Source organism: Chionomys nivalis, chromosome 11 (assembly GCF_950005125.1).
Source record: "Chionomys nivalis chromosome 11, mChiNiv1.1, whole genome shotgun sequence".
In the NCBI taxonomy this organism is placed as follows: domain Eukaryota; kingdom Metazoa; phylum Chordata; class Mammalia; order Rodentia; family Cricetidae; genus Chionomys; species Chionomys nivalis.
In genome coordinates, this window is record NC_080096.1 from 35,597,890 (window position 1) to 35,886,247 (window position 288,358).

The 288,358-nt window shown below is 47.7% G+C and overlaps 1 protein-coding gene across 1 annotated transcript; it reads right to left on the reverse strand.

Annotated features, from left to right (window-relative positions):
* Window positions 1–7,257: 7,257 nt before the first annotated feature.
* Window positions 7,258–201,833, reverse strand: Trabd2b (TraB domain containing 2B). The gene is made up of 7 exons (XM_057785097.1): window positions 201,176–201,833; window positions 198,635–199,195; window positions 42,169–42,315; window positions 35,886–36,060; window positions 22,401–22,491; window positions 19,227–19,496; window positions 7,258–12,373 (listed from the first exon to the last, which is right to left on the reverse strand). The coding sequence occupies exons 1-7, from the start codon at window positions 201,275–201,277 to the stop codon at window positions 12,169–12,171; spliced, it is 1,551 nt and encodes a 516-aa protein (XP_057641080.1). The 5' UTR covers window positions 201,278–201,833; the 3' UTR covers window positions 7,258–12,168.
* Window positions 201,834–288,358: the final 86,525 nt, after the last annotated feature.

Sequence of the window (288,358 nt, forward strand, 5' to 3'; positions counted from 1 at the left end):
CCTCTCTGGCAGCAACATGCTGCTTTCTTTAGGATGACCACGCAGTGAAGGCCACAGGGAGACAGGACAAATGCACATTAGTTCCAGGCACAGAACCTCAGGAGGTCATTTCTCAAAGCTGAGATATACAGAGCGGCCGTTGTGTCTTCAGACTTTCAGATCCAATGTCTATGTCAGTGCACACATTTCATGTCCTCTGTAAAACTTATAGGCAACACCAATGTGATGATTAAAAAAATAATAAAAACCAAACCAAAAGTTTTAGTGACAAGAAAAAGAAATAAAAGGAAAATAGTTTGAAACAAATTAATAAGTGATCTGATTTGTTAATGCTTGTAACTGACACCACTTGTGGCTCTAACACAGCAAACAAAAGTCTCAGGACATGGCTTTCTGTACATATAACTGTTAAAATGTTGTCTTTTTAAAGCCCAGGGCTTATTCTTGTTTACATTCCCTCAGTGACAAGAGAGTCTTTACAACAGAGAATGAGTTTATTTTATCCATGTTTATCTTATTTTGCACTTGTCTGATGCTGCTGTGAGAGGTAAGATCTGGGAACAGGGGGTGGGGGCAGGTATATGTGGCTCTCCCACCATCACAACCTCTGTGGGCAGTGTTGGGAGTGACGGCATTTGCAAATGGGGCACTCTTGGTGAAGTCTGGAACATCCCAGAATAGCCTTCTTCCAGTATGGACGTCAGTTGTTCCTGTAAGCACTAGTGTGCGTTAGAACTTAGCAAACACATACTTGGTGTTTATATGAAGTGGATTTAGGTTCTAGGCTCAGATAATTACAAACGAACTTCCCTAAGAACATTTGTTAAGGCTGGATGGCAGGGTTGGGGTGGTGATAGGGTGCTGAAATCGTGCAGCATTTTTTTTGCATGAATCTTTCTACAAGGTACCAAATACAGTTGATCCACAGCCACAACTCCTGTGCCCCTAGCAACTATATGCCCCAAATCCTTGTACCCCTGGTACCAGCGGGTAGAGGTGCAACCCCTAGGGACAAACATATTTAGAAGCTAACTCGCAGATAAAGATGGGTGGCTGCCTCCATTATTTCTTGTATTGCTATTTATTTGCTTATTTTCCATGGGCTGGAACCAGGGTCTTGGCACAGTGCTTTACTACTGATCTACAACTCCAGCCACCACTTTGCTTTTGGTGAACATAACTGAACGCACATACTGGACAGTGCTTCACCTCAGGTTTAAAACTGATCAAATGAACTTGTTCTCTGTGAGTCTCTTGTCATGAGGGAATGCAAATATGAATAGGGCCTGGGCTTTGCCTTTAAAAAGATCAACATTTTAATACTTAGATGTACAGAAAACCATATCCTGAGACCAGATGTGTAGAACAGTCTGGAGCTTCAGAAGAGGTGTTAGGTGTGAGGGTGGGGGCAGGACAGGATTACAAGGAGGTAGAAATTTGGCTAGGCCTTTGAACAACAGGAAGAAAACATTCCATTGGGAACACAGAGAATGGGCAACAAGCTGGAGGGGACAGTGGGCCTGGGAGATGGAGCTGGGAAACCAGAAGCATGCTCATTAAGACTCCAGTAGCTCTGTGTGTCTGGAGCCAGGTTAGCAGGAAGAGGTGGGACACGTGGTTGGAGACTTTGCTGTAGAGGCCTAGGGAGTGATCTGTGGGGAAGAAGACAGCAAGGAGGCAGAAGATGCAAGTGCTTGCCCCGTAGTGTCCCTGCTTTGAGGACCAGGCAGTCCTTGAGGCCGGAGGTACTTGCAGGTAGTTGCAGAAGATGCCTCACTCAGCACTGCCTGCTCCCAGACTCATCTGCAGTCTCTGGGAATGCAAGTTATGGAATTTCTTTGCCTGGGAGCACAGTGGTGTCACCACACAGTCTCTGTGGGGTGAATGATTTTCTCTGAACATATCTATATGTTCCCAGATCTCAGAATGGGGCTTGGTGTTCCACTGTCTCAGGTTCTGGGGAGCAGGTGGTTTGTGTAAGTGAGAAGAGGGGAACTTGAACCAGTGCTCTCTGTCCAGGTAAGACACAGCATGCCAAGGCTTGAAGATGAGCCTGAGGGCTTTGGAACCCCTGCTGACACCTCAAATGTCCAGAGTCCACAGGTTAGCTTCTTCTTCATTGGCCCTTCTCTGTGCAATGAGGGGCCAGAGCCAGGCTGCCTCTCCACACCCATCTTTCCAGTCTTGCTCCTTCAGGTCCCCTGTTTAGGGCTCAAGGTCATGGCCTGAGTAGTGTTGCCCTCTGGTGGCAGCTGCTGGATTTAGGGGACCACCTTCCAAGCCTAAACTCTGCCCCTAACTCCTATGTCTCTGGGGTGTGATTGATGTGGGTGATCCAGAGAAGGAGGGAGGTGAAAGGGCTTGGAGAATCCATTCTTCTATGGGATCCCAGTGGGGCAGCGGAAGGGTCTCTGGGATATGAGAGCCAGTGGTCATTCTGTTTCTGTGTCCAGGTCTTAAGGTAGGAAGCCCAGTCAATACCCTTCACCCCCTTCCTCCCCCTCATTCTGATACCAGCAGTAATGGTTTTCATTTCTCATCTCTCCAAAGCATAACTGTACCCTCTTCACTTTCCGGGCAACTCTGGGCTCGGGCTATATTTTCCCATTGTAAGGGTGTGAACATTGAGGCTCAGTAGAAAGATGAGACTGGCCCCAGGGTATCAGATTTACTCCGTACCATGCCACTCCTCTGTTCTAAAGCTGATGTGGCCTCCAGCTAGTCACAGAGCAGTGTCCCAAAGCTTCTGGCTCAGCTACAGTGGCATAGCCTCTGTTGCTACTGGCAACCCTGTGCTCTGAATACAGAATATTCCAGAAGCCTCAGCCTCAGCTGCTTCTTGACCTCTACCTGTGTGTGGTGCCCATAGGCTAACTCATCCTGTGAGCCTGTTTCCAAGGTGTTTTCCTACCCTCTCACTAAATGCTCACCACTGATGTACTCTTATTATTCCATTACAGAACTAGGGAAAATGAGGCTGAGAGAAGGAAAGTTGAAGTCCAGCCCAAAGCCAAGCCCAGCAGCGCCCCTGTTGATGAGCCCAGGACTGAATGAGCCTGGAGGATCTTAGGATGGACTAAAGGGAGTTGCTGTCCTATCATGTTTAGGAAGTCTGGCTGTTCCTGGGTGTGATTTATTTCAAGTCATCCTGGTAGAGGAGGCTTCTGTCTGCGAAGTGCTGTCTCCAGGCCCATGGCTGGGCTTCTGGTAAAGCACCAATGCGTGCTGAGTTTGCAGAGTCCATGGTGACATTCCTCATGGTGACATATTTCCCATGGTGACATATTCCTCATGGTGACATCCCTCATGGTGACACATTCCCCATAGTGACATATTCCCCATGGTGACATATTCCTCATGGTGACATATTCCTCATGGTGACATTCCTCATGGTGACATATTCCTCATGGTGACATTCCCCATGGTGACATATTCCTCATGGTGACATTCCCCATGGTGACACATTCCCCATGCTGACACATTCCCCATGGTGACACATTCCCCATGCTGACACATTCCCCATGCTGACACATTCCCCATGGTGACATTCCCCATGGTGACACATTCCCCATGGTGACACATTCCCCATGGTGACATTCCCCATGGTGACATTCCCCATGGTGACACATTCCCCCATGCTGACACATTCCCCATGGTGACACATTCCCCATGGTGACACATTCCTCATGGTGACATTCCTCATGGTGACATTCCCCATGCTGGCACATTCCCCATGCTGACACATTCCCCATGGTGACACATTCCCCGTGGTGACACATTCTCCATGCTGACACATTCCCCATGCTGACACATTCCCCATGGTGACAGTCCCCATGGTGACACATTCCCCATGGTGACACATTCCTCATGGTGACATTCCCCATGCTGGCACATTCCCCATGGTGACACATTCCCCATGGTGACATTCCCCATGCTGACACATTCCCCATGCTGACACATTCCCCATGGTGACAGTCCCCATGGTGACACATTCCTCACGGTGACAGTCCCCATGGTGACCTTCCCCATGCCACAGAGACCCTGCTCCACTCTACTCTTCCTTTGGACTGCAGTGGTGCAGTCTCCTGATTCAACCCTCATATAGGTTCATTTCTTTCTGTCTTCTCAACCCTGACCCTTTCCACTGTTCCTCCCCCACCTCCCAGCACCCTAGCTCCACATCTTGCTTCCTCTCCACCTTTCCCTACATATGTTTTTTCTGTTTTTCTGATCTCATGCATTCTCTTCCCTGGCCCTTGGTCAAGGTCCCGCTTGTGTGGCAGGACCAATCATCCCCTGCCACCATTACAAAGAGATGGGAGGTGAATGGAAGCCAGGAAGGTACATCAGGAGATCCCATGATGCTCCAGCTTTCCTTGTCGGGAACCTGCTCTTCAGGTTAGAAATGTTATTCCTCCCTCTTTAGTTGTAATTGATAGGGAGAAAGAATTGAAAAAAGCAATAAAGATATACACACATCACACACACAGACAATCACACACAAACACTACACTATACCCACACACTGCAGTACTCAAATACATCACAGTACACACATATCACACACACACACACCACAGTACACCACACACACACACACACACACACACACACACACACACTATTCTACATACACAAATGAGGGAGGAGCAGAGGAACTGTTTCCCAAGCCCAGGACCAACCAACATAAAAAAGGAATTTCTGAAAATAATCCTATTTAAAGTGTCCTAAGAGTGACCTGTCTGCTCACTTGGGTCAACAGCTGTGGGGCAGCAGCTGGAGTTATACCCTGTGCCCATTCTACCCATTCTGCTTGACTTTTGCCCTGCACTAGCATCTCCAGGACAGAGAGAGGAGGGGTTCTAGCTGGACTCAGCACAGCCTGAAGCCTCCTGTCTCCCATAGCTCACTGGCCTGGAAGACCCAACCTTTTGTCTTGTCTACTCACAGCCCAGACACAGCCTGGCTGTTCCTACCCTGCAGCAGCGGGCATCCCCAGCCCTTCCCAGCTCCTCCCTGTCCCAGTGCTTGCCACTTGGCCATGACTATTTGATTGTGTGATTATTTCCAGGGTCTGGGTGGCCGGGGAACCCACTAACAGCCAAGCAGCCTTCCTTCAACACTTTTATTCCTAGTCACCTGTTCTATCGTGTCCCATTTCTGGCCCACAGCTTTCTTCAGGGAGTACCTGAATTGAGGAACAAGGCTCCAGAGAGGGAGGGATGAAAGGAGGGAGAGGGAGAGAAGGAGGGAGAGAGAGAGGGGAAGAGAGAAAGAGCACAAAGCACAGGGTTGGGTTTATAAGAGGAATCCTCACACCACTGATGTCATCACAGAAGGCTCTGACCAGAGCTGGAACAGGGCACAGCTATCTCCCTGGAGTTCCTTCATGCAGTTTTCAGACACAACGAAGTCCTGGGTGGGTTCTAGAACCCATCTGACCTCATGGAATCCTGACCTCACCCACCTGTGGTGCCAATACTTTCCCTACCCATTTCATAGCCACAGTCCACCCCCCCCCCCCCATCCCCAGAATAGTAGAATGAGGTTAGCCTGGCTCATGGCTGTGGGTTCTGGCCCTGACACACTCACTATGGCATCACAGTCATGTTACTTAACATCTCTGTAGGCCTGATACACTCACTATGGGATCACAGTCATGTTACTTAACATCTCTGTAGCTCAGTTATTTCATTTTAAAAATGGAACTGATGTGTAGAAGTTCTGAGGATGAAAAGATTCTAGAATCAAATGAGTTGAACATTTTCTGATATACCACAAATTATCCATAAATATTAGCCAGCAGTCACAGTATTAACACCCATGCCTAGAAATGGGCCTACCATGATAGTGTCTATTGTTCCACAGCTCCATAAGTAGGCTGTCCTGGTTGGTCAGTGAGCCCAGGGACCTGCCTGTCTCCACCTCCTCACCACTGGGATTACAAATGTGTACCCCATGCCTGGCATTTTTTTAAACAGAAAACAAAACACAGACTCTAGTGGTTGGACTTAGGTCCTCATATTTGCATAGCAAGCACTTCAATGACCGAGTTATCTCTGCAGCCCACAACTTCCAACATTTCAGTGGACATCTCCTGTATGTCCAAGTTCTGTGGACATTCCTGTGGAAACTCAGGTCCCAGGAGCTGACACTTGATTCTTCCATGTGTTCCATGTGTCTTGTTTGATACCCACCTCCCCTTCATTCTTTCCTTTTCCATGGACTCCATCATTCTTCCATAAGCACTCACTACAGATAGTGTCTCTGTGGCAGCCATCAGTCACTGTGCTTGGAGGTGACACAGGTGTACTGTACTGGAGCCAAGAGGAAGAGAGTACGCTAATGATCTCATCATTCCACGGGGTACACATGACCAGTTAGGTATGGGGGGTTAGAAGGTTTCGTGGAGAAGGGACTGCTGGAGCTGGGGCATGTAGGATGCACAGGGGACCAAGGATCAATGTGTGAGATACGGAGACGCAGGGAGCCTGGCAGCACTAGCAACAACATGTGCTAAGACAAGCTAGACAAAGCCAAGAAGCAGAGGGCACAGGCAATGACTATAGAGTGTTATATCCTAGGAGAGGGACTACAGGGAGAGATGGTTTTCTTGTTGGAAACATAAATAGGGATTGGATCGGAGAGGGCTTGGATGTCTTTTGCCAGCAGTACTGGGGAGGCACTTTAGAGTCTTCAAGGGAGGGAAAGACATGGTCATTTTTGTGGTTTGCAGAACTCCCTTTAACTGCAGGGGAGATAATAGGTTAGAGAGACATAGATGTGACTGGCAGACATTTCCCAGTAGGCCTGAGCCAAGGAGAACCACAGAGACGAAAGTGACACGAAGTGGTGACATCTCCGGTGAGAAGGGAGCTCCTCCAGCAAAGCCCAGGCCTCAGTGGTGTGTAACACAGCTGCACAACCCTTGTTCCAAACATGAGCATCTCCCTTTGCTTGGCAAGAGTCATACACACTTCCCAGTGCTGGGCCCTGCACCCACAAGGTCCTTGCTGAAGCCACCTTCTCAGCCCAGACCCAAATCTATGCATAGGAAATGGGGCCATTCGCATTGTCTATGCCACACTGTTACAGGTCCCGGCTCTCACAAGCCAGGCAATTCCCCCAAAGATTCCTGAAGAAGGAGAAGGGGATTGAAGTTCAGCACATGGATACACCAAGGTTAAGTTCATAATATCTTTTATTAATATATTATGCTACAAAAATATTTTTGGCAAAATAACATTAATAGCATCTTTCTTTGTCTTCTATTATACTCTTAAAGAACTCTTCATGACAATTCACAGGGGTGAGGGAAGAGGTGATGACGAAAAGCACAAACACTGGGAGAGCTGAAGCCAGCTTGGTACAGTGAGGCACACTGGGAGAGCCAACAAATCTGAGACTTTGAGACTTAGAGCTGGGCAAAGCCTAAGGCCAGCTTCCCCACCTGGAGCCAAGTGCTCCGCCCACCCAGCCTGGCAACCGGGGAGACTCCTGCCTAAAAGTCCCTGGTCTCTCACACCAGGCAGCATAGACTTGGATCCTGTTCAAAACCACATTCCCCAGGACAGGTCTTAGGACCGAAGGAGCCCTTTAAGTAAAGTTTTCTTGTCTGTCACATGCTCTCATCATGGCTGCCTGCGGGGCCAACATGGGAGGCTGGGCTAAAGAAGGGTGGAACCCCACCTTCAAGGAGACCCAACATTATACACAGAATTCCCCTCCTGGCTTCAGGAAACTCTCCCTATGGTCCAAGAGGAAATGGAGCTTAAAGAGGGACAGGGGCTTAAGCAAGGTCATCAAGCAAAGGGATGGTTCAGGGGTGGGGGGAGATCCCAATCTGCCTTTGGAGACAGGCTGTGAGGAGTTGACATTCCCAAGGGTCCTTATAAGCCCCGTCTTTCCTTCCCCAGGGTTGGGCACAGACAGAAGGGCTCTGGGCTGGAGCCATGGGCAGGGTTTCAATCTAGCTTCTCCTCCCCATGACATCCCCTGCCCAAGGGCTGCAGGCATTTCTGCCATCTCATGGCAAGTCTGGCAGGGCTGTGGAAGAATGGGGGGAGGGTGGCTAGGGAGGCTTGTCTGAGTCCTGAATCTACCGGCTTAGACAGCCAGCCAGGGTGATATTTTTGGCTGCTTAGATGAATTTTTGGAAAAATAGCAATGTTTAAAGAACCTGAGCCTTACAGAGCCAGGGGGCACCTCCATGTCATTGACACCAGTCCTGTGCCAAGACATCCAGCTGGCTACCACATCTTTAGCCAGTGGGCCTTGGGGCCTTGCATACTCTGCCTCTCCATCCACCCAGAGACCTCTGCCCTCGGCTGCTGTCCTTTACCAGCTGGGGAGGTGAAAGTTGTCCCAAAAAAGAAAGTCAAGGCTGTCTTTCCCCTTTCCTAGCTCCAGACTTTCTTCCTCCTTTGTCTGCTTCTTTTCCTCCTTTGTCCCTTTCAGTGCATCTAAGGAGTACACTTTCGTGTTGAAGGACATATAGAAAAATGACACATGACCTACCCCATTGAATTGCTTGCTTTCCCAACAGGGAGCCATTCCTATCTAGACAGCCCCAGCTCTGGAATGTGGGCATAGTAACGGGTCCTGGGGCACACAAAGGGCTCTAGGGGGACATCCTGGAGCTAATGCTCCCTCCCAATTATCCTCACAGGATACATGATTGGGAGAAGGGAAGAGAGCTTCCCCTGGGTAGTAACATGTATAAAACACTGTGTATATTCTAGAAATAACAAATATGATTCCATCTGTCAGATTTGGGGTGGGAAGGATGAAAATGGCCAGCAAGGTCAGCTGAGCCGGGTCATGGAGGATTTGAAATGCCAAGTGAAGGACCTGGTGTTTATCTCATGGTTATCATTACCCCAATTCTGTTTTTTAACACCCAGGATGTCATTTACACTACAAATCCTGCACAGAGTATCACCTTTTCAAAGAAATTCTCTTTTGGTAGCAGTTCTCTTCTTTGGGATCTCTTGTGATAAGAGTACTGGGCTGAGTGGTGGGGCAAAGCACCTGAGCTCCCCGGCTTGCCCAAGTCTAGACGAGGCCAGGAAGTAGCAAGTGACCACACTGCATGTAGAGAGAATGTACGTGGGTCTTCCCGTGTGAGATGAATATTCCGAGCCGTTGCTGTCCACACATGGCAGACTCTGGATCTCTGACCCTGAGGACTGGCCCTTGCACCTCCCTGATTCTTTTCCCCTCACCATGTCCCGGTCACTTAATCTGCTGGGCCTCTGACCTTCCATCTTTCTGTCTGCCTCAAAGTCAAAACGAAAGTTCTAAAAATACTCAAGGAACGCTCAACGGAATGGAGCTTTGTGTTTATGAGTCCAGCTAGACAGAACATGAAGTCTGAGAAACGGCTGATGGATTACTGGCGTTTTCAGAGCAGGACATGAAGTTGAAGTGGCCTAGCCATACATTTTGTTTTTGTGCCTGAGGCCTCCTGGGATGTAGGCCAACAAGTTGAGTTTGCTACTTACTCAAACCCTGGCTTATTACAGATCTCCAGGGAACAAGCACCGTTGGTCTCAGATGTCTGACCAATAATTGTTCTCTTCTAGGTTAATGCCAATCTGGAAATTTGTTGATCTGTTGGTCTAGCCAGCCTGTGCCCACCTTCCTTCCTTCCTTCCTTCCTTCCTTCCTTCCTTCCTTCCTTCCTTCCTTCCTTCCTTCCTTCCTTCCTTCCTTCCTTCCTTCCTCCCAGGCTGGTCCTCAAACTTATGATGCTCCTGCCTCAGCCTCCCAAGAACAGTAATTACAGACATGTGCCCCTAAGCATGGCACATTGCCTTTCTTTAAAAACCTTTAAAGTCAGGTCGAGGAAGAGAGTTTGGAACACTTCCTTCACTCCTCATCTTCCTTAAGAAGGGATCTGGAAAGGCAGTGGCCTGACACTGGGGCTGGGGCAGCAGTAGCCCAGGATGCCCCCTCTATCCCATCCTAATGATGAACTCTTCTGGGCCCAGGAGGGTGGGTACAATTCAGGCTGTATGTGTAACCTGGCACTGTGCTTTCGCAGTGATTATATGCTGCATTAATTCACCATTTTGGCCCCACGCCTGGCACAGGTCTGGGCACACAGTCAGGTGCCTGGACTGTTTCCCCAAATGCTTCATCTTTAATTAACCTCAAGCTTGATCTCCATACATCTCATGCCATACTCTGCCCCAAACAGGGGAATCTGGCCTGTGTGTTTCCAATTCCTTTACACTTATCTCATCCCAATAGCGCTCTGCACGATCCGTTTGATGTCTAACTTCTGAGCCCGCTTTAAAAGTCAGCTAAGCCCCTTCCCGCTCAGCAATAGGAAGTCACTTTTTTTTTTTTTTTTTTTTTTTTTTTTGCCAAGGATAAACTGACTCCAGTCCTGGTGGAGGTCAAGTTCAGTTTACAGTGTGGTGCCCATGGGGCTGGCGGGACCCTGTGAAGCAGAGTTCCAGAATCCTGCCAGGTCTCAGGCTTAAACCTGTCCACTGGGGCAGAGCTGGAAAGAATTCTGCCGCCTGCCAGCATGCCTGTGGGACCCCTGACTATCCAATGAGTTGCCCAGAATCCTGCCATCTCAAAAGGGAGACGTCTGCCAACCTTAGCATGGCAGTGTTGCAGCCAACCAGGCGCCATTAAGGCTGCCAGGGAAACCCATGTGCAACGGGGTGAGAGAACAGGACTGGAGTCAACATGCCTGCGCCAGCTATGGCATCTTGGAGAAGTCTCTCCTCTTTCTGGACCTTAGTATTACCCTTACTTTATTGACAGGTGAGGGGTCTTTCCTGCTCTCAGAATCTAGGACTCATAAATAATTAATGAGCCACAAGCCCAGCTTTGAGCTGCGGGCTGAAATTCACCGTGTCCCTGGTCAGCCCCTGGGGACAGACAGGTAAGCCTGTGTCTCAACTCCCTGCCTGCCCATATTGGCTGATCATCCTGCTAGAGCCCCCTGGCTACAGGAACCAGCAGGGGGAGCTGGTGAAACAGCCTCCTCCCCTGTTATAGGATGCCTGGGAGGGTTCCAGTTAGGGAGATCTGCCTCCCTTGGTGCTTCTCCAGACAGAAACAGGGGCAGAACACGGTCCATGAGACAAGGGTAGTTTCTGTATCACACTGATGTGTGTGTGTGTGTGTTTGTGTGAAAACTTGGGTGGATCTTTCTCACTCTTTTGGGGGTTCAGTGTCATCATTGAAATGAGGGTCATCACATCTCCACAGCATTACTGTGAGGATCTATGAAGAAGGGAGACTGCAGAGAGCCCACCCTGCTGCAGGCTTCTGGTCCATGGTCCTCTGTTACCATCATCAGTACCACAACTGATGGCTCCTGAAACCATCCTGTGCCCACTCCTGTCCTTCTGCTTACTTCACGCAGCTGTGGTTTTACCAGCTTCTATTAAATGAAAGCTAGGCCAGTGCCACTGGAACACAGATCGTCCACTTGCTTTGTGACTTTGAATAAATCCCATTCACTTTTTTGGGTCTCAGTGTAGCAATCTGACCATGGAACTGAGTTCACCTGCCTCAGCACCAGTCTTCCACTTTGATGGAAAAACCCTCTCCAGGAGCTCTGGAAGGCCAGTCCACAGACACTCAGGACCTCAAAATAGCAGCATTTTTTCCCCTTAAATTGTCCCTCCGGGGCCTGGGTACATCCAGGGAAGAGGAGGATGGGTTGGCCACCATGCCTCTGGCTATGAAATTCAGCTTCACAAAAGCTGGGGCTGCCTTTCTGCTTGCCCTCAGAGGTACCTACAGTGGGAGAAGCCAAGCCTGACTAGGAGGCTTGGGGCCAACTCAAAGCCACAGTCCACACAGGTCACAGAGGTCATGGGAACCTGGGCTCCTTCCCTGGGTTGGTGATGGGGCTAATTCAGGGACTATAACATAGGCTACATAAAAATAGTTTTATCGATAGAATAAATACATTTTCTCTTTTAATATGGACACATATTTTACAAAAGAGCCCCATAGCACTATGGGAAATTAAGACCTTCTACAAAAAAGAAGATGTAATTTAGGTACAATAAAGCTCTGGTGTTTTAAGGTCCCTGTCCTGTGTGAACTGCCTTGAGGTGTCAGTACCCTCTGAGGTGACGTCAGACGGTGGGCGGGGTCACAGATTTCTGTGCCTTCTCTGCAGGGTGGTCAAGGTCAGGAAGGCCCAAGGGTGTGTAGTAGGAAGGGGGCGACGATGGTGGCAGCAACAGCAGCGGGGAGGCCCAGTGTGGGTGCTGAGTTGCTGGTAGGCCCAGCAGCGTCCTGCTGTTGGAGTTGGTGTGAGAACTTGACAAAAGGTTTGGTGGTCCCGGAGCTGGGGGTAGGCTGGAGAGGCAGCGGGGGTGGTGAGACAGTGGTGCTGGAAAGAGGAAACAGAGATCATCAGAAGCCTCCTCCTAGGAAGAGAGCTTGGTGTTCAGTTCTATCCTTACTAGAGATCGTAGGGAAGAGGAATAGTCTAGAATCCCACTGCCAGCTCAGCTGACCTCCAAGGACAGGCTGGGTTCACCAGTGATCGATCATGGGGGTGGCTCCCAGGCAGAAAAAATTGCAAAGTCATGAAGGCAGTAGCTTTGAGGTTCCCAGAGTATAGATTCCACCTGTCTACAGGTGTTCTGCTCCTGGTTGCTCCTTTCAAGGTTGCTGAAGGTAGCAGAGCACACGCACGTGCATGCACGCACATATGCCTTAATTCTCCCCACATCATCCTAACCACCTTGGCTGGAGCTTCCCCCATGTCACCTGTTCAAACATGATTCCCATCGTCACAATAGGCCTTCAGAATGGTTCTTACCCACCCCTTTCAGTAATGGTGGGCCTCAAGGAGGCTACTGGTAGTCAGGTTCTGGGGCAAAGCAGGTTTGCACATCCAAAGACTATTGTCTCTCTCAGAACAGGCAGGCACGGCACTCCTACATAATGTGTATATGCAAAACAGGTGAGCTAGGGGGTTTCCTCTGCACATTTTAGCTCAAAGAACCCAGTGGGTTCAGTTTCCTGCCATGCTGGCCTTCAACCTCATGTGTCCCCATCTCACTATACTGGGCTGCTCTACCTCTGCCTCATGCCCATCATGTCCACTGTCTTGCTGTTACTCTCTCACTCGCCTCTAGAGACTTGCCTGCTACCTTGGAAAGCGAAGGCTCACGTAAAACACTCTCTACTTCCCACTGACCTCACTGTCATAGTGGGACATATGTTATAGGAGGCTTGAAGATCAGGTTTCTACTGAGGAGTCTTAGAACAGTGCCTGGCCCTGGGAAGCATGGGAAGGCTTTGTTGTTTTGTTTGTTAAATTATCATTAATAGTTTTGTGCCTCTGCCTCTCCCGCTAATAACATCGCTCATTTGCAATGTGCTTCTGAGTACAGGCAGCCACCATGCTCAGTGCTATAGCTATGCCATATTACTGTTTCTGCTGAGCTCGAAGGAGATGAGGATTCTCAGCAAGGTGAGATGCACTGGGGCCATCTGTTTCTGTAGCATGAACAGTGAGCATTAGGGATGTGTGCTATTTCCTGGTGAGACCCTGAACAGTAATGTGCAGGTTCCAGGGTCAGATTGAGGCCTTGTTGGCTGCAGCCCCTGGAGGAGATTAATGCCTGTGCCTAGCAGAGGTCATTACCTCAGCCTCTACCCTCCCTTTCTTGTCTAATGAAAAAGAGAACTGCAAGCAACACACACACACACACACACAACCATAAAAGTCCATGCCTAGCTGCTGCTGTGTGGCCCAGCCTGGGTAGTGGGGAGGCTCTGAGGGCAGTGGGCTAGATGCCCTGTGAGGTGGCCGGAGCCAGGGCTCAGGCTGTCCTAGAGTGGCAAGACCAAATGGGAATTACGTCTCACAAGACACCTATAGGCATTTTCTTTCACACTTTGAAAAGTAAAGATGAAAACTCTCCCTTGGAGCCCAAGTGGTGTTTTTATTGCTTGGAAAGAGTCCCAGGAAAATGAAGTGGGACTGGGGAGGGGGACGAGCCCCTCTGAGTACAAGCTCCCTCCTTCTTCCCTAGCTTACTCAGCTCACAAAGCTGGTCCCCAGTCCAGGTCCCCACCCCCTTCCAGGCTTATGTTGGGGAAAATTGTCTCATGGCACAACGGTCTGGAGGCCAAACCAAACACACTGCACATTCCCAGGCCCTGCAGATGGCGGGCACTGGGGGGCTATGTCTGCTCTGAGCTGACAGGACCCCCAAGTGTGGGAAGGCCCCTCTGGCTGGCTGGAAAGACAGAGCTCTGTACAAGTCTGCGTTACCTCCTTGGCTTGATCTGTAAATCTGGGTCAACACTGTTTTCTAGGCCTCAGTTTCCCAATCTCTACAAAGGAAGGGCAAGGATGGGTCAGGGACTTTGAACTGCTCTCCTGACGCAAAAGCCAGAAGTAAGATCACAAGCAGAAATTCGAGGGAAAGCACAGACAAGTGAGGCTGGTGCCAGGCACCATGTCAGTTGCCACCCCTTTCTGGGGGTTGCCTGGAACAGGGATGAATTCTGGCACCAGAGGCCTCTAGGAGCCCTCCAAGGCTCAGCACTGGGCATCACTGATATTAATTTTCTTGCTAATGTGAGGAGCTGGTACCTAATTAGGGGCACAAGTGTTCTTTTTGCTCTTTGAAAAACCAAAGATGAGAGTCCCTTGCCAAAGCCTAGAAATTTTTATTGCTTGAGTGGAGTCACAGAGAGTGGTGGGGGCGGGGGTTGGTGAAGAGGAGCAGCCTCCAGTTACTTCCTTAGAGACCTTCAGAGAGATGCAGGGGCACCAGCCTTAGAGAACGCAGGGCTTGGATGACAGGATCCTCCACGTCATCACTGGAGGAGAACCTGTGATTCCCAACTGGATTTTGGCCTCTTTGGGCCAAAAAATCAGATGTAGGCCAAGACTCAGCTTGTTCAGCTGGCCTGCTGCTCCCCTGCCTCCACCCAGTACCTGGAGCCTATCAGCCTTCACATCTTGTGCCATGACTCCTTCCCCAGAAATGCCGTTACCCTCCCTCAACCTTGCGGACTGTGGGCTAACCATCTCATGCGTTCTAGTAGCTTCAGTGGGTCAGAAGTGGAAGCAACTTTCCATCCTGAGGTGAAAAATGGGCCCATAGATGGGAATTGCCAGGGTCCTATAGAGCTGAGACTTCAGGACCTTTCCAGTGACACTATCTTGAGAGCCATGTGTCACTGTCTGGTACCAGCACTAATCCACAGTAATGGGTGACAGGCGTGTACCCAACATGTCCTTGCTAAACTGGGGGTGGGTGTTCCACAGCCCCCATCTATTGGTTTTAAGTCTAAGACATACTGAAGGTCTCAAGAAGCAGCCTGCTGGGGAGACTGAGCCCAAGACACCGCGAACCAGAGACTCTGAAAGTGACATTAGCAGCAGCCACTTCACGGTCACAATAGGGCTGATGTTGGCTTTACAGGCATCTTCTTACTGTCAAAGCCCCGTGGGGTGGGATTGCAACACTACTCTGTCTGATTCTTTCAGTGTTTTTTCTTTTCTTTTGATTGACTTCATTTTCCAATCCTCATGGGGCACCACTCACTTCAGGTACAGTTCTGGCCTGACAGGGACACTTTGGCTACCCTGGACCACCCCACATTGCGAGGAATGAGAGGAATACCTTGAGCATGATGGGCAGCTGATAAGAGGCATGCAGAGCCCTTCTGGAGGTGGACTGTGTTCCCTCCCATCTCTGAGGGCTTTGACACGTGCACTGGGTGTGGCCTGTACTTGTCCAGCGGCACTCACCAAGGCTCTGTGTCTGCTACACACTGATGCTCACCTCTGGGCCAAGCTTTGGCCAATGCCTAGCAGTTGGAAGGTACTCTCTCTTCTACACCTGTGAGTCCTCAATGTGCTTCCAGCCCAGATGTGCCAGTCACTGTGCCTCCATCTCTCTCTCTTACACACGTGCATACACACACATGCGTGCACACACACACACACACACACACACACACACGCATGCTTGCAGACTTGAGGACATGAAGAATGAGAGCCGGCATAACCTCCAGGAACCAGCCAAGGCCCTAGTGGAGCAGGAGGCTCTTTAGGATTGCCACAGACCTATGTTTTATGGGTCCTGGCTTGCCATGGTCACACCTTCCCCTGCTGTGTCTATCTGTGCTCAGAGGTAAGGGATTCCTGAGAATGCTCCTCTGCCATGCATCCATCTGTGGACACACTCAGCCCTTTCCACGGGTCCCCATAAATCATCCTGCCACAGGCTGCTGCTACTCTAAACTTCCTCTGCTGTGTTTACATCTTGGGGTAATGAGGGGCAAAGAGAGGCCAGCCTGCTCCAGGTGGTGTCCCAGGCAGGCACTCAGAGCCTGCATCCCTGGCTCCCTTCTCCTCAGGCTCAAGCATACAGTAAAAGACCCTTCCCACCTAGTGAGGCCTTGGGTGACCTGGAGCCACCCAAAACAGATTTGTGCCCAGGATTCCCCAGCCTAGAAACAAAGAAATGTAGTGTGGGCAACAGTGCCAAGAAAAGGCTCCCATAGGTGGCTAGGGCAGAGAGGAGAGCTAAGCCAGGTGAGGATGGGAAAAGCCCTGAGATAGTGGGTGGCAAATATGAACCTTAGAGTTGGGTGACAGTTTCGAGTCTCCATCCCTCAGCAAGTTCACAGATCTGGATGACTCTGATTCCTTCTCTGTAAAATAGGCCTACTCTCTGTGACTCCTGATAGGACTATAAAGTGACAGATATAAGTGCCTGGCACAGAAGGAGCTTCACAAAGGCTCACTGGCATGCCACCCTAAGCAGAGAGAAGCAAGTACAACAGCATGGGGGAGCAGGGTATAGCCCATGGTGGCACATAGCCTAGAGAGGACCCAGTGGAGCTGGGAGGCAGAGAAGAAGGCGAGAACCCTGAGGCAGGCAAAACCAAAGAGCGGAAGACCCCCAGGGGCCCTGCTGTAGGGGTGAAGGTGGCAGACGGGCAAGCAGGGGTGGACGTGAAGAGCCAGCTCCAGGTGGGTGTGAGGGCAGAGCTAGAAGTGGAATAAAATAGGGCTCCAGGAAATCTGGTTTCTGAGAAAGGCTTCAAATGAGCTCTGTCGGATCCTCTGCTCCTTCTCAGAAAACTGGAGACTTGGGGACTCTGAGAAGAGAGGAATGAGTCCTTTGAATGTGAGAGCCTGTACCCCCTACTGGGACTTCCCAGGGAGTGCAAGGCCCACTTTCTCAAGAAGCAATGAGGGACTTTAATAAACTGCTCTTTGGTGGAACATTCTCTTTCAGCCTAAGCAGAGGGAGGTGCATCAGCTGACCACGGCTTTACCTGCTGGGGTGGAGAGGGGCTTCCCTCTGCCAAAGAAAAGCTGCCTTCTTCCCAGAGGCCAGGCTCTGTATTCCAGAGTCCATGTTGTGAAATGGAAACTGTCTGGTGTCATTTGTCGGCATTTCCTTTTCGGACACAGTTAGGGGATGGCGGCTCGCTGCTGGAGCTGACAGCTGAGCCTCCCGCTACCCCATGAGTTGGAGTCCTCTATTGACCAGGACTGCGAGTGAGCAGACTATTTAGAGCTCTGAGTGGACTCGGGTAGCCTGTAAGCATGCCAGGATGATGCAGCTCTCCAAAACTCTCGGCTCTCGCACCCAGTTAGGCGGAGCAGCCCATGCTGGGTACCCAATCTTAGTGTGTCTCAGCCAACAAAACCCCAGTGAGGCCTCTGCTATAGGCAGCAGGGCTGTTTCTGCACAAGTGCATTCTTCAGTAGCCCAGAGGAGGTGCTGTGGCACCAACACCTAAGGGCTCAGTGGCTTTGATGCTACCCATTAGAAGAAGTCTTTTCACGATAGTACATGCCATGCTCTTTGTGATGAGGCCTGGACTACATCAATCTCTTATCACTACTAGCTCAGGCACCAGGCCACAGAAGAGCCCTGAAGTGGAAGGTACCGGTTGGTCAGCTTCTGGTTCCCTGGGTGGCCCAGGACGGGCCCTTCAGCTTCACACCTTGGTTCATATTCATGAATGCTCAGTTGGGCCAGAACTCCCTAGAGCTGCTTAGAACCTCCTGGGGCATACACCTCAGGTCTCCATCCTCTGACTCTCCTGCATGAGGTCTGTGTGGGGCTGAAGATTTGCTTATTTAACAAGTACCCAAGGTGATTCTTCTGTTCAGGGTGCAGAGGAAAATTCTGGATGACGTTAAGATCCAGACTGGGACTCCGGGTTCTGATGTTCCACTGTCTAAACATGAGATGAAGGACTGGGCTGCCACAGTGGGGGAGGACTCTGGCCCATTCCTGAGACATTCCTTAGTGACATTATTCACTGTCTGCAGAGATTTCTGTCTCACAGCTGACTTAGGGAGACTGCTCTGGAAAGGAGAGGACCTGAATGTGGGTATTGGACAGAATCTTGGAGCAACAGGAGCTCTGGCCACAGGCTGAGGCAGGAGGCGTTGGACAGGAGGAGCATATGGAAGGAGGGTGGGGAGAGTGCCAGAACTTAGGCTGTGTTTTGTACCTGCCTGTTTACAGAAAGGCTCACAGTTAACACTCCGGAGCCACAGTATCTACTGCCTGGTGTTCCTTTCTCTCACAGGGCGGGGGCTCCTCCAGAGTCTCCACGCTACGGCAATACTGCTCAAATATTCCCAGCACAGGGATTTGTCACCCTCTGATATACTTAACCTGCCATGTTTGCTCCCGCTTTCACCCCCATCCATGGGACAAATGAATCAGGGACAGGCCAGGCACAGTGGACTTCTGTTGCTGCCACGGAGGATGCTTCCACATCTTCATTCTAATGTTAACTAATTAACTGTCTGTTAGTTACTGGCTGTACTGAGGATTGAGGCCAGGGCCTTGTGCATACTAGGCAAGCACTCTATCCTGATGCTATACCCCCAGACTTCTTTCTACTTTTTATTTTGAGACATACTCTTACTAATTGTCCAGTCTGGCCTCAAACTTGGTATTCTCTTGCGTCAGGATCTCAGGACCCCTTTTAAACTGCAGAGAATTCTACTTGCTGTTATGTTGAGAATAAACCTCCCAAGTCAGATGTGCACATGTTCTACATACCCCAAAAGATGCCCAGGGAGATCCTCAAAGGTCAGCGAAGAGCCTGCCTCTAAGCTTCCAGTCTGACACCTCTGTCCCTGCCTGCTCATTGCAGGGTCTGGGGCAATGCACTAGCCCTAAAGGAGATTGGGAATCTACAGCTCCTGGACAGCCTGTCCCTTCCCTGCTCACCTGTCCTCGATGCGGACCCAGAGGTCGTTGAACTGCCTCGGCCTCTGCTGTTTGTTTAGTCTCTTGCGCCACTTTTGCCGTCCAAACTCCTCCAGCTGGCTAAGGCTGTCGGGGAGCAGGAGGTGCGGGGACAGGACTGGATCCTCCTCCTCTGGAGGGGTGGTGGGGGTTGCTGAGGTTGCTTCCAGGACTGCAGCAGCTGGGGTTGCTGGGGCTGGACTGGCAGAAGAGGTGCCCTCGGGAGAGGGAGCCGGGCTCCCGGTGGCAGGGCTGCAAAGTGAAACAGAATGTGAGTAAGCCGTGTGTGCGTGTGTGTGTGTGCGTGCGTGTGTGTGTGTGTGTGTGTGTGTGTGTGATGCTGGGGCAGCGGGGATGTCTTCAAGCAAGGGAAATGCCACCGCTGGGACAGGCTAGAGGGACCCAGGGCAACCGTGGTCTTTATAGAGAGACAGAGCATTGACTATTCCATCCTCTAGTCCACAAACTCCCTGCAGCCAGTGTGCCCTAGAAATTACGTATCAGCAGGGACCCAAACAGACATCCCGCTACGGCTCATACCCTAAAGTGGGCGACAGAGTAAAACACACAGGTGGCCACACTGCTGGGGAGGAGAGCATGAGCAGATGGCAGAGACAGGTGTGAGAGCACAGGGCTGGAGGGCCGGCTAGACAAGGAGGTCTATGCTTATTATCTGATCTTAATCATGGGTTCACTCAGCAGTAGCCCTGGTGAAGGGTCTCTGGGTGAGTTATCTAACTTTGCTGTATCTCAGTATCCTGTATAATGGGGGTATGATGACCTGCACCTTCTCGAGGATATTGTGATTTTACAGGTGAAGGGCTTAGAGCAGTGCCTGGCAGTGGTAGGCGGCCCACACCATTGAAGAGTTGATGCTATTCAAGCTGTATTGGATGTCGATGGATCATCTTTTGAATGGGGCCAGGGCAGGGCTGTCACTAGAGCTCAGCCTGAAGGCTGATACAGTGCCCATCCCACTTTATAACTCATGGTCCACATTGTGAATGGGTAGCACTTGGGTAGGGGATGGAAGAATATTGGCACCCGCTCCATCAGGATGGCATGCATGGCGTTGAATGAGCACTGCCACTCAGCGCAATGGCTGATACCTGCTAAACCTCTCTGATGTGGGTCACCGAACAAAAGGACCTGACTCTGCAGCCACTCAAGGGTCATTTAGTCATGTCTGTGGAATTTGTGCTTAACGTAGGGTATGCCTCTCAGCCTGCAGACATTCTCTCTTTTATTCTTTGCTTCCTGTGGCCCCAAAGGAATTCCTTGGGGACATCTGGCCCTGGAGGGTTAAAAGTGGTCTTAGGAATTGTGTCCAAGCCAACAGTGTGCGAGGGAGGTAGTATCCAGGACTGAAAGCAGCCTGTCCTCCCATCCCACCCTTACACTGCAACACTGAGTGGGTGAGGGGTTTCTCTCTCTTTGAAGAGCAAAAGGCCATTGGCTCAGCTCATCCTCTCCCAGCCCCCATGGCAACTCCAGACTCCCAGGATCCAGGCTATTGGAGATGCTGCAGCTGTTGAGGAGATAATTCAAAACAGTCAGACAAAAAGATAGCTACAGGAAGCACCTGCGGCCAAGGATGGCTTTTATTGTCGTTGCCTCCTCAGCTTCCCCACCCCCTCTGCCCTGCAAGTTTCTTCATCCCCCTGTACAGAAGACGAAGGCTGAGAATCCTCTGCACAGAACTGGTGGGGGCAGAGGTGGGGATCTCCTCCTCTAAGGCCTGCGCTCCAAGATGAATAGGGGCCTGCCTGCCTCCCCTGCCCTGCCTGGCCACACACAATGAGCTTCAAGGGAGAGGTCCTTGGGGGCGTGGGGAGAAGGGTGAAGCCAGAGAACAGGAGGGAACTAGAGGAATGCCTTGACTCCCAGGCTACCTTGCATCCCTTCTTCCTCATTGCACCTGTCCTAGCTCCCTCCAAAACTTCTTCTGGCTGAGTCTGAGGAAAGCAGTGAGAAGCTGGGATGCAGTCCCAACACTGAGGTTCATAACTTCCTATAGAAGTCACATGGAACTAGGTGGGTATGGTGTGGAGTCCATGCTCTGGGGACCCAAGAAAGCTTCCTCTCCAGAGGTCAAGGTCTCAGTCATTCTTGAGTTCCCTGTGCCTAGAGTAGGTACAAGAAGTAGTTAGGACCCGAGGGAGGCCGCAGAGCCAGACTGCCCTACAAATGTGTCCTTCTGCAAGTGAGTCCATGATAGGCTCAGCTGCCCTAACTAAATCAGGAATACCCATAGTTCCTGCCTGGCCGGGCTATGACAATGAGTTAGAAACATACAGAGTGAGCAGCCAATACAACTTGTCTGTGACTAAGGAAGCCTTTTGAGGTTTTTGGGTCTTGTAACCATAAGGGCAGGGGCTGAAATCACAACGGGGTTTTCCTTGTCGGTTGGTAAGAAGGCTGCTGCATAATGGCTGGAGCACAAATCTCTGGGTTTGAGGAGTCTGACACTTTTTAGGGGATCTTGAGCCTGGTCGTTGCCTGATGCTGTGGCTAGAGATACTGGGATAGGCAGAGCTGGGCCCTGTCCTGGGGAAACTTCCAGGGTGATGGTATGTGGGGTGGTGCAGAATAGGAACCCACAGAGGGAGGAGAGCGGCTCTGTGGGCAATGTGAGAATGTCTTGGCAGGAAGGTTGGACGCTAGGGGCACAGCCTGAGGAAGCAATGGATCAGATACAGGCAGCAAGCAAAGGACCATGAGTGGGTGGGACAGCAAAAGGGGCATGCAGTGGAGATGGACACAGGGAAGCAAACAACTTGTAGCCTCTTCTTCCTATGGCATCACCCTCATTCAGGGCCTAGCTGTCCATTGACTTTCTAGGATAGCTGAGGTCACTTATGCCCCTGCCCAATCTATTTGTATCTGAACCCCAAGAATCTTGCAAATTCTCATTCTGCCCCCATTCCCACTGCACCGGGTGATCCCAACAATATTGCATACCAGCCTGCTCACCCCATCTATCACCTCGTCACAAGGCCTGGTCCAGCCTGTTCCCAAGAGAGACCCCATCTTACAGCAGTCTTTCACAACTCTCAGTGAGGCCTGGCCAGGTCACAGGGGCAGTCACCACAGCATGTGGTCAGGCATCAGTCAGTCAGACAGCTCCAAGATGCCACCACATACCCCGATGCTTACCTGTGGATGGCTTGCCCAGCAGGTGTGTGGTCCACCTCCAGCCCTGCCTGTCTTAGGACGTCGATGACAGTGTTGTTCCCCAGAAAGTGACCTGGAACAGAAGATGAAGCATGGTCTCTGCCACATGCCAGGTTGGCCTTCAGCGGATAGATGGCCATCCCTTTGGTTTGTGTCTGGGCTAATGAATTATATCAGTGGGGTTCCTCAAGGGTCTCTTGGATGGGTATTGGGACACTGAATGCCCCATACAATAGCAACAGGGTTCCTTTAAATCCAGCTAACGTGTCCCAGCAAGGATATGTAAGCCCGGTCGACCCTGCCTGTATTCACACCCCAGCTCTGCTCACAGGCTGCACCTCTGCATGCGTCCCAGCTTCCTCAAGTGTAAAGTGGGAGTGATTAACATCACCTTCCCCAGTCTGTGAGGCTGAGAACAGAGGTTGGCGTGCAGCGGCCTATTGCATCACTGTACCTAATGACACTAAAGCTGCTCCTAGTACCAGTCCATCTGGGTAGCCTCAACCGTCATGAAAGGCCTAGCTCTAAGACCACCCCCTTCCCAACCCCACAGTCTATGTCTCCTCTTTGTAAACTCCACCAGCAACCCATGTCTCCTTTCCTTAGTGCTCTGAGAGCCCTGCAGGGGACAGAAACCACCTTGCTACAGTCTAACACTTGACCAGGGTCTTACACATGCTCAGTATGTGCTGGTGGGTCTAAGCATTTATATTCACTTCTTCACCGTCTACCTATGATGGCCTAGGTACCAGGGAAGCCACAAAACTGTCCTGAATCCAAGACCCCAGCAGACATTGACAGTGACCTGGAGGAGGTGCGCACAGGATGACTCTTGTAAGATGGCCTTCAGAAGTGTGTGTGTGTGTGTGTATGTGTCTGACGTCCATCTCACCTCCTGCCCACTGCTGATTTTCTCAACAAGCATTTATGTCTCTCCTGCTCTGTATGAGACACCATTAAATACACAGACAGAGAATTCAGTCCAGGGCCCAGAAGGGAGTGGCCTCCCCTCACCAGAGCACAGGTAAGATGTCTATACCTTTTCTAGCTCTGGTTAGGGAGAGTCCAGGGGAGGCCAAGTGGCTGTGGACATAGGACTGCCTGGGGTAGGCCCTGTCCTCTCCTTGATCCCTGCCTCCTGGCCTCAGTTTCCCTACATCTGCTGTATGAGTAGTTTGGGTTGGCCTATGCTTCCTGCGTGTTCTAGGATCTCCCCATGCGAGTCTGCCTCATGCCTCACATGGATCATTGCCTCCCTGCTTACATTTAGCTCAGAACTCGGGCATGGGAAAGCAGGGGGTTTAATCACCGTCCTCTGACTCTGCTTGTCTGTGACGAGTGGTGACAGGTGAGAAGCAGGAGGGTCAGCATGATGACAGCCCCAGGGAGGTCGAGAACACAGTGGACAAACTGCCGAAATAGACATGCTCCTGAGACAGACAGTGTTTGCAGGGCCTGTGCAGTGGCTGGAGCAGATGGGCCACGCTCAGCTTGACACACCTCCCCAAGTCCGGCCTGTCTCCCTAGCTGGTCAGTCAGAGCTGCTGTGGGTCCACCTGGAGATCACTGGAATGCTCCCCATACAGGGAAGCTTGCTAAGGGTTCGAGTCCAGGGTCTGCTATACTTCCTCCGAATCCTTGGGCACATAGGGCACCTCCCAGTGTCTCAGTCTTCTCTATGTCAGAGGGAGAGGTTGGAGTGCATGGTGAACATGGCTCATGTTGTTCATGGTCCAAGTAGAAAAGTTTTGTTTCATTAAAACCCCAGTGAAAAGATGTTTCTCTTTCTTTATTCTTCCTTCCTTGCTCCTTTCCCATCCTCTTTTTTGCTTTTTACTTCCCTCCTCTTTCCCCTTCCTTTTCTCCTTCCTTTTCTCCTTGACTCCTCTCTCTTTCTGCACACTTACATCATTGGTTTAGTGAGCACTGACCGTGGCATATCCCATGCTGAATGATTACTGACAGTCTGAGTTCCGTTCTGGGTCCTCTCTGTCTCAGAATCTGTCTTTGGGGATCTGGGTACTACCTACAATGCACAAGACATCAGAGGAAGTTGTGCAGACGTGTGATGTGTCCACATTCGTGTGGTGTCAGAGAAGACTTCCTGCAGGAGGCAGTGCTGCTAGGTGAGGAAGGGAGTTGGGTAGAGACAGAAGGAGGGGCTTCAGGTGCAGGACAGCATTTGCAAAGACTGGGAGAGGAATGAAGCCAGCAGGATCTTCATACAGAAGCACAGGTGTGAACAGGCCCCCCAGAATATGGCTTTGACTTGCATGCTGAGGACAAGCCCTGGGTCTCTCACTCATTCTTTGTTCTGGTTAGCTTCTGGTAAGTTGACACAGACCAGAGTCACCTGGGAGGAGGGAACCTCAAAAGAGAAATCACTTCCATTGGATTGGCCCCTGGGGCTTCTGGGAAAGTCTGCAGGGCTTTCCTTTCCCTTTTCTTTTTGATTAATGATTGATGTAGAAGGGCTCAGCACACTGTGAGTGGTTGGGTGGGTACCAGCCCAGGGCATGTGGTTGTGGGCTGTATAAGAAAGCAAGCTGAGCAAGCCAGTGAGTAACATTCTTCCTCGGTCTCTACTTCAGTTCCTGTCTCCAGGTTCCTGCCTCAAGTTCCTGACCTATCTTTCCTGAGAGATGAACTGTGACCTAGAAATGTAAGCTAAAATAAACCCTCCCCTCCCCTAAGCCACTTTTAGTCAGAGTGTTTTTTATCACAGCAACAGAAGGCAACTCATAGAGCCTGTGACCCTAGCTAGTGTCTTTCCTGTCACCAGTGTCCTCGTCCCCCAAATGTCAAGTAGGCCTGTGCCTATTTGACCTGCTCTGGGAGCAGCTTGAAGACACAGACACGCAGGAGGAGTAAAAGCTCTTGGCAGGCATGCCATCATAAGGGAGCTAAAACTGTCCCTGGCTAGGCTGGAGCCATCCTCTCTCATTTGGTTCTCCTTCGTCCAGCTGGAAGAGAGCAGTGGCGGCAACCTTCAGTGCCCAGGAGGAAGGACTCCCTGCCAGGAGCTCATAGCCTCTGCTTTGGACAATGAGATAAGTCCTTCTCTGTTTCCACAAAGAACTGGGTTTAAAGACAAGCTCTGGTGCTTCAGTTATGATCCCCACATCTGCCTAGAAGGCCTCAAGAGCTGCTAGGGAAAATTCCAAGTGTTGCAATGCCCAGGAGAAGCAGGTACCATCCACCGAGTGTCCCCAGGCTGTACTGGGGGTGTTCGGAGTGCCCCATGTGATGTCTGTGGTGCGGACCCCAAGAGATGCTGCTGAACCCTGAGCACGCCCTGACACTCCCTTAGCCTTAAGGCTTTTTGAACTGAATTGCTTTCCTCAGGCCAGGGACATTAGGAGAAAGCAAGCAGTGACAGGTCAAGTTTAAATTTCTACCCTCTCCTCCTCTGAGCCACACTCTTCCCTCTCATCCTTCCTCCTGGGCTGGAAGAATGGTATTTCTCCCCCACTCTTTGTACAGCCCCAGGAGGGACCCAGAACTCAGTGATGTGAGTCCTACATGCCCAGTCAATATTGACATTCACCCTTTCTGGTGTTTGGTCTCATGAGACCCACAATTGCAACTTCACAGTGTCCAAGCACCCTGCCAGCCTGTGCGTTCTTCATCATGGTCTTTCTCTTCTGGTGATGCTCTTGGTGGGCTTTCTTCTCCCAGTCCACGCATGGGCCTTGAAAGCTGTCCTTGGCCTCTTTCCTCTTTGTTCTGCTCATACCTCAGCTACCACCAAGCCTCACCTCTGGTAGGTTTGATGACCCAGGGTATTGCTGACTCTGGAACTGCCCTCTACTTGAGACATAGTGGTGCCCAGTGGCCCATGGACATCACCCAACCCTTCCATGGAACCCACCCACCCCGCTTGCCCTCTCTCCATGCTGGCACTATGCCTCTACTAGACATTGTAGACATCAAGCCCCCATCCTCCCATGGACAACAGAGACCACACGGATTGTCACCTCTCAAATATACCTGACCGCCCAGCCACCACCACCTGCGGCGGAACTTCAGAAACCTGTTCTTCAGTCCCTTCCCACTGCGGTTAACCTGTCCTGTGCACAGCCCAGAGCTGACTGCTGGAACATGTTCTCAAGAGCCACCTGATGGGGATGGGGGCGGGATATAAGTCTTTTTGAGGGTGGGACCATGCCTGATTCATCTTTGTCCCCAGAGTTAAACCCAAATCTGGCACACCACCATGGCTCCGTGAATGTTTGTTGAATGAATGAGTGACACAGCCCGTTACTCCACATCCTTTCCATGATCTCATCATGTCCCCAGGAGACCTGAGTTTCCCCCATTGTAGCCCAGCCCTGGCCCTTGGTGATTTTCCCCAAGATCCCACCAATCCTAGGAGCTTGGCCCCTATACAGGGCGGAGTCAAGGTCCAGCATATGCTGTCCCCAGGGGTTGGCAGACAGGGCTTAGGCTTGTCTCCAAAGTTGGAAATTCTGGACAAGGCACCACCCCCATGCTGGAACCTGCAGGCAAGGTGGTGGAAGGTTTCCAAAGGGGCCCCACAATGTTGGGGCTCAGCCTGCTTGGCTTGCCCAGCCTCCCTGGGGCTCCTGGCCACCACTCAGCAGCTCCCTCCAGCACTAGCTTCCAGCTGTTCTCTGGCCAGCTCTCCGCAGGAAGACACGTTCCATTTCACTTGCTGAGTCCGGAGAGGACAACAGAAGAGGAAAGAGAGGGTGGGGCACAGGGAGCCAAGGAGACAAGAAGGAAGTAGGAAGGAAAGCAGAGGGACTATCACGGGGTCGAGGTAGGGGTGGGGGGGGAAGAGAACTGCAGGACTTGGGAAACCAAAGAAGACAGGAGAGGGCCAGAGACCAGCTGTAAGAGATGCAGCTTCAGAGAGAAGAGGGAAGCGGGGTGGGGGGGGGATAGCAGGCAGAAGAGGAGGGAGAATAGATGGAGCTATACCTGCAGTGTAATGAGAGCGGATGAAACAAGGAGGAGGAGAGAGGGTCGGAGTTGGAAGCAAAGAGCATGGGGAAGCGGTGGCGCCAGGATGGGAGGTATTAGACGGACAGCAGGACGATCCAGGTTCAGCGAGTGTGGAGCTTCAACGCTGTGGGGGCGGAGCTGGCCTTGTCTCCCTGAGATAAACCAGGGGCCACTCACAGACATATATATACAAACAGGAAAGGGGGCAGTGAGATGTTTCAGAGCTGAGAAAAGTTTCTTTTTTTCTGGGTGCATGACGGGCTGTGCCAGTGCATAAGGTTTGGGGAGCAGAGAGCACAGTCTGCCAGCCCCACCTGACCCCACAAAAATAGGGCAGGGCAGAGCTTGGGCACAAAGCTCCACTCACCAACGAACCCCTGCAACCCTGCGGCCTTGGGAAGCTTCCTTTCCCTCTCTGTAGCTCAGCTTCCCCATGCAGGGTTGTAGCACCGGGCCTGCCTCCACCACGTGGTGACCTGAACACATTTAGCAAGCCTCCCACCGCGCCGTTCCATTTCATCCCGGAAGTGGCCCTTCACGGTGCTCCCACTTTATAGATGAGGAAACTGAGGCTCAATGAAGGAATAAGACTTGCCCAAGGTCAGAGGCAAGGCTTTTTGGGCTTCTCCCCAGAACCGTCCCAGTTCACAGCACGCTCCGTCACGCCCACTCTGGAGTACTTGGCAGCTGCAGAGATGCCAAGATCATGGCTGGGGGCAGGAAATGGTCAGACATGTGTGTACCTTCCAAGGTTCAGCAGATTGGAGAGGAAAGTGTGTCAAGTGCTCAGCATGAACAATGCGCCAATTAACAGGGCAATTTCAAGACTGCAGTGGGGGCTGGGGGGGGGAGGAGGAGAGAACCAGATGTTCCTCCCACACGGGCTCCAGAGTAACACGGGTGCCTTCGGCCAGCACACATGTTTTCTCTCCAGTGAGCACGCGGGTTTCCAGTTTTCTCCTCCTGGAAGAGGCATCTCAAGTCCGTATTTATGTTCCGTCTGAAATTAATGCAAGGGAAACTTTCAAATGCGAATCTCACTGCCAGGGCCTCCGGCCGGATATCAAGCCAGAGCCGTGTTTGTTTTCCCTAGGAAGTGTGACAGAGGGACGGATAATGAGGGGCACCAGGGCTTCTAGTCTATCTGGGACTGTGTGGAGGGGAACTGACTGACCTGGCCTTCTCTCCCGCTCTGCAGTCACCCAGCACAAGGCCGAGCCTTCTCAGTTCACTGGGGACACACTGCAGTCTCTACCAGTGAAGAGGGGGATAGGCACACACAGGACAGTGATGAAGGGGAACGGGGTGAGGGGATGAAGATGAAGGATGATGGAGAAGGTAGCTGTGAGGGCATGGCGCCAGGGAGTGTAGGCAGAGAGGAGAGATGTTGGGCGGGCACATGCTGGCGACAACAGTGGATCTGCGGCTGAATAGGAAGAGAAGGAGGTGGGCACTGTGACGACCGTGGCAGGAGGGACAAGCTGTGGGATTCCGACAGCTGCGGGATGAGAAGATGGCAGAACTGTCTGACTGACATGGAGGGAGCGAGCACTCTACTTCCTGAGGTGTGGCGAGGGGAAACAGCAGCATCCTCAGGACTTGGTGACGCCTGGGTGGCACCCCAGCCCTGGTATCCTTTAGGACTTTGCTCTGTGCTGCTGTGTGGCAGCGTCTGGGATGCCAGACCTCAAAAATGAAATAGTGGTGGACGGAAGCCTGACTCCGCTTGGCCATCAATATGGCAAAGATCAAGCACCAGGAGTGGCAACGCTGCCTGCCCATCTCTGGCAGGGGGAGGGTGCCAAATGTTTGGATTCATGTTCTCAGCTTCCCAACTTGCCCATGCCACACAGGTACAAAAGGCAAAGCTGGGTCTATACCTAGGTAGATAGGCATGACTCAGTGTGTCCATAGCAAAGTACTTACGGAGTCAGTTGCCCAGGCAAAGCCCAGCTTCTGGGGCTCTGGAGAGACTCCTGTTCAGAGCAGCCTGTGCCCTGGGGCCTCTGCCACTATCTGACAGCTGTTGAGTAGGCATCTTCCTCAGGATGTCACTGGGTGTCAATTTCCTCTTAGAAAGTAAGCATCTCTTCCTTCATCAAGCCATCCACTTGGTTCCAAAACCCTGACTTAGAAGCTTCTTAGGGCCGGGTGGTGGTGGTGCACGCCTTTAATCCCAGCACTTGGGAGGCAGAGGCAGGCGGATCTCTGTGAGTTCGAGACCAGCCTGGTCTACAAGAGCTAGTTTCAGGACAGGCTCCAAAACCACAGAGAAACCCTGTCTCGAAAAACCAAAAAAAAAAAAAAGAAGCTTCTTAGGTCATCTGGATCAGATGCTGAACATTTTGCTCAGAGATCAGGAAGCCATGTCTCTGCTGACACCTGTCATTTCCGGGGTGACTCGGGTAATTTAGAGGCTTTGGCTAGCCTGGTCCTGAGGACGTGGTGACCACAGTACTTTATCTAAAAACTGTTATAGACATCTAAGGAGTATTAGATGCTTGCTAGGCCGTGGGAGCCCAAGACGAGTCAGAGATGGCCCTCTTTCATATGACCACAGACAGAAGCAACGACTGTAGGTATCAGGTTCCAGTTACGGCCGGAACAGTTGCTCTTTATAACACCAGGCTTTTTCCTGAGGTTCAATATCCCAGAGACTAGGACCCTCTGTTGGCTAGAGAAGCATTCAGGGACAGAGGCTCACCCCATCCCGAGCCCCACGTCCTTACTTAGCACCCGTCTTGGTTCTTGAGATTTCCCTGCCATACCACAGAGGTTCTCTAGGCCCTCATCTGAAGTGGCCTGCCTCCCTTCTGGACAGGAGTCCTGTCCTGAGAGGACAGTGGGCTCCAAAGAGTCAGGGGTCCTGGGTAGCAATGGCTGTACAAAGTTACACTGACAGGCCATGAAGAGTCAAGGGTCCTGGGTAGCAATGGCTGTACAAAGTTACACTGACAGGCCATGTAAACTATTCGGGTGTTGCTCACTGACTCCAGGCCAGTTACAGAGGGGATTCTGAGGCTGGGAGAAGTGAAGAAACTTACTAGCCCAGAGCTACTCCTCAGGAGAAACCAGGGTTCTCCCACAGCCACTTTCAAAGGCCACCCTCTAGTCTGTCACTTTCTCCTATTGTCCTCCTGACACTGCCCAGCAAGAGTCCCAAACCCATAGCTAGAATTTTCAGATCTTCCCCCAATAGCACAGTTGTGGAGACAAGCTGGGGGACATGGCACACAGTTTCTATTGACTTGCCCTGTCCAAGGGAAAGCCAGCCCAGCACAAACCAGAACGGGTGTTCCTTTGCCTGTCTGGATGTTCTGGGTTGAACTGGAATGATTCTGGCCAAGGATGGGAGCTGTTGCAGACATGCCAGTTTCTAGATGCATGAGCCGAGTGGTGACAGCTTTCGTTCAGCAGTGCTGGAAATCCTGAAGCACTTCTGGAAGGTTTATCCTCACGCTTGTCCTCGGGGAGCAGGACAGACATAGATGTCATGGGGGAAGGGAAGAAACTATTGCGAGTGCAGCCTCTATTCTAGACTGGCTGTGCTCGGGCCATCTGAAAGCTCTCAGGGGCATCTCTCCCGAAGGCAGTGAGCAGAGAAGCAAGTGCAAGTGCAGGGAAAGAAGGATCTCCTCTTGAGGACTAGGGGGTTGATGTGAAAAGCTGGAAGTCTCTGGGCTTGCATGGGGACATTTCAGCTGGCTCCCACTTTCTCCAGGAAACCTCCGAGTCAGCCTCTGCCAACAAGTATGGGATGTGGGATGCAGGGTCTGGAAGGAACCTAACACCTCGCCTCTTGTGGGTCCCTTGCTGTGCAGATGGAGTGAGAAAGACTCCAAGAAGACTATAGGAATATCTCAGAAGGCAAGCTGTTTCCATGACACCAAGCTGTTTCCCTTTCCCACCCTCATTGCCTGGACTTAACTCTTGCGGTTTACTTTTCTCACTTTTACTTTTTCTCTTTCTTACCATTCGCTGCCTTCTCCCCCATACCTCCTGAAACCCTGCTTCTGTCTCTTGCCTCAGCCTTTCTGCTTTCCTCAATCAAACCTAGGGCTCTTTTTCTAGTAAGTTCTCGGGCCTTTTATTTGTTACTGCAGTCTCTCCATCTGAAAGGTGGGTACAATGTTGCCAGAGCCCCTGCTTCCTACCGTGGGGACAGAAGACTTAGACGCTGTATCAAATTTTGCTTGGGGTAACAGAGGAGTGGATGGTACTTACTACATACCTCAGAGTCATCTCATTCATTAATTAATCCATCCATTTATTCATTCAACAATTGAGTATGAGCATCTTCTGAGATCTAGGGGTGTAACTTGGACTAGGAGATGACAGTGTGCTGTGTGAGCAGAGTTTGAGGACAAAGTTCCAGGACACTGTGGGAGCTTAAATCAGAGAGCTCAAGCAGCTGGGTGATGTTTTGGGGAGCTTAGTCACAAGGAAGAGTCGTTACCATCACCTCACTAGAGCTCTGAGGCTCTCTTGCTTCCTGTATGCATGTCTACTTACTGGTCTGCCAAATGGAACTGAAGGAATATCTTGTCCTTACAGGAAGCCCTGAGTATGGGGCTATACGAGTGGATTGTCAAACAGACCAGTGTGCCTTCTACAGGAAGTAGTTGCTTCATTCATTCCTTCCTTCATTCATTCATTCATTTTTGGTGGTGCTGCATTAATGCTAGGCAAAGGCTTTATCTTTGAGTTATATCTCCATCAATGCTAAATGTCTTTAGCTAAAGTGTGCTCTTGGCTCAGTATGATGGGCTTATATCTTTCCTTTCTATCAAGTTTAAATCTTTACCACTAGTGTGTTTCTGCCTCAGGCCCATAAGTGTTTTTTTGAATGCCCTTCCTCAACCTGAAGGCTGAGTGTCCTGAACGTCCCAACACTCAGAGTAACAGATTTGTGTCTCCAACTCTGCCTGCCATCTTTCTGTCTGACTCTTCCCCTTGTGGGGCAGTTGGTGGCCCTGGAAGGCATGTACAGGTTCTGCAAGGCTCCGTACCACTCCCAAGTCTCCAAGAGCAATTGAAACAAAAACCAAGCTGGAATGTTGAAATGCTATGAGCCTAGAGAGCCAGGATATCGAGACCAGGCAATCAGATCAATCGAATGCTGGGGTTCAAGGATTGTGGGGTGTCGGAAGTTTGGATTTTATTCAGACTAGAGTGTGCTAGGGCCACAGACACTGATAACTTCCGACTGTTGGAGTTAGAAATGAAGGGCTCCTGTGGGAGCTTAAGTCAGAGAGCTCAAGCAGCTGGGTGATGTTTTGGAGAGCTTAACCACAAGGAAGAGTCGTTACCATCACCTCACTAGAGCGCTGAGGCTCTCTTGCTTCCTGTATGCATGTCTACTTACTGGTCTGCCAAATGGAACTGAAGGACCCTCGAGTTATCTGTCCCCCCACCCATACCAATCTACTGGTGACCCATGCTTCCAACTCAGTTCCTCTGGTTCCCGAATCACACATTATTGAAAAGAAGATGCTACCAGATCCTTGGATAGCTGAACAGATAAACATCCTGATAAAATCTATTTACCTAGAATGGTGGATAAAATCACCATTTCCTCCTAGTGCCTCGTAAGCCCCTCTCACTCATGATAGGCCCTGGGACTGAATGGAATATACTTAGTTCTGTATGATTTGGTTCACCAGGTCTTTGTGCAAAATCTGCTAGGTGCTAGCTGTTTTGAGACTGTGGATCCTGTCTTGGTACCATTCACATGCACGGGGTGGTCACAGAGCAGGGGCTGTGCAGGTAAAATCAAGAGGCAGCTGGGTAAAGTATCCATCTTTAAATCCTAGCTGTTGTGTGTTGCTAGAGAAACCGCTTATAACTCCACAGGGTTATGGGCCTTCATTGGCAGCAGAGTGAGCAAGTACCTGGCAAGCACCTGCTGGAATCCTGGTCCTCAGCAGCCATAATGATCAGTCAGGGCTCTGCTTTGCTGGGCTCTGATGTGCTCTTCACAGCACCACACTTTAGGTATCTACTGGCAGTCAGCCACCAATGGCTCCAGTTAAGTCTACTCTAACTTCCTGTCCTGGTCAAGTTTGTGACCAGTCTCTCTTGCATTCTTATCAAATGCTTTCCCCTCTTCACACCAAGAGCCCTTTATCTTCCTTCTCAACTTCACCTTCCAGCAGAATGAGCAGCAGACCTGGTTTGAAGTCATCAGCTACCTGCTCATTCACACTTTAGGTGAGGAGGTATCCTCCTCTGCCTGGAGACCAACTCTCTCCTCTTGCTCCATTTCTCCATTCCTACCTCTTCCTATACCAACCAGCAGTCCCAGACACCTTACTTAGGTAATGAGGCTTTAAAAGGGCCACAAAAGTCACCTTGAACTTGACAGCACCTAGTCCCCCATTTCTTTTTATCACACCAAGCCATTTCCTATATAAAAGCAATATGGATAAATGTGGTGCTAAACTCAGTTACCAGTTTTTAGGGTTGCTGAGTAAGGACTCTGAGATCCCTTTATGCATCTGTCTCCACCAATTTGTTGCAGGATGCTTTAGTTTGAAAAGGTGCTGGAGTGGATCATTGTGCCCCATGTGCTTGAGACATGAGAAGAAGGTCTGTGTTCTGCTTCTTTAGGCTCTCGGCTTTCTCAGCTACAGGAGAAAGCTGGTGAGGTAAGACTATTAGGCTCTGGGTAAGCTTAGACCTGCATCCTGGGCCCATTCTGGAGGGGCAATCCTGCTCTCTCACTGGCCTCCCTCAGTGACTGGGCTCTCTGGAGGGTCTTGCAAGTCTGAGGAACCAGGGAACTTGATGACTCCAGTGGCTGCCCTTTTTTCCAGGCAGCTAAGGTCATGTGGTACAGAATCACTGCCCAGAGGCAGCTGTGTAGAGAGAGGAGAGGTGTTGGGGGTCACTTCCTTGCACAGATCCTCACAGCTCCCTGGCTCACAACAGGCCCCCTGCATCCTGCAAGAGGAAAAGTGGTCCTCCCATCTCCAGGTATTAGTCCAGGTTTTGTTCCTGTAGGCTCTTCCAGGAGGTCCTTCTAGATCCCCTGTGAGACCCCATCTGTCTCCTACACTCGTGCCAGAACCCTAGACAGCCTGCAATCTGAGACATCTCAAGCCGAAGCCAGCCCCTCCTGTCTAAAAGAGTAAACTGAGGTTGTAAGAGAGGAGGAGACTTGCTCGAGGCCACAGTCGGCCATAGCAGAGCCAGGGAGTCCAGAGCTCTTTCTGTGCAGCTTCTGTGGCCTTAATGAGCTGCCTTCAAAGGGCCTGCATCTATGACTGAGCTCCTCCCACCAGCCTCACTGCCGCAATAGGGGTTCAGGAGGGGGAAGAACAGCCTGTATAAATATACCCCTGGCACGTGCCCTCGACATACTTGGACATGAATGGGGGTAGGGGGGACACAGAGACAGATAGTAATCAGCCCCATTTAAAGTCAGGATGTCCAAAGGAGCCCTTGTGGATTGCATTGACTTCTTGGCTTAGATAGTAAAGGGCACAGAAAGAGAAGCCAGAGCAGTAGAATGATGGACATATCTGAAAGCTTCCATCCCGCCTGTCTGAGGTAGGGTCTTACTACATGCTCTGGCTGGCCTTGAACTGTCTAGGTAGACCAGGCTGGCCTCGGAGACCTGCCTGCTTCTGTCTCTAGAGTGCTTGGATTATGGATGTACATCATCACACTCAGCTGTAAGATACCTCTTAATTTTTATAAAACACAGGTGGATTCCCAACATTCAAGTGGCAAGAAGTAAATTACGTTATTGTAAATCACTGAGCAAAAGCTGACTAACAAAGAACTCAAATTCACTATCCTGGCCCCAATGCAGCCATTGTAGAGACACCACAGAGAAAGGCAGAAAAGGGGAGGGGGAGCAGAGAAGGAATAGGGACCCTAAGGAACCATGTGTAGACATATTTAGTTCCCTTCGCAGGAGAAGAAAGATCCCCAGAAACATTTAGTGCATGCCCTGTGTTGCCATGGTGATGCTTAAGTTCATTATAATGGTGATGAAGATGATGATTGTAGCTGCCATTCTGGATTCCTGTCATATGCTTATAACTGCCCGACAACATAGACACTTTTAATTCATCAAGTAGTTATTGCTATCCTTTCCATTAATAGAAGAGAAAACTGGACCCTTGGGAAAGTACCAGACAGGGTGACATGACACATGGCCTGATTGGAGGTGGAGTCAGAACTGTGGGCTGTCAAAGTCTGTCTCCCTCACCCCTGAGGCCACAGGACCCTTCTGATTAGCCCTGGTGGGGTGGGTCCAGGCTGGATGGGAGGATTGTTTTGGGCTTTCATAACTCCACCTGGCACTCGAAGGGGCTGTAGAGTTACCATGGATGGGGTAGGGGTTGTTTCCCTTGCTAAGGACGATACTATAAGAAAACAGTTGGTCAGCAACTGGGGAAGTACTGGGGTCCTAGCCCTGCTCCTAGGTACCTAGCCTGACCTCTTCTGGGCCTCAGCTTTTCCCTCAACGAGAGAAGATAGGGGCCAAACCTGCTCCGAAGGCAAAGAAGCAGATCTTGTCCTGGTTCTCCTGCAGCAGCGCCATGACTCTCCTCCCCATGCGCTCATTCCTCTTGTAGATGAGCTCCTGGCGGAAGTAGCTGTCAATCTCCTGGGCTGTCACCTGCTCATGAGGTGGGAGGGTGGTGTTGATGAAATTGGGGAGCTGCAACAGTAAGACAGAAGCCACCTTCAGGTCTTGATGGAACAGGTCACATGTCAGATAAACACATGGCAATTTCCCTTTCTGAGGCCCCCCAGTAGGCTTGGTGCTGTTTCATCAACCCTCAAACCCTCAAAGATGAGCATTGTTCCAGTTTTCCATGTGAGGCAAGGCCGAGAGGGAACAATCCAGAGATGTGTGCAGCCACAGCTAGGGCAGTCATAGCCCAGCTATGTCCTGATGGTAAGATGCCACACAGGCCTGCCTGATATTTCTTTAGAGGTTGGAGCTGAGGAGGCTGCAGCCATGCTGAGTTCCTTATGTTTCTTTATCTTTCCTCAGTCCTGAGCCCAGCATGACCTGGACAAGGAACCCAGTTCAGCAAGAGGGGGTAGATGACAGGTGTGGCAAGAAGGTCAAAGAGCTTAGGGGTTAGGGAGAGTTGAGCTTTGGATTCAGTTCTAATGCTACACCACTTTGCTGAGTCCTGGCTCTCATTCATAGGAAGGACTAATGTGATGGGAAGAACCAACTGAGATGATGGGCCCTGCTGTGGTTGCACTCCACCCTCTGTTCTACAGAGATGCGCAGGGCAGCACTTTCAGCTTTTCTCAAGACTGAGCTGCTATCTGCTGTTCTGGCTTCACCCTTCCAGATCTTTGTCTTTTCCTGATAACTATTGCAGGATCACAGCTCCTTCCAGGCTAATGCTTGCGGGATAAGCTGCCTAGGGATTGTTCATCCTTACTCCCTGGGTCCTTTACCCTCACTCTTCTCCGCATCCAGCCTGAGATCCAGCTCTGCTGATGTGCTTTCGAACTAGGCAGAGGGATCCCTGAGTTCAAGGATGATATTATGTCATTCCAAGTCCCCAGGGCCTACTCAAGGAAGACGCCTATCGGCGCATCTTCCTGATACAAGATATAGGAAGATGCCTACATCTTGAATATAAGATTGCACTACCCCTTCTGGATTGCTGTGTTCATATCGCTTCATCTGTTTGGCTTGAACGGTAGGTCTGGGCACTCTAGTACCATCTCCTCCAACATGAGCACAGGGGCTGCTGCGGAAACTAAGACAATGAATCAAAACACATTGTCTTTTCTCTCGACCCACCCATATCATAACATCCTCCAAGCTCCTGCTCATAGAACATCTCCCACTTCTCAGTGTCTTCTACCCAAGCATAAAGCACAAAATACCAGTCCTGATTGAAAGATGAGGGGGATTGTGCCCGAAGATACCAACTTCCTAGAGATCTTAGTCCTTCAGAAGAGCCAATTATTAGCCCAGTGACAGGGCTTTTTTTTTTTTTTTTTCTTTTTTTTTTTACAGCCACTGTTGAGTTGTCAGCATTCTTTCTGGGGAAGACGGGGAGTTAACAGAGACTGAATCTGCCTCTGGTATGCTGGCCAAGGACCCGTGGGTGAAATGGGTGGTAAACACATTTGCACCTTATGGCTCCGTCGTCAGAGAGGCCAGACTCACTGCTCTGGGATGAAGATGGAAGTGATGTGATTGTCTCAACGTGAGCTGTGCACAATGTGTACAATGTACGCAGCAGCCCTGCTCATGCCTAGGCCGGTCCAGAGCTGGCACCCAGAGACTGCTGGTTTGGCAGGTAGACAAACGAAGGAACTGCATGCTTACGCTCCTCCAAACTGGAAGGGATGACTGGCAGCCCCGATGGGCTAGGTCACCCTTGACTTGATGCAGTTACAGGAGACGCTAGAGAATTTGAAGTCAGGGTGGAGAACAGCCAGGCCATGACTAGAAGGGCTGTTTCTGGAAACATGCCTCTCAAAGGCTTCTCCCCATTTATGGGATATGGGAGAGGATAGGAGGCCATGCTTTATTACACATAAGTGTTTGTTTAGTCAGTGAGCGAGTGGCTGGATGAGCGGGCTGAGCGACAGCTGAGGAAGAGCAGTGATGAGCACAGGTCCTGCAGTCACACAGCCAGGGTAGCTTGGGTGCCATCCCTCTTTCCTTGCTCGGTGTTCCACTAGGTTATGGTCTCTCTGAGTCTCACATTCCTCACTGGTAACAGGGGAACATACATGGCTTATTGCATGGATTCAATGAGACCAGCTTTGGAAGATGCTAGCGCAGTAAGGCACTGTGGAAGTACGGAGTTATACACCTCACCTTGCATTGTCCCCTTCCCATGTGATGTCACAGGCTACTAGAGAAGGGTGGCCTCCAGAGATGACAGATGGTCATCAGAACCACCAGAGAGACATGAAGACAGAGGTCTCAGTCCCCTCCTTCTCCCATGGATAATGGAACCTGTGGGCATGTGCTCTTCCTTCCTTCCTGCTATGCTTTCCGCCCACAAAACACACCCAAAAAAGATTCCCCAGGGGGCTGAAGCTATTTATAAGGGAAAGAAAGAGAGTAAAATTTCAAAAGCATGAAGAAGCAGGGCTGGACACTCAGCTTCCCCTGGACTTCCTAGCCACTGGCTAACACTCTCTGTGTGTCTCATGCTGATGGGCCTTGGCCCCATGCCAAGGATGGGGCCTGGGTTTGAGCCAGGGCTGGGGGAGAAGCAAATTAATGATGTCATTAGACTTGTCTGGGGCCTGAAATCTCCCATGACAAGTTTAAGTGCAGGGCATATGATAACATTTTGAAGAGATCATGCAATGTCCCTAGAGCTCTAGAGAGACTGGTGTGTGATGGGGTGACAAGGAGATGGGCCAGGCGGGACTGCTGTGAGGTTATGGGGGAGGGGTTCAATAGGCTTCCCTGGTCTGTAGCTAGGGATGGCTAAGTGCCCAGGCCTGTTGATAATCCTCAACTACCCACTTCCCTGTACCCACCTACCCAGTAGGCAACCTCTGAGAAACTCCCCAGATCCTGCCCTGTGTCAGGCTAGGGCCAACCCAGTACCTTCAAGCTGGGTCCTCTGTCTATCATGAGAGTACCAGCCCAGTAGAGGGGTCAGCCATGCTTGTAGGAATAGTATGGGATATACAGTAGGAGAGGGCGAGAAGAAGTGTTCCAAGAAGGTCCCCGGTGGTTCACTATGGAGCACGGTTGGCCTATCAGCCTAGGTTTGCGCTTGGAGGAGAGGGTGGCACTGCTATAAGTTATTTTGACTCGGAGTAATATTCTACTGTCAAAAGTCTCTGCACTTAGATAAAACATACATGTGGCTACCGTTCCCCTCAGGGAGCTTGGGACCCCAGGCATGCCAGGTAGGACTTCTGTGTGGTCCTCTAATTATGGACACTAACAACATCAGTAACCTGGAGCTGCAGAGAGAGACAGAGCACAGTCATTGTTGAGGGTGGTGGTGGGGGGTAGCTTGGAGGTATTCTTTTAGTGAGTAAGGAGCAATGGGCCTCAGGTACTGTGTTAGTTTCACCCTGATGTCCAAAGGCTATTTGATCACCCTCCCCACTGTAGCCGAGGCATCTTTTTGACTGCAATGATCCATACACTCCTGGGGGGTGGGGTCTTACTCCTTAGCTGCATTCCCACCCTATGCTTGTTTTCTGCTATGCTAGCCAGGCCCTCTGGAGACATCTACCAGTCCCTCCTCTTGGCTGTCATTGTCACCTAGGAAGCTCTACTAACAAGCTTAGTTCCTACTTTATGATTACCCTGGAGCCTCCCTGACTACTCAGGGGGACAAACCCTAAATCTCTAGATCCCCAGACCTTGAGGCTGAGAGGCCTCTGACTGCAGATGCGGCCCCACAGAGTGAGATGTGCAATGGCAGGGTTCAGCCTTGTGACCCTGGATTTTCTCCTCCTCAGGACATGTTTCCTGTGTATCCCATATGCAGCCTGGACTAGGATTCAGCTCTGGGCAGATCACTTGCTCTGCTGGGGGACATGGCTGCAGCCATCAGAGATCAGCAGAGATTCAAAGGAAATCTGAACTGACCATCCCCCAGGCTTACCCCATGCCTCATTCGCCTGGCTTAGAGTCAGCCACAGGCCTTGTCTTATCCACCCCTTCTTCCTCAGGCCAGCCGCTTCACAGCCAGTTATCCAACTTACAACCAAGACCTTTTTGCTGTGGAATCACCCTCCACCCACCAAAAGAGGCCATTAACAGATTCAGAGCAAGGCTCACCAGAAGTGGGGCTCTGGTGAGAGTCCCATCAGTGCATGGTGTCAGGCTCCTCCCCTTCCTCCTTCAGCAGGAGACTAGAGTCCTCAGACCTGGAGTCTCCCACAGTAAGGGCTGGGCTCCTTCTTCCATTCTCTAAGCTTCCCTAAGTACATGATGTACCTACAGTGTTATGCGTGACAGTCACTCACTGGCAAGCACACTGTGCCAGGCGCCAAGGGGTCTCTCCAGAGTAGTGGGGACCAAGGGATGAGCAGCTCATCCCTGCCCTCAGGGAGCCTGTGTCTGGGGGTTGGGTGGCAAGCACAGACAGAACATTGTGGCCCCAGCCTGGCTGGCCTCCAACCAGAACTCTCTCCACTCCTCCTCCTCTGGGTCTCTGGTTCACTTGCGCACTGTGCTCAATGCTGGAACATTCCTTCTTTGTCTATGGCTAATGTTAGTTCTTCTGTGACCTTTTACTTTATAGGAATCTTTCCTAATTGCCCCAGTCCCAGCTGCAGCCACATCTAAATGAGAGAGTCCTGCCATGGGGTGTATCTGCACCTCTTCTGTCCCCAGTGCAAGGGTCCCTATATGAGACAATGATTTCCTGGGTCTTCCAGGCTGCTTGTGAGAGGGTAAGTCTCATGAGAGTTGTCCTCCCTGGCTCCCCACCACATTTCTGTGTGTGCCGTGTTACCACATTTACAAACTATTTCATTTATTTGGCAAATATTTACAGAGTCCCACTTCAGGCTGGGGACTTCTCTCACCAGAGGGGATAAATGAATTAATGATGGACCCAAACCCTGCCATCATGGGGCTTGTGTTCCAGTGGGAAGGACTAGATGGTAAGTAGTCACTAGTGAAAGGATTGAGTGTATGACCGTGGGAGGAAAATGGGGTATAGAGAAGGTAATGACAGTTGGTGTATTTTCTTTTGAGGGGGAGTGGCTCACTCAGGCTACAGCTCAGACAGGGTGCGCTGGTCTTATGGTGCCGGTGATGCCTGAAGACACAGAGGGAGTACGTTACAATGGCGTGTGGGAGAATCACCTATGCTGAGGGAACAGAGCCAGTGAAAAGGCAGAACCATGTAGATGTGTTCTTGAGATGACAGGGCAGGCTGTGCTGCTGGGGTGTATGTAGGAGATGGGGTCAGGAGCAGGGGCAGAACAGCAGGAACACACAGACTACTGCAGAGACCAACTTTTGCCCTGGGAAACTGGGAACAGCAGAAAGGGACCAGAACACGGACATGGCCTCCTTTGCCTAATCCAAGCTTTCGAGTGGATGAATATCCAAATACCACGGCAAAGGAACCCCTGGGGGAAACTGTGTGATGTCTGGTGAGACACCTGATTCCATTCGGGAGGCTGGGGAGGTTTCTCAGAGCAGGCAACATTGAATCTGATCAAGTTGGAGGAATCCAGGGGAGAATGAGCCTGGACAAAGGCTCAGAAGTACTACGGGACAAGCTGTAGATCCCACAGGCCGCGGGGGGGGGGGGGGGGGAGATGGGCTGTGACAAGACCACAGAAAGGTCTTAGAGAATCTTTGAGTGCTGGATGGAGTGTCTTGGAATTTGCTGGAAATCAATGAAGAGGCATGGTAAAGTCTGGGCAAGGTCAAGCCAAATTCAATCTTTAGGGCCCTACTCAGGGTCTTGTTAACCTTCCTGTAATTTTGGCTCTAGGATTTGTATCAAAGCAGAAGGTCCTGAAACAGACTCAAGGCCAAACTCATACTAACTAGGTTTTCCCTTCTGTGGGCTTTCTGGTTCAAGTTGCTGTTCTTGATGATTTAACAGCAATAAGCTTCACAGCCTTGAGCAAGTAAGAATTGTCTTCTCTGAGCCTCAGTTTCCCCTCTATAAAGGAGATGACAGTAGTTCCTATCCATCATAGCTGGAGAGAAGCTGGTCTCTGCCCACTGTACAGTAGGCATCTGATAAATGCCAGATGGGATCATGGGGGCCTAGGTCCAGCTCTTTCCAGCTGGTGACGCAGTGACCATCAGGGCAGGCAGAGAGGAGGGCCTCACCTGGGATGTGTCATGGTTGAAAATGACTGCATTGAGGTCCCCACAGTTGTAGTGTTTGATGAGGTCCTCCGTGGTGTATGGCGCCTGCAGGCTCCCAGCCCGCACACTCTCATGCTGCAGCAGAGTTTGATTCAGGGCGAACAGCACCTGGCCGAGAAAACAGAAGGGTGTCAGGGATGTTCTCAAGAACAGGCTGGCCTCTGGGAGTGGCCCTCTATGCTCTGGATTTTGGGGCTATCGGCATAAAACAGAAGGTACATGACTCAATGAACTATCTAAGTTTTGAGCGAGTCTTCCTCTTGACTCCTTTGGTCTACTTTGCTTAGCAGTATTCTAAAACAAGCACCCCATTTTATTACCAAGAGCATTCTGAAATGCAGTCAAGGCAATGAACAGTAGAAAACAAAGCTTGGTTCTGTGTCTAGGCCCAGAGGTCTCGGAGCAGGATCCTTGGAGCCCACCTTCCCATGTGTTTAGCAGATGCACCCTGTGCCTCCTCTGTGCTCTGGGCTACTGGCTCCGGGGATGCTGTTTCCAGGCCTCAGGGTCACTTGGAACACTATACAGAAGTTTCTTCTCTCCTGGAATCAGAAGGTTTCCCAGGCTCCTAGGCACTTTTTGAAGCTCATGGCACCCACGGTGCACAGGAGTCTTAGACACAGGCCCTGGAAGACAACCTGCTTCAGCCTTCCCATTTTTATTTTGTTTACTTGAGACAGGTCCTCATTATGTAGCCTCAGCTGCCTTGAACTCACTTTCCCCCCAAGTGTTGGAATTATAGGCACAGACCACCACACCTGGCCATCTAAAATTGGGGAAACTGAGGCCCAGGGCATGGAAGGCACTTTACCTGCATGACTTGAGCTGGAGTCTGTATCACAAGGTCTGGTATCCCAGACTCTTTTGGCCAACCAAAGGACTTTGTCGATCCCACCCATTCTGATGCCAGACCTGCTTCAGCCAATGGGATAATGGCAGTAAACATTACACAAAAAGGCCTGAAAAGCACCTGGGTGCTGTGGCCGTCCCTTCTTCATTTACCCTTTGCCTTTGACTCCACTCTGATTGAGAGACACACAGAGCAAGACTTACACAGCCATTGACACTCAGATCAGCAGACAGGTAGCCAATTTCTGGACAGGTGAGGCCTGCAAGACAGTGGAGACATCAACCGGTACTACCTGAGCTCTGCATGCTATCGTTAGACGGCATAATCTCGGCAACAGATGACTGACAGACCACGCTTCCTTCTACCAGCACATTTGCTTTTTATTGTGTTTAGATGCTAGCCTTCCAGTAGGCTGAGTTTCCTGAAGTCAGGAGTGTATCTTCCTGGCTCTCGAATCTGCTTCTCTCGGCACTAGGCCCGGGGAAGAGAGGGTAGTGTGATCTCTATTTCTCTTTAGAACCCGGGGACCTGCTGTTTCCTTCATAGTTAAAGGTGTTTTTTAAGCACTTAAGAAAAACATCTAGAAGACTAACGGACATTCCAACCAAGACATATAATCTGAATAAAAAGTTTCTGAAATAGGTGTACAGGGCCAGGTCATCTTGGTGACACAGGCAATAGGGTCATGCGTGTGTTCCGTCCGTGTTTGCTAAGGGCAGGAGAATTGGATTGCACAGACTGTGGTAGCCCCCACTGTTCCCTTTAATGAGAGGGCTGGAGGTGAGGTCAGACCCCTTGCCCCACGTCTGGGCCTTCTCCAGGCCCCTGGGCTTTGGCTGAAATCAGACCTGCAGCCATCTGGTGCAGAGTGTGGACGGCAGTGTGGTGGCTGGGGATGAATTACAGGAGACAGTGACGTTTTCTGCCGTGGACATTGCTAAGACACTAAGTGTTTCCTCCTGCAGGGTGCACGCCTCTGATGAAAGCATCCACGTCGAGCCGATCCACTCTCCTACTCTGAGGGCCCACGACAGAGGGACTTCCTGTGGCCACACCCAGCTGCTGCACACACCTGCTCTGCTGCTTCTTAGATCAGGCAGTGCCCTGGGGTGAGGTCATCTGCCTGGGCACCCGAGACCTGGCTGGAGGGTAAATATCTCCCCTGGACCCTGCTTGACTCAAGAAGTCAGGTCTGCAATGATGAGGCCTTCCTGAAGCCGGGAGGTATTTCAGGGGATTAAGTATATTCCCAGCTGCTGGGTGTTAAGCATAGTCCTGGCAAGAAGTGAGTGCTGAGAATGTGTTCGTTACATAAAACTTAGGAGGAAAGAACGCCAAGTCTTCCCGGCTAGGTGCTGGGAGATAGGGTCCCGAGAATTCATCTGCTGCGGGGGTTTCAGACTACTTTTAGCTGTAAAATTCTTTTGTTGTTGTTATTGTTGCTGTCTTTCTCCAAAGGAATCTTACTTGGAGTTTTGAACGTGGAATAGATAAAAATAGTAAAGTCGTGGCAGATATGAGTGAGGCTGGGGTGGGGGATGGCCCCCTGCTGCAGGGATTTCCACAGGAACCCTGGAGCCCAGTTTAAGGATCCCTGATCTCATATTGTACATTCTTAATGCAAAGGAAGAGAGGGGACAGCATCCCAGACAGGTAGGAAGGGGTGTGCATGAGTTCATATCATACAGGGAGTTGGGCACAAGGGGCTCCACCCAAGGGTCCTGACTCCCAGCCTTGGGTCACAAGGCTGATGATGCAGGACCTTCTGCTGTCTACTGGTATAGTCATCCATACCCACTGTTTCTCTGATCATTGTAAAGCAGTAAGGGTGCTTGCTATTGGGGTGCTGCAGACAGGAAGCTAAGGCCCACCAGGCCATTCGAGAGTTTCGCAGCTCCCTGCATGTCTCAGCTGGTTTGTGATATTAACTATATTCTGGTGGGATCTGGTACCTCCTACAGGCTCCCTGTGCAGAGACCACTCTGGAGGCGTGTGTCCTGCAGAATTGATTTGGCCCTCTGTCTTTTTGTTCGCTGATGAACCCCAATGTCACAGACATCAGACACTCAGGAAACACTACAAAAAGAAGGTGCTGACCCTGAATCATGTTCCCCCCACTTCCCGCTCCATACCTACTCTTTGTAACTCATGGCGGAGTAATCACCCATTCACACTGGGACCCCTGGTTTTATTGAGTCCTTACTATGCGACATAAACTTCCTGAGTGGATTCACTATTTAATTTTTAGAGCAGCTCCCAGGTGAAATTAAGATGAAAAAATTCCACAGTAAAGATACATTAAATACCATCCCAAGGTGAGGAGGCTAGAGAGATGTGAGACAGACCAGTTGGCACATGTTCTGTCCTTAGTCAGTATCCACAGGGCCTTCCTCTGTTCTGTCGAGGAGAGGAGGGACAGCAGGAATGTAGAGATGGGGCACAACAGAAGCCGAGGGAGTGACAAGCTCAACGAAAAGAGCGAAGGTAGAATTCCAGATCACTGGCTTACTACGAGCAAGCCTTGAGGCACTGTGTCCTCTTTTGTGAGCATTCTAGGGGCTTCCAACTAGCAAAAGGAAGCTATATCACCACCCCCTCCCCCCCTTCCCTTCCTTCCTTTATCAAACAAAGGCTTTCAGTAGCTTCTCAGCAGGGACTTGGGTTTGATGGAGAAATATGCCCCGGTTTCTAAGACATGGAACTCATGGCTTGACCTTCACACCAGGGTGACAGAGGCACAAGCTTTAGAACGAAGTACCACCCTGGCTTCTGCTTCCCTCTCCAGCTCTCAGAATTCCCCAGGCCTCTGGGCATTCTACTCCCAGCCACCTTAGAACAACAAACCTCCCTTGCAAGGAGCCTCAGTGGCCCACACTAGGATAATGTTTATGATAAGGCTATGACATAGAATAACAAACACAGGGTGGAGAGTAGAGGCCCCGCTCCCCCCGGATGCCTACGTGGAGTCCTGGCCACAGGGAACCCTGGCCACCAAGAAATGTTGTGTGCATCCTCTCTTATCCCGCCTCCCAGAGCTCATGGGGCACAAGATGGCTGGAGGCGTCTGTTGAGTTTGTAGGCTTGGAATCTAAATAGGTCTTCAGACAGAAGACTAAGGTGAAGAGTGGCAGGCGCCAGGAGGCTGGAAACAGGCTTGTTTTTCCAGAACAGTCCAGTAAATAATCCTAGACAGACTAGACTGCCAGACTTGAGGTCTATGCTCATTTGTTTGCCCACGCCACCTGAAGACAGGCCTGGCTCTCAGGTTAAGGATCTGGGATGATCAGGGAGGACTTCAACCAAGACCAGAGCCCAGAATAATGACAGCTAAATCCTAAGCGCGCTGACAGTGTTCACCGAGTACCTTCTCGGTGTCAGTGCACCAGGCAAGGGCAGCAGAGACAAAGGCCTCGCTCTCACACAGCTTGCCCGCTAGGTGAGCTTTCTGTGTTCACTGTCATCAGTGAACAGCATGGAAGCAGGGCTGTGCTGATCCTGTTGAACTGGGGCATCTCTGCAATACAGGCAAAGAGGGAGAACAGCCAGCGCTGCTGGACGCTGGGCCCCGAACACCGAGAGAACCAGTTTACTGTCTCTGCTGTGGGGGTGAAAAGGGTGTGTAGAACACACGGTGTCTTTAGGGGACTCAGTGCTCCCATGCCCTGTGAGTAGAGTTCTTGGAAAATGACAACATGTGTGCCCAGACATCCTTGAATGAAGCCCGAGGATGGAGTTTTAGGTATCAGCCTGCTTCTGAACCTTGGAAGCTGAGGTTCTTGCTGAGGCAAAGGAAGTGAAGAACGGATGATAGAGAAGGTGGGAAGTCCCAGAAGCTATCAGGTGTGGTCACTCACAAGAAATGGAGACTGTAATGACCATAAATATTTATTTTTGAGACAGCATCTTACGTAGCCCAGGCTAGCCTTAAACTCACTATATAGCTGAGGATAACCTTGAACTTCAGGATCCTCTTTCCTCCACTTCCCAAATGCTGGGGATACTGGCATGTGCCACCATTCTCAGTTTATATGGATGCTAGGCAAATGTCCTCAGCCCTGCATATGTTTGTGTGTGAGGGTTAAGTGTGGATGTATGTCTGAGTGTTATTTATCTCAAATATCTTGGTTTTCTTGTTCTCTAATTGTGTAACACTGGTGTATCGACCATTCTATGAGGGTGCTTAAGTGCTGTTAACTTGACATCACAGTAGTTACAGGATGTCAAGGGGGAGAATGAGTGGAGGAGTGCCTAGCATCCTCTTCTGGGGAAGGCCTACTGTATTTTTGGCTGTGTACAAGACAGCTGCTTATATTAAACAGAGTTATCTCGTCCCTGTCCTTATTTGAAGCCAAGGCATGGCTTGTGTAAATGAACACGGGTACCACGTTAACAAGCAGCAGACACGTGGTTGATTTTATGTGTCAAATGGACGAGTTGAGGTCGCAGATACTTAATGAAATATTTATCTAGATGCTTCTATTATAAAACAAACTATTATTATTAAAAAATCCTTGCCAATAAAACAGAACACACCAAAATTAACTAGACTCAAAGTCTCTACAATGAACCTTTTTGCAGCTGGAATTGGTATTCAGAATTGTAGCTGTGAAGCTTCACAGTAAATTTTACAGCTTCAGTACTGAATCTATTTTATGCACCACCTAACACAAACAGAAATCCTTGACTGAATTAGAACTAGGAAAACAATTAGTTTTAAGTCCTTTCTCATAGCTCATGTGCATCACCCACACTCAGTCCTTCCTCACCCTTTTTATTTAGCCTTTCTTGCTCTTTCCTTCAAGTTGTCCTGCATGCTCACGTACACTTGTTTACATACATCCATACATTATTAGCTAGATTCTGCACATGAGAAAGTACCTGTGGCTTATTTCTTTCTGAGATTCTATGACCTTAATATTATACATTTTAAATTTATCCATTTTCCTGCAAATTTTCAAACTTCTTTTTTTCTTCAGAGTTGAGATGTATTCTATTTTATGAATATACTGAATTTTTCTAACTATTCATTTGTTAATGGACAATGGGGTTGATTCTGATTATTTTCCATAGTGAATATGGTAGTAATAAATGTGGGTACAGATATCTCTATGGCAGGGAATGGACTTCTCTGGGTCTATGACCAGGAAGGAAATCTCTGGGACATATGGTAGTTTGATTTGAAAGTTTTTGAGGAATATCCAAATTGATTTCCACAATGGCTATATTAGTTTGTGTACCCACCAACAGTGAATATGGGTTCCTTCCTCTCCATTTCCTTTCCAACATTTATTATCAGATTTGTTGATGACAGCCATTCTGAGAGGGTTTGCAAAATAATTTTGATGCATTTCTATGATGGTTAAGAATACTGAACACATGAAAACATAGTTACATAGTTACTGGCCGTTTGTATCTCTCTCTTTCCCTCCGTCCCTCCCTCCCTCTACCCCCCTGCCCTTTTTCTTTCATAAAAAAGTGTCTATTCAGCTCTCTTACCAGCTTTCTGACTTGCAATTTTATTCCTCCTGAATTCTGGATATTAGCCTCTTGTCCGAAGTGTAACCAGTAGATTTCCATCTGCTAACTCTGCCACTGTTTCCTTTGTCACGGAGACTTTATTTCCATATATTCCCATCTATTGATCCTTGGGGGTGTTGGTGTTCCATTTAACAAGTTCTCGCCTACCTAAATAGGTGTCCCCATATTTTCTTCTGAGAGTTTCAGTGTTTCAGATTTTAAATTAAAATCTTTTTAAAAACTAATTTTGTTTTTCTGTGGGCAAAATTCCAGTTTTCTTTTCTAGACATTCCTAGAAAAGTATTTTTATATGAGATTAATATTTAATTTACTAAATTTTGAAGAAAATGAATCATTATCCAATGAGTAGGTGGGGCTCCATCATTTGGCAATTTTAAGAGGAAAGTGACTGTGCACTCTGCCAACAGAGCTTTGAACTTGGAACTGGCGTATCAACTCTCGCCTGGACGTCCAGCCAGCTGCCATCCTGGAGATTTATACCACTGAGACAATTCCTTGAAATCAAAATCTGTCACTGTCTCTCTCTGCATCTCTGTCTCCTCACTCTGACTCTGCAGCCCTCCCCTGCCTATGCATTCTTGCATGCACACACACAGTTATGTATCATACAAATGTACTATACAATGGTGTTTTGGTCAATGGTGAGCTACACTATGAATATGCCCTCATAAAACTGCAGTGGAGCCAGATATCTATGGCCTTGTATTTTTTATTATACCTTTTCTGCATTCAAATGCATGAATATTTGTATTAGGTTATAAATATCTACAGTTTTATGTACAGTAGGTAGCATGCACATTTGTAGCTAGTGGCAACAGCAGGTACCATATAGTCTAGGTATGCAGGGGGCTGGACTCCTAGGTTGTACAGATACATACTGCGATGTGTGCACACTGATGGAATGAGCTAATGATCCATTTCTCTGAACACATTCCCATTGTGAAGCTGCACATGGCTGGATACCAGCTACAGGTGTGGGCATGAGTACATACCTTCTACTGGCCCATTTCTGGGATAAAAAAATAGTATGTGTTTGAGAAAAGAGTCAAGAAAGGGGCAGGGTGCAGAGGGAAAGGGACCAGCAGGTGAAAAGGCCCTGCATGCACACAATAGGAAGCAGAGGCCAGGAAAGTGGAGCTGAACAAGCCAGCAGAGAGATGGGAATGTAGCTGGAGTTGACAAGCATGGCGGATGACATGGGTATGGCAGAGAAACTGGGAAATCAGCTCATGCTATAATCCTTTCAGATGAGGACTGTCATTCCCATGTGACAAAATAGGAAACTGAGGCTTGGGGATGATGAAGTCATGGTTCAAGATTTCTGACTGGAAACTAGGCCTGGGATTTAGAGCCGGGCCCACCAGGAAGACCCTGGATTCCCTTTGCTCTCCTGAGCTCTACCTCCCAAGCCACTTCCATTCATCCGTTAGTAGAAGGACAGGCGTTAACAGACAGATGGAGCCAGTCTGTGGGGTCTTTATTCTGAGTGTTCAATTGGGGGAGGGGGGGCAGAGAGAGAAAGAGAGACAGACAGACAAACAGACAGACAGACAGACAGACAGAGAGTCTTAACTATCAGGTATTGTCAAGGTTGGCACACAAGGTCCCCCTTTTAGAGTTAACCCCACTGGCACCCAGCCTTCTACTATCTTACTCTGTGTCAGTCTGATAGAAATTCAGGCCAGTCCATGACACCTCTGAGGGACACACTATCCATCCTGGCTTTGTCTGTTCCCCAGAGAGAACACAGTGCCAGTCATATACACAATGAACATGGCAAGCAGAGGGCATCACTCATCCCATGACCTTCATCCCTAGCAGCTCCCCACCAGGACCCAGACAGGGAAGTACTGCTGCTATCCTGGGCCTGATGTCAGACTAATCCGTCAGCACCCAGTGCAGGGGTGGAGCCATCCCTGGCATGGGGGACACTTATGCAGAGGTTCCAGCCCTCAGGGCTTGCGCTGCAATTTATCTGTTTTCCACGCTCCACGGATAGCACCAAAGCACGACTGACTATTTCCTGGCTTCCTGCTCCAGGACTTCAAGTCTCCCAGTCCTTCCAGCACAGATCCTGTCTGCACACACCAGGTAATGGAACAGTAGGCATCTAAATAAAATCAAGGTTTCCTGGAGCTGGGGGCTGGCTCTGGGCTAGTGGCAGGGACCAGAGATCTAGCCACCATCTGACTTGTCACTAGAAGCCTGGAGTGGACCATTTTTCTTCTTGAGGCCTTGGTTTATCCACCAGTGACAGGGGACAATTTAGGCATCCATTGACTGAAGATTTATGGAGCCCTTACACAACAGTCTGCTGGTCCAGGCCAGGGGCACAATAGTAAATACAGCAAGCAAAGGCCCCTGACCTACGGGAGCTTTCATTACATTAGAACACTGGTATTGGGAGAAACAATAAGCAAGAGAGCGACCTCTGCTAAGGAGAAAACAAGGCAAAGGAAGGAAGGGGCCGTGTGTGTGTGTGTGTGTGTGTGTGTGTGGTATGTATTTGGTGCATGTCTGTGGTATGGTATCTGTGTGTATGTGTGTTTGGTGCTGACGTTTTGGATTAGCTATTGGGAAAGAATTTGGGGAAAGTTATGAAGATGCTAAGGGAGGAGCTCTGAGGAGATGTGGAAAAGGATTGGAGCAAAAGCCCTGAGGCAGAAGAAGGTGTGGGCTGCTGAGGAACAGGAAGCGATTAGAGCTCCTTCAGGGATGGGGCTATTTAAGGGTGTGGAAAGAGGAGCAGGAGTGAAGCCAGTTCTCCCCCTGATCCTTTGAGGACCTGAATGCACCACAACCATAGATTCTCAGGGTTCAGTTACCCCCAACGAGGCCTGGATCCCTCGCTCCTTCCCCTCCTGCCACTCAGTTGCCATGATCTGCCACTGAAATCAGGTTACGGTGTTGGGGTCAGGTACCATCTTGTCAGTCCAAAGCAGGGGACTAGGAAAGGCTATTGGAGGAGGGCGGTAGTGGGAGACCTCTTGTTGACAAGTGCTGGGTACAGAGTGTGGCAGCCATGAAGGAGGAGCCAGCTTGGAGGCAAAGCAGCTTTGTCTATCTTTCTTCCCACTCGGCCACCACACAGAGAACCATGGACTCAGCATCACACACAAATGTGCCTGTTCTGTGGATCTTGAGGCAGCAGCACACCCTCCCTGGCCTGCAGTGGGGGCTGAGTGTGTGCTCACTTCACTTCTGTTCTCTGGGGACCAGGCTGTTTCTTCCACAACCACCCTAGAATTCTGGGGTTCCTTACCTGTCCTTTCAAGCAGAGCCACCCACATGAGCATAGTGGCACTTGCTGGGCAGGGAGGCTGGTGGCCAGGGGCTCCAGGAGGAAGTCTGTGTGGACCATGTCCTGCTAAAGGAGGCTACCTCCTTTGTTTTCAGCACAGACAGGTTAAGGGAGACTTGAAAACCGGAATCTGGAGCTGCAGACTAGTCCAGCCAAGAGATTGGCAGCAAGACAGTAGGCTCCCTGTGAAAGGCCTGGTGCTAGCTCTCACTTCTGGAGGTCCTATTCCAGCATCTGGGCATCTTAGGCTATGAAAGTTACCCCCCATGATTCAACAGTCCATGGCTCCTGGTGTGGTGTTCACTAGACTCTTGTCCTTTTGGCAGGTGGATTGTGTTACTAATCTCATTTTATACAGAGGCTCAGAGACGGAGGCAACACCCCACGTTCTCTAAGTTGGGTTCCTTGAGTGCTGTAGCTCTTCTCCCTGAACCCACTGCATTCTTCCTCCTGCTTCTCCTGCTGTCCACCTCTTAATCTGTCACCAGGGGCAATGGCCTCTGAGAATTTAAACCCATTACATTCTAAACATGAGGAAAAAAAGAGCAGGATGCATTATAAAGTCCCAGGAAAGAATCTCAACAAGTCTCTCCCAGTTCCAGAGCTGGGAGAAAGTTCAAAGGGATGAAGCTGGAGAGAACCAGTTGGCTCTGGCACCAGTTATGAGCTAGTGAAAATGGAAACCAGAGCACTTGGAGGTGTTCCTGACTCCGTCTAGGAAGGGGAAGGTGGCAGTGTCTTTGCTGAAGCAAATGCATTGGGGACAGAAGGTGTGGAAGGTGCAGTCTCTGGAGTAGAGGGGTTGGGGCCCTGCCAGTCCTCCCTGCAGAGCTGCCATGGGTCAGGATCAGGCATGAGTGATATGGGGAGAACCCATAGTTTCTGTGGGAGCGATGGGTTGGGCAGCCACCATCGCCATCATCCTCGTTTGTGTTCTTAAGCATGCATAGACTCCAAGCCTGATAGGAGAGTACTTCTGCCTCAGCCTCAGCCCTGCTCTGCTGACACAGCTGTCTAGACTTCAAACGGCAAGACTCCACATTCATTTGCAAAATCAGTATGGAATTCCTACAGGGCTCCTCTAATTCCTCTGGTCTGACCACACAGCAATTACCCATTTACAGAGGAGGGGGAATGGCCTCCCAGGCTCTCCAGCTGTGTGGGGACCTCTGCTCTCCTTGGCCTTGAGCAATAGCTGGGGAGGGCTGGACGGGAGAGGACACCTGTTGGGGGCCTTGTGTGGGAAGACCTGGCTGCAAGCGCATAGCAGAGAAATGGTAACAGCACCCCTGCTTAGCCACCATTGCCAAGTGCTTCTGAGGCGAACAATGGAGGACAAGAAAGGGTGCTGGTGGCCTTCAGATCTGACCTGTGTTTGAAGAACATGGAAGCCTTGCTCTGGATCCTTCCATGTGGGACAGGCCTTGCTCCTCTCTGGGCCTCAGTTTACCCATCTGTCATGTGTTTATGTGTGTGTGTGTGTGTGTGTGTGTGTGTGTGTGTAACATTAGTCCTGTCTGTTTGAGGATAGCATTTTCAAAACCTCATCAAGTACTTACTACCCTTCCTTAGGATAGGAACACACACAGAGCACACGGGAATTCTTACTTCCTATAAACTGGGGTGCTCTCCAAAGGCTCTGCAGCAGGGGTTCAGGAGGAGAAGCTGGAGCTCAAGCAAGCATGGCCAGAGTTTCTAGTGAGGTTGTGTTGGTTGCTGGGTTGCTGGACCAAATTGGTTCCAGGTGTGCGGTGGCTCATGGGGAGGACTTGGCCATGATCAAGCAAGACTTGTCAAAGCCAGTGTCAAGGGGTGGACACCATGCCATTGAAGTGCAGCAAAGAGGCAGGGAGCACAATCAGGAGGCCCTCAAAAAAGGTGAGTGCAGCAAGTGTGCAATGAAAGCATGCGTTTGCCACACAAAAGAGGAGAGAAGGAACAGCAGGAGATGCAGATGGACAGGGAGGTGCTTTGTGGCTCCTGTCAGTGCTGACTGCAGCCACAGGAAGGGAAGGGAGACTAGGCAGACCCCACAGCTCCACAGCCATGCCAATAGCTGCTGTAGGCTGGAAGACAGCATCAAGGCTGGTGGAGGAGGGCACAGGGTAGACTGATTGCCGGGGGCGGGATCCAGACCTCAGGCTTTACTGGTAGACAGTGGGGTAACTGAACTGACAGAGCAAGAAAGACCAGCAAGGTTTTGAATTTAGAAGCCCACCTTTGTGGTGCCTGGTGAACAGCAGGCAGTCTCAGCCCAGAGGCCAAGAGAGGCCAGGAAGACCTGCCTTGACCTAGCCTTGGAGATGGGGAAGGGGATTCGAAGCAGGTGAGAACCACAGTTCTCTCCCTGCTTTGGCTTCTAGAGCATCCTAGGCCAGGGCTCTGAGGCTCTCTCGTGACCTTGCACTGACCCAGTTGTCTGAAGATGAGTTCTCTCTTTCCTTTCCTTTCCTTTCCTTTCCTTTCCTTTCCTTTCCTTTCCTTTCCTTTCCTTTCCTTTCCTTTCCTTTCCTAACCCACCCCTTGCAGCAGCAGCTGGACAGGGGTGGGGTGGCTCAGGGTGGAGGGAAAGACAGAAGGCTCTGTGGTACTGCACAAGCCCCAAGTGCTGGCGGTCGAACCCCAAGTTCCAGGTCAAGGAGGATACACCCTTCCTAGGAAACATCAAAGGAGAAAGCTGTAGAGTCTCAGAAGACAGCAAAGCGGTTCCAACTTCTGGTTTTAACTTGTTTGAAAGCTTAGAACACAGCACCTAGCAACAGATGGGGGTGTTGGACACTAGAGACAGGTGGTAGTGGACCTCAGATTCTGCATGGGCCTCCTTACAATGCAGAGGCCACTGAAGCCCAGAGAGGACAAGGTTCCCAAGGCCAAGGCCACACAGCAAGCCAGGGGATGCCGATGAAGTCAGGGGTGAGGCATCTGTCTGCTTCTCTGGCTCTGGTCAGGTCTCTTGTGGGCTATTATCCCCTTCTTCCCCCTACCACAGAAAGACTATAAGATGAAAGAATGTCCATCTGAAGCCCGAGCGTCAGACTTGGGGCCAGAGCACAGAAAAGGCAAACTCAATCTGGATGAGCAAAGCTCTGTATACGGGTCAGATTAGTGCTAATCGGCCTCCAGGCTGGGAGGGTGGACAATATGTGCTATGGGGGCATAAATTCACCCCCAAAGGACAGCTTTTAAGGGTCCATGCACTTTCAGAATCTGCCATAGGTAGGAAGGCTACTCAGCCTTTCAGTCTCTGGCTAGAATCTTCTCCAGGGCCTTAGGTCTATGATGGGTTTTCATGATCCTTCCTTAATTTTTCTCTGGGCCGTGGGCTTGTTTCTCTCAGCCTGTCTTCCCAGCCTATGCTTCTCTCCTGCCACACCAGGAATCCTACCTACTCTTAAAATGTCTCCTAGATCCTAGCTCCAGTCTGCAGTTCCCTTTTCTGGGCTCTTGTGACAAGCCACAGCGTTGGTTTGTCCCGGGATTAGGAATGAGGTCTCTGAGTGACATCAAAAATTGCATGGACCTATGTCTGTGCAAGGGAAAGACAGAGATCAAGAGACAGAACAGAAACCATTCTACCCCTGCCACAAAGAGACTCATGACCAACCATATGGCCTATGTCCAAGCTGGTATAGTCCAGGAGTCCTGGAGACATAGACTGATGTAATTCAGTCCTGCTTACAACACCTAGTGGCCTCTCCATCTCTCTCCATCATCTGGTCTTGGACTATCTGACGAGGCCCTATGACCTGGCTGTGTGTGCGTCCTCTACCTCATCCCTCCATTACTTTTGCTTGTTTCATGGGGATACTGCACACCACGACTTCAGGGTCTGAGGCCTAGTGGCAGACTGCATCTGGTACCCAAACATCCCTAGCTAACCAGCCAGCTGTGGATGCTGTGAACCATGACCACCATACATGGGAGCACACTATGGCTCTAGAAATCACTACAAACAGCTTCCACATGGGCTCTCCGCGCTCCTTGGCAGCGCTCTGCTTCATTCGCCAGGTTCTCCTTGCCCCTCACCTTCTGAGCGCTGAGTTTTAACTAACTTCACGTGCAGATTTACAGGTTTGTTTTGGAGTGGGCCGCTTCTTTCCCACTTCAGTGCTTTTGCACATCCTGGTCCAGGTACGCCTTCCCATTGTGCCCCTGGTCTGCCCCCCACACTTTAACATTTCAGCTACTGTTCAAGTACCATCTCTTGGAGTTTCCTTCCCTGACTCTGTAGATCAGCTCAGGGTACTCTCCAAAGTTCTCTTACTCTTCCCTCTTTCTTTGAGGCACTGGCAAGAGTTTGTCTTCATCCACACACAAGGTCGATATTTATTTAATGTCTTATTGTAACGTTATCAACTACCAATGATTGTTCTGTGTCAGGCACTGTACAGAGTTCTACACCAGTTTTATTGCACACACATTCCAACAATTAGGAGACAGTTTTCACCTTTATTCCCTGTTCACAAGGGAAATAAAGGAGACATGGGAGTTAAGTGACTTGCCTAAGGTCATCCAGCTAGTGGTAGACAATGAAGAATATCTGCAGATTTTTACCACGTGCCAGGCAGGTCCTACCACCTTCTATGAGGGACCAAATTCCCCTTACTCTTTCTCACATCCCTGGCTGGTATCTAGGACATAGCTGTGACACCCTGAGGGCAGCCAGCTCCATTAGGCACAGCCTTCAGCCCTGGCTCAAAACCAGTAAGTGTACTTGGGGGAATGGGGACATGCTGAAACCCCAGAGGTGGAGCTTCACTGTGGATGAGGCGTTCAGAGCTAGAGGGGCTCAGGAATGGCCCAGGGGTTCTCAGCAGAGAACTTCCTTCCTAGGTGTGCATTGCTCCTGACCCATGACTGTCAGCTCAGTGACAAGGAGCCTGTCCTCTAGGTTCCTGCCAGGCCTGTGGTGGATGGCTGAGAAAGAGGTTCTTCCTTTGAGGAACTGAGGGAGCCTCCTGGAGGCTCCTTGCCCTGAAGGAGTCCCCCCTCATCTGGACTGCCTCTGAGCCTGACAGCTGCTCTCCCCAGCCTCCCTACTACCTCCTTCCCCACCATGCTCTTGGCACCCAGGCCCAGCAGGCCTCAGCCACCCTTGTGGACTGTTGGCTCAGGAGCATGTCAGCTAGTTTGGGAGGCTTCCATCCCAGCAGCCCTGGCCCCCACCCCTTTGAAGGGGATCAGGTTCCCCCACAAACATAATTGAACAAAAATATGAGAGAGAAAAGGTCTTTGTTCTCCCATTTACAGCGTCAGAAAATATGTAACAAATTAGCCGTTTATGAGGTAAGAGACCAGCTCTGTATGCAGGCGGTGTGGCCTCAGCAGGCACAAGGGGCCTTTGAGCCTCTGCATGGGGGGGCACGGCGGTGGGAAGGGAGGGCTCGCAGGACTTCAGCGTAGGCACAGGAGGCCGGCGACCATCTAGGACTCTGGGAAGCTTGCAAAGGGAAACAGGGGGGCAGGCAGAGACAAGGAGGAGATCCTGAGCATGGGGAGAGAACAGCTGCTGCAGGCCAGTCTCCAACAGGGCCAATGCACTTAGCAGCCAGCGGGCTACTGGGGTCTCAGTGGCTTCCTTGCTGGCTACTGTGGACTTTAGGAATGGGCAGGTGCCTCTGGTATTGCTGGTGATTTTGCTCCATACCAAGGAGGAATGCCACCTGAAGTAAGGTCGAGGAGAGGGGGAAGCATCAGGGAAAGATCTGGAGGCTTTCAGCAACATGGATGGCCATGCCTCTCCTCAGCATTGTCCTGGCCGTCATTGTTTCACTTGGCTGTGTAGAGCTATGCATGGCTTAATCCAGTCATGAGCACAAGCATCTTAGCTTGGTCCACTGGGGTTGTTTGGCCTGGTGACAATGCAGGCTAGCATTATACTCGGCATCTTTGGCCCCCTTATGATTTAGAGACTTCTCCTGCCTCCTCTCCCTCCTCCTCTCCCTTTTCCTCTTTTTGTTCTCTTCTTTTCCTTCAGTTTTTTTCAGACAGTCTCACTATGTCGCCTCAAATTCATGATCTTTCTGCCTCAGTCACCCCAGTGATGGGTTACAGGTGTGTGCACCACACCAGGCTCTTGGTTTAGTTTTTGATTATGTTAGATCGTGTGCTCTAAGGCCCACCTTTTTCATTTCCGTGCCCATGGTCGGGATTCTCCTTGCTGCCAGCCTGGCCACACATCATGGGAACACACGTTCAGACACCTCTTGCAATACATCCATGGAACTGCCTGTTCTCTTTGCTCACCACAGATCCCTGCTGAGCTCAGAGCTGGGTTCTGGCTACGTACCATGGCTCTGAGCCTTTGAGAGGAGGTATTGGTGAAGATGGGTCCATGCCAGTCCAGTAAGAAACCTCTGTGAGAAGTGGGGTGCTGGGTTCCTGCCTGAATACCCCAAGTGTTTGGTCTGTAGTCACAAACACGTCGCTTTCCTGGATCTGACTTTATTTGTTTTGATTGGATCTTAATAGTTCTTTCAGGCTGAAGCTGAAGCTGCCTGGGATCCCGGGGAGACTTGCTAAAACTTCAGCTGCACCCAGCGTAGCAGAGTAACTTGAAATTTAATCAGTGCCCAGGGATGCCCGCCTCATTCTTTCCAGCACTGGCTTCTGAGGTGGGCTCGGACACAGTGCTGTTCTCTGCAGTGCAGACCTGAGGGGAAATTTGCATAGGCAGTAACTGTGCCTGGCAACTTCTCCATGGAGCCACAGAACAAAACTCTGTCCCGCTGGCCTTGACTTTCCCTATGTGGACCCCTTCCTGGGCACTTCTGTCACCACTTTTCTGCCATCCTTCCTCCTCTTCTTTAAACACTTCTCTCCCACATTACTGTGTGACTTCCCGAAAAGAAAGCCCTTCCATGATGGAGGAAGTGATTTTCATTCATAAACATATCTCCAGCCCTGGCACTGAAAACAAGCCGCATGTCTCATGAATGAATGAATGAATGAATGAATGATACTTTTGGCATTTCATTTCACCACCATGCCTGAGCCTTTTCACGCAAGGCTGTACCTCAGTGACAGGGCTCTGGCCTTTCAGAGTGTTAGGTCCTGGGCAGGAACAAGATGGTGCTGAACACCAACCAGGCCATCTGTTCATTTTACCAAGTTCAGAGAGGGAGGGAGTAGCCCAAATTACACAGTACAAAGAATTCTTTTCAGATACTTCCTGCGATGATGTGTCTATGGACCTGTGGACCAGTCTGTTCCCCAGCTGGCTAGTGAGAGCCCCAGGACAAGTGTCTACAAGGGAAGAAGAAATGGGAAGAAGTAGGAGCTTCGGCAAGGCTGCTGCTTCTGGACTGCCCTTCCCCACTCTTTTCCTCCAGTCAGGCTAGCCTCTTTCCTCTCCCATGTAGACCAGGGACCTCCCCTGCTGGTCTCAAGCCCTTCTCTCTACACACTCTTGCCAAATCTTGTGAAACAATTGACATTTGTTTTTAAGACGTCAGCACTAAAACCCAAAAAGGTAGCCCAGGTCACACAGGTAACTGCAGGATTTGACCTGGAAGTGTTCTTTCGACCTTATCTCCTGGGTCTTTGGGCACTCCTCCCCTCAGCCTCCTCTGGGCCTGTGGGCAGGTGTCTGCCTTCCTTACTGTTTTCTTTCCCAAAGCCTCTCCCTAGCCGCACAGACTCTCAGTTCTGTACCGGAAGTTCCCTCTGGCACTTCCAGTAGTGCTCTAGGGATAAGCAGGTAGCCGAGCAGGAAGTGACCAGCCAGGCAGTGACCACTGTTCTGCAGAAGATTCTGTGCCATAGAGCCAGGAGGTGAGCCGAGACTCACACTAGTAATCCAGGGCCCTGGGTCAGCACTCACTTGCACAGCTAAGTTCACCTCTTCCAAGGACTCACCTGCCTTTAAGAAAGCCTGAGCTATTCGGGACATGGTGAGCCTGCAGGAACCTGTCTCAATAGCAGGGAGTGGGCTGGGGAAACGGGAATCAATGGCCCCAGAGCTCAGGACATGAAGTTACCCTGGCAGTGCACCTTCCAGGCAGGCACTCAGAGGGCTGTGCCATATTTCTGTGCCCCAACAGTAGCCCATTACATCCTTGCCCTTACATGAAACAGGAGCCTGCCTGTCTACCCCAGTCTGGCCCATGGCTCTCCAGAACTCGTCCATACTCTGTAATTCTGGAAAGGCTGCAGAGACCTGTGGCCACAGATAATCTCGTCAGTCAGTCCTTCTCTAGGCCACCCCAGCCCCCATCACCTCTTCCGCCCTCTTCAGGCTGTCATCACTTCTCCAAAGCAGCGGATGCAGACATCCGAGGAGGCACACAGTCATTGGGTTGGAAGGAGGAGGCATTGCTGACTAACTCCCAGCCAACCAGAAAATGCAATTAACCCGACTGCCCACCCAAGCACTACACGAGGGACGCGTGCCCTCTTGTAAATATCTCTCCCACTGTGCATGAGCACTCGGTCACGTGCAGACTCCAGAATTCTTCCTGGGGCCTTCCTTAGCCCCTGCTGGACGTGTCCAGGCAAGAACACCCTACCGCCTTACACAATAGCAACTGTACACACACACACACACACACACACCTACAGGCTCGACCTGTCCACGGCATCACTCCGCTTGGTGTGCTCTTCCTCTCTCACATCTGTGTGAGCTGCCTTAGAGTACGGAGTGCTCAGTCTTAGCCCTGGGCATCTGTGAACCCCAGAGGATAGCCAGAACTCGGCCTTTGGGTCCTGTGATGAGGGACAGATACCTAGCTGTCTTAGACCAAAACAGGTCCCTCACAGTCCATCCCTCACTGGGCTGAGCTTCTTTGTCTCTGGGAGTGACAGAGTTAGGGTCATCTAGCACCTACCTTCTTAAACTGTGGGTCACAACTCCATGCTGTGTTATATAACCAGATGTGGTATACACGGCAGGCACACACACACACACACACACACACATTGCCATCAGTAAAAGATTTCTGAACCTGCAATGACCAAACATTATTCCAAGAAATCAAATGTGAGGTTAATCTGAGGTGTTTCTGGCCGTGTTGGCCTATGTCTCAACATGAGCATGCGCCGGCAGACTCAATTCTGAACACAAGACATGCACCCTACACTGTACATATCATGCCATGCAATGCTAATGGATGCCACCTGAAACCCTTCTGCTCAGACCAGGATGCAAAGGGCTGCATGGGACAAGCTGCAGAATTTTCGCTGTACACGCAGTTTTCTGTGCTTGTAGAGACACAGTAGGTTAATTATAGAAACAAAGACAGTACATTTTTCTCCTGCCATCGTTCCTCAGCATGTAAGTATCATATTAACATATCTTTGGATTCTATTGTGTTAGAATGTATGAATTTTTAAATTATTTACATTGCTGACTCGAGTTTCATTAAAAAAAATCATTAAATGCATTTTGGCTTGGGATTGAGACAGGATTTCCAACAGTTTCTGCAGTGACCCTAAGCACACTCTTGCCATTTTGTATTATGTATTTATGCACAGTTGCACTCTTGAATTGATGGTTATGAAACCGAAGTATCCATCAAACTCTGGGAAATGTTGAAGATGCTCTGTATCCAGCAGAACTGAATACTCCGCCAAGATTTAATTCGTTGTGTAAGAATAAACAAGCATGCCCACCTCATTGCTGTGCAGATGCACATTTGTCTCTAGAAAACAGAAAGTTCTACATCCACCAAAGGCTTGCTTAAAAGTAAATTCCTGGGGCTGGAGAGAAGGCTCACTGTTTAAGAATACTTGCTCTTGCAGAAGACCCAGGTCCAATTCTCAGCACCCACATGGAGGCTCACAACCACCCATATAGCTCCTGTACCAGGGTGTCAGACACCCTCTTCTGGCCTCCAAGGACATCAGACACATAGCTGGTACACATACATACATATAGTCAAAACACACAGAAAATAAAATACATAAATCTTCAAGACTCAGTGTCAGTAAATGTCTGGTTTTGTGTGTCTATTTTATATAACCATATAGCATGGGTTGTGTAAAAATTTCTCAGTGTACACATTATATGAATAGACAAACCTTGAAAAGACCTGCTTGAGCTAGAGGATTGACTATGGAGTTCAATCTGCCTTTGCTATTCACTGGCTCAGTCAGGGGCCTTGGACTTGGATGCTAGGCCTCTGTGAAGAAATGTTTCCCTCTGTAAAATGGGCTGTCTTTCTTGCAGGTTGTGACAGCTAGAGACGTCACACCTTCTATGTTTTTATTCATTTAAACAGGTATTACCAAGACCTCACCTTAAAGATGAGGAAATATGCATAAGTTACATGGCCAGACAGGGCTGTGTGATTCCTTCCCCCCTCCCTTCCATCTGCAGTGTGTGTGTGTGTGTGTGTGTGTGTGTGTGTGTGTGTCTGTGTGTGTGACAGAATGGGAGACAGTGACAGACTGAAAACTAACAAAACTGTGGCAGGAGAGAGAAGCTCAAGGGCAGAGAGAGGCATCAATATTAGCAGGTAATAGAAACCAAGTTGCAGAGGAAAGACCAGAAACCCCAATCAAGGGAGTATGGAAGGGGCAGGGCATGCTTAAGGAACGCCCGGAGAAGGCAGGTCAGCACTAAGGGTCAGACTGTCTTGGCTCAGGGCTATGGAGCCTTCAGAGCATCTCCTATCTCTGTGCTGGAAAGTGGTTTTCTCTCTTTTGTCTCTGCTTCTACCACTATTCGTCCACCTCTGTCCAGTTCTTTGTTCCAGAACATAAGAACTTAGGAATATGAGCTAGTGGCCTCCAGACTCCAATATCTGCTGCCCAGACAATATGACTGACTTGTGCCCATGATGGAGTATTACCCCTGTCCAGGCAGGCAGTCTTACTGGAAGGGCTGTGGGACCAGGCAGCATGCCCTACAGGAGGAGTACCACCTATGCCACACCCTTAGATCCTGGAGAAGGTTCCTCATGTCAACGGCTCTGAAGGCCTCTCAACCCAGGGTTAAATGTCTTCCTCACCTGGATACAAGAGTGGCAGGAACATGGTGCTGGTAAGGCCTGCAGGAAGTCAGAGAGCAGTGGTGTGACAAGGTCTTGTTTTTGTTCATGAGTCCCCTAGGATGCTGTAGTTGTGGCCTGAAGTCCTGGGGCAGACTCAGAAGGCAAAAGGATGGTCCCTAGCTGCACAGGAGAAACAGACGGTGGAAAGCCAGCCAAGCCTCTGCACCGTCAGCACATTCTTGGGGCAATGTATTGCAAAGCCTCCTTGACTTCACTTTCTAAGTGAGAACGAGGGCCTCACTGTCCCAGCAGGGTCGTGCCCGGGTCACTGACTAGGGCTGCAGGCTTTGGGGTCTGGGGAGGCCTTGGCACTTTGCCAGCCATGGTTTGCCTCTGCTGAGGCAGGCCTTCTCACCTTGCCTGGCCTCCTTGCCCAGAGCACCAGCCCTGGCTTGTATTCTCCTGATGATGGGGAGTTTGCTAGTGTCTTCAGCTAGGGAAAGCCTTTTTCAGGTACACATGGTTTAAAGGACCAGCTATGTGCCTTTGCTGGGGAAGAGAGAGCTAGTGAAAATAACAGTCTGGGAGGAGGGAGGTGCTATCTCCTCGTGGACTGAGAATGGATGTGGGGGAGGGGCAAGACTCCATCCTACAGTACAGGTATCGACACAAAGGTGACAGAGAGCTGGAGAGGTCTTCCATTTAGGCTCATCCTCTGTCCTTCACAAGGCACAGCACAGTCCAGCAGTGAAGAACCCTGGCTCCCGTCTCAGAACTCTTCTGCTGGGAAGTTGTACAAAGGATGATAGGTGAGGGCCTCCAGGAATCAGGGCTCCACCTGGACCCGACTGCCACACACAGAGGACACTGACAGAGTACAAGACACCCCCTCTCTGTTGGGAGCATCTCAGATGTTTGCTAATGTGGATAACTTTCAGGAAACCCCAGAAAATGGGTCCATTCTGGTCCTGGAAGGCAGGCTGGCAACGCCCTCATCCTTTCGGAGCCCAGAATTTCTCCCGGGAACTTGTACCAATCTTAACAGGGTTGCCATGAGTCATGACACATAGTGGGTCACTCCGCATACTAGGACACTTGGACAGGACCCCCTCCCCCAGGCTGGGAGCAGGATCAAGGAATACAGGGAAAGGGAAGCACTGATCCCCCACAATCTTTACTGTAACTTGGAGAGATGGTGCATAAGGCTTGCTCCACCTTCACTTAGAGAGGCAGTGTTAGGGCCGACCTACCTCTACGCAACTGATAGCCATAAACTAATTTTTCCCACTGCTACCAAGGCAGGGCTGTGGGGAAAGGACTGACGAGGGTTCCAGCGCCATGCAGCATCGTGCAGGCTAGATTCTGAACTGCAGCAATCCCACCACCACTGCCACCCACCTAGCAACACAGGAGCACCCACCCACACAGCAATCTTACTGCCACCTATGCGTGGATGGGGCTGCCAACTCCGCTTTAAAAAGGAGGAAGTTGGGGCCCAGAATGATGCAGCAGCTTGCCCAGGCACAAAGATCATCGGGCAGAAAATGGAAGTTGCCTTGAACCCACGTCTACCTGACTCCTAAGACCACGCCTTATCTAGTTCCGAACTCAAATTCATTGCCAGCAGAAGACACCGGCAGAGAAGGGCCTTGTGGGAGAGAGGCCCCAGAAACCAGGAAGCTGAGAACAGGTGCAGGATGAATTACTGAGGGTGACATTTGAGGCTCCCGGCCCTTTAACAGTTCCTCTCCTGTTCGTTCCATTGTCCTGGCCCTGAGTGGCCTGCAGAGAGGCTAAGCATGAGCAGTTACCACAGCAGCACATCATAAACAGTCTGTAAAAGGCCCAGGGAGTCCAGCTCACACCCTTCCAGAGCCAGGCAAGGCCCCCAGCACCCGTGATTAGGAATGGCTGCCTACTGGAAGAGGCCAGGCTGACCGGCACCGATGCTGTCCTCATCACATACCCTATGAGGAAACTGAGTGGCCAGCCTGGTTTTACCCCAGAAGTGGCTTTTCCAAGGCTGCTGAGTGAGTGGGGAGCTGTAGCAGGAGAGAACATTACTGTCTTCATGTTCACTTCTTACATACCTCAGGGTTCTGAAAAATCAATTTAGAAGCCAGGCTCAGTGGCAGATACTTTTAATCCCAGTAGTGGGTAAGCAGCGACAGACAATCTCTGGGGCTCACTGGCCGGCCAGCTTAGCCTACTAAGCATGCTGCAGGCAGATGAGAAAGCTTGACTCATAAAACAAGGTGGATGTCTCCTGAAGAACGACACCTGGGCCACACACACACATGCACACATATGTACATTCACACACAGATGTGACTGTGCCCACCAAACACAAAGCCAATTTACTACACACAGGTTCTCTGAGGCCTCTGGTCTTTCATACAAAGCTGAAGTTTCTCCTACCACGCTACCACTGGGTGGGCACCCACCTAAGCTGAGTGTCTTTTCTCGTGGGTTTGCATAAATGAATTTATAGTTCTCTGGGATTGAAGTCTGAGGCCTGCAAGAGCTCCTGGAGAGACCTCTTGATACCCAGCTTGTTTACAAAGATGGCGTGTTACCGCTATCCATGCTTTCTTCCTCAGTGTGCAGTTGGTCGGGAGGAAGCTGCGGATTTTCCTGCATGTAGCTGACTTCCTCATTTCCCAAGAAAAGCAGATTCTCCGAGGTTGTAACAGTGTGAGGATCTTGGACTGGGAGTCAGGGGCCAGGATGCAGGTTCTGCCTCCCATAAGTTAACATTCTGGGTGGTGTGGGGCAAGCCCCTACCCTCACTGGCTTTGGTGTCTTGTCTAGTAGGGAGAAGTCAGAGACTCCTCCAGCATGGGAATCCTGGTGCTCAGCACATGGTAGAGGCTCATGGGATATCTAGTCTCACACCAGCAATGATTCTCAGCAAGGTGAGTGAGGTCCCAAACTTTTGCTGAGACTTGGTAGGGACACCAGATTGTAGTCTGTGTTCCTTGAAGTGACCTGTCTTAATATATAATTTAGCCCCCAGAACATGGGAGCAGCACTGGCAGGTGGCACAGGGGCCATCCACAGCCTTTGAAGGACACAGAAGGGGCTCTCAGTGAATGGTTCCCCTTGTGGTCCAAGTGTGCAGAGGGCAGAGGTCATACCCCCTCGTTCACAGCTTCTGTTTGTATGGCTCCTGGTCAGGACAGGGGCTCCTGTCCTCAGACTCTCCTGGGAGCAGCAGTCCAGTCTTTCCTAGCGGCCTAGGAAATAGACTTTGAATGTCATCAAACAACAAAATGAGTTTTGAAGCCAAGTACTTGTACTTAGAGAGAGCGTCAGTCATACATACAAGTGCGGTCGAGAAGGGACTCATCACAAAGATGTAGAATAGGCAGGGCCAGCACCTAGCCCCCTGCCCCCATCACTGCTTCCTGAGTCACAGCAGGCTGCCTTGGTCCTGTATGTGTGTGTGCGTACACACGTGTGTGTATCTACTAAGTTTCTGTCCCCACTGCAGGGCACAGCAGTGATAGCACTGTGAATGAAATACAATAGATCTCACTTAGGCTAACCCTGCGTTTGGGATGTGAACTAGGGAAGGAGGGTCCTGACAGCTGAGGAGACGGACTCTGAAGATGACTGGCCCTAAGTAACCCAGAGGAGTGCTGTGCCTGCCTCTTCCCTTCTGCTGTGACATCAGGACTGGCTTTGTGTTGACTTTACAGATGCTTATGAGAAGCTAATTATTATATCCTGGGGACTTGAGGAGGAGACACAAAGAATGCGTTGGCTTCTCAGTCTTCGGGGTTGCACACACAGCTCTACTTGGCCACAAGGAGGCTCCTCGGGGCAGTTTCTGAGGACTTCAGTCTTTTCTCTCTGCTCTGGAGGGGTTGGCATGTGGGAAGGATTTTGGGAGCCATACAGTTCAGAAGATCTACATTTGAAACTGGTCTTCTACAATGACAGACAGGCCCTGAGGCATGTCCCTCTTCTGTGACTGGTTTCCTTATATTCAGTAGGGCCCTGGTTGGTCAGCTTTCCATTATTATAACAAAATACTTGAGTAACTCGGAGAAAAAAGGTTATTTTGATTCATAGTTTCAAAGAACCCTGGATGTGACTGCAGACCACTGCTTTTGGGCCTTTGGTGGAAGTGCTGGGTGACCACAGTGGGAGAGTGTGGTACTGCAGAGAGCTCATATCATGGCTAGGAAGGGAGACAGGCGGAGGAAGACACAATATCTTACAATCCCCTTAGAGGTCACAGCCCCAAGGATTTTCCATTTCTCACCTTCTAAATGCTCTGCTATTGCTAACTCTGGGTACGAGGATTCACACCCCCCCAAATTTATTTATTTATTTTGTTTTTTTGAGACAGTATTTCTCTATGTAACAATCCTGGCGAAGAGTCACACACCCCCAAATTTATTTATTTATTTATTTATTTATTTATTTATTTTGTTTTTTTGAGACAGTATTTCTCTATGTAACAATCCTGGCTGTCCTGGAACTCACTTTGTACACTAGGCTGGCCTCAAACTCACTGAGATTTGCCTGTCTCTGCCTCACAAGTGGTGGGATTAAGGGTGTGTTCAACATTGCTGGTGATCAGGAAGACGCATCAAAATAATAATGAATTATCAGTCACTCAAGTTAGAATGGCTATCATCAAAAAGAAAAGAAAGATACAGGCGAGTGAGGACACAAAGGAAGGGATGTCAGGTACTGTTGGTGGGAATGTAAATTAGCACATATATTACGGAAAACAGCACAAAAGTTCCTCGCAAATGGAAAACACGTGACCTAGCCATCCCACCACCGAGTGCATGTCCAAAAGAAATGAAACCATTATGTCGAAGAGACATCTGTACATGTTCACTGACATGCTACTCACAGTAGTCAAGATAGGGACTTCACCTGGGTGTCTACAGATAAGCCAATGTGTTATTTATAGTCAATAAATATTTGGACATAAAAGAATGAAAATTTGCCATTTGTAATAACACGGATAGAACTGCGAGGCATTTTGTTGATGGCACAGAAAGACAAACCCACATGTTCCCACTTCTAGGTGAGAGCTGAAGAATTGACCTAGGGAAAGAGTAGAACTACAGTTACCAGAGCCTGGACGTCTGGGAGAGGAGGCTGGAGTGGTTGGCGGGTGCAAGGGGCAGTTGCATTTCGGGAAGGGCTTCTTATTCCCATACCACCACAGGATATCCATGGTTGATGATGAACTGAATCCTCCAAAGAGTCAGTAGAAAGGATTTGGAATGTTCTTAACACAAAGAAATGAGAAATTCCTGAGGAGTTCAGCAAGATGGCTCAGAGGGTAGGGGTATTTGGTGCCAAGATTGACAACTCGAGTCCCCTCCCTAGGACCTACGTGGTGGAAGGAAGGAGAGAACCAACTCCCACAAATTGTCCCCTGACCTCCACATATGCACCATGGCACGCACACCTTCTTAAATAAACACATGCATGAACAAAAAACGTTTAAAAATGTCTGAGGTGACTATATATCCATTACCTGACCTGATTATACACTTAATGTTTGTGCATTGAAATGTTGCAATATATTTCACAAATATGTACAACAACTAAGTGTCAATGAAAAAGCAAATATATTTTTAAAGTATTCAGTAGGGCTGGGGAGATGGCTCAGGGCTATGCAAGCAAGAGGAACTGAAACTAAATCCATAGAACCCGTGCAAAGCTGAACACAGAAGCTCACATCTGTAACCCTGGTGCTCTTATGTCGAGATGGGAGGTGGAGACAGAGGAATCCCTGGGATCTTGGGAGTCTGTAAGCATGGAGCATGCAAAAGAACTGACAAGAGAGAGACCCTGGCTCAAACAGGATGGAAGGTGAGTACTGATGCCCAAGGCTGTCTCTCTCTCCTCCTCCCCTCCCTCCCTTCCTCATCCTTCCCTCTTATACGCACAAAGATAAAATTAATTAATTAATGCAGGAAGTGACTAGCCTGTAGTTTTCTATTTTTGCAGCAACCTCTATCTAAGTAATAACTACAAAACATCTTTCTTGATAAAAATAAACCTTCACAGGCTGCAAATCAGAAGGAACTGGGTTCTAGTCCCACTTTTGCCTCAAAGCCAAATCACCTCCTTTCTCCTGGACCTTATTTTCCCTCTTAACAAAGGGGACGTGACCCCTCTTTGCACGCTTTTGAGGATCAGACAAGATATTTGGTGGTGAAAGGGGCTTTGATGAGTACAAAGCTCACACTAGACACACAGGATGACGGATGCTGTTCAGGCACAAAGAGAGGTTTCTCCAAGGTCTGTTATCTCGTCTTTATTTTCTTTCAAGGAAATGGCTCCAACCAGTCCGCCTGCATTATTGTTGGCACCGGGAACCAGGGGGAGAGGGCGGCAGAAAGGGAGCAGAGATCTTTAAGAGAGACTCTCTGGGGGACACTAATATTTTTAATAGTTTGTGGGTTATGAAGTAAATCTCTGTTCTCCGCATTATATATCTCAGCTGAGCCCAAAGAATGTTTCCAGAGTCTCTAATGAAACTGAAGCAGTAACCCAGCAGAGAGAGAGAAAGGAAGAAAGGGAGATTTATCTGCGGAGATGTTTGTTCAGAGAGAGGAGAAAGCAGCCAGAGGCAGGGGGCCCAACTCAGCCACATGCCCCCAGCCCTCACATGCCCTTATTCTGTCCCTGGTCGCTGCTGGACCACCTGTCCTCACCTTTGAAGCAGGCAGGCAGCCTCCTCTTCCCACGGCTGGAGACTGGGGTGCTGGGGTTTTCCTTCTGATCATCTGGAGAGGGGTGAGCTTGCCAGCAGTTTTGTGGGGGGAGGACTGGCTTTTACAGCACGTAAGAAAGCCGGCTGTGGCCCAGCGCCTCGCTGGGAGAGTGCAATTATTAACAGGTCCTACCTAGGCCTTGGGAAAAATGCGGGACTGCATGGAGTTTAAAAGGTCGGCATGAATAACAAAACCAGACTTTCTGGGGAGTCAGAATGGATTTGAAATACACTTCGAGGAGCCTGGGGCTCCTCTGCTGTGTCGGGCGCAGCATGAATGTCTTTGTGTGTTCACAGGCATGTGTCCACACTTCTGGGTTCTGAGACCTTTGTCAGCTCACAGGGTGAGTGTTCTGGGCAACTTTTAAGTGCCAAGAACGAGAGCACAGCGGTGTAGCTGCTGCGCGCGGCTATCGCTCAGTCATCCTTTCTCTCCATAAAGCCAGGGAAGTGCATTAGTTGGTTCTAGCCAAAGAAATGGGGGATGGGAAGAAGTGGCCCCTGGCCCACCAGGTACCTGGGTGCAAATCTTCAGCTGGCCACCTAATTGACTGAGTGATCCAGACAAGTTGGTGTGTTCCCTTGGCCCCCATGTGTTGTTCCCATCCCTCAGGGCAAATGAGGGAGTGAAGTGAACATAAAACATGCAGGAGGTATAGATTGGAGGCCCAAGTTGACCACAGTCAGACAGACATTCACTATGAAGGAGGGGAGGCACATAGTCTCTCTGAACACGAAAACAGTAGCAACTCTTGTGGGGGGGGGGTGTAAGTGTGTAGCATCCATAAGAGGCCTTTTAAGTTTTTGATTATGAAGGGCTTAAAGATAGAAAAATATCCATAAACTTCAGAGGGGTGCAATCTCTCTTCTCTCTTTGCCTGCCAAATACTTTCTGTGCTTGCTACTTGAGTGTCAACTTGACACAGGTTAAGTCGTTTGGGAAGAAGGAACCTCAATTGAGATGTTTCTACTAGGCTGGCCTATAGACAAAACTGTAGTGCATTTTCTTGATTGATGATTGATGTCGGAAGGCCCAGCTCATGGTGTGGGTGGTGCCAACCCTGGGTGGGTACTCATGGGTGCTATAAGATAACAAACTGAGCAAGCCAATAAGCTGCCATCTTCCATGGTCTCTGCAGTTCCTGCTCTGACTTCCCTGGATGAGGGACTATAAACTCCTCTCCAAGTTGTTTTTGGTCAGGCAGTTTTAGCATAGCAATAGAAACCTTAACTAAGGTTTATATGTGTTAAGGCTTCATATTAAAGGGCCACAATAGGACTACCAGAAAATCTGAGCGAGTCCCAGGCACCCTACAGTAGATGCTAACAGCACTTGAACACCTAGTATGTACAAGTCTGGATGCACGGGGATGAATCTGACACTACCCTTGTCCTGTTTACGTTCGCGGTAGCAGTGAAGGAGACGTAAACTGTTGTCAACTATTTGGGGGTGATCAATACAGGCCACAGGAAGGTTCTGAGAAATCTACTTTTACCAAGTATCACAGTCATAGGCTCCTAGCCTCCTAATTTTATCAATACTTTCCATTTATTATAGTTAGAGAAATTAGGAGCATGTCAGTTGGCCTGGGCACATTTAAGGTAAGAGGCAGAATCAATCTAGCTTGACTGAGAACTCTCCTGGGATTTGACTGTCAGAAAATCTGAACTTACTGAAGTGCAAATACCTGGGCCAGACAATGATGTGGTGACGGTGTGATTGGAGGTGGTAGGGGATGGCGGCAGGAGGGCTTGGAGGCCGTGTGTACTTGGTTATGAGCTCAGCTCAGCAGAAGAAAGGACACACTACATATGAGAACACAGTTATGTGCATACGTTATGCGTTTAAGGTAAGTCTCTGGCCCTGTCTGACAGGTCCAAAGGTGTGACTGTCTGAAACTTAGAACATGAAAATTACTCCTGCAGATGGAGCAGTGGCCTCTGGGTGAAAAAGCTGAAGCTTTGGTTAAAGGTCTGCTCAGAGTGGAGAGATCTGACAGAAGAGGTCTGAAGTGACAAAGGCTGCTGGCAGATGGAGCCCCTCAGACTTTCCTCAAGGCAGCTGTAGCCCGTCTCAGCTCTGCTCATGACACTCCCCTGCATTTTATTCTGCTCTGATTCTAGCCTTCTGAAGACAGCGACTCTTACTGTCATGGGCATGCCTTTGGGCATGTACTATATCTCTGAGTTCTCTTACAGCCAACCTGTCTCTTGGCTCATGTTGACTACCTGTGAGCCACTGGGCAGGCTAAGGACCTCTGACAATTTCTTCTTCAAAATAAAGCATACAGCGCAAATCGTCAGAGTCAACCTTTTCCAGGACTCGGGATATGAAGCAAAAGCTTGCATGAATCAGGAAAAATTTTATCAAGAAAAATAGCTCCCAGTAAGAACAACAGGCTTTGTGGCATTTAGCTTGCTCCATTCCCCCATGCCGCCTCATCAATAGACGTGAGAACCAATCCCTGAAATCACAATGAACAGCTGTCTGGCTGCTACTAAATGGGGCAGAAGAGGAGGGATGCCTTTGAAGCCCCATACTTAGAACACTGACACTATCTGACATGACTGGTGGCTTTCTGGAAGCCTCCACTGTCAAGGCATTTCAGTGAATAACCTTATTCCTGGGGGTATCTGCTGAAAGCAGCCAGACACAATTGGTTAACATCACAGCTGCCCAAGATCACGAGGAGCTCCAGTAGATTCCCAGGAATCTAGAAAGCAGTGTGGATGCATTGGCTGCTCATAGCTTTGTGGTTGTCTAGGAAAGTCCTGACATGACGTATCTCAGAGGCTCTATAACAGGCAGGGATGACAAAGATAGAGCTGTAAACAGCATGAGGGAATGTTGAGAGTGTGTCCAGCACACATTTAGCTCTGCAGGAAGGATCTGTCTAACCATTAGCCACTCACGAGGTAAACTGAGCAGTGATTTCAATGTACACACGTGTGAATGAAAACGGAATGATAGAAACAGCTCACCAGAAGTAATGGAAGCTGGAAGGCAATAATTAAAAAGAAAAGCTACAGAATTCTATATCTAGCAAAACTATCTTTCAAAAACGGAGAAGACTTTAAAATAATATAAAAACAGAACACCAGAGACTAAGGAGCTGATAAAGGAAGTTCATTGTTCACAGGTGTGTAGCCGCAAACCCTCGATTGAGACATCAGCAGACTAAGTGGCCGGTGAGGTCACATTGGTTTCACAAGATCCCCTATGTCTTAACGCCATGGGGCTCGGGGGTGGAGCCGAAGGAGCTCTTCGGAGTCTCTTTTTATAAGCATGCTAATCTTATTTATGACAACCTCATCCTCACGGCCTAATCACTTCTCAAAACCTCCAACCCCGAATCTCATCACACAGGGGATTACATTTTGAAACATGAACTTTGGGATGATACAAACATCAAAACTTGAATTAGTCATCAACTGAATTGTCCTACAAGGTTAGGAATTAGGGTTAGAAACCCTTCAGATGAACTATTTCTTTATCATCCAGCCAAAGGCTAAGTCCCGGCCAAAGGACACACCACAAAGAGAACACTGGGGCTCAGGGGACCCCAGCTGGAGTTGGGAGAGGAGTCACTGTGGGATCCATTTCTGTCTCCTGTTGGGTTCTGAGAGTCCGAGGCCAGACTCAGCTATGCAGTGGACTCTTCAGCAGGAAATGCCATAACCTTGGCACCCAGAGGGAGCAGATGGGCGTTTTTCCCACATTAGGACATCTAGCTAAGAATGGGTTCCTTGGCCCTGAGAGATATTTGGAATTCGAGGGTGACTGGGCCTGTGTAAAATCTCTTAAAGGGACCACCACATCCTCTCTGGACTATGCATGCCTCTCTTCTTCCACTACTGACCTTCGCAGTCTCCACTTGGAATCTCTTGCCTGCCACACACTCCAACACGACACCAACCCAGACCCTCCCCTGTGTCTCATCTTGTCACCTCACTCAAAGGGTCCTCTCAGTAGAAGCCAAGTCCAGATCCTTAGCTTCTCCTCCTGAATGGCTATACCAGTTGTCCCTTCAGGTTCCTTCAGAGATCAGAGATGGGGAGTCATCTTCCGGAGATACTTTCTGTGGCCTCTTGAATGCTTCTGACAGACTGAGAATCATCTTGAGGGCAGCAGGCACCATGCCAGGTTCTCACAGGGGTGAATGAGCAGGGACAGAGGAGAGATGGTGCTAACCACGGGTGGGCTTTTCCACATCTCTACTCATGTATTTCTCACAATGACCCTATGAAGTAGATGCTACCGTGACCCCAGTTCGACCAGAGATGGGTGGGACCACTAATGCCACCCAAGCACTCTCAAGGCAGAGCAGATATGCTTTGCCACAATCCATTCAACCACCCCAGAAAAGCTATGGTCCCAGGGAGGCCAAGGAGGGCAGCAGAGGCCTGCTTTGGTTCTGCTCAGGGCTCAGTCACTCAACACCAGGAGGAAGCAGGCCAACAGTGAGGAGAGAGTACAATCCACTGTCATTCTCTCTTTTGCTCTTCCCTCTCCAGGAACGCTGGTTTCCTTGTCAGACAAGTCTGCAGCCAGCTTCTGAGCCAGGTCAACTTCTCTAGAAACCATTCACCCTGGACTTGGGAGGATGCTAGCAAGCAAGCAAATGCTACTTGTCCTGTTGGGGAGGTGGAGCAAAGAAGGCTGAGATTTCTGAGGCTTTCCAATAAGGAGATGACCCTCAAACCTGGAGGAAAGGGGCAGAGCCTGCTGGTCGCCTGGGAGAGCTGCATTGACTCTGAGAGGGTTGGCTCTGTCTACAGCAAGTTGAGTGTCCCTGGCCAAGGCATTAACCACTGCAAAAGTTCTTTTTTTCTGGTTAGTAACATGCAGGTGTTGAACATGGGTCTCTGTGGTGAGTTACCGAGAATTTTGGAAATTCACTCAAAACATACACTGGAGAAGACGAATCCTTTTGGTAGTAGGTTTTTGTTTTAAGATAGACTGGCCTTGAACTCTTTATCCTTTTGCTTCAGCCTTCTGATTGCCTGGATTATAGGCATGTACAACGATGCCCAGCTGGTGGTGAGTGTGAGCTACCGGTGGTCAGTTCTAGAAAGGACTTGACTTCCAACTGGGCGATTCTCAAACAGATGGATGGGACAGTGAAGGCCCAGATGAGCTCAGGATGCACCGGGCACTGTGGTGAGCTTAGGACGCATCAGACACCACAGAAGATTCGATTACTGGGACCCTGCTGGTGGAGGGGCAGATGGAGGGTTATTCAGAGGGTCGAGACTAACACTTAGTTCTTCTGAGAAAAATAGAAAAGATGCCCAGTTAAAGGCTAAGGTTGGAGTCGCACCTGGCCTACTGCTGTGGGAGAGGTTCCTGCCCTGGATGGTGCAGGTGGTGGTAGGCACTAGGCAGTCACAGAGGCTCTTTCCTGGTTCACAAGGGACTAGAGAAACTTACTTCTCTCAGCTTCAAGTCCTGTAAGATGGGAGAGAACCCAGTTTACAAGTTCTGCGGGCTCCATTGAGGTTATAGTTGTGTAACTCTCTGATAACAGAATCTGATACCCAGGGGTAAATGTCTTTGAATGGCCACATTACCTCGTGTTCATGAAGAGGATGCCACTGGCAGGCTTTGATAGATACACCATGATCCAGTAGGGGACAAGGAGGAAACACATTGTGTATTACATTTCCGCAGTAGGAGCCAGGAACTTGGCTTCTTTTACTCTGCCCCCGCATAGCTTGCAATATCACATGTTGAGGTACATATTACACACACACACACACATACACACACACACACGTACTCTTGCTCATACCTGATCTATCTGCTAGCTGGCAGATGTGGCTACCTGAATGACCCTAGTACCATAACCACTTTCCCATGCTGGCACCTCCTGTGACTAGCAGCCATATCCTGTGGCCAGAGTAAATTTTATGAAATGCAACCCACACCTCTGACATAAAGGACGGAGTGAGGGAACAAAGCAAGGGTTCCCAATACAGCAGCTCTGGAGGAGCCCAGCTTCTGCGTGGCATGTGCAGTGATGGGAGTCAAACTGACAGCACCTCCACGCTGACACCACTGCTGTGACCACAGCCTCCACCCATAGCATCTAAAGCCACACAATCAGCATGTGCCACATGTGCTCCATCTACCTCTGAGACTTCTTCCCAGCCAGCCAATGGAGACCTGTCTACCTGGCAGGATGAAGGCAAGGGGGACAAGCTGGCAAGTGGGCAGTGGTGGGTACAGTTTCTGTCAGGGAGAAAGCAGAGCTTGCTGCTGTCACTATTATGCTACCGCTTGTCTCAGATGGCATGGATATCCCACAGTCTTGTAGACTGGGGGTTCCTTGAGAGTGCTCACGTCTTTAGATTCAGTCCTGGGACCTGTGGTCCAGACCAGGACTTGGTCAGAGCCCAAACTGCTGAGCAAATCATCTGAGGCTTTTGTCTGGGTTCCCCTCAAGTCATAAGAGCTCAAGGGGCAGGAAAGGACGAGAGGGTAGGCCTGGCAAGCCCGTTCTACAGAGAGGAAAGTGTGGCTAAGAGCTAAGTTTCGAAGAGTTTGTACCTCTTTGCATAGCCTGGTAGTAGTCACTGCTGTCTGCAGATGGGCTGCTGTCAGCTGAAGTGAAGCAAGTCCTCTTTCAGGCCATTCTTTCAATCATTCAACAGCAAGTGGGCACCCACTGGGTGAGACCCTTCCACAGACACTGCCTTTTGAAGTGTGTACCATCCTGTTCAATTTCAGGGCTTCTGTGACCTATTCTAGGTCACAGCACTGTCTGGCAAGTGGCTCATCATGATTCAAGACCCCCTCCACCTCGTGTCTGTCTGTCATTCTTTTCTCTGCTCAGATACACTCTGTAGGTTCAGCTCCTTCTCTCTAAAAAAACACAGGATGAGAAGTAAGCCCTGGTCCCCAGCATCCCTCTGAGCACAAGGACTCATTTTGGAAGCAGAACTTGGCAGACCCACTGGGATTAATTAATTACAGGCCTATCTTCAGGGTGGCCCCGTCGGCTATCGAGGCTGCTGCATACCTGTTGATTGCATAATCCATAAATACATTTGACATCTTTAATTGGAATCAGCCCCCCCCCTCCAGGCCTTGCCCACAGCTGAATTATGAGCTCCAAACTCCCTGTTGGCAGCATAGCTTCTGCCTGAATTGGGGCCCAGGGAGGAGAAATCAACTTGGGGCACGATGACATTTCTCAAGGACTAGGAAAGAAGTAGAGAAAACGTCACTGCTTCAGTGTAGCGTGGGATGGCTCTCAAGCTCTATGGCTGCGATCACCATCCTGTCATATTTCTCTTCCTCTAGAAGGCGTGCTTGGGTTTTCTGAATGCTGGGATGCTAGACCTATTCAATGAAGCCATTCTCAGGACCCATACTGGGGCTCACATGTGGCTTGGGGGCTTTCTTGTTGGAATCAACACAAAGTCTGCCTTACCAAGATCAGCCAATCTCCTCTTTAACCCAACACATGTTCAGAAGCCACAATAATAAGGATTCTTCCTGCCTGGAAATGGCCCTTTCAGACCGTTATCTGTACTGCAGGAAAGCCCGGGTCAGAGCCCGAGTCCCAGGACCGTGTCTTCACACATCGCCATGACCACCTACTATCCAGGCTTCAGAGAGAAGCAATCTGAGACAAGAAAGAGCTGACAGCCCCATTCAGAGAAGCCTACCACCCTGAAGGAAAGTATGGATGGGAGTTCCTGGGGAGATCCACACCAGGCAACAAAATCAGCTGGGAAAGAGCTGCAAGGACAAACTGGAAGCCTCCGAGTTGGATGTGAATGGAGCCAGGTCTCCCTGCACAGACCGTGCAGGGCCTAGTCAGGCTTTTCTTCTGACCTATTGACCAGAAGGATGGCTACTGTGAACACTTGAAATCCCTGTACAGAGGCCTGGCATGGTGGGACATTTGGTTCCCTTTTTAAGCTTTTCTGTGTGAAGCATCCTGTAGACAATGAATATTGGCAGAGTACACTGGAACGCAAGGCAAAGGCCGCCCACGGCTTCAGGCCACTCCTCTGGCCATCTCAAGCTTTGCTCAGGGACTGCACCGTCAAGAGCCATGCCTAGCCTGCCTCACCGCCCACCTTGTTTTTCTCCCTCTGCCAGGTCCTCCATTCCTATAGTTAGATCCTTTTCCTCTCAGCACCAGACCCCGCAGAACATTTCCATGCTTTGGCTGCCCACATCCCAGGAAAGAAGAGGGGTTTTCTATGACAGGAGAAATAAGCAGTCAGCATGAAGGGAGCCCCCACGGTGGCCACATGCTATCTGTGCAACTGTGTGCACGTGGCTTTCCTCTCTCAGCTCTGTTTTCCTTCTCTATGGTGTTTACAAAATAGCTAATTAGAGTGATTCATCCAAACGAACGTACCTCACCCCATTTCAAATGAAATAGTTTTGAAATGGTTTCTGAGTCTAGAGAAATGGCAGGAAATGAAATCAACTTTACCACACTCAGGTACCATTTCAGTGGAAGAATTGGGGCCAACAAGTCAACATTCTGCATGTTGAGAACCTCTGTGGAGGAACACTGAGGGAGATGGAGGTTCAGGGTGTACGTGTTTGGGATGCGTTTGCTGGGAAGAACTGTGGAGATGAGAATAATGGAGAAACAGAGATAGCAACCATGAAGCTATAGAAGAATGCTCTAGATGAGCATGGCAAGCCCCTGGGAAGGACAGCAAGAGGACAGCTGTGCACAGTGGAGAGGCTGGGAGAGAGGGTGTGAGGTGAGGTCAGAGTGGTAGCCATGAGGGGATTGATTAAGGTCCTGATACATGTAGGACTCTCGGGCCAACTGGAGGACTTGGACTTTTCCTTGAGGAAGAAGGAAGCTGTTAGAGGCATTTTAGCTACAGATAACAAGATCCGATTGGCATATCGTGTGTATTATTATCATTACTGTACTACTGTTACCTTGCAATGGCTGGATTTGAACCAGTGCCCCAACGAGAAGCAAAGGCTCTTCACACTTCACTGCATTATAAAAGCCTCTCTGCCTTTCTTTTGGAGAACAGATGCAAATGGCAAGAGTAGAAGCTGGAAGCTCAGGCTACTGCAGTGATTCCCAGGAGAGACGGTGGGCTTTGGACTGGGGAGTTGGTGGAAGAGAATGTGATCTGGAGATGCTCTGGCTATACCTGAAAAGTATAGCTGAATTGCTGGCAAACTGTAAATCAGGTGCCAGGAAAGGAGGTGTTAAAGGTGAGTCTGGTCTGGCTGTAATTGTGCTGACTTGAGGCCCACTTCCTGATACAGAGACTGTGGGTGAAGCAGCATGGGTGATGTCAGGGGACTTGTCAGGAGCTCAACTTGGGATGTGTTTGCTGGAAGTGCCCACTGGACAAACAGACAGAGTTGAGGAGGCCACTAGAGGTAAAGTCTTGTGTTCAGGAAGGAAGACCAAGATGGAGATGGGAACTGGGAAAACGGCTTTGAAGATGCACCCAGCATTTAGAGATCAGGGACAGAGGGGAAACCTGTCAGGTCAGGCAAGGGTCACCGGCTGGCTAACACCTCCACAGGTAAAGGTGGTACATGGAACCTGGGAGGAGAGGGAACTGAGCCCAAGGTCGGTTGTCTTTCTCACGATGCCAACGCAGAGTGGCTCTGTTTGGAATGAGGGATGAACTTCTCTACAGGGGCTCCCACCTTGGTCCTGATCTGGGCAGGAAAGCCCTTGTAGAAACTGTCTTCCTTCCTAATTCTTAGAGTGTCTTTGAGCCCCACAAGACAAGGTGGGGCTCGGAAGCAGGTCACTTTAGCTAAATGCACTATGTTTGCTTAGAGTTTGGGCACAACAACCAATTAATTACCCAAGTAAGTCATGGCACCATCCTCTGCAACTCCCATGTAATAACACCTTGCCGGACACACTTTTAAGATTGATATAAGCCCATGAGTATGAGCCAAAAGGTTTTACAGGTCACTCGTTGAACGGATCTCTTTCTCCAGAAGCCCACAAGAGTCATGTGTGTTCATGTCCCCTCAGGAGTCGGGGAGGGTGGTTCTTGGGGCCTCCTTCTTATACGAGGTCCAGATGACTTGAGGCCAGTCCAGAGTTGGCTGGAAGCCAGCTATGAGGTCTATCTTTTCTGTGTCACTTTCTTGTGTTATATCAAAGCTTTTTCCCTACTGCTCCAACATCACTCAGTCCCTCCGCTCCAATCCGCATCACTTCAACCACCTTCTATGGCACCATTCTCTGAGATGAGCTCCTATGTTTAGCTGTGGCCAGACTTGACTTCATCTGGCACTCGGGAGCATCTAGTGGATGCACAAGCATAAGAGTTCAGCAGATAAGGCGCGGACAAGAGAATTCTAGGCAAGAGAGGAACATGAGCAGTCCAGGAACTGGCTATATTCTCTACCTGGATTGTCACAGAAGTCCAGACATTTTGACTAGGATGCTCAGAACTTTGGACCATCAGGTCATCTGAATCCTAGACTGATGGGATCTTGGAATGTAGAAGTGGGGGCTCTGTGCAGGAGGAAGTGTACCTGGGCAGATCACTTCTGCAGGGTGGCATCCTCTCAGATGGGTGGGGATGTAGGCTAGGATTTTACTGGTCACAGACACCTGCTCAGTATCTTTGTCCCCATTCATCTATCTCCTGATACGATTTGGGTGTGTGCTTGTGATCAGCCTTGCCCTACTGGGTCCCAAGGACCCATAAACAAAGCTCAGCTCTTGCCTGACCTGACAGAAAGAGCATCAGGTCATTTAGCATGGTGGTAAACTGAAAACCAGCCAGGATCCTGTTAGTGCATAAGACTCAGGTCTAGCCAAATATGCCATATTTCACCTCCCAACCCGTGATTTTCTTTTCTTTGACACTAGAATAATAACAGTCACAGCAATGAGCACTTATTTTTGCTCTTATTAAAGTGTCTGGCATTGGATTAAGTGCTTTATAGGCCTGATGACTGCTAAACTTCAAAATCCACTATGAGAGTCTGCTAGTCTCCTGCTGTGTCTCCTGAGACACAGGTTCAGAGAGGAAAGGTAATTTGTTCATGGTCACCCAGCTAGTAACCCATGATGTTGGGAGATGGACCAGGGCAATTTCGTCCAGAGCTTGTTGTTATTTGACAGCGGGGATAGTGATAAACACGCCATGATTCCTCAAGCTTGTGAGGCAGACATTAGCGAATAGTTAAGGCCTGCCTTTAGGAACTTAAAGTATAAGGTCAGAGAGCATGTAGCCAGAGGTGATGGGGTTTAAAAACTGTTATTTCTAGGGTGTGGAAAATACATTTTTAGAATGAAAGTAATTAACTCTTAATAAATTTTGTCCTCATTGAACTGTGAATTTCTTAAGGGAAATGAATACATTAGTTAGTGAAATGCCCAGAACAATGATAGGTGCTCAGGAAATGCCTAGGGAATAAACCAGCTTTATTCCAAACTCACACAGTGGGTCTCTTCTCTCCAGAGTCCTCTGTGCTCTGGGAAAGTCAGAAGGGAACTATCATCCTGCTAAAGCGGTCTGGGTATGTGGCCAGTCCTAGGCCTATGTCTGGCTCTCTGGCAGTACTTTAACAGCTGCTGTGTGAAGACTCCTGAGACCTCTCAGCACAGGGGCTTAGCGGGGGTGTGCAGTGCACAGCTAAGATGTGGTTAATGCATCCAGCATGCTTCTCTCCAGTTAATTAGAAAACTTTATTACAGGAAAGCTGAAGGGGCTTTTCTTTCCAAGGGAAATGTACTACCTTCTGCAAAGTGGAAAAGAGGGGTGCCAAGAGCTGCCCATGGCCGCTACCCCCTCTCTTCCTCCAGGTCGGTTCATGTGGGCCCCACTGCCCAGCTAGTATATCTGTAATGTGGGCTCAGCAACAAGAACAGCACAGGCAGGAACGGCGAGCATCCTTCTAGGTGTCAGAGAGATCCAGTTCTGGGCCGTTATTATTCTCAGCTTTATTTCTCACCCACCAAAGTACTGATAGCTGCCCTGCTTTGAGTGCCTGGTAGAGGCAGGGAGACAATGAGGTGCATGGCCTGCGGGGGCTGGGTCTCAGGGATGCCTCACCAATACCTGCAGGGTCCCAGTGGATCCTGGAGACTCCGTGGTGTCCTACAGTTCAAACCCTGTTCAACCGGCAAATGAACAAGAGGTGGAGACTAAATGGGACGTCCAAGAAAGCTGGGGAATGATTCATATACTTTAAAACGTTCTGTCTTTGAGCCAGGTTAAGTTAAAGTGTGTGTGTGTCTGTGTGTGTGTGTGTGTGTCTTCTTTGGAGATGGTCCTGTACTCAGGTCACCTGAGTCCACACATATGTGTTCCTAAATATATTGAAGCAACCAAAAGTAGGGGCTGAGTGCCCTCTGACCCTTAGCTCACTAACTGCCTCCTGGGCATTGACTCTAGGGAGAAAGGAGTGTTTGGATCAAAGGATGGAGAGGAGCAGATTTATGAGTGTGCATGGGCTCCTCCCAGAGATTTTTGCTCCTGTCCCCTCCCCACCTGAGCATCTGGACAGGCATTGGCCTTGGGAAGAGCAAATGAGAGAGAGAATAAAGGCTTTTCCTGGAAACAACTCTTCCTTGGAAGTGTGTGTGTGTGTGTGTGTCTTCTTTGGAGATGGTCCTGTACTCAGGTCACCTGAGTCCACTCCCAAGGTGCCATCCAGGGCTGAATAGGACACTGAGAATGTTAAAAGGGTCTCTCCTGGACAGGCAGGTAGACTTCTCCCTGTGATATGCTATGCAAGCTTATTCCACCCCCAGAACTTACCACCTGTGTTCTCGGGAACCTGTATTCATATATTTAACTCTGCTGGGCATGGGATTACAATTTGATTACCTTTATGTGCCCAGCGTCATCACAGTGCCTGGTATGGGTTGAAATGCCTGACAGACAGGACAGAGTTGAGAAGAGATGAAGAGCTCATGGCACAGTTAAGCAGATTGACTCAAAAAAGTGCTATACCACAGGACAGATGGGAGAACCGAGGCCCCAAGTGATGAGGTCAAGTGTTCCAGGTGGCGGCAGGAAGCAGCACAAACATGGACACAGCACTCTTTCCCATTGTTCTTGGCTTCAGAAGAATCCCCCCAACCCTGGCCCACCTCAATCCATTCAACTAGGCTGTGCGAAGCCCAGTTAGGAGGGAAATTGTCTACATTACAAAAATCATACGAAAGAAATTATGGATGGAAAAAATCATTACCTTATAAATTGGCCAAGCTGTTCAGAACTTGTAGGAAACAGGGCATATAAAATTCACATGGCACGTTGGAGCTTTGATAGCTTCTCATTACAGCTCTCAGACTCCAGTGAAAAATGTCCTCACCCAGAGAGGGCTAATTTTACTTTAATACTGACACGGGTGGGGCTGAGGCTATAAATTCCGGCTACCTGAGCGCCTGACGCTTGGGACAGAGCTTTGGAGAGATACTATCTCTCGTGACTGCCCTGGCCTCGCTGCTCTCTGCTGCTGCCAACAGAAGCAGAAGGTGGCCTCCTGCCCTGGTCCTTGTCCTGCAGACCACAAAACACAGTTGGCGGACGGGAGTCCTTTGCTCTGATAAGGGATAGACTGATTTGCTCAGAAACTTGGCCTAATTAGAAGTGTGGCACTGAGAAGAAAGGGGGTCCACAAAGCGGTGCCCCCAGTTTTAGGTGTGATTCTTAATTATTCCACTTACATCTCTCCAAGTCTATATGTAACCAGGGTCAGAGCTCATGCTGTATTACAGGTGTATAAATGGACCCCATCATAGGCCCACGGGGGTCTGGGATTTAAAGGCAGTCATATAGAGACCAGTTGGCCCAGCCCTAACCCTTGAAGACACTTTCAGCTTCCCACCTCCGTTACACCATCATTAGCACACACAGCTCTTCTAGATGAATTATTTTCCCTTGCCCATGGAACAGATGAGGACATCAGGGGCCTAGACGTATCCCATGAATGCTAGGATAGAGATCCAGAAGAGGAGAAAAGCCAGTTGAGGGTCATCTTACCCTGAAACTAGAAGGTGCTAACTGCCCTCACTTCCTCCCCTATGCTGGTGAGTCAGTGTTGCTAAGGCCCAACCCCACATCCCTAAAAATCCTGGCTCTTACTGACAATAGGCCCTCATGGAAAACGGAGAGTCTGTCTGCTTAGATAGTCTCATGCCCCTACATCTCTCCTCTATGGAAACACCACTATGGCCTTCATTAATTTTGTTATGCAGTCATATAACCTACAGAAAGTTTCGTGTGTGTTGCCTGATTTGAGCTTCACACCAGTGCAGATTACAGGAAACCACCGACAGTCAAAGCTGTTAAGTCCATGTCACAGGTTGCACTGTGTCCACATCCTGGCCTATGCCTGTCTTTTAGAATGCGATTGCATTTGGAGATGGAATGTTCTCCTGATAACTGCGTCAATAGGAGGCCCTTAGGGTGGGCCCTAATCCAACCTGTCATCTTCATGAAGGGAGACGGGAACACATAGACTCCAGGGGTGTGTACATCAGGACAACAAGAAGAAACAAGAAGACTGCTATCTGTGATCCAAGGAGACAGGCCTTAGCAGAAACCAGCCCTGCCAGCACCTGGACTTTGGAGCCCACCTCTAGAATGAAGAAGGAATAAATTCCAATAGATTATGCTATCCAGTCTGTGGTACCTTGCTATAACAAACCCAGTAGAATAAAACATTACTTTATCCAAACTGACAGATTAGACTTGGACCTGCGTCTTCTGCCTCCCACTTCTGATTTCTTCCCCCACTAACTAGTGGACATGTCTCAAAGGCCCTAACAGTCGATGTGTACGTTTTGAGAAGACAGGAGCCACACTGCAGATTTCCACCAGGCATCGGGCACTGTGAGTCTTTGCTGGTGTGCAGTGAGAGGCTTTGAATGGTTAGCTCTGGAGCAGAGGAGGGCAAGCCAAGCTGGCCCCCAAGGAAGCTTGGCTCCTACTGCCTTTGTTACAACTGCGGTCAGCACTTGGCCTTACACAATTGTGTTCTTGCTCAGTTCCCCACCCCTTGCAGCCAAAAGTAGAATCCCCTGATGGGCCATTTGGCTCAAACCAGGGTTTCATAGGCCTATTCCTTCCAGAAGAAGCTGCTGACCCGGCCAGTACCGGCCCACAGACTCTTAGGAGAATTGCAAAACCCAAGGCATTTACTCAGGTCGAATTCCCCTGCTTTGGGTTTTTGAGCTACTAGTTCATGTGGAAGAAAACTATTTCCCACCCTCAGCTGGGAGGTAATTGGGCTGCAGACAATGGTGCCCCTGGAACACAGCATAGAAGGTGTGGTTTCTAGGGAGCCTTCCATAGGTCACAATTCCTCAGAGGGTGCTACAGACTTCCTGAAGGAGTTAACAAGTCCTCCTTGTCCCAGCCAGGGACAAAGGTCTGGACACCGCAGAGTGACAGCTGATAGACGACTTTCTCATGCTCAGAGCTGTCGCGGGAGGGAGCAGGCTATTCTTAACAGTGCCAAACTCATCAGCAAGGGCGGTATTTGAGCTACTGCTGGAAGCTGAGGAAGACCCCAACATCACATGATATGGCAGGCTGGCCAGAGTGACCTCAGGGGCCTCTTTAAGCCTGGAAAGAGAAGTCTATGACTCTAGAGTCATTGTTTTAATGAGCATTCATTTGCCAAAGCACCTATTCAGGCCTGTGTTGAGGATGAATGAATCTTCACACACACACACACACACACACACACACACACACACACACACGTACACGCACACACGTACACGCACACACACACACATATTTCGGGGTTCATATATAGTGACAGATAAGGGCCCCAAGATGTGCTGTCCCAGCCATGCACATCCCACTCTAAATGTTCCTGGTGACTTCCAGCTGCAGTATGGTATTTTTTTCTTTGTCTGCTAAAAATTCTCTGTCCTGAAAGTCCCACACTGCACAACCCAGACTGAGGAATGCATGCTCCCCTCTGGACCACCCAGGACAGAAAATGGAGTGTGGCCACCCTGCTTCCCTGCCTCTCTGATGGACAGGTTGTGAGCATGTTCTTGAAGCCATTTCTAACATGGAGCAAACGGAGCTCCCCCCGATGGCATTATGCTGAGGCTCTTTAAAGAGAGGAGGAGAGATCTCAGACAGACAAGGGCAGCTCCTCCGAGGACAGTGTGGGGAAGACTGAGCCCTCCCTGGCTGGTGCAGAAGACAGAAGAGAGGGGCCAGTGTGATCTCTTTACAAAACCAGGGGGCAGCTGCCTGCCCCCAACAGATCCATCCTTTCTGATACTCAAGCATCTCTGTTTCTTTTTCCTGCCTCAGTCCTTCATCTTGTGGTCCACATCCATCCAAGTCTCAGGTCAGCTTCCTTCCCCACTCTGGGAAGTCTCCCCTGGCCTGTAGCATTTGTACACCTGTTCCTTTTTCCCATCCCATGTCCCCCCTCTCTCTGGCTCTGGAGAACAGCAGTAGCCTGTCAGTCCCTGAAATACAATAAACAGATAAATGATCAAAATGGATATACCCAGCCTAAGGAGACTCCCAAGAATGTGCTAAACCTGCAGAGTAGGTTCAGAGGTAGCGACAGAGTAGATGCTGGTCCTCATGGTGGGAGAGACACCCAGAGAGAGGAAGATTTGTCACTAAGTTCAGCAAGGGACTGAGAACTTTGGAGTGGGAAAAACCAAATCGGCAGATTCAATCAACTGTGGACTGGAAAACCAGCATCTATACTGACCACATACAGGCCTTTTCCCTTGTCCTAATTCTTTTTTTATTATTATTAAATTTTTTTTTAAATTAAAAATTTCTGCCTCCTCCCCGCCTCCCTTTTCCCTCCCCCTCCCCCCACTCCCCACTCCTCTCTTCCCTCCCTCTCCAGTCCTAAGAGCAGTCAGGGTTCCCTGCCCTGTGGGCAGTCCAAGGTCCTCCCCCCTCCATCCAGGTCTAGGAAGGTGAGCATCCAAACCGGCTAGGCTCCCACAAAGCCAGTACGTGCAGTAGGGTCAAAACTCAGTGCCATAATTCACGATCCTAGAGAAGCTAAATAAGAAGGTGAACCCAAAGAAAAACATATAGTTATCCCACTGGATATTGGAAGTAGTCAAGATTGCTGGGCAACAATTTGGGAACTGGGGGGTGGGGTGGGATGGGGGAAAGAGGAGATGGGGAGAGAAAAGTGAGACGGGGAGGATGGGGAGAACTTGGGGGAATAGAATGTTTGGGATAATGGAATGTTGGATATGGGAACAGGGAAGTATATATCTTAATTAAGGGAGCCATTTTAGGGATGGCAAGAGCCTTGACTCTAGAGGGGTTCCCAGGGGTTCAGAGAGATGTACCCAACTAGGTCCTTGGGCAGTTGAGGAGAGAGCCTGAAATGGCCCGATCCTATAGCCATACTAACGAATATCTTGCATAATTCTTTAAATAACACGGGATAAGAGCAATTTATGTATCATTTACAATATATTACATATTCTAGGTAATCTATTGGTAGTCTATGTCTATAAGTATTCTGGAAGATGTGTGGGTGTTATATGAAAATACTAGGCCATTCTTATATACAGGACTTAGTGTCCTGGAGCCTGTTCCTGTGGTACCAAGGAGTATCTATATCATGATGTGGGATTCCCCTCTATATGTTGTGAACATGTTTTATTACCTCTCTACATGTCTCCCTCTCCAGAAACTTCTGCTTGGCCCTAGGAGGCAGGAACTATCAAGGAAGCAATAGGACCAGGGAAGTCAAGGGAAAAGTCTGGGAGCATTAAGTTACCCTCTGGCAGAAGTAATACTTTAAAAAAAAAAAAGCAGAAGGCAGTACAAGCAAATGCTGGGGACACTATTGTGTCACCTTAGAGCTCTGTGCTCACTGCTCAGCTGGGGAGGCAAAATACAAAGATAGAAACTGCCCACAGGATAACCCCTAATCCAAATTCCCAAGAAGCCTTGATGGGTCTCAGGAATGACATCTGGACCCAGATGAGGTTGAGAGGCATCAGGGCAGAGCTGCTTCTGCTTTTGGCTCGAGGGAATCCTGCCCCAAGGAACATAAGGACTCTAAGGCAGCCTTTGTTGGTGTCGTGGAGCTGAGGAATTCCAGGCCAAAGTAATCTAACGGAGCATGAAGGGAATTGAGTTTCGGCCTCCCCACCTCCCGACCCACTGCTGGATTCATTTTCATGATTCCTTTTGAATGGTGTGAGCCTGTTCTGAAAGCTGAAAACGGGTCCCATGTGTCCACACAGCGCCAAAAATCCTGGCCTTTCCCAAAGTTCAGTAGGGCCACCCCTTCCAGTCATGTCTGGCCAGAGCCCCCGGGAACTGCAGCTCTCTTAAAGCACTAGTGAATTTACATAGCCGCTGTGGTTGTCCCAGTGTCCTCTGTGCTCTGTCACTCCCGTTGTGTGCAGCACTGATTACAAACTCTGACTTCATCTGGAAGGTGCAAGCACTATGATTTTATCTCTAGTCTGCAGGGGACAGGCAAGGTTGGTGGGATGGTCTGATGGAATCATCGGCCCGACCTTGTCCTGGCACATTGAATGTAAAAGCATTTACACATATGCCTGTCCCAAAGCTACGCTTTCCAGTGAGCTTCACTTGGTCACCCTTAAAATGAATGATGGTGACTAACACCTCTTTGAAAGACCTGTTCAAGTCTCAAGTTCTCTTTGATATTAAATTTCACTTCCATGGCTTCCCACAGCAGTCAGCGGTGGCCAGGCAGGTAAAGGGAAAGCATAGGGGAGACTAGAAACAGACCTAACAGAGGAAAAAGCCTTTCTTAATGAATGCTCGCTAAAGAGAGTGGCCACTGTGCAAATATCCTGAACAAGGAATTGGCTGTGGTTGGGGCAGAGGGCCACTCACTGGAGACTGGTCACCCTGGGGAATGTCAAGCTTGGAAGGATGAGCAAACACATGCTCCTGGACATCCACATTCCTCAGCTTGCAGCTTGGGGCCCCATCCCACGAATGGGCCCGAGCATTGTCCAGCAGTGGCCTGAGCTGGCCAAGGGGCAGGATCAATATTTGCAGGTACACATTAGGTCCCACTTCCAGCAGCATCTGTGTTTGGACAGTCCTGCTTCCCACTGCCCTGCATCTCTTTCCAGGGGCATGCTGGGTCCAGCAGGTCTCCACGGGGCAGCTGCCACTGGGCTTAGAGCCTGAGAGATAGGGATAACTCAGACGAAATTTCTTAGCTTCTGACCCTTAACTTACACACATCCCAGGAAAGCCATAAAAGGAAGAACTTAAAAGCTTCTCTGGAAGCTCAGCTCAGTGTTTACTTGGTGATGTATTGGTTAGTATGAGATGTTCTGGGAGCCATCGTCTAATTCTTCTCCATCCATCCATCCGTCTGTCCGTCCGTCCGTCCATCCATCCATCCATCCATCCACCTACCAACTCATCCCATAGCAGTTAATTATATACCCCTCTAGGACTGCTTTGTTTTTCCTCTCACCATCCCAAAGACCAACCCTCTTTGCCTGGTCAACTACAACAGCCTCCTGTCTGAGCTCTCTGATTCTTGTCTTGCTTATTCTCCAGGCTTCAGCCTGAGTGGATTTTCTCCATGTCTTTCCCTGCTTAAACCCTGAAGGGCTTCCACTGCCTGTAAGGACCTCAAATGGCTTGCCACAACCATAACTGCTTCTTTCCCTCTCTGGTCTCATTTTGGCATCTCCTGAACATTTCATAGGGATATGACAACCACAAGCAAGGTTTGAAGTCACAAAGACACACACACACATACATATTACAATGGTAACACTTAACTAGCTGTGTTATTTTGGGCAAGTCAGATTTCAGACCCTTTATAAAATACAGGTAGGCTCTTGAGCATGAAAGGAAAAGAGATGCATCCTTAGCACAATGCCTATTGCCTAAAGAATTAGAAGACAGTCAGGGGACAAACTGGAAAAACAGAGATGGACTACTGGAGGGTACCTGACACATTCTTAACGTGTGTGTGTGTGTGCCCCCACGCATGCATGCATGTGTGTGTAAATAGAAGTGTGAGCATGGGTGGTGTATGAGCATGGGTGTGTGTGTCTATGTGTATGCTCATAATAGTCATAACAATGGATAGATCGGTCACTGTCCTCCTTATACTCCTTAAACAGGTTCTTTCACTGACTCTGCAGCTTGGGAGCAGTCAGCAAGCTCCAGCATCCTTTTGTGTCCATCCCCCAGACCTCTGGAGTTACAGACATGTACAGCCTGGCCTAATTTGTTCCGGGGTGCTGGGGATTGGAACTCAGGCCCTCATGCTTGTACAACTGTTTTTGCCTACTGGTCTTTCTCTCTCTGATCCGTAAGACCTTCTTTTCTTTCATCTTCTCTTACCTCACTGACAGAATAGGGGATGATCTAGGTCATTTTTCCTTTGAAGTCTCATAACCCAGACACAAATTATTAAAGATATTTTCTCGAGTCAGAGAAACTGAATCACTTTGCTAACTACCTAAAGTGAGTCTTGTTCTTCTACAGCTTGGTAGCGAGCACTCCCAGCATAAGTGTAGGGCTTTGAAAATAGCTGAGCAAGAAACGACGATGCTGAAAAACTACCCAGAGAAGCAATGGCACACCTGCATTTTACAGGTGGGATGAGGGGCGCTCAGTCAGGCTTTCTCAGGCTGCAGGTTGCTGGTGAGAGCAGAACTCATCCCGGCTGACATATGTCTTGTCTGGTGCTTGGACTTATATTTTATCTAAGGAAGCTTAAATAAATAACATATTAAAGTATATTTAAGGCAGTTCAGAGATATGAGGGAGAGATAGGGGATAGAGGGTCATGTATGCCAGAGTCCAAAGCTCAGATCATTCGCTGAACATCTGTGGGGTCCTAGGCAAGCAGTTTGCCCCATCTGAATCTATTTCCTCAGTTGTAAAATGGGGATAATAAGCCTTGGGATGATGGAAAGGTTACACATGGTAAGATTCAGTAGATTTCCATGAATGGTTCATGTGGGTTTTCGGTCAGTCTGTTTCCATTTTGTCTAAAATGAAGCATTTTGAGGTCAGTGATAGTGGCCCTGCATAGTGCATATGAAGTCTTGGGTTTAATCCATAGCACCAGGCATGGTGGGAAAAGGAAGAAAAGCAAATGTGTTAGAGAGACATAAAAGTAGAGAAAACTACCTAACGAATACACATTTCCCATAGAGTCTTAGCCATATGGATCTTCTACCAATCAGTTTGTGTCCTACCTCTTGCAAGAAATGCCACGGGAAGTCAGAAGTCCACTGTTCCTCTGGGGCCCTGTGTATTTCTTTGTCTCCCTGGGAGTCATTGCCTTTGAGGTCGGGCTGTATCTTTTCTGTCTACCCCTGAAGACTTTGACTACTTTCACACGAGCCACAATCCAGCTCTAAATTTAGAGAAATTGAAGATTGTAGGTGTCCTATGCTCTTCAGAGCTTGTCACCCAAAGCAGGGGCTAAGTCACATGGCATCCACTCTATTCAGTGCTATGCACTATTGCACTGAATGGCTCCAGGACTCATCTGTTTATCTGCTGTTATAAACTGGAGGCTGTGCTTCCTCCCTAATCCCCCAAGCCCTAACCTCCAGTGCGATGGTAAGTAGAAATGGGACCTCAGAGAGGTTGCTTCCTTTTTCTGTCATGTGAAGATACAGAAGGAAGATGGCCACTTGCAAATCAGGGAGCTCATCCTCCCTGGAGCCTAACCATGCTTTCAGAAATGTGATAAAGAATTGTTAGTTGTTTAGGTCATCCACTCTACAGTGTTCCGTGATAGCATCCAGAACTGTTGAGGATACCGCCACATGAAAATTAATCGACCCAGCCTCCTCCAGTGCTTGTCAGTGTTTTTCAATACAGGGCTACCACGAAGTGATGTGTGGGAAGATGCCATTTTGCCTACAAGGCAGACAAGCCCCTGTCAATGTGTGTCTGGACCCAGTCTGAGGCCTACCACGCTGTTCAGCCTGGGCACAATGCCTGGAGACAGCCCAGTGTTTCTCTGACTGTGTACAGGGCTATGATATTCTTAGCATGGGGTGGTAGGACAGATTGGCAGGGGCTCTTGTCAGTTTCCAGCAGGGATCCTTCTCTACCATCTGTAGCCTGCTGTGGTCTTCATAGACCCACTGTGGGCATGACATTCGGCACACAGTAGGTATTGAGGAACCTTAGTAGGTAAATACAGAAGATGTTGGCAAGGGGGTGAATCCTAAAAGGATCTGGTGGGGCCGGGCAGCTAGTTCTGGGATGTAAAGGGAGTTTGAACCGAGCAGACTGACTCCTTCTACCTGGGGAAGCTGGATCCTGGCGCTTGGTCCTAGGCCCAGTGCAGCCCACCCCCACGCCCCGGCTCCACACTGTCCACACACAGTCTCTCATTTTTCAAGAACAGAGTCTGGGCTGAATTCCTTGCTCACCACCTATGGTAAAGGAGATTTATTACTCCCACAAGCTCTTTTCATCCTCCCCCTGCCCAGAGACGGATGGATTTTATCTTGATAAATGATGAGGCCAGGTCTCATGGGCAGAGAGTTAGAGTGGGTGTGAGGCCAGCGCTGAGGAGGGAAGCTCAGAGTGCCAGGATTTCTGGCTGCTGATTACAGGACAGACTGCCACCCTCCATTCCTCTGTGTCTGGAAAACTCTGCAGAACCAGGCTTTGTGGCACTTCCCGGAAAGTGCCCCTAGGTGGCTACCCGGTGGCCACAGCTGACTAGGTGGTGGTCACAACACTGTCTTCCTAACCCTCGCTGCTCCAGTTCCTAAGTCTGCTGGGAGGCGAACCTGCAGCCAGGCCAGCTGTAACCTCTGCTTAGCTTTGCATTTAATGCTGCCCATCACGATAATGCTTTTGCATTCAAGGCCAGCAGGCTTAGGTGATGCAACCTTGCTTCTCACAGCCCTGGCAGCCTTAGAAAGGGCCCCCGATTAGCGTCCATTAGATGCCAGGAGCCTTTCTCCCTTTATGAAGCCAGCCCCACAGCATGTTGTCTGGGTGCTCCTCACCCTAGCCTGCTAGGTGTTCCATTCAGTCACAATGAGCCACATCTGAGCCACAGTCTCTGCTTTGGCCTTGCCAGAGGGTGTCCCCTTAGCCAGTGTACAAGACCACTGATCCCCAACTGGGAGAAGCCTTCCTGAATCAAGAGTAACAAAGAATGGGAAGGATGAGCAAACTCTTTGGATCTAAGCAGTCCTGGTTCCCACGACAGTCTCATTCTTTGGACAACACTGTGACATTCAGTGAACTCTTCATAAGCAGTAACTACTGCAACTATTGCCTGTACTCCAGACATTGTCCTTTACCTCATATCTCATGGAAGGCTTGGTGGTCTCCACTGCATGCTCTTGAATGACCGGATGATGAGGGCAAGCCTCATCAAAGAGATGTAAGACCCAGAGTTTGTGAGCCAGCATTCAAAGAGGACATATTAGTTGGAATCGCTGGGCCTCATGTTGCTTCTTGCTGAGCTGTGATGTGAAGAGAATGCAGTCACTTTGTTCAGAAGCCTAAAAGTCAGGCATCCTGGAGAAGGTGAAACTGCAGATACCTTGGGGAAGGGTCTCACGTTGTGGGACAGGTAGAGACAGGTGGGTATGTAGGCCTAGAAAAAAAAAGATTTCTTTTCTGGGCATGGGGACTGGGGTAGCCCTATTGGCTTGACCAAAGTCAAATGAGCTCCCAACTCCACACATGTATATCTGGGTGCTTCCTCACACACTGGCCTGTACCCACTGGGAGGCAAGCAGTACAGTCAGCAATCTGGAGCTCTAATTGGTGGTCAGGGAGCAAAGGGTGCCTGCTGGGGAGCCTCCTATTTTCCCAGATACAAAGATGTCCCTCCTGAGACCGGCATGGTATTTTATTGCAGGAGACCCAATTCTGTGGGCCTGGCCCTGATGTGTCTTCTGTCTTCCTTTTTCTTTCTCCTAGGTTTGCGTTCTCTACTCTGACCTAGCCTTTCTATCTGGCCCTCCCACTGCCAATGCTCTGGTCCTGGTGGGCACCCAGGCCAGTCATACTCTGGCTGGGGAACGGAGGGAATGAACTTTTGACTCAACTAGGCTAGTTAAGCTTCAGGTTCGCAGGTCTCTCTCTGACTGCCTCCACTGGTACCACTCCTCAAAAATCAGATATGAGAACAGGATCAGGTACTGCCTGGCATGGTATGCTTTCATTTTGACATATAAAGCTCTGATTATAGAATTTACAAGTCTTTCTGAAATGGCCCCTTTCTGGCCTCTCTATGGGACTAGGATGTTTTGCATGCTTCAGCAGATACAGGACAGACCTGGGCAGAAACCTGCCTCAGCTACTGCTCATCAGGGGTCACATCCTTCTGGGAGAGTGATTCCACTCCTTACTTCTACCTCCCCAGATTGGACTCATCTGACAAGGTTCTACCCAACTGCACCATGAGTTGAAGTCCTCAGCACCTTTCAGTCTTGGCCCCTCCATTGGTGTTGACCTTGTTCCTCTGGATGCAGCTGTTTGTGGTTACCCAACCTTCAGATGCTCGTGAGCTCACTGTGCCCTCACCACAATCCACCTAGTCCTATTGATGGGCATGAAGTGAAGTTCAGAGGTGAGGTTTTCTGCCCAGGGTCAGCCAAGCTTGATGCAGTGGACTCAGAATCTGTCTGATTAGACCGCATGATCTGAAGTACACAGGAAGCTGCCAGGTTGCAGTGGTGGCAGGACAGGCAAATGTTGCTTGACAACCCAAAGCTTTCATTCTCTCTCCTGCACAACCCAAGGCTGGTCACTCAGAATGGATGGAAGTTACTGCTTTCTCCTTTTCATTCTTGCTGTTTCTATGACTTAAAGCCATGCTGAAATTTTCCGAATGTTTAGCTTACGTTTACTTGCTTCAAGAAGTGTCTTCCTCCTTCAAGTCATTACAGCTGTGTGACTGCATGCAGGTGTAACTGGTGCTGTGACTGCAGTGAGCTGGACACTAATGAGCATCTCCCTATTCAGGGCTAGTACCCAGAAAATACATCTCCTAGACTCTCTAGTGGCTGGAGACTTCTGGGAAATGGTCCCAATGGCCAAGTCTGACGAATGACACAGAGATCAGGGTGGATCCTGGATCCTTGAATGGAAGCAGGCACCTCACTTTTCTTCTCTGGGATCCAGGCTTTTATTATTGACATGAGACTCTCATGGATCTTGGTGCTCGTGTCTCCCAACCTTCCTCTGAATGAGATGGAACTTGATCTGGTTTAGATGATTTCAATGATCCCTTCCGCCTTTAAATTATTTGATTATTTGTAGCAATGACTTGTAACCTGGGGGTTATTTTGCTCCTTCTCATTCCTGAGAGAAAGTCAACAATGTCCATTGGTTATCATAAACTGGAGAAGGTTTGCTCCTGATCTCCAGGAGTTAGAGGTTAGAGGTCAGTTAGAGGTGTTGTGAACATCCTACAGGGCATGAAATGGCCCTACTCCCAGTAATAGTAATAATAACCATTAGCTAGGGCTAAAATGCTAGGATCATAATGAAGGAGGAGACATGTTACCGAGCCCCAAAACATCAAAAGGACAATAATAGAATCTAACGAATAACCCATGCCCTCCAATTCAATAACCTGAATGAAATGGTCCAGCTTCTAGAAAGACACAGCTGAAATTCAAACAAGAAGAAAAAAGCAATTTAAATTGGACAACCAATTAATAACTTTCCCAAAGAGGGAGTGCCAGGGTAATTCACCAGGTTTTCCAGTGAATTCCATCAGACATTCAAAGAATAAGTTGTACCAATTCACCAATCTCTTTCTAAACAGAAGCAGAGGGAATATTTCCCAACTTACTGTGAGGTCATTTCTTTAGTACTTAACCAGACCGAGGCATCACAAAACTAACAATGCACATGAACACAGACACAGACATCGTCAGCACGGCATTAGCAGGCCGAATTCAACAAGGTAAACAAACAATTATATACCACAGCCAAGTGGAGTTTACTTCAAGTTTATAAGCCTTACTATGTCATTCCCCATCTATGGGAGATACTGGCAATGCCTAATAGACATTCAAGTTTCAAAATTTCATTTATATATGTATTTACTCATTATTGATTATTGATTGATTGATTGATTGACATGGAGAGAGTGGTATATGTGCTAGACTTGTATCTCTGGAGATCAAAGGACAACTCCCAGGTCTCAGCTCCTTCCTCCCCCCACGTGAACCTCAGGGACCGAACCCAGGTTGCCAGTCTTTGTACCAAGTGAATCATCTCCTGGCCCTCTGGAAGGCACTTTTGATTGTTACAAGTGGAAGGAGACAGTTTATTTAAAATAATCCAATTAATGTAAATCATCTCATCAATAATCCAAAATACAATAAGGTAGATGCAGAAAGTATATGACAAAAATCTAATGTTATTCATAATGTTAAAAAAATCAGTAAATGAAAAGACTAGAGAGGAACATCCTCAGGTTCATAAAGAATATCCACAGGAAGTCTCAGCTAACATCAAACTTAATGAGAAAAAAGCTGAAGCTTTCATCTGGGTGGCGGTGGCACACGCTTTTAATCCCAGCATTCAGGAGGCAGAGGCAGAGATGGGCAGATCTCTGTGAGTGTGATGCCAGCCTGGTCTACAGAGGAGTCCCCACAACAGCCAGGAATGTTACACAATACACAGAGAAACCCGTCTCAAAAAAAGAAAGAAGAAAGAAAGAAAGAAAGAAAGAAAGAAAGAAAGAAAGGCGATTAAGAAAGATAGGTAAAAAATGTGCTAATTGGAAGGGAAGAAATAAACTGTCTCTAGTGGCAGTGACATAATAATCTCTGCAGAAAATCTGAAACAATTGCCAACTCCCTAAAATAGACAAATGCAAGCTAAATAAAACTAAACACAGCAAGCCAAAACCAAACCAACAACTCTTTGAAGTCAACAGCAATGATTTTAAATCTGTAGGCTAGAACACTAATATAAAAATTACTTGTTTTCTCATGCACCAGCAATGAACTGGTGGAACTGGAAATTAAGAACAAAACAGCAGGTACATAAACATCAAAATTATATGCTTCGGTATGCATCTAGCAAAATATGTTGTGTCTATCTGTAGATGACTACAAAATTATTATGAAAGAACAAAGCCAAATACCAATGGAAAGATACCCGGATAGAGTCAGCACTGTTGAGAGATTAGTAAACACACGAAACTGAAGGAATGACGCTACCAAATCTCAAGACTTATGATAAAGGTATATTATGATAAAGGCAGTGTGTATTGGTAAAAGAAAAGACAGATCAAATAGAACAGAACAGAAGGCCTATAGCAGACTCAAAATACACAGTGAGTCTTTGTCAAGAGCCCTTGGACAAAAGAGCAAAAGCAATTTAAAAGAGCAAAGATGGAGCAGGTAATGATACAACAACTGGACACTTATGTGCAAAAATTGAAGATAGACACCAATATTTACCCTCCTGAAGATTTAACTCAAAATGGATCACAGACCTTGATATAATACAAAAATTTTAAGAGGCTTAGAAGGCACCATAGAAAAAGATCTAGATGACGTTGGTTTTTTTGTGGGCTGTTTAGATTAAGTATCAAAGTCACAATGCATGGGAGAAAGGTGTGTTAAGCTGCACTTCATTAAAAATCCCTGTTTTTCAAAAGGTACTATCAAGAGAATGAAAGGTTAGTCTCAGCCTGGGAAGATGTATTGGAAAAGACACAACTGATAAAGAATAGTTATCTAAAATATACACAGAACTCCAGCAATTAAATAAGCAAGCAATTCAATTAAAATGTACCAATGACTGTTAACTAAAAGACACCACAACAAAAAGAGTTATAGATTTCAAACGCGCAAAAAGAACATGTTATACAATTGCCTAATGCCATTAAATGGCAACGAGATACGCACTCACAGCTATCAGAAGACCAAAACCCAGCGAGCACTGGTAACACCAGAGGCTGGGGAGGATGTGGAGCATCAGGAATACATTCACCACTGGTGGGAATGAAAAAACACTTCAACTACTTTGAAAGCCGGTTGGATGGTTTCTTAAAAAAAACAAAGTGCCATATGATATCTATCAACCACATCACCCAATGTTAACCCAGAATCGCAGCAATACAGAAGCCTGCACATGTGTTTAAACTGTGATTTCTTTTTAAAATTTTATGTGCATAAGTGTTTGGCTTGCAGGTTTGTCTGTACACCACGTGCAAGCCTGGTGCCCGTGGAGGCCAGAAGGAGGCAATGGGTCCTCTGGAGCTAGAGGTACAGGCAGTTGTGAGCTACCACATGGGTGCACCTGCATGAGACGGGCACTCAGCACTTACTGGTAGGAGTCACTGACTTCCAGCGCAACCCTCGCCTCTCCTTGTCCCACCCATCTGGGCAATTTGTCACTTACTGCAGGCTAGATCTGAGTAGGGCTTGTGTAAATTGGAAGCTGAGGTTTTGGCCTCTTTCTCTCCCGTCCCCCTCTTTGGCTGGTTTGCCAGCAGGATCAGGACTTACTTCCCCCTGAACCCCAAAAAGCCTTGGTGGGGTTATTTCCTCATATCCAATCGTACCTGTCCTATCCCGGCCAGGTGTCACTGCCCCCAACTGTGGGTCTCCTTCCTCTCCTACAATTAGGTCACACACACATAGCCCTTTGGTTGTTCTGTAATAGAGCCCCCATCCTTGCTCAGGAGCCTTGCGTCTGAAGATCTAGACACAAGGACTAATAATCTGTTCCCAGCCCTAAGGAGCCAGCATCCATTTCTGCCCTCAGAATCACACCCGGGCTAAAGTTTCCTGTAGGCCTAAAGATGAGATTAGCAAACCAGGAGTGGGAGATGAGATGAGTGTCCTCCTTGCTGATGGATTCCCAATCCAACAAACCCTGATTCTATGGACTCCTTTCTCTGCACGCTAACTTCTGCACACAGTACGATACATTGACCTTCCGCACATATTCTGTGATGCCAGTCTGCTTGTGGGTGTACTTCCGGTTTACCTGGCCAGCTAACACTCTGGACAAAGTTTCACTGAGGGCCTAATTCCAAGAATTTTGTTTCATATTTGATAGTTCACATAAGGCAAAAGAATAAACCTTCACTGCATGGGTCGCAGTTACTCTCAAAGGTCGAGGAAGAGGAAAGAGGAATGTGGAACTTAAAACTCAGTGGCTGTCGACTTCTGGTTCCCACCTTTCTTCTACGCATGGTGCTGCCATTTAGAAAGGAAGAGTCCGCATCCACTGAGTGCTTTGTCTCTCTCCTCTTCCACCCGTGTCTTTCTTCGTAGCCCAGGCTAGCCTCAAACTCTAGATCTCCCAGCCCCAGTGCCAGACTTGCAGTTGTATACTCCTATACCTAGCTGGATTCACTTGTTTCTAATGGTCTCTCAGTCCAGTATTCTGGACAGACGTCACTTCCTTTGAATAGTGGCGATAATTCAGTTCAGGCCTCTGCCCTGAGTCAAACACAAACTGGTGAGAGATGTAACTATGTACACAGTGATTTGGACTCAGCCGGGCTTTGATCCATCACTTGGTTACAGTTACCAGGGCAGGTTTCTTCATCTTCTGGGTTTGGGTATGGCTCTGTAAGGCATCAAGACTGCTTGAAGCATGGAATACTGACTGATCATGAGGAGTCTGTCATTGTACACGCATAGTTATTAGGATAGCTGTCGCTCATCGCAGGGGCCAAAGAGCTCATTTACATGGACCTGCACTCTGACCTGAGTGCAAGAAGCTGGGACCTGTCCATGTATCTGGTGGCTTCCAGGCTGACGGGATACCTGCCTTGACATATAAATTGCAGGAACAAGTGGGACTGTGTGTCCTGAGGTCAACATTAGTGTCTGAGGTGCTCTGAGATGTTCCCTAAGAGTCACAGGGGAAGTTCTGGGGAGGCAGAATCAGGCAAGTCATCTGAGCCCAGGGCTGGCTAAGGTTGCCAAGAGCAAGGAGAACACATTCCCATTCAAGTTCTCAAGAGAGTCTTTTCTAGGGAGATCAGAGAAGGATTAAGAGGCATCGTTTGTGGTGGCGCACGCCTTTAATTCCAACACTTGGGAGGCAGAGGCAGGCAGATCTCTGTGAGTTCGAGACCAGCCTGGTCTACAAGAGCTAGTTCCAGGACAGGCTCCAAAACCACAGAAAAACCCTGTCTCGAAAAAAAAAAAAAAAAAGGCATCGTTTGACTGTAGGTGACCTGTTCCTCTGCGTCCTCCCTTCATCTAGGGGACAGGGGGTAACTGTGAGTCTTAGGGGCAGCTTGTCCTTTCTGCTTCCCAGACGGGGTTTATGTTCTGAGAGAAGTGTTTCCTTGATGCTTCTGAGCCAGTAACTGACCTAACCAGACAATGCCCCTGTTTTTCGATTTCACTATCACCAGCACGGACCTCCCAAGCCCTTCCCCAGCTAGAAGAGGCCTGGAAAAAGCTCCAGGCACATGCTGGAATGAGGGTGAGGGCTGCACCAGAGGAGGCCCTTTGGCCGTGTTCCTCCTATGCTTTAGAACTTGGCTGTGTGTGTGATGCAATTTACTGGTTGTGCTCCCCCTCAGACCCCCTCCCCTTCCCTTCCATGCTGTCCAGGCCTGTTATTCCGTCACTTTCTAACAAGAGCTCAAATGAAGGCAAGCTGGAAGGCCCCGGGGGCCTTGATGTCCAGGAACAGGCCATTAGCAGATTTCAAAGATTCAGTTCTGATGGCAAAGCTGCAGCCAGCTAGACCCTCATTCTCAAGCTCTGTCATAGCCAATCTGGCCTTACCAGCAGGTGAGAGGCTTGCCCACATTTAGCCATACTGCCCAGCTTCAGAGCCACCTGCTCGTCTCCTGCCAGAAAGTACAATTTGTAATGACAAGTGTATTTGCAGGGTTGTGGGCCCAGATGCTCAGTGCTCATTCTCAGCTAGAAGTTTCGCAGTTGGCACATCCTCTTGGAAATGACAATGCCTATTCTTCCTCCAAGAGTGAAGGCAAGAACCCAGGTTCTTCTGTAGCCCACCCCAGCCTCTGTGCTTCCAATATCTGTGCTTTTCTGCAGAGATTGAGGAAGTTAGTAAAGCCTCGGGGTGTGAATTCAGGAGCTGCGAGGAGAAGAGAGGAGGAGGAGGGCGAAGTGAAAGAAGCAAGGAGAAGATGAAAGCCGCACGCACAGCTTCCCAGCTGGGCAACCCAGGTCTAGCTAGTCTGCCCCTCTCAACTTCACAAGGAGCGGTTTGATGATTAAATAAGAGAATGTTTGTAAAGTACTTAGCATTACAGGTTTGGCTTCCTTCCATTTCTCTGGAAGGAAGGAGAGAGGACAAAGGGAATGAAGAAAGAAAGGGTGATCCCTTCCAAGGACAGGCAAACATGGCCAATGGACATCAGAAGTGTAAAATTGTGTTTCTGCAAGCTCCAGAATAACTTTCCTGTGACATTTTGGGTTTTAATGGATTCCAGAAACCTTAAAAGTTCCTCTGCAGTCAGAACAGGATGTTTAACTTTTGTCCTTTAAGAAAAAAAAAAAAAAAGGACACATTTACTAATCTGTTCATTCACTGGAAATATGTGGGAAACAAGAAATGGGCTCAGAAAAGCAAATGTGAAATGCGCTGCTTTTAAACACCAGCAGCCCACAGAGTGTCGCAAAACGTGGCTGGAATCAGCAACAATGCTTCTAGAGATGGACCACTGAAACCGATGCTCTGTTGGGAGAAGATGCTGGGGAGGCCCGGAATGGGGCTGGACTTGCCTTCATACCTCAGGGGCAGGAAGGGGGATGCTGTTGTTGGAGGGGAAGGAGGTGAGTCGGATTCCTGAGAAAACACCAGCTCCTTGTTCTTTCTCTCTTGAATTCCTTCCCTACGTGAAGTGGAGAAAAGGAAATGCTTTTATAGAAAACATCGATGTGGAGAGACTCAGCAGACCCAAAGCGCTGCTGGCATTGGGCACACACGGGAACTGTGGCCTGCCCTGCTCAGTAGTGGAGCACCTGACTTGAGACCATTGTTTAGTAGAAACTTCGGAAGGGAGGATGGAAAGAAGAGATGAGTAAGGAGGGAGGGAGGAAGGAAGGGAGGAGGGAAGAAGCAAGAGAGAAAGGGGGAGGGAGGAAAGAAAAGAAGAAAGGGGAGGGGGACAGAATGAGGGAGTGAGTGGGGGAGAAAGGAAATGAGGGAAGGAAGGGGCGACAAAAGCGGAAAGACGACGAACTGAGACCCTGAGCGCGTTCCGCAAACGTCAAGTGTGCTCCAGATTGGGGAATTGTTTCTTTGATCATGGGCAGTCAGCTGTAAAGGAGGTGGGGATTTTGAGGTATTTTCCCCAGCTGGGCAGACACCCTCAGTCATTTTTTATAAAACTTGAGATGTCTTCCTTTATATGTTGGCAAACTAGAGCCGGCTAACCTAGCCAACTATTCTTCCTGCATCCTTATGCTTGACTTGGCCTGTAAGCATCACACAGTGGTCAGAGAAATGTCTGACACCCTGGGGAGAGTTGCTCTCTTTTCTCCTCAAATGTGTTGGGCTCACACCCTCCCTATGCCCTTCCATAAGAACTCGTACCACAGACTTGTCTCTTCAGGTGTCCATTTCTCCCATCATGGAGGCAGGCGCTATTTAAATAGTCACGTTTATTCATACTATATAGGTTCTCAATAAACTTTAACAGAAGAAGTATAGATACTGCAGGAAAAAGAAAACATCTCAAAACTTGTTCAGCATAAGAGAAATTAAATATTTTCTGGTTTTGTGCAAAAGGCACATCATATATTGGCGTGGAGGGTAAATTAATAACCAATCAGCCACTTTATTGGGTGTGCTCGCCTAAGTAGATGTGGGCCATGTGGTCCCCAAGGACTGGTGAAGCTACGATAGCATACACCTGCTCCCTAGAGCCTCCAGTCTCTACCCCGACTGCCTTTTATCTCCAGTGGCAGAGAACCATCAAGAAGAGGCAAATAAGAAGGCTTGCTGCCAAGTCTGGTGACGTGGGTTCCATCCCTGGAACAGCAAGGTAGAAGGAAAGAACTGACTCCCACAAGGTGGCTCTGACCTCAACACTGATGTTCAGAATTGATCAGATACAGTGGGTTCCCCAGGGTATCTATCAGTCAGCTCCAGTCAGAGACAAAAACTGCATAGGAATCTGAACCGATGTAATTATTCTAACTAGCGGCTCAAGAGCTGGGTTAAGGCCTCAGTCACTCACCATAGATAATGAGTGTCTTCGTCTAGCTGCTCAGGAAACCTGCAGCTAAACATTCACCCACAGTGTACTGGCTGGGACCTAGGTTAGGGCAGAGGCCTGGGGAGCAGTGGGAGGAGCTCTATCACTTTAGAGATGCAGACTTGGGCCAGTGTTGATGATAATAAACGATATGGCACAATGACGTTGATGAGTTGTAAAAGAAAACCCATGAGAAACCAAACTGGCTCTTGCAGAATAATTGATTCCTGTAAGGAACTTCTAAAACTAGCTGAATGCCCGCCGCCTCATCCCTCCTTCCTCAATTTCCCAACACCTTGCAAGCTAACTTCAGAGAAATGAATCCCCTTCCTGGGCACCACCTCTGTTCTGCCTGTCCCTCCACTATGGAATCTGTCGCCATGCACTCCAACTTCTTGTGTTCATGTCTCTCTTGTCCTCCAGCCACGTTTACGGTGTGCCCCAAGCCTTGCCATTTGTCAGGGCAGAGATTAATCTGGTATGGTTGCTGCCCTCAATGACTCAGGGGCCAGTGCGGAAGCAAATGGCAAGACAGTGTGATGGGTCAGTGCAGAGGAAGCACAGCAGAGCCTCTTGTGGGCTCTTCCACTTCGTGTCAGAGAGGGTGGGTGGGTCAACTTGGGCTGAGTATTCAAGGGTAGGTGCCATATGCCAGTCTGATCAGATAGAGAAGGGTTTTGGGAGAATTATTTTCAGGTGTGTGACCTTTATGCTGCATATGTTTAACTCTGTGAAGCTGTGGTACTGTGCTTGTCTAAAACACCTGATGGCCCTAATAAAGAGATGAATGGTCAATGGTAAGGCAGGCGCAAGGATAGGCAGGACTAACAGGCAGAGAGTATAGATAGAAGAAACCGAACAAGGAGAGGAGGGCATCAGGGGACAGCCACCCAGTCACCCAGCCAGTCATGGAGTAAGAAGGAAAGTAAGATATACAGAATTAAAAAAAAAAAAACAGAAGAAAAAGATAGATGGGTTAATTTAATAAAAACTGGCAAGAAATAAGCCAAGCTAAGGTCGGGCATTCATAACTAAGAATAAGCCTCCATGTGTGACTCATGTGTGACTTATTTGGGAGCTGGGTGGTGGGCCCCTCAGAAAGAAAAAAGAGCAAAAACAGCACACAACAGAAAGGAATCTAGGCAGAGAGGCAGTTCATTTCAGAAAGCCGTAGGCCTTCAGTGAGCTGCTCCTTTAAAATAGCATGCACAGCACAAGAACCATCAGTGTCGTAGCAATGTTTAACTTTGGTATTTTTACATCTCCCTACATGCCAGATGGTATTATGAGTGTCACTCAGGCTGGGTTCTCTTAGTCTTCACAGATGAGCATATGGACTAGGTACCATTATTCCCATCCTACAGTGGAAAAAAGATCAAGGCAAGCATTTGCTAAGAGTGCAGAAGAAAGGTGTTGATAGTTGCTATGGTGAAAGCTAAAGAAGCAGACATGTGTCAGAGAGAGAGGCAAGAAGGTCAAGGATGCCCAGTAGAGTTGGCCTGTGTGCCCTCCAAGACTGACACTGGCCCTCTATCCCTATGCTAACCAGGACCAGATAGAGACTAGGGATTGAAATCTGATCAGAGAAATCTATTCACTTCCAAAATTGACACTTTTCAAAATATAAAATAAAAAGACTGCTTTTACCCCCTGCCACCAGGACATCTACTGAGCAGGACACTGAATAGTCTCACAGTTACCAGGGTGAGGACTGCTCACACTAGGAACACTGGCTTCTGCAAGGACCATACCCAACATTCAATGCTGACTAGGGAGGTGTCAGCACAGGTGGTCCTGTCCCTAACCTCACAGTTAGGGAAGGTGAGGCATGGAAAAGTGGGCAATGACTCCTGTGATCTATGAACAGATGGAAGGGAGACCTCTGTGAGGATCTTGGTCCTCAGTCATCAGGCCCAGTACTTCTTTGCCTCAGTGATCCATCCCTTCCTGTCCTCCTGACAGCCACTCAGTCTTTGCACCAGCATTCTGTGCATCTTCATAAGGTCATTGGCCTCTGTAGTCATCAGGGGCTTCCCAAGGCGGGGAGGGGGGGGGAGGAGCCAAAGGGCTGGCAGGTGTCTGTGCCTCCATCAATTGTTGAGTTTCTAGAGATGTCTGGGTGAGCCCTCCCACGTCTGATATGAGGGAACAAGTGTCTATTATATTCCCATCAGACTGTGGGCTGTGAGAAGGGAAGAGGCTGCATGCTTAGGATGGCTGGGCGCACATGGTGCATGAGCTGGATAGACTCTGAGGCTATAGTTCACAGAGGACAGCGTCCCACAAGGGTGGTCACAGCAGTTTTAGGGCTGCTATCCTGTCTGGGGATCTTGTTTCTAACAGCTCATGTCTACGGTGCCATCTACTGTCTAACTATCTCCAGTCCCCCTAGACCTGTGGTCTGCCTCCCTGGAAGATCTCCCAGTTCTTACAGGCTGGCTGCTCAGACTTCTTGTGGTTTCAGTTGCCTTTGGGTAGGCTGCTGTATCTTCTGGCCAGGCTGCTGTATCCTCTGGCCTTATAGATCCCACTGGGTCTATGGACACTACTGCCAGCCTGGGGAGAACTGGGAAGAGCAGACAGATGGTGGGAGGACTGATGGGAGAATAGATAAAGAGATAAATGCTAAGCCGAAGGTCCCACGAAGATCTGGGGCAGCAACAGAATTAGGGCTCAGCTCCCGACTCCCAACTCGGGTCCTATGCTCTGCATTAGCCCAGAGGAACGGATGTGGCTGGGGTGAGATAGTATGGCATGCGGAAGTTGGGCTGAAGTCAAGGGAGAAACAAAGGAGAGATGGAGAAGACTGTAGGGTAGTCTTAGCCGACTGTGTGCAGACTGACTTAATAAACGTTCCAGGAGCCAGTCAGTCCAGATTCAGGCTCTAGCTGGTGGCCAGCCGTTTACTTGACCTTCTGTGCTTCTCTTTCTTCATCTATGAGTTGTGGGTGATCAATGTCACTTTCTATGCCTGTTGTGAGGTTAAAAGTGCTGATATGCTTTTAAGTACTGAAGATGGAGCAGACAGGTGGTGGCACAGAGACATTCACTCTCATTATTGTTACAAAATGATGGGCATGAAGTGGTGTCACCAAAGGGTGAGTATTTCTCTCCATCCAGAGCTGTAGTCCTATGTCCTGGGAAGAGCCACCCACCAGCCTAGCACCCCATTGTCCAGATGACTCCCTGCTGACTATACCCGGAGGCCCTGTGCAAAGGCCCCTGTAAGGATCTCCAGGAACTCACTTGTCCTGCTCTTTTGTATGAGCATGGCCCTGAAGGAAATGAGGTTTTCAATCACGGAATCTGTTCAGGAGTCAACAGAATGATGGCGTGAGAATGTTTCCAAGGGCTTGGGAAGGCCTTGGAGAAGCTGTGAACTGTGAGCTAATGGTAATAATTCATCTCCAAGGAGAAGAGCAAGTGTATCTGGCTCCTTCAGAAAACAAGATCTTTGAGCAGCCTGAAGACTGGCGGAGGGAAGGTAGGTGCAGGAGTGTGGAGGGTTAAGGGCTAGGATCAGCCCATCTGGGAGTGGTTGTTCCCCATTGAGGCCCCAGGATTCCTGGCTTGCTACATAATGATGCTCCCCAGCCCAGTCCTTTCAGGGCTGTACTAGAGTACCATTCTGATGGTTTGTGTGTTGGCACAAGCAGACATTTATTTCTCGCTGTTCCAGAGATGGGGAAATCTAGATCAAGACACTGGCAGAGTTGGTGTCTGCTGAGTGTCCATTTAAGTTCATAGAGGTCCTCTTCCTACTACTGGCTCTGTGGGGTTTCCTTGGTAAGGGCATGAACCCCATTCACTAGAGTAGAACTCTCACGATCTCCTCTTGAAGATCCCATCTCCTTATACACAGGGGTTTGGGATTTTGAGGGAAATAAACCCGCAGCCCACAAGGTCTCCCTGCAGAGCAGAAGACCCTGGGTGGGATGTGCTTGGTGGGCAGAGGGTCCCCACCGCGGCTGCAATGATGATGGTGGGAACACCATCTCTAGCTGCCACTCCTCATCAGATTTAGAGAAGCTGCATGCATCTGTTTGGGGCTTATTGTCTCAAGAGCCTAGGGCCTAGACAGTGAGGGAAATAGAGTGTCGGTTGTCCTGCAAGGCCTGGTGTTGTCTATATCATTTTTTGGGGGGGGTCTAGATCACACAACTGATTTCCCTTTCTCTGGAGAGAAGGTCTGATCTCATGTCTAATAATGTAAGGTCTTGGTGGCTGTATGGAGCCCAAGGAAGTGGCATGCAGACCATTTATAATGGGCCTGGCCCAGAACAACAGAACCTTTCCAATGTTCTTGTATCAGGGTCAGAACCCACTGGAGCTTCTGCAGAAGCTGAGCTTTAGCAGTGGGCTTGTGAAATGTGGGGATGCTCAATGAAATGGTTCTTGGCTTCTGAAGATTAAACCCTGGGTCTCACAGCATGGGACAGGAGAGGATGCCAGTGCTATGGAGGAAGGGGATGGAGGGAGGGGGCGGGGATGGAGAGCTTTCTGTCATACGCCTTGGCACTGACCATGGCTGGGCTATGAGCCACCTTAGAGAAAGGAATAGCCTGCCTCGTGGGGGTCAGGAGAGAGTGCACAGCTTGTCACTTTGTGAAGAGACAGGAAGGGCATGAGAAGCTGAATTTTCCACAGACAATATAGCAAGTAGGTGAGCAGCCTGGCAACTCTCCTCTCCATGGTAGCTTGGGAGGGAACAGCTTTTAAAAAGACAGTCAGGAACTCCAAGCAGACACAAAGAGGAAGAGGGCTCTGGGTAAAGGAATAACAAAACAGGAAACAGGAGGGACCCACTTTTCAGGAAAGAGCCAACATAATGGTGGCTGGGATGCCCATGCGAAGAGAAGGGAGGAGACTAGCTACCAGAGGATGCAGCTGGACTTCAATTTTGGATCACCCTGGCCCCTGGTAGAAGTTCACGGTCATTTATAAAATTGTATGTAAATACACGAAAGACATCAGGCTTAATGCTCAGCTGAATGGAGACAAAACTGCCAAATCTCTTGGTAAGTGTCTGCTATCTGGTGATTTCACATGGGCACCAGGGAGAGCACGGCAGGCAGCAGTGGTCAGGATCCTGGTACCATGCCCAACTGTTGTTCAAGGAGCCGTGAGAACAAGTGTGGAAAAGATATTGGTTATCAATACAAGTTCTGTCTCTGGCCCTCCTCACTCTCATGCCGTACCTCATAGAACCTTTTACAGATATAACAAGATAGGAGATATAAACATGAAAGAATCACAGGAGACAACATCAACACATATATTCTTCTCACTGCTCTTGAGAGATGAGGAAGAACTGGAAACCAGAGAGGGACTCATGAGGTCCCCTTTCCTGTCCTCTCACTTCATGCCTTGGAGCTCCTCCTCTATCTTGAATGACTCGGCCTGATGAGGATGAAATGATGGAAGGAGATGGACTCTTTTCTCCAGGCACTGAAGTCTGCAGGGTCTGAGCTTCACAGTGAGAAGTCTGGAAAGCCTCTAGGGTAGGCTGAGCCTGAGCGTTAAAAGGAGACTAGCCTCCCAAAAAGGAAACAGCTTCTGTTCAGAGTCAACAAAACATCAGCATTCTATGGAGTCTGGTCCTCAGTCCACTGGAGGCTAGAAATTCCTACTGTATGTGGGCTGGGGGCTGTCTTCCATAGTCTCTGTCTCTTTCTCACTCACTTTCTCTCTCCTTCCCACTCCTGTCCTACACACTGACTTTGTAAATGGTGCCCACAGACCTTGCAATTTTGATCCTCAGCTAAGGAGGTCAAAGTACCTCTCTCTGTCCTTGGGGATGTTACTGTTCTTTCTCAGTATCTCAAGCTGTCTAAGAGTCTGACCCTGAGGCCTGACAAAGACCCCAGCCAACTGTCCTGGCCTCTGGGTACATGCATGTCTCTTTATTCTTGTGATTCCTGCTGAATCTTCTATTGGACTATGTGCTACAGAAACAGCATGTATTTACAGAGCAAACATGGGGAGAAACCTGAGACAGACATGATGTTCTACAACTGAGAATCAAGGCAATGGAAACCCAAAGGAAACAGTGTTCCCTCTGCCCCACAGGGCTGCAGCCTCATGAAGGGAAGGGTCACGTCATAATTCCTACTGTGGCTGCAAAGAAGTGTCTGGAGGCAGATACGCCTGCTCTGTTCCTGTGCAGCCATATAATCTTGAAAACAGAGATTCACCCTCCAAACCTCAGTTCTGTCAACTCAAGTAGTGGGGGGGGGGGAAGCCCTCAGATCATAGGGCTGCTGGGAAAAATCAAGTAAATAACTCATGGGAAAGAGCCATGTAAACTCTTACAGGGAACTACGTGATGTCATCGTTGCCATGATTAGGAAAGGATGGAGGAGAGATCCAGGGACGGGGCGTGCGAGCCTAGCAACCCTGGAAAGCTAGCTATGGCTGCTGGCCACTGGTGCAGACTGATGAGCCGTCTGCTCCAGGTCTGGAGCATGGAATCATTAAGATGAAGGGCACAGGGCCAGTCTGGAAGCAGGGCTCTGTGTATAGAAACCGCGGGGAGGAGCTAGAAAGTCCCAGGGCCTCAGAACTCGGAGCTTTCTGGAAAAGGAACTACAGGTGCACATAAGAAAGTCACAGCATGGTTTTTCAGAAGCATATTTGAGAACATTGTAGAAATACCTCTAGTCTAGGGCCTGTCCCTGAGGGCCAACAGAACCGGGAGGGTGGTGAGGTGGGGGATGTCAGTGGGCGCTCCATTATTCACAGACGGATGACAGCAATAGCGCCCACTCTTGTTTCTGATTACTTGTTAAATATGCACAGAAGTGTCAGCTACATGCTGGCCCTGGGCTACACGCTGGGCCACTCCTGCCTCTATCCCTTCATTCACCAATCCTGTAGTAACCAATGTTTACCGAACTCTTCTTGTGTGTCAGGTAGATCTAGTAGTGAGAGAGGCACATGTGGCCCTGTTCCATGTTAAAGTACACTTGGGTGGGGAAGGGACAAAGAAAACATGGAATAGGTTATGACAACCAGAGAAAATCAAAGTAGGAGTGGAGACAAATGTTGGGGGTGAGCAAGGGGCTGGGGATCAGCAGAGGCAACTGGAAAGGACTCCCCAAAAGGATGAACTGTAAATGAAGGCTCGAAGACCTCGGTTGTTGCAAAGGATGTGAGCTCTTGGGAGATGAGAATTCCATTCCAGAAACACTGATGCTCCCTTGACTTTGGTCCTTTTTAAAAGACAGATATATCTGTGCACGTGTGTGTGTGCGTGTGTTCACTCTTTCCTTCTCCCCTTCTCTCCCCCCTTCTCCCCTCCTCTCACCTCCTCCTCTCTTCCATTCACAATGGCAATACCCTGTATTGACAGGTGTCATGAGAACAGGGATTAATAGGAACTCTCTGGAGGGGGTGTTGCAATCTCTATCAAAATGTGCATTGCTTTTGAACACCACTTCCACACATGCAAACGTGACCTGAAAGGATGTCTGTGGTAGAATCATTAGCACAACTATAAATCATCTAAAGCCAGAAACAGAAATGCGATAGGGAGAGAGTCTTCTGTGAACAGAAGATTATGCAGCTATTAACATGTTTGCAAACTGTTGTTGGCGAGGAAGTTGCAAGGAAACAATGCCAAGCACTCAGATGGGACCACAACATGGAGGATACAGCAAAGAACATGTGCACAGTGTTAAAATCGGAGAGAACTAGAAACAGAAGATGTAAGAGAAGTTATCTCTGAAGAGGCAGGGGCGGTACAGGAAGGACGCACACAGGTCTAGACGAATTGCTGGGAAGATTTTAGCTCTTGGGCTCCGTGGTAGCTCTATAGTTGTTTATTATATTCCTTACAAATCAAACGAACAAACTAAGGCAAATTAAAGTCACCCATAGCTTAGTATGGTGGGCAGCAGATTATGATGACAAAATATTGGTTTCAACTTAATTTTAAATTATATATAAATGCTCATCAAAACAAATAAGAAAGCAGTATACTGAAATGGTAATATTTATTCTTGAATGGTTTTTATATTTTTATATTTCTTTATTTTCATGATAAAGTTATGTTTTTTAATAAGCATCAATTAATTCTAAGGCCATCCATCAATTATTTTCAGGGAAGACAGGGAAGGCTGGAGTGTTGTGGTAAACTGAAGCGTTCATCTTATGAGCCAAGAAGTCAAAAGAAAGAAGGGACGGTTCTCTCAGTTTCCTTCAACAACATCTCCCAAGAACTGGCGGACCTCTCACTGGGTCCACCTCCCAACAGCACCATCTGGAGCCTTGGATGACACTGAATATCCAAGCCACAGTGTCACCTTCAGTATCCAGGACAGTGGAGTCTCCTCAGAGAAGTACGCAGAGACGTGAAATGATTAGCCAACCAGCCAGGCTGTCATTGCCTCTTGGGTTAAGGTTTTCCTTTTCATTTTTTGAATGGCGGGTAACTGAGGTTTTAAGGATCAGATGATACCCAGCATAGGACAGAATGGGGGTGGAGGAGGACAGAGTAGGGAAAAGCTACCTTTGCATAATGAAGAGGGCACCAAGGAAAAAAAGCCCTGGGGATATAGAAACCCAACAGAGTCTCACCAGGGGACGACATCTGCCTGGGAAGAGGCCTGCTCTCTCCCAGCATGGAGCCTCCATAGTTAGGTCTGCTGAACTGAGATTCTGAGAGTCAGCTATCTAGTAGGAATAAGAATGACACGCCCCCACTTGTCATCATTTTTTTTCCTAGTTTCAATTTCAGAACCCTGTTGGCTGCCTCCCCTGTCAGAAGCAGTCTAGTGGGCAAGGGGTACTGAGAGACAGGGGCACAGCATGGACTCTCATAGGTCGAGCTCAGGAGGTTGGATCTTGGTCACAGGTCCTGGGGAGCCACAGGAGGCTCAGGAGGTAGGACCTTGGCCACACGTCCTGGGGAGCCACAGAAGAGTCTGTGTGTTTTAGTGGCTAAAACCCATGCCACATAGCTTGTGCTTCCTTGGCCAAGAATGCCTTTGGTTTTCCTCAGCTCTGCATGGTTTGGTCATATGCCCATGATAACTTGGGCTGGTGGTGACAGCAGTGGCGGAGATGGGGTGAATGTCTAAGTATAGACCTCATGTGGGTGTTGGGCTATGCAGTAGTCTGCTAAGAGGATTCTGGGAGATAGAGGCACATTAATAGGTCAGGCTGTCCCTTTAGATTTTATGGGTCACTTGGTCCATATTTATCTTCACATGTCTGAGGACTCCAGGTTTCCCTAGGAGAAAGCTAAGGGTACTGAGTGCGTATCACACCAGCTAAGCTCCAGGGAGTGTTAACAACTTAGCTACAGCTTTGCTGAGAACATTATGCTCATTTTCCCATTTGTATCCTAACACAGTTCTGCTGATACCACACTGGACAGCTGAGAAACCAAGGCACAGGGGGATTAAGAGACAAACCCAAGGTCAAGCTATTAGGGCACCTGAAGGACAGACCACACAGCTTCCTAATTCGGAAACCATCCATGTGTGTCTTGGTGAGTCTCTGTGACCAAATGCTTCCATGATGATACAGAATCTTAAATGAGCCAGCTTTATTGAACATGCTAACCAGGCTATTTCTATTGCTCTCATAAGCATGGTGTGACTCACATACAATTGTGCACAGCAACAGCCCATGCTGGTTTGAATGAATCAACATGCTGTGAGTGTGTGTGTGCATGCATGCACACCTATGCACATGCTGGGGCTGGCTGTAGGTGGTTGTGCATCAGCACAGCTCCGTCAGGAGTTAGGCAGGGCTCTGAGTCCCATCTGACCCTGCCATGTTGTCTGTGGGGAGAAGGTGTCTGTCACGGCCATCCCACCATGGAAGCTCTGTGTGCTTCTGTCCTCTGAAGCAGAAACACCCTTACTCCTCTTCAGGCAAGCAGAGCAGCAGGCAGCACTGCTGGGGGCCTGGTTCAGTTTATTTTCGGCAACCAAGGAGGCCCTGTGGCATTTAATTAATTCCACTCCCACTGTAAACACTAATAAACATCGTGCTCCAAAGGCAGAAGGCTTGTCCAATGCCCGCTCCCCCTGCATGCTGCCACTGTGTAAGTGCCTCACTGTGGCAAGCACATGCATGCCTAAATGCCTGCTCCAGGGGTCTCAGGATCTTCCCTCAGGACACGTACCCAGAAATGGCCTCTTCCTTCCCTATTTTGACTCTACGGCGTCTGCCTCATCCAAGTCTCACCAACCACATAATGGACTCTTGCAAACACCTTGGCAGGGAGGCAGGGGGCTCCGATCGCCTCTCTAGGTTCTGACCCACCTTCCTTACAGGGGTAAAATGCAGGTCAGTCTGACGGCTGTTTCAGATGATCTGTGACTTTGACACTCACATGGAAGCGCTGGAATATGCAGCGTTGGTCCGAGCACCGAACAGAGAGCTTCTGTGCAGAGGCAATCACCCACGATAGCCCTGGCACTGTGGGTTCTAGTGCTGGCCCAACAGTGGCAAGTCCCAGACCATATACCAATAATTGTAGAGGACAGCAGGGGTCTCATAGATCTTTCATTAGGTCATCAGGAAAAGGCCATGTGTGGGTTGAGTGGGTTGAGGATGGGGAGAGAGCCTAAGGAAGGACATTCCTGGACGGCAAAGCAGAAGATGCACATCTGGGTGAGCAGGTAGGGGTCCACAGAGGGAGCCAGTGACCACAGGGAGTGAGCAAAGGGTCTAGAAAAGTGCATTCCAGGACTGTACAGGACCCCCTACACAGATGCTAATGTGTGACTTTGGGGGCATCAATGAGACAGTGCACTTTCACCAAGAGTGAGTTTTTCTTAAGAAATTTACAACTCATGAGTCATTTCAGTAGCCCTCAGCACTTAGGAAGACATATCTTACTCCTTCCACTGTCCCCACAGCAGTCTACCTCCATACCCCAGGCTAGAGTAGAGGATATGGAGGTTCAGAGGGACATGTCTGACCCAAGGCTATACACCACATCAGGGCAGAAGAACAGGGTTGGACCCCAAGCCATTGTTCTCCCCCAAGCCCTTACTCTTGACATTGCCTTAGTCCTCTAGCTCAGCATCCTGTTATCTTAGTTTGTTTTCTATTGCTGTAAGAAAGACCGTGACCAAAAGCAATGTGAGCAAGAAAGGGTTTAATTGGCTTACACGTCCCTATTGCAGTCCACTAAGGAAAGCCAAGACAGGAATGCAAGCAGAACAGGAACCTGGAGGAGGGAACTAAAGCGAAGACCAAAGAGGAAGGTTGCTTACTGGCTTTCTCTCCATGGCTTTCTCAGCCTGCTTCTTTATACAACTCAAGACCAGGCCAGGGGTAGCACTGACTAGAGTGGGCTGAACTCTCCCACATCAGTCATTAATCGAGAAAATGCTCCATAGATATGCCTATGGGACAAACTGAGAGAGGCATTTTCTTAATCGAAGTTTCCTCTTCCTAGATGACCCTGGCTTGTATAAAGTTGACAAAACAAAACACACACAAAACAAACAAACAAACAAAACAAAAAACAAAACCAACCTATCCAGCACAACTGGTATGCTAGGCTTGGTGTTCAAATTCCTTATCAGTTATGTTGAGAGTTTCGATTTTACTGAAATACAAACTTTTGGTAGGAAGACAAGCATAAGTGGCCAGATATAGAAAAGTTATCAGAGCTGGGTGGTGGTGGCACATGCCTTTAATCCCAGCACTCGGGAGGCAGAGGCAGGCGGATCTCTGTGAGTTCGAGACCAGCCTGGTCTACAAGAGCTAATTCCAGGACAGGCTCCAAAGCCACAGAGAAACCCTGTCTCAAAAAAACAAAAACAAAACCACAAAACAAAACAACAACAGCAAAACCCAACCAGTTATCGGAGAGATAGGAGGAGGAAACAACGATAGAGAAAAATGTGATCTTGGAACTGAGAGCCTAAGTAGGAGGGGGCATGCGTCTTGGGGTCCCTTCTCTGTGATCCTGGAGAAACCAGAAATCTGAAGCCTTTGGTTGTGTCCCATCATCAGGACATCTGGATGGCTAATCAGACCCAGAATAAACAAATACCCTAGGGCATATTTGGAGTCTGCACCAAAGCAAAACATATTCCAATCTTTGTGTTCCAACTACAGGGAGGCAGATGCTTAGAGGGGTGGCAAATGCAAAGCCAAAGCCTGGTCTCCATGATGTCTCACTTAGATGAATAAATGCCACAGGCTTAATCTTTATTTAGCGAGTTTCTTTTATTGCTCATTTTAGTGAAAGTAGAAGCTATGCACAAAGCATTTGGGAAATCCACACCCCATGCGACCGCCCCAGAGGCTCAGAAATTCCCAAGTTAGTACTTCTCACTTCCTGGGGACTTGGGGAGCTTAGAAGGAAGCACTGTGCCAGACTCCAGAGGAAGATGGCTTGTGACTAAGTTCTAAAAGTCTGGGATCAATGCTAGGGTGGTTATATAACAGGAAGCTGCAGAGATGCCAGTCTCCTGGTGTTCCACTGCAGGGTGGTCCATGAACAGCCAGGTTCTTAATCTTTTGTGCCCCTGTAGGGTGGCTTCCACAGTCCCGCTGAAAACTAAAGTGGTCATCGGATTTGCTCTGGCCAGTGAAATGTGATCAGAAATGGTGTCTGTTGCTTCTGTGTGACTGTGGGGACTGGTTCAAGCCTGTCTTCTTTGTCTTGCCATTTTCTCTATAGGAAATGCTGTGAGGTCCCTTGATGATACATGACATTTAGGCAGTACATGCAAGAACCTTTGTTGTTTGAGCCTATTGAGAATTTTAGGGGTGGTCGTTCCAGCAGCAACATCCAACTATCGAAATAATTACTTCCTGGGCCCACATGCCTGCTGGTGGTGCCCAGAGGGACACTGGCATCTGGCTTGTCTCAGTCTGCCTAGCTCAGTATGTTACATACACTGCCTTCTTCACAGGGCAGCCCTAGATAAGGTTCAAGAACTCTGTGGACTTGTCACTTCATCTCTCTGGCCTCAACTCTTACCAACTCTGGATTCATCGGCTAAGCTCCATTCAGACCAAAGTTATTTCAGCTATTTCAATGAGCCATGTTTCTCTCTCTCCCCCAGAGCTGTGCACATGCTGTTCTGATACCGAAAACACTCACATGTCCTCCTCATTAACCAACTTGTGAATATCCTTCAGTTCTCAGAGCATCCTGCCTCCTCCAGGAAGCCTCCCCTGACTCCCAGCCCAGGTGAGGTGGCCACCTCGAACCTCTACTCTTAACAGTATGCATCTCTGCATGGCATCGTTGGCTTGTAGTCAGTCTATCTTGAGGCTGTGCACTCCTTGAGAGCGAGGTCTTTGTCTATTTTGTCCCTTCAGATCTCCAGTGCCTGCCACTGTGTCTACCATGTGGTCACTGTGAAGCGGAATAAATGGACAGTGTGCACCTCCACGCATGGGTCCTCTGATGGAGGGAAGGGACAATGACCTAATGGAGCAGAGCAGCTTCCGTGCACAACCTCCCCAAACCTCTGCTCGATGGGAAAGCAAGAGAGTTTGTGGTGATAAATGGAGGCCTTTAAAGTGGCTCAGTGGCCAGGAGGCTTGGAGGGCAGCAGCCTGGGCCTCCTGGGGAGCTAATGGTTTTCAGAAGCAGTTTGGGAGGGCGTCCTGCGGTAGACGGTAGTCGAAACAAAACTTAACCTTCCCCGGCCCCTTGTCCTGAGCGCTCGGCTGAGGGACTGCTCAAAGGAGCTTAATGAATTATTATGTCCACATTGCTCGCTGATAAATGACAGTCTCATGCTCCATTACCAAATGCTGGTTGTAATATTTAATCAAAGTCTAGTTTTATGCATCAGTTGGTTTTGCAAATAATATTTATGGGTCTGGAATGCCTTCAACCTGCAGGCATACTGCCGAAGAGAATCTTTGTTCTCAAGCTACTGGACACGAGCAGGGAAAGTGAGAGAAAGAACGCAAGTGTGCTGCTGCCTGGTCCATGGCAGATCTCCCACTGATGTCGGAGGTGCCAGGCCGGATACAAATCAGATGCTTCACACCCAGAACCATCCTCAGGCCCAAATCTGTGTCCATTTATCATCTAGCTCCTTCGTCCAAATCCAGTTCGCCACTCAACTTGCCCTTCTCCAGGGAGTTCAATCTCCTCTTCTGAGAATCCTTGTTCTGGCCCACATGGGGCATTTGTACAGCTTTGCATCTTGGGTAATTACACTCCATTACTCTTGTAGGCTTCCCTGGAGCAGGCAAAGATTTCTCCTTTCTTTTCCCAACCTTTCCAAGCTGCTGGACACCTAGCTGGATTAATGAAAAGCGCCTAGTTTACAGCCTCTGGACTCTGCCCACAGAGGAATGCCAAATCTTGCTAGCGTCTACTTCTATGGTCAGTCATCCCCTGGTTTCTGCTCTAGTCCTCTTGCTCCCTGTTTTAGTGACCACATCATGTGAGATGTGTGAAAGTGTCTGAGAATCTGTCCTCCGCCTCTCTGACTCATTCATTCATTTACTCTTCATCCTCTGCCCCTTCCCACATACACAGCCCTTTAAAAACGAATCTACTCTACTTTGGAGGCTCCTAAGTAGGAGCAAGAGCCATTTCTTAATAGGTTAAGTCCCATCCATACACAAGCTCACTCCTTCCAAGTCTCAGCGAGCAGCAGCTGCTATTTCTTTATTTTCCCAAGATGTATTTTTATTTATGTGTATGTGTCTGTGTGAATAACTTCCACATGTGTGGTAGGTATCTATGGAGCCCAGAAGCAGGCATTGGATCCCTGGGACTAGAATTAACATGTGGTTGTGAGTTAGTTGAAGTGGGTGCTAGGAATGGAAGTTGGGGTCCTCTGGAAGATCAGCAAGTAGTCTTAGTCATTGAGCCCTCTCTGCAGTCTGAATAATTGCTATTCCTGTTAGTCCCATTCTGCAACACAGAATCTGGGGTTTTCAGAGGTTACTGGTTTGCCTAAGGTCACATACCTGCAAGTGAAGAAACGGAATTTTGTATGTAAGATTGACTCTGAGCATACTACCGCAATCTTAACCTTGGCATTCTGCTATCTGTTTCTGATTGTGGTGGCACACCTATTATGGCTAATGATTCTGTCTGCAGCTCTAAGTGGAGTAGGGCTTGGGAGTTGTGACTCAGTTTCTCCTAAATCAGGCCCAAGAGCTTTTCTGTTTGGAGAGGAAATCAAACTCAAATCTCAGACTTTCCAAAATACTTTCATCCCTAGGTGGCTTAAATTGACCAAGGCATTCAAACCAACTGTTAAATGCCTTGACTTCCAACAGGGACCTGGAAGAACTGCCTGCCTCCCATGGGTGCAGAAGAGCAGTGAAGAAAGGGAGCCAGTAGAGAGTTGGGCAAGGTTCCTGTCTCTAGGAGTCTTGAGTATCCCCCTCCCCAAGCAGCTCCGGGTGCTCCTTGCTGGCCTTCTTTCTCATTAGGGTTTCTCTGACAACCTGAGGATTTACAACGTGAAATGTTTCCATTTCCCTGACATGATGCCTCTGCATCAAAGCGCCCGTGCCTGCCCTCTGAAGCCTGGGATGAAGGTGACTTCGAGAGGGAGACAAATGAATCACTGGGCTGATGCCCATCCCTTTCTTTCTCCGTAATACATCTGTTTATTATTGAACGGGGGCTTGCACGGTTCCGTGATGAATTGCCTTCTCTTCCATAGTCCTGTCCCCAGACGGCTGGGAAGGCTGGAGTGTCTTCCAAAAGCATCTGCTTTTGATCTCTAGTCCTTTTAAATCTTGGGTTAAAATCTTAGTCTAGTCAGATGGGCCTGCAAAGTAGCTGCTAGCAGGAAAGCAGCAACCTTGGCATAACCATCTGGGTCCTCTCTTAAGGGACCACGGGATTCCCTTACTCAGTCTAAGGGTGGAGTAGGGTCATGACCCAGAGGGGTGCCCCACTCTACTGGTTCCCAAGATAGTTCCCATTTACAGGTGCAGCACCCTAGGAATGTTGGGAGGTGGGGAGTGGGCTCGGGCCATCCTCCCCACGAGGTGCTGGTGCTGCCTGGAGAGCAGCTGGGCCTGTGGCCCCCAGCCAAAAATACACCAGACACCTGCCATCATTCCTTTTATCTCTGTTTCGGGCCGCCTCTGGAATGTCACTTCTTTGGGGAAATTGCTCTTGACCGTTTCCAAACTGTGTGCACTAACAACTGCTACCTGTTCGCCAAACCCACATCCTCTTCCTTTGGGGCAGGCAGCCTCCCTGGCAGGTGAACAAGACCATGTGACTTAGGATGGCTTAGGAACTAGAGGCTGCTTCCAAGCCTGCCTCCTAAGGCCCTCTCTAGTGACATCCATGTTATTTTGCTAGGGGTCTCTTCTCATAACGGGGCTGTGAATCCACTGAATATGGATGGCTGTTGTCACAGCAACTGGTGTTGTCTAAAGCTTGGTCCCTGAGGCACATACTTCTCTAGCCCTTGTTGTATCTCTGCTCTCACTTTACAGAAGAAAATGGCAGGACATCTGCCTCTCCCCTAGACAGCAGAGAGAAACCATCTTTCCCCTTGCCTCATTGAAAATTTGGGCCTAACACAGCACCTTTCTGAGACACAGAAAGAACCCAAAGAACACCTACTGTGTGTTAGACTGTCTAGATGTCACAGCTGAACTCCTGAGATGCCAGGTATAAAGTCAGGAGCCGGATTTAGAACTCAGTTCTGCTACAAAGAAGCCAAGCACTCCTCTCCATATCCTTATGTGTCCTTGGAATAGAGAACGCTCTCTCCCTCGGGGGTTTATAGAAACTTAGCCAGTGGAACTGTTACTAAGTCATGCTAATAGCAAGAACTTGAACCTGAGAGGCTTAGGGGCGGATGGGCCCTTAGAGGTGCTAAGTGCAGTGTGTATTATCCCTAGACAGACTGTGAAGGGCATAAGGCCAGCATCACCAGGGGACTGTCAAAACAAGACCCTGCAAGGTTAAGCTACTAGGTCAAAGATACACAGCCGCTAAGCCTTGGTGACTATAACTGAAGACACAGGGGGGAGACCACCCTCCAGGTCTCTGGAATCCTGGACTAGCATTTCCCCTGGATGAGCCTTCTCTCCCTCTGGGATATAGCAAAGAAGACAGGCAGCTCCACCAGCTGGGTAAGCTGGGGCATGACCTTTACCCTCTCTGGGCTTTAGCCTTGTAAATTAAGAACACAAAACTCACATCTTACTATTTCTCAAGTTGAAATGGATTAAAATTTTCAAACATGCTCTGGAGAGGTGGCTCAGCAGTTAAGAGCACTGGCTGCTCTTCTAGAGGACCTGGGTTCAATTCCTAGCACCCACATGATAGTCCATGACTATCTGTAACTCCAGTGCCAGGATATCTGACACCCTCGCACAGACATACATGCAAGGAAAACACCAATGCATATAAAATAAGACTATATAAATAATTAAAAAGTTCTTGAACATGTTTAGCATGAAGTTGCCCATAAATTAAATCACTAACCTCCTTGGTTCTCTAGGTTTTCCCCACACCACTTTTACTCTTTTCCTCTAAAAAAAGAGGTCTCATTTCAAGGCCTTGGCTGGCCTTGAAATTGCTATATTATACAGGGTGACCTTGAATTCTTCTCAGATGTTGAGATTAGGGGATTACAGGCGTGTACTACCATATCTGCTTTATATGGTGCTAAAGATTGAACCCAGGGCCTTGCACATCCTAGGCGAGTGCTCTACCAGCTTGGCTACATCCCCTATAAGCTTTTTATTACCTGGATGTTATTAGATTGCTGAATGTCAACAGCTGTGCCTCATTTTCTCATCTTAGAAAAGCGTCCTTTGTGACTGAAGTGATAGTAAAAGCGAGCATGGATGCCACTCTGCTTTGTAAAGTGTAGGCTAAGCAGTGTTTGCGAGCTGTTAGTAATAGCTGATAGTAGATATAATAATAGTTTTCTAGCTATGGTTCAAAGCAGCAGACGTCCAGGCCACAGAGCTTGGTCACAGGCTCAGTTGGTAGCAATTACAGAAGTGTTGTGAAGGATAAAATGGCAGGGAGGGTAACCAAGTTCTAGCACCACCGCCTCTGATGTGGTAGTGGCAGTGGCTGGTGTGGTCGCTGAGGTAGCAGCTACTATAGGAGTGGCAGCAGTGACAGGCTGGCAGCAGGAGCATTGACAGACGTCATCACTACACTCAAGTCACACTGGCTTTTTGCTGTTTTTCTACTCCTGGGAAAAACTGATGTGCCCATAGCTCCTAACAGATATTCAAGGTTTCCAGTGCCCAGAAGTGAGAGTTATTGTCTCAGGATACCATTATCCCTAGAATATACAAAGATCTGTGTACTTATAAGAGGCCAAAGGGTCAACTGCCTTGCCCCTTGAAGCCACTGGTTCACCAGATGAACACCTCTAGGAGCATTTAAGAACCCCCTAAGCAAATCTAGGTGTTCTTTCTCCCATAGTCCCTAAACACCATTCAGTAAGTATCTATTGGAGGCCTTCTATAAGTCCTGGAGAAGAACAAAATGAAGCCCAGCTGTGGAGAAGTCCTGAGTGTACCTTTGTTGCAGAAAGTAGACAGCTCCAGGGATGGTCCCACCCTCTTCTGGTCAAGCATGGACTACTAAGTGGACCTCCTTCATCCAATAGATCTCTTTAGAGCTTTTCACAGAAAAGCACAGAAGATACTGGTAACAAGTCATCCTGAAATCCCAGTCCTGGCTCAGTCCGACCTCAGACAAGGTCAAGGTGCTTAACCTCTGCTTTGGTTTCTTTCGTTGCAGAATGAGGATACTCATGATTACATTGTCTGCAGGCTTGCTATAAGAACTATGGGAGTTATCACTGCATGTGATATGTTTAGAACCGAGCACGCATAGCAACACCATGGAAACATCAGATGTAAGCCAGGGATCACGTTAAGCACTGGCCAAGCTGCAAGCAGGATAAGTCTCAGTTCTCCCTTCCAGAGCTCTCGTTTTAACAAGGGACAACTGATAACTATATGGCAGGTAGGCCCTGCGGCTGTGAGCAATACTTCAGAGAGCAGAGACAGTGAACACCAAAGGCTGGCCACTGCAGTTAAGGTACCTACGTGGTCTTTCCTGAACCCTTGAAAAAGGCTTGGATGAAGTGAGATATAAGCTGATACCACCTGGATCAAAGGGTTGCTGACAGAGGCAAAAATGTGTTTGCATGTTTCCCGAAAAGCAAAGGATCCAAGGTGGCTGAAGTGGAGTGAGGGGTGGGGATGGGGCGGGTGAGGAGTGGGGATAAGAAGTTGGGAGTTGATTATGTAGAGTCTTTCAAGCTAAAGCTTTTGCTAGGAGTAAAGTTGGAAGGCCAAGGAGGGTTTTGATCTAAGAAGTATGAATTGACCAGAGGATGGCTCCAGGTGCCTTGGAAAGTGAAGATTCACAGTAGAGAGCATAAAAGAATATTTAGGGGGCAATGCATCACATACAAGTGGTAATGGCAGCTTGGGTCATGGGACTAAGATGGGAGGTGGCAGAAACAGTGGAATTCCATGTGCGTCCAAAGTGTAGCAACAGCCTGATTTGGACATGGAGTATTTGAAGGAAGGTAGCATTCCAGGGTGGGTCTCAGATTTCTGGACTGAAAAAAAAAAAAACCGATAGAAGGGAGCTGGCCTGGGTGAGTCAGGACTGGGCACAGGGATGGGAGAAAGATCCCTTTGGTATTGAAGTCATTAAGTCTGACACGGGGATTTGCTACTCAAATGGAGACTACCCAAGTGATAAGAGTCTGCAAAGTTCATACACAGGGAATTTGAGGCTGATGAGAGCAGTGGACAGTCCTTAATGGAGATTCTCTCCATTATGATGAAGTGCAGAAAGACAAGAAGAGGTCTGAAACCCAAGTCTGGGACCCTATGAAGTTTGGGAGTCAAGGGGAAGTCCTGGCAAGGACACTCACCAGTTGGGATGAGAGTGACAAGGAGAGAGTGGCCATTCTGGACAGCAAGTGCCTTAAGAAAGCATATACTGTTCCGCCAAGGAAGACAGGGAAGAATATGAACACAGGCTGCACTACAGGAATGAATGGAAAGGAGGCACAGGCTGCACTACAGGAATGAATGGAAAGGAGGCAATAGCGGCTAACTTGGAGGAAAAGGAAGCTGTCGTTGCAGAGGCGGCCGTGCACAGGCCCAGGAACCAGCAGGCATGAACTCAGGCTGCAGTTTAAAGCCTTGGGAAATGGAGTCTGACAAGCAAGGCTTTTAAATCTTTACAAGGGCATCCAGAGGCATAGGAGGGGAAAGAAGCAAGTTGGTGGAGACTGATTTACATGCACTAGGCAACCTCACAGACGGGGCTAGGGATGCTGGGCACTCGGCAGAAGCCACCCTGAGGTCAGCAGTGGGACAGTTCTACTGAGGCCAGACATAACATCCATAATATTGTCTAGCCAGACGGCTCCTCAGCTGTTGGACATGTCTCGCTACCCCCTTGGTTACTATGAAGAACAGATAAAGTTACAGACTTCTTTATTGTTTTCTGTTTCTCATTTTAGTTCAGTTGCAATATACATTTAAGTATATCATTCACATATATGTATATATATACATATATGTGTGTGTATATATGTTTGTGTGCATGTGTGTATTCAAAGAATAAGAATAAAAGCAATTTGTGGGCAGGAAAGATTAGTCAGTGGTTAAGGACACAAGTTCTTGCAGAGGAGCTGAGCTTGATTCCTAGCACCCACACAATAGCTCCCAACTGCCTGTAATTACAGTTCTACAAGTTCTTCTGACCTCTGTGGGCACCAGGCATGCACATGGCACACACACACACACACACACACACACACACACACACGGAAGAAATGCACTCATATTCATAAAATAAAAACAAAGCTAAATCCACCCCCCAAACACCCCAACTCGCTCTCATTGGGTTATTGTTCTCCGTAGGCTAGCACTTGCTTTATGAGGGGGAGGGGCAGACTGATGGGACACTTCTAGAATCAGTCCTGGAAATGAAGTCTCCCTCTGTCTCTAACAAGATGGCTGATGGTGATCAGCTGATTTGGCCTCATTTCTCAGGAGGTTTCCAGGACTGACGCAGAGATGGAGTGTGACCCGAGAGCTATCAGCTGAAACAAACCCTTTCCACCCCAAATTTCTTTTGGTCATGGTGTTTTACCACAGTAACTGAGACACTATGACAGATCTGGCAGGCTCACCTGTGCGCCAATTCCCTGGCTCGCTGCTCAGGGCCCTCACTTGGGCCCTCCTCCCTTGGCTCTTGCACTTGCAGCTTTTAGACACCTGCCTCTAGGGCAAGAGGAAGACAGCGACAGGGAAAGCTCCCAGGATAAGAAAAGGGCAGCCAGAGTTGAGGCCAGCACACAAAGAGAGGTCAAAATGGAGAGGTCAAAGTGACAGAACAGACACAGCACAGCCAAATCCTCCACTCACGTTCTTAAAAAGCAAACAGGTCATGTGATTACATGTAACCGGGAAATAAAGCCGGTGCCGGGAGATAAACAGCTGAACTAAGTCAAGCGCTCAGTAGGAATCTTACTTGTTTCAGGATAAGAGTCATATCAGTGTCTGCTCACTTCACTGCGTGTGTCTTTTCTTTCAGATTTGTCTCTCAGACATCTTACTGATGTCTGCCATACACGGGAAATGTGTAGAAGTCATGATGACCAATGCTCAGACCAAGATCACCCGAGAGGCAAGCCTCCACCCCAGATGGTGGGCACTATTCCACATCAAAAGCTGTTGGTCAGTTTTCCCTGTTTGTAACCTTCTTATAGATGGAACTGTACAATGTGTGTTTTATCTTATTTCTTTAAAAAAAAACAACCTTCCATTAGTATATTAATGATTGATTTCTAAATAGCACGTGCAACAGTAGTTAAGTCTCATCTTTCCCTGAGATAACACAGCACAACTATTTAACCATTTACTACTGAAGTGCTGTGGCAGTCGGAACAAGAATGCCGTCCTTACACTTAGATATTTGAGTTCTTGATCCCTAGTCACTGGGACTGTCTGGGAAGGATTAGGAGGTGTGGAATTTTTAGAGAAGGTGTGTCAATGGGGGCAGGCTTTGGGATTTCCAAAGCTGTGTTCTCTCTTTCTGTCTCCTGTCTGCAAATCAAGATGTGAGCTCTCAGCTACTGCTCCAGCGCTGTGCCTGCCTGATGTCATGATCCCTATGATGTCATGGACTCTAACCTTCTGAAACAGTAAACCCCAAATAAACTCTTTCTTCTGTACGTAGCCTTAGTCATGGTGTCTTATTGCATCAAGAGAAAAGTAACTAAAACATGGGATTTGTGGGTAATGTGCACCATTACTCATAATAGGCTAAATATTCTTGGTTGTTCTTTTGGTGACAACATGTGTCTTTGGATACCCAAGAATAGAAATCCCAGGCTTAAGACCGTGTTTGTGCTTGACTTTGATTGTGCTTGTGTTTTCAGATGCAGTTGTGCGGTCCCCAAGTGCTCCAGCAGTAGGTGAGGTTTGGGGAGTAGTATAGAGAAGCCCATTGCATCTTCAGTAGGACAGTAGAGGAGCCAGGAACAAAGCATGTGGCCGCAAAGGTGCTCATGGTACGTCGCCCATCCTTCAATCTATGGCACAACATTGATGCATGTTCCACAAAGAGCGCTAAGGACACAGCTGTGATTCAGATGGCATATCTTCCCTGAGGGAGACATTCAGACATGACCACAAACCACCACAATTCCAGGTAGGCAACACTCAGGAGAAAGCTCAGCCAAGGCAGGAGAGGAACCAAACTGTTGGCCTCCTGCCTGTCCACCCACTAATTCACCCAGCTTTGACTCCTACATGGTGAGCTATCTCCACGTGTATCAAAAGGGCCCTCGGGATAGAAATCAGCTCCTGTCACCCTTCTGCCATCCACAGAGATAGAGATTTGACACTTGCCAAGGGAACGTTTGGGAAGGAAAAAAGACAAGTTTTCCAAGTTTGACCTGTATTCCAAATGTAGAGGATGAGCCAGCAGGTACAGGTGGTCATTCTGATCCATTTGGACCCAGTCTCTCTCTTGGAAGCACACTCTACCACCTCCTTTTCTCTACAGTTACTACGACACACAGCCTGTGTCTGGTGCCTCTGGGCCCTGCTGAGTGGGGCGTGAGTTGCTTTGCTGAGCAAAGAAGCAGCACACACATCTTCAAGATCAACAGCCTCGTGGTTGCCAGTGGGTGCCCTGGGACTAGCTGGCCCTGTCCACCTCCCTTCCTGCTGAGCACAGAGAGGCTCCTTGTCAGGGAGGAGCTGGTGCAGCCACCTCTGTCTTGTCTCCCTACGGACCAGGTGGTTTGTTCTGCAGCAAAACCAGGGCTGTTCTGGAACTAGCTCTGCCTGGACTCTGTCACCCCGTTCATCACCCAGGTTTGGTTGTAGGGCCCACGGTGGCAGGAGATGGAGTTCACTCCTCATTTATTTTCACATGCCTGCTCCCCCACCCCCAGGAGGTGGGATTAAGTCTCTTGGAATGACAGTGACAGAAAGCCCTTGGGAGGATCTGATAAGTTTCTTGAGGCCTGTGGAGCAGAGACTTCTTTAGGTTCATAGTAGGCACAGAGGGACCAGGATGGAGCTGTCACAGACTCTGCCCCCAGGCTCTGAAAGTTTCCAGGCCTGAGTCCTATGCCCGGCTGGCTTTCTCTAGGCCCAATCACATGCCCTACCACTGGGAATTGCCCCTCCAGTGCAGGGGAAGGTTTTGTGTAACTCCACCCCAGGTAGCAGGCCTCATTCCAATGATGGCTGTCAGGGGCATGGTGCCCAGCATTGGGTTGCACAGGCACGTACTGTGATTTCCAGTCCCCAAACCACAGGCTGTCCCTATATCTGTCAAGTGTGATCTCTCCTGGGCCCCTGCTGGCCCCTCCAAACAAGCTATCTTTATGAAATGCAATGACTGCCCTTCATATATTAAAATAACACCTTACCAGGAAGGACCTCACGTCAGGGCCACCACACAAAGACACATTCACATACTAGCAGAGGGAAGCCAATGGAGGCTTGGCCTGGGGCCCAGAGGAAAGAGAGGATACAGAGCCTGAGGCTCTGGGGTTACAGACAAGAGGGTGGGTTAAACAAGACAGCAATGGGGGCTGTGAAGGCCCAAAGCTAACAAAGAACTCTAGGTTCAAAGAAAGCTGTACTGTCTATCTCTCACTCTCAGAACAGGCTGGATGCTCTGACAATGACCTAGGCATGGATCTCTTTGGTCTCTAACGCCAAGGCCAACAGTGTCCAAGCCTCTCTCTAGACTGAAATCATTGTTGTGAAAAAGAGGTTAGAACAGAAGAAACCTCAGATGCCCACCAGACCCAAAGTTCTATACCAGGACTGGTTCAGTTTGTGGGGCCATGGTATCAGGCTTTGGCCTGTCTATTTCCTGCTCACTGGTGAGTTCATCCCCTCAGAGTCCCCTCCTAGTCTAGAGCATGCGGTCTGGGGTCCGGTGTGCCTGGTTCAGTCCTGTCACTTGGGGTATAAACTCTGTGAACTAACTGGAAATCTCTGTCACAAAGATTAAGCAGGATAGCCATAGAAAAATTACCTGCATAAGTAGACAAGGCCAGCTTTCTTTCCACATAGCCTGGACTTCTAAATGAGTGGAGATATTTAAGTCAACAGCCAGAGAGTACTGACTAATTAACAACGTTGAACAAACAATGTCGAGAAGAGGGGTACTTCTAAATAAAGTTTCTGAGGCCTCAGAGAAAATACACATTGAGCGACTGCTCTACATGGGCAGTGTTCAAGGCCTGGGGTTGCACAGCACACAGTGGAACAGAATCCCATTCCTGGTCTTACTGAGCACTGCCCCTGGTGAGGTCGGTGAGACAGCGGACAGAGTAAGCTATGCAGTGTGTTGACAGTTTAAAGGACAATGGGGAAGGGATATGTCGAGGCCGGAGCAGAAGGCCACAGTTTCACAAAGGGATATCCGGCAGGAACACTGGAGAAAGGTGTGCTGACAAGCAGGCTGTCTGTGCCCCTCCAAGGGAAACAAGGCAAGGCGAAGCCACAGGGAGAGATCAGAATGAAGGCTTTTAGGAAGATGGTGACGTCAAAGGCTATAACCAGGGTAGGAGATGATCAGAGAAGAGGGTGTCGCTCATCATTTTATACCTTATAGGCCACTGTGCAGGTTCTTGGGATAAAACCCAAGGCTCAACCTGAAACATGGCCTTTTGAGGTGAGGAGTTTACTGACCAAGGAGCAGGAAAGACCAAGCTGTGCCCAGAGGAAAGAAAACGGTGTCTCCACAGGAGAGATGCCTAGAAGTTGGGTTTCTAATGGAAATTGGTAAAAGTTTTACTCTGACCGAGCAGGAGCTTCTTTTAGGCAAGGCGGGGCCACTAGAAGAAGCCTGTGTGGGTGTTTATTTCGTATCCCTTCTCTTCCAAAGTCTCACACGCTGTCTCATCTTGGCAATTCATCTTCTTCCTGTCAACACATGCATGCACACATGTACACGTGTGCGTGGACGCACGTGCACACACACAAGTTCTTACAATAGTACCGGTCATGGTCTTCTCCAGAAATTTTTGGTAAATAACACTTAATAGATACCTTACAAACCACAGCAACGTATGTATGCTTGCCACCAGAAAAAAAAAAATGTATCGGCTATCAGGAAAAGTAACTGAAGTTCAGGTTCACCCTAGAAGAGTTTTCCTTCACTGTCTGCCCTGTGCAGACCATCATTCCAACAGTGCCCAGTGGGGCAACACAAAGCACAGGCCCAGTGAATCAGTGCAAGCAAGAAGAGAGCTGGGTGCAGAAGCCTACAGTCTTCTACCCTAGACCTGCATGATGGGATGAGTGTGGAGGGAGCTGCTTGGAAGTGGAGGCTGCTGCAGTGCTGGAGCCCCAGCCTCAAGGACAGCTAGAACATCTGGTTCCCCAGGTGACCTCCGGAAAGCCTGAGCCCAGCCTGTTCTGGCCCGCCCTCTGGTAAAAGTCACCACCCTCTCACTTAGGTGCCACTAGAGTGCTAATGAGTTGTGATTAGACCCGGTGTGAGACTCCCCTTTTCACTGACCTCAGCTGACTGACGTTGGCTTTAGAGGCAGAGAAAGGAAAAGGAGAGACCCTGAGAACTGAAGGCCAGCTTAAGGTAGAGAAGTTCAGGAGACAGGGCAGCTCAGTCAGGAGTGAGAGGTGTGCTCTGTAAGGGGCCCGGGGGCCAGGGAGGACAAACCCTGCTGGTAGCAGGCCCTCTTCTCACCCTCTATCCAGCTATCGTTTTGAAGTACAGAACACTGGAGGCCTACAGGTATTTTGGTAGCTTGCCCTGAACTTATACAATACCCTATGTATTAATCTAGATCACTTTTGTGAATGTTTATGGTTTTACTCTACAAATATTATTATGTTCAATTATAGATGCTGCCCCAGGACAATGTAGAGCAGTGGTTCTCAATTTGTGAGTCTCGACCCCTTTGCAGGGGGGTTGAACAGTCTTTTCACAGGGGTTGTCTGAGATCATCAGAAAATAGATATTTGCATTGTGTTTCATAATAGTAGCAAAATTACACTTATAAAGTAGCAATGAAAATAATTTTATTGGGGGGGTTAGCACAACATGAGGAGCTGTATTAAAGGGTCACAGCACTAGGAAGGTTGAGAATTATTGCTATAGGGTGTTAAACATGCATATGTCCCTTATATGACACTGTAACATTTCCCAAATTCCAATTCTAAGTTGAATTTGTATCAGAGTTTTTGATTAAGAAATGAGAAGTAGTTAGACTTCTTTATATTGTTCAGTCCTTGAATAATTCACTATATATAGCCATTCTTTCAATGTCTTTCCTACCTTAGACACAGGCACCTGTTGATATAGGAGAAGGTTCCAGGCATCTACATACTCATTGGCAAGTGGCAGTTGAGCTTCTGGACATAAAACTATGAGCTGGACCCAGCCAGGCTCCCTTTAAGCATCATCATCATTGTACTGGTCCACTGGGATGTGACCATATTTCTATCTGACTTTCTGTTCCAGAATCGTGGATATATTTGTGGCTCTCAGCAAATTGAATGTCCTCAGGCATCCTAGTGAATAGAGAAAGCCCAGGCCGTGTTCTCTAAGGACACCAGCAATAGATCCCCAGAACAGCATGTAACCTGAGTGGCATCTTGGGGAGTCACAAGCCAGAAGGGAATGGAAGCTCTGTCAAGGCCACTGGACACTGTTGAGAGCCCTCGTATCACACGCCATGTTAGTTGTGGGGAGTTCGCTGCCTGAGAAGAGGACGCCTGTTTTCCTAGACTTCCACCCATGGGTCTTGGGGCCTCTGAGAGATGTGATTTGTGATCATGGAGGGCAGGAGTAACTAGGACAGAGTTTATGGAGCAGGTAATATTAGAATATGGATTCTGATGTGATTTGTGTGGTGGTGGTGACGGTATACTTCTGTGTGTGTCAGGGTTGGGGGCATGGACAGACAGTATTCCAAAGGAGGTGTGTGGCAACCCTCATCCTCCATAAGGGTTTGATGCCTCAGCTGCAAGTAGTACAGTTAGAATGGAGCCTTCTAACATCAGAGATGCTCATCAAAGCTCTGCCTTCCAGGAATGACCCACATCCAGTGAGAGCCATATTGGGTGATGGACCCAGATAGGTGCAATAAACGGCTTTTTCTCATAGGAAATGTCCCAGCACTGCACCTTGATTTGATTCCTCCCTTAAGCTTTGTGCAGTTTGCTTCCTCTCGAGACACAGGCCCAGAACGTCTGTGCGTGCTTCCAAGACAACTCTTCTGTGACCCTTGGAAAGCTCACAAAAGGGCTACACGGAGGACCACTGGAAGGCAAGATCTTCCTGCCCTTCAAGTTAGCGACTCTGCCAGCCCATTATGGTTCCAGTCACCAGGCAGGTGTGAGATTCTCATTATAGGACTGACTGCTCTTGCAGGAGTTCATAGGCGGAGCTAAGGGTGTGAGTGGCAGGACCCCAGAACATGTGCAATCTCCCAGGCAGTGCACACCTGCACCAGAGGGATCTGCATCCCACCTGTAAGCACCAAGTTTCCCAGTTCTTCCTAGGTGAAGAAACTGGCCACTAGAGAGGTTCACAGTGCACGCATCCCGGGAGCTAACTGTGGAAGTGCCTGGATCAGATGGGAATTCTGTTCCAAATTCTGACCTTGCATCTCCCTGAGTATTGTCTCCAACTCAAAGGCTCTGTGACCCCCACGGGCCTAACCTGTTAACACTCTGTGCTTCCTCAACAGTTTTCTTCTCTTGGATCCAGTGACCAGGCCAGGCCAAAACTCAACATGTGTCAGAAGTAGCGTGCTAGCCAGATCCTGGCTTGTGTGGGAGTTCAGGGTAAGTCTGCCCTTTTTCCACAGTGAAATTAACTAACCTTGACCCCACTATCGTCATCCTGCTCTCTGAATCTAAGCACTACCTTTTCAGAGAAAAAAGAGGCAGAAATGGGTGGGAGTGGGTGCCAAAGAGAGAGGAGACCAGCTAGAAGGGCTCTATTCAACCTTTTATCCATCCTCAAGCCCTTCATTAGGATAGCTGTGCCGTCTGTCCCATAACATTTACAGACGATCATAAAAGGGAGGGTAATGACTGCAATTACAACTGAAGGGCTGGTTTAATGAATATTAAACAGCTTTGAACATCAAAGTGTGGATGGGAGTGGAAACCTAATACCTTAGCCCCTTCCATCCCAAGAGGGGGCAAGGCAGATGGCCTGGCCTTCCGCAGGGCTGTCAGACACAATTTGCAAGAGTCACCAAGTGGCACTTTGAACAAGTCCTTCTGCCTGGAGGCTGATCCAAGAAATAAAGGGATCTGCCATTATCTTCTCTGCTGCAATCAGCAGGAGCGAGGGGCCCGGAAAGGAAGTTGGAGGCCAGGAGGAGCAGACGTCTCTCTCACCGCCATAGGATAGTCTCCATTCCCTTGACAGCCCCCACTCGCCAGGAAAGTCAGAGAGCAAACCAGGGATAGGGCCTCTGCACTCAAGGAGTTTGAAGTCTAATGCAGGCACTGACCTGTGGGCAGGTAATGCCGACACTGATCCACAACACTTGTGGGGGGTGAATTTATAGGCAAGAGTGGTCCAGCCCAAGGGAAGAGCTCAAATAAATGAAAAGGTTGGGTTTCCAAAGAACTCGGGCCTCTATAGGAAGGCAGGCATAGCAGTAGCCTTCAGCTAAACACACCACATAAAAATTCAGGAGAAAGAGCAGCTGGGGCTTCTTGGAAGATCCGGGAAGGCTTTGTGGAAGACTTGAACCTTAGAACTGAACATGCAAGAAGCTTTGATTGGGGAAGAAGGGGTGGGGTGACCAAGGAAGAGGCAGGCCCTCTTCTCCACCAAGCCTCTTTGGTCAGAGTGACTGCTCTTTGCTCTTCTCTTCCTTTCTAGTATGGCCAACACCTGGCTGGGTCCCCATAGTGATGGTGTTCATGAACCAGCACACCAAGCAAGCCTCACCCAGCAGCATCTTCCCATGTCGGCATTGATCCAAGTCCGTTCTGGAGAATTCACTGGGGAGAAGGGGCTCAACTTGCTGCATTTCCCAAGGACACCTGGGATCCCACACCTCTGACATAAGGCTTTCAGTAATGAGTTAAATTCATTCAACATTTAAAAAAGATTTTTGTTTTGTTTTATACGTATGTGTGCTCGCATGTGCACCATATGTGTTCCTAGTGTCCACGGAGTCCAGAAGAGGTATCAGATATCCTAGGACTGGAGCTACAGACCTTTGTTAATCGACTTGAGGGTGACAAGGACTGAACCTGGATCCTTTCTGCAAGAGCGGACAGTGTCCTTAACTACTGAGTCATTTCTCCAGCTCCCCAACCCCCCACTTATCTTTTTAAATAGCCACATGACTATTGGCCACCAAACTGGACAGCAGAAGTCTACTTACAATATATCCTGGCCTCTCCAGTTGGCCAGATTTTTGTCCTGCCTCTAGCCTTGGTCTGTCTACACGGTGTCTCCCACTGGCCATTCCTTTTCTGTATCCTGCTCCACTTTGCTGTTCAATATTCACCTCTCTGGGGGGCGCCTCCTGTCTCTCACTGCTCCCTCTGGCTGCAGGAGTCACTGTGTGCCATGTTGCCTATCTGTGTCCATCTCAGCATCCAGAAGATGTCTGTGGAGGACACCCTTCGAGGCTCTTCACCGCAGCACCTATGGCTTCTGCACCCTCATACCTGGGAGCTTCTATACTTCTTCCCCATTCCAAGGGAGCTCTGCACACCCCCAGACCTGGAAGCCCCTGCACACCTCGAAATCCATAGTTCTGTATACTGTTCAAGTTCTGCCTTCCCCATAGATCCTCTGTAAAATGAGGCAAGAAGTGTCGGGAATCATATTTGAGCATGGGGAATCCTCGAGGGGAAGGAACCTTGTCCTTACCTATCTGTGTTCCCTGTACCAGGTACGGAGCTGTGCAGAGAGAGGGAAGGAAAGCATTGGGAACTATCTAGGGTAAAGTCTGGACTGTTACCTTTCCACGGAGCTTCCTGGGGTGACCCGGCTAGGGCCAGTTAGGAGCTAGAACAGGGTGAGTTCTGAACAGTCTGCAGGTGGGTGGAGAGTGGTCCTGCCCTAACCCCCAAGGGACTTACTTACATGCGTCTTATTACCATAAGTGAGAATGGCTGCTAATTCCTACATCGGGCTAAAAACTTAACACCCAATAAATATTTATTGATCTCATGTACCCCTCCTTAACCCACAGAGCTCTATCCGCCTGGGCTACAGGATCAGCATTATGGTCAGGCAGAAACCCACTGAACACATCTCATGGGCCAGGCCCTGTGGGATGCAGTCCTTCCGTAGAGATGATGAAGAGAGAAGGGCTCAGTCCCTCAATGCAACTTAAATCGTAAAACAGCAGGAGGCCTGCACAGGAAGCTGTGACAGCGCACTAGAGGGGCTGGTGTTTGTGGTAGGGAAAAGAGAGGTCAGGTCTGGGAGGCCACTAGAAGAAAAGGCAATGGTGAGGCTGTAGGGGAAGGGCAGCCATGGGCAGCTGTGCTGAACTCCAGCTCAGCTTGGGACTCTCTTCCACCTTTCATCCAAGTGCCTTCCCACCTTACCTGTCTGCACACCAGACGCGTTCTGTATCATCCTCCCCTTGAGGTGAGCACTGCCCTCCCTCCATATAACACACATTTTGTTTTCAGGATTGTATCTCCTTCCGGTCTCCAGTGCCTAATGCTGCAAACCACCTGTGTTCCTCACACCCCTTTCAAATGAATCATCACATGTAGCTCAGCATATTCTAATTCAACAGAAGTCGGTCCATGTACCGAAACCCGGGACTGTCTGCAGCTGACACGGAAGTAGAGGAGAGGCCGAGTCAAAACACAAACAGCAGAAACTGGGGTGAGGTGGGGGATTACGGCTGCAGGATGAATGATTCCTGAGTAGAAAGATCGGATTGACTAGGCAAATGGGGGTGTGTCCAGATTGCACCCGAAAGAAAGCAACTCCTCGAGAAACAAGTGTGAAAAATAAGCCAAAGTTCTTCATTTTTCTCAAAGGATTCAAGACTGGGTGGGGGGTGTTTCTCAGGCGAGAAGAGCAATGGGAACCAGCCTCAGAGCTGCAGGTGGGGGTGTAGGATGGTAAGCAGACATCTGAGGGATCTTTGGGTTTGCCCTGACTGAGATTTAGGTAGAGGAAGTGTGATTTCCTACCATGCCATACCACTAGGCACCACCCACGGTGGGAAATCAACAACCCACATCCTTTCCTTAGCTCCACACTGCTCACTGCTGTGAGCCCGGCTTCACCTGTTGGCCTCTGCCTCTCCCAACCTCTTTCCCCTTTCCTGCGCTCTCTCTCCCCGTGGGTCTTTGTTACTCTGGTTCATGGTGTAACAAAGGCACACAGGTATATATGAACCAGTACAGGAGGGAAGGGGGTGTGAGGAGTGGGGGAAGGCTTTCTATTGGGGTGGACTGAATGCTGGCCTGGATTTTACCAGTCCCCCGACTCCTGGACCTGCCAGTCTTAAACCTGGCATGAAGGATGCTCCTGGGTTTAGAGGCTGGCTTAGTACCACTGCTTCTCAGCTTTCTGTGCTCAGAAACAAGCAAACAGTGGCTCAGAAAGTGGGACAGACTTGTCATGGGCACCACGGTAGCTGGAACCGGAATCCAGACTTCCTGACCACTGGGGCTGAGTGCTTCCATTCCCATCTGCAGCTCTGATTGGGGTCCCAGGAAAGGAAAACAGATGGCGTGCCCGACACTGGACTCTGTGCTTTGGGAGACACATTGAAGAGACACATAGCTCATTGGCCTTACTACCAAACTTGTGAGATGAACCATTTTTTTTTTCTTCTCACTTTACAGAAGAGAAGCTCAGAGAGGTTAAGGAACTTGCTGAAGGCCAACAGCAATGACATCCAAGACATCAAGCACGAACTTCACACTGAAGTAATGGCTTCTGAGAGCAGGAATTCTCAGTGCATGGCGGAGCTTGTCTACATCCTGATGGTCTCTACTGTCTCCTACTAGGGTCTGAATGTGGCCAAGCTCTGTAAACGTTCCCTGTGGGGACTGACTGGTTCCCAACTCCCAGCCTGTCTATGCTGTAGCCTGCTTGGTAGCAGCCTGGCTGGGAGCTGTCAGCCAGCTGTCAGCCACACCACAGGAAAAGTGGGATTTCTCTACAGCTGCCCCTGCGGTTCAAAGGAACAGGGGCCCAGGATCTTGGCTGGGATGGCCTGTATTATGACAGGTCCGGGAACCTTAAAAGCAAAAGACAGCTTAATAGCACAGCAAAGAAAACACAAGTCCCTCAGCCTGGCTCTTGGGAGCCAGAGCCCAGTGGGGGGACCTGCCAACACCAATCCCTTGTGCTGTCTGTCCTCATCTGGCAACAGGCACAAAGTGACTGCGGAGAACACAGTGCTTGTCCAACTTTGGGCCTGGCCATTGGCAGTTGTGGTCTCAACTCTGGAACAGGCTGGGAGTCTCCGCTTGCTCACAATGGGCAGCCCATGTGAACACCAGCCTGTCTCTGGCATGAGGAGGGGTCGTCTGGCTCCAATAACACGCATGTTCCAAGCACAAAAGTGGGGCTGTTCACACAGGATGCTGTTACCTCCAGCAGCTGGGGCTGGGGCTGGGCTGCCTTGGCAGATACCCGTGCGTGCTTATTAGAAACACTTTCTTTCATGACCGGGCATTTGTTCATTAGCTGGGTGGAACTGCTAATATGGCTTTTCACAAGGGAGGTTTATGGTCACCAGATCTGCTTTCCAGCACTCCTCAAACCACTGAGTAGATGAGATATTAAACCACGGATAGCACTATCCAGCTGTGGATCCCTTATCTGAGGTGCTTGGACCAGAAGCATCTAGGAGTTGGGGGGGGGCTGGGTTAAATTTTGGCATATTTGCATATGTATATTGAGGTTTTGGGATATGGGGACCAAGTCTAAAAGTGAAATTCTTTATGTTCCATATGCATCTTGATATATATATATATATTACATATAAAGTTTCATATATACGTTGATATATGTATATCAACAGCCTGAAGAAATTTTATACATTATTTTAAATAATTTTGAACATGAAACAAAGTTTCATGGCATGGAATTTTCCACTTGGAAGCCTCATGTCAGCGATCAAAACTAATTTCAGATTTGGGACCATATGAGATTTCAGACTAGGAATGCTTAACCTATGATATCAAAGGGCTAGACAACTTCGCCTGTTGTACACCCACCAGACACCTTTCACCTTCTTTTTTCATTCCTTTTCACAGATGGGGAAGCAGACTTTTATATATATCTCAGAGCTGGAAGTTTCCCTGTTAACACGGAACGAAGCCTGACTTGACTTGGTTTCTAAGAATTTTGGGCCTGATGCTTTTTCCATTGCACTATGATGTTAGGGGTGGGAAGCCCGGGGCTAGTGCATTTGTGTGAGTTCTCACTCTTCATCCACTTAAGAGAGGAGAATCCCAGGCCTCTGGGAAGCAGAAAAAAGCTGCTCTAGAAACCAGGGTGGTAGGAAATCATGCTGAGAGTTCATGAGACTTGCTTTCCTGTGTAGTACCTGATTGAAAGTGGGCTTCAGGGTCTCTGCTGGCTTCACTGGGGCTGGGCATCTTAGATTATGCCTGTTAAATTGGGGAGGCTTGGCAAGCATGAGACTAGAGGTGAGAGTTATTACCTCATTTCTCCCCTCAAATACTCTGGGTTTCTTTCTCATTTAAAAAGCAACCTGATGAGTGTTTTCCACCATGAAACTGTGGAGCCTGGGAAATGCCTACATGTATTCCATGGCCACTAAAAGATACCGTGACATGTGTTTACTGGAGTGAGAAGATGCTTGTGACACTCAGTGACCTGAACACGGAGGTTTCCAAAAAGCACGTACAGGAATGATTTCAGTTTTCCAAATATGTATTCACTTATACGTGCATGTATCGGGAGACACAGATTCTCATGAGGGAATGTCCAGACGCATATACATCAAATGTTCGCAGTGGTTACTCCACCAGATGGTGGAATTTTATAATCTTTTGTTTATGCCTCTTATAACGATTACATACTATATAATAATACATGCTTGTACATTTCGGTTTTGAAGAGGAGGGAAAAAGACAAATCACTGTAAGTGAATCATGGATGGGGTGAACTCTGATAAATCAGGAGTCCTTGGAGTCTTGACCTCTTCACGTGTGAGATAGGGATAGTCTCTACCCACCCCCACCGAAGGCTGCTTCCGGCTTAGCTCTATCTCACAGGACAGCCTGGGGCACTGGGCTTCTGCCCAGTCTGTCTCCTGTCCTTGTCCTTCCCCTCCATGCCCTGCCTGCAACTTTTTCTCCTCCAACCCTCTTAAACTTGTCCTCAAACCACAATGAGTTAGGAGCCAGCTCTCTCCAAATATTCAAGTCCCACCAGTGTGTAAGGGGGGAGCCGTATGTAGTCTCTGCAGACCCCACAATCTTAGTTTACTGGTAGAGATGGTTTGGGAGGAGGGATACTGATGTCCCTTGAATGCCGTTTTTCATGCCCAGCTGTACATGACAGCTATTCTTGGGAAAGCTCTGTAAAACTTTAGCTCCAAGAAAATGGGCAAAGTCCAAGCCAGGAGAAAAGCTAACATGAGGAAGGTCCTTCCTTCTAAGGTACAGGGCTTCTCATTTCCTACCGCCACCAGCCTCTAAGCCCCTACTCTGTAGCCTTGCCTCAAAGGCCGATACAGATGGCCCTCAATTCACCCTTACTGGGCTTCCCTTCTGCTGGGTGTGTGTATGTTGAGTCCTTCCTGAAACTGTAAAAGGAAGGCTCCACCACCTCGTTTTACTGGAGAGGAAACACGTGGAGAGCTTAGGTGACCTGCCTGAGAACAAGGAACTAGAAAATCACCTCAACCCATGTAACTCCAGGGTCCTGTGAACAGGACTTCCTTAGAAGACCTATCCTAACTTCCGAGTCTGAACCAGGGACCTCTCTTCTCAGCCTCACAGCTTTGTGTTTCCAGACAGCCTGACTACTATCACCCAATGGGAGCATTAATAACAAGCTGACAAAGTTCTAGGATGGTGCCGGAAGCAGGCACACACTGTCACTTAGAATTTGAGAATGAGCTGATGACCCTCAGCGGCAGTCCTGTAGGGGGGACTTCACATAGGTGTGTGTCACATAGTACACCCCAAACCCTGAACAGTAAATCAGGAAATCACAGAGCACGTGTTCTCTCCCCCCCCCCCGAGTCTGTCTGTCTTTTCATGTGAATTGTTGATTTTATTTTAAACCAACAATCCCCCAAACCTCAAGCGCACAGCACTTATGCACTAACTATTCTTTCATGCTCACATCTAACCTTGTCGTTGCTCTCCCCGTTTTTATTCAGGAACATACCCACCCAGATGTGATCTCAAAGTTAAGCATAACCAAGGGACCGAGTTGCAGCCCATTGGTCCAACTCCACGCTCTGCTTTTCTTCCCTAGGTCTGGAATTCAGGGAGGATGCTGGGCCACCGTGGACTGCAGAAAACTCCTGGCAATGGAGGAAAAGCGAAAGGATTCTAAATTTTCCCCAGCTTCCTGGAGCATAGCTCACTCTCTGCCAGGATTTTCACAAGAGGAAATATAAGTGTCAGACATAAAACCACTCTGCTTATAAATTGAATTCATATTCCTTTTAATGGATTTACAAGATCCTTGTGACAGAGGAGACAAGGCCTTAGCGGGCATAATACCTGGGTGGCATTCTGATGGGTAAAGTGACTTTCTCTACTTGAGTGACCCTTGGAGAACCAGTCTGTACCCCAATCTACAAAACTAGACACTCGACTCTTCAAAAACTGCTCAGTGCTTGCCAGTTATACACCCCCCAACACTCACACACACAACACACACACACACACACACACACACACAGTGTGCCTTTCCTATAAGGTGTCAGACATGATAGAAAGACAGAAATGACAGAAAGGCACAGACCTTGGGCAACAAGTATATTTCTTCTTAGAAAAGATACGAGTTGTTGAAGCTTCTGGACTCATTCAGGACGATGCCTCCTCGTCTGCTCCCTGAGAAAATATCCACTTTGCAGACACTGCCACACATGGATGGCATCCTGGTTGTGTGTCCCCCATGGTCCGCTTTCCATTGGTGAACATAGGCTCTTGTTAATACCTTGCGTTCTCAGTGAAGCCACAGCTCCGAAGGGCAGACCCCTCCTCTTCTTTTGTCCTCCTCTTTCTGCCCTTGTCTACCCACTAAGACCAGCTACATAATTTGCAAGTTCTGGAACAAAACGAGGAGGAGCCCCTCATTCATAAATTATTTCCAGTCTCAAATGGGGTCAGCAGAGCACAAGATAAGCATGGGGCCCTAGGTGGCAACTGGGTCTCACACTCAAGCAGCTGGCCCTGCCCACTCAGGGCCCAGGCTCTGGCTGCACACAGTAGGAGATACTGGCAGTGATTTTTCCGGAGCGCCTGGAATCGGCACACAGAGCACAGCTTAAGTGCTCTGGCTTCATCATCTGGGTAGGTGGCTTCAATGTGCTCTTTATTCTTCTCAGGCCCAGTTCTTTGCAATTCTTGGAGACAGGGGGTGAGGGAGACCTGGGGGGTGGGGGGTCAGAGGCTAGAGGTTACCCAGAAAACAGCCTTCCCTGAACGAGCGAGTGGGCATGAGCAAGCACCAGGCTTTGCTGAGCTGTTCTCGTTTCTTGCCACAAGATATAAACTAATCTACTTAGTTAGAAAAACATGGTTTATTGCAATCTAAGTAATTTGTATTTCTTTTTCTACCACAAGATGTAAACTAATCTAGTTAGCTAGAGCAAGTTGGTTTAACTGAATTCAGAGTAATTGCCCTCCAAAGCAAAGCGATGTGTGTGTTTTTTCGGTTTGCTGAGCTTTTTTTTCCCTTTCCAGTATTCAAAAGTTGAGACGTATACGTACTTATGACTAAATAAAAGCCAGCCGTCTTTCAGTTTGTTGGGTCTTTGGCCTTTCTGGAGGGTCTCCGCCGCTATCCCTACCACCTGGGACTTCCTGAAAGTGTGCTGGAGGTGGCATGGAAAATCCAGCATGTGCTCTGGTGAAAAAAATTTGTAGCAGCATTTCCTGGAGCAGCGGAGGGCCAACTCATGGGGAGGAACGAGGGAGGACGAGGAGCGGGCAGCTCCAGGGCTAAAGTGACCTGGGGATGTTGTCCCAGTTACTGTGGGCAGGGGCAGACATCCATGTTCTAGGGGTCAGCATGCCCCAGGGGGAAGCACCTCACACACCCTAGGCATTCCAGTCCCCGCAGGACAGGGCCAAGACAGGCTCTGCAGAAATAACTCATCTGTGGCAGTGGAGCTAGGAGGTAGCCCAGGACCTCCGAGGCACCCACTCCTAGAATCTGGGGTGCTTTCCCAGGAGTTCCCAGCAGAGGCCAGGCCATCTCTTACTTCACGGTAGGTTGCTGATGAGATCCAAGAGCCCCAGCAGCTGTGGACAGGGAGCACCCACTTTCTCACTTTGTTCTTCACCCTCTGGGTCAGATCCACCTTCTGCGACATTGTCTTTTCTGCTACAGAACAGTCTGGCAGACACTTGGGGACAGTAGTTTTGCTTCTGCCATGCTTCTCCTCTCTATGCTAGACCTCAGTTCTTTAGTCTCTCTGCCCCTTCGAACCCCCACCCCAGGGCAGGGAATGGACTAGGTTTTCCTAGGGGTTGTCCCACTGGAAGTAGCAGGTGTGCCCTACAGCCATGAAAACTGACACTGTTTCTAACTCACCTGGGTCCTGCAAATCCAGCCGATTGCTTGCCCTCTGTCCTTACGTCAGGTGTCTGCCTTCCTGTCCCCACTTGACTTTTATAGATGGTACTCTAAGTGGTTTCCTTTATGTCCTCTGAGGTCCTACACAGGCCTGAAACATGAACCTATGGAGGATTCAAAACTGTTCAAATGTAAGCTCCTAGCCAAAGTACCAACACAGAGTTCTTTCCCTTCCTTTCCTTCTGACTGCACTGCCTACCACCTGACTGTAGGGAAAAACAGCAGACATACCTTTCTGATTAGAAAACAAAGAACAAACAAACAAACAAGAATCCGGGAAGGAACAACGGCCTGGAAAGCAAAGGAGCAGAGAAGAAAAGCGAAAGCCCTTTTTACAGCCTAGGCGAGCCCTATCTGCCACCTCTCAGGTCCACGTGGGAAGGGGAGAGTTACTGCCGCCACCTCACAGGTAAGCAAGGCACCATCAGCCATGTGTCTGGGTTTGGCAGTAGAGCCAGTGGTAGCTCCAAGCTGGACTCCAGGCCCCTGTCTCCGCGTCCTGGTACTCCTGTCCATGGCTGCCTGTCTTGGGTAAAGTGTGGGACTGCCAACTCTTTCACGGCTTCTGGGGTCTCTAGTGACACATATGTGCCCACGGCAATCCTGGGTTAGTGGCCAAAGGAATTAAAGAAATAATCCAGATGAGAAAAATATACCAGCACTGGGCAAGTGAGACCCAGTCTCAACCTATGTCCCTCAAGGGTAAGGCCACAAACTCCCCTCTTTATCATCATAATAGCCCACTGGCCCAGGGGCCTGAAGCCAGGAGTAGCCAAGAATGTGCATGAGAAGTACAGCACAGTGGCAGGAGGATTTCTTGTAGGGACTCCCCTCTTCTCTAAGCCTCCTATTTTGCTGACCTGGGCACACTCTGCTCTGCCTGCTGGGGGAGGAGAGCAGGGGCCTGCTAGAATGGCCGAGAGCTGGGTGCAAGGTAAAGGAATGTGGGAAATAATGACGGCAGGGCCAAGTCAGCTCCTTTGCTTGGGGGCAGTTTTAGCAGCAATGTGCAATTGGATAATTGAAATCAGAGGTGAGGGCTGGGGAGCAAGGAACTGGCTCCAACACAAACAGAGGTGATTGCTGCTGCACCTACTGGCCTGAGCTCCTCCAAAGACAAGCCACTCAGGGCACACGGCCCTGGTCCCTCTACAGAGAGAAAGTTTCAAATAAGCAGGATGAGAAGAGGTGAGAGGAGACAGACCATTCCTCTGACCATGGGGGCCGTGGGGCGGGCAAGCAGTGCTTGTGTGAAGACTTCATTTCTCTTCTGATGGGACCGACTGAACCCTGACTGTACTAGGCAGTAGGGGGGACGCTGGAGGACCTGTAGGTACAGTCCTTTGTGCCCAGTGCTCCAGTGTAGAAGGAGTGGCGGGCCCCTTCCCACCGCCTGGCTCCCAGCTAGCTTTACCCGAAATAATTACACGGAAACTGTATTCTTTTAAATACTGCTTGGCCCATTAGCTCTAGCCTCTTACTGGCTAATTCTCACATCTTGATTAACCCATTTCTAATAATGAGTGTAGCACCATGAGGTGGTGGCTTACCGGGAAGGATTTTTTTTTTTTTTTTTTTTTTTTTTTTTTTTTTTAGTTTTTTCGAGACAGGGTTTCTCTGTGGTTTTGGAGCCTGTCCTGGAACTAGCTCTTGTAGACCAGGCTGGTCTCGAACTCACAGAGATCCGCCTGCCTCTGCCTCCCGAGTGCTGGGATTAAAGGCGTGCACCACAAGGATCTTAACCTGCGTCCATCTTGGAGAGGAGAGCTATACTGTCTGCCTGGAGAAGAGAGGCATGGCGTCTGCCTCACTGCCTTCTTCCCAGCATTCTGTTCTGTCTACTCCACCTACCTAATTTTCTGTCCTATCAAAGGGCCAAGCAGTTTTTTTTTTTATTAACCAATGAAAGTAACAGATAGACAAATGACCTTCCTCCATCACTCCAGGTAGAGAAGACATGCAAAGAGCCTGGTCCAGAACACGGGTAAATACCTGAAGGCAGGAGATACACGTATCTGTAAACAGAGATGCCAGCGAACACAGGATGATAGGCAGGACTTGCTCACTGGTATATTCCAAGTGTTGAGAACAATGTCTGGTACAGAGCAGGTGTAAACATGTTTTCTTACAAATATGAGTAAGACAACCAGGCAGAAACCCACAGGTAGACAGGACATCTTGCATAAAGGTTGGGAGAAGCAGAGCTGTGGTGAGCTGCCAAGGAAAGATGTACTGCCATGGAACTGCTCGGGAGACTGGGGAAGTAGAGGAAAATGGAAAGCTAGAATTGCGTCATCCACGGTTTGCACAGCCTGTCAATCATGGGTGCTAGAGCCTGGGTGGGATCCCTGAGGCCCACTCAATACCTCTAAGCTGTCATCCCACAGCAGGTTCAGAATATCATTGAGAGGATGAATTCAGTTGGGCTCCAAGAAGAAAGCTGAGGTGCAGGATAAAGAAGGGATCCGTAGTTAGGTGCCTGTAGATACCTAGAGTCCTTCCTTTGAGTGGAGCCGAGTCTGAGACATGAGGTGGAAACAGAACTGGTTGTCTGCCTTTGTGCAGCTGCTCCTGCTGAGTCAGGGTACCGATGCTCTGGTTTGTGGGGTGCAGTAGGGTGCAGTGTCCTATGATAAAAAGTGGCTGGACTCTAGGAGCTGCACATGGAGGGTGTGCCCTGCTGCCACTCCCCTTCCTTGCCCCCAGGTGGTGACCCCAAGCTGCCGTGCATGGATGATAGGTCTCCGGGAGACACCTGTTTCTCATTGCAAGTCCCCAAGGCTCTTGGCAGTGGCTGTGTTTGCTTTTTGGGGGGAGGGGACAAAGGATGGGAGTAAAACACTGTTTCTGCAGGGCTCCAGGGACCTGAGGTCGCCTAGGAGGCCACAGACAGCCTGGAAGAAAAGCAGAGCTGGGCATCCCTGGGGGCATGGCAAATGCTGGGCTGTTTGCCACCAACCAATTTGCCACTAAGAGTGAGACCATGGACTGTGAACAGGTTGAAGGAATGTATACATGGAGGAGGGAGAGGGAAACCCTTACAGACAGACCCTTAAAAAAGAGCCACGGCCACACTGTCTTCCCCGTGTGGCCATTTCTCACTTGGTCCTTTATTCATTCATTGGACATGCCAACACTCCCTGCCATCTAAGCAGTGCCAGCTCCTGCTAGAATCCAGGCACCCCAAAGGTAAGCTGACACGTGCCTTGCCTGGGGTTCAGAGGCTCCTCATGTGCCAGGAGGACAGCGGAGCACACAGAGGCTGTCGAGTTCAGTGGAGGCACAGCAGCAGAGAACTGGGAGAGCAGGGAGGACTCGAGCCTCCAATCACTGAGAATCCTGTTTGTCAGGAGGAGGGGCACTTCCTGGAGTCCTGGAAGCCAGGCACATCAGAAAAGCCATGTGACATAGGACACAGGGATGAAGGGAAAGCTACATAGTGTTTGAATGGGGAGAGACTTCATGTGGTCAGAGAACCGCACGGGAATTACAGTACATGAGACATCCAGACCCAGCTCTATGGGAGATTTTCATTTCGGTTTTAGTGTTCTCCTGTTTGGCCTCGTCTCTGCTCCTACTCAAACTGTTTCCCTTTGGGGTTCTCTTGTTCCTATCTACCTGGTTCAACATTCTCTCCTTTCCCCATTCCAGCTGGGACTAAGAGGTACCATCTAGAAAGTTCCTGCCACACTGGAATCAGTCAAAGTTCTGGGTAGCTTCAAATGAAACAGCAGTTCAATTTTCTGATTTTATAGAAATGATAACAGGTTTTGAGCAGCTAAGTAATCAGGCCACGGCTTTGGCAGAACAGACACAAGGGTGGTGACTGGGTCAGGACACAGGTGAACAGGATACAGAGGGCCAACACCAAGGACTTTACTGGAAGATCATGGCCGCCAAAGTGAGAAGAGAGCTGCACAGGTTCAGAGCAGGCAGCCTGGGCAGGGTAGGAAACCCCAAATTCACTAGTGAGATGCTAGAGTTCCACATTCAGATGCTTGTCCAATATTCTGGAGACTCCATCAGCACCTGGGGCAGTGATGTTATAAGGGTATGGAAAAGAGGAACTAACATCCCTGCTGCTCAGAACATTCTTCTAAAGTCTAAGAGGCTAGAAACTGCCAGGAACTGTGACATACGCTGCCGACATGCATGGGCCATAAGTGACTGCTTCAGCTGGGATTCTGGGTTCAGTTCTGTGTTTGTGAAGAGTCCCTTTCCTTTTAATAATGCCGACTGCATGCACTGTTCTCACTTATTCACAAAACACATTTTACAGGAGGATAAACTAAGTAAGAGTCAGAATAAAGTAGCTGACCAGCCAGAAAAGTCATTCATCTCTGAGGGAATTCTCCTAGAGACTCAACTCTCAGCAATGCTGATATGAATGTCACATCCCCCCTCCCCCCCACTCTCTCCTGAGCTTCTCTAACTTCCTGTACTATCAGATTCCACCACACTGCATGGACAATGCAAGCATGGGCATCTGATACCCCAGGAGGTCCCAGCAGGTCCTTCAAGGTCCCGGGCCTCCATACAGCAGAAGCAATCACTGCTCAACCACAGAGCTAGAGTACTGCTCAGGCGGCTCTGCATACAGCAAATGCTCACTGTTGCACAGCAAGCAGATGAGCAGAACAGACACTCCAAATCTGGAGGACTTTCTGCTTGTCAACACTGTGCATGAAGCTCAGGACCAAGCCCGTGAGTGTGATGCTTCACTGTTATACATCCTCTGGGGGTGGGTTGGGCGGGCTTGTTGTCCAGGGCTGCACTAAGGAGAAGGCAGAATCAGAATCCAAAGCCAAAAGGCTTAACTACCGTTCTCCACAGAAAGAGATTCTCGGGGACTTGCCAGTCCTCGGTTCCCCTTTTCCTTTCCTCTGAGGCAGACAATCAGGGTAGTAACAGCCTCATGGAAGAAAATCTGCACTCAGATAATAATTGGCAAGACTGATCATGAGCCAAACTGAGCTGGAAGAAAGTAGAGCAAGTTCTTCACACCCGAGCAGATTCCCTCCTACACCAGTGGCAGCCTAGAGAAACCAAGGTCAGAGAGCCAGGGCTTGAGGAAAACATATCCAGGGGCTTGAGCTGACCCAGAGGTTGGGTTGTGGTTTTCTCCCCAGGCAGTGAGGCTGCTCTGCCATGATTGGCTGCAGAAAGCCCCAGCAGCCACGAAGGCCACTGCCCCCTCCTCCAGACCTGGAGTACTCTTTCTCACCCTCCAGTCTGCTTTCCTGGGGCATCTTGTTATCCTCCAGCTGGCTACGCCCCCTGTGGAGTCTATGGTCTAGGGCTGCCCAGCACGCAGTCATTTTGGGCTGTAGTTCTCTGCTTGTCATGGGTCTCCTTAATTAGCGTGGTCATGGTGCTCTCTTTCTGCTCGCGAGATGAACGGGAAGGGGTCAGTACACAAATGAGTGGGTCGGTGGGTGTGCGAATGGATAAAGCAGCAAACGAGCTAATGAAGAGGGAGGTCAATAAATAAAACAAGTGAATGAGAACGTGACAGAGTGTGAATGGAACGCGGGGCTGTGGGGCTGGAGGAGCAGACGGACCATATGCCCCAGCCCTCTCCACAGTGAGCCGCCTATCCCAGGAGAACACAAAGTTCTTAACCACAGGGAACTCCAGAAATGCAAGATGGGTGAGTGCCTCCTGACGTCTGTCTGGAGCTACCTGGCAGGGAAAGAAGGGAATAGGGAAGTCTCCGCCGTCTAGATTTGTGGGAAACTGGGGAAAACAGCTCGGCTGCTCATTGGGTCCCACTGTTGCTTGACCAAGGTGACTTTTGTATGGGCCTCAGCCATGTGCGATATAAGGGTCTATCCAGAAAACGCTGCCTCCATCAAGCCTTCGCATGCCTTTCCCTCTGGAGAAGCTAGTAATAACGCCAACTTTGAGCAAGGGGCATTTCAACATGCAATGCATGTTTGCAGTCCTGTGTTCATTTCTCGAGACAGAGTCTAGTGTAGACCAGGCTGACCTCAAACTCACTGTGCACCTGAGAATGATCTTGAGTAAGTGTACAGTATGACGGGGCACATACAAGGTGTTCAATATATGTTAGCTCCCTTCATTTTATTTATAGTTATATTTTAGGCACAATAAGGTATATGCATGTGGAGACCTTTACCAGAGACCCCGGGATAACCAGCATGACAGCAGAGTCTCCTCACGCTGAATTAGGATTCCCAGCACTCACCATTGCACACACATAGTAGGGCTGTGCCGATAGCAAAAGGGATTCGCTGAGATAATTGGCTTTGCTGTACCGCGTCAGGTCGGGTTCTCCGAAACAACTTCACGACATAGACCAAAAAATCCAAACAAACAGTTCAAAGACGGAGCAGAGCCTCTGGCACCTGGGTAAGTGAGAAGAGGATTCCTGGAGGCCCTGAACAGACAGTGGCTTTGTGTTTTCTCTATCGCTCGTCATAGGCCAGAGAGCCTGCTGGAAGTCCGTGCCTATCCAGATTTAGCCTTTCGCAGCTACAGTTTCCAGTTACTGAGGAACATGACTGATGAAGGGGTGCACAGGTCCCTGCACCCTGTCCACACCTGGCAGGCATGGGTCAGGCCCCCGGGTCCCAGATGCCATCCCAGAGGAAGTTCTCTTCACAGAGAAGCTCCTCCGCTTACAAAACTATCTGAGGTTTTGACCTTGTGTGTCCTCCCTGTATAACCAGTGATCCTTTCCTAAACTCAGAGCATGAAAACTGAGTGTGGTGAATATATGCCCCACAGCTGGCCCCTCGGCCACCTCAGTCCTAGCGGCACCCACCCCAGGGTGTGGAGCAGACCTGACAAGATAAGGACCAGGGTGCACGCAGATGGACTCCTACCCCTAGCTAACGGGGCAGGGGCTCTTCCAAGGCTCTAGTTCCTCTCACCGACTCGGTTTAAAGGCAGGAGTTGACCTTACGCTCATCTGCGCACAGTGCTACTTTCTGGTGATCCTGCGCCATTCCTCAGTACTGTCCCACATACAGAGCGCATGCTCTTCCAAAGTCCTGTTCCTGCAAACTGCCAGGATGCTTGAGTAGAACAGGCTTCACTGGAACCACCTTTGGGCTCTGGAGTGAGGAGACCACTCACATCTTTAATGGCAGTGCCATGATTCTGTCTTCAGCCTCTGTAGCTGCCCAACTGAAAGTAAATCAAATGCCCAGGGTCAAGGACATTCTAGACACTAAATCCTGATTCTGCGTGTGTAAGTCAGAGTTCTCCAGAGAAATAGAACTGATGAGGTCTGTGAATCTCTCTTTCTTTCTCTCTCTCTCCATCTCTCTCTGTAGATAGACATATAGATATTGATTGAATAATTGATCTTAAGAATTGTTTCAAGAGACTACACTCTAATTTTCAGAGTAGGTCATCAGACCAGAGAGCCAGGTCAAGGCTGTCTTTTGGCAGGATTCCATCTCTCTCCAAAGTGGCCCCCACTTAATTTGGTACGGCCTATCCCCACTAAAGGGGTAATCTGGTTTACTCAAAGCCCCACAGATTCAGTGTCATCAGAAAAGATGTGCTCATGGGAACAGTTGGCATATCGCTTGATCAAGTACATGGGCAGTGGGGCCCAGCAAGTGCCATCTGAAGAGGCACATGCAAAGGCTCCTGTTCCCGGATGTCTTTTCCACAAAAGACATGTGTATTCTATGTGTGTTCCACTGAGAAGCTCAGGATGAGTATAAAACCTTGTTCTAGGTTCAAGAAACAGAAGGCAAGATCCACATTAGAAACAAGATTCCATAGAATGCATACATACACAGGAATAACGCAGGCAAGTGGTGGGTTACATGACATGAGAGAAACACTCCTTACAGCAAGAGCAGACGGTGTGTGGGGTGGGTGGGAGGGCTAGGGGTGTGAAAAGAGCTCAAGTACCCTGGAGGCCTAGGGAAAAGCGGGATGGAGAAAGGCAAAGTAAGGAAATATGTGTGTTTGTGTGTGTGTATGTGTGTGTGTGCATACACGCACGTCTGTTTCGTCAGAGCTGTAAGACAAAGGCTGACTTAGCCTTTTGGTGTGACATGTGTGAACAGTGGCCCCCGGGTTTGGGTGGTGGAGACCACCCGAGGTGCTAAGTTCAGTCTTCCTGCTCTGGTGACTCAGTCTTGCAGCCCTGTTTCCCTGACAATATGATAAACAGGGGACCCATAAATCCATGTGCAAACATCTACTTGTCCAAGTAACAAGCCCAAAGCCATCCCATGAGCATGAGCATGGTATGCCCAACCCTGGGGTGGAGCCAGCCTGCAGGCAGGAGGCAGGCTTCCCGGGTGGAGCTGGCGCCTGCTCCTGGAACCTCCCTCCAGAAAGCCCAGGCTCTTCTTGGTCTCAGACTTCAGGTGAGGAGCAGACAGACACTCCAAGTCCACCTGCAGCAGAAAATCCTTAAAGCCATGAAAGATGCTTTACCTTTGTGAGGGGTGGAAACTCCTGTCAGGAGAAAATTAGAGGGGCACCTATGATGGAGTACCTAGTGGAGGTATTATCCCCTTGAGTACTTACCTAGAAGAGGCTACAGAAGGGAGGAATACAGAGAGACGGGCAGTGGGAATGACAAGGAAGGATGCTGGGCCAGGCAGTAGCATAGAAGGGCAAGTCTTGTTTTTTCTTATAGCCTGTCTCCTTATCTACAAAGTGAGGAGACATTTTCTCCTTGCCTGACCTCATCCCAGAAGCTGAAGAAAATAGGCAGGAATCTCAAGAATCAATGTGGTCTGAGCAAAACTTCTGCTCCTTACCCCAGGCAGCATCCATCTTGGTAGCGGGGCCAGGTCATTAGAGATGACCCAGTTCTGGGTACTCAGAATACACTCTATGGACCGAGAGTGTCCTGGGCTCATGGGCGTGCTGCTTCTTGGGCCTCAGTTCAGACCTTATAACCTAGAATCTATAATTTAACAAGGTTCCCATGTGATTCATGGGCACAGATGACATCAAGGAATACTGTTCTAGTCGCTGGGATACAGTCATTCTCTTCATGATGCCAGTGGAGAAACTGAGGCCCACCTCTATTACACTACAGTTAATAGTGACAGGCATAGGGCCAACAAGCAGTGCAGCACAGAGGAGGGGTCTTAGGACTTAAATTCAGAGTGACCCAAGCTCAGCTCCTCCTTCAGAGGCATTAATAAACTTCACAGCCCAGGGAGAATGCTAGCTAACTTCTCCAAGCTTCAGTGTGGCCATCTGTAAAATTGGGGCGATACGCTACATTTTTGGATGTTCTTGAGGACTGAATGATGTCCCATAGGAGATCCCTTGTATGGTATCTGATCACAGGATTTGCCTTCTCTCTTTCCCACAGCTTCTGGGTTCCATGCCTGGAATGGCTGGGCCTGAGATCCTATGAGAAGATTGCTTTTCCTGCCTCCATCAATGCAGACAGAGCTGCCAAGCTGAGAAGAGGGCAAAGCTCAGACAGGGGACAGCCAGGCTCTAATGTCTACACTGCCTTGTCCTTTACATTCTGAAAAGATCTGAGTGGAACCATCTAGAAGAGCGCCAGTCTGCAAATCAGTTAGTTTGGTACTCAGGTGCGGCACACAGACCGCTCTGGATGCAGGGATGAGAAGTCCCTCTGGCCCTCATTCCGAGCTGGTACAGGTATGTCTCCATGTGTCTGGTTCCTGGACTCCTTTCAAGGCCCAACACAAACCCCATCTCTTCCAACAAGTCTACTGCTGGCCTCCCTGTTGGAACTGATGTCCAGGCCACTCCCTAGAGGTAAACTCACAGTGCTGAGGCCTCTTAGCCTGAGATTTTCACCCTGTTTGGCTGGGTCTGGGGGCAGGTAGGTCTTTGAGCACAGCTGATTTCTACCTCAAGGGCTTTGCTCCGGTCTAAGAAGTTCTTTCTACAGATTCTGTGCGGTCTTCTAGATCTGGACAGTCTACTTGCTTTCCTGCCATCCTTCCAGCCTGGCTTGGCCCCCAATCCTGGTAGAAACATGGGACAGTCTGGTGTGCTGAAATCCGTGAACAACCATCTACTTGTTGGCGCCGTGAGTCTCATGGCTCCAAACTACCTTGCTGCCTCCCACCAGGCCACTTTCACCACTGCCCGGATGCTCCCTCCCCTCGCGTGTCGCACACACACTTCTGAGGCATTTAGTACTACTATGGCCCACATCCACACCACTCTCTCTGTCATGCATGGACTTCCCCCATGACATATGCTCATGCTTCCTAGGTCCTTGAAATATGCTGGTGCAGCTGAATTACTGGTTTTGAAATATTTCACCTAAGAAATAATTAAAATCTCTGGATAGCATTCAAAGTAAGGGGTTTCATCATCGTATCTTCGCAATCCCCTTCCTGTACTGTTCTTCCCTACCCCAAAATCATACCCTCTCCCCCTCCTGCTGGTTCCCCGGTTCGCTCCGCTTGCTTTTTTCCTATTACCCTATTTCCCACTTCTTTTAAGCTCTCCTCCTCAGGCTGGCAAGATGGCTCAGTGGGTTAGGGCATTTTCTGACAAGTCTGACCCCTGGGACACACGATAGAAGAGAGAATGGAATCTGGCAGGCTGTCCTCTGACCTCTGCAGCCCCGCCCGCCAAGTGATGGAAAGAGGGAATAGACTCCAGCAGGTCCTCTGACCCCTACAGACCCTCCCACACTAAATAATGTATACAAAATTAAAACTATCCCTCCACACTCATGACCCCTTCCCTTTGCAGTTTTGTGGCCTACAAACACACGCATATAAAAGCACACACACACACATATATATATATATACATAGATGTATATTAAAATTTAGGTTGTCCATATGAGAAGAAACAAGGTAGTGTTTTTGATTCTGGCTTATTTTGCTTAACACAATGTTTTTACTGAGATTGTCATAATTTCATTTCTTTACAGGTACATATAATTTCACTGTGCATGCATAACTTATTTGCTTGGCATCTAAGCTGGTTCATTTCTTGGCTAATGTGAATCCTGCAACATCTACCATAGATGTGCAAGTGTTCCTATGAATATAGAATCTCTGGCTATGTGGCCAGGCCTGGAAGTTCTATTTTAGGTTTTATTTTTTTTTTTTGAAGTCTCCATGCTGATTTCTACAGTGGCTGCACCAGTTTCCAATTTCCTCACATCCTTACCAGCAATATTGTCACTTGGTTTCCCTTTTTTATATCCATTTAATGGGCTTATTTGTATATATGTATAATGTCTGTATGAACAGGCATACATATGCCACTGCATACATGTGGAGTCATCTCAAAGGCCCAATTTTGTTTCTTGTTTAATTTTTGCAGTTCTTTATATATCGTTGGTACTAATTCCCCATGTGATATATAGTTGGCAAGTCTGCTGATTGTTTCCTTTGCTCTATGCAGAAGCATCTTAATTTCATGCAATCCCATTGATCGATTATTAGGATTATTTCCTGTGCTAATGCAATCCTTTTAAGACAATTTTATTGGCACCTGCATCTTGAAATATTTTCCCCTAGCAGGAGACTCTGATTTCAAATTTAGTGTAATCAGTCATGATCGTTAATAGCTGGTGTACTGGAAAGCACAGGCAGAGGGCAGGGAAGGGGAGCTGGAAATAAGTGGTGTGCTTACTTGTTGGTTAGTATTGCCAGGCCATTAACACTGAATGAGACACTAGTCTTAACGGTGGTCATGTGATATGTTAATACTACTGCTCTCACCTTATAGCACAGACAGTTCTTAAAGAGAGGAGGTGTCTTGAATGAAGGCTGCACATCAGGTCTCTGATATGCACATACCATATCCACATCTCTTACGACCTCCACTGTGCTCACTAAATGTACCTTGTTGTAAGGTCTGGATCTGGAATGTTCTTGTGGCGAAAGAACTCCTTCCCCTCTCAAGTTCCCTTCCACAACCCACACCCAGTCCTGTCTTATATTGAAAGCTACGGATGCTCACAGTAGATGTCTGGGGTCCAGCTTGGGCACAGGGGCTGGGGCTCTGGGCTGCAGGAGGAAAGTTTGGCTTGGAGAGCCTGCTGATGCGCTGCATACTGGGTTCCCCGCGTGTGCGCCGCTCTGGGGAGTCCTCATGGTGCTTTTGTCATTTATTGTTTCTGCTCTAATGACTGCTCCATGTCTGATTATAAATGCCTCTGGCTGGGGGCCCAGATTCAGAAAATTCCCATGATCTGCTTCCAAAGTTGATAAAGCCACAAATGGGACTTGTGTCTGTTTCGCCACTGGCCACATTTCCAAGGGAGGAAGGCCAAGAGCTAGACTCAGAGCTGACTGTGGAGGTAAGAGGAAGGATTTGGTGGCTGGAATTCCAGAAAGAGCCCCAACAAGGCAGAGTCTGGGTCCTGAAGACCTCCCTGGTGGTGCTAGAATGATCCTGTTCCACCGTCTCAAGGCTAGAGCAGAGTCTAGTCTGAGACAGAGGATGATGTGTGCACAGAGAAGGGCAACACCAAAGCACATAGCTCCGCCCTACCAATGTTCTTTTCTCCGTCCACCTGGCGAACTACAGTGGAGGAGTGGGTGTGGGTGGATGGTGGTGATGTCACATTCTGCAGCGACTCCTCCATTCCCCACAGGTAGGAAAGCAGACACACTCTCTGTAAATCCCTCCAAGCTCTATCCATTCCTAATGCTTACCCAGGGTCTTCTCCTTGCCAAACAGAATGGACCCTAACTCATCATCTTCACTCCATTCCTGAGTTTCTGCTCTAATGACTGCTCCATGTCTGAATATAAAAGTCTCTAGCTGGGATCCCTGACTATAAATGTCAATGGCTGGGGTCATTGTCATTAGCCACATTTTATAGATGAAAAACCACAATCTCTAAGACGTTAGGTCACTTGCCCAAAGTCAAGCCCCAGTCAAATAATGGAGCAGAGTTTGAACTGAAATGATTGTAACTTTGAACTTGAGCTCAGCATCTTCTGCATTCACTCACGCCTCTTCTCACTGAACTGGACTGGCCCTTTGACCTTCACAGGAATAGAGCCTCCAGGGGCAGGGAACAGGTTTAGCTCCAACAAGGAACTGACCTCTGGGAAACTTCTATTCAAAGAAAGCTTTACTTTGACAAAGCAGGTAACAAATTAGGGCAGTCTCTTAATGCTGGTGAGGTATTTAAATGGACTCAGCTCGAATCTGCAACAGGCAAAGGCTTGAATGAGCCAGATGTGACTTTAGAAATCAGGACTGCATCTCAACAGGGACTCAAAGACCTGAATTTCCTGGGTTTGTCCTCATTTTAAATGCCCTTTCTCATTAGCCTCTTCTGCTACTAGTATGGCCTAGAAATCCTAATATTTGTACATCTAAGCTGTATCTCTTAAATGATGTAACATGACACAGCAGACATCCTCCAGAGTCCCACTGTGTTATAGAATATGGAATTTAGGGAATAAACACACACACACGGTGTGTGTGGGGGGGAATTGACTTTAGAGACAGACAGACACATGCTCAAATTCTAATACTACTGTTTATTGTGAGATCTTGGGCAAACTACTTCTCTTTCAAGGATGAAATGCAAACACGGGTTTTGAAGCTGCTACCACACAGTGCTGTTGAGACTAGTAAATAGAATGACAGCACAACCAGGAAGACATATAATACTGGGAGAGACTTAGAGACTGTGAGACTCACCCTTTCTTAAGTGAGGTCATGAAAGAGAGCCACTCTTTACAGAAGATATGGAAGGATGCTTTGGAAGACCACCAATCAGGAGCTGAGGTATCTGGGGCTGAGAGAGACCAAGATTTGAATGCTTCACCACTCAGAGATTCACTGTTAAGTGTGGATCTAACAACAGGCTACCCTAAGACCCACTCTATCCTACAGCAGTAAGAGAGCAATGGATCAAACCTCTCCCATCTCCCGTGGAAGGGCCCATGATGTACTGGTGTGGATAAACGACAGAAAAGGAAAAAAGAGGACCTATAGACTATGAAGATGAAGGACAGGCAAATGAGGATTTATACCACTGGGGAGAAGTCAGGGGCGATTTGTAGACAGGATGAGCCTAAAGCTTGTAGGACAGGGTCTCTCTAGTTCCAAAGGAGTTGCACATGGACAAGGAAGAAGGCATGAAAAAAGATCCTAATTCTTCAATCTAGACTGCCATTATATTTGAGACTTATGGAAGGAGAATTAACAATATATAAAACTCTTCTTTTGCCAAAGGCAACCTGTTTTTCTACTTACAGGATGTTTGATTTTTGCCATGTTAACCAATTAATACTTCATTTTTCCTATCTATTTGTGGTAATTTGAAAGAAAATGGCCCCAAAGGGGGCCCAAAGTCACTAATAGGAGGTCTGGCCTCATTGGAAGAAGTGTGTCACTGTGGAGTGGGCTTTGGGGTCTCCTATGCTCAAGCTACGCACAGTGTCACGATTCACTTCCTTTTGCCTATGGAGCAAGTTGTAGAACTCTCAGCTCCTTCTCTAGCACCATGTCTGTCTGCATGCCACCCTGTCCCACCATCATGATAACTAAACCTCTGAACTGTAGGCCACACCAGTTAAATGTTTTCCTTTATAAGAGTTTTTGCGGTCACAGTGTCTCTTCACAGCAATAGAGACCTTAACTAAGACACTACTGGAAGAGGATAATAGTACCTACCAGTCTATAATATGGTAAGAAATAAATGTGTGGAAAACATTAACAACTTTTTGGTCAATTAATAAAGACCCTCATTATAATCTCTACCACCATCAGTATTCATCGTCACCATGGTTATCATCATGATCATTACCAACACTACTACCATTACTGTCATCACGGCTCCCACCATCATTGTCACCATCATGAGTATCACCAACATTATCACTATTAAAATCATCATACTCCTTCCCTAACTGTTGTCACCATCACTGTCAAAATTGTTACCAACGCCAGAATTACCATCAAAATCAGCATCATTATTGCCATCATTATCACTACCATCGCTATCAAAACATAAGAACTACCATTAAAATCAGCAGCAGCAGCTGGATGTAGTGCTCTATGCCTTTAATTCTCAAACTCAGGAAACAGAGGCAGGTGACTCTGTGAGTTTAAGACCAGCCAAGTCTATATAGCAAGTTCTAGCTCATCCAGGACTGTGTAGTGAGACTGTCTCAAAAAATCATCATCATCATCGTCACCATCATCATCATTATCATCGCTACCATCCCATTAAATTCACTTCCACCATCATTCCACAACCATCATCATGACTAACCTAATCATCACCACTACCCATATGACTATCATCATCATTGTCCTGGCTAGTTTTTTGTCAGATTGGCATAAGCTAGAGCCATCTGGGAAGAGGAAATGTAAATAAGAGAAAGTCCCAATCATATTGGTTTGTAAACAAGCCTGTCAAAAATTTTCTTGATTGTGATTGATATGGATATGGAAGGGCCCAGGCTGTTTGGGGCAGTGCCATCCCTGTGTTCATGGTCCTGGGTGTATAAAAAAGTAAATTGAGCAGGCCAGGAGTGAGCAAGTCAGTAAGCAGTGTTCCTCCATGACCTCTGTCTGCTTCAGTTCCTGTCCTGACTTCCCTTCATAATGGATTACAACTGTAAGCTGAAATAAACTCCTTTTCTTCCCAAGGTGCTTGCTTTTGGCCATGGTGTTTATCCCAGCAATAGACAACCATCATGATAAGAATTGTCACTATTACCTCCATCATGACCTTCATGATCATCACCTCTAGCAAAACCAGCGTCATCATCTCATCATCAAGGAGGAAAGTGAGGTCCAGAAGAGAGAAGGGAAGAGAGTCCTCAAACTTATTGTTTACCATTTAACAAAGGACTTTTGAAAACAAGCTTTCTGATGTAAGTGTGAGACCAGAGACTCCTGATAAGGAAGCAGTTGTCATGGAGACTGGTCACCCATGTTTATACAAAGGTATTTTCTCTCAAAGTCAATCTTTCTTCTCTGTTGGTGCCAACTCTCCTTCATCGGTAGGCGATGACATGAGGCATGATTCCAAAGTCAGATACCTAAGTTAGGGAGGAATTCAATGTCCCAGACTCAGGAAAGGGTTTGGAGACTCAAACATCCACCATAACTTCCTTTTTAAAAGAGGAAATAAGAAAAACCATCTTCTTACCCCAATCCCATAGCGGTCTGCAACAATATTATCATCTTCCAGTTCTGTTACCATTATATGTTTTGCCAGCCGCAAATGGGACCTAAATTACATATTGTAGCCACCAAACCTTGGGCACAGGTCCATAAAACAAGACTTGAGGGAAATTAGGTGAGGCTGAAGAGAAGTCAGGCCTGGAGGAAGAAACTAGAAAAGCTGCATACACAGTCCGTCTGCAGGGCCTTTCTTATTTGGGGTGCTATTATATAAATGGGCTCAAAGATGGCCTTACAAAAAGGCCAGGGAGAGAAGTGAGCAGTGTCAAAACTCTGTTTTTTTTTTTTGTTTGTTTGTTTGTTTGTTTTGTCTTTTGTTTTTGTTATAGCTCTATCCTCTCTGGATGATGGCCCTGTATAAATATTTTTACCCGTTTATAAAATACCCTGGTACCTTTCTTCTCAAGCCCTGAGCTAAACGTAAAATGGTAAAAGCACACTTGGAGTAGCAAAAGGTACATGTCGCACTCACTCTTGTCTTCATTTTGCAACCACTGTACGCAAAGGGAAAGATGTTTTCATCTCCTGCTTCAAGAAATAGTCCATATTCTGTGTCATTAGATTCTTTAGACATTTGGGGTGAGTATGCTCCCCAAGGAAGCTCTCCGGAATTGAGGTTAGGAGGGATCAGAAAGGTTTTCCCACCCTACTCTCACTCGGATCCTGTGTCTCTTTTGTAACATCAGTGAGTCAGACTGGATTCCATTCACCTGAAGCATGAAGAACACAGCATTTGAGACCTACAGAGAGAAGCCATGCATACCGAGCTCTGGGAGATAGCAGTCACCCTGCAGACAGCCAGAAAGATGTCCTGGCTGAGGCCAGGAGACTTACTCCTTCTGGAAGCAGAACTCTAGGGTAGTTTCTCTGGCGAGGTGGGATAAGAGGTTGATGAGCTTAAAATCTCTCAGACACAGGGTGTTAGGAAGGAGAGACGATGATGGCCCTGTGGAGGAACCTGGAAGAAGAAATCTTTCCAGTATTAGGTGCCAGAGTGAAGATGCTGAAGGAAGGAAGAGTTGCCGAGGCCTCAGGGAGAAGAGCCTTGAATTCCTAATGGCCCCCAGGACTCTCTGATTACCATCAGTTAATCAAGTCCACTTTGCAAGAGGTTTGGCATCTGAGAATAGGATTTAAAGTGCAGGTAGCAAGCTTTTAAAGGCATTCAAGTCAAAATCCAACAAAACGGCAGCGAAGAGAAAACCATTCATGAGCAGCCGTGTGCACAACACTGCATAGGATGGGGGCTGGAAGTTTATCTAAACAAATCCTGCTTGAAGCATGTGTTATTGTTGAGTGATAAGGAAAAAATCTTGCTATTGTTTTGAGATAGTCTTGCTATGGAGCCCAGGCTGGCCCTGTAGCTCATAATTCCTATCACAGGAAAAGATGTTAATTGACAACAATAAAGATCATAGAATAAGATAGTAATAAGTAACTTAGGTACACTGTTACTGTTACACAGAACTGCTATTTGCCAGGCATTATGTTCTGTGATCTCTCTGTATCATCTTTTTCAATGATGTGAACAGTGCTATGGCCAGGAGGTACTATGCCATGAGAGGTTCATTGTGGTCATAAGAGGTTAATTTTCCTAACCACAAGTCATCTAGCTAGTGAGACGTTGGGCTCAGAGTCCTAACAATGACATTAATAGTGTCTGTGTCATGGTCACAGATGGAAGAGTTGAATCCTAGGAGGACAAATGACTTAGTCAGTCTCCTCCCAAGTCACGCATTCACATTTCCACTCAAGACTTCTGAGGCAACAGACCTTGCACTTATGCCCTAGATACAGGCTTAAGTCCTTCCTTCTGGACTCTGCCATAGCCTTGCCTTTGTGCTGAAACTTCCTGCTCTACCCTCCCTCCCACATTACACTCAGAACAGCCCTTTTGAGAGTCAAGCAAAATCGGAAACATGCATGACTCTCACAGAAAAATCTATCACAATCTAATCTTCCACCCGCTTGTCTAATACCACGCTTAATGCTCCACTTTCAAAATCATTGGGTTTCTTTCTCCCTAGACCAATCACCATGTAGCTTCCACCTGGAAGCTCTTGCTAGTGCTATGGGCTTCAGGTTTACAAGGTTCTTTGGCCACTACTTTCCCCTATGATGTTGGCTTGGACATTAAGCCTTGTTGATTACCCCTTGGCTCCCAGGTAAAGATGCTTATTAGCACTTGACTTCCACCAAGACACGACCGTACTGCAGGATCACAGGCTCCCTACTGTAGGGAACCAGGTGGAATGGTCTCCGTGAGTCTCTCAGAAGAAGCAACCATGTTTTCTAGTAGTGATGAAGGTGATAAATAGGATGGTGGAAGCCCGTGGGTGCCGAGGGGGCTCTGTGGACAGATACTGGTACGACTGCATTGTACACCCGAGGAAAGAGACACACAAACACAGAGGAACCTACCATGGTTTGCATGCCTTGGCACAGATAAACCCAAGACTGGCATGTGACTATCTATGGTATCACTGCTGTCTCCAAAAGCAGTGCACTCTGTATGTGGCAAACAGCCGCTGTCTTCCATTTATCAGACTGCAGAGCGGCCTCCTGAGCTCACTGTGGCTCTCCTCTCTGCCCTTGTCTGCCAGGTTGGCTTCCTGGGCAAACCCTTGCTGCCAGCTACAACCAAAGTCTCATCTCCTAAGACTCAACAAAGACAGCAAGGCCACAGCCCAGCTCTTCTGCACAGCATCAAGGGGCAGAGACAAGGACTGACATAGAAATAAAAACAGACAGGCTTCAGTCAGAGCAAATAAAGTGAGCAATGTGGGCAGAAACTAGGGGCATGGCGGTGCAGGAATCTGGAGGGGAAAATGGCATATTTTCCAGCAGTGAAAAACATTAAGGCCCACTTTAAAAATGTAGTTCTCACCACAGCTATTTCTGGACCTCTGCCCAGAAGAGCAGCAGGCATATGAATGACACTCTCTGCCCACACTTACTAATCCCAGTTGCCGTCTCTGTCCCAAACATCGTATGCTTCGTACGCCTCCTCTAAGAGGTCTCCTCAGAGTCCCGTTCACTCTTCCATAGGCTCTGGGGGCTGCACAGAATGCCAGGTCAAGGCAGCCTTCTGAACGGCTCACCTGGCCCTGCCTTCACGGTATCAGAGACTCGGGGGAGCAGAGGGGTTTTACTGAGATCCTCAGACACTCAGTGGGCGAAGCAGAATAGACGCCCAGACCTCACAGTTAGAACTTCCTCTGAATCTCCACCAGCTATATAGTATCAGGTTCTCTTTGGCAAACCACCAATCCCATTCTAAAGAGTACGTCTGCATGCATGTGTGAGCATATAGACATGCATATAGACATATGTACACACATGAACATGTCCCACAGGCATACACAGAAACAAAGATATATGTCTGCATGTGAAGTGCATGCAAACACATGGACACACCTGAGGAAATGTAAAGATGCATGGACACACTTGGAGACAAATGTACACACAGATACACACATGTACATACAAATGCAGCCTAGTGAAGGAAAAAGCAACTCAGTTATGAGTCAGCGAACTTGACTGGCCATTGACGAGTTGTATAAGCCTAGCCAAGTCCTTCCATGGCTCCAGTTCTCCCACTTATAGACCTGGATATCAATCCTGGTTACCTCTCAGGGCACTGTGAAGATTAAAGAGAAGGCTTGTGAGGGCCCATGGGAACTCTGCTGTCTGGCCTCCACCTCTGGAGAATGGTTGCCCTGCTGCATGGCTGAGTGCCTTCTCTCCATACACCATCTGAGTGACCCTGTCTCTGCCTCAAAGTTCTCATTTGCCAGGTAGGAATAACCACAGATGTTAGTGTGATGATTCAGTGGATGAATTTTTGGGAAGTTCTTGGGACAACGACTGGAATATCACGCACTCAATCAATCCCAGTCAAAAGAAGTACAGTGTGTCTTGACTCTTCTCGAATTAGAAATAGTTCCCCACCCCAGTAACAAACAGTGCAGGTCTTGAGAGTCAACATCGGGAAGGAGGGTTGATGCCATCCATTTTATTCCCACATGGTATTGGAGGACCAGTGTGAAATGACTTCTGCCCACTTTTGTCTCAGATTCCCCAGTTCAACAGGATGCCCAGAGCTCCATCCACCATCACATTCCCACATACAGATCAAAATGAGTGCTCGTTGGAGACTCCATCAGACACACCTGGCTCGGAGCAGAGAAGGGCCAGTCCTGGGAGGTGTGGGATGAAGGGACTGAGCAGGCAGATGGCATCTCCACAGCTGTGATGTTGCTACATGTTCTGTGTTCTGCAGGAACACCTGACAAGTGCTGTCCCAGGCCACACAGGGGTTAGGTATTCCTCTGCATGAGTCAAAGGGGCTGGGGCCACATCCCAGTGACAGTCTCCAGAGAAACATTCCTTACACAACAGAAGACCCCTCCCCTACTCATCCCTAGGCTAAGATTTAAACAACGACAAGCACAGTGACACTATTAATTAGCCATACTTGTTGCAGACTCAGTAGGTGACAGGCCGGCACTAATGGGTGCTTCTTGGGTTATTAATATAGTTGAAGTTTCTAATGACCCAAGGGGCAGATGTATCACTACACTCCTCTCACAGTACATAGATGGGGAAGAGGTCAAACTCACAGGATGAGTAGGCAGAGCTGGATAGGGACAAGAGGTTACCAGAGGGCTCCTGCTCCCATGCTTTCCAGACTTCTGTGTTCACAGGTGTCATGGAGATTTCAGTTTTCACTAGATTTTAGTTTTCTATTTTGAGAACCTAAAGCAACGGTCACCTGATCCCTCTATCTTGGGGGCCAGGAATAGTGAACTCAGAATCCAATTATTTGCTTGTTCTGAATATTTAGATAATGCTCTCCCTTCCTCTGACCTTGGTCTATCAATAAAAAAAAATAAGAATAGAAGCATAGAGTTTTGAGATTTAATGAAGACCTAGACATGTACTCTCACATGAAGTCATGATACATAACTGTCCTTTAAATAAATATTAGCTTTCCACCTCCATTTTGACAAGAAATGCCAACTACAGATGGAAGATACTATATGGCCCACAGGACTACTGTGGGTCGTAGCTAGTATCACGTTATAAAGTGTGTATTGAGAGTCTACTTTCTGTAACACAAGATCCTCAGTCTTCACGGAGAAGGATGTGTCCATATTGCAGTATCTTACTTCTGCAAGAGCCCAGGAAGCGAGAGTCTAATTTTGATTAGAGATGAGGAGACTGAGTCCCGAAGAGATCTCTTAGCAGAGACCACAGACTAGAGTTTCATTCTCTTGGCACCATCCTAGTATATGGCCCCATGAGGCATGCACATCTGCATTTCTGTCTCTTCCAACTACATATGGGATGTATTGAGGACAGCATCACCTTCAAATGATGAGTCATTAAATGGAACTTACCAGAAGGCAATCCCAAGCATTCATCATGTAACTCTGCTTGGTGCTTTATGTACATTATCTCTTCTAATCAGTCCTGACAATATGCTGTCAAGACACTCAACTAATTTCTGTAACCTAATGCATACCATATACCGCTGTGAGCAAGAGCGAAGGCCAAGTGCCATAACGGCAGACGATTTAGAAAGCTTTAAAAGAAGAAGCTAACTAGGGAATAGGAATGGCATTGTATGGCAAAGGAACACAGGAACCAAGGGATTGGTATTCACAGGATATAGAAGTCTTAGGGATTCTTTCTCTCTCTCCCCCACCGTGCGTGCGTGTGTGTGTGTGTGTGTGTGTGTGTGTGTGTAGGGAGAAGTTAGATCTAGTTGAGTTTCATGGGAAGAAGACAACCTTGGCACTGAGCAGTAGATAATAGATTCTGAATAGTGAGTCTTGAGAAATACTTGCTGAGTAAATGAATAAATGCAAGAATTAAAAGACACTGGAAAAAGAAAAGACCACCGGATGGGGAAAGGACTGGGAAGTCCTTCAGGAAGCAAGGGCATTAGAAGTATGCATGGTTAAGTTCCGGCAATGCCTGTGTACAGTGAAGTCAAGACTCACTGCAGGCAGTGACACCTTCAGACTATGATGTACCCTACCCCAGGGAGGAGAGAGGGCAGAGGAAGACAGAAGAACCAAGCTAGAAAAGATGCAGGCTGAAGCTTTCAGAATGTCCCATCCGGGCCAATGAGAAGGTCCAGAGTGAAGACTTTCCCTGGAGGAGCTGAGCAGGGATGACCACAATGTCAAGCTGACCCAAGCTGTAGTCTGGGGAGGTGGGCAAGTTTTCACACTGCTGGCATCAGGATCTTCCTGAAGGCAGCTGTAAGCAACATAAGGTTCTGATGTTATACCCAGAGGTGTGACCAGTGGGCAGGCTAGAGAAATCTCCAGCTCTGTCTGGGAGGATTTCCCTTGAAAAAGCACCTCGGGGGGACTTGGAGATTCCAAACAAGCTTAGGGAAAGGGGCTGGGGCTCTTGAAACAGGCAGTAGTTCTCCAAAGTCACCAACATGGGGACCAATCTGCCTGGCACAGCAATAGTCGTTTGTCCCTGGAACTTAGGAAAAGTCAGGAAATCAGGAGTAGGTGGGAGTGAGTTTCACAGCCACAGTGAGAATGCACAGTACCTCCAGGGGTTGGATGCTCTGAAACTGAGAAGAGCTTGAGGAAGGAGCACACTGAGGCCAACAGACATCTGAATGCCCTTCACCGAAACCTTTACTAACCTACCATTTCACCATTCCCAGATCAAGACATAATTTGCATAGTTAAGTAAGCATACTTTTTATCAGACAGTTCTAAGTTATGATTTTAAAACAGCCAAATTGCCACCCATACTAACATATAAAGGAATTCCCACACCCCAAAGAATTCCCCTGTGTCTTTTTGTAGGAAACCCTACCCTCGTCCCCACCCCTGGCAACCACTTATGTTTTCTCTACATATATAGTTTTGCCTTTCCCACAGTGTCACGAAAGTGACTCATAGAGCACTTTGCCATTTGAATCTGACTTTCACACAGCATCACACATATCAGACACGACGTACTTGTCAGTCATTCCTTTTTCCTCATTGCTAAGCAGCACGCCTTTATTCGGGTGGACCACTGTTTATCAGTTCCCTGCTGGTGTGTGGACGTTTGGATTGCTTTTATTGGTGTACAGTCATCTACCCTGTGCACATAGGGGCTTTTGTATTATCATATGTTAACTGTACACAATAATGGGTTTGTGGTGACACTTTCATATACAATAGAATGTATTTGAACTTAAGTTTTTGTTTCATCTGTGTAAGTACCAAGGGGTAGAACTCCTGGGTGCGGTCAGCGGATGTTTAACTTCATTAGGCTTGAGAGAAGTGTCTTCCAGAATGCTTGTGGCACTGCATCCCCGGAAGCAGTGGGTGAAACTGTAGCTTCTTCAGACTCACCAGTCCTTGAAGTAGCTATTGCAGTGGTGTCCCGGTATCAGTTTAATTTGCATTTTCCTCATAGCTGAAGATTTTAACCACTTTTCATGGGCTTATTTGCCATCTTACGTCTTCTTTGGAGTAACTACATCTCTCATTCAATTCTTCCTTCCCCACTCCATTCTCGTCTTCCTCCCTTTTTAGAAAAGGGATCTCACCACATAGTCCAGGTTTGCCTTGAACTTGATTCTCCTGCCTTAGTCTCCAAAGTGTTGAGATGGTAAGGAGGTGCTATGGTACCTGGTTTCCTTTCCCATATTATTTACTTTGAAGCTTTTTTTTTACATACTGTGGATATAAGTTCTCTGTTATTTATACAATTTGTTTTGTTCCTTTAATCTTAGAGAAATTAAATTTTCACTTTGGTACACAATGTTTGCTAGTTGTGGTTTGGTCTAAAAATCCATTATTGGATCTTGAGTTCTAGATCACTGAGAGTTGTTTTTTTTTTAAATCATGAATGTTGACATTTTTTCAAAAGCTTTTTCTGTATCTATCTGGTTGATCATAGGCTTATGTCCTTCAATCTGTTGATATAGTGAAATTCATTGATTGATTTTCTAATGTTAAACAAGCCCTGTGTTCTAAAATAATGTCTACTCAGCCATAATATCATCCCTTTAGTTTTTGATGAATTTGATTGGCTAATTTTTGTTGAGAGCTTCTGCATCCATGGTCACAACATAAGAGGCATACGCATGCACATTTCCTGCCATCTTTGTCAGGGTTGGGGTGTAGGATAACACTGGCCTCATGAAGTCGGAAGGCATTCCCTCTTCCACTCTCTCAAATCTTCCTAGCCCCTTCTCTGCTCTTTGCTGTCCTTGCCATTTGCTTAACAGTATTGATTATGTCAGAAACCAAACCATGCTGCATGCAACCACTGAAGGGGATGCACACAGGAAAGACTACATTTTCCCCACGAGGTATAAGGAGAAACAGTGATATCTGGTACCACTGAATGAGAGCCTGATATTCCTATGTATTTAAATACAGACACCAAACTGCTTGGAGCATTCCTCAGTCCATCTAAGGTGGCCCGCCTCCCATGGGGAGATCTGAGCATGGGTTCACAGCATCCATTCTTTATCTTGATCTGTTGTCACTTTTAAACTGATAGCAAGGAGCATCCACTAAGTGCAGCTACTTTAAATGCTTTACTCCTTGTCACTGTTCATTGCTACAGGAGGTGTGTGTATGGCTTTCTCCAAATTACAGTGAGGAAATGAAGATTTAGAAAGGACAAGGGACCCACCCAAAGTCACTCTGTGCTGTGGGACCTCAGACACCTGTGTGTGACAGACAGGCAGTCACCAGTGTGATGACTTATACAGTGAATGTGTGTGTGTGTGTGTGTGTGTGTGTGTGTGTACAAAGCAGATCTTATAAACAGAAGTGGAAGCAGGATGGGACTTAATTATGACAGGGGTGCTTCTGGAAAGTACCCAGGGAAAGGGCAATCAAGGAGAGACCTGGAGGAGTTCAGTTTACCGATTGAAAAAAATCTTGGTAAACAGTAAAGGCTGGGAAATAGCCCATGGTGCAAATGGAAGCCAAAGCAAGCAGGCTAGTAGCTGGATTTTCCAGCGTCTTGGTACTGAGGTTGAACAGGCTGACAGCATTGGCATAGAATCCCTGACATCTGCAGACCACTTTTCTCCCCTGCGCACTGTCTTCCCATCCTTGCAAACACCCCGTGAGGTTGTTGCCTGGATTTTACAAGTGAGGAAACCAGGCAGCAGGGAACTGGCTTGCAGAAGCCCAGAGGCAGGACAGACTTCTTGTCCAGTACTCCTAAGTCAGAAGGCAAGCTGCAGAGCAGGCCAACTATCGCAGACTGAGCTCACAGCAGCACCTAAGAGGTTCCAGATCCTTTGTGGCCTTGGCCCTTAAAACAGCGAGGCAACTAGAATTTGGGTATCGTGGGCTTTGGCATCTTGAGGTTGAGTGGTCTAACGCCCAGATGTGTCAACAAGCTACAGCGTCTTCCAGTCAAAGACTGTGAAACAATGACAATGGACTCCGGAATAGTTTGACTAAGCCTCCAGCCTGTAGAGCAAAGTCTTGGCATCTTAAGGGCATTTCCTGGGTGACAGCACTCCAGGAACGGCCTTTAGGGGGAGCAGACAGACCAGCTAATGGCCAGTAAACCAAATGGCACTGAAAAGGTAAAAGGAGCCTAGCAAGACATAAGCCTCCCAGTCCATCTAGAATGGTCCCTCAGATGACCCACAGGGCTTGGAGTACCTGGTAGAAAACAAACACCTCAAGCAGGCCATTAGCATTCTGACTTGAGAGCCTCTGGCCAAAAGGCTAGGAGACAACAGAGCAAAGCAAAATGCAGCCTTCAGATGGTGTTGGTGCTTTTTTAAATAGTTCTTTTGTGTGAGTGTGTGTTTGTATGTATGTTGGCATGTACATGCCATGCCATGTATGCACAGATCAGAGGGCAACTTGTGGTATCAGTTCCCAGCTACCATTATTTGGATCCGAGGAATTGAACTCAAGTCCTCAGGTTTGGTGGCAAAGACCATTACCTACTGAGCCATCTCACTGGCGCCAAGCCTTCAGAGTTTCCTTTTTAAAAATCTCAACTGTCTAGCCCTCCCTGCCTGTCTCAACCCTTGGTTTTGAAAAAAAGAAAAACGAGGCTATCTTCATTTCGTTTCATTTTCAGAGAGCAAAGGAGAGGAAATCCAGCCTCAGCCCTCACCCAGATGGTTTGCTTTGCACTCGACACACTGGGATGAGGAATGTAATATTCTGGCTTCTCACTAGATCCCCAGACCCTCCGAATGACAAAATAGGGTGATCTTTCCCTCTCCTTAATCTCTGAATTCTTCCCTCAAAAGTCCAAGATGGTTCCCTTCCTCGGGGTTGCTTACACTCTTGGTTCTCTGCCTTTTAGTCATCAGATACCGGCTGGGCCACCCACCTTGAGCCAATCCTCCACACCCCTCCTCTCACCCTGCGTCTCCCTCCTCTGTCCACAGGTCCTCAGCTCCCGTGACTCTGCAGAGCGCTTACTATATTACTTTCTCAGGACAATCCCAGAAGACCAGAATACTTTCACTGATCATTCTCGGAAGCCACAAGCGGAATGGGGAGAGGTAAAGTCAGTGAGAAGATAAGCACTGGGGGAGGGGCGGGTACTATTTATATATACTGCTGCTGCCAAGGAGAAGAAGAGTTCCAGGCAGGCCCAGGAGTAGGGAGAATCGAAGAAAGAACGAAAATGGAATGAACCAAGTGGGGAAAATGAAGGAAGGAGCATTTGCTGACAAGGGAAAGGCAAACAGGAACCAAATCACAGAGGAGCTATGACCCGGTGCTCTTCTGCCAGGTTACGAGGGAGGAAGCCATGTCTTCTGCCAGGCCATGCACTGCTTCTGCCAATCCAGTTGTCTTGACTCCAACCCAGAACAGTGGAAATCACCTCAGCCAACACCGCCTTGCCGTGTGAACGTGGCCCATCACCACTCCTTTGGAGCATCCATTATTCAATCTGAAAACAGTGATGGAAAGCAGGAGGCAGAGGTGGCAGGGGCACTGGCTTACCTGGGACCTGAGTCCTTAGTCCTCACTCAAGGAGGGAGGGGGCTTCACATCTCTAAGTACAGTATCTGACATTCTTATGGAGAAGTCCTAGGGACAAAGGAGGACCCCAGAAATGTTGCCAGCTTTAGAGGCAGATTGGATCGATAGGCCAGGCCTCAGGCCTCTCTACTCCTTCCCTTCTCACAGCCAAGCCAAGTGGGCAGCAGACAGTGCTCTGGACCAAGGGCAGGCAGACAGGCGGCGGCGGGCAGGCAGGGTGAGTCACGGGCACAGGGAGAAAGGAGTGCATTGTCAGTGGAAACCCAACCAAGGGGGCTGGGGCCACAATGCGGGGGATTCTTTTGCAAGAAACAGACATGTCTTTCTTCCACGAACTGCTGCTAAAAGAGCCCACTGGATTCAATTCTCTCCCATTTCACCCCAAACAAATGATAAATAAATAAACCTCAGTGAGTTCTGAGCACTGGAGCCAGGACCCTGGGCCCAAAGCAGACTGGACACCGTACTCCTTGGGTAAGGGAGGCTCCTATGCCAGGTGGCCTGTCTGCATTCCTGTTCTAGGCACATCTGTAGGAACCAGGCACAGGGTTGTTGGCCTAGGAGAAGGTGGACGTGGAACAGACCTGGCCCATCTGGGCAATTCTCAAGCTGGGTGTGTCGGGGGGAGCAGTACCTCATAGGAGGAGACAGGGTCTGGGTCCAAGAGAGTAGGCATCCCCTAACTTGTATCTTGTCTGGGGTTTGCTCTGGAGCCATCCCATCTCCATCTGCACACTCTTCTCAAATACCCAGGTAGCTGCCAAAGCAGCGGGGTTTCCTCTCCCAAGTCTAAAGACATCCCAGGAGTGACAGACCTTGTGGCAAGCTACAAGGTAGCACAATGACAAAAATGCCAGGTCTCCTCAAACCTCGTTTGCTAAATGGCCCAACTGAGGCAGCGAGTGGTAAAAGAAACCATCTGGTGGCAAGAGCTGGGTCTTCTGATGTCCGGACCTCTCAGCATCCGTAGAGCCGACTAGAGTAGCTTATGTCTTTGGCAGGCATCTTTTCTGACTGAGGGTCATCCTGAGCCTCGCTGCTGCCTAGAGGAGCGAGCTAGACTCCTGGAAGGTAGAAGCCACTGTGCAGTGTGGCACTGAAGGTCCCCTCCAGGCTGTGCTGCCACCTGCTGCTGGTCCTTGCTCCTGTTGGCCTACTACTCTGCATTCCTTTCCACTGTCTATCCTGTCCTTAATTGAGGTCCCAAGTCCAGTGCTTCCTCCGAGAGCTCTCCCGCTTCCTCTTACCTCTGTACCCTAGCCCACAACAGCTTCTGCTGTGTCCTGACAGCTGAGTTCCACTGAGACATGGGCCCCTAGGGTGCACAGGGCAGCTGAGCCTACCCTAGCTCCAAGCCAAGCATGCTGACTGCTTCAGGTTTCTGGTCCACTGGCTCTGTCTTACATAACCAAGATGCAATTTCTCCTTGCCACTTCCTGCTCTAAGACCCTTGTTGACACCCATGGACTTCAGGCACACCCCTTTATTATAGCACTCACCCCCCCCCAAACACACGTATGTCTCCCCCATTCTTCAGTGGACCCCTCCAGGGTTGGATGCAATGTTGAGGGATCAGAGCGACTGGAGCATCTGTAACCCATGCCTTCTCTGTTTTCTCCACATTTCTGGACATCAAATGAGTAAGACCAATAACTCCATTCTTAGAGAACTGTTCTCCTTTGGGGCCTGACTCTCAGGGAACATCCTCTCAGGGGCACAGTCTGTCTGTCTCTTGGTTCAGTTCAAGCTTCTGGGGATCAGGCCACCCTTGGCTATGGCTACCGTGTCTTGTTTTAGATTTCTTAGCTCCTAGCAGTATGTGTCTGAATAAACAGTGCAGAGAGCCACCCTTCCAGTCTCCAGCATGAGAGGCCAGGGCTCCCGGACTTATCCTATTGCAGAAGAGACACAGAGAGGCCTGGCTAATTTCTGGGGAAGAAATGCAGTTATTGAGAGAAGTCGGGACAGCTGAAAATTGAACGCATACATATATGTGAAGGCCTACATCCTTCCCTGGTGCTGTGGGGACACCTCCACAGCTCTCTTGTGCCATCCCAGCAAATGTTTACAGGCCTTCAGTCAGAGTTTGGCCCTGAATACTTCTGTGGGCTCAAGCCACACGCCCTTGCTCCAAGGATCACAGGCCTCAAATGGACATGGGCTGTTTACCAACCCTGCAACTTCCTGAAGGCTCATTCCTTATCCATCTTCAGGCAGATGCCTCTCTACTTAGAGAAGAAACTGGGGAATCCAGATAGGACAGGTATCTGGACACAGCCCTAGACGTCAGAATCATTCAGTTTCTGTAACCTACAAGATACATGTGGTCAGACAATCTGAATCTTACTATTCTCTCTTTCTGAGGTGCTCTCTTCTCTCTCTCTCTCTCTCTCTCTCTCTCTCTCTCTCTCTCAATAGTGATATGTGTGTGTGTGTACACATGCGTGTGAGTGTGTGCTGTTCAGGGTAGAACCTAGGGCTCTGTTTACTTTAAGCACCTGTCCTACTACGGGGTTTCCATCTCCCAGCCCTTCCCTGTGTTCTTTATTTCAATGAAGTTTAATGAATTTTCTCCTTTGAAACGTACAATTATAGAATCTCATTTGGAAACTGGCAACCAGCTCCTCTATTTTCTGAGCTCATTTAAAAAAATATTGAAAATACATTTTTTTTCCTACAATATATTCTGGTCATAATTTCTTCCCAGCTCTTCCCTACCCCACCAAATCCACATCCCTTCTTTCTCTCTCATTAGAGAACAAACGTAAATGAATTGAACACAATGAAAGAGCACATGAAGCAGCACCTCAGGGTTGCTATACAGTGAGGTCAAGCAAGTGTTGCGCTTTATGCGTGGCTTCAGTAGCTACTTGGGAAATGCACATTGTAGCTGGGTGGCTGAGAGGAAGTGATCAACTCAGGCTTCCTGCTCATTGCCCAGCTCCTTGAAGTCAAAGGCTGAGCCTCCCCGCTTGGTGATCAAGTGGCTTCTGAGAAGCAGGCTCAGTTCTGCTCTCGGAGTGGTGATCAGTTTCCTCTCTCTTGTTCGTCCCCGTGCTACAGATGGATCTATTTCCACCAAACAGCATTTCTCGAGGACCGAGTACTATCTGCCCAGCTGCAAAATTCAGGTTACAGTTTCAAAGGCTTCAGTGGTTATAGATCAAAAAGGAAAAGGTCAATGAACTCCCAACAGAGGGAAATCATGGGGTATTCAACCGTCTTAGTCAGGGTTTCTATTGCTGCAACGAAACACCATGACCAAAAGCAAATTGCGGAGGAAAGGGTTTATTTGGCTTACACTTCCATATCGTTGTTCATTACTGAAGGGAGTCAGGACAGGAACTCAAAAAGGGAAGGGTTCTGGAGGCAGGAGCTGATGCAGAAGTCATGGAAGGGTGCTGATTACTGGCTTGCTTCCCTTGGCTTGCTCAGCCTGCTTTCTTACAGAACCCAGGACCACCAGCCCAGGGATGGCACCACCCACTATGGGCCCTACCCCATTGACCAGTAATTGAGAAAATGCTTTACAGCTGGATCTCATGGAGACATTTCCTCAGCAAAGGCTCTCTCCTCTCTGATGACTGTAGCTCGTGTCAAGTTGACACACAAAACCAGTCAGTATAATGACAATGTCCGTCCTAGGGACGGGCACCGAGGAGACACATGGATGATTCCTGGCATCTAGACCTTTTCCAGTAACTCTTCTTCACTTTCTACTCTACCAGTCTCAAAGGCCGTAGTCAAATACCTCAAACTCTTCAGACTCTACCCGCTCCATTTCCCTTCTGGATACAGCTGGTGACCGCTTAGAGTCGCATTCTGCACCACAGCTATGGCGCCACAGAGGGCTCAGTCCTGTGTGCTTCCAGGTGATGAGGGTGCTTTAAAGAGAGGCTGCAGGCACACAGGGGAATGTGGACTGGCTGCCGAGAGCTTCCTGGGGCGGTAACAGCTTTCAGAGTGAGCGGCACTTCCTGAAGCGAGCCTTATCACATCTCGGTCCCACAGACTGGGAAACTGGAACACAGTATGGGCTTCCGGGTATCGGCTCTTTACCTCTGCATATCTAGCCTATCCTACACAGTACATCATGGGGGCATGCACATTGGCATAGCCTGAGCCCTGCCAAGAGCACCCAGGAGGACAAGCTATTTAGCACTGTGAGGCACCTCTGTAGTTTTGCTTTCAATAGGTTTGTTGATTGTTTTGGTGGATTTGGTGCTATTGTTTGGTTGGTTTGGTTTGTATGTTGTTTTGTTATTAACAGTGAACAACTTTGGGATTTCAGCTTTAGCGTTTTTCCATGGATAAGGGGCTCAGGAGCCCAGGCTGGGGCTGTACACGCTCAGAGAAAGGGTATCTACTTGTGTGCCATATAAAGGGATTATACTTGCCGCTCAGCTATACACTACCTAAGTCCAGCTGACCTCTGAGCTGTGTCTCTGTAGTGCTGGAAGGTCTGACTCATTTGCTTGTTAGACGCTGATTATACATCTATCGTGGGGAGCTATTATGGCTGCCTCAGACTTAAAAATTGACTGAAAAATACACACACTTATCAGATGCATCACCTCCCAAATGGCAATAAACGGGTTCCTGAGATCAATGACCGTCACACTAAAGGTTGTTTTCCAATATGCCTGAACTGCATATCCAAGGCAAATGTGCTGAGGACAGGAAGGGGTAGGTGATACTTGGACAAGCTTCAAACATTATCTAATAACCTGCTGTCCTACACAGGTTACGGGTGATGCCCAAAGACAAGAAAGGCTGGAGGTCAGAACCTCCTAATTCACAGGGCAGGGTATTATCTCACTGTCTGGAGCTGCCTCTCAGGGACCAAAGCACTCCAAAGAAAAAGAGCAGGCTATCCCTTCTAACAGTATGGGAAGAATGCAAGAGAAGCTCCAATGAATCCCGAAAGAGGGAAAGAATTCTGAAGACCAGAGGAACGGAAAGTCAGTCAGGATAGAAACTAGCATTCAGCAATAGAGATCAAGTCAACTGATAGTCCTTCAAACACTTGGGTCATTTATTTGTTTCTAGTTGTGCAATTGTTAATTCCATCTAAATCTCCCCAGTGCCCAGCTCACATGTGTGGTACATTACGTACCCATCTGGCAGCAAGACAGACACCTCCCTTGGCAACAGCCAACTGATGCTTCAAACACACTTGCATGCTTGTGCCCCCACAACAGCACAGAGAAGAACCAGAAAGAACATCCTGGAGTGTGCCCCACTGATGCTCTGGCAGGAGTACGAGCTCACAGTATCTTGTCTGCAAAAGGAACTCAAGGAGCATGTGAGGAAGTGTACTTGGGTCAGGCCCAAGCTCTGGACCGCCTGAGATCCTTGGCAAAGCAGAAGAGGGACGTGGGCTTTGGGAACTGAGGCTGAAATCTGAGGTCTCTGTAGAAATGAAGACAATTTGCTCTTGGGGATTCCCCACCCCCAACATTCCCTTTCCTTAAACAAACTCTGGTGGAAAGAACGCCTGCTCTGATTGTCCATGGAAAGGTTCCCTGGAATGTTGGACTGCGGCTCTGGAATGTATAGATTAAATGGGCCAATTTGGAAATTAACAGAGATGAAAAGAGAGCCTTATGGTCACATTACAAATGGGATCTAGACCTGAGAGGAGTGGGGGGGGGGTCAAGAAGGCAGCTCTAAGCTCCTGCTGTGTGAGTTTAGCATGTTCCAGACTCAAACCTGGGCTAACCTACAATTTTAGGTATGGGAGAGTCGGCAGAAGTCACTCACGGGCTCGCTGAAGAATGGCATGACCTTCACTATGAATTCTGAAATGATGAAAATTAAGTTTCCAAACTTTTTACAAAAAGAAAGGAAGAAAGAAAAGAATAAAGAAGAATAATGAAGAGCCTTACCCAGCAGTCAGGCAACACTGGAGGGAATCTGACCCTTAGAGTTGAATGTGATAAAAAAAAAAAAAAAAAAAAGGGGCAGTCTTCAGTCATCTTGCAATGAGAGTAACTAAAGAGGTGCTCACCAGACACCCTGATGAGAAGAAATATGCCTCGGTCACACGCACCCCACTAGCAAGAGGTCCGCTCACCTGAACTGTGTGCAGATCCTGCCTGGGTGGGTGGTGAGTATTCAGATGGTGATGGTGTGTATTCAGATGGTGGTACATTGTTGCTCAGTCTCAAAGGTGTGTAGGGGGTATTAAAAAGCAGAGTGATCATCCAGAGAGATAGATAATCTGGTGTACTTTGACCACACTCAAAAAGTCTTAAAAGCTAAAAAACTGATCAATCATCTCAGAAGTGTGTAGAGTCTCTCAATCATGTGTTTGAACGAGTTGGTGCCTGGCCTTTGCAGGAACTCAGGTTCCCCAGGGAAGTTATTTCAAGACCATACTTCTGACTTAGCCAATTCTTCCTTTAGTGAGATGATACTGGTTTCTGAGACACTAGACACATTCATGCAGTAAATAGAGCTACAAGGGATGGAATGGGTCCCTGTGGGTAGAGAGAAACCTTGCAAAGCTAAGAGAGCTGAATTAACCACATCCTATATATCATGCAAGTATAGGACTAAACACCAGCAAACATATATACCTCATGTTGTCAGCAAGTCCCATATATAGCAACTTCCTACATGTGTTCAAACAAACACAAAACTTAACAGCCCACTGCAATCATGTTCTTGACTCCCAGAAGAATATCATGGTATCATTAGAAATTTTTCAGTTTAGGTTTGGATTCATACCTTATAAGGCTGGTCCTCTGGTTCCTAAGTACACCAGCAGCTAAAAGTGACAAGTAAGCTGCAAAGGATTTTTCAGTAAGACAGAAAAACATTCAGTCAGTCTCTGATGGGAAAGACCCCTGCCCCAGAGTTAGAGAACACCAGCATCCCAGGGTCAGCCAGGGAAGAGGCAACTATTACACCTCATTGCGTGAGGTCCAGGACAACTACAGACCCTTAAGTCTCCAAGGGAAAGAGTCAGATGTTGTACGAGGTAAACATACTGTTCAAAAGCTGTCCATCCAATCCCCTGGCTTACATCATGATAGCCGAGGGTCATGATTTGATTAAGTGCTCACTCTACACCGATGCTGCCTAATTGAGGTTTCTCTGTGTGTTATCTTCCAGGGCACAGCATGGCTTTCAGGGCCAAATAATACCAATGATTGTGATGCAGGATGCAGTGATGGGGCATGAGCTGGGCACTACCCCTGACTGACGGATTCCCATGGTAACAAGAACTAGGCAGAAAGAGCACCTGCTAGAGACACTTCCAATACCTGCTTTCACAGAGATAAGAACTCATGCAATTAGCATGTTAATATTTGATTCATAACAACATTCTTGCCTTGTGATAACTCTGTGTTCACGACCCAGCAGCACACTGTAATTACCATTCTAATTTGCTCGGCAATTCCCTTTCGTAGCGAGCTGAAGAAGGTAAACTTTATATGCTCCTGTGGCAATAGTTGCCATTTTACTTCTCCTATGACCCAGGTGCCCAAGTGCCCAAACCAGTTCTCAAAATGACAGAAAGCTGGGTGTGAGTGACCACTGAGGGACAATGACTCTTAATTGTCTGGTCATCTAGAGGATGATATTATTAAAGGGTGTTTGCTTCATAAAATCCCCGAACATTGTATAATTTGAGAACTGCAATTGCAATACCACAACTAAGATCCTCCCTGACACAGAGCAGGTGCTCAGAAAGAGGTTACGAGGTTGGTGAACAGATGAGAAATGAATGGGGGGCTGTTCTTGTAACCTGAAGAACTCTACCAGTCCAGCAAGCACCGCCCCACATTCACCCGCAGCCCTCTGTCCCAGGAAATCCAGTGGAACCTCAGAACCATCTACCCTGAGCTCCAGGAACCTAGCTACCCTTAGCTTCCCAAGTATAGCAGGAACTGGGATGTCTAACATCTCGGCTAAGCAGACAGCACTGAAACCGGAGGACATTTTGCTTGTTAATACCCACTACATCCCACGGAGACGCACAAACAGGGATTTTATGTCTCCTAGCCTGGGGTTGGTTCTGGAAATGCTCACAGGTATGTCACCTAAGAAAAGACTGTAATCCTCCCAGACAGGGCATCAGCTCAGGGCTTTACTCTCCTCTCGAACAGCCCTGGTACCTTTTCTTTCTTTCTTTCTTTCTTTCTTTCTTTCTTTCTTTCTTTCTTTCTTTCTTTCTTTCTTTCTTTCTTTCTTTAACAAGATGGCATTCTCAAAGGCTACGCTATGCCTCTACCACACATCAATGCCTTCGAACTGTCACTGTATCAGATTGCCTTTCACAGGGGCTCAGTGGACAGGGAGTGGCTTCTCAAAGTCACATAGCTAATAGGGTGCAGAGATGGGATTTGAATTCAGGTCTTTCAGTAGCCATTTCACAGGAAAGGGCACAGGTTAGGAGGGGTACACAGTGTGCTGAGCATCACACTTTCAGGATTTAAGAATTGCGAAGCTGTGAGCTCCTCAGACATCCATGTTTCTCCATACCGAGTCCAGGGTCAATCAAAACAGTTGGAAGAACAAAGGCGCATAAAATAAAGAGGCAGGACAATTAGGCATTAGGAATGCAGCCTAAAGGGAAAGGTCATGTGTCATCATCCATAGACCTAGTGACCCCTGCAGAACTAGCCCTTGACTTCAGTAGGTAGGTAGGTGACATTATCCTGATCCCAGAGAAGTTACCAAAGCTGACAGGCCTTCTACTGCCACGTCCTTTCTGGAAGCTTCCTGCCCAGCACCCAACTTTTCTTCTGCCATTACTCCTCACTGGCATATTCCAACCTTGTCTCCTTGGTGGCCTGAGTCCCTTTCCTCGAGGCACGGGGAAGGTGGCTGTGTCTTTCCCCACAGGCTCGCTAGCCCAGACCCCAGAATCAAGTACTTTCTAACTGTAAGAGCTCAGTAGACACATGGAGGGGTGGCTAGGTGAACAAAGAGGCAAATTCTTAGAAATGTCTGCACAGGTCCTGATTCTCAAAAGCCTAGACAATTCTCTCACACATTTCTTCACCCACCAAACTTTTTCTGAAGTACCTACTAGAAGGTGCAGCGGCAGGAGCTAGGGTCAACTGGAAAGCAAATGCTAACAGCTTTCCAACAGGTCCTTTGGGACTACTTAACCATTCTGCACTTACATTCAGATTACCCTCTATAACTGGGTTGGGATCTCATGTCTCCTTAATTCAACAACACCCAGTGTCTCCCCCTACCTACTCAATCTCCCAATTGCTGGTGCTGGCACTGAAGAATCTGAGAACTAGCTTAAGTCTATGCTCTTACCTCACCTGTCCTCACCCCGATTCCGTCCACAGCCTATTTCCTGTCTACCCCTTGGTTGAGACATACTAGTCAGTTTTGGTGATAAATCAGCCCAAAGCTCTGACTGAAAGAAATAGTTATTTGTTCTCACCCATGCATCAGTTGGGGCTGGACTATACTCGAGCTGGGTGTTCAATTGGACTGGGTTTGTCTAAGTAGGTTAGGCTTGGACCTTGTATATTGATTCTGGGACCCAGGAAGAAGAGGCAAAAGCTAAGTATGAGAGAGTAAGCCCAGTGAGGATGCATATCACATCTAAGGCTCTGCTTGCCCTGTAATGTGTGGCCAAATCAAGTTACATGGCCAAGCTGCCCAAAGTCAAGGAGCAAGGGAACACTTTTACTTATTAAAGTGATAAAAACAAGGCACATAGTTAAATCCTATGGCCTTGGAGGCTGAAGGTGAATATTTGTGAATAATAATATCTAATACTAGCGGTTTTCAACCTTCCTAATACTGTGATCCTCATGCTGTAATGACCTCAACCATAAAATTATTTTGTTGCTACTTCTTAACTGTAATTTTTCTACTGTTATGAATCATAAGGGAAATATCTGATAAGCAGGGTATCTGATACAAGACCCACAAAGGGGTCATGACCCCACAGGTTGAAAGCCACTGAATTCTAATATACTAGTTTAGTAAAAATAAAATAAAATAAAGTTGTCAGTCTTGACGATGGAAAGACTGGTTTGTATTATAGCTATATATCCTGTCTTCTGAGGGGCCTAGACACAGTGTACTCCCCCAATCCTCTAGTTCATGCACTAAGAATCTATGTGTAGAAATATGCTAGATCCTAGGCCAGGCTGCTGATCAATGCTCAGTGTGTCTGTTCTCCTGGTCACACAAATAAACTCTCCATCTTATGTCTGTTGTCTTCCCCCAGCCCAAGATGGAGAACCAAACAAGAAACATGAGCAAACTCAAGAGGAGCTGGCCTTGAGTTAAGCCCAGCGTCACTCTGGAAAGGATTTGTCACCAACCCAGGTCCCTAAGACAATGAGTCTCCACAGAATGCAAGGTCATCCAACCAAGGATGCGGCCTATCTTGTACCACATAGGCCTGTCCAGCCTAAATTCCCAGCTGCCCCACAGACAATGCATTCCAGTGGACAGAAGAGACTTACATATATGTCTGATGTCTCTTTAAAGAATCCGACCCAGGGCCATACCACCCTAGGTGCTCTGGACCCAGACTCCAGAACTTCCACCACCGCTTTCCTCACTTTCCTGGAAACAGCCTCAAATGCTGAGGTTCCCACCAAAGCCTTCCCATTCACCCAGAGAGAAAAATGCAGCTAATCAAAGCAATCTGGACTTTTCTTTCCATTCCCACCACCCCACCCACCCCCACCCCACAGCAAAAACCTCCCTAAGTGGTTAAATGTTATAATAAGGATTTGGCATATTTACCTTGTCAGAGATTGTGCTTTTGTGGTATCTTGTGGAGCACACACAGGCCCAAGAGCCAACAGTGAGATGGACTATCAGGAGAGACCAACGAGCAACGAGCGAAGAGAACAACAGAATCACAAGATAAGTCAATAACCTCTAATCACACACAGACGGGGCCAAGCACGCAGCTAACCAGGCCTTTCCGGCAAAAAATAACACTAATTAAGTAGTTATAAAAATTATTGTTATTATTAGCAGAATCATTATTATTATAATAAATTAAATACTGGCTAGAGACTCAAACATCTTTCTTTGGGATCTGGTTTCCACCAGTTCCTCTACACACTAGTTTTCTCCGGTGGTGGCTTCCCTTTGCTCGTGGAAACCACTGACACCCAATCTTGCATTACAGGCTCTCTAGGCACTGGCAAAATCCACTCTCCAATCACTCACCTGATCAACAACCAGTTTCTCAGCACTGTTATGGATGGAGTGTGTATAACTCAAACTCATGTATTGAAAGCCTACCTCTTGATGAGATGGTATTAGGGGGAGAGCCTCTGAGAGGGGATTAGTTCATGAGGGTAAAGTCCTTATGGATAATTAGAGCCCTTATAAAAAGACTCTAGAGAGCTAACTAGAGCTCCGCTCTCCAACACATGAAGGCATGAGGAGACAGCTGTCTACAATCAGAGGAGTCCTGATACCTTGATTCTAAACTTCCAGCCTCCAGAATTGTCATGCTGCATAGTTTTATGTCAACTTGACCCAAGCTAAAGCCATGGAAAAGAGGGAACCTCAATTAAGAAATTGCTTCAAAGCCAGGTTTTGCTGGCACATGCCTTTTATCCCAGGATTCAGGAGGCAGAAGCAAGCAGATCTCTGTGAGTTCAAGCCCAGCCTGGTCTACAGAGTTCCAGGACAGCCAGGGCTACACAGAGAAACCCTGATATGAAAAACAAATTAACAAACAAACAAAATTACTTCCATAAGATGGGGCTTATAAGATAGGCAAGGAACATTCCTGTAGGGAATTTTCTTAAACAGTGATTGATGGGGGAGGACCCAGCCCATTATGGGCAGTGCCATCTCTGGGCTGGTGGTCCTGGGTTCTATAAGAGAGCAGGTTGAGCAAGCCATGAGGAGCAAGCCAGTAAGCTGCATCCTTCCATGTACTGGCTCCTGCCTCCATGTTCCTACCCTGTTTGAGTTTCTGTCCTGATTTCCTTCCTTGATGAACCATGATGTGTAAGTGTAAGTCACTTTCCTCCAAAGTTGTTTTTGGTCATGGCATTTCATCATAGCAATAGTAACCCTATGACAGTTGTAAAATATAAAGTATGTGTTGCCAATGCATACTTTACACCTGGTCATTGGCATATATACACCTGGTCCTTGACACTTTTCCTTGGCACTTTATGCCAAGAGTTCAAATGAAAACAAGCATTTGACCCTCCTCACATCTGTCTTTATTCCCAAGACTGCCTTCTCTCCAGTTCCCTAATAGAAACTCTGACCACATACCCTGGTCCCTTTGATGCCCTGCAAGTTGATAGCTCTGTTTCATCCCATCTAGGAGCCAATCTCTGAAGACTTGGGCTTCCTCTCCAGAGGCTAACTGTACTTCTAAGGTTGTGCATGCTTTGCAGGACATGCTACACATGCTTTCTGTTCTTTTAGTTCCTTGATGTCTTAGGTATCCAACTAGAAAGGGGTCCATGTCTAAGAGAGCACAATACTGCAGTTGGTAGTCAGCAAATATTTGACGATGAAATTTACTGGAAACATGCATCAACACAAACCAATATGCTTACTGAAAAGAAATTCCTGTGTGCTGGCCTTTGGGAGAGGCCAGAAAATTGTCATGCTTACTGCCTAGCACCAAGAGCCCAAGCCCAGAAAGAGGTGACGCCAAGGCCAGACACCATGGTGACTAGTATGTTCTTTGCCAGGATCACCCTCTATGGACAGTTCACTTTGGCAGTTCCTGTTTCAGTAATGTTGACCACCAAGAAAGGTAGCACATGGGTCAACACAGAAAACTCTTTTGATGCCTCCAGGCATATGATGTAAGTCAGACGCTGCTAGTGATGCTGTCATCACAAAAACGGGGTTCGGGTGGAGCTTCTCTAACGAATCACACCACCAGATACATACTTTTATTTTCTAAGTTTACTTCTTTCCCACCTCCCCATATTTTAGCTAGTGGCACCACATCAGGCCCAAATATGCCAGCATTGTGCCAGTTTCTTAATCTTTCTGTAAGTGGTCCAGCAGGGATCTGTCAGTCCCACCTCCAAAACAAGGCCAACTCCCCTGTCCTGCTTCCTAGATCTAAGGCACTACCACCCCTCACCTGGACAGTACCTACAGCACCCCTGAGGATCTCCAAACTCCACCACTTTGGCCCCCCTCCCTCAGCCCAACTACATTCAGTGTTTTTTAAAAAAAATAATAACAAAAATTAGATCTTCCATGCCTCAAACCAACAGCTTCTACCATTGGAATAAAAACCCAATAAATTTTCCTGTGCTAGGCAGGCCCAGTGAGGTTTCATGAATGTCCCCTATGCTCCATATTCCGGGGCTACACTGTGCACACATGGTTCTATTTCTGCCCTTTCTGTTTTTAAAATAATCCTAAGGATCTTGGCCTTCATTATTCATGTCTAGAATTATTTGGCTTGTCATTATTAAACCTTTATCGGAAAGAAAGTTCTTCAGAGAAGAAGACTTGTTCTGTTCCTTGCGTTACCTTCAGGACCCATCATGGTGCCGGGCACACAGTGAGGATTTGGCTCACACTTGCTGAGGTAGTGTGACTCTCTCCTCGGGGATGAACTGCTTACAGCAACCTTTTTCCAGAGTACACAGTGTGGACAGATTGGGGAAAAACCAGGGGAACTACTTCATGCAGGTGACCAGAGTCAGCATCCCCTGTGTGTAGCTCTGCTGTGTTAAGATGAGAGCAGCATTTTACCTCTGTGGTCTTCCTCCACCAAACACATAATTTCAGCCTAACCGTGAGAAGAAAAACATATAAATATCATCTAAGCCCTACCTCAGGGACAAGCATCAGTCAGTCTAATGCTGGAAACTATCGAGGTCATTTCATACTCTCAAGGAAAGTCCAGGAAAGTATCAGTGCCAACTGGACTTTAAGGAGAGATGACGATGGGCTGTGGTACCCAGGGGAGGTTGTGGAATAGAAAAACGACATTAGGGGAAAAAGAAGAAGATGCAAGTGAAGTATGGCATTTAGATGACCGCAGTCTATAAATATTGGTTCATTAATTGTGACAAACGTACCCCGTTAATACAAGATGCTAACGATGGGGGCAGTGGATGTGAGGAACACTCGGTACCATCCTCCAACGATACCACAAATCAAAGCTGTTCTCCAGTCAAAGGTTTACTTCCAAAATACATTTGTTCCGTTGAACGAACGTCCAGCAATAAACACTATGCAGATATCTTTGTCGCTTTATGAGGATTTTCTGAGCAAACAGTCCAGCTCCTGAAGTCTGTTAAACATTGTCTGGGCCAGATCGCTCGCACAATCTCTCTGTTAACAATGCACTTGAACCTCTGTAAAGGCGGCCTCAGACTAGCCCCTAACTGAACCACCAGTGACTAAATGAGAGCTTGGGTCAATGACAAAAACAACAAAGCCTGCCCCCTTTGATGACGAGTCACCGTTTCCCATGTTCCCAAGCCCATCAGCCACGCTGCCTGAGGCCTGCTGCCAAAAGCAGGCTGCCAAAGGCCCACTATGCACCTGAGCCCAGGTGGGGCTTCTCGGGCAGCTTCTGCTGTAGATGAGCAAATAAATGCAAGATTCTTCTCGGGGGTCAAATGCTGCTGCACAGACTACAAAGGTTGTGGGAGCTGGGGCAGTCAAGGAAGACTTCCTGTAGGAAGAGCAAAACAGGGAAACAGGACCTCGAGAGGGAACATGAGTTCAGACTTCAGGGAGTGGTCTAATTAGAGCTGTTGGGTCCCCCAGATGGGCTGGAGAGGAGGAAGCCGATACACTGGATGCAGGCCAGACTGGAAACTAGGCTTTCAGACTTCAAAGCACTTCTTTCTTCTTTGCCATACGCTGCTTGTGTCCTTGTCCCTTCTCCCAGGACAAGATGACGTGTGCCTTGTCTCGGCCTGTGCCACAGAGCCCTGCACAAAGCAAGAGCTCACAACTAGTGGATGAAGACAAGAGGGAATTTGACACGCAGACTATAACCAAAGGTACTGGGACTTTACCCTACACACAAGGAGGTATGCCAGGCTTGCCGAAACACCCGCAGTCAGTCTCCCACCTTTATCCCGGGTTTGTTTCCTTCATTTACTCTCTCAGGCTTCTTAGGAATCACTTGTGTTGTGTACTTGTTTCCTGTCTGTCACCTCTCAGCCACTCGGCAAACAGGAGCTGATTACCTCTACGTGCCCGGTATGTCCTAGGTACGAAGGATATGACATCAGGGACAAAGGTCTCTGCATTCACGGAGTTGATAGGGGGAGAAGCAATGTGCAGGTAAAACATATGGGATGCCAGTGGGTGATAGGTGCCAGGAGAGAAAGGGAAGCTATTGAAGGGGGTGCTTTCTCATTTTAAATAGAGTTATCAAGGGGAACTTCCTTTGAGCACCTGTAGGAGATGAAGGTGGGAGTGTTTTCATCTGTGCTCACTGGCAGTTCCTGTCATGCAGCAGGCCCAAAAGAATTAAAGATGGAGGGTGTCAGCAAGGTTAGGCCATTGCTTTCTTTTTCTTTTCTCCCTCCCTCCTTCCTTCCTCCCTTCCCTTCCTTTTTCCTCCTTCCTTCCTCCCTTTCTTTCTCCCTCACTTCCTCCTTCCCTCTCCTTCCTTCCTCACTTCCTCTTTCCCCTTCTTCCTTCCTTCCTCCCTCACTTCCTCCTTTCTTCCTCCCTCACTTCTTTCTTCCTTTCTCCCTCACTTCCTCCTTTCCCCTCCCTCCTTCCTTCCTTCTTCCCTCCCTCCCTCTCTCCTTTCCTTCCTTCCTTTTCCTTTTCTAGTGCTGGAGATAAAACCTAGGACTTCTTTCAGTATGTTGTAAGCACCTGATAGTCCCATCACCAGTTCTAATTCATATATTTCAATTAATTATCCAGTTTGAGCTAACCGTCAATTCATATACGGTTAGAAGATAAGACGTCCTTTCTTCGGTTTTCCCCAGTGGCAACACCTTACACACTGGCACAATATCAAAGCCAGGAAGTGAGCACTGTTATAATACACTGATAAGGTTCGGGTTTCACCAGTTTTATTGACCTCACTTAAGTATGTGAATGCGCAAGGCTGGGCCATTCAGTTCTAGGCAATTTGAATGGGCACTTTCTCTCCAATGTCTAAGTTAAGGGGTCATTTGAAGGGTTGAGAGCTGGAGGAAAAGCAGAGTGAAGCAACCGTGGTGGACAGCCTCCCTGAGCTCCACTTCTCCGGGCAGCCATCTGGAGACGTCGGCCGTACTCACTGCCATCATGCAGGGTGAAAACACAGTCAAAACTCTGGAAATCCCCACGAGTGATGGGCAAAGACCTGACTACCTCCAACCTGAGTCTTCGCTCTGGGGGCTCTTTCTGAAGCCAAAAATGTGCAGGGTGGGAAAGAAACACTGTAGAGGATACAGAGAACAAGGGGAAAGACAGGTCCTAGGGACAGCGAAGAGTGAGGAAAAGAGGAGGAGTCCCTAAAGGTGCTTTTGGGGTTCTAAGTCAGTCTCCACAAGGAAAGTCAGAGGGGCCTAAAGAAGAAACGGTGAAGCCCCAGTTCACTTATAACTTTATGCACCATCTTGGACAACTATATCTCTGGACATCATATTCATCACAGGAATACTGGGAATGATTACCTCACCCCATCCACTGCTATCATGTCAATTCTGTATGTGTCACCCGAAAATTCATATGCTGAAGCTAATCTGCAATGAGCGATCTTAGGAGGTAAGGTCTGGGCTGTGTCTAGTGATGGGGTTAGGGCCTTTATAAGGGACTAAAGAGACCAGCATCCTCCACCTTCTACCACATGAGCACACAGGTGCCATCTGGGAACCAGGAAGCCACTCCTCACCAGTCATGACAGATGCAGACAACTCGGTCTTGGACTTCCCAGCCTCCAGAACAGACACGAACACGTTTCTGTTGTTTCTGAGATATCCAGCCCAGGATAATTCTGTTAGAGCAGCACAAACAGACGAACGAACACACAGGGTTGTGCATAACAAAGAAAAAGAGAAGCAATTCCTTACAAAGCACAAGTGGCAGCCAATTGCCAAACCCAGATAGAAGGAACCCAAGCCGACAGCCTAGCCTGTCTGCAGTCTATGACTGGGATGCCTGGCTGGCTTTCCTGGGATTGAAAACACAGAATTTAGGTCAGCACACATAGAGGCTCTGGCTCTGTTTATAAGAAACAGAGAGTGTGTGTTCCTATTAAACGCCTTTGAGTCCCAGTGAGAGTGGGAGACCCAGGGCTGTTTACGGCTCTGGATATTTACTTTTCTCATATACAAATCAGCTTGGGTGCCGTCAGAGCTGACGCCACCTCACACTGTGGCCCTCTGACGTCCTGGCTCCTCCCAATGCCCCACACATGGTTTGAATTTATTGGTTTTAGCAGATTTCATTTATATTGTGTGAGGATCATGGAATGACCAGCAAACAGAAGCTCTGATCCATGCCCTGGAAAAAAACACAGAGGCACAGAAAGAAGGCTGTCGGGGAGGGCTGGGGAGATCCCTTCTAGGCAAGAAGCAGCTCCTGCTTACAGGAGGGGCCGCTAGGGAAACAGGGAATCAATCGGTGGGATGTCACTGTCTGCAGGGCCCCAGCTGGAGATGGTCAGAGCATGAGAAGGGGAGAAGATTCTCAGTGGCTACGGAAGCCCAAACACCTAGTGCCCACAGCATGTAGGAGACTGCTGAGCTTCCCAGCTTAACAACTGGAAGCTCAGTGGTGCTGATGGGGGTCAGGGAGGCACTGTGGGCTTTCTGTTTTCTTCACTCACATGCGCAGGAGATGCTATGGAGATGTAGCTGCTCAGTTTACATATAGCCCCTGAGGATTTGCTTGCAGTCAAGCCCTGGAGGAACCCAAGGTCATTAGATGAGGTTCCTATCCTCAAAGAACTTCAGACCATTGGAGAAGTCAGAGCGTAAACACAGAACGGACAAAATGCCACTCTCCAGTGGTGTCAGAGCCAACTGAGGAAGTGGTTTTTCAGGAGGGGTGCGGTTTCGGGTTTACCAATCTCACGCCACTAAAAAGGAACAGCTTAGGGAAAGTCTGCCTCGGTACACACCATGGGATCCATAACCAGCAGGCTTACTCTGTGTGGATGGCAGGCCCTCCAGTGTCCTACCTCTGCTCAGGCAGCATCCAACTTACTCCTATTTTGAACAGGTGACATTCCCCTCAACCTGCAATCAAACAAATCCCGTGAAATTCAGGGCTTATGTCAGCCCCTGCAGCTATGTTAGGAACGGCAGCAGGAGTGCCAGGCTTTCCTCCAAAGGCCCTGTTATAAATAAGATTAGCTGGACTCATTCGGACACCAGCCAATCTAAGGGCAAATATGATCAAGCGTTCCAGAAGCTGAGATTCCCCACTCTGGGACAGTAGTGGGCACCTTCTGGATCCAATAGGTCAGGTGATGGAGAAAGCACAAAGGCTTTCTCAAGCCAATGGGCTTGGGAATGTGCACTTAGCTCTGGGTGAGGTGTCCCAATCTGAGCCCTGTAAATACATGAACTAGCGAGCCGGTCATTAACTAGACGAAATGTGAATGGCAGAACACAGTAGTGGGAACAGTGTTCCTGCCAATGCATCCAAGTCCAAGTCCAGTTGCCAGAGCTCCACTATGTGGCCACATGTGTCTCAATATCTGTGTCTCTCTGTGGCTCCCACCAGTGTGTTCTATGTGGTGAGCAATGACATTACCTCAGTCTGGATTAATATTACCACCATCACCTCACCCCACACAAGCAGCTGCTTCGGAACCTGAGGATCACCACTGGCCCTTCAATGCTGAGCTTAGGTGGTCTCAGACTAAAGCCCAGACAAGGATTCATGGCAGCAGAGGGGAGGAAGGTGTTTGCTATGTTCAGTGTATCATCTGCAACCATAAAAGTCTGGATAACAAGGATGCAGGTTCAGCCCTTTTGGAAGCAGCCACAGAACCTCTAGATGACCTGAGCCCTAGTCAAGCCCCCGCTATCTGCAGGTGGTACTCAACAGTGACTGACAGGTGGGGCGTAGCATTCTGTGCAGCTACTACTTTGACAGATCTCAGAGAGAGTCCTTGGGGTGGCACCCTGTCACAGTTCCTGACTCCCATGCCACAAAGCACCTGAGAGCAGCATCCTAGCCATCCACACCATAGCTGCCATGCCGTGCAGCCTTTGTGTCCTCTTCACTCTTGCCCTGAGCACACCGGGCATCCTCTGCCTGTGAGGTTTAGCCACTACTCTTAGTCCCGAATTCTAGTCCCCTCACCTCGTTGCTGGCAAGTAGGCTCCCTGGTTCCCTCCTTGTCAGAGCCATAGCCTACTTCAGGATGACAGAAGTCAGAAGAAGTCTCTCAACCCTGTCACTGCTTACTTGTCAGATTTTGAGCCTCAGCTGAGCCGCCCCCCCCCCCACTTCTGGATCACATTTCCTCTTTCCATGAGATGCAGAGAGGGTGGTACAGGCTTCACAACCAGACATGGATGGTTTCTATTCCAGGCCCTCTGTGTATCTGCTGGGTGACTCCAGGCAAGGGAATCTTCTCTCTGAGCCTTCTTCGCGACCCACGAGGTGGGATTAAATCTATCTGAAGCCTGCTGAGAGGACGAAGTGGGGCAGTGCACAGAAAGGGCTCGGAACTCATTCTCTGCACACCTCTACTGCCAGAGCCACTTCCCCTCTCCAGCAGCCCCACAGACAGCTTGAACCCCAGAACTTGGAATTGAGTCTGGCACAGGGCAAATCCCATTACTTGCCATGCAAGAGTGGAAAAACACCACGAGTAGATGAAGCATATTGTAATAACTAATCCTGTCAACTAAGTATTTCCAAGGTACTTCTCTTTAGGACAAAACAAAATGGGAAACAATACATAGCTGAGGACTGTTGAGCGCAGAGTGATCTTGTTATTAAAGTCCCATCAGGCATCCCCCCCACCTGCCCAGGAACTCTGAGCTGATGCTGTTTCTTAACTCCCACTTGTCTAAGCAATGGAGATAAAGGATGATTAGGCAAGAAAGAGTCCCCCTCCACCATGACCCTCATAACCCAGACACAGCTGAGCCTCCAGCCTGAACTTCTCAAAACCTCCTTTCAGTCCATCCCTGTTTTAGGGAACAACCGGAGACCAGGCAAGTCAGATCGTACATACCATTGGTGGCCATGACCATACTCTGGGGTGGTCAGACCACATAGCTCCCATCAGGCTGACCAACCAGACACAGTGTGTGAGTGAGCAGTGGAGACCAAGCCTGGGGACAGAGAACTGTCTTTAGTTTAGGACAGGCTTCCCAAGCTCAGTACGCAGGCAGTCTGGCAGCAGGCCCGAAGTTCTAACCAAAAACGACCTCTAGAGTATTTCAGCTAATATTCTCAGCTCACAGGCATCGCTGGGACCTCACAGCAACCTCAGTGGGGCTCCTGTGAGCCCCAAGGTTTTCACCCACTCAAAGCAGGAAACTCCAATCCAGCTTTGAGTCCAGGTACCAAAACATTTAAGCCTAAATCTAGGTGCCCTCATTGGTATAAAAGTATGTGTTCTCAATTTCCTTAGAAATGGGGAAAGGATGCCTCCCAGCACTGTTTGAGGAAGGCACTGTGATAAACCGGAGACCTAGCACTGAAAGGAAATCAGGGCGGCTATCTTGAGAGCTTCAGGGAAGAGGGCAAAGATGAAGCAAGGCAGTCAGGATTTTGTTTATGCCTGTTTTCTACATTCTCCCATCCTGGCACCTTGGCTGAGCTGGCACCTTCTTCGTGGACCACCCTTTCCATTCCCATTTCTCAAAGCACTTCAAAGCCACCTCTACCAAGAGGCTGGCATTCCTTTCTCGCCACCCTCCCAGGAAAACTATTCTGATGGACGCCAAGAACACAAAATCATCTCCAAGACCAGCAGCTGGCCTCAGCATGGGGACTCGACTGCCGGGTCAACCAAACATCCCAGGCAAGATCAAGCACGATGACTGAGTGTTGTGACTGGAGGGGTCCCAAAGTATATCCGTTTACCCAACCCATGACCAAGCCACAGCCCTTCAACCTGCGTATACAGCCCGGTGCTCAAAAGTGGCCACAGTCTAGTGATGCCACAGCCACATCCCTGGGGATCAGGGGACATGCCCATAGTCCCAGTACTTGGCCCGAGTGACTAGAAAACAAATCTGATACCATTCTGCAGTGAGCACACTGCAGGGGAGGCGTGGATGAAGCCACATGGTGGAGGGGACTGGGGGTGGTGATATCCTAGCTGGTCTAGGACAGAAGGAAAAGCTCTAGAGACTGCATGCAATTGAGACATAAACAGTTGGAAAGACCACTGACAAATAGACTTTTGTCACTTCTCCAACTTAAGGCCAATAAGGAACCTTATGGGAAATAAGGCTTTTAAAGCGAGCCAGATTTCTAACCGGTCTTTCTCCGCTGTAAGACTCACTAAATGGGTCTTTCCAGTGGAATCCAAGGCTTAAACGACTAAGCCTCACAGGCACATTGAGTCCATGGAGATAACAGAGAGCAGAAAACTTTAAATACCCCTGATAGGGTGGAAGGAGGGACTGGATAGGGGTTGGGGCGGGGGTGAAGTTATTTTTGCACTAGGGATTCTGGGCAGGGCTATACTACCCTCTTCTCCTGTGAAATAGAGCTCAGAGGTGCCTCCTGGCTTCTGGAGGTGTACTGCAGTCAGGAGTGTGTGTGTGGGGGGGGGGGGTGCAGTGTATGCTGTTTTCTAGCTTCTCTTTGCCTGAAAAAGGAAGTACCCCCGGCAACCACACATGTGACCACATCAGTGTGGGTATTGTTCGTGCCCACCTCTAGCTCATGTCCGTGCACAGTAGGAGGGAGCTGGAAACATTTCTGGAAGAATCGTTCACTGATTGTGATTTTACATATGAAAAGTAAAACACTATACTACAGTACTTTAGACCAGTCAGTCCTCCCAGGACAGCCCATGACACTGAGAGATGAGGAGACCAAGACGAAGACAGACTGCATAACCTGTCTGGGGTTATTTATGGTCCCAGTAAGTACACTGAAGGCTTCCCAGTGAAGGGGGCTCCTGAACTGAATTGCCCCATGTAACTTTAAGTAGGAATGAATATGGGGTTCTGAAGGTAAAATCTACCAGGATGCTGCTGAGAATGGGGGAAGCCAAGGGGCTTGTGCAAAAAACACAAGTTCACAGGTCACAGAAAATGGGAAAGAAATCTCCAAGGCTTCTTATGACCCAGTAGGTCAGAAAGAGAGGAGTCAGAGAATAAAAGGTAACCAACAAAACCTGGGTACTCGAGACAGAGAGTGTGCATGTACTATCTGCAGGACGGGATATTGGGGAGGTGCTGAAAGGTTCCCCCTGGGACAAGAGGGAAGAAAAACAGCTCCAGCAACAGGTGTAGAAAATGCACTTCTCAAGGCCAAGGCTGTCCTGTAGAAATGGCCCCGGGGCCCAGGCATTTATGAGCCCCCTCTGATGACTTCCTGGCTCTCTTCAAAGGCAGCCAGGCATTCAGAGTGGGCCAAGTACAATTGGCCCATCAATCCTTTCAAAACACAATTCTAATAGTCAGCCACATTGCTGCACCTAAACTCAAATTACTAAACTGTGTCCATAGGAAGTTATTCCATAACCCAGTGTGACCCAGGATAAGTCTTTCTATGAAGCAGCATTTGTTTGAAGAGCTGGGGATTTTAACAAGGACTATCCATTCAGGTGAGAAGGAGCTAGGCAACGAAAACTGGGAAAGGGCCTCAAGGAGCAGAAGATGGTGTGTGGGGCCATGACCAGGGACTCTAGTGATGGATGGGGAGAGAAAGCCTGTGCCATTCAATGTCACTGAAAACCCCAACCCAAGAGGATCACGGAAGAACAAAATTAGATGTTTGCACATGAAAAGATGTTACAGAGGGACGAGCCTGGGATGCTCTGGCACTTGGTGTGGGTGTGTGTGTGTGTGGGGGGGTGACAAAATATTCTAGGCTAGAGAGTGGTAAGTCCAGGAGAGATTCATGGATGCCATGAACTGAGACGCAGAAGCTAGGACAGCTTCACCTTTCAGAGAGGGTAGCCAGCAGCCAGTCATAGGCTACCCACAGAGGTGGGCTTCCGACAGGGAGTACACTCGAATCAATTCTGCAGTCGCTTGTGAGAACATGTTGGACTAGGCTAGAATCAGGAAAGAAGGCCTGCCCACGTAATAAAGTCAAATATAGAAGTGCTGAAAGAATGCCATAAAATTCCATAAAGAATTCCATGGAGGGCAACACTACACGTGGCATGGTCATAAAAGAAATCTCTGGGTCAAGTCTGCACCAGTTCAGACCTGACAGCACTCTCGGAAGACTTCCTGGAAGAGGTGTAACTTTGAGCTGAGCCACGAAAATCAAAAACTGGGGGCATCAGAAGTAGAAGAGAAAAGTAGGAAATTCCTGGAGAGGGAGGGGGCCCAGCAGAAGTCACTGTGTTTCCAAGCTTGGGGCAGGATATACCACGTAGATTAAGCAGCCTGCGGATCCTGGAGGAGCAGCCTGGCGAGACGGCTTGGCAGCCAGGAAGCCGAGCTGAAGGCTGGGCCACCGGCTGCCTGTGGATTAAGTGGGTGGACAGAGAGCCAGTGATGGGAGATAAAAGGAGTGAAGTGGATAATATTTAGAAGCAAATTCAAGGGGGAAAGAACGTCAGCCGTTGGGCTGGCAGCTGTGGGTGCTTGCCAGCATTCTTCAGTTTCCTCCCTAGAAAAGCCGCTTTACCAGGCAACCTCTTCCTGGCTTTGAGAGAAGTCCAAATGGGAACTATTAACAAAGGCACGCGCTCAGTTTTATCTCCATCAGAAAGTGCTTTGGCGGTAGGGAAGGCTTTCTCTGAGCCTGGGAGTGGAGAGAGGCTTGGGGGGAAGGAGATCCGACATGCTCGCAGATGGGGCTTCTTGGAATTCTTGAGAAATGGCCCCTTCCAACTCCAAGACTTTAGAAGCCTGTGTTGATGAGCTGAAAATGCTTCAAAGCTAAGAGGCTAGGATTTCATGACGTGAAGATTCTTCCGGTCCAAAAAATGTCTCAGAACTGAAGGTTCTAAGATTTCACCATTCTCTGGTTCTCTGAGCCTCAGAGTTAGAGCTCCTGGATAGCCCTGAGCCTGGAAGTTTTGCTGTGAGTTTCTGATCCAAGCATCATCGCCTCCGGTTTGGGGCACTCACTGTCCTTTGGCGGTGGTGTCTAAGCAGTCCTGTGTTTCTGCAGCTGAGTCTGCCACCTGAATATCAGGCCCCCATTCAGACATAGATTTCAAGGTCTGGATCAGTCAGGTCCCAGAGACAGAACCTGAAATAACAGCAGGGTCTTTTTTTTTTTTTCTTTTTGCAAATTGCCATCTAGACCCAGAAACAATCCATGTGTACATATGAAGCAGGGTCACCGGAGGGACTGCCCCACCATGTGACAGATATTCCCAGAACAGCTCCTGGCCACAGGGTTGTGGGTGGAAGGCTCAGCAGGGGTGGGGGACTGAGGAAACACTACTACTTTCCAGACATAATTCTAGAGCTACAAGAAGCCCCCTGGGGCAGCCTGTGCTGAATGGACCCTGGACCAAGAATTCAGAGAGGAGACAGTACGTGAGGCCTGAGGAGAGCACTTCAGTCTCACAGAAGGCCAGCTGAGGAGCCCAGCAATGCGAACCGGAGGGTAGCCTGCTGCAGAAGCTCAGAGAGGCCCCAGACCTCAGAACAGGCATTCTTGGAGAATCTGGGAGATAGCTACCAGTTCTGAAAGCTTTCAGACCCATGACAGGGAACCGAAGGAAGAGTAGGGTCTCTCGTTACGAAGGGTGAAGGACCACTAATATTCAGATACTGTGGGGCTGAGTTTCCACCCTGTGAAACAGGGCTTTTGTTCCACCTTACAGGGTACAAAAGCAGCACATACTCTTAGGTAATGAGCTCTCAGCAGGCAAAGCCTATGCTGTTCATTCCCGGGTCTCTGGCCCACATCCTGCATCGCACTGCCCTGTGTCTGCTCGGGTTAATGAGTGTAAAGGTGAAGGAAGGAGGGGGCCTTTAGTGAAGGAGAGGATCAAGCCTGGGCAGGGGTCAAGCAGGCTATGCCACACCAGCGAGAGCCTCTCACTGCTCTGCAGACACTCCCACCCCCATCCTACCCCCCATGAACTACCAAGTTCCTGAAAGGTAGGTATTAGCCAGGGTTCGCCAAGGACAAGTCTGCCAAAGATGAATGATAAGTCAAGCTTAAGGCTGTGGTGTGGGTTGGCTCAGGCCCCCTAAGATAAAGGGCTAGACGTGAAAATTACAGCAAGCAGAACGGGGTTGGCACTGGGAACTGCCTAGCCCAGTACTGCCATGGAACAAAGGAGGCAACTTGGGTCCATGGAGGGAAAATGATTATTTTGCAGTCATTGGTAAAGTAGAAATGGAGGGTTTGCTTTGAATCACAAATCCTCATGCGATGTGTTCAATGCCCGTGTCTCTTCAAAATTCACATGCTGCCACCTAACCCCCAGAGTGATCAACTTAGGGATGGTAGGCCTCTGAGAAGAGACTGGTTTGTACTGACAGAGTCTTGTGAATTACTGACCTAGCAAAGAGGCCTGAGGGAAGTCACTATTCTCTCTCGTCCCTTGCCACCCACCATGTTAGGATTCAGAGAAGTCCCATCTATGAAGAATGAGCCTTCACCACATACTGAATCTTCTGGTACCTTGATCTTTCCCTTCACAGTCTCCAGAATCATGGACAATGTTTACAAATGACTCAGCATAAGGTGCCTTGCCATAGTATCTCAGAGGGATGGAGACAACCCCCTTGATTTGGTGTCCCTATAGGAAGCAATGCAGCGGTTAAAGTTTATGAGAGGGGACCCACTGCTGCGATTTATGCAACCTTCCTTCAGCCATTCATTTTCTCCACCATGCTGGGTCACAGAAGGGGATAAAGGATGCTCATCAAGGGTGTGGACCATTAGTCATTCATCATTCATCACTCTGCAAATATTTATAAGGCACTTCCTACCTACTGATGAACCAGACGCAGATTACTATATGGCTATATGTCAATGCAGAAGACCTTTCTGTATTCAGCCGTGTAGGCTTAGCTTCATTTGGGGGCTACCTTCACAATAGTTCTGTGGGAAACTGGTGATGAATTCCAGGGAGATGGTACCCAGAATGTCTTTGGAGACTCCTCTTTTAGAATTACCTTAAGATTCAATTCATAATCCAGAGAAAGAAGTTTCAATTCTCTTAAATTATTTTTCTTTTTGTATTTTATAGTTTACTTTATCAATAATGATACACCCACACATACACTTATTCATGCACACACACCATACACATTTACGTAGATACAATTTCACCATATAGTGTCATGAACTATGAAAAACCAAAATCAGTCCACTTTTTAGATACCTCAAGAGCATGGGTTTTAGCAATGAACATTCCTGAGTCCACTGGGCCTGTCTATGCAACCATAGCCAAAGATCCAACTTTTTCAAGTCTCAGTTTACAACAGATATGACAATAAAGCTTTTGGCACTTCCCTGGGGACTAGCGTTGATATCCTTTGAGGTCCAGTGCCGCACCCAGCACAAAGAGGGAGCGCAGCATTTGATTCTGTGGTTTCTAACCCCCGTAGGAAGAGACTGAAGAATTTCTTGAACATTTTGTGCACTTTCAGCAGGTATGCTCCAGAGTGCTGCCTCTTGGATGCCAGAGAGCAACAGTGCATGCTGGTAAAGCCCAGCAGTGGGCAGTACAGCATGAACCTTGTTCTCTTACCAAGCCTGGAAAGACCTCTAACTCAAGGGTTCTCCCCATATAGTGGGAGTGGGCAGAAACAGGAGGGACTGAGAATCGTGCAGTGATTCTAAAATTTCTTAATGCTGCAACCCTTTAGTGCAGCTCCTCATGTCGTGGTGACCCCAACCATAACATTATTTTCGTTGCTACTTCATAACTGTAATTCTGCTACTGTGATGTATCATAATATGATTTTTTTTTTTTTTTTTTTTTTTTTTTTTTGGAGATAGAGGTTTGTCAAGAGGTTGCAACCCACAGGTTGAGACCAGCTGCCCCAGAGGGAGTAGTGGAAGCCAGTACCAGTCCCTGGAAACAGCAAGCAGAGCTGTTAAGGACCTCCAGGTTCTAAGACTGCCATGAGATCTGGCCTAAATGATTAAGCATCCCAGGCTCCCCACCATCACATGTTCTGCAGCACCAGGGCTTGAACCCAGTACCTAAGGACTCATGTGCAGTAAGTTCCTACCACTGAGCTATATATCCCTAGCTAGCCCTCTTTTTACTTTTGCACTTTGAGACAGTGTCTCACTAAGTTGCCGGGGCAGACTCTGACCTCAGTCTGCAGCCCAGGCTTGAACTTGTGGTCTCCTGTGTCAGCTTCCTGAAGAGCTGCGATTATGGGACTGTGCCAACAGGCCTGGCTCTCCACCACCCCTACCATAGCCCAGTTTGGTTGGACAGTGGCTATGGCTGCTGGCAGAAGGGTATGCCCACTTCTCATGCAGCTCTCTTTTTCCCCTGCCCTGGAGCCCATTAAGACTCCCTGCCAAGCACAGAAACTACATATAGGAAGTTCTTCAGTCATTTGGAGTCCCCATGAACTGGCTCTGTTCCTTATTAGCCATGTGGCCTTGGGCAAGTCATTCAACCGTTCTTGGTGCCCACCTTAGAAAGCCAAAGGGTTACAAGGAGAATTCGGTGAAATGGAAAAGCACGTGGAGCTTCCTGCTGGGTGCCTGGCACCTGCAATTGATTAGAATGGTCCTATGGAATGTCAGGGCTGGAAGGGGCTCTAGAGATGACCTCATCCTGGTGTCTGATTTCACAGGCAGGGTGAACTGAGCTCAAGGGGAAGGAACTGACTTGCCCAAGGTCACATGGTAAAACCTTGGTGATACTGAATCTAGCACCTTGAGTTTATTTTTGAAATCAAAGGTCGAAACCTGTCATGAGACCTGCTTGCTCTTCCTGCAAGCTGAGCAGTTACCAGCTTTAGGCTCCCTCTGTCCTCCACAAGTCCAATTTAAAGTATCTTTCTCTACTGAGCAAGCAAAAATACATATTTCTACCAAGAAAAAAACATACATAAAATACTTCAAAACATTAGAATTAAAACTAAAAAATAAAAAAAAAATCTCAAGCCTTAGCATCAAAAAGCTTAGACTTGTAAGCTTTTTCCTCATCTTCCTCGCTCACTGCCCACCCCCAATTCTGTAATAACAGTACTGCTTTGAGGAAAGTCTTGATGCACATAACTGATATTTCAGTACAATAACACATCACAGATGTTCCCATCGAACCGGGCACTCATGTATGCACAACATTTTACTGAGAAAGCAGTTGCATTGCTGATTGTCAGGTTGAGGGTCCCGACTGACCTCTGCCCAGGTTCTGAATTGCTACTTTTTTCCAGTCAGCCTGCTGCTGCCCAGAAGGATGAAGGAGCGGTTTCATCACCTCCCTCCAAAATGCTATCAGGACAAATTGGTGCCGTCAGGCTCTCAGGCAGGTGGTGAAGGGTGTGCAGATTAGGAAATGAGAGGACTCCTGTTTTCTTTCGCCTGAGCCTTGTTTTCTACAGCCCTTTCAAGACGCTGGACCCAAGAACAATTTGAAGAGCGGGCCCAGGCTGGTGGTGGGGTGGGAGTGTTTTTGCAACAGAAACTGGAGTCTGTTTGATCTTCAAACATGGGCTTTGGAGACTGTCAGCGGGCTCCTTGCTGGCCGATGAACGGCTCGCAGTAACTTTTCCTAAAACATAAGCTCGCACACTCTGCAGCAAATGTTTTCAACCCACCAGAGCCGTCATTTGGTTGAACAGCAGTGTTTCCAGACTCCCGAAGAAAGATAGTTTTGTTGTTTTAAGAGAGACAGATTAAAGCCAGGGACTGTTTAACCAGAGAGCTCCAGGGCTCCCTTCAGCCTTTGTCAGGTTCCTCTCTGGTTGGTACAAAAAGGGTGTCAAGCTTGATAGTGGACCCCCCACCTCCCAAAACTAAAATAGATATCTATGGAGGCTAGACATGAGGAATATGGGCAGAGAGGCCGCCCACAAAACTACCTCCAAAATGAGATGGGCGGGCGGTGAGTGCTGGGGGCCCCTGGACCACTGATAATATCAGCTCACGAGGCTGGCAAGGGGAAAATCACTTCAGAAGAGGAGAGCCGCTCTGTTCAGAGGGCTCCGCGCTGGGGCAGAGAATACACAGGATTTTCCCCGTGGAGATGGAGGCAGGCGTAGTCAGAACCCTGCGGGGCGTGACTAACTGCCCCAATATTCCTGCCACCGGGCCCTCTGGGTAAGGACTCCACAATTATGGGAGAGCCAGCAGGAGAACTCACAAACCCGCCTTTCATTTGGCCGGCAAATCAATCTGGCTTCTTACCTCCCTGGGGACAATATTGCATTTCCCCTGGAAAAACAAAGGCCAGAGATCTCGGAAGGGGGATCAGCTTCAGCAGCCGTTTCCCTGGTGAGGAGCTTGCAACATCTCTGGAGCAATTGGGTCTGATCCCAGGGATAGAGTCTGGGATCTAGTCATTTTATGAGTCTATCTTCTTAATGATGAGCACACATGCCATTGAGGACACATTTCACTTAGGGCATCAACCCAGACCCTGTACTGGGGCCTCCTTGTGGTATCCACAAGTCAGGAGTTTCCACCCTGAGTTGACAGCTCTGTTCTCTAGGCACAGATGTGAACTTACTGTTCTCAGGGCCTCAGAGTTGAGTTTGGGACCAGTGAGTTGCAAATGACCTCTGTCCATACAGACAGGCGGTTAAAGACTTTTTGCTGGATCAGGTTCTGACAGCCAGACTTTAAAGCTCTTAAGCCCCTCCCTTCTCCCCTACTCCCTAGGTTCAGAAATCAGAACTGTTGATCTTAAGCAAACACACTTGTACGAAATTATTACCCCCAAAACTCTCCTTTGCCCACTGGATGCTCCCCCAGTCTTAAGGAGGCAGCTCCAGAGTAGCAGACCTCAGCGAAGGCCCCAGGGAACTGTGAAGAACTTGGCATCAACCAGCAGACCTGTGCTGGTGGAGGCCATGCCCACAATGCCTTCCCTGCCAGCACAGCCTAGGCACCATGCCCTCCACCTCTGTGCTGTTTCTATACAGACCCACTCACAGGTGAGTGTCCAAACAAGCTCAGGACAGCCTTGAACTCCAAGTCCCCAGGGCCTGGGAAGCCTCCTGCAAATGGGCATCTCCCTCTTTCTGTTTTGTATCACTCTGATGCTCCCGGGGAAATTCTTTCTGCTCAGGCAAGCACAGCAGGTGGAGAGTGGATATCCCCAACAGGGAACCACTGGAATGGAAAGAAACACCCAAACTTTGGCACGTAGTAGTTTCCCCTGACCCCAACAAAGCAGCCCAGTGCTGTCCCAGAGCCAGAGAGATGCTTTTGCTTGGGGCAGAAAGCGGAGGGTGGGGGTAGGGGGATGGGACCTGGCTCTGGTTCTCTGCTGGAGGATGACAAAGATCAGAGACCAGGACCAAGATACTGTGGACTGGGGCTGCTGGCTAGGCTGGCATGTGGGTGTTCCTACCTGGGAGAAGTTGAGCCCATTGAGAGGATGACACTGCTCCTCAACCCGCTCCACAGCCCCAGTGCTCTTCTTCATCTTCTCAGCCTGCTGGGCCAGGTAGAGGTCCAGCACAGGCACGCCTCGGGAGCGCACGTCCGTCTCTGTGAGCGAGTTCACCATGAGCATCACCCATACTGGCCTCTTGCGCTCCCAGTTGCCAGCAATGGCATTGAACAGGTAGTCGGCATACAGCCCTTTGCCGCGCTGTGCTGGTGTCATCCACGAGGGCATCATCAGCTTCACGTAGTCCAGGTGGCGCTTCAGGCGCCAGTAGAGCTCTCTTGGCAGCACGTCCTGCAGGTTCTCCCCATGGGGCAGCAGCTGGCAGCTGGCCAGGGCCGAGATGGTGTAGGGATCCGTCAGATCCAGCTCAAAGTAGACGCGGGTGCTGGCCTGGAAGGCTGCTTTGGAATTATCAGGGATGAAGTCCCAGACTCGGGTATATGGAACGTGAATGGTGCCAAACAAATAGGCTGGGGGATGGCGCCGAATAGTCCATAGGAAGGAGTTCATGTCCCTCTGCTACAAGGAGAGAGGAGAGGCAGATCAGTGAGGCCAAAGGGAGCAAGAGCAGAGCCAGGCTTGGCACAGAGAGGTGGCAGGGGTAGATGGGGCCAGTAGGCAGAGGCCCACTGGCAAGGGCTTTGCAAGCTAAAAGCTCCACACTCAAATGCTATCTTAATTGAATAATTGGCAGAGTACATCATATCACTTCCCACAGACTCAGTTTCCTGTTCTGTAAAATGGGGGTGAGAATGGAAGTTATTGGCAGGCTTGAGAAACAGAACACACATATCTGAAGCCCTCAAAGTGGTGCCAGGCACAGAGGAAGTGGGCAATGAAGGCAGGCTCTCTTTATGACTAGCTTTCACTGTGAAAGCCAAGGACTGCCACACCACCTGAGAACATTCATGCTTGGCCAAGGCAAACCTTCAGCAGTAGTGTTTCATGTAGAGGGTGGGGAGTGGGGGGACCAAGAGTCCTGCTCTGGCAAGAGAAGAGGAAGTCATATAACTTTTAAATACAGCCATTAGAAGACACATGCCAAGAGCACTCTGAAAGCAGAACACCTATTAAAAATAGCACACCTATTGCAACAGTTACTTCCCATTCATCCCGGTGGGTAAGGTTTTCTTCTTGGAGGGCAGGTCTGGGGTGTTAGCTACTTTGCGCCACTCGCTGAGACCATAGATGAGAAAGTGTTTTAAAACCTTGCAAAGCCAAATCAAGTCTCAATTTCTGGTTTCGAAGGAGAGGATACCATAGAATTAACCCCAAGAAATGTACCTATTCTGGGTGCTTCCAGACTTCCCCACCAAAAAGGCCTACCTGGTTCTCTATCTCCAGGTCTGTCTTTTTCTGTGACCTAGGATTGCACAAGGGTCGTGTGCCTCGAGTAGGGGCACAAATACCGGGGCTTTTTTTTTTTCCAGTACCGATTAAGATTTAGAAAGAGAGAGGAGTTAGGGGACTATCATTTCTCTCAGGCATAGTAGTTTTCCATCTAGAAAAGTCTCCGGAGTAAACAGTGACCACTTACAAACTTTAGGTCAAGTCAACATTTTTCTACCTGATTCTGAAATAAATGCAAAATATTTATTATGGGTGGTGGAAGCAGCACCTTGCTTTACCAACAAGATTTGTAAATCAGAATGCACACTAGACAGTGCATACCAGCTAGCCACCTCACTTCTTCTACACAAGGCAGGCTGCATGCTGAGCACCTTGCCCATGGCCAACCTCTGCCCTGCTACTAGGGCAGCACAGGAAGATCCTGCAATAGTGTTCTGGTCTCCAGGCCTCCAGTTCAGAGTGGTAACCAATGTATTAATCTCTATTTGAAGAGAAGGGAATTAGGATTAGAAAATCATGAGATTCTGGGCTTGGGGGGGGGGAACTGGGGGAAGCAGTAACAACTTGACCCCCTCATGGAAATATTAGACAAGCATGTTCATTCTGTCATTTCCATTTCTCTCCTCTGAACTCTTATCCCTTTTCAGGAAACAGGGGCATTTGGGACAATAGGTGCTGGGGTACAGTGGGAGAACGCGGGGCGGGGAGAGACCTATGGTCAGAAGGGGCAGGGAGCGAGGGGGAAGCCTGGGCAGGGGCACTGTGTGAATGAAACAGCGAAAGGGCTGGTAGAGGTGTAGAGACGGGCAAGGGGTGTTGGAAAGAAGTCAGAAGCAGGCTGAAAGAGACCAAAGGGTAAAGGCAAGATAAAAGACAGGAGAGTCAGAAGCGGGCACAGAAAGGGGAAACGTCCAACCAAGACCAAAAGTCTAGAGGAAACTCCGTGAGTGAAGAAGGAACCATCTGGGCTGGGCTGGGCTGGGCTCAGAGTTGGAGCCCTAGAGGACAGATGCTAGGAAAGAGAGCCCGGGCTGTGCCCAGAGGGCGGAGGTGGAGCGAGTGGGCTAAAGAAGGCAGGTCCCAAACCATCGCCCCTTGGGCTAGAGTGCCCAGGCAGGCGGGAGAGTGGCGGGGCTGGCGCTCGCTCACCGATCCGGGCGGCCGGCACTGTCCTCCGTCCGGGGGTTGCGGGCGGGCGCGGGCGGTGGCGAGGAGGGCGGCAAGCAGCGGCCCCGCCAGGGCGGCGTGCATCCTGCCCGGGCCCGCGGGATGCGGGGGACCCTCTTGGGCAGCGCCCCCTCAGCAGGGCGGGGAGCCCCCAGCTGGGCACCGAGGATCTTCTGGAGCACAGGGCTCCAGGCGCGAGATGCTGGGAGCCCGCTGGGGCGTGGCTGGATGTCCCTGTCGGACCTGGGGGTCCCTCTGGGGCGGGGCTCCGTCTGTTGGAAGAGGGGGATCCTCTGAGGTGGGGCGGGGCCCCTCACCAGGGCGCGCAGCCGGGTTGGCCAAGCCCCGGAATTCTGCGAGAGCGCAGGGGTCCCGGAGCGCGTGGCGGTCGGGGAGCCGCGTCAGGGTCCAGGGGTACGCGGGGCTCCTGGGGCAATCCCCAAATCCCGGGGTGAGCGGGGAATCTCGGAATATGCTGGGCACCCGGGGCGCGCAAGGGTCCCAGGGGTGCGCGGCGCTCTAGGGGGCGCGCAGTGGGACAAGTGCGGCGGAGGGCGCGGCGGGGCGGGGGTCGGCTCTGAGGTGCCCGGCTGCCCCCGAGCCCGGCTCAGAGGGGCGGCGGGCGGCCGCGCGGCCGCTGCCCGGGCTCCGCCATGCTGCTCCGCGGCCGGGAGGGAGGGAGAGAGGAGGGCGGGAGAGCGGCGCGGAGCCGGGCCGGGCGGGGGGCTGGGGCCGCCGGGCGGGGGAGGGGAGGACCCGGAGCGGGGGGCGGGGGGCCGGGGCCGCGGCGGGCCGGGCCGGGCCGCAGGGAGTCGGAGCGAGCTCGGCGCCCGGGCGCGGCGAGGCGGGGTCTGCCGGGCATGGCAGATGCTCGCTGGCTCCGCGCTCGCTCTCTCGCTCGTTCCCTCGCACGCGCGCGGAGGGAGGCAAAGCCCGCAGCAGCCACTTCCCAACTTTCCAAACTTCCCAGCGCAACTTTTTCCTCTCCTCCCCTGCCTGCGCCTCCCCCCTCCTCCCTCTCCTTTCCCCTCGCCAGCTCCGCGCTGGATTGTAGCTTCGGAGCGCCACCGCCAGAGGGCGTCCGGCATGATGCTCTGCTCAGTGGACCGCCTGCTAAGAGGTGGAAGTCCAATGGTCAGTCAACGACAAATTTGGGGACATGGGCCAGCGTCACCAAGCACATCCGTGAGACTTGTAAAGAATAAGCAGCCAACAGGACAGGATTTTGGTATGTCGAAGAATGAGATGGTCGCTGGAGATCCAGGGAAGGTGGTATTTACTTACAGTTTTGTGCATGCTACTGTGCCTAACACTGACATGCATTTTCCTAGGATCTCTGCAAATGCTCTCTGCATTAAAATAAAGCATGCTCAAAGGACGTACAATATTTATCATCAGAATTTCTTGGAAACTTCCATTTAGTCAGTCATTCTCCGGTCTAGTTCCCTGGGTCCACATAAAATCCCCGTGTGTGGCTGTGGAAGGGTAAGAATTCATGTCCATTTTTTTTATGCTATAGGAATTGAAAAAGTTCTTAAAAATCAAACCTCTTCCGTTCCCTGGAGACAAAGGAGGCCATAAAGATGTCGTTGGATGAAAACTTTCTGTCACTAGGCGGTGGTTGCACAAGCATTTAATTCCAGCACTGGAGGCAGAGGCAGGCAGATCTCTGAGTTTTAGGTCAATCTGGTCTACAGAGTGAGGACAGCAAGACAGGGCTAAACCCTATCTTGAAACCAAATCCAAACAAAACAAAAATATAAACCATGAAACCCATCTCATCACAGCAAATGGGGAGAGTAAATCAGGGCACGACACACCACACACACACACACACACACACACACACACACCTCGTTTGTTAAACAAGATAAGCACAATATCCTGGCATCTGAGGTTGAAGGACAAATTAAGTGATATTATCAGAAGTCTACAGCTGACAGACAAGGTCAGATATGCAAATAGACAATTAAAATACAGTCATACCAGAAGCCAAAAGAAAGGCAGGTAGAGGAAGGGATCCTAAGACAGTTGGAGACAGGGCAGAGACCTTGGAGGTGATCTTGAATAGACAGTCAGCAGTAGCTAATAGAAGGAAGTGAAGCAGTTGGAGCAGCCAGTGCCAGTGAAAAGGAGAGCAAAGGGCCTTCAAGGGATTGCCCACAAAAGGCAGGTGGCAGGAGTTGAAGGCCTGGGAGCACACCTTTGTATATATACAGTCGTGAGAAGATATTCCACAATTTGAAACAGAAGGTGGCTAGGGCACACCTCTCCTTTCAGGGTACATGGGTTGAGGGAACAAAGTGGAGGCAGGGCAGCTAGTGGGAGCCAAGGCCTGATTACAGGCCTCTTGACTTCCAGCTGAGGGCTCGCCTTACCTCTTCTGCCACACTCAAGCCTCGGGGCACTTTGAGCAGCTGGAGGAAAGTGTCTTAGGGTTTGAGTGAGGAAGAACAGCCTGCCTCTGTGAACGAGACCAGAAAGGAAAGAAGGACCAGACAGCAACAGCTTGAACCCCACTCGGCACGCGAAGCTTCCATTTTTCCTTAGGCTGAAAATAAATACGTGTTGGCAGTTGCCTACAGTGCAAACTACTAGGTACCTGCTGCAATTTGTTCTGCTCATCGTCTTTGTCACACCTACCTGGTGACAGATGTTGAGCCGCCCAGAGTGCTCAGAAAACAGGGCACCAAGGCACAGCGTAGCAACACTGTCTCCCACAGACAGAGCTCCCGAGAGCTGCAGCTGAGAGAGAAGAAGTCCGTGAACAATACTAAGGCAGCTCAGGCCCCCCAACTCCCGCCGAGCTACCCATCTCCTTCGTAAGAACAGTGAGTTGGTTAGAGAGAGAGAGAGTAGGGGGTTAAATCCACTGAGAAGTAAGGATATGGTCTTCGCTGGAGAATTCGAAGATGGCACACTAGGAAATTAAAAAAAAAAAAAGTACCAGACCAAGTTTAAAGTGATGGTATGTGTGACTACGTGTTGGTGGTTTTTAAAAATCTTCCTTCCTGTATTTCTAATGAAAATTTTCTCATATCTTTTCCTCAAAATGATAAAGGTTTCGGGAGGCAATTGTCAGAGGTCCAACTTCCTCTTTTGAGGCCTCTCCTAGGGCCATAACTGAGCAAGGGCAGTGCACATCTTGGAGCCTGGCTTTCTCCAGCTCTTCCTGGCCTCACTGCTACTCGGTGAATCAGTGTGTGGGATAAGGCCTTAGGCTTGTCACCTGTCCTGCAATGGTGTTGTTAATGAGACACAAGAGCAAATACATTTGTCAATCCAAGAGAACTGAAAATATATAGCAGTATAAATCTCTGTGTCCCACTATGCCCTTCACAATAGCCAGAAGGTAGAAACAGCTAACTGTCCATCAGCTAGTGAATGGAGCGCCAGCTGTAGTGTGTCAAGACATCAGGCCACGTACCTTAAAGACATATCCTTCTTAAAAAATGAGGCGTAGGGAGCTGGAGAAATGGCTCAGGGGTTAAGAGGACTGGCTGCTTTTCCGGAGGACCTGGGTTCAATTCCCAGCACCCACATGGCAGTTCACAACAGTCTATAACTCCAGTTCCAGAGACCTGATACCCTCACATAGACATGCATGCAAACAAAGAACCAATGCCTATAAAAATAAATAAATCTTTTTAAAAGTGAGGCATATTCAGGATAGAATATTTCTTGGCTTCTGAGAGGACAGAAGGGAGCATGCAGACAGAGGCAGAAAGCAGGACAGTGGTCACCCAGATCTAAGAGGAGTACAGAGATGGAGGGACCATAACAAAGGGGTGTTGGTTTCTTTGGGGAGGTCTGGAAACATCTCAAATGGCGATAGTGGCACAACTCTGAGTAAACTTAAAGAAAAAGCCTTTAAATAGGTATGGTCCTGAAGCTGTTATCCAGAGCAATAAACAAGAACATGGGTTTCAAATTATTTTATTTTTATTATGTGTGAGTCTCTGTGTGTCTGCCACATATGTGTGGATGCCCATGAAGGTCATGAGAGAGTATTGCATCCCCTGGTGCCGGAGTTTGAGGTGATTAGGAGCCACCTGAGGTGGGTGTTAGGGCTGATCTTGGGTTCTCTGCAAGAGCAGAGGATGCTGTCTTTGCCGTAGGGCCACTTCTCCAGCTCAGTTTCAGCATTTTAAAGCATTTCCTTCCTCCTATTTGGCCTTGTGAGATAAACCCTGGGTGGTGTTAAGTCCTAAATCTTAGGGACTAGAACACTTGGGAAGTTTCATCATCCTCTCTGGAAGTGACAGTGAACTGAGGTGACCCACCACCAACATAAACCAGCTGGCGGAGTGACTAACCAACCATTAAAAGTCCCTGCACCCAACACTAAAGCGCTTCCTTTAAGGCCATTGCTGGTGGAGGGCATTTAGGCAAGATGAGAAAGGACTCTGGGCTCAAGAGGGGGCAGTGGCTGCAGACTCTAGACTGCTCTGCCTGGGGCACATCCGGACCACTTTTCTTTTATTGCATCTTAATTAAGTTGTTCAATCAGGTTGGTACCAGGAATCTGTAGGCTGTAACAGCAGGGGCAGGAGCAGAAGCCTTGTAGCGTAACTAAACCAACAAATTTGGCCTCAGGATCCCTGCTCTGTTGAAGGGTGTCCCTTCCAGGGTAAGAGATGAGGGACTTAGCTGCTGGCTCAAAGGAGGAGCATTGCTCTGGGCTGTGGGCCACCGGCCATACCAGTCTTCTTTAATGGGCATGATCTGACTTCTGGCTTTGACTTCTACAGCCAGCTTGCTTCCCCTGGCCTCAAGCTCTGTGTCCTCTACCCAAGTCTCACTTAGAAGTTAATCCTTGATGAATGGAGAACAGGATTGCTTCTGTGATTGGAGAGAAAGGAAGGGGACTGAAGAATCAGGCAAAGAAAGGCAATGTTGAAGACAGTCTAGAATGAGAGAAAGCACCTGAAAAAATTGCAGACACCAAAATGACAGAAGTATTCTGTCCCTCAAGGAGAAAAAGAGGCCAGTGCTCACTAAAGAATAGTAAGGGATCAGGGTTGCTAAGTAATAGGGTGACATTCCTTAAAGACAATGCTATGGCAGCACAGTCCAGTGGGGACATCTTGGGTGCAGAGGAATCAGCCCCAGGTTTAGTCCTCAGGAAATTAGCCACCCAGTGGAGAGGACAGAGATATAAACAAATGGAACTCGGGGAAAGAAATAGAAGGACAAACAAGACTCACCAAGACAGCCTTAGGAGAGAGAACATCACATCGGCAAAGATCTTTGCCAAAAAGGTGATGATGTTGGGATAAGACATTTCCCTCTCAAGTCTGAGTCTTCTTTTTGTTGTTCGTTTTTAGACCTACTGAGTCCAATTAGAGTTACTTATAAGCCTCTAAGATCGTGCCAGTGGAAATCAATCTTGAAAGAGTGAGCAGCAAGCTGGGTGTGGTGGTGCATGGCCACAATCTCAGCACTTTCAAGGTGGAGGTCAAGGGTCAGGGATTCAAGGTCATGTTCAACTACTTGAATTTATGAGACCCTGCTTTTAAAAAAGAAAGGTGCAGGAACCTGGAATTTGCACCTCCTATAACCTCAACACTCCGAAACTGAAGCAGGAAGATGGAGAGCTTGAGGAAAGCCTGGGCCACATAGAACTGCCTCAAAACAAAACAAAAACAACAACAACAGAAATCAAACCCTCAAAATCACCACCAGCAAGAGAATAATCAGGAATTGGTCAGGAAGAATGCAGAAGGAGAAGGCGTTAAGGGTCATGGGAATTGCGTGTGCAAAGGAGTAGGAGTGTGCTTAGGCTTGAAGCTTTTGGGAAATGGGTAAGGATGATAGAGAACTAAAACTAGACGTGGTCAGAATCCAAGGGTGCCAGCAAGCACTACGCAGGAACTCAGAAAGTGTTTTACCCTGCCTGTCAGAGGAGACAGTCATAGCGTGGTCCGCAGAAACTGTGGCTGTCAGGCCAGGCTCCAGGTGGGAGGTGCACACGTGGCTGGCTGTGAGGAGCCCTCAGGATAGCAACGGCTCAACTCTGCACTGTCTCCATGTGTTCCATGCTGTAACTGAGCTGCCTTCCTCCAGCTACTTGTGACTTTTGAACAAGAAACACCTGTAGGCGTTGAGTTAAAAGACAGTTCAGCGAGGGCTGTTGCAAGGCAGGCGAGGGCTGAGATCTTTCTGAGATGCTGATTTCATTCCTTTAGGATCTGCATTCCAAAGTGAGATTTGCAGTATTGTTGTAAAAGCAAACAAACAAAAAGCCTCCTCCAGGATGCCTGCTTGCTTGCTTGCTTGCTTGCTTGCTTCCTTCCTTCCTTCCTTCCTTTCTTAATAGTGGCTGTGCTGACTTAACTTTTCTAGGAATGAGTGTGAGAACTGGTAAAAATTTCAGTTACAAGGTAAGTTTTGTCTCATGTAGCACACATAGTGTGTGCTTCTGAGTTTACAGGTTGTGATTATTACCCAGCATCTATCTGGTATTAAATCATCACTTTGAACACATACAACCTGTCAAGTAAATATTTGAGGATGAAGAAAAAAGAATTTTAAAATAAAGAAAATATCATATAAAGACCAGGAATGCCCTGTTATAAATCCAGGCATAGTGAAAGCCAGAGGGTCCAGGAAACTTTTTTGGAGAAAACAAGCTTTGAACTGGTCTCTGAAGAAAAAGCAGGTTCAGTGGAAGGAAATTCACTTTTATTTTCATTCTATGGAAGGAGACTGGTGAAAGCAAGTGGAGGAGGGGCAGGGAGAGAGCCTTCTGGCTAGGGACCAAGAGGTGGCCATGATAAAAGAGGAGCTCCCTCAGCTGGCCAGCCAGCCCCAGGGATCCTCCTGTCTCTGCATCCCCAGCACAGGGATTATGGGTGCTATGGCACCCAGCTTTCATGTGCATGCTGGCCATCTAAACGCAGACCCTTGTGCCTGTGTAGTGAGGAACTTTACCAACTGTGCCAGTTCCCCAGCTGGGTTTGCCCTCATTTTAAGGACGAGGACTCCTCTCAGAGGGGAACAATGACACACTCAAACCACACAGCTGATTGTTAGAAAGTCGTCGTCTAAATCTCTCTGCTCAACCCTTCACTTCCTCCAAGCCACAAATGGGGGGCGTGCACAGGTAGAAGGCAGACAAGGGTGTGGCTTGTGAGCACTTGTGTGCACACACAGTCACTAGGAAGTACATCCGCACCTCATACAGCAGCTTTGGGCTCTGTCTGTCTTCTGATCTAATTAGGATCCAGAGTAACTGTCATTTAGGACTTGCCTGTCACTCTAGCCCAAGATGTGCGAGCCTCCATTCCTCTCTTAGGACCCTACTGAAGGATGGAAAGGGAAAAAGGAAATGTGATGCTTGAAACAAAATACCCCATTGAGCTGACCACTAAATGGCACTTAGACCCCAAGTATACACACAGCTGCTTTATGTAATGAAGGCTGCGGACCATGTTCCTGGATATAAAATAACAAACCACATATAAAGTTTTACATTGCTATGTAATTAGCACGGATCTGCAAATGTGCTAGGCTGAGGGCAGAGGGGCTTGGGCCACACGTACAGAGAGGGTGTGGGAAAGAGCAAAGAGCAGGCCCCAGGGTGAGAAGGGTGGACCTTGAATCCTGACCCCCACCCTTATCGCCTTTGGCCTTGGGGCAAGTTATTCAGACCCCATAGACTTCCATTTTGGCTTCTGCACTGGCAGGCAATGGTATCTGCTTTCTCAACAGTGGGTTTTAGCCTTCTCTCTGTCTGAAAGGCATTTGAGCATTTGTAAAGACGTATTTGAGAGTCCTAACTGGAGAGGTACTGCTGGCATCTTGTGGCTGGTGCCAGGATGCTGCTAAGCCACACAAAGCCATCTCATTTAGAAGTATGGCACCGCAAATACCAGTCCTGCTAATACTGAGAAATCCTGCCTCACAGGGTAGCTATGACTCGCTATAACCATTCATAGCTTTGATTGGGCATTTGATGTGTGCTAAGTACTTCCGATAACTGTTTTAATGTAGTCACTCTTGCCTGTTCAGAATAAGTTTGTGAGTTTGCTACTATCCTGGGGGTAAACCCTCCCAAACCATCCCGTGAGTGGTGGAGCAGAGAGGTGTTTGAAAAGGCCTGTAGCTCCAGATATACTGTATGTGAACTTAAACTCATGCTGAACTCAGGTTTTACTTGTCTGTTGGCATCAGTGCCTGGGACATGCTAACGATGGTGCCCTCTGTGGGGAGAGTGGAACACTCAGCTGTTCGTTAAGGCCACAAGCAAGCATCCAGTGTTGGGAAGACAAGGCAGTGAGAGTGGATGCTTGTTCACACTCAGTTTTCTTTCCAGAAGAAACATATTAAACAGGTGAAGATAAAAATGGCGCCAGTGTGAGCCGTGGACACTGTGTATGAATGATGAGAAAGAAGGTTTGGTCCTGTCAGAGGATGCCATCCGCCAAGGAAACAGCCTTGGCAAACCCTGTAGTGGGGCGGTACCATGTGTGCTGGAAACAGGAAGTCAACAGAAGTAAGATCTGGGCTACAAAGGAGACGATTCTTAGAAGAGTAGCGGAGAGTAGGGGCCACGTGATGAATGACTGAATTCTGTCCTCACTTCCGAGCAATGGAGGTTTTAAAGAAGATCGTGACCTGATTCGCATCTTGGAAGTCCTTTCAGACCTCAGGGTGAAGGATGGTGAGGTGGTAGGAGAGGGATCCAGGATCCTGGGCAGGATCTGGGCTGGGATCAGGTGGGGAAGGGCAGGGCTTACCCACATGGCTGCAGTGGGACTGGAGGAAAGCACATAGGTCGAGACCACAGTGTTAGAGCCAGTGACCAGCATTTTGTGATGGATGTGAAGGGCGGAGGGAGCAAGACTAGGACCGAGGGTTTGATTTTGAGTAACTTCTTAATTAATTGAGACAGACTGAGGAAGAAACAGAATTTTATGAGGGTGGAGAGGAGGCACTAGGGGTCCAGTCTGAGTTCATGTTAATTATGAACTACCGACCAAGTGGACATCACAGGAAGCAACTTAGAAACATCCTGCATCTCAGGAGACTGAGCAGGGTTGTGGACACATTCAGGATTCATTGCACAGAATCAAGGTCCACTGGCAATGATAGAGATGATAGGTGATAGATAGATAGATAGATAGATAGATAGATAGACAGACAGACAGACAGACAGACAGACAGACAGACAGACAGATAGATAGATAGATAGATAGATAGATAGATAGATAGATAGGAGGACAAGTAGGTAGAACTGAAGGCAACCTAGGTCTAAGCCCAGAGAAAGCATTCATTTCAATTTTGAAAGAGAAACAGCCCTTAAAAGAGATAGAGGATCTGACACCCTCTTCTGGCTTCCTCGGGCACTGCATGCATCTTGTACACAGAAAGGTAAACATTCATACACATAAAATGTAAAATTAGAGAGGAAGGGGTGGGGAGATAAAGAAAAAGTGTCAGCATTTAATAAAATACAGGAGTTATTATTAGATTTGACCCTGGAAGTTGACAGGAGACTTTTTAGTGGGCTTTTGGATATGAAAACTCAAGCGAAATGGCGCGAGAATAAAGGAAAAGGCAAAGAAGCAGAAGCAGCCACTGTGAGAAATCTCTCTAGATTTGTGTCAAAGAGTCAAGCTGGAGTGGTCGAAGAGCATGGGCCAATGGATGGACTCCATTTGCAGCGTGCTTTAGTGTGATGAAGGATGTAGCACCGAGGGATCAACATCTGTAACCGCTGATCTTGGGAGCGGCATCACTGGACAGACGGGATATGTTCTAGAGAAACGAAGAGGTAAACCTCAATAATGACCCATGGCTGAGGCAGCAAACCTAGGCATTGTGCCGTAGTCAGGGAGAGGATGCTCTGCAGTAACTATCTTTCTCATCTCACAGAAGGGAATTGGGGACCTCACCTACACCCCTATATCCCTGCTGAACCCCACCCAGCCTTGACACTGACACAGACCTGAGCCCAGACCCATAGGCTGAATGCCCAGTTCTGCCCATCCAGCTCCCTTCTTCCTAAGGAACACTCTGGGGGAGCAACAGAGGGCCCTTCATAACAGGTCCCCACAGTGAGAAAGACTACTGGAGCAACATGAAGCTTAGACATACCCAGATTTGCTCACTACCTTCCTCATCCTTCTGGGGAAGGGAGTCTCTGGGACCTGTCAGCGTGGTGTGAAAGAAGCACATCTGTGGCAGAGAATCACAACAGGAGAGAACCAAATGCATGAGGCTCTCCAAAAAGTTTTTTTTTTTTTTTTATCTGTTGTTGTTGCTTCTTTAGAAGGAAAGTCCCCAGCAGAGCAGAAGTGGCATCTCCTTGAGGCTGACAATCAGGGCCGGCAAGTGGAACTGAGAGAAACCTAGGTGGGATGGGTGTGGTTTGGGTGTTTCATCTCAGTAGGAGAGCTTAGGGCTCTTCAGGTCTTGTCCTTTCCTATAGACCCTCACAAGGCTAGTGTGATCTGCACAAACATATTTGTACATTTATATGGTGATCAAAGTTTAAAGCTATTTAAGAAAATCCCCACGGACTAGCAAGGGCATCGCAACTTGCTATCTGGACTTCTCCACACTTAACTTCCTTATCTGTGCAGTCAGAACAGTAGTAATGTGTGGCTTATAGGCTTATTGTGAGGGTGGAGCAGGATGGTGCCTGGGTTGCACTTTGTGTGCTCTAAAGAGCTATGGTGTGGCTTTTAGACTTCTAATAATAGGAAGAAGAAGAAGAAAAAGAGGAAGAAGGAGGAGGAGGAGGAGGAGAGGAGGAGGTAGCCTTGAAGTATCTTTTAGGAGAAATACTTTGATGTTTAAGAAGGCAGGAGGAGCACATGTGGAACCTTATGATTGGGAGCCTCTGTAGAGGGTCTGCATCAGAGTAGAACTCAGCCTGGTGATTGACTTGGGCAAGATGTGCTTTGCCCAGGGATGCTCTGCTGACTAGCTGAATGGGTGGCAAAGGATAGCAAGCATTGTCCCTACCATGCTGCACATATGGCAGGCCCAGTGTCTGTGACTCTCGTGTTGCCCACTGGCATGCTGCTAGCTCTTCACATTTGTTTGGCCTTTACTTTACCAAATCCAGTGCTAGAGAGGCTGATGAGTCTGTATCTGGCCTTTGTCCTTTTCATGGCCCTCCTCTAATCTGTATGTGCAGCCTGACCTTTCTGCTGTGGAAAGCCCGTTCCCCTATCAGGCTCATCGTGTCCAATCAAGCACACACCTTTATTTGTCTCAGTTCAGACTTTGGGCTGGATTCTCAACTCCTTATGTTTGGAAGCACCTTTTCATAAAGTTTCTCATGTGGTTGTCTGGACACTGCTGAGGACACTTAGTGATGGGAAGCCCCTTCCTTCCAGAGGCGGTCTACTACTCTTGTAGGTAACACTGCTGTGCTATATATTTCACCAGCACCCACCTGTAGCTTATCCCCACAAGGCCCTGCTTACCACTCGTGCAGCTACGTGGAGCAGACACCATTTTCATCATGCCATTCATCCAGGGACCACGCATTCCCGGACCTTTTTGCTCATTCGTCCCTTCTTTATTAAAAAGACTCCGTTTCTTTTCACTCTTTGATGACTGAGTTTGAAATTCCTTATGTGTAGAAATGGTACAAACAGTTTGCAGTCTTTTTCCATCCTCTGGTTTACCGATTCACCTGGCATCTCTATGTCTGGAGACCTGAGATGATGGTTATTTATTGGCTGATTTGTCCAGAGTCTTCAGATGCTAAGTTTTTCTCTGGCTAGATCCTTTCTGTTTTCCCATACTATAGCCACCTCTGCACAGAGCACTGACTTAGAATCTATGGTGACAGAAGCCTGCTGACATTCTAACGTTTATCAGAAAGGTTTTATGTGTGTGAGAGTGAATGTGGAGTGTGTGTGAGTGTGAGTGTATTGTGAGTGTGTGTTTGTATGAGTGTGTGAGTGTTTGTGTATGCGAATGTGTGTATGAGTGTATTTGTATTTGTGAGTGTGTATGTGTATATGTGATTACGTGTGAGCGTTTGTGTGAGTGGGTGTGTTTGCGTATGAATATTTGGTTTTGTTTTCTGCCTTTAGGCCTTTTCTTTATCTGTCTACTATTTTCAGCATTTCTCTCTCTTTTGCTCTCTCCAGTGTAATCTGCTTAATGTCCTTCATATTCTCCAAGTAGACCCCTTTCCCCAAGACTTTCCAACACAACACAGTTGGGATGGCCACCATTTCTATCGACAACACACAGCATTGGCCCAGAGCCAAAGGCATGGGTCTTTAAGAGGATGAATCACAGCATGGAAGGGGAAAGAGCCTGGTTAGAAAAGCTTCATGACAGTTGTGGCCATTTCAAGCCTCTCCATTTCGTATGACTCATGCTTCACACACTTCTCATCATGGTGAGTGCTCACAGATATGACTAATTGCTAATATATTGGTGTACTCGTTATATTCAGACATTTAACAGTATGTGAGAATCTTAATTGTTTACCACCTCATAAAACCTTGGCCTTGCAGCTTTTGTAATTATAGCCATCAGGTGGAATGTGAAATGGTGTCTTATTGTGCTTTTAATTTACATTTCTCTAGTTGACTAATGGTGCTAAGTGTCTTTTCATGTGCTTGCTTGTTAGTCTTATGTCTTTTTTAATGTAGCCTTTGTTCAAGTCTTTTGCTCATTTACATTGTGCTGTTTGACTTTATACTGTTGAGCTGTGATTATTCATTTCTGTTCTAAGTCCTTTGTCAAATGCAGTTTTATAAACATCCTAGTATTTGGCTTATAGTTTCACTTTCTTAATGGTGTCTTTTGAAGAACAAATGTTTTAATGCTGAGAAAATCCAATTTATCAATTTTCAAAATATAATTTGTGCTTTTTATGTCTTACTTAAGAAACCTTGTTCTAACTCATGGTCACTAACATTCTCCTACTACTTCTTCCTCGTCCTCCTCCTTCTCCCCCTCTTTCTCCTCTCTTCCTTCTCCCCTCCTCTTCTTCCTCCTCTTCTCCTCTTCCCCACTCCTTCTTTCCTAGAAGATTTACAGCCTTACCCTTTATGCTTAAGGCAAATGTTAAGTATTCCAATGTGTCTGAGAAAAGAACATAAGAATTTCTTTTATTTTGGTTCATGAGGTCTGATGTCTCAGTCCATAGTCCCTTATTCCCATCACTATGGGTGTAGGGCAATGTAGCTTCCAGATGAAACAATTACCTAATTTGTTCTAGTATAATAAAAATGTGAGAGTCAGAAATTGAGATAAATACCCAAAGAATCCAAGGAAAGCAGTGTGATTAGCCAACCTCTCTCCACATTCTCTGGAACCTCCAGCACCAGAAACCAAACCCCCCAATTCATTCTGAGTCTCTTCCTGTTCTCTCTAGCTACCCTGCAAAGTCCCCCAAGAACTTTATGGCCAATTTCAATCAGTCAGTTGCTGATTTGGTCCTAGATTTAAGGTTTCTTTATTGGCACAGTGTAATGACTGTATGATCAATTCCCCTGCAACATTTCCTCCTTTTTATCTAAATAAAATAAATAAAATGCTAACAATGCAAAACCATATACAATAAGAACAATTGCCAAGTAAGAAATGCATTTACAATGTCCAGTCCATAGTATTTGATAAATATAGAGATTTTATTCTATTTTCTATCTTCTCTTGATGAGTCCAAAATTTTGTTTCTAATTCACTTTCTGAAATGAGTAAGGGAAACTGTAACTATAACTATCTAGTCTCCAACTCCACCAGAGACTTGAGAAGAATATATTATTAGCTGATTAAACAGGAAGTGCAGAGCAAGAAAATTTCAAAACTATGAAACAACAGAGACATCTGGCTGTCTGGACAGTCACCCCAGGATTCCTCTGTAACATTGGGGCATCCATCTTCAGCCTACAGGCCTAGAATATGACAAACTTTTCTGTGAAGCAGCAATATTTGAAGGACTGTCCTGCCCTGTCTTGGAAAAGTTAGATAGCCATTTTTTTGTGTCCTGTTTGTCTAGACTACAACATACTGTCAGCAGTTGAGTCAAAGGCAGATTCTTGTCCAAATGGTTAACTTTTGCCACAAAGTAAACAAACTCCATATGGAGGTTCTTTGATGTCCATAATTCTTTTAAGAAGTAGATTGGTGCTGCCAGGAGAAGACATGGATCACTGTCATGAAGAGCCCCATGTTTTTAAATATTAAAATGCTATATTCTGTAGGTCTATGAAGTGTTTGAACACCATCTACCTATTTAACATATGCTTCTGATTGACCTAGAAACTATACCTAACATGACTATAAGTTTGATTGTTATAGATGTTATAGCCTCTATTTCTTTATATCCTAAATAGCTTTCAAGGATTAGAACTCTACATTACATTTTTAAATAAGCTGCATAAGTACAATACCTTAAACAAGAAATAGAAACATATAATACAATATAGCAAAATAATCTTCAATTTTTATCAATACACAAAAATATCTTACACAGAAATAGAAAAATTACAGTATAGAAAAATAACTAAATTTGTATCAATATACACATTATCTTACACAAGAATAGAAACATATGCAGTATACCAAAACAACCTTAAATTTGTATCAATATACAAAATACATACAATGTAAAGTACTTGACACTAGCAGTTGTTTTTATTGTTGTTCAAAAGTAGATACAATAATCTACCCTTTTATACTATCATTTATATATTCCCCCTTTTCTTTTTAGTACAAGATCCCTGAATCTAATTTCCTTTGCTTAGTATCCTCTCTGACCATGATCAATAACAACTTGTGACCAACTCTCTAAGTGATAACAAACATCCACCAATTGATCAAAACCACCCACAATGCCTTTTAGGTATGTGGGTGTCATGTTCTTAAAATTACTTTCTGCTGTCTGGGAGTGATGGCATCTTTAGGGGACCCTGAGAAAATTAAGATAATGATGAAGTCCTAGGGTAGCTAGTTGTTGTCCAGTCTCTGTGTGATGGGATAATGCAAGACTTATCTGAAGTCCTGACTAAAGTAGTTTATGGGGCTGTACCATCTTAGATAACTACCTTGAAATTGTTCTGAACAGTTTGTAGTTCAGAACTGATCTTTAAATGGTGTTTGTCAGTTCAGCAGTATTATCACAATCCAGGGCATTTATCATTGTGGGACCCAACATCAAAGGTCACTTTTAGGAATGGTCTCAGTTCACTGCAGGAAACTTAAGCAATTTAAATGTCGTATCCAGAAGATATCAGAGGGGTTAAAGGACCATAATCTATTAAGTATATCTGGGGCACATAAACTTAGTTTCTAGTTACCTGTTTCAGACTCAAACTATAAATCATGTACAGGAAGCTAGATGAAGCCTATTCCTAGAATCAATAGTACTAAAGACATATGCTGGAGTATTATCAGTGTTAATTTGTACAGGTATTTACATAATGGCCATAGCTTGTAATAAATGTGTAATTACAGAATCATTCTTTTCAGACTCAAAGCCATTGTCCACTGAAATGCTGAATATGTACTATGATATGGTACACATATATTAATTTTGTAATCTCCAAAAATGAAACATATTTATTTGCCAGATTTCATTTCTTTGAGTACCCTTAGGATTACTTCTTGCAGGTAGTGGGGTTTGACTATACAAAGAACAACTAGGATATGTATTTACAATTTCCTTGGCTTTGTTGTCAAGTGATAAAAAAAAAAAATCTTTCTTCAAACCCTTACTATTTGTTTCTTATGTAATTCTGAGGTTTCTGGCACATTCTCCCAACAGCTGATCAATTTCATTTGTACCTTGTGATAGAGGACCTGGTAGACCCATATAGGATCTGATATGTGTTATATACAAGGGGTTATTTTTATTTATAATTTTCCTTCTAACTGAATAAATAACAAAGTTAATTCTGAATCATCTCGAGTAAGTTCAGAGGTTTCAATATGTAAAACAACTCTTTTTGCATATTGAGAGTCAGTAACAATATTAATTACTCCTAAATGTTTTACCATTCTTAATTTTCCAGCCTTCTTTTAATGACAAATATAAGAGAATTCCAAGGACTGGTCAGCTCTTCAATATGTTGAACATTTAAAAGCTCCTGTACAAGCTGTTCCATTGCCTGTAATTTCTCTGATAACAAAAGTCATTGTTCTATTCATATAGGCTTGTTAGCTAACCATTTTAAAGGTAGGGTTGTTTGTTCCTTTGAAAGATCAGCAGTTGTTGTGCCCTGTTTATGTACAACTTGTACAGTCTGTGACTGTTCTTCATAATACCTTTTAATATTTATCTCAGAGCAGTCTTTATTTTATGGCTTGTTTCTGAGATTGGAGAAATATTAATCTGTGTTTTCTGTTGCCGTAACAAATCATGTCCCCTTAAATTAATTGCTTTGTTTTCAATGTATGGTTTTAATTTTCCTATCTGTCCTTCTGGCTCAATACACTTAACCCATCTTGTACTTTGTTTTACTTAAGATAAAGTTCCAATCCATAGAAGCTGAATTTTTTTTTTTTTTTTTTTGGTTTTTCGAGACAGGGTTTCTCTGTGGCTTTGGAGCCTGTCCTGGAACTAGTTCTGTAGACCAGGCTGGTCTCGAACTCACAGAGATCCGCCTGCCTCTGCCTCCGGAGTGCTGGGATTAAAGGCGTGCGCCACCACCACCCAGCTCTGATAACTTTTCTATATCTGGCCACTTATGCTTGTCTTCCTACCAAAAGTTTGTATTTCAGTAAAATCGAAACTCTCAACATAACTGATAAGGAATTTGAACACCAAGCCTAGCATACCAGTTGTGCTGGATAGGTTGGTTTTGTTTTTGTTTTGTTTGTTTGTTTGTTTGTTTGTTTTGTGTGTGTTTTGTTTTGTCAACTTTATACAAGCATGAAATAGGAATTATCAAGCTCTTAATAATTATGATTGACAATATGTCAATATCAACTAAGTTGTTTATCCCCTCACTTATTTTTTTCCATTTGTAAGTTATTCATAGTAGCAGTAAGCAGGGTGCTGACTCCCTGCATTGTGATATTCCTGATTGCTAACATGGGAAAATCTCCCCTCCTTTCCTGTATATCCTAATTCCTGGTTTAAAAATCCCCAAGTGTCTTACCAAATCTGATGACACCGACAGCATAGGCAGAGATATACTGGGGTGGGCAACCAGCTAGAGTGGCAGCACTGTGTCAGGGAGGGCCATGGGGAGCCCTGAGCTGGGCTAATTGCACACTTGAGCTGGGGGCCAATGTGGCTGCTCATGTGCCATGCAGGGAGGGGTGTGACCTGTCTGAAGAGCTAATGTAAGCAAACCAGTAGGAGAAATCCACATGGTTGGGACTTAGCATGAGAGAGGACCACCCACCTGCCATTAGCAGTGGTGGGTGGCTGACTGAGAGGGTACTCTGCTTGTTGTCTCTGTATAGCAAGGCTGGGCACGGCTGGGCCCCTTGGCAGCTTGAGGCAGTGTCAGCAACAGTAAGAGCCCGAGCGCTGAGCAGGTCTTAAGCCAGCTGGGCTGGGCTGGGTTGGTGGACTGGGGAGGAAAGCCCTGATGGCAGGAAGTAAGGGCATAGGCCTGTGGTGGGGCAGATAACACCAGCAGAGGTTTTGGGCCAGGAGCAAGTAGCATCTGAAGGCTGCTATAGGAAAGCTACAACAAAACCCCCAAATCCAGAAAAACGGGCATAGAAGTCCTATGGGAAGGCAGACTAAGCCAGCCCCTGCAGCAGTGGTGTTGACCTTGTGGTGGGTTCACTGCTTTAGTGTGGTTTAATAATGCCATGCATTGATCACCGTATGTAGCTGCCGATGAAATGATTGCCTAACTTGTTCTAGTAAAATTGAAAACTCTGGAGTCAGAAATTGAGACAAAGACTTGAAGAATCTAAGAAAAGCAGAGCAATTGGTTGACTGTCTCTCCTTGTTCTCTGTAACCTCCAGCATTGGACAGTTCCCCAGCCCCACCCCCAAATTCATTGAGAGTCTCTTCTTGTCCTCTCTAGCTACGCTGCAAAGTCCTCCAAGAACTTTATGGCTAACCCTGGTCAACCAATTGCTGACTGAGTCCTAGATTCAAGGTTGCTTTATTGGCACAGTGGAATGGCTGTACGGACAGTTTTCCTACAACGGGGCAAGGCTTATGATGGAGAGTACACAGCAGGGAGCATCACATCTCATGGTTGCTGGAAAGCAAAGAGAACTTGCGTTCCCATCACAGTTCCCTACCCTGATGCCCATTAAACCACAAGATTCAAAAAGGATTCAACCATTCCTGAGGTCAGCCACGTACCCAAAACCCCAGCTCTGAACACTGATGTGCTGGGAACCAAGGCCTCAGCACACAAGCTTTGCATGGGCATTAAGAGCCAAGCATAACATCACTTTTATTGGTCTTCTCAAGTAACCGGCCTTTACTGACGCTTTCCGTTCTGTTTTCTATTTTATTCTGTGCTTGTTTTTGTATGGCTTAGATTTTGTTTTAGTTTTACCTTACTCTTCTCATTTCTCACCCCCTCTCTTTCTGTGTGTATATGTGTGTGTGTATTAGAAACTCACCCCACATGTTAAGCATGTGCATCTCTGCTGAGCTGCACCTCTAACCCCTGTTCTGATTTCTTTTTCTTTCTTTCTTTCTTTCTTTCTTTCTTTCTTTCTTTCTTTCTTTCTTCTTTCTTTCTTTCTTTCTTTTTTTTTTTTTTTGGTTTTTTGAGACAGGGTTTCTCTGTAGCTTTGGTGCCTGTCCCGGAACTAGCTCTTGTAGACCAGGCTGGTCTCGAACTCACAGAGATCCGCCTGCCTCTGCCTCCCGAGTGCTGGGATTAAAGGCGTGCGCCACCACTGCCCGGCATGTTCTGATTTCTTGAGAAGTAAAAACTCAGGGCCTTCATTTTTTTTTCTGATAAGAACGATTAATTCTATATGTTTTGGTTTTATCTACATTTTACAAATTAAGGTATGTTGTGTTTTCATTTCCATTGAGTTAAAAAGTTGATAATAACTTGTCTTGTGCTTCTTATAGTCGTCTGATTTAGAAATATTGCTTCATTACAAATTATTGGGTATTGCCGGGCGGTGGTGGTGCATGCCTTAATCCCAGCACTCGGGAGGCAGAGGCAGGCAGATCTCTGTGAGTTTGAGACCAGCCTGGTCTACAAGAGCTAGTTCCGGGACAGGCTCCAAAACCACAGAGAAACCCTGTCTCGAAAAAACAAAACAAAACAAAACAAAAAAAAAAATGGCTATTTCCCAGATATGCTTCTCTTATTGGTGCCAATCTAATTCTTTTGTGGCCAGAGAGCATACTTTGTATGAATTCAGTTCTTTTCAATTTATTCAAATGTGTCTTATGACACAGAATAGGATTGTCTTTAAAACTTTCATGGGGTCCTTGAGGAGGACATTTGTTGTCAGATGGAAGCATCCATGGTCACAATGTTTTCAAGCCCCCTTAATTTTTTCTTTTGCATATACTCTGTTGACACTATCAAATGTAGTTTTGAAGTTGTCTGTTTTTCCTTTCATTCTGTCATTTTTCCATTCAGTTTTTAGAAATGCTGACTTGGTGATGATACGCTGTGGCCAGGTCCTCTTGGGTAATTGACCTTTTCATCCCTATAGGAGCCTTCCTTTCTTTTTTTTTTTTTTTTTTTTTTTTTTTTTTGCTTTTTCGGGACAGGGTTTCTCTGTGGTTTTGGAGCCTGTCCTGGAACTAGCTCTTGTAGACCAGGCTGGTCTCAAACTCACAGAGATCTGCCTGCCTCTGTCTCCCGAGTGCTGGTATTAAAGGCGTGCGCCACCACCGCCCGGCAAGCCTTCCTTTCCTTTCTTTGTGACAATAAGTCTTGCTCTGAGGTTTGCTTTGTTTGATATTAACAAACCCATTCCCATTGCCTTTAGATCAGTGTTAATGTAGATTATTTTTTCCCTTACCCTGCTTGTAATCTGTTTGTGTCTATGTCTTTAAAATGAATTTCTGGAAGGCACCATAAGATGGTAGTTGGATTTGCTGTTTTGTTCCATTATAGCCTGCTTTCTTGTTTTGATATTTATTGTGACCGTGAGTCTGGTGTGTTCTAATCTACGATATTGCTACCTGTTTCAATTCTATTTGTCACAGTTTTCTTTGGACTAATCCACTGCTTTGTATTATTTTACTTTATATCATTTTTATCTTATTATCATCCTTCATTTCTCCTGTTTTTCCTTCTCTTGCTTTTATTTTGAAATAAGTGGTCACTTCATGATTTATAATATATGTGACACTATTAGTAGTAGAAGTTTTCCTTTCTATTTACTCTATCTATCTATCTATCTATCTATCTATCTATCTATCTATCTATCATCTATCTATCTATCTATCATCTATCTATCTATCTATCTATCTATCTATCTATCTATCTATCATCTATCTATCTATCATCTATCTATCTATCTATCTATCTATCATCTCTCTATCTATCATCTATCTATCTATCAATCATCTATCTATCATTATTTATCTAGCATCTATTTATTTTCCCCACTTTTGTGTTCAAGATTGAAACTAGAGCCTTGAGCATGCTAGGCAAATGCTCTGTTACTAAACTATAACTGTGGTTCTATTTTTAGACAGTAATTTAAAAAAGGATCTCGGTTCGAGACCAGCCTGGTCTACAGAGCTAGTTCCAGGACAGGCTCCAAAGCCACAGAGAAACCCTGTCTCGAAAAACAAAAAAACAACAACAAAAAAATAATAATAAAGGATCTCACTAAGTTACCCAGGCCGACCTTACTTGTGGTGCTTCTGTCTCAGTCTCATGTGTAGCAGGGATCACAGGCATTTTCCACCAGTCCAAACTTATTGTTTTTATTCTTTTTTTTTTATTGTTTTTATTCTTATACTTCGTCAATTTCCCCCAAACATACAAGCAGCAACTACAGTATATCCATACATAGCTTTGGTTTCTATATATCCTTGCAAATATATATTGCTCTTTATACATGCATTTTTAATTTATATAAATTATTTTCCATAATCAAAATCAATTCATGTTTCTTCTGAGCCTAACTCAGTGGTAGTATCCCATACATTTTGATGTCTACTCTCTGAACGACGGTTTTCCAAATGGCCCAGAACTCCCTCACTTCACAAATTGTGCTCAATGGACATCTTTGTGTGCAGTCTTCTACAAACCTGGGCTAGTAGCATCACAGAATGCACACCCAGGAACTCTACAGTCAAGTCAAAGTATACATACATACATACATACATACATACATACATACATACATACACATACCTCATTTAATTAAATGGCAAGAAATTTCTCTAAACACTTATAGAATTTCGCCCTGCATCTTTCCACACCCCTACAGGTCATGCCATCACCCAGGTTTCTAGTTGGCATAAAATGAAGTGAATGAATGAAATGTATGGAAGCATGCATGGACAGCTTGTATATGGTGGTTTTATTGAACTGTCCATATTCAGTTTCATGGTCTAAGTTGAAGAGGACGACTGACCAGGTCTCTTCCTCAAGAAGACACCAGGTCTCATTACAGATGGTTGTGAGTCACCATGTGGTTGCTGGGAATTGAACTTTGGAAGAGTAGGCAGTATTCTTAACCACTGAGACATCTCTCCAGCCTTTAGTTGGCCTGCACATCATGAGGTGATATCTCACTGTTGTTTAACAACTCATCATTCTCTGATTGCTACTGATCTGGAGCATTTTTCTCTATTTTTTCTTCCTGGGGAGTTTCTTCATCTTGGAATCGCCTGTACATACCTCTTCTCCACTCACTGTCCTTGAGAGCCTTCTCTTTCGCTTGTGGATTTGTAGCTGTTTTTGTTCTAGAAACAAAAAGGTGAAATTGATCTATTGGTTTGGGACATTGCCAATGCCTTCTGTCCCTTGCTTATTTCTCCTTGGTGTTCCTCACTGAATATAAATCTTTTCAAAATCAAATCCAATTCACTTTTTTATACCCCAATATCACACATGAGAAATTCTTCTCCCTATCAAAGATCTAAAGATCTTCTTCTACATCCTATTATCTTCGGACGTTCCTAGTTTCCCAGTAACTATTAAAATTTTTCTTCCACATGTGAATTTTAATCACTATAGCATATTTGCTTACAATACAGTGTTAAGGGTTACCCTCTGCACCTAATGTTCTAGGTTTCCCCACACAATGTAATTAGTGTTCTGTCAGTTACACTATGTCGACTGTACATTAAATTCTTTTATTTATGTGTCTATATTGTTCTTGAAATAAATGTAAGCCCAAATGGACTAACAGAGGGAGTCTTTATGAGAAAGTACCAGGTTTCAGAGAGGAAGGCAGGGCATGAAGTATCGGCAGCTTTGACCCTCTGGCCTCACAGATATTACTGTGCAAAGGCACACACTGCATGTACAAAGAGATGGATACATGACCACACATTGAGATGAGTGCTCCAAAACAAATCAGCCTGGCCTTGTGCCTTCTCCGGGTCACTCCTCAGTGTTCTGTGTTGCTAATCTAACATCCCTCTCAGGTGTTAGGAGACAGGGTTTCCAGTCTTACTAGTTTGTTCATGTTTAGAAAGAAGTGTTGGACAAGACAATATTTTAGGGCTCTCCAGAACCATGCATTTTTTTCTCCTTAGTTTATATATTTCTCCTTCCCTGTCTTCCTTCCTGTTTTCCGTGCCCTTATTTCATTTCTATCCTCTATTCTTGAGTGAAAAGAAAGAAGACTGTTCCCTATTGAGGCCAGTGAATGATTTGGGGACACTTAGATTCGAACACACACAGGAGAACATGCAGCTGTCTTGGAAGACGCATCCACCCTGGAGCCATGTAACTAAGATACCTCTCTAAGTCACGAATGAGATCACTGGCAAAAGTAAATAAGATAAAAGATGTGGGTTATGAATAGAACCAAAGAGGCAGCGCCTTACCGGGAAGAGAAGGAGCCGTCTTTCAGAGGAAACCTGGCCTCAGCCTGGAGTCATAGGACAGTTTGAAACATCCCATGGAGTCGCTTTGTGAGGGAATTTAATTAATGACTCACAATCCATCCTTTCATAGTCTTTTTTTTTTTTTTTAAACATCATCCTTCTCATGGAAAGAAACAGCGGGTCAAATTGAAGACCTCCTATGACCTCAAAAGTGTAACTCTGTTAATACTTTTACTGATAAAATATTGGAGAAAAACCATTAACATATCCTTAGTCACCTCAGTTTACCATCTATACAATAGTTGTGATGATGGTGGCTATGGGGTGAATCTGAGTTCTGGGAAATTAAGACATGTCTTTGTTTTTAATTTTTTTAGTATTGTGTGTACATGCTTGCATGGGCATGCACATGACACAAGGTACCTGTGAAGGTCAGAAGACAACTTTATGCGGTCTTGCCTTCCTCCTTTATGCATAAAGGCTTAGGGGCTCAGACTCAGGCTATCAGCTTGAGAAGTGAACTGAGCATGTTTGCTCGCTGAGCCATCTCACTGGCTTGAAAGGGATGTCTCTACAGCATTAGGAAATCATAGTGTTCATCTTGAAAATGCCAAGGTTTAAATCTGCCTTTAGCCTTTGGCTTTTTCTTTCCCCTCCAGTGACTAACTCTCTGTAAATGCGTGCTCACCCCAGCCTCATGTATCGCTCCCTTCTGTCCCAGTTTCTGTGGACTCCCCACGCCCAGCAGTCGGGAGATCAGAAAGATACCATCTGTTGATTAATAAACAGACACGGCTTCCTTTGTAAGTTGCTTGGGTCATGGTGTCTCGATGATGTCCTGGCTCTGGATGCTCACACATTCCACCACATACTTATCGAAGGTCACACCCCAAGGCTCTGCGACGAGGATGAATCACATCTGAGCCGACTGTCCTTTCTGGGATCCATGTGCTGCAGCACATGTGGGTTTAGCCACAGTGGTTACCTATGACCTCCTCAGAACAGGGCTGGACCCCAGGACTTGAATGAATCATGATGGCGTCTCCAGGAGGCCACAGATGAGGGAGGGCTGGTATCTGGGTAGGAGGTTGACTGAAGAGGCTTCTGCATGGCTAGCACTAAAGCAAAGTGAATTGAAAGATTTACTGGATCCTGTCTTCTCAGAAGAAAAGAGAATAGAAATGGGTGGTGGCACCTCGGGGTAAAAACTTAAAGCATTCATGGGCAGATTTTTATTTATTTAGTCCAGATTTGGCATCTAGAGGTCACGAATTCCCCAAGATGAATTAATACTCTGCCTTAAATATCCCAAAGCCTCTCAACTCCCTCCAAGCGTATTAGCTTTGCTCGGTTCCTCCCTTACCCTAGAGTATGTTTGTTTCTCTGGGAGTTGCAGGCTCTCATGTTCACAGAGCTTGGCATGGGCCTCCGCCTGCCCTCCCGCAAGTGGGAATGAAGAACTCCACACTTAGTGGCTTCCATGGCCTTCTTCCTTGGATTCTTCACCCCCACCCCTGCTGGGTGTCCTAGAGATATTAATAAATAAAAGGGAAATTGTTTGCTTTTTATTTTTCCCTCTTAGAAGAGATGTTGAAGAAACAGAGCCAAGAGGAGTCAGTTGTCCCACTGCCAAGAGTTTGTAAAAGCAAAGATGTCTTGTGTGGACACCCGTGCTGAAGGGCTTTCATGGCTCTTCTGCTTTCCCAAAGACACATTCGGGACCTAAAGTTGAAACTACTTGACAATTTAGTCTAAAAAATCAGTGATAAGATTGGGAGTAAAACCCCTGTGCTCTTTCTCCCAGTCTTGGCCTTACTCTGTCCATCAGGGGCTACATAGGGCAGACTAATGGGAGCCTGTGTAGTCTGAGCTTGCTGCTGGGAAACACCTGATTGGACGCTGGAGACTGAGCTCTTCTCCTTGGCCTGAATGTTCCGTAGAATCACATTTCCTTGCTTTCTGTTTGGTCTCTTCTCCTGGAAGACTGGGCTTTGCAGAAATGCTGGCATCAGTTTAACAGGGCTGATCTGGGCTATCAGAGAGGTCTGTATCTGTATGTCTGGTCTCTTCGCGCCAGCTCTAGGTTACATATCCACTACCACAACATGCTATTTGAAAGCCACTGGTTAGTGCTAAGATCCTGATCTCTTAGAATGTGTACTTCAGAGTCAGAGAAATTGAAGTATAAAACCCAAATCTACTAAATCCTCATAATACGCATAGGCTTTCATTATCAAGCCGTATAAAAACAGCATATTGGAAAAAAATCTAAAGATCAGATAGAGACTTCATCATACCCATGTAATATTGATCATATAAAAGGGTAGATGATGATGGAGGCAGCTCCCCTTCCATGCAGGCACTGTGCATGTTCACATATACTCTTCAGGCAAGCCCAAGAAGGCCATGTTTGTCCCATTTTTCAGATGAGGAAACTGAGGCTTTTCATACCTTCCCGAAGCAGGGGAGGAAATCCTTTCTACTGTCTCGGTAGATGTAGAGAGGTAGAAAGGAAGATAATACTGCACTCGGGTCATGTAGGAGGAGTTGGGGGTGGAGCTGGTGTCTGTCCAGATCTCTTGGCTTTCAGCTCAGAGCTTTCTGGCTGCCTGAACTTGGTAGACCCAGCCAAGCCCAAGGAGGGCACGTTGCCCCAGGGTGGTGCTCTCCTGGACCAGCCTCCCCGTCTTGCCAAGGAAGCACAGTCCCTTCCTCTGCCAGACAACCCTGTTGCCCAATTCATGGGCAAGAGCCAAGCCTGGCAGCTTAGGGTGGGCATCCAACTTGAGTTGCTCTTTCCTGGGCCGAGTTAGCACGCAGCATGGCTTCATCATCCAAATATGTCCTGCCAGACAGGCCTCAGCTGCTGGCCAGCGGGGCACTTGGCGGCCCAAGAGAGCTTAGAGCTAATTGGGCCCAGCCAACATAAATCATGGTTCTTGTTAAGAGGAAGTCCAGCAGTCCCCTGACAGGCAAGGGGTGAGAGGTGGGGAAGAAGCAAGCCTTCTGTCCAGATGAAGAGCAACGAGGCTGATTTGAGTGTTGGGTGATCATTTGTGCTGCGCTCTAGAAGTGTCCTGTTGCTTTTAGTGTGTGTGTGTGTGTGTGTGTGTGTGTGTGTGTGTGTTTTGCTAGAGACCCTTTCACACATTAGCATCATGCATTATCATCCAGGTCTCATTGCATTAGCCATGGGCTGTCACCTGAGTTGGGAAGAGGGAAGAAGTCTTTACCATGACCAATGGCTGCTGCGAAGCATGAAGCACTGGTAACAGGAAGCTCGAGTTCCCTTGAGAGAGCAAATCCTCAAGGCGGAAAGGGCTTCTCAGCTGGCTGAGTCATACATGGACAGATGGGTAGGAGGGATTCTGTCATGGTTAATTCTGTTCTAGGAACAGATTTGGGCAGGACCATTGGTCAGATGAAACTGGAAAATGCTGAGTTAATGTGAATGAAACTGATATGAATCTTAACAACCTCTGCTTGTAGTAGGCATGCATCCACCTCACCACTCCTGCACTGGCCAGTACAGTCATTCACACACACATTTAGCACTTAAGAATCTCTGGCGTGGACCAACCACCATGGAATCTGGCTTCTGTGACTGAGTTGTATAGAGGAGCAATTTAAGGATGTCAACAGACACAGCAGGAAGGACTTGTCTCTCAGGAAACAGAACAAGTGCACGGTTGACATGGAGCTTGAACAGGTGTCTATGGGTGGGAGAGGCAGTGTGAGCATGGGGTCACATGGTAGACTTTGACGCTAGCTCCGTATTGACATTTGAGACCAGTGTGGGACATGTCTTTACCTCCTTGAGTCTTTCTAGTTTCAATTTCCCGTGGTTCCTGTGAGGTTAATCTGCACTCTGACTGTTGGCTAAGGAAATTAATGAAGTAATGTGTGGTCATGTGCCTACCAGCCCAGGGTTTGGCACGGAGAATGTGCTGGGGAAGCGAGTTGTATAGCACCCTGAGCACAGCCTGCCCTGGTTTCCTTCCACGTACACCACCACTGTCTGTCTTTATGGAAATTATTATGTCAAGGTGCCACCCAACAGTTCCCACTGGCCAATGTGCCACATATCTCAGCTCTGCTTGAAGGTGACATTATAATTATTATCACTCCACGTCATGGGAGAGGACATGTGGAAGCGCAGTATGACCACGAGGGAGTCAGACTTTCTCAACGTGCTTTTCCTGCTTCACCACAGTGACCTTCTCAGTTAGTCGAGACCACAGCAGCCTCCGAGGAACCTCACATGTCAAGGGCACCTGTGAGCTCTGAGTGGGTCTGTACCTGGAGAAGCTCTTCTCACACCATCCACGTGGAAGGAACCTGGGAAGTTGTAGTCATTTGGCTCTCCTACCCCCTCCCTGTTCTGCCCGTGTTCCCAGCATGATTGCTTTAGCCTTATCATCAGCCTTATTTTCTCTGCACGGCCAGTTGGTTAATCTCAGGAAGTATTTCTAGTCTGTTTGAGGTTGCTGGGGAAGAGACTGAAGTAGGTATATAGGCCCACATACAGGGTTTTTTTGCTAGGGAAAAGACATGACTTAGCCTGTTTGGTTGACTGCAAGTTCTTTGCTTTTTTGATCATTAGTTGTTTCAACGAGACCTTCTAAGGGTCTCTCTGACACTGTTCCCTGTGGACAGTGGTCAGGGTAGACTTAGTTCCTTCCTTGGATGCACTCACCAGCTCTGGGAGGTAGAAGTGGAGAGCCCTGATTGTCGGTAGACTGAAGGGCTATAAGAAAGGCAAGAAGTCCCGAGGGATGCAGAGATGAACTAGAGTCCAACACTTGCTTCCCTTTCCAGGGAGACTTAGAATAGTCATACATTTCTTCATCAACTGGCATGCACTTGTCCCTGCTGTCCCCTGTGGGCCTTGGGAAATCCCGATGACTCAGACTGCTTTACTTTTTTATATCTAGAATCTCAGAACGGGTAGTGGTAGGAGACGACCAGCATCCACAGTCATCTCTGAACTAGTCCGTTAGGAAGAGAACAGCAGAGAATTGATATTAAGGCCATTTCAGGGAAAGGAAGGTTAGGGATGCAGCCTTTGAGGAAAGGAAAAGCCTTGTCTACACAAAGCTAAAGATCAAGGCTCCCAGGGAATTTACCACCTACTTGGTGCCCTGGGTCAGTTATCCAAACTACTTGGGTCTTATTTTCAACTAGTATACCAAGCATTGGCTGATTTTTTAATTTATTTTATCTGATACCAATTTAACAGAGGGGGATAAGTGTTTAACCAAACTTTTCAGAGCAAGAAGCTGATGGCATAAAAAGAGGTATTTGCAAGGCAGTTAGCTTGATTTCTGATTAAATGATCATCTCAATGTTTACATCCAGATAGTGGCTCTAGATTGACCCTTTCACCTAACCACAGTGTTCCCTCAGCAAGAGTCTCTCTATAGTCACCTTCCTCACGCAGGGTCACACGCGGGCTGGGGGTGGAGTGCAGGACAGGCTAAGGAAGAAGATGGGGTCTTAGGTTTTCTTACTAGATGGAAGGTCAAATGCAACTGTTTTTCTCATCTTCAGGTTATCTGGGCTCTCAAGAAAACAGGTTCAATGATGTGATTGATATGTGGCTACATTTGTAGCCAAGAATAAGGGATTTAGGATAGGTTAGACCCAAGTTTGGTCTATAGCTCAGATGTATGTCAAGTGGCTAAGCTGCCTACTAAGAGCAGTATAAGACCCTGTAAAGTGTTGGACACGGTGTCTCCCTCTTAGCCATTTTGGAGGAAAGGAGACTGATAAAATGACTATAGTTAGGTTTTGGGGACCAGAACCTCCAAGGCCTCTGAGATCTGCTGCCTCCAATACTGCTATGCAGCCTCTCTCACCATTTACAATTCAGACTCCCTTGAGCAGGTGTAACCAGGCCAGGAGCTGAAATACTCAACGTCACAACAGTAAGAGGAATAAAGATTTCAGCCTTAGGGCTGCTCCTGTGGAAATCTGAGCCTGGCTCCTATCCTATGACACACTAAGGCCAGTAGAACCTCCTTGGCCACTTTAGAAAAGCCCCTAGAAATCTGCTTCCAGCCCAGGGGCTCTGTCCCTTTAAGTGGCTCCTTCTCATCTTCACTCTGTTAGTTCTATCCATTACCTCTCAATGGAAATTGAAGCTTAATTTTTCTCACTTGGAGCCATTAACACTCCTGGCCTTCACAGGAAACATGGCTCAGTTTTAATTAGCCCCAGCATGCCCCCTGCATGAGCTCTAGCTCAGTCTCTGGACTTCAAAGATAAAGGCTTCTCCTTTCTCACTAATCACAGCTATTAATGAGCCAATTAAGGCCTTCTCTAGGCCAAGGCAGGCAGCTCTCTCAGTAACTTGGGCACGGCTCTCAGTCCTGTTCTAGGAAGCTCCTCCCCCTACCCAGATGGAATGTCCACAGGGACAGAAGAGCTGCCCTGTGGAATACCAGCTGCATTGGCGTCCAGCTTATCTGCTGCGAGTTCTAGGACTCAGCGAATGTCCTCTCTGAGATGTTTTCTATAGCAAGCAATAATAATGCTATTTCTTGCAAGGAGTATCGCAGGAATACAAGCCAGTGGACCATCAACCTTGATACGCTCCAGGCTCTCTGTAGGGCCTTATTAAAATTCTTGGCTGGGCTCTACTTTGAGTCTCTGACTCAGTTTCTTTGGCAGGGCAAAAATCTAAGAATTTATATTTGTACCCTGTCCCAAGACACAGACACTGCTGGTCCAGAGGCCACACTCTGAGAAAACTTACTCCAGTAGGTACATAAGTGATGCCAGCCATTGCTTGAAGATGCTTATTTTTCATCAAATGATGCCCTGCCCTGACTCTTTCCCTCACCCGTATCTCACATGACAATTTCCGGGAGCTTTTCATCTGACTGTCAATAGTTGGACATGCCAGCATATGTTTCCTTGTAGTGAATGCCTGGCAGTGTCTAATGTTCCACAGGTGTTCAGTGCTGGGCATAATTCAGCAGGAACACTTCTTTGCCTAATGTTGGCGCAAATATTTCAAGTCCAGATGTGGGTATCTTGTCTCCAGCAGTCTTCTCTGGGAGAGAGAGAGAAAGCAGACTGGAGGGTTCTGAAAGGAGAGAGAAGAAAGCATGGAGTGCTCAGATGTCATCCTGACAGGCCTAGAGATGTAGCCCAGTCAATAGAGTGATTGACTAATATGCACAAAATCTTGGGTTAGGTCTTTCCTAGTGTCTTAGTTACTTATCAACTGTTTGGAAGAGACACCAAAACCAAGGCAACTTATAAAAGAAAACATTTAATTTGGGGCCTCTTGGTCCCAGGTTCCAGAGGGTTTGAGTCCATGATCATCATGGCTGGGAGCACGGCAATGAGCAGATAGGCATGGTGTAAAGAAATAGCTCAGGGCTTATATCTGACTCACAAACATGAGGTAGAGAGAGACAGAGAGAAAAAGAGAGAGTTAATTGGGAATGGGGTAGGCTTTTGACAGCTCAAACCCACCATCAATGACACACCTTTTCCAACAGGGTCACACCTCCCCATCTTTCCCAAATAGTTTCACCAACTTTGAACCAAGAATTAAGAAATGCGTGTAGGGGACTCATTCCCAATCAAACCATTATATCTAGCATGTGTGAAGCCCTGGATTAGATCCCCAACACATATCAACTGGTGCATACTTGTAATTCTAGCATTTGACAAGTGGAGGCTAGAAGATCAAAGATTCTGGGCTATCCTTGGCTATGTAGTGAAATTAAGGCCAGCATGGGTTACTTTAGAAGAGGAGGAGGAGGAGGAGGAGGAGGAGGAGGAGGAAGAGGAAGAGAAGAAAGAAGAAGAAGAAGAAGAAGAAGAAGAAGAAGAAGAAGAAGAAGAAGAAGAAGAAGAAGAAGAAGAAGAAAGTCTTGACAAATGGATTGATATAGCAAAGCTTGGGGAAATGGAGACATAAAAGCAAGAGGGGCTGGCGACATGGCTCAGTAGTTGGGATTCCCTATCAGTAGTTGGGATTCCCTATTGTTCTTCCAGAGGACAAAAGTTCAGTTCCTAGTACCCATACCAGATAGTTTACAGTTCCCTGTTACTCTGTTACTTCAGCTTCAGGTGCTCAAACACCTCTGATATTCTTGGACATCTGCACTCATATGTACATTCCCCCAAACACACTACACACATACACACACACAATCAATAAGAATAAATACTTGAAAAAAGAAAAGGTAGAGGAGGCCACAGAAGTGTGGTATGATATTGCCTGATTAAGTCTTCCATTGGTGTCCAACTAAATTTAAACTAAGGGTTTATGCTCTACTCTGCCTGTTTGCTAGGCCACAGAGACACATCCCCATATTCATTTCAGCTACTGCATCTTGCTTGCAACTCTGGACAACATGACTCAGAGTCACACTGTGCTTCTGGCCACAGAGACAAGCTTCTGTGGTCACAAAAGATGTTAACAGCTCATGTTGGGTTGCAGCTGGGGTTGTTGTCTCCTTGTCTAAGTCTTCTCATGCTCACTCCCATTCTCTATGCCTTTCTTTCCCTGGTCCATCACCTCACTTGCCCTTCATCCTTTCCTTTCTAGTCACTGAATTCAGCTAGCACAGCCATATCTGAAGTGTCTCAGAGAGTCTGAATACTGCCATTTTGACCTCTGTTTCTTTAGAGATGGCATGTCTCACAGCGTGTGGCCAGGGACTTGGAGAAATGTTACAGACTGTAGACTGTCTTTTGCTTGGACTCCCTCCAGTACACTGAGCTACGGAAAGTCGGTTCTGTCTCTTCTCTGCTTGGCCCCTCAAAACTCTGTACACACCACTGGAGCCTGGGAGACACAGAGGAATTCTTTCTTTCTTTCTTTCTTTCTTTCTTTCTTTCTTTCTTTCTTTCTTTCTTTCTTTCTCTCTCTCTCTCTCTCTCTCTCTCTCTCTCTCTCTCTCTCTCTCTCTCTCTCTCTTTCTTTCTTTCTTTCTTTCTTTCTTTCTGGCTTTTTTTTTCAAGACAGGGTTTCTCTGTGTAGTTTTGGCTGTCCTGAAACTCACTCTATAGACCAGACTGGCTTTGAACTCACAGAGATTTGATGTGGGACGTCTTTCTGTCTATGTGTTGTTTTTATTGGTTAATGAACAAAGAAACTGGCTTGGCCTGATAGAGCAGAGTAGAGCTAGGTGAGGAAAACTAAACTGAATGCTGGGAGAGAGAAAGCAGAGTCAGAGAGAAGCCATGTAGCCCTGCTGGAGACAGATGTCGGAACTTTACCCGGCAAGCCACAGCCTCGTGGCGATACACGGATTTAATGGAGATGCGTTAATTTAAGATAGGAGTTAGCCAGAAATACGCTTAAGCTATTGGCCAACCAGTATTGCAAATAATACAGTTTCTGTGAGATTATTTCGAGGCTCAGCAGCTGGGAACAAACAAGTGGCCTCCTACAACAGAGATTCACCTGCCTCTGCCTCCTGAGTGCTGGAATGAAAGAATGCACCACCACCGCACCGCTCAGCTAACAGAAGGGATTCTTAACAGAGAGCACTCCCCAAATGTATTAAGTTCTCCTTTTCCCACAGAGAAATGTGGATTGACATAGAGGATCTGAGACTTGATATCATTACAAAACCTCCTAGTAGCAGGTTTGGGTTCCAAGTGTAGGATTTATACTCCATTTAGTCTCTCAATGGTCCTCATCTTGGAGGGTGGCTGCGAGGTTTATGTGAGAGGATGTACAGGAAGTGTCTACCTGGGCAAAAGAGTAGGGATGGCCTTAGTGGTATGAGTGCTGACACGCTAGACTCAAGGGCATGAAAGAAGGAGAACTGGCTTCACTCCTTGTTGACTGCTACATTGGGTGAGCTAGCTGAGGTAGTGCCGGAGAGCTTGTCTGGGTGGTGACTATGAGGGAAAGCTGGCATGCTGGCCAATCTAGCTACCACCCAAGTCCAGAGCCAGGTCTATAGGGTAGCCTAACTCAATACCCATGTTATGAGTGTAAGGGCACACTCAAGGCCTGGAAGTGTTAAGGCCAATAGATCCAAGTCATCCAAGCAGGCTGCCTGGAAGAGGCAGGTCTCTGCTGGACCTGATTTAGAAGCTCAGTTTTCCAGCCAAAGCCTAAGATGGGGGAGGGAGGCTTTGGGAATTGTCTCTCTCCATAAGCAAGCTACAGCAAGAATCTTCGTTTTCCACCCTGGAGGCCCATTTCCTCACCAAATCCAGCCAACACAGCACTTGCCTTTCCCTCCCATAGCCTGAACTTGGCCAACATCTCAAGTTCCCCTAGGTGTGAGGTTCTGAGTGGGGCCCTCTGGGCAAGTGGAAATTCACTGGGCTCAGCCTCTTTGGCTGCTCAAGGAAATCTGCCATACCAGTGCCCGGAGGAGACTGAGCAGAAAGGTCACTGGGTACCAGATGGAATTGAGCCCTGCTTATCCTAACCCTTGCTCAGGATGAGGGGTGGGCAGGCAGTGAGGTAGATTTTCTAGCCCATATTTTATGTCACCCTCTCCCAGTGCCACAAATACACCCCGTGAGCATTTCAAGGGATGTTTTAAACCAGCCACACATCTTTAATGCTTTAATTTAATTGAAATTTAATTGTCTTTAATTCATCTCACCTTGAGGACATCCCAGAACCAGCATTGTGGACCCCATTTCACAGATAAGAGAAGAGAGGCCTGGATAGAAGTCTGTCCACACACCTGGTCTGCGGCCCCAGCTGTCTATACTGATGCCAGTGCACCACCTAGTTAGTCCCTTTGTACTTTTTCTGAAACCACTGTGTTTGGCTCCCTGGAGTCTGGAATTCTGGAAAATGACTGGGTTAATGTCCTGTAACGGTGTCCCTTGTACTCTTGGGCATTACACATTTAATCCCGTGGAGAAAGGGACGTCTCATGTTGAGATGACATGGACATATATTGAATATTTGTTTCTTTGTCACGCCCGAGTCTTATAGCTTTTTCACTGTCTGCAATTCTTTGCCCCCATCTCCCTTAGCCACCCAGGGTTTTTCTAGCACAGGGCTAGCCTCACAGCTGACTTGATTTCCCAAAGCATCATGGGATTTTCTATCTTCCATTCGTTTACTAGGTTTTATCAGGACCCCCAAATATTCATAAGCAAACCCCCATGGCTAGATACGGTGGACTTCTGTAAGATCTCACTGTGAAAGGGCTGCGCTCCAGCACGTTCACGTCAGACCTGGAGCTTGCCGCAGAGCCTGCTGAAACCGCTTCAATGATTAGCGAAGGTGCCAGGGAAATTATGAAAACCATGTGACAGGTAAATGGCTGTTCCTGCTACTTTCTTAAGTTTCAAAGAGAGGACAGCTTGCTCAAGCGCGTGGGCTGGGAATGTGGGCTTTGCTGGCGCTTTCCAGAACACACAGGGCAGAGCAGACCATAGTCGGGTTCTGCTGCCCTCCTTAGAGGATGGAGTGGGCCTCTCTGCTTGTGGGACTGAGGCCCGGGTGCAGAACCGGCTCCATCCAGACACTGCGGCTTTGTTCTCTCCATGAGGAGCAGATGTACAAGGGGTTCTGAGTGGAAACAGAGTACTGTAAACAGGCCAGACAGCTTCGGAGCTGGAAAACACTATAGGTCGCTAAGTCCAATTTTCTGCTTCCCCTCCCCCGGCAGAGGGAAACTGAGTCCAGAACAGAGTGTCATACGTACAGCTCTAATCATGGCTAGGGTAAGCATTTGAGCCTTTCTGCGAAGCCCTAGACAAGCTTTAGTGACAAGATAGGTGTCTCTTCTTAGTGACTGGCAGGCTGGGTAAGTCCCACCTGTGGAGAAAGCTGCGTGTAGCGTAGAAAGGAAGACAAAATAAATGATCACCTTCCAGCCTCTTGACTCGACTCTGTCCCTCAGGGATCTGAATGAATACCCAGAGAAATGATAGTGAGAACATACCCTCAGAATAGAGCTCAAGCTAGAAATCAACCTGCTTCTGTGACAGAGGCAAGGAGAATCTACAATAGCCACACACCAGGCAATTTCTACAAAGGTCCCATGACATGCTTTGAGTGGTCTTCCACACCTCCATGCTGGGGCCCCCTGGGTAAACAAACAGCAACTTGGGGACATATTATAGTCTCAGTCAGGATTCCCCATGATCCTTAGTCTGCTGTGGCCCCAAAATAGATCCTAAATCCGACTCAATGTACACAGTGCAACTCCCAAGCCTGGCCCACTGTCCTGTTGGCTTGCTCTACTGCAGCGGGGTTCTTGCTTCTCTCTCTCCTTCCTGCCTTTTCCCACTGCACTTTATTTTTTTAATGTGGAAGCCAAGGGATTTGTTGTACATCATAAAACAGTGTTGGACATCACTTCTGGCTTCCCATTGGAGTTTCTGTCTTGGTTTCCTCTATCTCGCGGTCTTCTCCATGTTATATCATCCATTTTCCCCTTGTTCTCTGTGTCCCAGTGACTTCCTTTTCGGAACAAACCAAGTTGTTCAGGCTTGAACCTCTTCATTTGTTACCTTCTCCCTCCTCCTTCTCCTGTGGCCAGCCCTCTTTGTTTGCTATCTTTGCCCCCAACGTCCTCCTGTGGCTGGCTCGTCATAACTCAGGTGTCAACCTGGAGAACTCCTCTTTTATAGTCCCATAGGCTCGCTTTATTTGATTATTTTACAACTATCCTTAAATTAAGTAACTTTTATGTTTTTTTGTTTCTGTATTCATTTTCTTTATCTCTGACTACAATATAAACACAGTGATGGTGAAGATGATGGCTGCTTTTTATTGGTATATCCCCAGTGCCTACAATAGTCCTGGTGTTGAGTGAGTACTTGATAAACTTTTATAAATAGTGGCATTAAGGAGTGTTCCAGTATACTGTACATTAGAAGAAGAAGGGGAGGAGAAGGAAGAGGAGGAGGAGGAAGAAGAATTATTTTGTTGGTTCTCCAAATGACCTCTAAGAAGACAGCTCCCTTTTCATAGCCTTTGACTACACTTTAAGACCACACATGGGGAAAGAGGGCAATAACACCACATAGTGCAGGGCTGTGAAATGTAGGATTGTGGGTACCTTCAACTCAAAATTCCATTTTTTAGTATAAATGGCACAAAACAGTAAGTAGACCGACCACCCGATCTTATGTACCCACATGCTTATGGCGGCATGAGTCACAGCAGTCAAAAGATAGAAATGTTCTATGAGTTGAAAGACTAAGCAAAATGTAACATAGACATAATAAAATGTTATCCCTACAATGGAGAAGAGTTATGATATATGGATAAAACTTGAAAAGGGCATGTTAAGTAGGTCAGAAGCACAGAAATAAAAACCGCTGATTCTACTTCTGTGGAATACCTGTAATAAACCAGTTTATAGAGTCTGTATGCAGAACTGACTGTGATGACCAGAAGCCTGGGTGTGTAGGGAGGTCGATGTGGAGTCATTGTTTAAGGAGTTGGAAGAGAAGGCACTAAGGATAAAGAATAGTGATGGCTGTACATCACTGTGACGGGTGCTTAATGCCACAGAACTGCATATTTTAAAATGTTTTATATGTGCATATATGCAAAAACCTATAATACATAAATAAATATATATTTATGTATAACATTTATATATGTTGAATATATATCCATAAAAGCATAAATAATGTAAAAAACCAAATATATAAATCCTCTCTACCCAGGCAAAATCCACTCAAGTATCAGGCTTCTACACAGCTAAGTTGCGTTCAGAGATTGTCTTATAAACTGTGAGCCACCGAGGCTGGCAGCAGAGACTGCAGCTGTTCACGACATTAGTGGTCAAGCACTCAATTCAGCTTTTCTTGTGGATCCCTTTGTTAAGCCCACACAGCTTCTAGAGTAACTGTCAAGCTGCTCTATCCAATGGGCCTGAGGCGAAAGAGCTTGCTTAAGGTCATAAAAGGAAGGCTCAGGATTTTTGACTCTGACTGTCTGACTTCAGGGTCCCTGTTCTCAATCATTATACCTAACTACTTCCTGAAATAGACACATGCAGTGCTTAAGCACACGAACACATGGGTGCATTGCACAGGCACACACATACATGCTCATATACCCCTATGCACACATAAGCCATGTGTAAAAGCTTCTTAGGGAAGGGGGCAGCCTTCACCCCAGGCTTAATCCTCTGTTAAGATTTATAGAATGAATGAATGCTGAAGGGCTGTCAGTATATTTGCAAGAGGTCAGGGCATCTTAGCAAGGGGCCTTTGGTGTGGGACAAGAGAGGAAAGAGAACCCCTTCTGCATTCTGCTAACAAGCCTTGCCAACTTCCAGGCCTGGCTTTGGAGAGTCTATGTTCCTTTGTGCTCTGCTCTCCCCAAGATTTCTTGTGGATGGCACCTGAAAAACTGTGGCGTGAGTGTCAGCCCATTATCCCTCTAGGCAGCCAGTGCTCCAGGGCAGAGCCCCAGCCTACCCCTCTCCTTAAGGTGAAGGCTCAGCAGGAGCTAGCACAGTGGGCACTTCTTGCTGATGAGACAAAATAAGGAAGAGGGCCAGAGAAAGATTTGGAAGATCTTAGCCTTGAGCAACTCCCATTCAATTCGCCTTGTTTCCTTATAATTAGAACAAATTCCCTGTTAGCTCAGTTTCCATTCCCAAAGGTGGGAGGAATGCAGGAAACATCTCCCAAGATGCCGAGCGTCCTTCTCAGTCTGACTGTCTAGACATATGACCCATGGGCTCCCCTTGGCGTGATGTCGTGCTGAACTGGTGGGGGCTGCAGCTGCAGCTGGGGAGCATTACCTCTGGGGTTGGCAAGGCCTCCATTGTGGGCTGAGGATTCCTCATCTTGGAACACAACAGCCCCACTAAATGACTGTGACACACACCTGGCTGGCAATTGCCTGTGCGGGTGAGGCTGGGCTTCTGCTGTGTTGCCAATACCACCAGGCGCAATTCATATGGAGGGCACAGCAGATGGCATTTCCTGGAGCTGCACACCATGTGTACCAGGCAGAGTGAGGCTGTGTAGCTGTTTGTCCTTAGGGCCATCTCCCCAACTTTGCATGATTGTGATATTCTCCAGGCTTCATTGCTTGCCCATGACCTCTCTGCACTGGGTCCTGGATCCTGGATCCTCCACTGTCTACGTTTCATGTTATTTGACTTCTCTTTTGTCAAATAGATCAACGTAGGGTAGATGAATGAATTGTTATATCTCTTGCAGCTTTGATCTCATTTATAATTTGGGGGTAGGAGAGCCTACATTTAGAGTTCTTAGAAGGATTAATGAGACAATGGTGTCAACATGCTTAGAATAGTGCCCAGTGCATAGAAATTCTTATGTAAGTGCATACATATTTATTTCCACATGCCAAAGGTCAATCCCAGGACTTGGAACGTGATAAAAAAAAAACACAACTGAAACCTGGATCTGAGTCCTGACTTCACCCCAAACATGTGATGTTTGAAAATATCTATTGCCTTCTCTAAACCTCACTTTCCTAGATTTACAGCTGGGGTTGATGCCAAAGTAATCCTGAGGACCTAGTCACACCTTCACACCTTGGTGTCCTAGGACTCAAATGCTTGACTAGTAGATTAAACCAACGAGAGCAGCAAATATTCACAATGTACAAAAAGAGCGTTCTACAGCAAGTCTGCTTTCTTATAGCACCCAGGACCACCAGCTCAGGGATAGGACCACAGCCACAATGGGATGGGTGCTTCCCAATAAATCACTAATTAAGATCCTTACAGCTAGATCTTATGGAGGAATTTTCTAAATTGGGGTTCTTTCCTTTCATAAAATTCTAGTTTATGTGTTAAGTTGACATAAGATTAGTCAGTATGCCCTCGTTTCTCACCTCAAGTCTTAGCCGAATTCATTCCTGGCTACCCAATGCCTTGGAGTCCCAACCTCAGTGGCCTGGACCTTCTGTGCTGTAGAACTTAGACCCTATAGAAAAGACTTGGCTAGGGAATGTCAACAGAGATTAGTTCTGGGAAGCAATGTCCCAGGAGAGGGTGCTTACATAGTCAGGCCTTGGAGGGGGGAAGTGGACATTCCAAGTCTGCCTAAAGTGGCCTCGGGGGAGGACCTTGAGGAAAGGGGAAGCTGGTACTGGGGGCTTTTAATCTTTGGGGATTAAGCTACTGCATAGTGGACTTCGAAGTGAGTAGGGATTTACTTCTCCCAGTCTCAATAGGCTGCTCTGTGGGGAAAGGGTTTTAAATAGCAAAGGTGACTTTGGCTTAACTTGGCCAAGCTCACAGTTGAACACATTCTTCATTTGGTTCCCAGGACTCAGAAATAGTCTGGTGATTGACAGGGAGGGTAATGGAGATGCTCTGGGAGAAATAACATGGTGGTCTGTTCTGGTGGCCACCATGATCCACCAAATAAATACATCAGGAAGGGTTTTATGGATTAATATGCCTCAAAAATGTCTTGTGTCCCTTAAACGGTAAAACTAAGTCTTGGAGACAAAAATAGGCAGGCTCAAAAATCATCCTAGGATAAATTAAATCAATGGTAGAGTTAGGGCAAAGTCCTGGGTCTCCTGGCTAAAGTGAGACTGACCTCTGCTATTTATACAGAGTTGGCTGACTTCTATTTTTTAGATATGCAGCTTCTGTACCAGCCACAACCAGTATAAACTGGTGGGACAAAGAGCTGCATATGAAGATATGTATTCAATGTTTAATTCACTCAGGTTGTAGACAAGGCAGGATGGGGTTGGGAAGGCTCCAGTGAATTGAGTATATCCCTGGACTGGTGACAGAGGTTTCTGTCCTACCAGGTTCCACATCCAGTTAGTCATTTGTTGACCGAGGTTTCTGTTGACTGAGATTTCTGTACGGTCCTGCAGTAATTCAGTTCCAAAGAAACACACAGAGGTCTACATTAATTATAAACTAATTGTCTTAGTAGCTCAGGCTTCTTATTAACTCTTATAATTTATATTAGCTCACAGTTCTTGTCTGTGTTAGCCACGTGGCCTGGTACCTTTATCAGTGAGGCAGTCATATCTTGCTTGTTCTGTGTCTGGTTTCCTCTGTGTCTGGGTGACAACTGCAGATTGAAACTTCCTTCTTCCCAGAATTCTCGTTGCCCTGCCTCTACTTCCTGCCTGGCTACTGGCCAATCAGCGTTTATTTAAAATACAAGTGTCAGGGTACAGACCATTGTCCCACAGCACTGGACCTCCATCAGCACGGTTCTGAGCTGCCTGGGTGAGGGACTAGGTTTGGAAAACACATTTGTCTGAGGAGGAGAGGGCATAGGTCTGGGAGTTGGAAAGCTGTTGCTGTTTTCTATTTTTGTATTTTCAATGGTCCTATCGCTGCTCTTAGCCTAAGAGAGTAATCAAAACTCCTTCCTAGTGTGGCAGCCTGTCTCTCAAATGCCCTGAGTGAACCTTTCCTATTTCAGTAGGCAGAATGAGCATCCCTCGGTCTCCAACATCCAGTCTGACCTCCCTATCAGTCTTCTGTATCTACCATGACCTTGCATTGGACTTCCAATGTCCATCATAACTTCTATCAGTCTCCAACATCTATCATAACCTCTCCTTGAATGATCCTTTGGCTTGCTTTTGCTTTGGCTCAAACTACATCATCTCTCACCTGTTATAATCCTGGTCTCCTCATCGCCAACCTGCAGCTTTTTTTTTTTTTTTTTTTTTTGACTCCTGAGTGGCATTTCTTTAACAAAATAATCTTTAGGAACTGAATTTTGTGGGTACCTAACATCACCTCTAATTCTTGTTAGGGCTGTTCTGGGGCAAGCACAGCTGAAGAGGTTCTGAGCAGTCATGAAGACTAGAGCTAGAAACTGTAGGAATAACAGACGGAACAGGTCTGAGGCTGAACCTGTTTACCAGAATCCACTTACCAGAGAATTCGGTGCTACAATGGGCTGCTTGGGCCAGGAGAGAGAGGTGAATCATAAAGCATATGTAGGTGCCCCAGACCACTCTGCTTACTTAGATAGTGAGTGCTCAGGGATCAGATCCAGGTCTCCAATTCCAGCCAGGTCTGAAGGCTGCCAGCACTGCCTCGAGCCTCTATTTCCACCATTCCTCTTGGGTAAAATCCCTGTGGGAGTTTGAAGGCAGCTGATCCCTTTTCAGAGACCAGTTCTTGCAAGGACCAGGTGGTCTCCCCTACTGAGAAATCACGGGACTGTGGGGGGGAAAAAGCGGCCCTCGAGTTACCAGAGTCTGAGAGTCCCTCTCCCCTGCTTCAGAGAACTCATAGATAAGAGGGGCATCTGGGCGAAGTGAGATCCTGCTCACCCCCACCCTCCTGACTCCCCTTGCTAAATGTGTACAGGAAAATTTAGCTGCCTTATCCGACTAGGATTAGATTTGTCACCCTGGAGCTTGAAAGGCCTAGGGAGGGAACTGATGGTCCATTCAAATGCCCTTAAAGGCTTCCAGCTGTGGACCACAGGACGTTGTTTCTATTGAGGTACCAGTCCCAGCTCCTACCTGCATGGTGGTGTGAGGCTCTGCTTGGCTAGCAACAGAAAGGAGGCTTGGAAATTGGGATGGCAGCTGGTACCGCAGAAGGTGGAAGGGTTAGCTGGAGAGGATTCCAGGAGAGGAAAGAAGGCAAGAGACTGAATGAGGCAAAGGCTCTCAGTTTCAGCGGGAAATCCCCTCAGGGCAGAGTCCTTATTTTGAACTTGATGAGCGGATGATCTGATGGTTGGAGAGATGCAGGGTTAAAGCAGATCGTAGTCCATTTAAAAACGTATTGGTGCTTCTTTAAATCTCACAACGAGTCAGACCTAGCCTGTGTCCCCAAGGAAATCATAGTAAACACAGATGACACCACAGTTGTCATTTAATCTCAAAAGATAGAAAGGGTGTGATACCCTCCTCCCCAAGCTGGAGACAAAATGGAGCCAATGTCTCAAAGAGGGTTAAGGGCTTCTTCCCTAGGGATATGAGATTTCCGAACATTTCATGGATCTCTTTGAATTGAAATTCAAAATGATTTGATATGTTGACTGGGTGTTGAATTGCTGCTTTATAAATTGGATTTTAGTATGGTTAAGATACAGTAGGCATAAAAAGTCACGAAAAGCTTATAGAAAAAAGTAGATTCCAGTGTAATCCATGTGTGTGAATTGAAAGCTTGAAGGGGAAAGCACCCCATGAAATCTCTTCTTCCACTCAAGCCCTGCCAGATAGCTCACACACTTCTCACGTACGCACACTTCGGTTCAAGGAGTTCAAAGTCACAAAGCCACAGTGCCAGAGCTGGGCTTTGGTGGCAGGGATCTGATGTGAAAGCCACCGTGATCCCTAGGATATCACGGGACACAAGACTCTCCAGATCTGTCTTGCGGAAGGACCCCTGGGTACTCCTGCTGGAACTCAGAGACCATGGAGGCAGAGATTAAAAGCTTTGAGTCTGAACAAAAAATGCAGAGGCAGCAGAGCCAGGGGCAAGCACCATGGAGAACTAGGTATTGTTTGTGGTGAGGGGAAAAATGTTTGCTCAAAGGAGGAGAGGAGAAGAGGTGGGAAAGGGAGATAGGGCCCGAACACGGGGGACTTTGGTCACTGATCACACTCTCATGTTCCTAGGATAGAACTGACACCAACAGCTCTTTGCTAGAAATGTTGTAGACCAAGAAAACGCGCAACAAAGTTGCAGTAAAGAGGGGAAGTGAGTTTTGAGTTATCTGTCTTTGCTACGGTGTTGTAAAGACTTCTGTAGCAAGCACTTCAGCTATGACGGAATATCTACTGGCTACTTACTTTGTGGCAGGCGCCTTTCACGATTTTGTGCGAATTAACTCATGTAACCGTACAACGTTCCCATGAGGTAGGGACTGCCATGAATCACCCGAGACCAGCTGTAACTGTGCACCATGGAGGAGCAGCATAGAATCTCTGGGTGGAGGAGCAGCATAGAATCTCTGGGTCCCAGTGTTTGCATCTATAACAGAGAATTGAACATGCCCAGTGCGTGGAAGAAATATTTATCTACTCCTTGACAGATGTGAATAATGAGGTGACAAGCTGAAGTTTTCTGACTTCACACTTTGCATTGGGACCCCGTGTTTCCTCTCGAAAGTCATGCACATAGTAGGTGAGCATTAAATGTCTTTGATGGTGTTGGTGAAATCCTTGGGGATTCCAGAATTCAGGTCACACTGGCTACACACTAACATTTCATAGGATGGATGGTGTAAATTTTCCTGAGTTGGAAAGTCCCCTCCTGCCAATGCACACTGCTCCTCTGACTCACAGGGTCTGATCTCCAAGCGGTAAGCTTTTAAGCAGCCTTTGAGGTGAGAAGGCACCCCCCCCCCCCACACACACACAAGGTTATACTTCCCTTTATGCTGGTGTCAGCCCTTGGGCAGGGTGGATTCCTGACTTCCTGGGTGGTATGTGCAAGGCTGTGTCGGCTTGTCTGAGAGCCAAGTGCGGATGCTGAGCGCGTGCGCCTCATGATGCTGGCTTGGGGGTAGCAGCTTCTGTTTGTGTTAGTGTGAACACAAGGGCTTTTTGCAGCTGGTTGCTGGCCTTTGTGGTTGGTTGTTCCTACAGGAGGATTATCTGGTCCTTCAGGAAAAATAATCACTCAGCTAAGAAAGTGTATGCTGGAAAGTTCCAATTGTGTTAGGCAGTGGGTACTCTGCAGTGTTCTCTGCAGGCTGGCTCCTAGCACCCACTCTGGTGTCCAGGACTTCTGTACAACCTTTGATAGGATCCCTACAATAATGCCTGCCGAGATCCTGGCCTTGCATTTGGGCCCAACAGCAGGGAATAGGAATGAGGAAGTTAGTGGTGCAGAAGGGTGACTCTGGGGTACAAAATAAATAAATAAATAAATAAATAAATAAATAAATAAATAAATAAAAATTGGAGGGAAAAGATGTGGTAAGTAGGGAGAATAGGCCAATGAGGTCATCGGGCATCTTCTCCTGCCACTGGCACTTACAGACATTGTGCTACAATGGTAGCCATCATAGGCTCTGATATCCAATGCATGAGGCTCACTCACTGCAAGACCCTTAGATTCTGGTTGCCAGGTCAATGCAGGTCAGAACAAGCAAGGTCCCTATGAACATGGAACAGAGGCAGGTGGTGAACAGTTATTTTTATTGTCAGACTGTTGACTGCATTGCAGTCAGGATCATAGCCCCTCTCCGGGCCTAGGAAGAAAGTATCCTAGGCTACATTGGGGTTGGAACTATTCTCAGGAAAGCCCAGCTCATCCTGACCCGTCAGACCTGCTACATCCTCCCCCCAATCCTCAGTGGAACAGCCCAGCTGGAGTCTGTTTGCACAGCTGGGCTGGGGTGGCCCAGTGAGTGGGGAGGGGCTGCCCTCTAGATCCTGAAGTTCCAGCCAAATATCCATAGGCCAATTGGAAGTAGCCCAGGAGGATGAAAGGAGCCTCGCATACCCACAAAGGGGATGTGGGATCACACATGGGAAGCAGCTCTCTTCCTGCTGCCTATCTCTGCTCTGCCCAGTCCTGGATCCTCTATGCCCCATTTCCTCATCTGTAGGGAAGAACACTATACATCTCAGTCTATTGTGGGGAGTTGGGAAATTAACCTGATCATCCATGTAAGCAACCTGGCATAAGGGGGGCTTTACTTGTCACTTCCCTTCTGTTTCTTCTCTGCCTGTCTTTTCTCCTGCTCTTTGTCATTCGTTAGTTACTCCTGTGTACATCCAGAGGGCCATGGGCAGCAGTCGCTAACGATGCTGCAGTGAGCAACACAGGCTCTACCCTCACAAACTCAGCTCATATACTCATGACAGAGGGACGGACATGGACAATCCAGCTAGCAACTTCTTGGGAGAGGTGATGCCCGAATGGCCCTGAGGTCCACTCAGCTCACTGTGCTCGCGGTCACGTGCCTTTCTTATATGCGGTCACTGCCTTTTCTAGGAGCTTTCCCTGGACACCCTAAGCATCTAGTCACACCTGAAGCCTCAGCACCCTGCTCAGAGTACAGTAACATTATCACAATGGTTTTCAAGTATGGTGAGCCACATCAGGTGTGATGGACATTAGCTCTGGGTCCAGGTTCCAGCTCTTTTCAGCAGGCTAGTTTGCTTCTGCCTTATCCCTTCTTTCTCTTCTGGGCTTGCCCAATCTCTCAAGAACACTTATCAGTCTGGGTCCTGACGATTTCTTTGCTGAGCTGTCCCCACCACCCAGAAGCTCTATCTCATCCATGCCTGTGACCCAGTCCAGCAGAGTCCCACTCCTGAGTGTCTATCAGTGGACGTCTGTCTACAGTGGCATGTCTCAACAGTTTCCTGAGAGCAAGGGGAAAGGGACTAATTTACAGCAGGGGCCTTTCTCTCTGGATTTGACCTCTGCAGCACAATCCCACACTTGCTGACCTGGGCCCCTCTTTCCCTCCTTTCTGCCAAGTTTCTGTGTTCTGAGTCCAACAGGATCTGACAAGGCAGACTATGTGGCACTCACACATGTCTAATCAAGAGGACAGGGGCTCCTGACTCAGCCTAAGAAGAGGATGAGGCCAAAGGAGAAATGCTGACCAGCCATCACACCTAGGAACATCAGCAGAGCTTTAGAAGGAGTTTTGGGGATTTAGGGTGGAAATTCAGAGTTGCTAGAAGTGTCACAAAAAGTGAAGCAGACACGGACAATCCCTCTGATGTCAACATGTGGCTCTGTCTGACTTCCACCTCTCAGTCGCTGCTTCTTCTCCCCATCGGAACTGACTGTGTTGCCCATTTGCCTGGGGCCCAGGAGCCTTGAAGGCCAGAGGAGCCTGGGAAGTAGTTCACCCTGGAGAGTGACTGACAGGTTATCAGCAAGACAGATTTTCAGATGGGAACTCGGTCCAGGAGAGTGATCCCAGAGTGAACTGGCCCTGGTGATGGATGCTGAGATATTCTCATCCGCCTCTGCTCTCTCTCCCACTAACCCTCTCCTCCACTCAGCTTTCTTGTTCTCTCTTTGGTCTCCAGCCAGTGATGCTGGGGGTAGAAGAGTCAACTAATCCATCAGGCAGGGGTTGCAGGGAGGCTGAGGCCATCAGTTCATGAATCAGCTCAGCCCTGATGCTCTTGTCAGATACAGAGCAGCGGCATCTGGAGTATGCACCCCAGGGACACTGACAGAGAAAGAAGACCTGGGCTCAAATTGCCCTGTCACCACCCACCAGCTTGGGACCTTGGATGCACCACTTGACTTCTCTATGATTCAGTGTCTCATTGTCCAATAATGGCAGCAGAAACCACTTTGCTTAACTTACTGAGAAGATCAAGTGAGAGAGAGGGAGGGAGGGAGGGAGAGAGAGAGAGAGATTGATTTCAGGCAGTAGAAATGACCATGACTGAGTACCAGCAGGCTAGTTGCCAAATCCAGTTATATACAGCTTTTCTAACTTGTATACTTTTGTTACATTATGTAAGGTAAGCAACTCATACTGACTAGCTCTAGCTTACAGCCTGGTCTGGAGGCAGAGGAATAGACTTAATGAGCTTGAATCACTCCTCTGTGTCTACCTGATTCAGCTGCAGAGACTGAAAACACATTCAGATCAGCCCCTGGTTGTTCTAACTGTTTAAATGACCGGGCTGCCAGTGTGACAGACAGTGATACGGTGTACCTTGACAGAGAGATCACTAGAGCCTTTCTCAGTGTGAAGGGTGTGTTGTTTATTATGAAGCAGAAGGGAGCAGGTGTTGAGGCTCAGGAAAGAAGCAGAGCTAAGCTCCAGTCCTCAAAGAACTTGGAAGCTCTTTGGAGATGGGAGATATCCATCTAAGAGATCTTAGGCAAACATGTATGTAAGAATGTTCTTGATGCCCAGTCTAGGCAGTTCACAATAGGAACCCCAGTATCTGATGACATATTAACATTGAATACGTTTCTGTCTCATGAAGGAATAAGGAGCTGAACCAGTTACACATCCTTCTGTACTAGCCTTATGCCCTTTGGGACCTCCACACCCCTCATAGCTTTGGTAAGACCTCTTCTGAGCCACAGATGGCTCAGATGCTCTGCAGTTGGTTGCTGTGTGTGTCTATTGTCACTGCCACTGAGAGTCTGCAGCCCCTCTCCCCTGGGTCAAACTATCAGACTCAGAAAATTTCACCCTTCTTTCTTTTCCATGAAAATCTAATTACACAGGGAATTTTTTCCCTGACTTTTGTCACTTTGCTGAGGATTTGATGGTGTCATCAGGAAGGATCTCAGGTCCTGCCAACAGAATAGATTGGCCCTAAGGAAGAGTTCCCTCTTCTCTTGCTTTAAGTTCCTGACCATAGCCTGCAGAGATGTCCAGTTCAGGGACTTCCCACTAGCTCACCCTCCACTCCAGCTTTCTTACAGGAGGACTGCCTATTTACTTTCTACTGATTAAGAGAATTCTAAAGAAAACAGTATTCTTCATTTTCCCTCCCATATTGGTATCTCCACAAAAGCCCTGGGGGTTCCCAGATGAGTCCAGAAAGGGCAGAGAGGCTTGTTCAAATCCAGAGAAGTTCTATCCAACACTGAGACCAACCCAGACTGCCTTCTGTGCTCTTTGTCTTAGGAGGTGTGCTGCTAGAGGGAGGTTGAAAAGAAGCCCTCAGTGCATTGATGTTAATTTCCATTCATCATTCATTCATTCATTCATTCATCCATTCATCCATCAAGTAGGTATCTCCATCTCCAAAAGGCGTGTAAGTTCTTTGAGGATTAGAGCTTTGTGTAGCTGATAAGATCTCACTTATCTTTGTGCCTCAATTTTCCCATTTCTGCTAGGGGCATGGAAAGGTGGCTCGGGAGTTCTGACTAGGTGCTCTCTTAAGATCTCTGGAACTTTGAGATCCTGTACTTTTTGATGTCTCAAGAACAACAGGTCCTTTTCGCTGTCATAGGATCTGGGTGTTAATTAAGGAGCATTGCAAATGAGTTAGTGGATCCTTCTACCTCTCTGGCTCTGGGTTGGGTGGGACTCTGTTCAGCTGTAGCTAAGGATGGAGCTATGGAGTGAGGAGAACTTGCCTCCTGTCTTCCTCTGAGTAGGCAAGGCAAGCCCTACTTGTCCTGTGTGGAGGGTGTGGTCCTTCCCAGCCTTGTAGATGGGATAGCAGCAGAGCGGGGTGTCCTTTACAACTGGGGGTTGAGTGGTGGGAATGAGAGAGCATCTCCAGCATTCTGGTACTGTTTAGGGTTGGAAGGAAAAGCCCTGCTGTTGTGATGAGCCTGAAGGATGAATGGAGCCTTCCTCCAACAATGTAGACTTTGTAGAAGAAAGTGGAAAGTCAACACTCTGATACTGGGGATGATGCAAAAGTTCCAAAACTTTTCCTTCTCAAGGTCTCAATATTAGTCTTTTTAGAACTGCTATAAGAAAAATGCCCGAGTTTTGCTATTCTCTTTAAAGGATGGAGGTTTGTTTGGCTCATGGGTCTGGCAATGGAAGGTCCAAACAGTACAGTGTCAACATCCCAGTAAAAGTTCCATGACTGCATTAGAAGCATGGTGGAACAACGGGAAGGAAATGGTCACATGTGTGGGTAGTCACTTTACAATGGGCTGCATTGATTGGAAAGAACTAACTGGGGTCCACTCAGGACAGCAGTCTTTTCTGAGGGCTGTGCCTCCATGACCTGATTACCTTGTCCTAGGCTCCAGCTCTCTAAGGTCCTTCCACCTCAACACTATTTCACTGGGGAACCAAGTTTCAAATATATAAATGTGGGTGGCTAACACTCAAATGGTATCCAAACCACAGCACTCTCCAAACACTCCTTTAAACATTAGTAGACAGTTTTTGAGTACCTACCACTGTTGCAGGTTGTGTGCTTGGCAGAAAGCCATAGCAGAGAATAAGACCTGACAGTACTGAATGGTATCTTCTATAACAGGAAGTTATGTGATACCTGGATGTAGATGGGCCAGACGAAGATTCCGGTGCCTAAGTAGGGATTTGCCTAAAGCCAGGGAATGTAGAGCAGACTTGGCAGCTCTAAGAGAAAGAGCTGAAGCCTGGAGCAGGGAGAGAACAGCAGTCACCCAGAGGCCTGGCTCTCTCGGGGGTGTGAACCACCAGTGAAGGCAATAGGAGGCATAGTGAAGTGAGTGTGGTGTGTGATGACGCTGCTGAGGCTGCAGAGAAAAGGGCTCATGTCATGACAGAATGCAGCCATGCGAACACTGTCCTGGAGGCTGTGATACTGAACTGTAAACTCTCAGAGGGGAACTAAGTATGCCTGGAACACAAGGACATTGTGGTGTGGGGGTATTCAGTTGGATTTATCTCTTTTTGTATTGGAGACTTTTCTACTTGAACAAAGCCATACCCACTCCAGCCTCCATGGTACTTCCTTGTGCCTCAAGTGGTCTCCTGGCTTTCCCACCTGGAGAAAGGTCCTTCAACTTAAAGAGCAGCCTCATGTGACTGGCAGACATTGGTATGCCTGTCAGGATGGCAAAGGCTGACGGGCTGAAGCGCTGGCTGATCTTGCCCAAGGTTTTTTTCCCTTCCCAATGCTGACTCAGTGATTCAAAGGTTCTGCAGAAATAAAAGAGATCAGCGGGTGAAGAAGCGAAGCTCAGGCAAATAAATGGAATTTTGTTTCTCTGGGTCTTATGGAATGCCTTCTCCCCTTCCTGCTAACAGCTCAGCTCTGCTGCTTGTCCTGTACCTCCTCTTCACTCAGCCTTTTCTTTCCATGTAGCATCGGAATTTGCTTTGGTGTTAACAGTATTTATTTTATAAAATGAATTATTTTATTTTTATTTGTAATTACATATATGCATGTGTGTCCGTGCATAAGTATGTGCTTATAAATGCAGGCCCCCATGAAGGCCAGAAGAGGGCGTCAAATGTCTGGGAGTTGGAGTTACAAGTAGTTGAGAGCCACCTGACCTGAGTGCCAGAAATTGAACTCAGGTCTTCTGCAAAAGTAGTGTGTGCTCTTAATCACTGTACCTTCTCTCGAGCACTGGAATAAACAGTATTTCTGACCTGTGGCCTGGAATTTCTGTTCTAATACTTCATTCATTCATTCATTCATTCATTGTTCAGTAGCTCATTTTCATTCCTTTCCAGTCTGTGCCGGTTTTTGGCGGCACAAACTATACCAACTCTGATGTGGTTGATGCCCTGACTATGTAGAGAGAGGCAACCACACCGTAGGTTGGAAGACAAAGAATAAAGGGGAAGGGATGAGGGGAAATCTTCAGTGGAGGTGACAGCTCAGCTTATAGATTCGGCGAGGCTGGGGAAAGAGAAGGGCCTCCCAGCGAGAGAACAGCGAATGGGACCCAGAAAGTGAGGAGAAGGTCCTCCCAGAGTGGTTCCAGGTTGATACCATGTCACCAGAATGTGTAGTTAACAGGACAGCGGGTTTACAGGCTCGTGCAGACCACATTCCAAGGGTTCTAGGAAGTTAGGATAACTTGACCCTTCCTCCAGAGGGAAGTGGAGAGCCATGGGGGATCTTGGACTACCCACTGTAGAGCAAACATGACCATCCTTGTTCTGGTCTTGCACTGGCAGCTGAGATTCCAGAGCCTCCTCTGCTAGCTCATCCGCAACCTTGGACCTGTCCATTGGTCCAATCCTTCTCAACATTCTCTATCCTTCACAGACTCTCCAGCCCCTAGCCCTAGGCCCCTGTATCTGTGAAAGAAAGTACCTGGACTAGGCAAGTATTTAAAGGAGCTGCTTCCATTCCAGGATATTGGATTGGATTCGTCAATCCACTGATTAGCCAACATTTACAAATCTGTGCTGGGCATTGGATGAGATGATGGGGCTACCTCTTGCAAGAGCTCACTGGTAGGCAGATGCACACATCTGTGTCCACAGCACAAAGAAGAATGAGCTCAGAACCGTAGGAGCACAACGGAGCAAGTGATTCATTCTCCCTTAGGGATCTGGAGGCGGCAGATGATCTAGGCCTTGAAGGATGTACTGGAGGTGAAGATAGGGCCTGCTTTGTTCAGGGGTAGTGAGTCACCTGGGGCCTGGAGACCAGAGCTGGGTACCCAAGAGGCCCTTGGATACCAGGCCAAAGGGGTGTGGTCCACTCTCTGCAGGGTGTGGGGAGCCTGAGAGAGTGTTAGGAAAGAGAGGTGGGTTTACTTCCTCTCTCATTGGGGGCTGCAGAGGATTTTGTTTCATTCACTGTAGTCAAATTCATGTAGTGCATGCAGAAAAAGAGGAGAATTTCCCAGTTTCAGCTATAGGTCAGATCCAGAGCTAGACTACTGATTACTTGATCTTCTATTGTTGTTATTATTATTATATATGATATAATTTCTCTGTGTGATTTCTCTGAGTGTCTCTGTGCACCACACACATGCTCGGTGTCCCAGAAGGCCAGGAGAGGGCATTAGATATCCTGGAACTGTAGTTACAAATGGTTGTGAGCCTTCATGTAGGCACTTGGAATTGAACCCAGGCCCTCTGAAAGAGCAATCAGTGCTCTCAACTGCTGAGCCATCTCTCCAGTTCCTACTTGATCTGACTTGTCTTGGTCCTGGCAGCAACTGCCCAAGATGGAGTTAGAATAAAGTGAGATGTAATAATAGCTTAATCAAACAGTTAGAAGGTGGTAAAGCCAGGAAAGCAAGTTGGTTTAGGACCACTCCAGAGCTCTGATGTTCCTTGCAGTTTGTTGTCTTGCTGGCCAGAGCTCTAAGATCAAGTTTTTTTCCCCTGGACCTGGTGCCTGTGTAAACATGCTGCATCCAAGATGTTTCCTGATGGTGACAGTGGGGTGTGGAGAGGAGCACGTGCTAGAGAGAAGGGTAGGAAGGACCTCACATCTGTTCTGGACACCTTCCAGGAATGGGCACCAGGCACCCCACTGCCCTGGATGGGAATAAACTATTGAACCCTCTGCAGAGATAAAAGGCCTTATCTCCTCCCAGCCTTGAGTGTTGGTAGATGGGGCCTCTCAGGCCGACCTCTGGATGCCTCAACTTGCAGCTGTGAGGAAAAGCTGTCTGGATAGAGCAGGATAGGTTTGGGCCTCAGTCCTGTCCTTCTCTAGGAGATGCCCAGCACAGCCATTCAACTCTTCATCAGGGAAGATCTAGAAGTGACCTGGAAGAGGGCTAGGTCCACCTGCCAGCCCTTCCAGTTCTCTGAAATGAAGTTGTGGACAAACTGCTTCTCTGAGTCTCAGCTTTTACCCCATGGGCACAAGCTGCTGGAGGCACGCGGGATACAATGCTTCCGCGGGTGCTTATGTTGGTCTCGCATGGAGCACGTCCCTTTTAAGTGGATCTCATTGTAGCAGGGTGATGAAGTGGGCTGCCTGCCTCCACAGGCCAGCTCCATCCTCTCTAGTTGTGGCTTTGGGAACAATAAGTGTTCCCCAAATATTTACTTCACTTCAAAACGTTGGTCTCCTCTGGTCAAAAGTGAGGATGATCATGAGGTTGACATTGATTACTTTGTGTGAAATGCACAGGGTGATACCCAGCAGGCTGAATAGCAAGGCATAAGAGTCAGTCATTTACTGTTGGAGTTACTCTCTAGTTCCCCTTCTGACTGCTCACCTGGGCATCATCCTCCTCCTGTTCCCATTCTTCTATGGGAACCCTAGTGTCTCTCATGGTACTTCTCTCCCCCTGGAGAACCCCTTCTTCTACATCCCTTTCTGTTTTATGCCTCGGAAAGAGAGCTGCCTGGGATCTTTTCCCAGCAGGTGTGACAGGACTCAGCCTTTCTGTTCTTGCTCAGATGAGACAAGAGCAGGATTTCTCTGGCTTCCTACTCTCTCCTGAGTGGTGCAAATGAGCCAGTGCTACATATAGAAAGAAAAAAAGAGAGAGAGAGATACACATACACGCACGCACAATTCACCCCCCCCCACACAGACATACACACACACACACACACACGCACACACAATTCACACACACAATTCCTGGGCCTCAGATGGTCAGGGCCTCAGCGGTTTCTTTCTTTGTAGTCTTATCTTTTTGTGCAGCCACCTCAGTCAAGATTGAACTAGTTTCTCCCCATTGGTAGGAATAACACTCAAGGACCTTCCACCTGGGCCTCACGGGTCAGGCTTGGGGAGGGGCTGACTTGTTCCTCCACACACAGGCCACAGCTGATCTGGCTGGCGCTGAACCTTCACTATTTGAAGGGATGTTTCGATAACCTCTAACCACGCTGCCCCCAGCCTGCGAAGCCCCACCTGATCACCCTACTCTGGGCCCCTCTTATCTTCTCACCCTAAGCTTCTCATCCATTACTGTCGTCTGGCAACAGGAGTTTTATCTGAGCCTCTGTGGAATGAAATTGATTTCTATGAATAATTGGAATAGCTGGCTGTTGACCCAGCACTGCAGCCATCAGGGTGGTTGGGGCTTCAAAGCTTGTGTCCTCTGTCTCCTCCATTCTCCTGGCTGCTTTCTGGTCTAGACCACAATAACCTGCTAGGATTGGGTTTATATTTTCTGTGTCTCTGCCAGGTTTATGCATCCTGACTTCTGCCAATCATTCTATGGCACCCATTCCTTCGGTGATCCCAACATTGATCTGGAAAAGCTCACGTTCTCCTACAGAATAGTTGTGTCTTTCCCTGGCCTGCCATTTATGGACCTTTCTGATTTAATTTCAACTTTCCAATCTTTCAAGGTAAGACTTTGTTTTGTGTTTCTGGGTCCCTTATGTTCCAGGTTGTTCCCTGGGGTGTTTTAAGACAGGGTGAGGCTGTTGAGAATTGGTTGTGAGAGCCCAGAGGGTCCAGACTGGCCTGGGGATGGTAGATAAACTTCCCTGGAAGAGATAGAGAGTGGATGCTGGATGAAGGATGAGAACAATAGCCAAGCAGGAAGAGAGTTTGTTAACCAGTACTGATTGCTGGAAGCTTCCTCTAAGATTTATTTCTCCGTTGTTAAAGCCCATTCCAGTCCACACAATAGAAAATTCTGCCTCATTAACTTCTTGCCACTTTTGACCTTGTATTTGTCCAAGTAGATTCGTATCTCTTTCGGCAACAGGTGGCTCTACCTCATCTCCATCCAAGGCCTAGCAGAGGCAGGCGTGAAAGAGGCATTGGGACAATATGAGTGGATGTAGTAAGACCCTGCTAGGATACAGTTATTTAATTGAAGCCAGGATAGCATCCCATAGGAAGGGGTGCAGACCAGCCTACACCCACCGTAGGAATTCAAGGAAGAGAGATGGCTCTGGGTGGTGGAGGCAGAAAGCCTTCCCAGAAGACCCTCAGTTACTGTCCTATTGATGATCCTCCTGGATCAAAGTACTTTCTGATATCTAGCCTCCATTCAGTTTGCTACACTGGTCCCCACTCTTTCTGAGCCTCTCCCATGGCCTCTGGGCAGCAGAGAGAAGCTGGGAGGTAGGATGACAGCATCTTTATTTCCCTGTTAATTACACATGCTGGGAAGAGGGGTGTTAAATGCCAGATAATTATCCAGCAGGAGATGCGAGCCAGACTTCTGGCTTTTCCTGGCCCCAGGAATTTTACTTTAATGGTTTTCTTTTTTCCTTCCTAAAATAAATAAATAAATAAATACACAAAATTTAAAAAAAAGTTTTGGAAAGAGTTAAATCCATAAGTCTTTTTTATTCTGTTCCATTCTACTCTACAAATCAGGAATTCAAACCCAGAGCTCCATGGTAGGTCTGGGGAGAGTTTGAGCAGCAAACTTCTTCATATATGACTTAGACTTAGGGTATAGAATGGATGATGAGGAGCCCCAGTCCTCCATACCATTCACCACACCTACCCACTCATGAATGAAGGCATGTGATTATGCATGCACACATACACATACACACACACATCAGCCATCCACAGCTCCATTTCAGAGAATGTGAATTGAGTTATGCATGTTTCTTAGGACTGTGGGGCATGAGGATGTAGGGAGGGGGTATCTTTGGTTTTCTTTCTAGACTCCAAGAGCAGTGGGGGTGATACCACCTGGTTGTTTGGCCTCATTTTGATCCCCTATTTCCCTCCCTATGGCCACCAGCTTCAGACAAGGCTTGAAAGGTACCCGACAGGAAGCTCCAGAGCTGGTGAGCATTCTTGTGGTCATGCCCGGGTACACCGATGCTCTGTTTCTTGAAGCTATTGTAATCTCCATAATACCATTTTCCTCTTCTTAAGTAAACTTGGACTCTAGCCCAAAGAATGTGGCTGGTTTTGCCTGGGGTATGCAGAACTGGAGGCTAGGGAGGGAACATGCCTTTGAAAGGTGGCAAGAGGAAGAAGTGATTAAGACTAGGATACAGAGGGAAGACCGTGTCCATCCCAACAACATTGGTCATTGGGAGAACTCTATCACCGTCCACAGCCTGAGCGGAGGACAGGGACATCTGGTTGAGTGGCTCTCAGGGTGATTCTGCAGCAAAGTAGCTCTGGACCACCCAGGTGCCTTCATCCTCCTGGTGTAGTATCTTTACCACCTGGAAGCTGCAGTTATGGGACCACGAGATACTACTTCTGTTACCTCAAGAAAGCTACTTCACTGCTTCATGCCTCAGTTTTCTCATCTGGAAAACAGGGATAATCATAATCCATAACTGAGGGGCATAGAGGAGATAAACACATGCAGAATGGGTTCAACATATCTTTAAAATAAATGCACAGGGATGGCCATGTCTCAGGAAATAGAGGCCAGTTCTAAGCATTTCATGTCTGTAACATATGACATTTTTGAGTCACTGAGTTGAAATATTCTTGGGATCATGGAAGAATAAATTCAAATAATAATTAGCATCCTGCGTCCTTAGAGTCACAGACTTGACTATGAAAGAAAATGACAGTCACATATTCAGGCCTCCACGACTAGTCACATACTAGTTGCTGAGCACCTGCTGACTCTCATCTCTGTGTCCCAGTATCTTCCTTTGATTTCTATTGCTGAGCTAAAACACCACGACTAAAGGCAACACGGGGAGGCAAGGGTTTATTTGGTTTACCTAACCTGGTCATAGTCCGCTAAGGTAGTCCATGGTGGGAACTGAAGTAGACACTATGGAGGAACACTGTTTATTGACTGGCTCCCTCAGCTTGTTCATTACTTTCTAATATGCTCCAGGACCATCTGTTCAGGGATTTACCACCCTTCCACATCAATTGTCAATCAACAATCAAGAAAAAAGCCTACAAGCCAGTCTGATGGAGGCATTTTCTCAACTGAGCCTCTTTCCAGATGACTCCAGTTGGTGCCATCACGACAAACCAGCACATTTACAATCCACTGCCATCTAGGGTATCTCCAGCATACTCTTCTCTAAGGCTTGATCTGTCTGCCTTGACCAAAGTTGGCTCTACTGCAGTCTGAGACAGCAGAGCGCATGGTTTTCTTGGTATGGCTAAGCTGTGTCTAAATTACTCCAGAGTGAAGACCTGGGTTTTAATAGGGCTTGACTCAGGGGGAATTCTGTCATCCTTCACAGTTTAGAAGTAGCCAGGACCCTGTTCTCTTCAAGCTCCATTGCTATGTTCTCTTGTAACAAGTACAAAGGAGTGAGTTGTGTGTGTCTGTGTGTGCCTATGGGTGGGCAGAGGGGTTGAGAGGGAGCTTCGAGGCTGACTCGCAGAAATTAGAACACTAAGACCAAAGAGACATGAGAAAGGAAGGGGAGTGGCTGGTATACTCCCAGTGGACACAGGTCCGACTCCTGCTGCAATCAGTATCTCTTTTGGCAACAGGTGGCGGGATATGTAGCTGGTGACAAGGCCTACTCACATTGGATATCCAGAGTTCCCCCGTCCTGCCTCTTCATTTTCCTATCTCATTTCATGTTGGAAGAAGCAAATAGCTTGTGGGCAGCAATCCCATTATCCCCTACTACAAATGTGACTGTAGATTGAAGGCATATTCCCAAGAAGGAGCTAGCTGGGCATCTTGGTGAGAATTGGACCTGACAAACAGGGCTGCATATGCGTATCTACATTACGATGCCCAGCTAAGGTGTCAATCAGGGCTGAAATCCATAACTTGCTCACAAGAGTCAGCAGCTTATATTTAGCTTAGGGCTGTCTCCAACCAAGGTAAGGGGTCTTTTTTCTTATCTCAATGTACAAGATTATTCTAATGACTAAGAGCAGGCAAGGGCAGAGGAGAGGGAGAGTGCACAGAGAAATTGCAGTTACAGAAGCCAGAAAGGGTAATGACTATATGCTCTTTTCCCAAAGACTGCCCTCCTCAGGCCTCCTCAAGACAAAGAAAGGCACAGTACTGACCTGCACTGAACTCCTCCCCTGGAGGAACTGCAGTGAAGACAGGCAATGAATGTCCATGCAGACCAGGAGGAGAGAGATGGGTTAGGGTCTCCAGAAGGCTTCATGGTTCTGAAGCACCTCAGCTACAGGATCCAGAGGGTCAGCTGAAGCAGACACTTTGGTGAGGCTGCAGAACAGACAGTGATCCTCAGCACCCAGCATGAGCATGAAGGTGAAAGGGTTTCACATATAGATATGCGATTACAGGGAACCCTGCAGGGAGGTCCCACTGGGGAGGTAGGGGCAGGGGCTGAACCTGCAGGCCCCTGGGTTGTGTGTGAAGATGTTAGATGGAGTATTTCTTACTGGGGATAGGAGCTCCTGACTAATTCGTTGTTAGAATGATCCCTCTGACAGTTATGGAAGTGGTTTGGAGGGACGGGTGGGTGGCACTTAGCCTTGTGTGTTGTCATAGCTCTGTGACGCCCTCTGCTCTGAGGAGCCTGGCTGAAACCTCTGAGTACTAAGGAGAGCAGAGCTGTGTGAACAGCTGAACTGCTAAAGCAGATGGAGGGCATACGGGAGGCAGAAGCACCTGTGTTTCCTCCAGGACGTGACCCTGGAGGGCACAGAGCCCTTTCTACGGCATCAGCAGCATCACCCACCCAGAACCTGAACCTGCAAGTTAGAAGCTCCTTGTGACTTGGAATCCAGGGCCTGCCTAAGCTCACATCAGACCCAACCCCTGTCTCCTCTCTCTAGATGTTCAGGCGCAAGCAGTGCCACTACAACTAGGTGCTGAGGGGACGGCAGTGATGGTGCACCAGGACAGGCTGATGATAGCGTGGCCTGGCAGGCTGGGCCCTGGGCATGAGGAGTACAGAAGCCTGAATTACATAACCGCTGTCTTGAGCCACAGCTCCACCCGTAACCGGAAGCTTTTCTCCTGCCAGCCAGTTCCCGAATGGCTACTCTGAGGCTTAATATTAACTACAAACTGTTCAGTCAATGGCTCAGGCTTCTCACTAACTAGCTCTTCATTTTAAATTAACCATTTCTACACATTTGCATATCATCACGTGACCCATGGCTTACCGGTCATGCTCTGGCATCTCACTCCTCCGGCAGCTGCTGGCATCTCCCAGACTCTGCCTTCTTTCTTTCTTTTTCTCTGTTTCTGCTTGGATTTCCCCATTATATTCTGACCTGCCATAGACCAAAGTAGCTTCTTTATTAACCAATGGTAATAAAACATATTCAGAGAATATAGAGGGACATCCCACATCATCCACCACGTGTCAGTGGCCTGGCACTATCAGCCCAAATCCGAGGAAGCTGCCAACCTACAGAAGGGGCTCCCAGCTCCACAGCACCTTTCGCCCTTCAGATGGGAACACTAAGGCTGGGCCTTTCCAGCCTATTTTGGGAGGTATTTGTTTGGAAAAGTTTCTGGGAAGTCTCTTTAAGTCTCTCTGGTGAGGTGGGTCTTACACAGAGCCAAGTACCGTTTTCCGTACTCCGTCCCTCTACTATCCTTTCATCATCTGCCTTACTACCAGCTGCCTTTAACCCTAAACCCCTCCTGGACCAGCATCCCTTAGCTCATCTTTCCCCTTCTCTTGGCTTCCACCCACAGCCTGGAGCCCCCACCCTAGCTTCTCCTGTCGGGAAACATAGTTTCATGTTGCGTCACAAACAGTTTGCCCGTGTGACTGGAGCCAGGGGTTAGAAATCCTGCTGTTAAAAATAGAAAGTTCTATTGTGGGTCTTCACTTTCCTATGGCATCTCTGCCCTCGTCTCTGAAATAAGGCGGTGCTGGCTCATTTTATGTCAAGCTGACACAGCTAGAGTTGTCAGAGAACAAACAGGAGCCTCACTGAGACAGTGCCTCCATAAGGTCTTGCTGGAGGCAAGCCTGCAGGGCGTTTTTTTAGTTACTAACTCACGTGGATGGGCCCAGACCCTTGTGGTCCTGGGTGCTCTAAGAAAACAGGGAAAGCAAGCATGGAAGCCGCACTCCTCCATGGCTACTGCATCAGCTCCTGTCCTGACTCCCCTCACAGGTGGATAGTGATGTAAAAGCATAAGCCAAAAAAAAAAAAAAAAAAAAAAAAAAATCTTTCCACTCTAAGTTGATTTGGTCATGGTGTTTCATCCCAGCAATAGTAACCCTGACCAAGTCAAAGGTCATCTGCTTTTTCTATCCATTCTGCCTTGCCTGAAATGATCCGGTGTCCCTCTTGCTCCTGTGTAGTGTCTCCAGAAGAGCTCCAGTTTGTGTGGTAAACTACATAACTATATATTTAATTTATCCTAAAGATGATCCCGTAAGATAATTCTGTAAAGTTTTTCAGTGGAGTGTCTGCATTAAACACTCACTGTTGTTATGACCCCCCACCCTGCCCTGCACCCCAAACTGAGTTCCCCCAGGAGAGGACTGTGTCTCCTTCAGTTACCAGAGGAGAACAGCTAATTGTGAGAAAGTTGTGAGAAACCATAGTCATATCTAAATACGCAACGTGGTGCTGAGGATGACAGTCTCTCGTCCATGACTCAGGAGCCCGTAAGCAATATTCTTGGTTGCCTCCTTGTAACACGGCCCTGTAGTCCAGCAGTAAGAGTGAGTGCTTGACAATGAGGTCTCACATTCATCCAGAAAGACAGGTCCACGGCCCCGGGGGCTGCAGCCAGGGATGAGTTCTCTGTAAGGATTATAAGAAATTGGACCACAGTGGAGATGGAGACTCAATTTTCTTCAGGGATGCAGGCTCTGAGAAGCATACGGGAGGCATGAAATGGGACTCAGCAGCTATAAAAAAAAAAGTGAGAAAGCTTAAAGTCAGAAGGGAAAAGTATGAGGGAATAGGGGAGGATCTACAGGGGAGGGAATCTGGGGCGGATTTGATCAAAACATTTTATGTGCGGGTATGAATATTAAATTACAAAAAATGAATGTTACAAAACAAAGAAAGAGGGCCAGGCATAGTGAGATGAGCCTTGGGGGACAGCAGGGAACATACAACTATTGCCTTGTGAGTTTGCACTGGGATTAAAGCACTGTTGGTGACCCACACAGGCTGCTCCAGTGCAGGCGCTCAGCTGGGGCAGTCACGTGGGCAGAGTCTCCTTTGCCTTTCAGGAAGGTCTCTTTGGTGTGAGGATGAACTTGGAGGGATCTGAGGCCAGATAGCCGGTGACAATAATGGTCATTCAGAAGGCAGGAAATGAGGGGTCAGGTCAGCAACTAGAGGATTGTCAGAGGTGGTGGCTCTCGTACAGTTGAGCCCTACCATTGACAAATATTTGCCATTCATATCAATTATTAATAATGCCATTAATAATAACACTTATTCATCGAGCATTGCTTCACGAGGTATGAAACATGTCACATGTTTCATGTAATCTTCATCACAGGTAGTATTATCTCCAGTTTACAAATGAGGAAACATTCAGGGTTTCTGACTTGCTTTGTGAGTACTGGAATCTCAACTCTGGGTCCTTGCGACTCTCAACTGCTGAGCTGTGAGTCCAGCCCCCAAGTTCAGGATTTTTAAAGCGCAGCATTCTGACTCCAATCTGAACAGGCCTCCATACTAACAGCCTTGGAGGAATTTCATGGCTGTCACCTGGGTGGGCACCGCTGAGAGAACCAGGGGAACCTGACCTTATCCAGCTGGCCCTGGAGGACAGAAGAGAAGAAACTTGTCGTTTAACAGGTCACCCAGAAGAGCCCCCAGGAGATTCTAGTATAGTCTTTGTCTTCAGAAATTCTTTCTCAGGGATCCAGGCTGAGGCTGCCTTCTGGGATGCAAAGGTAGGGGAGATCCAGGGCCCTTGACTCTCAGGCTTTGGCTCCCCACACTGTTAACATCTTCTTTCTTCCAGCCCGGCTTCTTGTGCTGGAGCCATCCCCTTTCCTCCAGAGACCACCATCTCTCAGCTAATTGGTGGAAAATTGCTTGCTAACTGTCAGGAAATCGCCTATTTTCCATCCATTACTGGGGGGACCAGGCCCATAGCTGAGGGGGACTCTGGGTGGGAAGCAGATGCTGATTAGGCCTCGAAGTTAACGACTAGGTTCGAGGACCTCCTCAGGCCGTCCTCCCAGACTGCTTATTAAATCCCTGCGAAGACCCACTGGTAGGAGATATTGGTTACATGGCACGCAGAACTGCCTGAGTGACTATTCATTAGGCCTCGGTTGTGGCAAGGGAGGAGACCAAGGAAAAGCTGTGGCCTCGATCCAGGAATGCAAAACAGCCCCAGAAGTTGGCAGAGAACTTTATAATTGCTGCTATTAAAATATATGTATTTATATAGGTGATTTGTAGGAGGAAAGAATTTCAGTGTTTGGGTGAGATTGCTGCTCTGGTTTCACCCAGGATTAAGCTGTTAGAGACTAGATACTAATTAAGACTGAGGGCCACAATCCCTTCCTAATTAGCTCATGAAGTATAATTTGCTGGGCAAATGCTACTGTTACAATCACCCAGAATTTGTCTGGAGTTCTCCATCCTCCAGGTGGACTGTGTAGACTGATTTACCCAGTTGCCTGAGCAGGAGGGGCGGCTGGGAGAGAAGGCTGGTGGGCCGGGGTTCCCTCCCACCCTTGCTTTCGACTGGGAAGGAAGGGGCTTTCAATCTCTGGTTCCCTCAACTGTGATGGAAGGAGAGTCAAAGGAAAAAGGTAGGCTGTGCCTGCGCAGCCTCATTCGGTGGGGCCTGCTCTGAGACCCACGGCATTGCGGAATAGTTAGCAGTGGTCTAAGTGATGCTCAGGACCCGTGAGTCCCTGTGGAGGAACCTGGAGGCCTTGCCTAAGGAAGCCAGGGTGTACTGTAGCGGCTCCAAATCAGAGTTATCAATAGTTAGCTTTCTGAGGAGCAGGAAATGAGGGGGGCTGTCAGTGCCTTTGATGGGCAGGTGCATCCAGCAGTGCTTCCTTGCAGGAGACCCCAGGTGATCCCCTCTGCTCTCTGACCCTGTCCATCTTTATCCATGAATACTCTGTGGTCATTACTCACAATCTGCCTGATTTAGAAATCCTTTCCCAACACTCTCTGCCTTTCTGTCCACCAAACTCCTCTCCACTGTTTTCGCATGTGTGTGTGTGTATGTGTGTTCATCTATAAAAGCATGTACATCTGGAGATAAGAGTTGGACACTTTGTGTCTTTCTGAATCACTTTTCACCATATTTTCTGAAGCTGTGTCTCATTGTACCTGGAGCTCACAAACTTGGCTAGGCCTGCTGCCTTGGAAAAAGCCCCGAGAATCCACCTGTCTTTGCCTTCCCAGTGCGGGGACTGTAGACCCTCTGCACAAGCAGGGATCGTACTGTCTAACCGAACCTGAAATCAGTAGGACGCAGACCAGAGCAAATTCTGGCTGGGCTGCCTTTCTTCATGTTTCTGGCTTGTGTAAGAAAGGTTTCCTGGTCCCTTGCTTCTCCTAAGAGGACACTTGGCTTGGAGAATAAATGGTATCCTGGACGTTGGGTGTCAGCTGTAGCACAGATAGTTAGGCCGTCCAATCCCCCCCGACCCCAGGCCTTCTGGGCTTGGAGGTCATGTCACAGGAATGGAAAGTCTGTGTCTTCCTTCTGCTCTTTGGAATCTCTCTCAGAGCCCTTGGAGACCAGAGGCTGAGGCTGTACTACAGTGAGTTCAGCTGATCATGATGGAACCCACAAAAGAGACTGGGCCAGGAGGTGGTTTTGCATACCTTTAATCTCAGCACTCAGGAGGCAGGCAGATCTCTGTGAATTCAAGCCAGTCTGGTCTTCAGAGCGAGTTCCAGGACAGGCTCCAAAGCTACATAGAGAAACCCTGTCTCAAAACAAACAAACAAACAAATATAAAAAGTTTTAAGAAAGGAGAGAGGGAGAGGGAGAGGGAGGGAGGGAGGGAGGGAGGGAGAGAGAGAGAGAGAGAGAGAGAGAGAGAGAGAGAGAGAGAGATTGGAAAACCCATTCAACTCCAAGCCCAGGGCTGAGGAGTTAGGGCTGGGCTGGGGAATCAAAAGCTAGGGAGGTGCTGCTGCTGACTGGGAGTATAAACAAGTCCACAGAGGCCATAAAGGAATTCCTAAATGACAGATCCATAGCAGGTAACAGCAGTTAATAACCATGAAAGATGATAGGGATGATAGTAATAATAATAATTAATAATATCACCTGCAAGAGAACATTTAGACTTTTCAAAGCATTTTTCTGTCACTATCTCACTGGATTGTCTTCCCCCATCTGGGGCATGCTCAGAAGGGACTTGGTGAGGCCACACAGCTTGCTCAGGGCGGGGCTTGCCCTGACAGCAGACACACCTGACACTTTCTTAGAGAATGGGCACACTATTCAAAGGGGTTATGAACCTGCTCTGCCCTAAGTCCTGCCCTGTGGCCAGCGGGAGATCAAGCACTTTGTTCTGTTTATATGACTCCTACCACGTGACCTTGAACCAGAGACTCTACCTTCAATTTCCCATTTGTGTAAGCTAGCAGCTGGCTAGTCTGGGAAGTTAACACTTTTTATTTTTGTTGTAGCTTGTTTGAGACAAACTCTCACTTATTTTCAGCTGGCCTCATTCTACGCAACCCAGGATGACCTTGAACTCTCCTCTTGCCTCAGCCTCTAGTGCTGGGATTAGAACTGTCCACTACCACACCTGGTTTATGTGGCTCTTGGGAACAAAAGCAAGGCTCCCTGTATGCTAGGCAAGCACTCTACCAATGGATCTGCACCCCCAGGCCAAGATTAACCTCTCAACTCACTGTTTTCTCATGGTAGAATAAGATGTCAGGAGCATGGGTCACAGGGGCTTGGCATGGTATAGGCTCAAGGCACAGAGAGAGGATTTGGTACTAGTGAGCTGGAAGCCAAGTCTCTGAAAAGCCAGGCCCAGGGCGAGACTCTGGTGCAGAACAGAGTGAGGGAAGGCTGCTGTCTTCAGATTCTGTGCAGTGCCTCTCTTGTTCAGCAGTTTCCAGTCGGGGCTCAGTAGGTGCTGATTGTTTCGTGGACTCTGTAATGGTTCCTTGGACAACGTTTGCTGATTTGTAGAACCTGGATAGGTCCTAGAAAGGGCTGTTTTGCAAGCAGAGCGAGGCTTCTGGAGTTTGGTGAGTTCCCATTTGTTACATTTTACACTTGTGAAGATGTTTGCTCTGGGGCAAGTTTATCTCAATTTTATCTCTGCACTTTACCCTCTTGAGGCTCTGTTCTCAAGTGACAATCAAGGTTCCTCTTGGAGAGAGAAAGGGGCTGGTGCTGCCACCTGCAGGCGGAGAAGCGATTAGACTCCCTTGGTGAAAGTTAAAGAGCGAAGGTGAAGTTCAGTTAGCAGTCTCAAGGTGTCCTTCACTTTGCTTCGCACATCCCACTGCAGCAGAATCTGCTTGTTTCAAGCCAGGATGCTAATGGTGCCATTCCTATGTGGGGGACCAGTAGAGTTCTGGGGTCATCACACCGCCTGCTGCGTATCTCATGATTTCAGTATCGGTCATCGATTGCTTCATTCTGTATTACATCATTACTTCAGCATTGGGGCTTGGCTTGTGGCGGTCCTGTGCCTTCACTAAGTTTATGAAGCTTTGGTTTGTTTGGCAGACCCCACTAGGATGGCATAATCCAAACAAAGGTTGCAGGCTTTTTTTTTTTTTCTTGTGGATGAATGAACCACGGGGGCTTTGCTGAAGGTTTGTCTTTGGCATGTTTTTAGGGGGAGCAATGCAGTCTGTTTACCATGGGGAGCAAGGAGGAAAGGTCTGAGACGCTACCCTGTACACCTCAGGGTGGAGAGGTGACTCATTGCCACCTCTCCATGGCCTCAGCATTGCGGTTGCACTGGGCAGCCTGGGGCTTCGGACTGAGACGGGAAAGCATGCGCATACTGTCTTCAGGGTGGCAAACCCAGTGGCGTTTTCTCTGTTTACCGGGGGAGGAATTTGGAACTTTGGATACAGAACTGGCAGGCCCAGTGATCCCTAGCAAGTTGAAAGTGGAGTCAGGACTGGAACCCAGGCCACCCAACTCCTCATTATAGACTCTGAGAAAACTTTCAAAGTTGATGACCTCCCAGTATAGGACATGGCTACCCAGCCACAGTTCCCCTTCCCCGAGGGGTATGAAGGTGAAGCTTAATCTTTAATGAATTGGTTTTTAGTTTAACTGCTCTTTTGGCAATGATTAATACCTGGTGACCTAGTCTGGCATGGCTGATCCTGACCAGGACTGACCTATGCATGTGCTGGTGGCCTGGGCCTATGTGTGGTTTCTTGAGTTTTGAGGGGGTACCAGAGTGGTCTTCTACCAAGGCATACTCAGTCCTATGTCTGTGGTTATGACAATAGATTGTCCCTCTTCAGGAGGAAAACACCCTTAATGACCCTGGCAAGAGCAGCTGGTATAAGTCATGTCGAGAATGCCCCTGGAGCTGCTGATGTCACAGCCCTGGTGTGTAACGGTTCAAGTTATAACAGAAGTTGTAGCTTATAATCCAAAATCATCTACTAATGGCTGGAACCATAGCACACCTGGAGAGTTTGTGTCTGCAGGATCGAGACAGGGACCAAACAGCAGGCCTGTGTGGGCACAGGGTGTAGGGCTTTAGATCTTAGTGCAGAGGCTAGCATTGTTGGCATCAGCTGTGAGGACTTGGGAACACCTCTGTGTGCAGCAGTTCCTTGTCTGTCACAGAGAGACATTACAGCTTCTCTCTGTGCTCCTCTGAGGAGGAAATGAGGATGGTTATGTAAAGTATGGAATCTTTACAGAACCCAAGGTTCCCTATATGCTAATGTTTCCCTATATTCTCCCTGGCTGTAGCAGCCCCTTTGAGGTGAGGCAGAGGACGTTCCACTACTGCCTGTTGACTACCACTGGAGCGGTTGGAACCCATGGGCAGGGCTGGACCTTTCCATTAGAATCATGGCCTTTTTCTAAGTGTCAACACTGCAGACTAGCCAACGTCTTGATCTTGTCTCTCAGGGTCTGCTCTGTGTCTCAGAACTGGCTGGCACCTCTACAACAGAGCTGGCAGCAGCTTCCTCCTGTGACTTTCCAGTGGGTTCTCTTGCATGTTGGCACTCAGACTTGGTGTGGGGATTGGCATTGCAACTCAATGTCTTGGGCGACAGTGCTTGTAACTCTTTATCTTGAGGTAGGTGTAAGGACCAGAAGAAGCTACGGTGGGATAGTGTCTTCCTCTCTGTCTGTGCTTCAGTTATGCAAAACTGCGCCCTTCATGTCTCTGTCTTTATCTTCTTCCTGCTCAGAGACTGTCTACAGAACAACTCAGCACTTGGCTTAGGGACGGTTGCTCCAAATCTCAGGAATTGGGCAACCCCAGCCCGGTCTCTCCTGTCCCAGCTTTCATGCTCAGCATGTTGTCTGTTCACCTGCCCATCTCTTAAGTCCCTGGTCTGGGCCTTAGTACCCAGGATCATTTTCTTGAGGTCACTGAGCTTTGGGAAGACGGGAGTGACTTTGTGACCACTCCTGTAAGGACAGATTGGTTTGTGGGTCCGGCTGGCTGGTGACCATGAAGCCCCCAGCGGAAGCAATGGTTGCTTCTCTGTTTTGGTTTTGCTTTTGTGGGCTTTTTGTTTCAGACGTTAATCTAGTTAATGCCAGCAATGTCATTTTGGCAAGCCCGCAATTTCCTTTTGCCCTTTATTTAACAAGCCCCACCCCCACCCCAATCTCTATAATAAAAGGCATGCAGGTGGGTAATTATAGAGGTGTGAAGTGGGGGAGCTGGGTCACTGCCAACTGAGCCTTCTGGAGCATCCGTTGGAGAGGCTTTTGGAGAATTACCCAGCCCCAGTATTCAGTTTTAATGTGGAAATGGAATGTTAGAGAGGCTCAGGAACTCCCCAAAATAATACGAGACAGAGCTAGATTCCAGTTCAGGCTCCTAATTCCCAGGATGCCTTCCTCACTGCTTCATGTCAACCTCATCCCTGTACGGGTGTTCTGCTGAGCATTTCACGAGAATGCGATCTGTTCTTGCATCTACCCTTCCATCCACCCATTTATCACCCACCCATCTATCTGTTGGTCCATCCATCCACAGATCTTACAGATTTTCTTGAGGGTCTACTACACACAAGGCACTGTGACTATGGACAGTGACCAATCAGAACTGTTGCAGCTCTATCCTTACGGACCTATAGTACAGTGGTCCTCAACTTTCCTTGTGTTGCAACCCTTTCATACAGTTCCTCATGTTGTAGTAACCCCCAACTATAATATTATTTTGTTGCTACATTATAGCTGTAATTTTGCTACTGTTACAAATCATAATATAAATATCTGCTATATGACCCCCCAAAGGGTTGAGAATCATTGCTGTGATGAGTCTTAAGAACAGGTAAGAATTTACAAAATGCAGAGAAAGCATTTAAAAGAACTTGGAAGGATGTTTCCCAAAAGTTAATAGCGTTATTTCTGGGGAGTGGGGTTTATAAGATAGGGAAATCAGGAAAGAGAAATTTTGCTTCCCATTTTCTACGTTTGCTATCACTTGAATTAGACTGTGAGTATTGGCATTTTAATAAAATGACATTTCCACTTTGAAAACAAATAATACTGGATATTTATGTGATAATACGTGCCCAGAGGTAGAGGCAGTAAACAGAGAGGAGAGTATGAGGCTATAGAGGTTAGCTAGGAGGCAGCTAAGGTTCTGAAATGCTGGCCTGAGAGTTTAGATTTGAATGAGGCAGAGGCTGCATCCGCAGAGCCTAGCAATGCCAGCCCACAGAAGATACTTACCCACCCATACTCAGTTTTGAATAGAAAGGGAAGTCACATCTTACAGGTTAGAAACAGGACTTTCTCCATATGTATTGAAGATAGAGGGCTTTCCATTATGGACAAATGTGTTCTTCAGAAGTGGATGAAGTGACTTGGGGAAGTTTATAATATTAAAAGAGGTCGGCTATAATGATTTGCTCTCAGGTCAGAGGAGGGTAGAGCTGGATCACATTTAGGAGCCTTGGCATCAGCTGACAACCGCAGGGCACACTGTTTTTAGAATAAGAAAATTCCTGAGACAGACTTTTTCAGACCAGACAATTTTTTTTTTTTTTTTTTTTTGTGGCTAAAAGTGACTCAAGCAGGTCACTGCTATTTCTCGCCACCCAAATGCTGTCTGCCTCATTATCTTTCCTCTTCAACACATCCCCAGTGTGCCTAGGACTTAAATCCTGCTCTGCAGAAACCTTCAGTGGCCTCAACCAGTTTTATGGCATTACCTAGATGTCCCCCAGCCCCCAGGAACACCCCATCCCTGTGGTGTCCATTTCTCTTGGGCCCAATGAACACCCATTCCTCCTGTAAGTTTCCATCCTGGCTCATCTTTTCTCTGAAGCTTCTTCCCTTTCTCTCTTACTATGCACCCTTGGTTTTGAGTGGAACTTTTCATTCCTGCATTGGTGCTCTGTGCCTACGGTTCTCTCGCATTATCAACCTCATTGACTCTATATGGAACCCTGGTGTGCCAATGAGTAGAGTTTGCGTATCAGTCGTCCCCACTACGCTGCCCTTGCCCCTGAATCATGACTGTAGGCTCACGTTGTCAGGACTGTTTTGCTATCCCTAGCACCTGGTACAGCAGCTGGAACATACTAATATGTAGTCAGTATTCATTAAGCCCATGTGTGAATAGCAGAGCACCTCTGCCATGATCTCTCCTGCAAAATAAAAATCAAACCATCCCTCTTCCTTCTCTCACCTCAAGGAGGGTCTCAACACCCCTGAAAGAGGTTGTCCTGCTGTACCGGGAGGATAAAATGTGAATTCTCGTAGTTACTTAGGTGCCTCTGCCCACTCTTGACATTGTTTTCCTCCCCTATTCAGCGAGGGTGCAAGTCCTTATGTTTTGTCCCCATAAAAGCTTAGCAGCGTTTAATGGCAAGAGTCCAATCACCCAGCGTACAAAATCCAAGCGGGATCACTGAGTTGGCTGGGTGGGGTCCATGCTTCTGTTTTGAGGTTTCCACTCCTATCACCCATTGTTGGAGACTCTGCTCTCCCAGGCCGTTCACGTTGTAGGGCTCAGGGATCGTTAATTATTAGAATGCAGCCCACCTGGAGTGCCTCGGCTGAACCAAACTAAGAGTATAAAGTCGAATCGATGCCCCGCGCCTGGCGTCAGGGCTTCGGCTGTCTCTCCTGGGGATGGATCATTAATCCAGACACTTAGACTTGGAACACTGGGCCCAGGAAGTCCTGAAACATTCCTGACCACCCACGGCTCAGCTCATCAGTCCCAGCCTTGCTGCTGAGTCGTAGGATTTTACAATCTCCTCGAAGTGAGATGAGACTGAGCAGCTGCTCCAGACTCCCACCCAAGCCAGAGATCCAGGTTCGGCTTTCCAGCCCTTTCTGGCCCAGAGCTCAGGATTTGGAGGGGCGTTCCTGAGGAACAGCCCTGGGCCCAGAGCAGACAGTCATGAGACTCTGGACCCTACTTACCTTCCTCTTCTGTGAAAGTCACAGGACTCATGTTTAGAGTTAAAATCTACCTGAGATTTATGCCTAATACATTTGAGCAATTATTGTTATTAAGAATAATATTGTAAGTTATAAAGGGGGCATCCACATTCCTCTATACTTAGAAACTTCTTTGACTTATAAGATGCTCTTTTCCTAGCTGAAATTTTTAATGATGTCAGTGTTTTAAATATAAAACAAGGGCATCCTTCTTTACCCCTAACGCCCTTCAGCTTCCCGTATCTGTCAGTTTTCCATAGCAGCGAGCTGCCTCCAAGACAGCAAAACAATCTTTGACAGTCCTGTAGCTTGGGACATCTGTGCAGACCCTCCCTCCTTCCTCTGAGTGAATGTCTTCACAGCTTCAAGGGCCTGGTCCTGTCTCTCTGAAAAGCGCCTGCTCTTCCCCATAGAAACCTCCATTGAGGTCAGCTGTGCTTTGACTCATACTCAGACCACTACAGCGCGTTGTCTGGGTTTTAGTTATTTCTCTTTCTGAATGAATACAGGCTAGTACCACTCAGTTTCCTTAGGAAGACTAACGTTCTAATTGTGGCTAATCACAATGGCAGCCAGTAGTAGCTGCTGACTCCTTGAATTTGGCAGCCAGGAGTAGTCATTGACTCCTTGAATTCCACCCCCCCCCCAAACAGCCAAGTGCCTGAAAAGTAATTATAGAGTTAAAATAATCTGAATATGATTCAATACTCAACCACTTCAAAGCTGTGAACTTGGAGGCTATTTTATGTTTCTCAGTCTATTTTCTTGCTGGAACAACAGAGAATTTAACATAGCCAAATCTCCTAGTGTTCTGGACGGGATTCTAGAGACAACTAGATGAACCAGTAGAATGTCTTGTCTGTTGTCTCAATTTGGGTCAAGCCCTTCCTCCCTCTGGTTCCCTGAATCACTCACTGGCTGTAAGATGACAGGATCCCACAGCAGAATGTCTCAAGATGTGATTCTGGGTCATATGGCTTTACCACACAGCATGGCACTCTAGGTGGGAGCCTACAGCACAAAACTCAGTCCCTTTGTAATTTTACTTCCTGTGGGGTTTTAAGAACTCTTTGGGCTCTGATATCCTTAAGCGGAATGCCACAGTTCCATGAATGAGGCAGTGAGTAGGAGAACGTGTGAGGCAGGGGCATGGAAGAAGAGGCTGGGAGCCTGCCAGGTCATGTTCTGAGTCATGATTCAAGAACCTTAGATACCTGGGGGAGGAGGATTTTGTCTCCTTTGCGTACTGTCTCATTGATACATTGCATGCACAATGCTTAGGTTAGAGTAGATGCTAACTGCCCATCCATTGAGGGGCCAAAGGAATCAGCATAGAATAATTCTGCAGATAAGATACAAATGATATCCAATGCTGACTAGACCTGTCCTTAATTTCTTGAGGAAACATTAGCTAAATGCACTTATCCAGTATAGAAGATTACAGAATTTCTTCTTCTCACGGCTACTGAAGCATACCTTCAAGTGGAAACTCCCCAGAGGAGAACAGGTCTGAGGGTACAGGAAGGCTGGGAGTGCTTCCTGCTCAGAGAAACTAAGTCAGGCAGAGCTAGTTGGCATGGAACATCTCTGAGAAGGTGTCGGGGGTACTTGAGTTCAGAAAATGATTGTAAGAACTCTGGTTCTTGAACCTTTTCATATGTCTGTAATCCATCATTGGTACTTCAGGTGACTCAGCCTTCAAAGGAACCTAAAGACAAGGTTGTTCCCAGAGAATGGGGATATGTGGAGGACGGGAGTCCTTCAAGAAAGAAGCATAAAGTGATCATGGACAAGGACAGAACTCCACAGCTGAGGAGAGGGGGAGGCAGAGGACGAGCCACAGGAAAGAGTCCAGAAATAAGGCAAGCACTGTGGGCTACCTGCAGCTGTCTTATGGTGACTTCTCAAAGGCGAGGATGGGCCTCACGGTGGCTTTGAGGCAGAGTCACAGGACAGGTCCCTGTGGCTCCATGCCAAGCTTTGTTTCATTATGAGACACACGATTAGCACTGCTTGAACTCATCCACTCACCCCTTCTATTTTACCCTTTTATTTTAGGCTCAGGTCTTCCTCTTCCAGACAGAATTCTCCCATCTGGTTTCAGAAATGGATCAGTGGAAAGAAAAATCCTAGGATGCTGGAATTCCAGGAACGTTTCCAGGATGCCAAGAAAAATAGCTCCGTGATGAAGCCATGGCATCATGGTGGCAGATCTGGAGAATACATTTGGTGCTGTCTGAGTCGCAATATCACAAAATCCTTGAGGTTGTCTGGCCTATGCCATGATGGCACAGACCCAGGAGCTAAGGCAGCCCCGGCTGGTAGCAAATACAGGGCTTGGAACCAAGTGCTGGAGACACATACCCTGTTCTGATCCAATGCCAGAACTTTCTGCCCAGCTTGTCTAAGAGCTGTCTGACATGTAACTTTGCCTTATCAGCAGGAAGAAAGGATGACAGCGGGCAGTCTTCCTGGCCAAGCAACCATCAGGACCCACATAAATATTTTTTCAGTGTCTGCATGGCCGGAATCTGCTGGCTGACTTCCATGGGACAGTAAATAATTCAGATTGGTTGCTTCCTGACCACTTTCTTGGGTGTGTTTTCTGACGACTGTGTGTTTTGGAGTGGACTTTGGGGAGACCTTGATGAGGGCAGTGAGCCAAGCCTTTAATGGACTCTGATGATGACAGTTTTTGGTCGGGAAGGAAGTACCCTTGGGTCTTGATGTCTATACACTTGGGGCAGAAGATGACTTTTACTCAGGCTCAGAGACCTTTCAAGTGGGGCCAAGAATTAGTTTCAGGCATTAGGGTGGGGTGAGGTTAGAGATTCTGGGACCAAAGAGTCAGAATTCAGCTGTTGTGGTAAATTGGGTAAGCTTGACCAAAGGCATGCTGGGGTTTTGGTAGATAAGCCAGTGGGGAAGAAAGAGACAATACCAGTGTAGTCGGTTTCAGATTATTAGAGTGACCAGTTTTGGAGTTCTAAATTAATGAGAGAGTATGTTCATAAATCATATCTATTCTTGTGTGTTCCCCAGAGCTTCTGAGGGGATGGCAGAGGGACTTTTGGGGATACACCCGGAAGTTCTGGAAGTCAGGGCTGTGGATGCTCTGCCTAGTTTATAGTAGGACTTCAGTTGACAGTGGAAAGAAATGAGAATGAAGGAAAGGGCAGGGAATGCCTAGATAAGCATCAGAGCTAGAGATTTAGTGCATTTGAACCTGCCGGTGGAGGTGGGAAAGCTACTCAAATTCTAGGCCTTATTTTCCGGTGGGAGGGCTCTTAATTCTCTCTGTCTCTGACATTGTAGTTTCAGGATCCTGCAGAGGTCTGAGTATGCAGTGGGAATGCTTTAGAGCCTGCATTAGCTTGACCTTGGAGAGAAAGCCCAGATCCCTGATAGGTGTGAGGATGCAGAATTCTAGATTGAACTTAGAGGGCCTGCACTCACCAGGTATTGCCTGAATCTAACAGTGGGAATATCTGAAGTATGCATCTTGTTTATCTTGATTTCTAGTCTCCAGTCCCATGTGGATGCTCAGTAGGGACTAGGGCTTGCGAGGTCAAATATGACTTCTATACAATTGTTGGTGATAGGATTAGAGTCCTTTAATATACAGCAATGGTTTGCCACTCAGGCATTTTCTCAAAAAGCAGTGCATATTAGCTGTACAGTATAGTGAATTTCATTATGATATTTTGGTACATGTGTCCAAGGTACTTGCATTGGTGAATTTATCCCCCCACTGCCCACAAATGCCCTTCCTTCCCACTCTTCTGCTCTTATTTCCTAATATTCTTCCTACTGTCATGTTTTTTAACCTTCTCATTCCACATATGAAGGAAGACGTGTGATACTTGCATTAATTGCTTTTGACATTTTTGTGACCAAAATAAAAGCACCTTTAGGATTTTGGTTCACAGTTTGAGGGTAGAGTACACGGCAACAGGATTTGAAGCAACTGATCACACATAGATTGGAAGTAGAGGTTGATGAATGATGGTACTCAGTGGCTTACTTCTTTTTACTTTTTAAATCAGTCTAGGACCCCAGCTCATGGGATGTTGTTGCCTGCTTTTAGGGTGGTTCTCCATCCTCAATTAAACTTCCCTGGAAACACCCTCACAGACATACCCAGAGCTGTGTCTCATAGGTGATTTTGTCTCAAGAGAATTTCACAATGAAGATTAACCATCATAAGCTCACTCCTTGCCATACTGGCATTCAAACACACCACTTTTAAGTTATGAGTTAGGGAATCTATGTTGGACCCACATGGGCTCCGACAGATATTTTACCTTTGAGGCCCATGACCACCTTATAATGCAAAATGCACTTAGTTTATTTGTAAGCGTCCCCAAGAATCTTACCAGTTCCAACACTTTCCAAAAGCCATAAGACAAAAGTCTATTCTGAAACTAAAGGTAATCTTCTAACTGCGAGACCCTGTAAGTTAGAAAACAAGCCATGTAGTTACAATATACAATGGCAAGAATGTAATGATTCCTATTCTAAAAGAGAATGAGAAAGACTGAATCAAAGCGAGACCAACACTAAGCCAAACAGTAAATCATAATGTTTCTTATCTGGCCCCTGGGACTTGTGGCATCATTTGCACTCCAATGGTTTGGAAGAGCCCCACCTCTCCAGCTCTAGTGGAGCCTCTCTCCTGGGACATCTCTGCTTGGTACCTCTGGCTTTCCTCAATGGACGGCCTAGCATTGCTAACTAACATTCTGCAGTCTTCATTGCAACTCAGGCTTCACCTTTACAACTTTATACAATGACCTTTCTGGGTCTTCCGGCAGGAAATCTGATCCTTGCACAAATTGTCTGGCCTTAGCAGCTTTGGAGAAGGTTGTACAAGCCTCCTTGTATAATGTTTGCATTTTGCATGCCTGAAAAGCCAAGTGGATAGCGTTGCTAAGGTCTACTTCCAGATCAAGGTGTCATCTAGCTTCCTTCTGGCACAGCAATAGTGACCTCTCTGTGCCCTGGTGACTGAATCTGGGAGAACATTTCTCTAGTTTCCAGGCAGGGAACCCTCTTAGCTTCATTCTCAGTTCAGGCTCTCTCTTTGTAAATGAGGTTGCATTTTCACAAACGTGAGCCTTTGTTGGTTGGTGTCTGTCTCTTCTTCAGGAGATCATTCCTATTGTCTCAGTGAAGAAGTCATGGTTTCTCTTTAACAATGCCAGCCCATGTCTTTAACAATTTAGAGCTACTTTCTCTGTACTCACCTTGTTTGTGAACTTTAAACTTTCTCACACATCTTTTCTTGCCAAACTGAACCTTCTCAGGTATTTCTGATGTCCATTTACTATAAAAGCCTAAGCAACAATCATGCAATAGCCTGGACATGGTGTTGTCTTTAAGTTTCTTCCATCAAGTGACTTAGTCCATTGCTATTTTTTTTATATACTTTTTTTTTATGTATACAACATTCTGCCTCCATGTATGTCCACACGCCAGAAGAGGGCGCCAGATCTCATTATAGATGGTTGTGAGCCACCATGTGGTTGCTGGGAATTGAACTCAGGACCTCTGGAAGAGCAGCCAGTGCTTTCAACCACTGAGCCATCTCTCCAGCCCCCCATTGCTATTTTTTAAAATTCAGCCACACTCAAATCTTAGGGCAAAGATAGAATGTAAATAGTCTTCACCAGAATGGAACACTGATGGATGCTAGCCCAGTTCTTTATATAGCCCTTTTCCACTCTGAAACCTCATCAACCCAATCTCCTTTGTCAACGTTTTTCTCAGCCTTCAGGTCTTCTAAACACCTACTAAAAGAGCCTGCTAAGCCCTGCTTACCATATCCCGGGGCTTCTTTGACCACACCTCCACATTTTCAGGATTCGTTCCATAAGGTAATCCAGAAGGCTTTGAAAGCCACATGAACAGGTCTTTCCAAGAAGCGAACCCACTCCCAGCACTGATTTTCTGTATTGGTTTTTATTTTAAGTTTTATATTTATTTATTTGCTACCATGACAAAATGCCATGAAAAGCTACTCCAGAAAGGACGGATTTGTTTTGACTTCATTTGACAGTAGAGACTTCGTGGTGTATTGTAACAGGAGCTTGAGGTAGCTGGTCACTTTACATTGAAGTTGGTACTCCATTGGCTTCCATTTTTCTATCTTTTTGCTCAGTTCAGTCTAGGGCCCCAGCCAGTGCTATGGTGCTGCCCACATTCAAGCTAGCTCTTCCTTCCTCAGTTAAAGCTCTTTGGAAATCCCTCACAGACATGTTTTGAGGCAGTAAATGAGCCAGGTGATTGTAAGTGAAGTCAAATCGACAGTGATGGTTAACCCTCTGAGCCTTCCTGGGTCTATCTTATTTTGCTCTCTAAGAAAAGGGATATACCTGAAGATGAAACTTCTTTTGAACCAGATTAATAATCTAAGCTTTGTGTACTGTCCAGTCAAAGGAGTTCTTAAATTTCTTGTATTCTGAGCTGTATTTTAACGTGTTTTCCTGAGTTGGGAAGGAGATGCAGAGTTGTTGAAAGAGTATGGGCCGAACCAGCTAGGCAACCTTGACTAAACTTGCCGGCGTTTCTAAATGCCATTGTCTTCTGAAGAAATGGAGCATTGACCACTGAAAGACTAGATGGAGAATGTGCAGGAAGTCCTAAGCAGTCGTGGGGAGGCTAGCAGGTAGGTACTTCAGAAGTGCTCATTAACACGCTCCTGTGTGTGATGAGAAGGTGGCTGAAACCTTAGATCCGCCAGCAGGCTTTGCGGAATTGAGCAGTTACTCCGACACTGAGCCTCAGTTGTCTCATCAGTAACCAGGGGAAATAACACCTGCTTTACAGGGTTGTTGTGAGGGTTTTGGTTTAAATGCTTCTGACGATATTTCCATTAATTTCTAATGCAGGGAAAGCTGCATCATTGTGTAAAATATTTAAAAATCTTGAGAGCTCAGTCTCCACATCCTGAAGGGTGCGACAGGTGCAGGTGGCAGGCTGGACACATAGTCCACTTTACTCTTCCCTGAGTGAAGACTGTCTCTCATGTATGAACGGTTACACCCACTGCCTCATAGATCCCTGTAGTATCTCTTGCTCCAGCTGATTTTCTCTGCAGAGGAAAGACCATAACTGGACCATTCTGCTCACCTGCTCCAATCTACCTGTTGGCTAGGCCATCTCTACAGTCCGTGTTCGAGATTCTTCTTGGTAGCCCTCAAATTGAGATTTGCATCCCATATACCTTTATTAGGGAAAGATCCTGGGGCTCAGAAGTAGCAGATGTATTCATTATTTAGCTTTTGTTTGTCTGCCGGCTTGTGTTAATGGGGCTTCCCTTGAAACCCAGGTTCTTATATGAGACCTTGGGGAATGCTATGGCTTTAAAGGTGATGTCTTCTCCAATAATTCCCTTTGGATTTAGCCCCCAAGCCATCAGTATTAAGAGGAGTGACCTTTGGAAGGTGATTAAGAAATGAGGGTCTGTCTTCATAACTGGGATAAGTTTCCCTATACCAGGACTTCTTGACTGCCTTTCTGCCCTCTGTTATGTGAGGATCCAACACAGTGCCATCTTGGAAGCAGAGAATAGACCTCATGAGACTTCACTGTTGGTTCCTTAACATGGGATTCTAGCCTCTAGAACTGTAAGAAAATGATTGCTTCTTTGAATATATTACCCAGTTTGTGGTTCTTTGCTTTGAGCGGTATAGATGGACTAAGCCAGAGCCTTTTAGCCTGAAGGCATTTTGATAGATTTGACACCCTGCAGCAGAGTCAGGCATTCTGATAGATTTGACACTCTGCAGTAGAGCTAGGGCGTCTTTCACTCTTCTCTTACCATGTGTGCCTTCACACAGAGGCACTCAGACACCCAGTGCCTCCCATGCAGTCTCTAACACATGTCCACACTTCTTCACATATTTCACAAATACATTCCTATGTACACATGTAAATACTTCTCTAGACACTTTTGGATCCCTGTGTTTCCACAAACACCCCACATACAGGCAGATTCTAGTCTACCTCGTTCACCACTAGAATCTGAGCATTTAGAGAGCAAAGAAAATCCTCAATACTCCTTTGTGGAGCTAGGCATAAATGAACATTCTTCCTCCTCCTGTTCCTGCATACCTGTCTATACAACCATCAGATCTTGCATACCTGTCTATACAATCATCAGATGTACACACACTAGAGTATTGGTTAATGCTGACAGACATTAGACATGCTCAGTACACTCATTCCCACCACATTCTAGATAGCCTCAGAGTACCTTCTGGGAGTTGAGGGGAGTTCTTTGTTGAATGACACTCTGAAGGCTACGCGGTGGTCAGGTTTGGGCTCCAAGGATATCCAAGACCTTGGAAAAGGTGCAGGGTTAGCTTCACAGCCTGAAGTTTGGACAGTACTCTGTGAAAGTTAGATTATGTTACTAGAGGCTCTCCCATTTGATCCACACAAGGTTGGGTGGAGTCTGTGTCTAGTGGTTACTGTCTCTATGCCCTGCTCAGAGAACAAAGACCTGGTTAGTTTAGGCTGTACCCAAGGTCAGAAAGCCAGAGAGCCAAGAATCATCCACCCAGAACCCACAGCCCCCCTCTATGCTCTCTGCTCACCCCACTCTCCCTAAATGACTGCTTTAAGAGAATTATTTATTCTTTAGTTTTTTCCTCTCCCTAATTTATTTCTTTCTTTATCTTACTGTTTTTATCCCATTTCCGTCTGCAAAGAGTAGGGTTTCAGCAGGGAGTTAAGGAGGCCAAGTTCACTGTCAGAAGGAAAATCTAAAAGCAACTTCTCCTTGTAAACCCAGGCAAGATCGCTGCCAAATGAAATGAGAACTTACCACACATGCACACACCCACCTTCACAAAGAACCAACTGAACTAGCGAAGAGGGGGAGTTAATAAAGTTAATATCTACATCAGAGAGCAGAGGAAGGCTCCTCTGACCACAGAATCTGCCAGCTGATTAAAACATTATTTGCAGTTTTATGGTTTCCAAAGCGGTGTCACTTTTGGTTGCTTTAGAAGAAGCTGTAATATGTGAGCCTATTCCAGTTGTCTTGGTTTTGGAGTGGCTTGTGAGCACATGGCTCGGCAGAGACTGGTTCTTTTCCACTAAAACGGTATTTGGAAAAGTTGGGGAATCACTTTAGCATCCTGAAGACCCAACTGGCACCCCTTTTCCATGACTTCAGCCAATCTTAGAAAGTTAGTAACTTGAAAAGACCATTGACTTTGGAATCAGCCTGACTGGACTGAATCCCAACTCTTCCTTCAGATTACTGTATGATTTTAGGCAAGCCACTTAACAAGCCATGGCCGAAATGTTTTCCTCTCATCCTGTCTTGCAAACTTATTAGAACTGTGTCTAGTTTATACAAGGGGGCTGGATATAGCAGAAGGTCAATAAATAATAGATGTATCAGTCAGTTTACCACTAAATTCTACCCTGTCTTGGGTTTGGAGGAGGAGGCTGTGTAGAGTAATGAGATAGGAAGGGAGAGAGAAAGAAGGGACATTGTTTCCTATATGGCTTGCTCTCTTCTTTCTTACTCCTTTCATTTCCTTCTTTCTTTCCTTCTTTCTTTCCTTCTTTCTTTCCTTCTTTCTTTCTTTCTTTCTTTCTTTCTTTCTTTCTTTCTTTCTTTCTTTCTTTCTTTCTTTCTTTCTATAGGAAGCTCTTGCTCTTCAGCTGTCTTTTACTACTCATCTTAATATATCTACAGGTGTTTCCATCATCCTGAAGACTGTGTGGATCAAGGTTTAAGATCAAGTTTACTCCTATCTCTTCTCATGGATGGGTGTGTAGGTCAGATGTATTAGCTGCTCAAAGACATCTTAGCTGTCTGGCTTTGTGGACTGTTCGTCAGCCAGGCCAGAAAAATGATGGAGTCCAGTTTGTTGTACTCAAGACCAGCTGTGTGGGAAGGATGATGGTATTTCATGTTATGGTCATACAGATTAAACTAGATGCATAGGAATATAATCACAACACATCTTCCACTGGTTATTCTGCTTGATTGCTTTTTGCTCTCTTTATTAAAAATGGAGACATCTGATAACCCTGCTATTTTCTGTTGGTCATCAAATTTATCCATTTATTTTATATCATAAAACATTTCTATTAAATATTCAGCACATTTTCTTTGGGTGCTATGAGTACTGTTTGTCAAGGCTTGTTTCTTGCTGCTGTAACAGAATATCCAAAGTTGGATAATTTATAAGAAATAAAAATTTATTCCTTACCATTCTAAAGTCCATGAATTCCAAGATTCAGTGGGTGAGACTTGGCGAGGACTATTCTACTGTTTTGCCTATGACAGAAGTCAAAGAGAGAGTAATAGAGGGCAAGAGAGTAAAGAGAGTAAATTTATAGCCCCAAGCTTTTGTACTCGTTTATTTTTGTGGTGTTGGAGATTAAACACACATGCATGCTAGGCAAGTGATCTTCAAATGAGCCATCCCCAGAGAAAACACTTTTTGTACCCTCATGGCCTGACCACTTAATTATGACTTTTCTTTATTCTTGAGAATTTAATACATATATCCAATGAAATATGAAAATATCCAATCCATTTCACTCTCTACCCCACTCAGTGTTTACCCCAATATGTTCCCTTCAAACTTCATGCCATTTGCTTTTGATAACCCACTAAGTATCCATCCAGCTGCCCATATGTGTACAGGTGTGGGGCAATCCACTGGAACATGGGAAACACACCTGTGGGAACACTCTAAAAAAAGTGGATGATTTCTATACTCTGCATTTATTGGCAGCACAGAGTGGACTTGGTGTGTTTTAAAAAGAGCATATGACATTGACAATGAAAAGTGATGATTGGGTTGGGAGGAGTAGGAAGAAAGAGAATGGGGCGTAGATTTGATCAAAACATATCATATACATGTATTCTCAAACACTAAATTTAAAAAGAAAGATTCACCCTCCCCCAGCAGCTATAAACTGCCAATGACTCCCCAATAAGGGGTGTACCTAGAGTATTTTCCCCTGACTGTGCCAGAACTTTCGTTGGCTTGACCTTCTGTGGCTCTTGTGCAGGTAACAACAACAGTCGTGGGTTCATGGATTCAATGACCCCGAAATGTTCAGCAGACACTCAGTTGCATTTCTCCTCCTATCCTGTGACTCTTAAATTCCAGCCATATCCTCCTTCTTGATGTTCCATGAGTTTTGGCAGAAGGTGAGCTGAGCACTCGGTCTCTTATCCTCAGCACTCTGGTCAATGTGCATCTCTGCAATCACTGCTTCCCAGTGCAGACAGAAGCTTCTCTATTCACAGCTGAGAGCAGACCAGATCTATGGTGTGAACATAAACATTTACAAGTGAATTTGACAACATGACCATTTAGCAAAATAACAATAGCAGGTTCTACTCTAGGACCTGTGTGGCATCCCCAGATGTGGCCTTTGGAGCAGATCACTAGAGTAGGCATAAAATTCCATACTATGGAATAGGCCTCAAATTCTATTAGAAAGTGTTTAGTTAATACATAATAGGCGTGGCACTGTTGCACCAGTGGGTACATCTTGCTTGAAGGGTAGATATTGTGGCATGCAAAGACCAGCTTTGGGCAAAATATGGCCAGGTGGAAGAAATACATAGAGAGAGTAAGCAGAGTCAAAGAGACACCCTATAGCTGCCAAGGGAGAAAGACACTAGAACCTACTGGTAAGCCATAGCCTCGTAGTGATACACAGATTAATAGAAATGGGCTAATTTAAGATGTAAGAGTTAGTTAATAAAAGGCCTGAGCTAATAGGCCAAGGAATGCTGTAACTAATATAATTTTTGTATAATTATTCGGGTCTGGGCAGCAGGGAATGAATGAGCAGTCTTCCACTTACAGTTAATCTCTGCCAGGCAACAATGTTAAGGTGTAAAAGTGTCTAGCCTGTGTATTCACGGACACAATCAAATAAAATAAGATTACTATTAGCAATAATAACAATAGTAAACTTCAGAATTCATTTGAATACAGCGCTTTTCCTTGCTATTTGCCTGAACCCAGCACTGCCACTGGCCAGGCTCCTGTGGTGAGAAGAGGCATCAGTTTCTGCTTGTTTTCTGACAAAGAACATCGCTTTAATTATTTTTGAACTACTGTGAATTTAAAACAACAAAAACAATAAAAACATTGCATTGGCAGGGATAGTGGGAGGGGGAAGGGGAAGGCAGGCACGAGGGTTTTTATAAGTCGTTGTAGATTTTGTAGATCCAAAGTCTGTCTGTGTCTGGCAGGCATGACTCTCACGTCCTTTTTTGGGTGTTTTTGTGACTTTGGAACACTCCACTCACACCCCTGCAGGTGCTCTCCTGATGTGGGCAAGCTTATTCTACTTGCCGAGTGCTTCAGAGTCCTTCCCAGCTGCTAGGCATCTCCTTTTACCACAGCCCATTCTGCTGAGGACCCCCAGCCTCTCATGTCCTTTGTCAGGGCTTAACAGATCCAAGACCATCTCCCTCTCTGTGTGGTCCAGATCTAGTTTTGAGAAAAACACTTCTTCCTTCTCCTCCTTGATGAACTCTGGGAGTGCAGGTTGTCCCCTCTACAGCAACCTCCCTTTACTCCGAAGTTAGAACATCTGGCCTGCTACCCTCTAACCTCTCCTGTTTACCAGTGGGAGTCAGATTCCTGTCCACCATATCTCCTGAATATAGAGAAGCATCAGGTTCTCCAAAGGTCCCATTACAGCCGTTTTCCTCAGGCTTAAGTTAAGGGAGGGAGAAGATGAAGATACACAAAGTACATACAGCTATTTCCAGAGATCCCCTATCTAACTGCACTCAGCGCTGGCCTCTTCTGTTCCTTTAGATGGCAGAGGTGGGTGGTCAGCAAAGAGCCACAAGCGCAGTTTCTGACACCACCTTTGGCAGCCCTGGTGTGCTGGTCTTCCACTCTGCTTGGGGAAGTGCTATCCATTCTCTTGGGACTTTGCATGAAATCTGGACTAATGTTAAATTTTAAAGTTATCTTTGCATTTTTTTTTCCCAAGAAAACTTTGAAAATCTTTGAGTCAGATGCTACTGTTTCCATTTAATGGATGAGAAAACAGGTCCAGAGAGGCTAAGCCGTTAACTCTATGCATGCAGCTAGTATTAAAAAACTTGCTAATCAGGTTCTCAGATATCAGGTTTCTTTTTGTTGTTGTTGTTGTTTGCTCATTTGTTTGTTTTTATCCAAGTATGCAGACTGAGGCTTTGTCTCTGCAGTTGGCAGAAAATGCTCCCCGGCATATTGCATAGCTGAGCATGGACATCAATACTCAGTCTGTGTGTTGGCTGCTTATTCGAACACGTTCCTATCCAAGAACGCATTTGCTGGGATGCCATTCAGAGCAAAACTTGTCCTTGTTGCTGTGAACTGCTTTCGAAGAACCAAGCAGTTAGACATATTCTTTTGTGTTTGCTTGACTTCAGCATTGCCTCCACCCCCCAGGTTCTCTCCAAAGCTTTTATTTTTTATTTTTCTGTCTTTGTTCGGTCATGCTGATTATTATATTGAGTAGAGATCTTTATCGTCACCAACAACACACATCTTACAAGGGTGAATTTGTTTTGGGCATCTGCCTTTATTATTTTCGTCTCTGTGTTTGCAGCGGTTCTTAGTAAATATCGTTTTTGCGGCAGGGGTTAGTTGAATTGACTCATTGGCTGAGAAAAGTTAATTCGAGGGTTGGTTAGGCGCTGGGGGATGGAGTGAGAAGGGAAATGTGTACCTATATAAGCTGTAACATCAGCCAACAATGGCTCATTCTCTCCATTCCCTGGGTGACCCTGCATGAGTCACCCTCTGTCAGCTTCAATTTTCTCCTCTGACCAATGAGGATGAAGGTCCCCATCCTGCCAGCCTCACCGGGAGTGTAAGATGAACCTCTGACAAGATTTTAGATGTGGAAAGAATTGACGAAGTATCAAACATGTGGGTTTAGCCTGGGAAAACAAACCTTGTGAGTTAGCTTGGGTCCCCGCAGACAGTAGGCTGGGAGGACCTAAAGAGCCACCCAGCCTGTGTGAGTGGCAAACAGAGGTCTCTACTTTCTGGGATAAATTATCAACCAGGCAGAGGCGTCAGGGCTGCTGCTCTTGTCTGGCCTCTTTGGCCATCCCGCTCCATGAGACATAAATCCCCTAGTCTCCCCAGTCACTTCCAATCTTCCTCAGTGTTTAGTTTTTTAGCTCTGTCCCCCCTTTTCTTTCCTGCTTGCTATTTTATAGGGCTGTAGGTCAGGGGGGCAGGATCCAGCTACAAATCTCCTAGATCTTTCTCTCCCTGGGACAGAGAGTGTGAGCTGCAGTGGCCTGAGGCAGAAAGCCTCATGGCAGGGCCAGGAGGTTTACCATGGAGGCCCTTTAGAAGACAGGATCTGGAATTTTCTCTCCTGGTGTGCCCAGAACTGAGAGAGACCACGGAGGCTGTAATGTGAAGAGACCATCAGGAGTGGTTGGGACTCATTTCCTCACACTGATCTGGGTGTCAGTGACGAGCTTTGATAATGGCGCCTAGTTTCACCTTCCTCTTCTTTAATTTATTTATATTTATATTTTTTATGAGACTCCTAAGGTCATTGTGAGGCTCAATCAGCATGTCCTAGGCCAATGTGTCTGTCTTCCCTGACTATGGCAATCTGGTATGTAGTTTTCTCCTCTCTTCATCATCCACGATTGAAGAATTGTCATCTTGCCTTCCTCATGCCACGCTCTAACAGGAGACTAAGCAGAAGCTTTGGCTTACTTACCCTGAACCCTCAGCAGTGGTGTGATGTTTGACTCTTTGTCTGTGCTCATCAAGGGCAGGTTGGGAGATGGAGCCTAGTTCTTTGGTACAGGGATGTCTCTGTATTAAGGAAGATTGCCGCAGTGGTATACGGACATCTAACATGAGAAAGGGCTTTGGAACAAATTGCAGTCAATATCTCCTTTGTTGAGAAGGATACAAGTTCAGGGAGGAAAGAGAACCTGGCTGGGCTCACCCTAGGAGTTAAGGAAGAGCCAGCGATAATACCAGGTTTCTGGATGTCACATGTAATGTGCTTTATGCAACCTTCACGTCTCCATGGCAGAAGAGAACATGAACAGTTGAAAAAAAAAAAAAGACAAACTTTAGAAAATGGAAGCTAGGAGAACGAAAGCATTTGTGCTTCAATTTAGTATGAGGGGAACAAGGAAGGTAGACAGACAGACAGAAATAGAGATGCTCCACATTGGAACACGTCATGACTTAATTCCAAAATAGGAGACATACACTGTGTTATCTACTCCTATTCCATGGTTTTGCAATGGCCTTGACCCTTATCCACACCAGTGGATAGGGATGGAGCAGCATTGGTGGGATGGAATGACCTTGACTTCCTCTGGAAGCTAACCCCATATTGCCTGTCTTGACCAAGCTAGCTAGACTTTGCTTCCTTTATAATGCACACAGTGATGCTACCATGACCCCACAACCCTCACCTCTGTTTCTAGCATCTCCACAACTACCGAGCTATTTCCTTTGGATGAGCTCATGATGAGATATGAGATACATGCTACGAACTCACTCCTGTTCTGTATCCCAGTTTGAGAACTCGGCCCTCACAGTGCCTTTCATTACAGAGAAGAATCATGGGTTGGGCAGGAGCTGGCCTCTATTCATGTGTGAGTGAGGGGAGGAATGAGCAGTACAAAGCCTGGATACCTCAGCGGGCCAGACCTCAGCACCATTGTTGCTTATGCAGCCCTATACCTTTCCCTGTTATTTGAAATGCCCCCCCGTGGCCACTGATTTGAACAGACACATCGCTGTATTTAGATCTGTGCCCGACTTCTCCAAACCTGCAGACAGCCCGAATGCATTTCTGGTCCAGGCTTTGTGAGAGGACTGGGATGACTGGTTTGAGGAGTATGGCTTGTAGGGTCCTGAGCCTGCAATGGGAGTTCTAAGATGGTGCTGTAAGTACAGAAGAGCAGTGTGGTTCTCTTTTATGAGATGTTGGAGCAGGACTCTTCACGGAGGAGCGACACTTGAAATTTGCCCTAAGTTTGAGTGACATCAGAAGCAGGAAAGGGCACTGCAGCTGAGGGAACAGAGTAAACAGACTCAAAGGACTGGTGAGATATGGGAAACTGGAGGAACCGGTGGGGTTACAAAGAAAAGAGCCAGAACGACCGTGAAAGAGACACAATCAGGTTGTAGCAGATATAAAGACTAAATTGATGACTGGTTTTATTCTGGGTAGACTCTTCCCCAAACAGACCCTCTTGTCCCCACATTGGCTTCTGAATTTGGGTGGATGCCCATCAAAACAAGATAGTTGGCTTATAATGGGCTGGGTCAAACTTTCTAACACTGCAGCCCTTCAACCAAGGGCCCAGCCCTGCTGCACAGAGAACACTCTCTTCTACCTTCAGTTTCTTCCAAGCTGAGGTTTTGCTGCTTCTGGCTAGAGATGGAGATCTTGGCTCTCGGGTGTGTTCAGCCCAGCTTTCTGTGAGCCCCTATGGGCTTCTTACAAAATCTGAGATTCAGGCCCGTCTCCCAACACATGTCTAAATCACTTCCGTGGCTTTGAGTCTGCTTGCACCTTCCCACCTCTCACCACAGCCAGAGGAATCTGTAGCTAAGTTGGGAAGAAGCAAACACCCAAACTCCAACTCTGGGAGTTGCGGGGCTTGGGCTCTGCCTACAAGAGGTAAGAGGGATCACCTCCAGTCCTGGGGGGAGAACTTCCCAAATGTACAGCCATAAATAGCTTTAATAACTTTGGACTTAAAGTCTCAGTTTTGTTTTTCTATTTATAGTCACTTGTAAAGTAAGTAACACACTTGATTAGAGGCTATAAAACTTGTCCTTACTGCTTGCCAGGGGCCTGGGAAACGTGTAGGGTGTTGTTTGATTTCTCCCCCTTCTGCGCTAGGACTACAGTCCTCTTGCCATGCAGCCATGTTTGCGCCTGAAAAGCATCAACCCCTCCTGCAGGCTTGCTCACAGCCAGGCCTCCCTGGATTCTTTCATCCCAGTTCTCTGATAAGTTACTCTGTCATTGTCCATTGTCTTGGAGTCACACTGTTTCAGAATCTAAAACTGACCAGTCTGGACTATTAATGTCTAAAATCATAAAATGTGGGAAATTCAGAATTCTCCATTGCCTGAGAGCTGGCAATGAGAAGAACTAAGATATTGGATGATGAAAATATTAATTAGTCAGGAGCTCAGTGTGCATGAGGCCACTGGAGTCAGGGTCACACTAGGCTGAGCACATTCTACTAACTGGGGAGGGGAAGGGGAGTGACTGAGTGATGACTAACAGTGGTGGTAGTCAGAACCCCTGGCAGAAGGGTGGGGAGAGGAACAGAGGATGCCATGCTTTAGCTGGCCAAGCAAGCTCATGACACCTGCCATGTCTTTGAGTTTCTTGTGCACAGGGACCAATGAAATTCTGAGTTACAGCTGTTATACAGACAGTCAAGCTGTAATTACAATTATAGACTCCAACTTTTAGAATGTAAGATTTCTAGAATTTTAGGATACCAGACATGTAGATGGGAACCTAGAGTATTATCGATTTGAGAATTCTAGGCTATCATTACTGAAAGGACTATGACTGTGTCTAGTTGAGTTTTTTCCCCTAGTGGAATGACTAGGTTGAAGTCTGGGGAAAGTCTGGGTTCCAGAAAGCTTTCTGGAGGC

What these genes read in the sequence shown, in the direction of transcription:
- Trabd2b (XM_057785097.1), bottom strand. Translation starts at nt 201,277, where the DNA reads ATGCACGCCGCCCTGGCGGGGCCGCTGCTTGCCGCCCTCCTCGCCACC. An exon ending in ATGGGCTCAACTTCTCCCAG is followed by an intron (nt 42,316 to 198,634) that starts GTAGGAACACCC and finishes TTTCTCGGCCAG; the next exon opens with GTGCTGTTCGCCCTGAATCA. An exon ending in CTTCTTTGCCTTCGGAGCAG is followed by an intron (nt 22,492 to 35,885) that starts GTTTGGCCCCTA and finishes CTTCTGTTCCAG; the next exon opens with GTCACTTTCTGGGGAACAAC.